Source organism: Notechis scutatus, chromosome 1 (assembly GCF_049901735.1).
Source record: "Notechis scutatus isolate UNSWTSFEM ecotype Mainland chromosome 1, rNotScu1.2, whole genome shotgun sequence".
Taxonomy (NCBI): domain Eukaryota; kingdom Metazoa; phylum Chordata; class Lepidosauria; order Squamata; family Elapidae; genus Notechis; species Notechis scutatus.
This window is the reverse complement of record NC_142009.1, coordinates 17,984,317-18,272,674: the sequence shown is the minus strand read 5'-3', so window position 1 is coordinate 18,272,674 and position 288,358 is coordinate 17,984,317. Positions and strand designations below refer to the sequence as shown.

Genomic DNA, 288,358 nt, shown 5'->3' with positions numbered 1-288,358 from the left:
GGTGGGGTTCCGTCAATCTGTTAGTAGTGTAACTTCTACCTTCTCTTTCAACTGGTTTTAAGAAAATGTTGAAAAAGAAATCATGTACGCAAAGATGCTGACATAGTTCTGCAATGTTCAAATTTTTGTCTATGTGTGTGATCTCTCCCTCTTTCTCTCTCTAATCTATCTATCTATCTATCTATCTATCTATCTATCTATCTATCTATCTATCTATTCATCATCTGCCATCCGTTGTCTGTCTGTCTCTATCATCTATTTCTCTCTCCTCTCTCTCTCTTCTAGCTGTCTATTTACCTATTCATCATTTATCATCTATGTCTGTTGTCTGTATCTATCTATCTATCTATCTATCTATCTATCTATCTATCTATCTATCTATCTATCTATCATCTATCTATCATCTATTTATCTCTCTCTCTTCTGACTGTCTGTCTATCTTTCTATCATCTATCTCTATTATCTCCTATTTATCTCTCCTCTTGTCTGTCCGTCCATCCATCCATCCATCCATCCATCCGTCCGTCCGTCCGTCCGTCCGTCTGTCTGTCTGTCTGTCTGTCTGTCATCTATTTATCTCTCTCTTCTGTCTGTCTGTCTGTCTGTCTGTCTTTCTATCATCTATCTCCATTATCTCCTATTTATCTCTCCTCTCTCTTGTCTATCTATCTATCTATCTATCTATCTATCTATCTATCTATCTATCTATCTATCTATCTATTATCTATCCATTCAGACACACACTGTGTGTTTGTATGTTTATATATTTTAGCTATTTAATTATTTGTATAAACTATAAAAACCAAACGATAATTTAGAAGAGGGAAAGGGAAATGAGCCATCTGATGATAATTTATCAGAATTTCAGAATGTGGGGTGGGGGTGGGAAGGAAAAATTAGATATTTTCTTGCCCCTTTTTCTCATATGCCTCTTCCCCGATGGTGGTTCCATCCTCCAGCCAGTTAGTCATAGTATCACGATCACTCTAAAGCAGTGTTTCTCAATCTTGGCAATTTGGTTTGAAGATGTGTGGACTTCAACTCCCAGAAGTTCTCAGCTGGCATAGCTGGCTAAAGAATCCTGGGAATTGAAGTCCACATATCTTCAAACTGCCAAGGTTGAGAAGCACTGCTCTAAAGGCTCCTCAGGATAACGACGTGGCCACGGCAGAAAATTGTGGGCAGGCTTTATCACTATGCATGGCACCTGAAGGTTTTCTTTGAATGATGGACAGAGTGGCGAACTTCTCTGGAGAAGAGGTCAGGGGAACATATGTAAGGTTCATCTCCAGTCTGCCATGCTGTTCAACTGGCCGCGTAAAGCAGTTGCTTCACTGTGTAAGTTTCTTGTGATTATGAACAAAATTAAATGCAATACTGGAAGAAGTGCCTTTATCCTGTACCAATGGGAATAGAAAGATTCCCCTTGTTGCGATGGTGGTGCTGATATGCAAACTATTAAACATATTGTGCAAGATTGCCCAGCCCCGTGCATTCTCTGGTTTCCTAGAAGATTTGCACGTAGCAACACCAAAAGTGTTTCTCTGGATGGTGGAATACGACATGCAGCTATGAAGTGACTGCCAAAGTCCCATGCTAGTTTTGTATAGAATTATGTGGATTGTGTGCACATGTTTACTTCTCTTTGTCATGTTCTCATCATATGCTAAAATAAACGAGTAATGGTTCTTCAGCTGCTTATTATGGTCCTTGTTGACATCACTGTTGCTTCTGTCTCTGTAGGTTACTCCTTTTATGGGAATTACAGGCTTGATTCTCCTGATTATTTTAATCCCTAAACCAACGAACAAGAAACTCAAACCTGGCAAGCCTACCAGATCCTCAACCTGGTTCAAAGACATTTCTTCTCTTTGCAAAAAGTAAAGTATTTCTTTTCCTGTTCTTGCATAACAGCCCTTCAAGTTTCTAGCCATTATGTTATTGTTTGTTGCCTTTGTCGGTACCTGTGGCCCCATTGCTTACAGGTTTGTTTCCTCCTATGTAGCAGAACATGCATGTACGGGAACACATGTAGTATCTGCTTATCACTAAGGCACCCCAAATGTATCTTTTTAACAGTATGGCCAGTTATTATTTGCAGACACTAGAGGGGGATGTTGGCTTGTAGAAATCTTTTTTATTTTCCTTGTTTTATGCTTTATCCTGCAAGAAATTCTTTAGACACCCTTTTCTCAATTGGGGTCTTCTGGATTTGGGGTCTTCTGGATTTGTTAGGACTGCAACTCTCCGGGTTCTGAAAAAATAATGCTCTGGAAAAGGTAAACCTATTGCCATAATTCTGTTATAGTGCTTTAAGTCTACAGTATTTGTTCTGCAGCTTCATAGATATTTGGCTTCTGAAATTCTTATTATCAGAAAGCATCTACTCAAAATGCTCTAAAATCCTTACTGAATCTATCCACTGAATACACTTCAGATGATGACTAATTTAACTAATTTTTCTGACCTTGATTTAATGCAGCAGCTTCATGGACTTCAAAATGCCATATCCATCACGATGTCATTATGCAAAGGCCACAATTTAGTACTCGTGTCACAATGTGTTGCATAAATATGTAAGTCACATCACGGCATTGTGACACATCAGTTCTCCCCTTATGCCTTTCCCAGCCTCCTAATAGGTTAAGTTTGCACAGCACACCTCGCCCTAGAGAAGCCAAGCAAGATCAAATTTAACCAAGCCCAACATGCAGGGTGAATACAGCCCTTGTGCTTTAAGATGCTCGACCGAATGTGTTCTGTAAATGCAGCCATATTCTAGAATGACTATTTACTCTTTTAAAAATGCTATATTATCTGCTTCTCAGCCCCAGTCCCCCCAAATGTGGCCCACAGACACTTTGGGATAAAAATTGCACGTGCTGATTTTTTTTTTTTTTTTTTTTTTTACAAAAAGAGGCATATTTGCAAATGCAGATCCTATATTTAAATAGAGATATATATATTATGGGAAAACTCTAACCAAGTAAAGGGCTTGCCTGTTTTCAAGCTTCTCTTCAGGGGCTCTGATTGTTCTTGATCATTCAGCTAATGTGGTACTGGCCAGCTGTTGAAAAACAAGATATGTTTGCATTTTATTTTATTTTAAATGCCTTTATTTATTGAGTTAAACAAAATTATATTAGTTTCATGGAACTGCACCATCAGGAGATGTCTGGTGTCAAGGTGAACTAAAATAAAACTTTTTTCTATCTGCAATCAATTTGTGTTTCTAGGAGAAAGGTATTTGCAAAGTGGACCTTGGGACAAAAACGCCTAGTTGTTCCTTAAGGAAAGTCCATAGAACCAGGGGTGCCTTAATAGTACTATCAACTACTGTAGCTACATTTATGCGAGAGAAGACTGCAACTGATTTGACAGGCCTTAACATGGTTTAGTTAGCATGATGGGCATTTATTTTTTGCAAACCATTTTTATGGTGTAGTTACTATGCTGTATGGAGCCCCCCCCCAAAAAATTTTTGCAATACATAGCCCCTGGACCCTCAATTTGCAATTCATACAAGATTGCATCAGGAGGACTGATCAACAAATGGCCAGGTTTTGGCAATATGATTTTCATAAAACTTTGCTAAAATAATAAAATTTTACTAATAGTATTAATAGAATATTAAGCCTCTGCAAGGCAAAATATATAATTTCAATTCTGTAATCCATTCTTCCCCAAGCAAAACCAATCCAAAGGGCTGAAAATATTCAGCCTCAAACCCCAGTGATGCCACTACAGCATGTCTTCTTGTGTTTGAAGAATAATTATTCCACTGAGGCCAAGAAAGGGCTCCCTCTTTCTCATTTAAAATTCAGTCCTCGGCCAATTATAGCTTTAAAAAAATAAGTAGAGTAGTAAATGCTGCAATTCATTGTTACAAATGAATATCTCTCAGGAAATCTGTCTCAAGTTCTTGGTGGCCTTCATACCAATAGCTTAAATCTGGATGAGAAGCAAACCGGGTACCTGTGTAGCTATTTTAACAGGTGGCCACTTGAGGGAGCTGTAGAACATCTTTTTGTCTTAATCCTCTTACATCTTGACCACAAGAACTTTCTCCATCACTTCTTCATCCATGCCAACTTTTTCTCTGTCTCCCAGCTGGAGCTTTATAGGATCCTCGCTGGGTGTAACTTGCATGGGTTTCATCACTGGCGCTCTCGGTTTCTGGATTCCCGTGTTCCTTTACAGAGCTGAGGTTGTTTTGGGTATTATACAACCATGCAGCAAACAACCATGTAAAAACCACAACAGGTAAGGCAAACGCTTGTCTTAAATGCTTACTTATTTAATTTTTTTATCCTGCCTTTATTTTTGGCCAACAAGATGGCACACATCATGATGTTACCACTTCTTGTTTCCCCATACCAGCATCTTGTGAGGTAAGTTGGGTTGAGAGAGGAGGAGGAGTCAAAGTCACCCAGATGATTATTATGTCTAAGGGGCGGGGGGCACTAGAATTCACAATCTCCCAGTTTCCAGCCCAGCCTTTAGCTGCCACACTTGAAAAACCTTGAAAAACAAATGGAGATTGTAGGAGTTGCCTGGAAAGACGTGTGGAATTCCTCTAGTTTTGCTGGCTGTTTGAAATGATAGAAAAAGTCCTAAGCATAGCAAGGAAGTCAAAGGAAAGCAGACTTTGTGGCAAAGTCCAAGTGATGAGAATACAAGGCAAGGCAAGAAACAGGACCTTGGATAGCTCCAGATATATTCTGGCAGCTGGGATTTTTCTGTTAAAATTATTGGCTGGGTTTGCTGGGCAAGATTATCCACAAATCTTGATTAGTCAATGCAATATAAATTGAGCCTTTATCCCCATCAATTTCAGTGTTTAAATGAAATTACAACTTTAGCATATTATTCAAATCTGAAAGAGTTACCAGATTAGAGTATCTTAAGCGAGCTATTTAAGTGAGCTGATTTAAGTGAGAACTATTAACCAGTGGCATGGATTGCCTTCAGATGTTGTGTATGCTCCGTCACTGAAGGCTTTTAAGAAGAGACTGGATAGTTTGTCTAGAATGGCATAGGGTTTCCTGCTTGAGCAGGGGGGTTGGACTAGATGATCTCTAAGGTCCCTTCCAATTCTGTTATTCTGCTATATTCTGATAAGTTTATTGTTGATTAGGATAGCAGGCTTCAGATTAACTAATATGCTGCTGCTTCAAGTTCAAATGACACAATGATCCAGAAACCTGCCTAAAGGAAACTTCTGCAGCAAGAGCAAAATGGAACTGGGCACATTTTAGTATCCATATTACAACTGACAAAATATTACCTCTGCAACACTCGTCTAGCATGGGGGCTGGAGGGGGTGCAAAGAAGCCATAGCCTTGAGTGAATCACCACAATTTCTTTCAAAGAAAAGAAAGAAAAAGAAAAAAAGAAAAAAAAGGAATGGCTGCTACAAGGTCCTGAAAAAACGATAAAGTCTTTCTTGTTTTATGGCAGCCTTCCCAAATATGATATGCCTTTATGTAGTTTGGATGCTATTTCCCAACCTCCCTATCTGGCTGGGCTGAATGGAGTTGCACCCTAAAATTTATCTATCATATCTCCCTCTCTCCTTCCCTCCCCCCCCTCTCTCACTTTCCCTCATTTAGTAATTTTTTAGATTTCCATACCAAAATGTCTACACCAATATTTAATGAATGCTGTTCATAAAAATGTTGCATTTTTGCTTGGTCACTAGTGAGATATTTGGAGGGATCACCATAGCAACTGGCATTTTGGGGGTCGTCATTGGAGCAGAAGCTGCCCGAAGATACAAGAAGGTTAACACCAAGGCTGACCCTCTTATCTGTGCAGTAGGCTTGTTCAGTTCATCTCCTTGCATGTATTTGGCTATTATGCTGGCTGAGAAGAGTATTGTAGCTGCATATGTAAGTGACCAAAGAATCCATATATTTAATGGATGACTTTTGTTTTCACGTTAAAGAAGCCCCAGCTGTTATACTGTATTTACCCTCATATTACTCACCAGAAAAGGCTGGAAATTATGGAATCAAGAGTCCCATGCTTCTAGAGTATGTCAGCTAGTTGATAAACTGTTTTAAAGTTCAGTCATTGACCGCAGAGAATCTACTGCTTTGATGGGCACCTTGAAATATTTAGCATTTAATGATTTGAGCCCTCAAGGTTGTGAGGGAAAGGACAGGGAAGATTGCTAAAACAAATGAAATGTCATGATTTCAGCATTCAGTATACATTCAGCTAAAAGTATGGCCAGGGGATATGGCAGCTTGGAATGGATAAATATGGGCATGCCATTGCCCTTCCAATCAACTCATGATGTTCTTTCTCTCTGTCTTCTTTAATATTTCAGATTCTTATTGCCCTTGCGGTATTTTTTTTATCTTTAAACTGGGCCATTGTGGCTGACATCCTCTTGGTGAGTTCAGTTCAACTGTCATTACTGTCATATTGATTTTGCTGATAATCCAATACTTCTATTCTTAGTTCTCCATGCTCTCTGTTTTCACCTCCCGTCAGGCTCTACGTCAGCAAGTACTGGGGGTGGGGGGGGGAGGGGGGAGAGAGGCATGAAGGAGCATGGAATGGCCTAACATGCACTTTGATACATGTTCACTCAAAAGCCAGTCTTGATGTATCTCTCAGGGCAGTCAATCCTAGGGAAGCATAGCCTGATTTCCATCATAAAACTAAGCCATCTGCTGAAATTCTGTTACATATTATTTCCGAAGGAACCGACTGACCTGGTGTGTAGTAGACACACAAAGGCTCTGTGTTTACATAAGCTTAGATATGAATAACCCATTCAATGTCCCTTGATGTTAAACTTAAAACATAGGAGAGCTATAAAACTATATTAATAAATCTGTAGTGGGGTAATATATTATTCATGACTTCGCTGTTCCTGCCATGGTTATCTCTGCTCTACAGTTAACAGAATCAAGATTTGTCAAAGTAGGCCAGATTCCAGTGTTTAAATATTGCCTTGGGCTAGTTACAGGTTGGGTGATTTGTAGTTCACTGTATCGCAGGGACACAATCATAATCTTAGCTTGTTGTGTTTTGCTAAGCTGGCTTTAAGTTCAGGGGTACCCACTGGGGAGCGGGGCAAAAGTCCACAATTGCAGTATAACCACACGATCAGGGTGTACCCCTCAGAAAGTATCACTCTCTTCTCTGAAGCAGAAGAGTTCACAAAATCTGCTGATCTGATGACGTGTACATAAATATAATCTCCTAATCATATAGCTCATTGCATACTAACATTAATACTATTAATACATTAATACTATATAAAGAGTCCAGAGATATTTCACGAGTTCTGCACTCCTCTACTCACAACAGAATACCTTATGCCACAAGACTTGAAATTTTAGGCTTAGACAACCTAGGTGCAACCTAAGCGTAATACATAAAATTATCCATTGCAATGTCCTACCCGTCAATGACTACTTCAGCTTCAACCACAACAATACATGAGCACACAATAGATACAAACTCAAGGTAAACTACACCAAACTCGATTGTGGGAAATACGACTTCAGAGTGGTCAATGCCTGGAATACTCTACCTGACTCTGTGGTTTCTTCCCCAAACCCCAAAAACTTTAACCTTTGACTGCTGACTGTTGATCTCACCCCATTCCTAAGAGGTCTCTAAGGGGCGTCCATAAGCGCACCAATGTGCCTACTGTCCCTGTCCTAACGTTTTCTTTTTATTCGTATCCATTTCATATATTAATATTATTCATGTATCTAATACATCCTTGACAAAATAAATAAATAAATACATACATAAATACATGCATAAATAAATCAAATCAAATCAAATCAAATCATGCCAGTGGTTACAGGTATAATGAAAATAGTCCTTTGCTTTTATGCACATTTTTTTAAAAACTTTGCTATTTACAAACTTTGCCATTTACAAACTTTGCCATTAATGCCTGCAGTGATTCACTTAACCCCTGTAGCAAGAAAGATGGTAAAATGGGCCGAAACTCACTTAACAAACTATCGTGCTTAGCAACAGAGGTTCAATTGTGGTCGTTAAGTTGAGAACCACCTGTAATGCATCTCTGGCAAATGTTTTGACACAATCTCTTTATTTATTTATTTATTTATCTTTCAGTATGTAGTGAAACCCGCCTGTCAGTCAACTGCACTTTCCCTTCAAATTTTTATGAGCCATTTGCTGGGTGATGCTGGCAGCCCCTACCTCATCGGAATTGTAAGTTAGGAGGATTTGTGGCCTAAATGGGGCAGGGCTGGATAGATGGGTGACAAGAAAGCATGTCTTTGGTGGGATGAATTGGAAACAGTGTGACATAAACTAATTCTATTTGGGTTTTAGAGGCTCCTTCCTATTGATGGATGAGTTTTGCAATAAACTACAGTAGAGTTGGGTTTTGCCTTGGAAAAGTAGCAATCCTGACTTCAAGGTTGTAGAGCTCTGAGGGCCATTCATCTCATTGCACCATTGAGCTGTGGTAGTGCAGTGGATAGAATGAGGTATTGCAGGCTACTTCTGCTGACTGCCGGCTACCAACAGTTCTGCAGTTCGAGTCTCACCGGCGCAAGGTTGACTCAGCCTTCCATCCTTCCGAGATGGGTAAAATGAGGACTCAGATGGTTGTGGGCAGTCTGCCACACCCAGTTGGCCACCCCTGTTTTAATGGCTATATATGACTGAAGCAAACTCTGTCCACAGCCTGGAGTTCAATCCTGACAGGGCTCCAGGTTGACTCAGCCTTCCATCCTCCCAATGTCATTAAAATGAGGACCCAGATTTGTTGGGAGCAATATGCTGACTCTGTAAACTGCTTAGAGAGGGCTGTAAAGCACTGTGAAGTGGTATATAAGTCTAAGTGCTATTGCTATTCCACAGCCATCATTACTACTGTGGAGGATAGGATCTGATTGTAAAATTGAGACTTCACTCTTTGCCATGCAATTTGATATTCAAAAAGGAATGGCAACTTTGCAGCCAGGACGTTTAAATTCATAACCAGCATTCAGGTGTTTCTTTAGTTTTGTGAACAAATAACAAATAACATGTTGAAAACAGAGCTGGGGAAATGTCAAACAATTTATATAATTTGATTTTCGCTGAAAGGGACAATGTGTACCTTAGGGGATTCTCAGCATTTCATGGTTAATAGAAATCAGGAATATATACCGTTTCCTATAGTTCTATATATTTCAAAACGCAAAAAATTGGAGAGTGTAAATAGAGGCATATAATTGAAAAAAATCCTCTCTAACCCCAGGACTATTCCTACCCCCAATTCTGCTTCTGTCTATTTTCATAACCCAACTCAGCATTATCCTCTGTTGGATATAGTCCTTATTTTCCAAAATATCGTCAGTGTGACTCCTGGCATGGATGGTTTGCCTGTGTTAGATATTCCAGAGATCCGACTTGGAATGAGACTACTTGCAGCTTGTATCTGATGGTGACGTAAATCCTTTCAACCTATAGATTGCAAATACAATCAAGGTGTACCAAAGAGATAATTCCACTCTCTGGGATTTCCAGAGTCTGAAGTACAGTTTTGTGGTTTGCATTTTTGTTGGTGTCCTCGGAGGAGGCTGTTTCCTCATGACGGCTGTTCATATTGAAGAAGATTCAAAGAAAGCGGCAGCACCAGCCACACCACTACCAGCGACACCAAGGCAAGGTCAGTCTTTTTCTTTTCATTCCTGGAACGAGAATATGATACATTGAATGTGACTCTAGTGTTGCCTTAATTTACCTAATGGGGCTCCCCAGGAATACCATGAAAACATAACTTAAACACTACTTTGCACCAAGACTGATTATCTATCTATCATCTATCTACCATTCACCTATCATCTATCTGTCTGTTTATTATCTATCTATCTGCCTATCCCCTGTCTGTCTGTCTGTCATCTATCATCTATCTGTTTGTCTATTATCTATCTGCCTGCCTATCATCTATCTGTTTCTCTGTCATCTATCTATTTGTCTATATCTATCTGTCAGTCTGTCTGTATCATCTATCTGTCTGTATGTCTATCATCTGTATATCTATTTATATCTATCTATCTATCTATCTATCTATCTATCTATCTATCTATCTATCTATCATCCATCCAATTTATAAGGCCTCCCATCTACTGTATCCAAGAAACTCTGGGCCCAGAGAACACACCAAGCTCTGCATAACCCCACATAGCAGAAGTGTAGAGCTGGACCTTCTCTCCCCACCTTTCTCCCCACCCCTCACTGAACACCAACTGGAATGTAGGGAAGAGGAGTGTCTCCCACTCCCAACCTTCTCAACTGGTCCAGAAAGATACTATAATCGTTCCTATCAAAAGCCATTAATAGATCAGGCTGGGCCAAAATGGATGCACCACTCTCATCCTGAGTCTACCATAAATCCTGTCAAAGATACAGATTAACAGAGTTGGAAGGGACCTTGTAGGTCACTTAAACCAAACCCCCTGCCCAAGCAGGAGACCTTACACCACTGCTGACAAATGGCAGTCCAGTCTCTTCTTGAATGCTTCCAGTGATGAAGTTCCCACAACCTCCAGAGGCAAGCTGTTCCATTTGTTGATTGTTCTCACTGAAAAATTTCTCCTTATTTCCCAGGTTGAATTTCTCCTTGTTCAGTTTCCAACCATTATTCATTGTCTGGTCTTTAGGTGCCTTGGAAAATAGCTTGACCCCTTCCTCTCTGTGGCAGCCCCTCAAATATTAGAACCCTGCTATCATGTCTCCCCTGGTCCTTCTCTTCACTAGAGTAGCCATCAGGGGTGGGATTCTACCAGTTCGCACCTATTCACTAGAACCGGTTGTTAACATTCTAAGCAGTTCAGAGAATTGGTTGTTAGAAGAAATTACTGGCCTAATCCTGTAAGAAAGGCAGGAAGGAAACATTCTGGTGTTGCTTACAGAAACTGCCTCTCTGTTAACCCTTATTACATTCCTGGCAGGACTAGATTTCCTGTCTCAGGAACGTCTCTGGAGTTTTTTTCCCTTCCTTTGCTGGTACAATGCTTGTGTGGAGTGACCATTCAAAGTTACAATGGCACTGAAAAAAGTGACTTATGACCATTTTTCACACTTACGACTGTTGCAGTATCCCCACAGTCATGAGAGGCCTGGCGAGGAGATGCGTACCTCGATGTGAGTGATGTTGAGTTGGCCACGCCCAGCCAGTCACATGATCACCAAGCCACACCCACCAACTAAGCCACACTCACAGAACTGGTTGTTAAAAAATTTGAATCCCACCCCCGGTAGCCATGCCCAGTTCCTGCAACCGTTCATTGCCATTTCAGTGGTATATCCTAGCCTGAACCTTGAGTGATACAGGTCTAGATCATCTGCTTCCTCCAGAAATTTTGGAGCTGTCAGCCTGCCACCTTCTCAACAATAGTCCCTTAACTGGATAAGATAGAAACTGGACTACACAATCCAGCAAAAAACCTTTTGAGATGGTTTTGCTGCTTTGCACTTTTCAGGAGTAAAGTCAGGGAAGTTAAAACAACATATAAATCCACTTGCAAAAGACTTTGATGCTTTCTCTTACTAGGCATAGTCTTAGACATTCAGAAGGAGAGGCAGCATCAGAACTTCCACTTATTGGGTTGTTTTCACCAACAATTAATCAAGATAGATACAGACATAACATTTTTACAATACGCATTTAATATTGGGCTGGGGTGGGAGCTTAGTGCGCTGTGCAAACTGCTATTATGGTCGAGTTATTGCTTAATGTATTGTGGGAGTCCAGAAAACAGGTCAGCTCAATAACCTGATTCTGTCTTTTCTGAACAGAGTTATTTTTTTTTCCCCCTGGAGGGCTGACTGCATTCAGCTGCTGCAGTGAATGCAATAAAGTATCTTGTGGCATTTAAAATGTTGTCGATGTGGTGGATTGGAGCCCGTTGGGTTCATGACATTATCTGCAGGGCTTTTCAGAGAAAGGCTCCAATCAGAATCTCTTGTACTTCAAAGACTTTTATCCCACATCCCAAGACTTCTTTCCTTAAATCTGGGCTGAAAAAGATCATAGTGTAGCTCAGTTGCACCAAAGGTTGATTAAAATTCACTTCTCGGCATCTCTGGATAAAACTGAGAAAGATGGAGAGACGACCATTCTGATTTCAGTTGAGAAATCTGCATGTAGGTAAATTAAGGGAGGCTTCTGTTTTTCTTTCAACTTTCCACATAAAAAAGGAGGGTTGCTTATTTTTTATTTTGTGGAGCAGGGAAACACTGCCTGGTAATTGTTTTGGAAGCAGATATTAGACATCTTATCAATCCGAGAACCAGTTCTCATAAAACATTAAATGACAACTATAAGATACTATAAGCCTTAGATTCTGTAAGAAAGACAAAAGCGTTGGGAATCACAGACATAACATTTTACTATCCCATGGATTTTATCTTAGCTGTGATCTTGATACTTCCAGATGATGTTGGAACTATTAAAGGCTCTGGGAAACCAAAATCTAACTTGTTTGGGGGGCAATTGAAGATAATTTAGAAGATAATAATTTTGCTTTGAGGATGAATAGATTTGCATATGTCATGTTCCTTAGAAGTCTTCCATTTCAAGCATTTTAGAATAGAATAGAATAACAGAATTGGAAGGGACCTTGGAGGTCTTCTAATCTAACCCCCTGCCTAGGCAGAAAACCCTACATCACTTCAGACAAATGGTTATCCAACATCTTTTTAAAAACTTCCAGTGTTGGAGCATTTGCAACTTCTGGAAGCTAGTTGTTCCACTGATTAATTGTTCTAGCTGTCAGGAAATTTCTCCTTAGTTCTTTAGGTTGCTTCTCTCCTTGATTAGTTTCCACCCATTGCTTCTTGTTCTGCCTTCAGATGCTTTGGAGAATAGCTTGACTCCCTCTTCTTTGTGGCAGCCCCTGAGATATTGGAACACTGCTATCATGAATGATTGTTGTAGTCCTCAACATGCATTCAGACTCCCAGTCCATTTGTCAAAAGAGTCTGAAGCTCCCAGAACATGGCTAGAGGCAAGTCCTGAGACTAAAACTGCCGTCTTCATGGCACAGTACAGTAGGCGAACGAGGGGTAGAAAAACAAGGTACAGATAGTCCTTATGACCACAATTGAGACCAGAAACTATTCTTAAGCAAGGAAGTTGTTAAGTGAGACACACCTGATTTATGACCTATTTTGCTATGGCTGTTAAGTAAATCATTTGCAATTGTTAATATCATAACTGTGAAACGAATCTGGTTTCCGCCACTGTCTTTCCTTGTCAGAAGCCAGCTGGGAAAGTCGCAAATGACGATCATGACAACTGCAGGACAACTGCAACAACCAGAACAACTGCAACTGTCATAAATGCCTGCCAAGAATTTTGATCATGTGACTTTGGTGATGTTGCAATGGTTGTTAGTGCTGGTACTGGTTGTAAGTCACTTTTTCCAGTACAGCTGTAACTTTGAACAGTCACTAAATGAATGATTGCAAGTTGAGGATTACCTGCAAGGAAAGGAAATTTACACAGCAAAGTCAAATGTTTAATTGGGCGCAGATAATTGGATCTGTCTTTTGTTTAGCATATCGTACAAGCCATCCACTATGTTTCTGTCTTAAGAGGCCTCAGTTTAGGCAACAAAGCATATTTGTATCTGAATATTCATTTATTTACTCATATAAACATATTAGGTAGCATCATCACACAATGCAGTATACCATAATTTGATGAAATATATCACAATGGGGTGGATTCACAGATCATAATAAGGCAAAACTACACAAATCTCATAATCCAGTAAATTGCATGATCAGGCCACAGAGATACAGATACACCTCAGCTTACAATTACAATTAAGTCCAAAATTTCCATTATTAAATAAGGCAGTTGTTATTGTGCTCCTCTTTATGAACTTTTTAAAATGACAGTTATTAAGTGAATCATTGCAATTGTTAAATGAATCATGCAATCATTAAACGTGTGGGTTGGGTGGCCGTATAAATTTTTATAATGAATAAATAATAAAAGAGAGCCAATTTGGTCTCGTGGTCAAGGCACCAGGCTAGAAAGTAGGAGCCTGTGAATTCAAGTTCCACCTTAGCCATGAAAGCTGGCTGGGTGTCTTTGGGCCAGTTGCTCTCTCTCAGCCCAACCCACCTCACAGGGTTGTTGTGGAGAAAATAGGAGGCAGAAAGTGTGTTGGATATTTTTGCCTTCTTGAGTCATCCGTAAAAATAATAAAGGTGGAGAAAATATAACAATATTCAATAATATTCTATAATATTCTATAATATAATATTCTATAACATAAGAATATAATATAATATAACATAATATAGCAAATCAGGTTGAACTTCCCTCCACAAAATCTTTAGAAGTTAAATCCGAACCCTTCTTTCTCTGTAGAGAAGAACACAGATGTACACAGCCAGGCCTCTCTGGCTTAGGGAATCCCTTCTGTTTGCAATCTATTGTAGAAAACTCTTTTGTTTGTCTGGAATGGTCTTTCGCCCAAGCAATAAACAGCATTGTGTCTTTTGATAAAAGAGACGCCTATTTTTCCAGTACACATTTTTCTGTGGAAGCAAATGTACCGGAGACTGTGGATGGAGACTATTTTCTTGGAGCTCCTTTTATTTTTATGAAATAGGCAAGGAGTTTTAAGCCTTCCTTCTTCATGCGACATTCTGCAGGTTTCCCAGACAACGAGACCCCTGAGTCTAAGGCTGTATAGTTTCCCACGGGCCTTGTCACTCAGGAAACAGGGCAGAAGGACCTGCCAAGGGCCATAATTGTTGGTATTTCCAGTAGGAAAGAAGTATTTTAGGCATTGCGTTCATTTCAAAATCTTTGCTTGCCTTGTTTGAAAAAGAAGGAAGTCAAGCTGCCCTCCAAAACCACTTCAGAGAAATTAGCTGCAAAAAAAAACCCCTCCCCATATTGAGGGAGTACAAATCTTTTATTAAATGGAGAATGTTAGTTTAGCACGATGTTAAAACCAGAAACAATTTAAAAATAAATAACCACTGGGATCCCTAATGTGGCCCCCACGAGGCACCCATGTGCTCACACATGTCTATATTGGTACATATTAGCCCCCTGCCTGTCTCTTTCTATTTTGCTTTTTTTTTTTTTTTTCAAATTAAAGCTTATTTTAACTTTAAACCAAATTACACAGCAAGCAGCAGATCACCAGCTTCCAAAAACCATCTTCATTCTCAGAATGGCCTTGGATTTCACATAACTGCCATAAGTATTGTTAGAAAATAAATATGGTGAGTGGATGCTGTCCAGTTTTTTTGTAAATATGCGTACTTGCCTTAAGGAAAAGACTAAAGTATATCAAAGTGCAGAGTTCCAGAAACAAATTATTACTAAAATTTGATAAAAGCAATTTAAAATGGAATTGGAATAAAATATAATTTAAAATGAAATTGGAATAAAATACAGTCTAAAATGAAATTGGAACAAAATTCAATAATTTAAGATATAGATAAAATATGATAAAATTATATTCCGATGTCACCCTTACAATCTACCCCAATCAGTCCCACATATGCAGATCTCAACTGAACCATTTTGCTTGAGTACTGTGCTGTGTTAAATGTTACTTTCAGGTTCTGGCCACACATAAGGTAAGTTGTTTTGATATGGGGATTCCAAAGGGTCATTTGTTTGGCATACAGACCAAGGTGAGTGGATGCTGTCCAGGTTTTTATAAATGTGCATACTTGCCTTAAGGAAAAGACTAAAGTAAACTTAAAGGTATGATGACATCACCCAGAAAATATAACCCATATCTTTTGTGAGATATAATCAAATGTGTGAGGTCATTTGCCATCTTTCCTCAAAGATACACAACGAAAGTAAGCTGTGGGCTATTTATTTATTTATATTTTTCAAATAACTCAAGGTGCAAACATATCCCACACACCTTCCTTCCTCCTTATTTTCCCAACAACAACAACACTGTGAGGTGAGTTGGGTTGAGAGAGAGTGACCGGCCCTAAGTCACGCAACTGGCTTTCATGGCTAAGGTGAGACTTGAACTCACGATCGCCTGCTTTCTAGCCTGGTGCCTTAACCACTAGACCAAACTGGCTTTCAAGCAGCAATAATAAACACTTTTCCTCATTTGTTCTTCGGTATGTTGGTTTCTGTAACCAGCCTCTTCTACCGTGGCAACCATTTTGTAAACTGGGCATGCTCCAATGGCAGCCCTTTTCTATACTGTGTTTATAATGAGGTTTTGGGCCCCATGAAGTTTGGGCTACTTTTGAGGCAATCAGACATGTAAAGAAATAGCAGTTTGGGTCTTTTCTTTGTTTTTCACTTATTTTTGACTCTTCTTGGAACCTCTTGTTTCAGGCATTGAGAACAAAAGCTACGACTTTCAGGGAGATGGCAACCCTGACATTTCTACCTCTATTCCGATTTCCATTTTTGCAAAGAAGGAAAAAGCCTGAAATTGACACATCCTCCATGTTAAGTGGATGGTGCTTCTGTGATTGAACGTCTTAGCTTGGCATTGAAAATGTGCTCCAATTTCCTCATGTCAAAATCACCATAAGAGCCTGCCAAGGAATCTAGCAGGAGCAGAAGGCAGATCTGTCAAGCAAAGGTTCTTTCTGCATATGCAACATAATCATTGTGAACCAGTTGAAGCAATGGGATGTGGTTTGTCCTCTGTTTAAATTTGGAATACAGTAAAAATGGCTGCTCCTTCTGCTGGGAATCTAGCTATGTGGAGAACATATTTGTGTATTTTGTGATGGATCCTTTGGGTCTCAGGAATCTCCCCAATCTTTGCACACAAAATGTTTCCTCCTTATTACTTGTCAAAAAAGGAAAGAAATGTAATACACTCAGGTAGTCCTTGATTTATGACCTTGACCACAATTGGGACCAAAATTTCCATTGCTAAGTAAGGATTTTTTTAAATTAAGTCATGCTCAATTTCAAATCCTTTTTTTTTTTTTGCAATGGCTGTTAAGTGAATCATGTGGTCATTAAGCAAATCCAGCTTCCCCAGGGACTTGCCTGTTGGAAGCCAGCTGGGAAGGTCACAAATGGTGATCACATGACCCTGGGATGCTGCAATTGTCATTAATACATGCTGGTTGTCAAGTGCCCACATTTTGCCCACATGAAGCTGCAACAGCCATAAGTGTGACGAACAGTCATGTCACTTTTGTCAGTGCCATTGTGACTTTGAACAGTTGCTAAACAAATGGCTGTAAGTCAAGGACTACCTGTAGACTTTCGTCATTGTTATTACAGGCAGAGCTAGAATTATTTTACCATCTTAACCTCACATCATTATCTAATGTTTCTCCAGGCATTTTAGGTCAGTAGAAGCAAGTTGGCTAATGTTCGTTACCCTGAATGACAATATTTTAATGTCTGACGTCTTATCCTTTTAATTAGACTGTATTCAGTTTCTAAATTTATTTCTGAACAGCACTTTTGCATCTTGGAAACTGGGAACAAGGCTGGTGCACAGAAATATTTATATCATCCAGGCTTACAGTAGAAGAATGGCAGGATAAAAATATTTCTGATAAATAAATCAATGGACAAATGGTGCACTAGAAATCTTGCCGTAGAACAGACTACAGTTTTATCTTTCCAGCGTTTGCAGACCGATGACTCACAAGCAAGGTTTTATGTTCAGACTTAGGGCTCCATAAATCTGTTTTATATCTTGTGGTCCATAAGGCAATACTGAAAAACAACAGCCATCCAGATGCATTATTGTTGCACTCCATGAAGATGGATAGAAGATGCTTTTGACATGAAATGGTGAAGGGCATTGGTCTTCTTGTGGGGATTCTCACTACTTCCAGTATTTGTCCCCAATATACAGTATATATATATATTTGATTTAGTGCTAAGCTATCTTGTCATCTTTCTGAAACCTCTTAACGCTGCAGAGCCATGAAATAATCTCCTACTGAAAAGTTCATATAAAAATTTGGACAGTGTCTATTTTCTGTGGTGATTCCAGGCCCAGAGTCAGATTGATTGGCAATGACACTAGCTAGATCCAGAGTTGCTGTGACATGGACTGAGAAGCAGAAGGGTCAGCATAGGCCTACAGTCCGAATAAAATGTCTTGGCTGTAAGGGAGTTTTGGGATTTGGTGTATCTTGAGAGTTAGCTGACAGCGTTCAAGTGGGAAGATCACCTAGCTTGTTTTACCTTAAGATACAGTCCAGGTGTACATGTTTCCAAGCAGCTGAGACAAGACTCTGTCAGCATCTCTTGGTCAACCCAGTTATCATCGGCATGCTGAGTTCTCTTGCTTTGCAACTGAAGTAGTGTTTTCCCTTCTCTGTTGGCATAAATGGTCTCCTGCTTGGGCAGAGGGTTGGACTAGATGACCTACAAGGTCCCTTCCAACTTTGTTATAGCAATAACAATATCACTTAGACTTATATACCGCTTTACAGTGCTTTACAGCCCACTCTAAGTAGTTTACAGAGTCAGCATATTGCCCCCCCAACAATCTGGGTCCCCATTTTACCAACCCTGGAAGGATGGAAGGCTGAGTCAACCTTGAACTTGGTGAGATTTGAACTGCCAATTTCAGGCAGCTGGCAGTCAGCAGAAGTAGCCTGCAGTACTGCATTCTAACCACTGCTCACCATGGTTATTCTGTTATAAGCGGGGGGATATGCTTCATTCCATTTTACTCAAATGCTTGTGTTCTGGTGGGCATGCCTCTAATGCAGATGTGGTATTCAGCAGGTTCTGACCAGTTCTGGAGAACCGCTAGCGGAAATTTTGAATAGTTCAGAGAACTGGCAAATGCCACCTCTGACTGGCCCCGCCCTCATCTATTCTCTGCCTCCCGAGCCCCAGCTGATTGGCTGGGTCTTCTTTGGTTGCCCTGCACAGGAGAACGGAGCTGGAAAGCAGGTTAGTGGGGGTGGGAGGGAATGGGATTTTGCAATAACCTTCCCCCTGGTGCGGTGGAAGGTTATCCTTCCCCTGCCAAGTCCACCAACCCACACCATGACCACCAAGCCACGCCCACAGAACTGGTATCAAAAAAAATTGAATCCCACCATTGCTCTAATGCTTGACCTCTAATGCTTCACCATATCATTTCATGTGTTATTGGGCCACCTATTGTGAAAAGCTGGACCTTAGTAAATGCTGGCCATTCTTAAAATTTAGTTTCAATTTTTTTTAAACTAAATTGATGAGTTTTTTGTCAAGTTTCCACTTTGAACTTAAGTGACAAGGCCTGTAAAACTCCAACAGAAGTGAGTATCTGTGGCTCAGAGTTGAATTGTGGAACACTCCCTGAGCTTGGTTGTTTGCTTGTAGAATTTGCTTGGAGATGTTTCATTACTCAACAAGGTAACATTATCAATGAAAAAAAATCTGCACTGATTAGGCCGTGGCTCTCTATTTCTCCACCTCAAAAAAGCCAGCCATAGAAAGGAAAACAATTCCTACTTGCTTTCTTGGCATGCAGGGCAGGAGAAAATACAGGTAGTCCTTGACTTACGACCACAATTGAGCAATTGAGCACAATTGTTAGTAAGCAAGACAGTTGTTAAGTGCATTTTGCCCCATTTTATGATCCTCCTTGCCTCAGTTCTTAAGTGAATCACTGCAGTTAAGTTAGTAATATGGTTGTTGAGTTAATCTGGCTTCCCCATTAACTTTGCATATCAAAGGGTTGCAAAAGGTGATCCTGAGAGGTTGCAACTGTCATAAATACAAGCCAGTTGCCAAGCATCTGGATTTTGATGACGTGATCCTGGGGATGCTGTAATGGTTGTAATTGTGAAAAACGGTCATAAGTCATATTTTTCAGTGCCATTGTAACTTTGAATGGGCCCTGAGTTACCTTGAAGATTGAGAACTGTCAGTTATCAGGAGAACCCACCAATTGGCAGCTGCATTAGCTGCAATATAGGCAGAGCATGTTGCCACCACCATGACCAAAACATTGGAAGTGTTAAAATCTGGAAAAACATTTCTTAAGCCAATTTCATTTCTGGTTAATTTAGATAGAGGAGACAATCAGCTAAAGGTTGTGGCGCCTCCATAAGTGTGCATAGCCCTCACAAATTCTGATATCTTTTCCATTCAGCTTTTAATTTCAGAAGCATGGTATTAAATTAACCTTTCTATTACTACCCATGGGTGCATTCAGCGATTTGGATGTGCCAACTCTACTTTGTTGTCGCTAGTTTTAATAACATTCTGATTCATCCAGCTGCCCTTTCCTAGTCAAACTGCTCTGTATTGAAGTTCCCCAGCGCTGTTGTTCTTTTGCAGAACAACACAAAATAGGAAAGGACCACAGCAGCAATAGGGCACAAAGAATCTGGGGGTGGAGGTCTAGTCCAACCTCTTCTCACGAACAAGCCTGGCACTTACTCTCCAAGAACACTCTGCACATCTCTGCCTTATTTTTAAAGACCTAATTAAGAAGTCTTTCAGAAGTCTCCAATGAATTAAATACTGCAGAAGGGTTAATTAAGGGAGCTCCCTGCGGAATTGGTTAATAGTTGTGCCAGAACAGTGAAGATTTCAATTACACAAGTGTTCCTTTCCCCCAAATAACCCAAACAGGTCACTTCAGTGAAATCAAAGAGCCTTTGCTGATTCAAACGGTGGTATGTTTTTTGGTTTTTCTGGAAGAAGAAAAATATATACTGAGAAATGATATGAAAAAGAAAAAATGAAGAAAAATGATGAATTGGATGATATTCGTGCACAGCCCTTAGACCAGAGGTGTCAAACTGTATTTCTTCAAAGGGCTGGACCAACACTGTAGTTCTCCGTGTGCTGGGTCCATGGGATGGGACAGGCGCCTCCTCCAGTACTTTGCGGGCCAAAACAACCCTTTTCGGTTGGCAGAGCGCTGCAAGAGGTCATCCAGGTTGAAAATAGGCCATGGAGGCCCAAATGCCCCCCGTGTCCCATTTTGGGTGCCAGAGGCACCGTGGGCCAGTCCTTTGCTATTTCCTGGCTGGCCCCACAAACCAGATTTAAGCACCTGGCGGACCGGATCCATCCTGCGGCCTTGGGTTTGACGCCCCTGCCTTAGACAACAAGACCTATCCTAAGGAGAACCTATCCTAGGTTCCAATTTTCAGCAGGACCGCAATGGCAGAGTTTACAAGCTGGGTTAAACCATGGCATCTAATAACTACGCTTGTTTTGCAGCTTCTTGTGAATCTAAACCACGATTTGTGATATGTGTAAACTCAACCAATGTGTCTTATTCATCAAACCATAATTTTTTTAAAAAAATATGGCTTAGGCTAATAGGAATCCAGCCTCACACATTCTTATCTGATTTGTTTTGTCAGCTCAGTTATTGCAGTTTGAAATGTCATACTTTTGAACAACATGGATGAACTTAAAGAGTGTCTTTTTCTATATGATTAAACAAGCCATGAGTTAAACAATGGGTAACAGGGCTAATGCGCTGACTCTATCTAAACCAGGGGTGTCAAACTCAAGGCCTGCAGGCTGCATCTGGCCCGTGGGATGCTTAATTCTGGCCTGTGGGGTCGGCCTGGAAATAACAAAGAACTGGCCTACAGTATGGCAGCCAAAATGTGGTCCTCTGGCAGCCAAAATGTGGTCCACCCGCACCCCGTTTTCAGCTTGGACGGCCTCCTGCAGCACTCTGCCAGCCAAAATGGGCTATGGGGTGGTCTCCTTAAAACTAACAAAGTTAAAAAGTCTAGCATTTTGCATGTGAATGCATCCATCAAGTTTAGAACTGATTTTGTTAAGCAACAGAATAACAGAGTTGGAAGGGACCTTGGAGGTCTTCTAGTCCAACCCCCTGCTCAGGCAGAAAACCCTATACCATTTTAGACAAATGGTTGTCCATTCTTTTCTTAAAAACTTCCAGTGTTGGAGCATTCACAACTTCTGTAGGCAAGTCGTTCCACTGATTAATTGTTCTGTCAGAAAGTTTCTCCTTAGTTCTAGGTTGCTTCTCTCCTTGATTAGTGTGTTCTGCAAATATTTTTTTCTATTTACCACCACTTCAGCTTTCTTCTTCCATCTACTGTAGCTCACCATTCCTTCAAAGTTGTCTGATGCAATCCTAAACTTGGACAATTTGACAACAGTGGCTTAGAACTGGTGCTTGAACTTGCAAGCTTGGCAGCATCTCCATGGTCACATGATCAAAATTCTGGAGCTTGGCGACCAACAAGTATTTAGGGTGGTTGCGGTGTCCTAAGATCATGTGATCACCATTTGCAACCTTCCCAGCCAATCTTCCGGCAAGCAAAATCAACGGGGGAAGCCAGATTCACTTAACAAATATAGTGATTCACTTAACAAATATAGTGATTTACGTAACAGCCATGGCAAAACATGCAAAACCAGGCACAACTTATTTGAACACTGTCTTGCTTAGCAATGGAATTTCTGGTCCCAATTGTCATAAATTGAGGACAGTACTATACCCGAAAAGGCAGATCATTTTGTAGGCCAAGTTATAATGAGGGCATGTTGAAGAATTGGTCTCATGGTAACAATTATGAGTCCATTTCCCATTCATCAAAAAGCACATCTTTATTCTCCCATTAAGCAATATATGTGAGCTTGGCAAAATGCATCTATGAAAGAGAACAAGTAAGCCCTCCGATACATATCATTTTGCCCTCTCTTTGTGGAGGCTATCCATAACAATATAGCCCAGTGCCCCTGGCACTTAATTAATTCCTGACTTCCCTCAGGTTTTTGGTTTAAAACTTTCATTATTGTGACCTAGATCTTCTTCTCTCTTTTTCCTCTTTTTATGTTGTATAATCAACAGGACCACTGAATCTACTGTGCAGTATTTTAAACCCATAGATGAAAACAGCCTGGGGACTAATCCACTGGAAAAAACTAATTTAGCCAAGCCCTTGGTAAACCAGGTGATGCTAGAGATAAAGAGAGGGAACAGCAGGTGTTTTTTTTCCCCCAGAAAAGGAAGTTGCGTCTTCTGAATCCCTTCCCCTTCATACATACCTGTAATGGAACACCTGGCTGACCTTGGGGAAAGTGGGGCTGGGGATGAGTTGCTGCCTAGGAAACAATTGTTAAGAGAGACGGGATCCCCCAGTGGCTTAATGGTCAAAGAAACCTAGAAAAGACTCACACTAGTGGACCAAGCAAAGTGGTGCAGAGAGGTTTGCACTTTAAAGACTTCATAATGTTCTGTTAATGTAAAAGTGTTAATCAAATAGATTTAGCCAGTGGTGGGATTAATTTTTTTTTTTACTACCGGCTTGGTGGGTGTGATGTGGCTTGGTGGGCATGGCAGGGGAAGGTTACTGTAAAATCTCCATTCCCACCTCACTCCAGGGGGAAAGTTACTGCAAAATCCCATTCCCTCTCCACCCCACTAACCTGTTTTCCAGCTCCGTTCTCCTGTGCAGGGCAACAAAAGAAGACTCAGCCAATCAGCTGGGACTCGGGAGGCAGAGAATAGATGGGGGCGGGGCCAGCCGGGGGTGGTATTTGCCAGTTCTCCAAACTGTTCAAAATTTCCACTACCGGTTCTCCAGAACTGTTCAGAACTGGCTAGAACTGGCTGAATACCACCTCTGCATTTAGCTCATCTAGATGTGTTTCCTGTCTTGTTTACCTGGAGTGGTTGTCGTGGCAGCTGACAGTTCCTTTTTCAGTGAAATAAAAGCTCTTGAACTCAATGTCTTGAACTGGCTGGTTATCTAACAGGTCTCCATTGAAGCTCTGCAGGCCAGATTAGGTCTATGGACCAGAAGTTGTTGATTTGCAGTAAAGAAATGTGGCACACATTTTGACAGTAAAGAAGCTATTGGGGCTCAAACTATTTTCTTCAAAGTTGCTACACATCATGAGCCAATGAGCCACAAAACTGCAGTTATTCTTACACTGCGGATTCATGCTGTTACTCAGTCTCAGTCTGCACACTGCTGGCTCATATTTAGCTGGTTGTCCAATAAGACTCCAAGATCCCTCTCAGAGTCCTCTCAGTTAAGCCTCATTTTACCCAGTCTTTTATTTAAGTATTAAATGCATGAAATAATAAACAACTTTTTGCTATATATCTTTTTTTAGGTAATTAGGGCAAAGAAGAGACGAGTTGGCCCCACCCAGCCAGCCACATGATCACCCAGCCAGTCATTAGGGCATAGAGGCCCTTGCTAAAAAATTTGAAGCCCACCCCGGTTAGAGATATGTTCCCTCTGCATGGTAATTAGCCCCTAAGTATTGGACTGGTTTCAATACCATCATTCAAGGCTGCCTACCAATTCACCTTAACAGGAAGGGTTATCATGGTTTAAGGTTTCGCTGGGAACTGAGAGATATAGTTCTATTTCAAGTTTATTTTTTGTCCCTAGGAATAAGGGACAATATTATGTTATGTTGTTACGTTACGTTAAGTTACGTTAAGTTACGTTACCTTACCTTACCTTACCTTACCTTACCTTACCTTATCTTATCTTAAGTTATCTGTTGTGTTATCGGAAAACAGGCTGCACAGGGGCCTCACACGACCTTTTTTGGCCAGCAGAGGCACCGCAGGCCTATCCTTTGATATTTTTAGGCCGGGCCCACAGGCCAGATTTAAGCACCCTGCCGGACTGGATCCGGTCCACGGGCCTTGAGTTTGACATTCTTGCTGTAGCCAGTCTCAATAATATATTTCAGTTCTAATCTCCCTGTCAGTTAACACATTAGCAAGGGGTCTATGACAATTCGCCACAGCCAGTTCACTATGGCCAACTTGCCACAGCCAACTTGCCATGGCCAACTTGCCGCAGGACAATTTGCCATGGCCAATTCGCCATGGGACAAGAGTCACACTAATAGCAAAGAAATGGTGGAATAGAATGATTAAAGAAAGGATGCAAAAGGAAGGACAGAGTGGAATGTGAAGGACAAAAATTAAAATATTTTTTTTAATTTATTTTCTATTAAAATAAATTACCAAGAATTTGTCCTCTGGCGAGTTGTCTTGCAGCAAGTTGGCCATAACGAGTTAGCCATGGCAAGTTCAGTTGGTCGCAAGTTGGCTGTGGCAAGTCATCCCATTCCATGAGCAAGAGTGGTCTAAATGGAAGTGGTTAGGATAAATTGGTCATGACTGACTTTAAATCTTTAAACATTTCTACATTATAAGTCTGCATGTCTGCATAATTATATATAATTTAGCGATTTTATCCTAGAGAGTAAACTGAACAATTGAATCCATAAATATTTTTGGCAGTTCTTAATATTTCTCTTTATCTTTTGAAAGCCCCTAATTAGCAATTTAATTAATTGCATCAGACTGCTGATACTTTATTATTCCAAAGTGGATATGTTTTTTCCACTCCTCCTTCTTCCCAAATAAAATAAGCTTTTCTTATCTATTATCTATGTTAACATCTTCATATGCCATGATAGTACTTTATAGCCACTTTTACAAACTGAGAGTCCTCCAGATGTCTAGACTTCAGTTCCCAGAATTCCCCACTCAGCATTGCTGAGAATTCTGGAAGTTGAAGTTTGTAGCATCCACATTGGAGAAGACTGCTTTATAAAGTGACAGAGCACAACTCCAACTTGCTTACAGTTAATAAAACCTGAAATCCAGGAAAGGGATAGAAAACTGTAATATAACTACAATATGACTCTGAATTTAAATAGTTGCCAAATATACTATTCTGGTTTCGTTTTATCACAGATCATGTGCTTGTAATTAAGTATAGCATAATAAGCGTAGGATAAAAATATCGAAGCAGACTGCAATACAATATAAAATATATTGTAAAATATAAAGAAAGAAGAAAGAAATATATTGTAAAATATAAAGAAAGGAGCCTTTAGAGCAATGTTTTCTCAACCTTAGCCATTTAAAAATATATGGACTTCAACTCCCAGAATTCTCCAGCCAGCTCTGCTGGTTGGGGAATTCTGGGAGTTGAAGTCCACGTATTTTAAACTGGCTAAGGTTTTAAAACATTAGAATAAAAGATTTGTAATAATATAACGCAAATATCAACATGTCTTCATTAATAAGTAAAAGAAATACAAATGCCAACACAATACCCAAGTGTGCTATTGTTCCCTCACCTTTTTCCATCTCATTTTTTAGCTTTGCTTTAAAGTTAATTTAAAACACATGAAGCTGCCATGTTTCAAAGCAAATGAACAGCCTGCAGCATCATTTATACTACCAAGAATTTTAAAGATAATATTCAATTGAAATGGAGCTTTTCTCAGGACTAATGGATGGACAATTTTAAAAAGTTATGGAAGATTGTTTTTATGTACGGTATACAATTGCTATAAGATTATTATATACACAAAAATAGAAAGACACTGAAATACCCACAATGGAGGGATGGCTGGTGAAAAGGATAGAATTGGCAGAAATGCCCAAATTGATTTGTTTGATTAGAGAAAGAACAATAATTATATTATTAATGACTGGAATCCACTTATGGGTTTTTTGCTGAAAAACAGAGAAAAAAATGAATGTGGGTTTGGTGATCAGAAACGTAGACTATGGAAAGAAGGAAATTATTTTGTAATCTAAGGATAAAGCTAAGTAAGAATAATAGGAAAAGTCCCATGGAAGAGTGGTTAAAACACATGTAGAAAGTTAGCACTCACCCTTCCACTAGAAGAATGAAATATTTTGAGGAATATTTTAAAAAGGCAGGATAAAATATTTCCCCTAAAAGAGAAATAAAAAATCTTAAGGGAGAGAGAAACTCAGAGCCCCAGTTCCCTGCCCCAAGCAGATACTGAAGCAGATTTGGTCACAAAGGGTTCGTTCAGCAAAATCTGAACAAAGACAGATTAGCCCTCACCTAAGAGCCAAAAGCCACAATCAGAATTATTGCATCACTCTCAGAAACTTCAACCAAACTTAGCTCAGACAAACATCTAGGATTTGTACTTTGCCTATAGAGCCAGCTCTGACCCCTACATAACCCCTACATGGCACCATGGGAGTCAATAGAATACATGTTCTTGCACAGGAACAGGAAACTCAAGTGCAAAGCCCAAGAAAAGGTATAACCCCCCCTCTCAACTCCATGTGGTCAGTTGCCCAGAATCACACGTGCTTGGTAGTTCTGCTTCATCAATAAATGGACTCTTTCCAATCAGCCTCCAGCCTCCATTTTGTTTCCAGTGCTTTTCTTCCGGCTTGGAATTGAACCAGGTGGATCTTTCTTCCAACACACATAATAGTTGTAAAGTTGAGACTCCTCCAGAAGGAACCAGCAGTTTTTAGACCAGAGAGAATTGTTATAGAAATGTACCTCCGCAGCCTCTTGAAGTCATCAAGTATTGGTTAACTGAGGAAAGCAGATGGAAAAAAATCTGAACTCTGGAGCTTTGAAATAAATGTATTAACCTTATGGCTTATGTATACTGCCGTGAGCAGTCAGCTGTTACCTTGAAAACTTCATTCTTGTTTGCAATAAAGATTCTAATCCAGCTGAATTGTGTGTGGGGTTTCTGCCACCCCAGGAGAAGGCCAAGCACTGAATAAAATGCTAAGCACCTGGAAAGCTATGATTTATTGCCTAACTTGGCCGTGAGTAAGTGACATTCTAGCAAATTGGCACTTTGCGAAGAGGTTGTTCCCATAGTAGCAATTTTGTGCGGGAGTTAGGTCATTTTCCAGCAATGCTGGAAGGAGGTCCTTCAAGATGTTCCTCAAGAGCCCTTTTCACATGCAGCAAATGTGCTGATAGGGCACTGCCCACTGGCTTTCCACAGCATTGCTAAGCCAATTACAGTATCATCTAGTGGATTTGTGATTTGTTACTCTGGAGTTCCAAGAGGTTTTGAGGTAGGCTTCAGCCACTCATGCCTCCCATCACTTGCACTCGTAGATCTCTGGTAAATTCCACAAGGAGCTTTATTGGCAAGCACAATATTAATTCAGCTTCCAATTATTTTATTTGTTTATTGTGTTTTTATATAGCTTGCTTCCAGAAAGCCACTTACAGTTTCAGATTCATAATCTCTAATGCATTCCTCAGGCCTTTCTAAGTAGTATAGGCACCAGACTCTTGCCTTGCTCCATTTCTCAGTCTCTGGATTGAACTAATATATTTTGTCTATCTCCACCTTTATTTATTCATTCATTCACTTATTTGTTGTCTATCTCAAACAATTGAGTCTGGATTGCTGAGAACAATTTTTAAAAATCAACATTCTTCTTCTTTTCTTTGAAATGGGGGCTCCAACAAAAGCTGGATTGATAATTTTGGCACCCTCTAAATTGGCTGGTGAAAACTATAATTGATTCATTATAATCTTAATTCATCTTCATGTTTGCAGTAGTGATGAATATCCATAGCTTGGTTGTAGGATGAGGGTAAAGGTTCATTCCCTGAGCTTGTGGGTTGGTTTCCAAACATTTAGTTACTAGGCTAGGTAACATTTTCAGCAGAGTTTAAGGAAGGGGTCTCCAACCTTGGCAACTTTAAGACCTGTGGACTTTAATTCCCAGAATTCCTTAGCCAACAAAGCTGGCTGAGGAATTCTGAGAATTGATGTCCACAGGTCTTAAAGTTGCCAAGGTTGGAGACCCCTGGTTTAAGGGATGTCAAGTGTCTGAGATCTCCTGAACTTCGCTGAAGGTGTTACCTAGTCTGGTAATGAAACATTCAGAAACCAACCCACCAGCTGGGAGAACAGACCTTCACCCTCATCATCTTCATGTTCTATAAGACTGTGAGGAGTTAAAACAACCAGGTAGTCAATTTAGAGGCCCTGGAGTGGGCAGAGAGTGAAAACAGTCCCAAATTGAAGTCCCCAGAAGCTCCCAAAGTTGTAGAACCCAAGTAGACATTGACAAAACTTGGGAAATTGCCAAGTAACTGAGATTATTTAGAGCTACCTCTTTCTGCTCATTTGTTTCATGGCAGAGCTCTTAAGATTTCCATTGACCTAAATCTCCTGATACACACACACACATCCTCCAAAAGTGAATACCTCTCCAAGGCTTTTTGTTTCATTCCCTTAAGTTCCCTTGAGTCCTTTCATTCTAATCCAATGAAGATATGCATTTTGGCAGAATTCACTTTTTCCCAAGCAGCCACATTGCAGAATTTTGTACCTTAGAAAGAGTGGGGGTGGGGGGAAGAAATATTGGACTAAAATCCACACGTAGTTGGAAAAAAATGATAAAACAACATATAGACTTTAAATCAGAGATCTTTTTATTGGGAATTATACTGGAAATATACAACAAAGAGTTGAAATATCTGATTGTAAATGTACTAACAGTGGCTAGGATTGTATTTGCTAAGAATAGGAAAAATGATAAAATACCTATGCAGGAAGAAGTTATTAAGAAAATTATGGACTGTGCTGAAATGAGTAAATTGACATTTGAAATTAGAGAACAAGAAGATAAACAATTTGATATGATATGGGATTTGTTTTATCAATGGTTGGATAAAAAGACATGGTAATGTAATAAAGTAGATGATTTTGTGATAAAAATGTAATAGATTGATATAAGATATAATATAGACATATATAACCATTGGTTGAAAGTATAACATAAATTCTAAGATAAAACTTGGAACATCTCATATAAAATGATGGAATAAATAGTTTAGTCATGGATGATTAATAACTGATAAATAAACAAGCATATGTTAGTTCGACAATGTGAAAATTGATATAAATTGTGAGTAAATGACTACAAAAGAATAGCACAAAAGATTTGTAACCAACTGACACACTGTATGTATATAAAATGGAAGATGGTTTTATGTTTTTATGTTTCGTATGTGTATGTTTGTTTTTAAAAATAAAAGTTCTTTAAAAAAAAGAAAGAAAGGGGCGGGGAATAAGTGGTGAATCCCACTGAAACTGTAGCTAAAATAAGAAAAAAAGGGGAGGACAGAGAAAAATGTGAAGATGAATGTCAAGATCTGCAGACATAATGAATAAATTTTCAAATAAAAATGGCTAGGTTCTTAGTGGGCAAGACAGGAATTACAGCTATTGACTGAGTGCATTAGAAAGCAGGTGTGCTAGCCTCAAACAAATAGAACAGCTTGCCTTCAGAAATCATGGGAGCTCCATCACTGGAAGATTTAAAGAAGAGACTGGGCAGTTACTTGTCTGAAATGGTATAGATTCTCCTGCTTGAGCAGAGGGCTGGACTAGAAGACCTCCAAGGTCCCTTTCAGCTCTATTCTGTCCTGTCCTGTCCTGACCTGATCTGTCCTATCTTATCCTATCTTATCCCATCCCATCCCATAACCTGTTTCAGCTCAGAGGGGAAGTATATCTCTTTGGAGTTGTGCCTACTGGGGTTTCAGGAGCTGTGTCACCTCAGGGAAAGGGAAGAGGGCAGGTTCTCATCCATGCGTCATTATAGGCCCTATAGGTTTCATACATAACCAGATGTAAGGGACTTTGGTTGAGGTTGGACCATAGGAAACAGGTTGTGGTATTCCAGAGGAATTTGAGACATAACCTGATGATCTGATGGGCAGGTTGACTGAGCCCTTGTTTGCTCCCTGGAAGGGTTGAGAGGCTGGGCCTTGGACTATATTACTGCTATGTGACCTCTCTGTGTGCGTTAATTCTAAGTATACCTTATATTACTCAGGGGCTCCAAAAGATGAAGTGCCAAAAGAGACAACTGCAGCATTATTGGAGGAAGACTCTGAATGAATTTTATCAAACACAGCTATAATATAATTGTACTCGGCTTTACAACTGAACTGTGATGACCCAGAGTGTAACACAAACATAACAAAATCCAAAATGTAAATAAATGTCCTTTAATGCCTCCAACTTGGCCCCAGTGTTCAATAATTTTTAGTTGGAGATAAAACGTACTCAAAAATAGTCTTCAAAAGAAAGCAACACAGTCTGAATTTAACGAGCAGATAAAGGTGAAAATAAAAACCAAACAAACTACAATGATGAAATTTCCACAACGGACCAGGAGAAATATTTACCAAATTCAAGGAGAAAACAAGGCACAGTCTGTTGGAAGGACGCCAACCATAATAACCTCAAACCAAAAAAACAAAAAAAACAAACACGCTTTGTCTCCAGCGTTTGCCAGAATGCAGGTTCAAACTCTTATGCAGTCACACTTACAGCCCATGAAGAGGATCAAGGCCCTCTCCTCCCGATTAGACCACATCTCTCCCTTATCCTCTCCTCCCTGCGTGCCCTAGGATGGATAGGAGATGGGCCTGGGTCCTCCTCTGACTGCTCAGCCGGCCTCTGCCCTTCCCCAGCCTCCTCCACAACCTCGGCTGTTCCTCCTCTCCCTCAGTTTCAGTCTCCACCAGGGGCATGACATGAACCCTATCAAACACAGCTGTAATATAGTTGTGTACACTTGTGTCCTACAACTATAGGAAGGTTTTACAAGTTGACAGTATCTTAGCTTAGGGCTAGGAAACTATAGGTGAAACTCAAAAAATTAGAATATCATGCAAAAGTTCATTTATTTCAGTAATGCAACTTAAAAGGTGAACCTAATATATGAGATAGACTCATTACATGCAAAGCAAGATAGTTCAAGCCGTGATGTGTCATAATTGAGATGATTATGGCTTACAGCTCATGAAAACCCCAAATCCACAACCTCAGAAAATTAGAATATTGTGAAAAGGTTCACTATTCTAGGCTCAAAGTGTCCCACACTAATCAGCTAATTAAGCCATAACACCTGCAAAGGGTTCCTGAGCCTTTAAATGGTCTCTCAGTCTGGTTCAGTAGGAATCACAATCATGGGAAAGACCACTGGCCTGACAGTTGTGCAGAAAATCATCATCCATAAGGAGGGAAAGCCTCAAAAGGTAATTGCAAACGAAGTTGGATGTTCCCAAAGTGCTGTATCAAAGCACATTAATAGAAAGTTATGTGGAAGGGAAAAGTGTGGAAGAAAAAGGTGCACAAGCAGCAGGGATGACCGCAGCCTGGAGAGGAAAAGGCCATTCAAAAGTGTTGGGGACTTTCACAAGGAGTGGACTGAGGCTGGAGTCAGTGCATCAAGAGCCACCACACACAGACGGATCCTGGACCTGGGCTTCAAATGTCGTATTCCTCTTGTCAAGCCGCTCTTGAACAACAAACAATGTCAGAAGCGTCTTACCTACCTACCTTACCCAAAGAAGACCAGAACTGGTCTGTTGCTCAGTGGTCCAAAGTCCTCTTTTCTGATGAGAGCAACTTTTGCATCTCATTTGGAAACCAAGGACCCAGAGTCTGGAGGAAGAATGGAGAGGTACACACTGCAAGATGCTTGAAGTCCAGTGTGAAGTTTCTACAGTCTGTGTTGATTTGGGGAGCCATGTCATCTGATGGTGTTGGTCCACTGTGCTTCCTTAAGTCCAGGGTCAACGCAGCCGTCTACCAGGAGATTTTGGAGCACTTCATCTTCCTTCCGCAGATGAGCTGACTTCGCAGGACTTGGCACCTGCCCACACTGCCAAAAGCACCAAAACCTGGTTCAATGACCGTGGGATTACTGTGCTTGATTGGCCAGCAAACTCGCCTGACCTGAACCCCATAGAGAATCTATGGGGCATTGCCAAGAGAAAGATGAGAGACATGAGACTGAACAATGCAGAAGAGCTGAAGGCCGCTATTGAAGCATCCTGGTCTTCCATAACACCTCAGCAGTGCTACAGGCTGATAGCTTCCATGCCACATCGCATTGAGGCAGTAATTGCTGCAAAAGGGGGCCCAAACCAAGTCCTGAGTACATATGCATGCTTATACTTTTCAGAGGTCCGATATTGTTCTATGTACAATCCTTGTTTTATTGATTGCATGTAATATTCTAATTTTCTGAAATTGTGGATTTGGAGTTTTCATGAGCTGTAAGCCATAATCATCACAATTATGACACATCACGGCTTGAACTATCTTGCTTTGCATGTAATGAGTCTATCTCATATATTAGTTTCACCTTTTAAGTTGCATTACTAAAATAAATGAACTTTTGCATGATATTCTAATTTTTTGAGTTTCACCTGTATATTACAGATAATCTCATCAGAATAAGGGCGGCTAAGTTCTTCTTAGTTGTTATTGTGTTATTGTGTCCATCAATAGTCAATCAGTCCTTTTTAAGGTAATGTGGCCCTGCTTCGATCTACTCCAAGTGACAGGCCAAGTCCAGCTAAAATTCCTGGGACTCACCGTTGTGGTGTGATTTAGAATGAGTTTGAGTTGGCGAGATCTAAGGAATACAGAAGATTCTATGCTCTGTGAATTTGACTACACATTTATTGGATCCGGCCCTGGATCTCCCATGGATTGTTAAGATGACCGGGAGGCACCTGTAATTTGTTCAGGCTGTGGTGTAAGCTCTGTTGAGAGACAGCTGGTGCCTTGAACCTTGAAGGAAATGGAAGTGTGCTCCCTCTCATAAGGCCAGCCTTGAACCTAACAGTTGTAACAGTCTAACCTTCCCTTTTAACTTCCAATTCTGGTTGTAATTTCCATTTTCGTTTCCATTTTCATTGTTTTAGAAATAATTATCCTTTATGATTTTTTAAAATACTTTAATGCTGAACTTAATAAATAAAGCACTTTCCACTCATCAGACTGCTACCTAAAAGCAAGCTGCATGGTCAAAAAAGCGTGGTGATTGGTGACATTAATAGAATTTGGTTGTTGTTGCTCTAAACACTGGGAGCATCATAACTGCCCTAGATTGGAAGATGATAGATTTCATTCCTTTGAAAGTTCTTCTGAATCCATTTCCCTTTAGCCAACAAATATTTTATGATCGCTCAAGAAGCCTAAGGCAATAAACTCCATTCACTCTTGCTTTGTTATTATACAATAATGCTGCCAAGTCATTTTGGTTAGGGGAGAGACTCATTTATTTGCTGTTTAGATCTGTATTCTGCCTCCAGGAGCTTAAGATGGCCAAGATTGTCCCATATTCACTCAGAGAGGTTTTTGGGGAGTCAAGTTTCATATGACACTAGTCAATGAATCTGCTGTAGTAAATTTCCCTCAGAAGGTTGGATGGTGATGGACTTTGAATTCCCTTCCAGATATTCCTCTGATCAAGTAAACATTTTCATTTATTTGAAAGCTTTATAGATCACCCAGCAAATGGAATTTCAGGCCTGTATCTAAACATAAATGCACACATATGGCAGAACTAAAACACAAAACATAAATCTTTAAAAATAAATCTAAAGAACAGAAATACATCAGCTAGGTTTATTCCCTACCCAATCAGAAGAAAATTCAATCAGTATTAAAATCTCCAGAAAAATAGGAATGTTCTAAAATAAAATTGGAAAGGACCATTTCATCCAATGCCCTCCTGAGGAATCCATTAGTTAAGGTGAAGATTCAAGATAAAGTCCACCCTCAACCATGGAAGATGACAAATTGTGGAGCAACCTATCACAAAGGTTTGCTCTTGTGGGGAGAAAGTTCATTAAAAAGTCAAAGTATAAATGAAACTAGAACTATTACTTCCTGTATTTTGGAAATGCACTGTAGTTGTGGCCCAAAACTGGTTTATTTGGAGTCATACTGCTGATTCCTTTCGGCTGCCAAACAGCTATTCCCTAATGAAGGAATACGTAACTCCTGAAACACACCATCCAGTTCTTTGTACAGTCCTATTAGCGATTCCATTCAGGATTGGGGGCAACCGTACTCACAATTATTTGTTTTGAAAACCAGGTAATCACAAAATGTAGTCTGCAGGAGGTAAAAAAAGATATCAAGATGGTAGCCATTATGGTATGACTATGCATAAAAAAGAGGGGTACTTCAGTTGCACAATTCTGGCTGCCATCTTGACATTTTTAAAATTATATCTTCTGGATGCCCTTGATGTTTTGTGTGTTATGCAGATAGAATAAAGAATAAAGAGGATAAAGGCTATATTCACACAACATATTTAACTTGTCTGCATTTGGCATAATATCCTAAACTTGGTAAGGGTAACTCTGATTTAGTAGCCAAGTTAAAAATGTTGTGTGAGAACAGCCCAGATTTTGGCTTTTCAGCTGAATGTTGGCCATCATGTTAAGAATTGTCTTCCATGGTTCCTCCTTAAATTAGGGACATAAAAGGACAGTCTTGAATAGTCTTCTGCTTGTTAAATTTGTAGATGTCGAAGAAATTGATGGGATATTTAAAATGGCTGGATGCCCAGCAGTGGTGGTGTTCAAAATTTTTTACTACCAGTTCTGTGGGCGTGGCTTGGTGGGCGTGGTAGGGGAAGGATACTGTAAAATCTCCAGTCAGAGGTGGTATTTGCCTGTTCTCCAAAATACTCAAAGTTTCTGCTACCAGTTCTCCAGGACTGGTCAGAACCTGCTGAATACCACCTCTGATGCCCAGTAAAGCTACATTTTTTGGGTCTTTTAGTGACCCCGTAATCCCTTACATTGGGGTGGAGTCGGGGCAACTGAATGGAGTAGAGTGTTTACTGGCCAGATGCCCTTCCTGTCACCAATGCAGCGTTCACAGCAGATAATTACTCATTGTGCACAGAAAGAGACATATCTGACGCTACTAGGATCGAACTACTAGGAGCCTCCTGATTGTGAGGCGACAGCTCCATCCCTGCACACTCCCCCAGTGTAGGTACATGCTTTTCTTTAAAACCAACTCAAAAAGACAGATTAATTCAGAAAGACAAAATTGCCATGGCTGATTTTAAGTGTAACTTTCTCTTTCTAGTGTTAATCACTGTAAAAAAAATTATGAATGGAAAAGAAAAACCTTTTCTTTAACAATTCAGGAACACTACGTTCAACGATTTAGCACCCTGCTTCTGCATAAGGTTTTCTCTCTCCCTGAATAGATGTAGGTGCTAATTTTAAAGTTAAAGTTGATGTAAAACAGCCATTTAAAAGAACCCCTGAACTTGAATTAGCTCTTTTCAAGCATCTCTTAAGACAGCTGGATATCTGCTTCCATAGCAATGACCTTATCAACAAATTGTGCTAAACCAGGGTTATTTATTAAGTTTTTTTTAAATAACCTGCGATTGGTTGGGGTTCACAAAACAGGCTTAGCTCCAAACTAAACAAATTACATGGTGGTTTAACATAATGGCTGCATTTGCATGTATTTGCATGTTGTACTGAACCTCAAACTGGGTAACTATAATTAGCCTCATGCTTGGTGTGAATATAGGTTCATTTATGGTATAGCATGTTGTGCAAATACAGAAAATTGGATTGATTCATAAACCATGACTGGACCCAGCAAGCACGTTGTTCACTCATAAAGCATTCCTGGCTTGCTCTTGGATTTCTTTTGAAACCTGGCTTTAGGCTCATGAATTAATTAGGGCATCCGTCGGAACCCTCACACATGTTGTATAACCCAGCCCATATTAGGACTTATATTAAAAAAAGATTTTAACGTGTCTGTGGCTCACTGTGTTGTAGGAATACAATATGTATGTGTGTTAGTGTATTCTGTGAACTAGACTTTTGATTTAAATCAGAACAGGTTTTATTTGCTTTGTCATTTCAACAAGCATTTTGCAAGAACTGATGTCCCTCCAGCAGATTGGCTGAATTAAAAAATAAGTTATATGGTGAGATAAGCATTAAAAATGATGCTGAATTTAATTATTGCATTGACATCCCATCTGATTTTCCACCTCTCACATCAACCATCTGTACATCCTGTTATCTTTCCAGGTTGTCTACATTTGTGGGGAAAGTTGTCCTTGTTGGTAATAATGCCTGATTTTCAAAATTAACGTAAGTTCAAATCATGATTTGTTGAGAAAAACTGCAATATCTTGGCTAATAATATATTTTTCCCGCTCAGTCATGTCACTCCCCTGCAATTTTTGGGGCAAGGTTTTTCAGAAGAGGTTTGCTATTGCCTCCTTCCTAAGGCTGAGAGAATGTAACTGGCCCAAGATTATCCAAGTTGGCTTTGTGTCTAAGGCGGGACTAGAACTCACAGTCTCCTGGTTTCTAATCTGATGCCTTAACCACTGTAGTACACCAAACTGTCTCTTTTTAATACTCCTACTAAGCCATAAATCACAGGGACACAATTTGTGGTCCTGGAATCATAGGCAGATTTCCAAAGCTTGGGATGCATGTGTTAGATCTTTTCCAAAAGTCGACACAGAATTTTTCACCTTTCATTTGACCAAAGTAGAAAATGGTTAAATGTATCATTAATACTGACTATACACATTATACTTCCTACTTGTAAATTATATGTTAGTTGAATGAATTTGTCCTGATCTGCACACTTTTTAGAGAGTCTTCGTGGTAGCATAGTATACTCTGCTCCCCAAAAATTGGTTTCCCAGCTATAACCCATCATTTTCCAGCTGCAGTGACTGAGTTCAGACATCATACTTAACCAATTTATGGATTAATGCAATATGCAGACACAGTCATCTGTAGACAGTCATTTGAATGGATTAAGATGCAGTTTCAAAAGGTATCATTTTCATTTAAAAGATCTTGGCAAACAACTCTATATAACAAGGGAACAAAACATGGTGGATCACAATACCCATCATCCCCAGTCATGCTCACTGGGATTGATGGCAGATAGCGCTTCAAAATCTATCTCTATATCAACAGGTTGTTTTCACTTCACCTAGTAAGTGAATTAACCCATTTTCTGGTTAATGATTACAATAGATCTCACTATAAATTAATAAAATAGTTTGGTTGAGCTACGTAACTACAGGTAGTCTTTGACTTACAATAGTTCATTTAGGGACCATTCAAAGTTATAATGGAACTGAAAAAAATTACTTATGACCATTTTTCACACTTATGACCGTTGCAACATCCCTGTGGTCATGTGATCAAAATTTGGATGCTTGGCAACTGACTCATTTATGATGGTTGCAGTGTTTGGAGTTGTGTGATAATCTTTTGTGACCTTCTGACAAGCAAAGACAGTGGGAAGCCAGATTCACTTAACAACCATATTACTAACTTATCAATTGCAATGATTCACTTAACAACAGTGGCAAGAAGGGTCATAAAATGAGGCAAAACTCACTTAACAAATGTCTAATTAAGCAATAGCACTTAGACTTATATACCTACTGCTTTACAGTGCTTTACAGCCCTTGCTAAGCAATTTACAGAGTCAGCATATTGTCCCCAACAATTTGGGTCCTCATTTTACCAACCTCAGAAGCATGGAAGGCTGAGTCAACCTTGAGCCTGGTGAGATTCGAACTGCCAAATTGCAGGTAGACGGCAGTCAACAGACGTAGCCTGCAAGACTGCATTCTAACCACTGCGCCACTGCAGCTCTACATAAATTTTGGGATTAATTGTGGTCGTAAGATGAAGACTACCTGTATTAAAAGCAATACTGAAATTAACAGAACTTTGCATTGAATCTCATTAAGTTTTTAACAGATAATCAGAGTTGGAAGGGACCTTGTAGGTCATCTAGTCCAACCCCCCGCCCAAGCAGGAGACCCTACACCATTTCTGACAAATGGCAGTCCAATCTCTTCTTGAAAGTCTCAAGTGATGGCGCTCCCACAATTTCCAAGGACAAGCTGTTCCATGGGTTGATTGTTCTCACTGTCAGAAAGTTTCTCCTTATTTCCAGATTAAATCTCTCCTTGTTCAGTTTCCATCCATTATTCCTTGTCTGGCCTTTGAGTGCTTTGGAAAATAGCTTGATCCCTTCTTCTCTGTGGCAGCCCCTCAAATATTGGAAGACTGCTATCCTGTCTCCCCTGGTCCTTCTCTTCACTAGACTAGCCATGCCCAGTTCCTGTAACCGTTCTTCATATGTTTTAGTCTCCAGTCTCCTAATCATCCTGGTTGCTCTTCTCTGCACTTTTTCTAGAGCCCAACATCTTTTTTATAATGTGGTGACCAAAACTGGATGCAGTACTCTAGGTGTGGTCTTACTAAAGCTTTATAGAGTGGTATTACTACCTCATAGGTTCCATGGGCAGAGGTAGTAGATTCTTCTTATTTGGGGGAAAACAGCAACATTAGGAAAATTTGTCTGTGGTTAAATAGCTATGGAGATTCTCAATCATCCAGGCCATGATTGTCCCAAAGGTGTTTTTTTTCCAAAAGGCAACTGGACTTTCTTGGGTTTTTTTTTCTTTGAAAACATTTTGCCTCTCATCCAAGATGCTTCTTCCGTTCTAACTGAGTGGAAGGGAACAGAAGGGTTTATATTCTTTGCAGTACTCTGTTGGCACTCTGAGGAGCCATCATTAGCTCTCCTGGTGTCATTGAGGCTGTCTGAGATTCAGGGGACTCTGAGGATACAGATAAACCTCCGTGGCCTCAATGATTCTCAGACTGCTAATGACCAGATGAGTGCAAAGAATATAAATCTTTCTGTTAGATCTGGAGGAGTGGGCGCAATAACGGAGACGAGGCATCAATAGTGACTCAACTCAACTCTTTAATAGTGACTTCAGAACAGAACAACAACCAGGGCAGCAGCAGCTCTTTTATACAGCTGGCTGCTGTCACAACAACCAATAAAGTTGAATTAACCGCTCTAAAAGTGTCCAATCAGAGACGGCCCGCTGTCAGCCAATCAGGTCAGCCCGAGGCGGCCAATCACAATTCGCTTATCCACGGGCCAATCAGAAGTGCAGGGTTACGAGCCTGCTGCTGAAGTAAAGCTAGTATGGTTATTGGTGAATGAGTTTGTTTAGTTCGTAACACCCCTCCCCCCTAGGTTGTGTCTGAGGGGTGGGGTGACGTATTCTCGCAAGTAGGCAGGCCGTTTCATCTGTCTATTCGATTTTCGCTGTTCCACCGGTTTCTGCTCTGGCGCTGGCTCCGGTGGGCTGTTTGTAGAACCGGGTGGCGAAGACGGTTCCACTACTCCGCTCGGGGACTCAGGGCTGTCCTCTCTGCTGTCATCCGGGTTCCCTGGACTTGCTTCTATGGCCGGGCTGCTTTGTGGCGAAGCAATCACCAGGCTCAGTCCTCCTCCGGAAGGTGAGTATCCCATGGTTGGTTGTGCAGACTGCTGGGCTTCAGTTATTGGGTCATCTGCTATTTCTATTTCGGCCCCCTCGATTTCCCCCCCCCCCCCCCCAGTTTGAGATTCAGGGGTTGAGATAGGGTTAGGTGCCAATCGGGAACGAAGTTGGTCTATATAGCGCTTCCATAATTTCCCATCGCTAGTTTGTAGACGGTAAGATCTAGGGCCCGTAAGTTGCGTTATAGTAGCAGGGACCCACAATGGATCACCCGAAAAGTTTTTCGCAAAGACTAAGTCGCCTACCTTGAACGCACGACACTTGCTGCTGGAACCGCAAGGTTTTTCTGGCGTGTAGGTTGGGTGTAGGCGATCGAGGTGTGAGCGAAGTTTCCGGCCCATCAGAAGTTCGGCCGGGGTTCTGTTTGTGATGCTGTGCGGGGTGATGTGTTGGAGGAGAAGCATTCTGGTTACTTTGTCATCAATGTCTCCATGTTCCATCTTGTGCAAGGTCTTTTTTATGAATTGGACCATTCGCTCAGCCCTGCCATTGGCTGCAGGGTGAGCCGGCGAAGTTAAGGCATGGCGGATGCCCCGGTCGGCTAGGTACTGTTCAAATGCTAGGGCAGTGAATTGGGGACCGTTATCCGAGACTAAAACGTCAGGCAATCTGTGCGTAGCGAATAGTCTATTTAATTTTTTAACGACAGCTTCTGTGGTGGTGCTCTTCATTTTGTGGACCTCGAGCCAGTTGGAATAGGCATCCACAGTTATGAGAAAAGTGTGTCCCTTGGTGGGTCCCGCAAAGTCAATGTGGATGCGGGACCAGGGACCACGAGGTGCGTCCCATTCAGTTGGAGGTGCCTTCGGTGGGGCAGCGCGGATTTCCTGGCACTTGTTGCATGTGGCCACCCAGGCTTCTATCTGTTTATCGATACCTGGCCACCACGCGTAACTTCTTGCCAATGCCTTCATTCGCACGATGCCTGGATGACCATCGTGCAACAGTTTTAGAACTGTATGTTGTAATTTTTCTGGGATGACGACTGTCTCCCCACAAGATGCAGCCCTTCTGGGAGAACAGTTCTGTCTGTCGGTGTTTGAAAGCCGCGAAGGTGTCATTGGGTTCGTTGTCAGGCCAACCTCGTTCCACCCAGCTGAGGACTCGAGCGAATACAGGATCCTTTTTTGTTTCCACGGCAATGCCTCGTGCAGTCAGGGGTGGTGCAGGGAGAGTTTCGATTTGGAGTGCAGTTAAAGTTGGAGCTGGATCATCTATGGCTTCCGGTAGCGGAGAACGACTCAAGGCGTCAGCGTGGGGAATGGCTTTCCCCGGGCGGTGTTGCAGTTGATAATCGTATGCGGCTAGAAACTCTGACCAACGGGTCATTCTGGGTGATAAGATGTGGGGAGTTGGTTTGTCTCCCGCTAAAATGCCAAGCAATGGCTTGTGATCGGTTATTATGGTAAACGGTCTGCCATATACATATTCATGGAAATGTTTAATAGCGGATACAATAGCGAGAGCCTCTTTATCAAGTTGGCTATAGTTTCTTTCAGTCTTTGATAAAGTTCGTGAAAAGAAAGCAATAGGTGCCTCATTTCCGTTTGGTAGGACATGGCTTAAGATGGCTCCTACCCCAAACGGTGAAGCGTCGCAGGTAACAGTTAACGGCAAAGTCTCGTTATACTACATTAATACAGCATCTGAGGTTAAGAGATCTTTTACTTGCTGGAATGCTCGTTCTTCCCAATGTCCCCAGACCCAGGAAGCCTTCTTGTTGAGTAGTCTATGTAGGGGCTCAGCTACAGTCGCCTTCTGGGGCAAGAAGATGTTATAAAAGTTAATGAGTCCCAGGAAGGCTTGGAGGTCTGTTTTATTCCTGGGTCTTGGGGTGTTTTTTATTGCAGTTACTTTTTTTTCAGTAGGATGGATTCCCTTTTTGTCAAGAAGGTACCCCAGGAATTCAACCCTCTCAGTACAAAGTTGACACTTGTCTTTTTTTACTTTCAACCCGGCGTCTTTGAATTTCTGGAGAACCGTTCTGAGTCATTTCTCTAATACGTCTCTAGTGGGGGCAGCTATCAATACGTCATCGAAATAAGGCACGACTCCTTGTATGCCTTGTAGCAGTCTCTCCATCAGGCTTTGGAAAATGCCTGGTGCTACACTCACTCCGAACTGGAGTCTATTACATTTAAACGCACCTCTGTGCGTGACTATAGTCTGGGCCTCAGCAGTTTCTGCATCTACGGGTAGTTGCTGGTATGCCTGGGCGAGGTCCAATTTTGCAAATATTTTCCCGCCGCCCAGGGAGTGAAGAAGATGTTGGACCACAGGTACTGGGTAAGCGCTCTGCTGAAGCACGTGATTTAGGGTGGCCCGGTAATCCCCACAAATTCTTATCGACCCATCAGGCTTTATGGGTGTTACAATCGGGGTTTCCCAACGGGCGTGATCGATCGGTTCCAACACCCCCTGAGCTATTAATTTGTCCAATTGTTCATCAATCTTTGGCTTGAGTGCGAAAGGCACTCGACGAGGCTTAAGGCGGATGGGCGCAACATCGGGGCTGAGGCTAAACGATATGGGGGATCCCTTGTACTTGCCTAGCTTCTCGGTGAACACGTCCTGGAACTCCTGGACGAGGGCCGCTTCCCAGTCGCTGTTTCCGGTCTGGTGAATGCCAGCTAGTTCAATTCCCAGTGGAGCGAACCACTGTAACCCCAACAAGCTGGGTCGGTCTCGATCGACGATGGTAATCGGCAGAGTTGCGGTGTGGTCCTTGAAGGACACCTGGACGTGGCGGGAACCGGCAACGGGAATCCTGTTTCCCTGGTAGTCCTTTAATATGATTTTTTGGGTGCTGAGGTCCTGGCGATGGATGTCAGGGATCAGCTGTTTGAAGGTTTTCCATGAGACCATTGATAGGGACGATCCCGAGTCTACTTCCATTACGCATGGACGATTCTCAATGGCGACCTTCACTCGGATCTTTCTTGCATCCAAGGATGATGCGTGACCAATGGTAATGGTTTGATGCGCCTCTTCCCGCCTAGTTGATGCAGCAGGCGCTCGATTTCTGTAGTGATAGTGGTTCCATTGGTGATTCAGATGGTCCCGATTTACAGGTGGGCTGCCCGTTGTTCTTTGGATTGGACTTGACTCTTGCTTGCTTCTGCAGACCTTTGCGATGTGGCCCCTCTCTCCACAGGAACGGCAGAGTGCGTCGAGGAATTTGCAGTCAGATCGCGGGTGATTGGCCCCACAACTGGCGCACTGATGCACAGGTTTCTGGCTCTTCTGGTCTCGCTGGTCGCGCTCTGACCTGAGTCGGTTGACCTCCTCTTCCTCACTATCAGACGAGGATTCGAGGTCTTCATGGTGAGCCGTTGTTGAGTGCCTCTCAGAAAAAGGCGTAGTGTCACTGGCGAGTTGGCGGAGTGGTGCGTTGGTGCGGCGCATTCGAGCGGCCGACTTCCTGGTTGCTTCTGCTGCAGTAGCGTCAGCGATGACATCTCTGCGAGGTCGATGTCCCCTTTAGCCATGATCTTGCTCTGCGCCGCGTGGTCATCTAATCCCAGAACTATTCGGTCTCTCATGGCTTCCTCGAGGTTTGCAAAACCACAGAGGCCTCCCAGGTTCCGGAGGTCCGCGATGAAGTCTCCAACGCTCTCGTTTTTTCGTTGGTCCCTCTGGTAAAATTTGTGTCTTCGGATAAGTGTTGGCACCGCAGGTGCATAATGGGCCCGGAGGATCGGTGCGAGGGTATCCCAATCCATTGATTTAACTTCCGCTGGTTTAGCAAGTGCCTTAGCCATTTTAAAAACGGCAGGCCCGCAATGGGTCAGGAAGATCGCTCGTTTCTTGCCAGGTGCAGCGTCCTTCAGATTGTTGGTCTCCAGGAACATCTGGAACCTGTCTATATACGAGTCCCAGTCTTCGTTAGCCGGGTCAAATGGAGCGGGTGGTATGGCGCCGCTGGTCATCTTGCCGTTGTTGGCGCGCTCTTAGCCACGTGCTCTGTTCGGCACTCAGCGAGTGCTCAGTCAGCTCTATCGTCTCCGCATCCCATCCTCGTCGCCAGTGTTAGATCTGGAGGAGTGGGCGCAATAACGGAGACGAGGCATCAATAGTGACTCAACTCAACTCTTTAATAGTGACTTCAGAACAGAACAACAACCAGGGCAGCAGCAGCTCTTTTATAGAGCTGGCTGCTGTCACAACAACCAATGAAGTTGAATTAACTCCTCTAAAAGCGTCCAATCAGAGACGGCCCGCTGTCAGCCAATCAGGTCAGCCCGAGGCGGCCAATCACGATTCGCTTATCCGCGGGCCAATCAGAAGTGCAGGGTTACGAGCCTGCTGCTGAAGTAAAGCTAGTATGGTTATTGGTGAATGAGTTTGTTTAGTTCGTAACACTTTCCATTCCCCTCCAGTCAGATAGAACTGAAGTAGCTTCTTGGATGAGAAGCAAAAGATTTTCAAAGAAAAAACCTCGAAGAAAATCTAGTTGCCTTTTGGGAAAAAAAGCACCTTTACATCTGTCATTCTTTCCCTCCCAGCCATTTTAATTATGATCAGGATAATAACACCTTTAAACTGTGTGCACTCTCTTGCCAATGGATGCTGAGTCTAAAGTGGTTCTGCTGAAATAGGGCTGCTTCGGTCATCTAATTTCTGTGGTTCCCCCCTTTTTTATGTACCCCTCTTTGGGCTGCTGGCTATGTTTTGAGGAGGAAAATATATTCTCTGAGATAGATTATCTCTATTAAATCTACAGATCTGGTCACTGATCTTTATTTATTTATTTATTTGATTTGCCAATTGTTTACAAGATAATAAGTATAAGTGTATACATAGTTGTGAATACATGAAATGGGTACATATAAGAAAAATAAAAGAAGAATAAGAGAAACAATAGGACAGGGACGGTAGGCACGTTGGTGCGCTTATGCACGCCCCCTACAGACCTCTTAGGAAAGGGGTGAGGTCAATAGTAGACAGTCTAAGGTTAAAGTTTTTGGGGTTTGGGAAGAAACTACAGAGTCGGGTAGAGTATTCCAGACATTGACCACTCTATTGCTGAAGTCGTATTTCCTGCAATCAAGTTTGGTGCGGTTAACTTTGAGTTTGTATCTATTGTGTGCTCTTGTGTTGTTATGGTTGAAGCTGAAGTATTCATTGACAGGTAGGACATTGCAATGTATGATTTTATATACCATGCTTAAATCAGACCGAAGACGGCGTAATTCAAGGTTTTCTAGTTCTAGAATTTCAAGTCTGGTGGCATAAGGTATTCTACAACGAGTAGAGGAGTGGAGAACTCTTCTTGTGAAATATTTCTGGACTTTCTCAATTGTGCTAATATCAGATACGTAATGTGGGTTCCAGACTGATGAACTGTATTCGAGTATTGGTCTAGCAAATGTTTTGTATGCTCTGGTTAGTAGTGTGATATTACCAGAGAAAAAGCTACGTAGGATTAGGTTAACAACTCTTAATGCCTTTTTGGCTATGTAGTTGCAGTGGGCTCTAGCACTTAGATCATTAGAGGTGAGTATTCCAAGGTCTTTTACAGAGCTTGGGTCATCAACAAGATCTTGACTATTCAGCTTGTATTTTATTTTCTGATTTTTTTTGCCAATATGTAAGACAGAGCATTTATTTGTTGAGATTTGAAGTTGCCATTTGTTTGACCATTCTGATACATAGTCAAGATCTTTTTGTAGGGTAGCAGTATTGAACAGCTTTACATCATCAGCGAAAAGAATGCAATTGCTCTTAATATGATCACAGAGGTCATTTATGTAGAGTATGAAGAGAGTTGGTCCTAGAACACTGCCTTGGGGGACACCACTATTGACAGGTACAGAATTTGATAGGACGCTCCCAATTTTGACCATTTGTTGTCTGTTTGCCAGGAATGCTTCTATCCAGTTATTCAGTTGTCCAGAGATACCATAGGATTTTATTTTTAGGAGTAGTTTGTCGTGTACCACTGAATCAAAGGCTTTACAGAAGTCTATGTAGATTGCGTCTATTGCTTTGCCCTGGTTGAGTTGTGTCGTCCATATGTTTTTTGCAGTGTAAGAGTTGCAGATTACAGGATAGTTTTTTTCTGAAACCAAATTGTTTATTGGAGAGTAGGTTGTTTGTCTCTAAGTGGAGGATGATGGATTGGTTAATAATTGATTCCATGACTTTACAGGTGACGCAGCATAAGGAGATTGGTCTGTAATTTTCAACTAGGCTTGGGTCTCCCTTTTTGAAGATGGGGATGTCTGTGGCTTGTGACCATAGGTTAGGCAAGGAGCTGGTCCTGAAAGATTTTTCAAAGATTATGCTTAGAGGTTTGGCTATGGCAGTGGATAGCTTTTTAAAGAAGTAGGCACATATTCCATCCGGTCCAATAGATAGAGATGGTTTTAGATTGCGTAGTGCTTTTTCAACATTGTCTTCTGTAAAATCGATATGTTGATATGTTTCTGTAAAATCGATCATTGTTGTTATCTGTGGTACGGCTAGGAAATACTGGGCATGATCCATTGCTGTTTACAAATACTGAGCTGAAGAATGTGTTAAAGATGTTGGCTTTAGTGGTGTCGTCGTTGCAGTCTTTACCATCAGGTCCTATCAAGGGTGGGATAGACCTTGAGTCTTTTAGTTTGTTGTTTACAAAATTGTAAAAAGCACGGGTGGAATTGGTGCTTAGAAGGTTTTCCTCTTGTTTAATGTGATAATTGATGCATTCGGTCTTTATCTGGTGGCATAAATTTTTGTATCGGCTTTTGAAATTGGCAACGTGACCATATTTGTTTTTCCGCCAGAGTGATCTCTTTTTGGATTGAAGTTTCCTTATTGTTATGGGTAATCTGCTTTTTGTTTTGTTTTGGGAGTTGTTGTTGGTACATATAGTTTGATGACTCTTTTGACTTCAAGTAAAAATATGTTGTAATGGTCTTCAACAGTATTGCATCCAGTGAATAGAGATTGCCAATCAAGGGATGAGAGATCGTTGTCTATAAGATCATAGTTGCCTTTTTGAAGTTACAATTGGAGATTACATCATTGTGGTGATTTTTGTGTGGGCGTATGTTGAGACAAAAGTCAATCATATTGTGGTCACTGCTGGAAAAGGGTTTTATAGTTTGTATTCCGTAAATTAAATTCAAACTATTGCAGAAGATGAGATCGAGGCAGTTGTTTAGTCTAGTGTTGTTGGTTACTAGTTGTTCCAGTCCCAGATTTGTAATAGCATTGTAGAAGGTTGTGTGTATGATTTCAGTTGTACATTCATTTAGGGTCCAGTCAATATGAGGTAGATTGAAATCACCAAGAAAGATAAAAAGGGTATGGGCAGGATGCAGCCCATGTTAGTAATGTATTTAGCTTGTTTACATGTTCGATGTCATAATCAGGTGCTCTGTAACATAGTAAGAATCGAATTGTGATATTTAAGGATAGTTCACAGATGATGGTCTCAGGAAGAGCAAGCTCCTGGGTAACTTGGATATTTTTTAGATGTAAGGACTTTTTATAGAAGATAGCAACACCACCTCCTCTACGATTTTCACGATCTGATCGGTAAACATGATAGTCCCTTACTGTGGTAATGGAGTCAGGGAGAGATGCATTGAGCCATGTTTCACAGACAAATATAATGTCGAATTTAGCCATATTTAGTAGGAGGAAAAATTCAGGTATTTTATTCATGAGGCTTCTTGCATTGAGTAGTTTGCATTTAAGGCCAGTAGTAGTTGGAATTGAGGTAGTTAGGGGCGTGCATGCCTAGTCTTGGGTGATGGTGGATCGGTTGAGGTAGGGTTGTGGTTGAGGGTTAAAGCTGAGTTGCGGGTTGTGTGGCTTACTTTTGATACAGTCAGCATGGTAGTCAATGTACAGGTCCTTCTCTCCATTGTCTAGATGTTTTTTGAGTTCAGTGCGGAGTACACGGAGCGGGCACGTTGCTGTATGGTTAGGTCAGGGCCGACAACGGAGGTTCTTATGGTTGGCGTTGGTTTGGCGAGTGAATTTATAGTGTAAATGAATTTACGTTTGCTTGATTCATTTTTGCAAATGACCCTGCACAAGCGCCATACAGAGCCGTCTCTGTTTTTGAGCTCGGCCAATGCGGAAATGTCAAGTATTTCATCAGGGGAGATGGTTGATGCTTGATAATCACTGATGATGTTTCTCGACAGTTGTAATGTCATCAATGTCATTGATGTCCTCTAGACCAAATAAGATGGCGTTTGGACGTTTCCGTCACGCTCAACGGCTTCTCTGATGAGGATTGGGATATCAATATTTGTCTGGGTTGTGTTTATTTGTGGATTGGGTTTTGGATTGGGTTGTGGTTGTTGGGTAGAGATGTGGTTTGTAGCTATTGGATGTTCAGGTTTTTGCGTTGTGTCTTTTTTTCAAGGTTGGATATTCTTTCTTTTACGGCGTCCAGGGATGCTACTATGGTGTTAAGGGATGTTTCAATGGTTTCAATGGTATCAACTCTTTAGACAGATCCAGTTTGGGTCTGCATGATTTGCAGAGATATGGAAACTCATTGATGATTCTAGGTATTGAATCATTTGCTCAGGTAATCCCAAGCAGTCATGATGAGCGTATTTTTTACACAGAGAACATTTGATGGAGTTTTCATTATCCTTTAGATTTTTGTAGCATTTAAGGCATGTGCAGGAGTCTTGTGGTTCATTGGTGGGGATTATCTTCTCTTTAGGTTGTGGTTTGGCATTGGATTTTCTTTTGGCATGGTAGGTTTGTTAAGATAGTACGTTGATTGAATTAATTAAAGGAACAATTTTGGGTAATCTATATAGCCAATATCACATCAAACAATCAATTGCAGTAATCTCTCTAGTCAGATAATATTCTGAGCAACAATCAGCCTAATCAATTAATTACTCTAATCACTAATCAATTAATTACACTAATCATTAATCACACTGTTCATTTAAATTCACTAAATCATTGATTTTACTATTCAATTAAATTACATGAATCTTGATCTTTTAAACTAGTCAGTTATCACACTATTTGCACTAAACACTCTAATCACACTAATCAATTAAAACAATAAATCAATTAAACCATTAATAAAATATTTTATAGAAATTGATTATCTAATCGTTGATATAGGTGATGAGGTAGAAAAGTTGTAAGTTTTGAGGTAATGAATTAATCAGTGTTTGATTAAAGTAATGAGGTAGTATTAAGAGTCTGCAAGGAAAGGGTTAATTGTTTTACTAGCAGCTGTAGTTGACTGAATGAGAGGAATTTATTGCTCTTTGTAATAGCAGATTGCTATTACTCTGTAAACAAAAGGTTGTAACACGATGTTCAAAGGGTTTTTATCCGAGTGAAGGAAAGGGCTTCACTTCTAAGAACAGAGGAAACCAACTATTCTTCTCTCCTTTTTGCAAGCAGACTTTGATTCAGCAGAGACAAACTGAACAATTCACAGGAGACAACAGGAAACTTTTTTGTTTTTGTTTTCCTTGATGAATGAGATTTCTGGGCCCCTCCTAGTTAACTAAATACACTTTCAAAGTTTGTTGCTTTTAAGAGAAAGAGGCACGTCTTGCACTGGCAATTCGAACAGTTTATATTTTTACTGTGTAGACTCAGATTTGTATTGAGCATTCACTCCTGGCTTCAATATACTTCTGCTTCTATCACTCCTGGCTTCAATATACTTCTGCTTCTATCACAGGAAATAAAATTGCTTCCAATCTTCACAGGAGTTCAGTTATAACAATACTTCCCTACTTATTGGGAGTCCAAAGTTACTGTCCTTTTAAAAGATGGAGTCCGGATTAGCAATTTGGTGAAGAGAGAAGAGGGAAGAGGGAAGTGGGGCGGCAGGGGGAAGCAGTCTGCTTCACACCCTGGCTGCAAACTTCTGAAGACAGACTCACAGCTCCCAGTGCTCACCGCCCTGCAAGGATGGGATGAATCTCACCGTCTCACCGTCTCACCGCCCTGCAAGGATGGGATGAATCTCACCGTCTCACCGCACTGCAAGGATGATCATAGAGCCTCCGGTACTGGCGATCCCCACCGCCTTACCTTCTAGTAAGATGGGTCGAATCGCAGATCGTTGAGCGCTTTTGAATTTAGCGCTTCCGAGGAATGAGCTCTTTTCTGGCATGCTAGTCAAGAATGGGAGGAATCGGAAATCGCAGTACTTTTGAATTGAGCGTTTACTGAGGAATGGCGCTCTTTTCTGGTTTGCTGGCAAGTCTCGGGCATTAGGCTTTCCACCTCACCGGCTGGACCCGCAGGGATTAGAGGGCTTGTCGCCTGGCACTGCCCGTGCCCGCCAGAGCTCCTCACGCTGCTGCTACCGCCGCCGCCGCCAAGCCCCTTCTTCTCCTTTGTCTTATGTGATGGCCAGGAGGCAGCCTTCATTAGATGAGAGAGATAGAGAAGAAAGCGAAACCCAACAGAACAAAATGGCTGAATTTTGACAACATCAACCATATTATGGGTTAACCTGGTTAACTCTGGGTGGCTTGGTTCACGCAACATTTTAAGACTGCAGCTAGTATTCTGCAATGCACAAACCACACATGAGATGCTTTAGGCTCTAATCTAGACTATTGTGTAAAAACAAGTTGTGATGTGTCCAGGACTTTCTTTTTAAACTGGAAATTGTATGTGCGCCGGACAGAAAGTTCTTCCATGTTGTTTTTTCACTCCGGAATGACAGCTGCTTTTCAAACTAGGAAACCCCCTCACAAAACTTGTATTTAATTTTGTCGCCTTGGAAAGAGGCTTTTGCTCAGTTAAATGGTCCAGCAGTGACAACTGTTCCATCGGTTATTAAAAGTCACTTTGTCAATACATGCAGCTGAGAGGTTTTCAAAGCCTGTGTATTAAATACAGATAATCTTCTTATACAGACAGTGATAGTTGCTCACCCCCATAGCAGGAAAACGAATTGAATTGCTCCCTGTTGGAGGCCTTTCTACTAGCCTCCATTTCCACTCATCCACCCACCCAACCCCTTTTCAAATTTCAAAATGCAACCCACCCAGTGATTTGCTTTGAACAACTTGGAACTTTGAACAAATGGAAGGGAACACTTCGCTAAAGAAAATTACATGGTTTCCCCTCCTTCAGTACTTCAAGGATTGCTCAGAAATGTGCTCATTCTGTGTTCTGGAGTATTTTTTTTTTTTTTTTGCAGGAGGCATCACAACTGCTTTTTAAATTGGCTGTAACATTTTAGCAGAGTAATCAGTCAGGAAGGACAAAGAAACGATGCTGGAGTGGGGGGCAGCCAACTATTAGAAAACACCAGGAGGTTGCAGTAGAGAACAGCGAGTAGCTTGCTTTTTATTAAACTTGCAAGTCTTGGAAAAACAATAAACCTGTGAGGGTTGCTGCAATAAATTTAGGGAACTGCTGGAGCCCTGATCAAAGAATGGCCCAGCTGCACATCATGTAATAATATTTTTTACAACTTTTAAGAAAAGGAAAAGGAAGTAAAGGGAAGAAAATGCATCCAGGTGGCAAGTGGATGAGCTAAAAGTTGCCAGCCAAATTCAAGAACAGAAATACCTGCAACAGATAATGAGATAGGCAACTTGTGGCACATCTGATGTTACTGAACTACAACTCCCAGCAATCTTCATCATTGGCCATATTGGGAATGCTACGTGCACACCCTAGATTGTTGCTTATCCCTGCTGTGAACTTCCATAAAGGGGAGCTGCAATAAAAGATGGCTGGGTTGAAAGCTGCCATTCAGAATTTGAGCCAAGATACCTCATTCTATCTCCTGTCTTGATTTTTTTCCCTTTTCTCCTCACCCATTCAACAATCAATCTTTCCTTCTATGTGGCATTTCTGGCTCTCATGGAGGTGACATGGCTTAACTCTTATGCAGAGATATCCCTTCACAGGATTTCCTCTTGAGTTACAGGTTTAATTCCAGAAAGGATGAACTGAAAAGGGATTGATGATCGCAGATTACATGATAGTTTTTTCCTGAAACCAAATTGTTTATTAGAGAGTAGGTTGTTTGTTTCTAAGTGGAGGATGAGGGATTGGTTAATATTTGATTCCATGACTTTACAGGTGATGCAGCATAAAGAGATTGGTCTGTAATTTTCAACTAGGCTGGGGTCTCCCTTTTTGAAGATGGGGATGACCGTGGCTTGTGACCATAGTTTTGGCAAGGAGTTGGTCCTGAAAGATTTTTCAAAGATTATGCTTAGGGGTTCAGCTATGGCAGTGGATAGCTTTTTAAAGAAGTAGGCACATATTCCGTCCGGTCCAATAGATAGAGATGGTTTTAGATTGCGTAGTGCTTTTTCAACCTTGTCTTCTGTAAAATCGATATGCATTAGATCATTGTAGTTTTCTGTGGTTTGACTAGGAAATACTGGGCATGATCCATTGCTGTTTACAAATACTGAGCCAAAGAATGTGTTAAAGAGGTTGCCTTTAATAATGTCGTCATTGCAGTCTTTACCATTAGCTCCTTTCAGGGGTGGGATGGACCTTGAGTCTTTTAGTTTGTTGTTTACAAAATTGTAGGAAGAGCGGGTGGAATTGGTGCGTAGAAGGATTTCTTCTTGTTTAATGTGATAATTGGTGCATTCAGTTTTTATCTGGTGGCATAAATTTTTTTATCGGCTTCCCCACTGAGTTCTGGGACACGATTAGTAAGCATTAGAAAGAAAGATGATGTGACTGTGGCTAGTCATAGCAGTGCGGCAGTGTGGTATAGCAGTGCTGAAGAAGTCACAATTTTTTCTAAATTTGAGTCCCACAGGAATAATGGGTCCCAGACTTTGACCGCATTCTGCAAGTTAGCTCAATTGAAGTATCTTAGTTCAAAAATGTTTGCTCTATGATGCACTATTGTGGCTAATTGAAGGTTACAAACAGACATGAGAGTTTTAGTGGTACATAGATATTTATCAATATTTACCATATTAATTAAAATTAAAACTGGTGCTACAACTTCTCACAATTGTTTGGTGGGATTTTAATATTGTATTATTTTTCAGCATTGGTTGGCAAATATTTTTGCTTTTGCAATCACCTGAGAGGGTCTTGGGTAGACCCCAGGAATTCTTAGTACCATACTTTAAGAAACATTACTCTATGACAGGGGGTAGCTTTTTATTTTGAAGCTAAGATCCTACGGGCATCCACAGGGAGTTTTAAAGTCCAGATATCACATGACTGAAGCCCTATCCTTTTCTGTTCACTTTCATCTTCACATTATATCAATTCTAGAGACTCTCTTGTTTTTAGAGAAGACCCTCTGTTGACATGCCCTACCAGGAAGCAAAGCCAGGTTTAACTACCAATAAATCTGATTCCATTCTAATTCTATTCCTGTTCCTTAAACATCCTTTATCCTTCACAGAGCCTGTATTTTTAATAATGGTTAATTCTGCCCTGTTAACGCTTTCAATTCTGCAGCAATTTCAGGAAGCTGCTCTATAGAATACCCTATATCACCAGGCTTGAAATGTTGGGCTTAGACAACCTTGAACTACACCACCTACGGTTGGACTTAAGCATAGCACACAAAATTATCTACTACAATGTCCTTCCAGTCAATGACTACTTCAGCTTCAACCACAACAATACAAGAGCACACGACAGATAACAATTCAATGTAAACCGCTCCAAACTTAATTGCAGAAAGTACGACTTCAGCAACAGAGTGGTCAATGGCTGGAATGCACTACCTGATTCTGTTGTCTAACCTCCACTCCTTTAACCTCAAACTATTGACCTCACCCTATTCCTAAGGGGTCTGTAAGGGGCGTGCATTGTGCCTACCGCCCCTATCTTATTGTTCCCATTTATTCGTACCTATTTCCTGTATTCTTACTCATGTTTATACTTATACCTATTATCTTGTAAGCAATTGGGAAATCAAATAAATATATAAATAAAAATATTTTGTATGCCCCTATTATAAGGAGGCAGTAATTTATTTGGCAGAGAAGTGACCAATTTATGTTATTGAAATAAAGGCAATTAGAGCACCTGATTTTGCAGGCCCCTTTGATTAGGGAGCTTTATTTGATGGGGCCTAGGCCACAGGCCTTTTCTGCTGTGGCCCCCACTGTATGGAACTGCAAGGCCAGCCTCATCCCTTTTAATTTTTCAGAGGTCCCTCAAGTTGTGGTTGTGTCAGAGGGCTCTTGCAGCCCTCTGCCAGTGAAAACAGAACTCGGGAGGGCCCCTTGCGGTCCTCACAAACTCCATTTTCAGCTGGGATGGCCTTCTGCGATCCTCTGCCAGCAAAAACATGGCCCTCCTAAGCTGTTTTCAGTGGCAGAGGCACCGCGGGCTGGTCCTTCGCTGTTTCCAGGGTGGCCCCGCGGGCCAGATCTAAGCACCCCATGGGCTGGATTCTGTCTGCGGGCCTTGAGTTTGACACCCCAGGCCTAATCCCTTTTTTTTTGCTCGAGTTGTATTTTGTTATAACTTTAAAATTGTCAATAACAATAATATTAATATGTATAGGTACAGTATATGCAGGTAAATCCTCAATCTAGGTAGAGGCTACTATTTGGAATAGACTCTCCTGCTCAAGCAGGGAATTGGACTAGATGACCTCCAAGTTCCCTTCCAACTCTGTTATTCTATGATAGGATAATTTGTGACAGCAACTGAGACCAGAATTTCAACGGCTAAGCATGGTAGTTGTTGAGGGAAGTAAATGATTCTGACAGCTGAATTACCTAAATATTTGCCTCTCTTGGAAGAAGACAGAAAGGAGCCATTTGTGCTGACAAATCGCAAAATGGCACGTTGTTATCCTTCGGCATGTGGCTGCTTCTCTTTCTCCCCAGAGGACATGAAAATAAGGGAAAGGACCTTGTGTCTTCCCACACGCCCAGAATGAAAGCTGACAGTAGAGATGTACACAAAACTGATTGTTTTTGTTCCACTCATCTATTATTTAGGCTGCATATAAATATTTTAGCATAACTTGACTTAGCTCTTGTCAAATGTGTTGCTTTGGTTTATTGCATTTGCTGTCCTACTCAGAAGGAAGTCTTGTTATCTCAGTGGGGCATAATGCAAATGCAGCAGGCCTAAGGCTGTTTGCCTTAAGCTCATTCCAGTTGCTTTCCTCTGAGATATATACGCTAGGCCAGTAGTTCTCAATCTTGGTGGCTTTAAGACGTGTGGACTTCAATTCCCAGAATTCTCCAACCAACATTGTCAGCATAGGGTTAAGTATCATCAATATGTTGATGCCACTCAGTTGGGCACAGGGGTGGGATTCTACCAGTTTGGAATGGTTCGGAAGAACCGGATGTTAAGTTTTCATCTGGTTCACCGTACCGGTATTTCAACTGACTGGCTGGCCCCACCTACCACACCGCTCCCCTCCCAGGAGTCTCCACACAACCCATTTTGATGCAGGTAAGTGCAGAGTCCACGCGGAGGCTCTGGGAGGGGGGAAAAAACGGGCCTTCTGGAAGTCCGGAAATGGACCTGTTTCCAGCTTCCGGAGGGCCTCCAGAGCCTGGGGGAGGCCTCCAGACTCTTGGGAAGGCAAAAAACAGCCCTCCCGGAAGTACCGAAAGTCTGGAAACGGGCCTGTTTCTGGCTTCCGGTGGGCCTCCAGAGCCCGGGCAAGGCCGTTTTTGCCCTCTCAGAGGCCCAGGGGAAGCCTCCGGACCCTTGGGAAGGTGAAAAATGGCCGTCCCAGAAGTTCCAATAGGCCACGCCCACCATGGCCACAGCCAGACAGTGAACCAGTTGCTGGGATTTTTGAATCCCACCCCTGGTTGGGCATCTTAGCCCTGCTCTACAAGGTACTTTTCCAGTGCCTGGAGCAGTGTTTCTCAATTGTGGCAACTTTAAGATATGTGGACATCAACTCCCAGAATTCTCCAACCAGAGTGTTGGCTAGGAAATTCTGGGAAGTGAAATCCACCCCCAAAGTCGAGAAATATTGGCCTAGAACTAGAGTCTTAAGTGAAGCCCCAAGGTTTGGTGCCAGACTAAGGAATACACCACAGCTGAATCCAATGAGCGGTACAATAGTTTGAAGAACCGGATATATGTAGCCCAGTGTTTTTCAGATCTGGCTTCAATTCCCAGAATATGCTGGTGAGGGAATTTTGGGGTTTGAAATCCACAAATCATAAAGCCTTCAAGGATGAGAAACACTACTCTAGTAAATCTGGAATAGGGTAAAGTCCATAAGATTGTTTAAAACATCAATAGTGCTTAACTTGCTTCTAACAATTGCATTATACCATGCTCTTAGCTCAGATCTCTCTCTCTGTTTCTTAGCCTGGATATATGTATCATATCTAGTATCTTATTTAACAAACTACTAATTTTAGATGGTTCAAATCAGCCAAGAAAACCCGTGATCCTCCACCTATTGCTTTTCTAAATGGGTGACTGAGTCATCTATTCTTGGCTTTTAGTATCAGTACTAAGGGGTGAGTTTGATTAAGAATCATTTGGAGTTCTCTTGAAAAGCCTCAAATTTTACTCAAATCTTTTTGGAGCAGCTGTCCAACAGACAAAGATACAGGATGGAGCAGTGCTGTGAAAGCAACCAGGGAGCTGTCCACTACAGAAGGATAAGCTACCCAGAAATAGATGTTACACCAATATCACCCTGATCATTAGTATGAACTTTCACAGCTGTGTCTTCTCTTCCCGGAAGCATCAATGGGGACCTGATTCAGCATATATTTAGGCTTTCAATTCCATTGACTGTAGGAAGCTTTCCACCTCAGTGCTTCAAGAGTTGTGTCATAATTCTATCTACTGTTCTATAAATGGAAATTTTCACAACATTTGAGTGAGATGCAATCAGGCACAGCTAGCAGTAAGCAACATGTTGCAAAATCCATAGTTTGGTAATGATTGATGATGATGTGCCATTAAGTCATTTTTGACTCCAAGCAACCACACAGATGGATGTTCTCCTTGACATTCTGTCCCTGACCTGTTCTTTTCAGATCTCCCAACACTCATCACTCCTGTGGCTGAGTCCATCCACTTTGCTGATGGTTGTTTTCTTCTCCCTCCTTCCACTTTCCCAGCATTAGAGCCTATTACAAAAAGCAAGATCTTCCCATAATGTGTCTGAAGTAGGATGATTTGAAGATAGTCATTTGTGCCTTGAATGAGAACACTGAGCTGGTTTGTTCGATGATCTACTGGGTTGGTTTCTTTTTGCTGCAGCTGCCCACCCATCCAAAAAAAGGTTAATGCAATCCTAGGATGCATCAACAGAGGGATAGTTTCAAGATCACATGAAGTCACAGCACTGCTTTATACTACACTGGTTAAGCACACTTGGAATACTGCATCCAATTCTGTTCACCATGATACAAAAAAGATGTTGAGACCCTAGAAAGAGTGCAGAGAAGAGCAACAAAGATGATAAGGGCTTTGGAGGCTAAACCATATGATGAATGACTGAGGGTATTAGGTATGTCTATTGTCATGCCCCTGTTAGAATCTGACTCTGAGGGAGAGGAGGAACAACTGGTAGGGAGTGGGAGTGTGGCTCCAGAGGTTTTGGAGGAAACTGGGGAAGGGCACAGGCCAACTGGGCATTCAGAGGAAGACCCAGGCCCATCCCCTCTTCTTCCTAGGGCACGCAGGGAGGAGTGGATAAGGGAGAAATGTGAATGGCGTGGTCTACGGGGGAGGAAAGGGCCTTGATCCCCTTGATGGGCTGCAGCTGTGAGGACTGTTTAAAAGGACAAACTGCACATGGGCCAGTGCTGGAAGCAAAGCGTGAAAAAATTTCTAGTTTGTCAATTCTTATCTTATCTGAGTTCTGGCATCCTTCCCAGTGTGTGTATTTCGATATCTGTGGACATCTTTAAGCCCTTATCCTGCCTGGTTTCATTAATTGCTTCAGTGTGGTTTGTATTGGTTTTTTTCTATTTATAATTTATATGTATTTTGAGTTTGAACAGAAGTTTTTCCTTTTCACAACTGTTTGTGGGGGAGTTTTTCTCTCCAGTCAATGATAATTGGACCTTTGAAGCCAAGTTAAAGGAATTAAAGGGACTTCACCTGTTTCTGTGACTTTGTTGCTTTTGTATCCCACCCTGGGTCATCACATTTAGTCCCATGAAGAGAAGGACTAGGGGTGATATGATAGGAGTCTTCCAGTAGTTGAGGGGCTGTCATAGAGAAGAGGAATCCATTGATTCTCCAAAGTACCTGTCATGGTCTGGTTTAGAGGAATTGGAACCAAGACCATCCAAGAGGGATGGCAAGTCTCCCTTGGCATGTTTGGGGAGGCCAGGGGCTGAGGAAGATGCTGTCCCAGGCCCGTCAGGCATTGAAGGAGATGGTCAAACCAGACAGAGATTTGCCTGCCTTCACAGTCACAGGGGAGGGTCGGCTCCTGACAGGCAATGGTGCTGATAGGCAGCAGATCCCCTTCTGATGAAGAACAGCTGCCTCCCCCACTCGATCGAAGGGCTACAGAGAGTGGAGTGTAGGCAAGCTCAGAGAAGGGCTGCAAGGCTACTCAGGAGGAGGTTGCCCTACCTCTCATCACAAAGAACACCTGGAGGGGAGTGACTTAAGGAGAGGCAGTGGGGAGATAATGTTTGCCAGGAACAATGGTTTGTTTTGGCTTACACTCCATGGTCTTTGACTCTTGCCTTTTGCCTTGCCTTGCCTTAAAGAGTGCTTGCCTTGCCTTGAGGACTGCCTTGCCTTGCCTTGAGGACTGCCTTGCCTTGCCTTGAGGACTGCCTTGCCTTGCCTTGCCTTGCCTTGCCTTGCCTTGCCTTGCCTTGCCTTGCCTTGCCTTGCCTTGCCTTGCCTTGCCTTGCCTTCTGCTCTTTGCCTTTTGCTTTGCCTAGCTATGTTCTCCTATGTGTTTTCTTCTTTTTTTCCAAGCTTCTGCCTTGGACCTTGCCTCATGGACTGATGTTTGCCCTTTGCTTTGCTTTGCCTGTAGAACTGCCTTTCGCTTTGTGCTTTGTCGTTGCCCTGAGGAGCGACATTTGTCTTGTGCCTGAACTGGACCTTGTGGACTACAGTTTGCCTTGTGGATTCGCTTAGTTGGGTGGACTGGACTTGGAACCCCGGACCGTGTCCTGTGAGGGGTGCTCCTACTCTGTGGACTTGCTTTGTTACAGGCTGTTGTTTGGGGGGACTGAGGGTGGCTGCCTTCAGGGTAGCATGGGGTGGAGCCTTGCCAGTCATTGGAGAGCCTTTGGTTGGGACATTTATTGAGAGCAATAAAGGACTCTCTCCCACGGGCCAAATGTGTCGCATGCTGGCCACATCCAGTTTAGCAAAGGGGGGAAAGTCCCAATAGTCATGTGACACTGCCATGACGACACGAGTTTGACATCCCTGCCTTATCTTTACCACCCAAGTGGCCTGCCTTACTTTGACCACCTGGGTCATAACAGTACCTGAGGACAGGACAAGAATTAACAGGTAAAAGATTAGTAAAGAGAAAAGCAACCTAGAACTAAGGAGAAATTTCTTGACAATGAGATCAATTAATCAGTGGAATGGCTTGCCACCAGCAGTTATGAGTGTTCCATTACTGGAAGTTTTTTTTTAAAAAATTATACAAATAAGTTTTGTTAAGTAAATTATTAAAAACATTGGACGTGATGTAATCGTCCTGACAAATTACTGGAAGTTCTCAAGAAGAGACTGGACGGCCATTTGTCTGGAAAGGTATAGGATCTCCCGCCATGGGCAGGGGGCTGGACTAGAAGACCTCCAAGGTTCCTTCCAACCCTAAGTCCATGTTCTATGGTTTGTTTTCTTCTTTTCATGTAACCGATTTTGAGCACTTGGCAATTGGTCCATATTGACAGCCATTTGCAGCATTCCATAGTCACATCATCGTGATTTGCAATATTTTAACCAGAAGAACAATAGCGTTTAAACTTATATACTGTGTCCTGCCCTTGGTAGAGTTGGACTCTGAGGGAGAGGAGGAACAGCTGACAGGGAATGGAGGTGTGGCTCCGGAGGTTGTGAAGAAGGCTGAGGAAGGGCAGAGGCCGGCTAGGCAGTCAGAGGAAGAACCAGGCCCATCCCCTCTACATCCTAGGACACGTAGGGAAGAACAGAGAAGGAAACAACTTGGCTTATGAGAGAGGAAGCAGCCATGATCCCCCTCATTAGTTGCAGCTGGGGAGAATAGTATATAAGAGAGACGATTACAACACAGCATTGCCAGAAGCAAAGCATGTTTTATTTTGGGCTGAAGTTATCTTGGTTAGTGTCCTTAAAACAGACTGTGCCTTGTTATCTCCTTGAATCTGGTAATTACTTATCCTGGTCCGTTGTGGAAATTTCTTTATTGTAGTTTGTTTGGTTTTTTTATTTCACCTCTATCTGCTCATTAAGTTCGGACTGTATTGCTTTCTTTTGAAGACTATTTTTGAGTAAGTTTTATCTCCAACTGAGAATTATTGAACAGTGGGGCCAAGTTGGAGGCATTAAAGGACATTTATTTTTGTTTTGGATTTTGTTAGATTTGTGTTACACTCTGGGTCATCACATACTGCTTCATGATACTTCACAATCCTCTCTAAGCAGTTTACAGAGTCAGCCTCTTGTCCCCAACAATCTGGGTCCTCATTTTACCCACCTTGGAAAGATGGAAGGCTGAGTCAACCTTGAGCCTGTCAGGATCAAACTGCTGGCAGTCAGCAGAATTAGGCTGCAATACTGCATTCTAACCACAGAGTTACTGGTTTCAAGAAAAAAAAGTGCCTATAGTGAACCATGGATTCGTTTAACGACGTGACATTCATTTACTGATTGCTGCATTTGCTTACCAACTGCTGCTGAAAAGGTCATAAAATCGAGTGCAGTCATGTGATGACCCCCTTAACTGTTATCATTATTAAAACAGAGATATTTGGGGCTAAATTATAGTCGTAAGTTGAGGAATGCCTATGTTGAACATTGTGTGGCAGGTTGTTCTTGCTTCACAGATGGTCCCATTGTTTCCTTCACACCGCGAAAGGGGAAGGGGCTATTCCGTTTTTAATGCTGGAGAAGGTATATTTCCTTTATGGAGGAAAATGCGCATGATGAATAATGACCATTCCTCTACATTGTCATTTTACAGCTTCCCATTTTTGTTATTTATGCATGCCTTTTCCCCCCTTTTAATCAAGTAGACATTTTCCAATGTGCATCCATTAGCTTAATTAATTTAGTTGCTAAAAGCTCATTGGCAGAAGTGTAAATTGCTTCTCTCTCAGGGAATTTAGCCAGGCCTGTTATTGCAATATAGATGTTTCCCACCAGGAAATGACACTGAGTAATTGGGATAAATAATCTTTTTTTTTAAAAAAAAAAAATCCTGCCACTTGGATGTCAAACCTGAAAGTCCAAGTAAGAGCTGTATAGTCAAAATGTACTGTATTATGCAGAGTTTCTGCTACTATCCAACTTCAGTGATCAAAAGATCCCTTTGGAAGAGCAAGTGTAGCCTTGGATCTAAGGTTGCTCATATTTAAAAATTTCCTACATATACAAAAGGATACTCCTTTATTTTTATTTATTTGTCTATTTATTCATGTTTATTTGTACCCCACATTTATTATTTTTACAAGTAACTCAAGGCAATGAACATATCCAACGCACCTTCCTCCTCCTATTCTCCCCACAACAACAACCCTGTGAGGTAGGTTGGGCTAAGAGAGAGTCATTAGGCAAAGTCACCCAGCTGGCTTTCATGCCTAAGGAAGAACTTGAACTCATAGCTCCTGCTTTCTATCCTAGTGCCTAAACCACTGGACCAAACTGGCTCTCGTACTACTCAACTAGATCAGGGGTCGCCAACCTTTTGGACCTCAGGGACCACCAAACTCACCATTTTAAATCCCGTGGACCACTAATATGAATCCAGCATGCTACTCGCTGAAGTGCTTGGACTCCCACTGATGGGATGGGGTCCTTCAGGCCTTAGCTTGGCTGCCTGTTTCTGCAACCTTAAATACTCAGAGTCATTTGGACTAGTTTCCCACAGAAAAAAAAACACTGGGATTTCTCATCTCTCTCTCTTTCTCTCTCTCTCTCTCTCTCTCATCTCTCTCTTTCTTCCCCTCCCCCTCTCTTTCTCCGTTTCTCCCTCTTTCTCTTTCTCCCTCTCTCTTTCCCTCCCCCCCACTCTTTCTCTATTTCTCCCTCTCTCTCTCTTTCTCCCTCTCTCTCTCTTTCTTCCTTTCTCTCTTTCTCTCTCTCTCTTTCCCTCCCCCCTCTCTCCTCCCTCCCTCTTTCTCTTTCTTTCTCTCTCTCTCTCTCCCTTCCTCCCTCTTTCTCTCTCTTCTCTCTCTCTCTCTCCCACTGGTTGGCGACCACTGAACTAAATAACATCATCACCTCCAATTAAAATAAAATGTGATCCTCCTTTCCACAAAGGTCAGAAACCGATTTTTAAAAAGGAAAAAAAAGGGGGCAGAAATATTTTCTTTCTCTGTTTAGAGTCAGAGATGGGGATAACCTTGTCATCATTGGGGTCACATTTAATTCATTTTGGTAGGAAAAAATGGATATAATGGATGGAATAAAATTGCAGAACAGGTGCGGCTGAATCACAAGCATCAGTAAAGCTGAAATTTTCCATTTCTTTCCCCAGTTTAGGAGGCTGGGAGGTTTTGTTTTGTATTATTTTTATTCATGTGCTTCTACCCCAAAGTTTGTTTTTAGCTATCACATCCTGGCAACCCATGTTAATCTCTCTCTCTCTCTCTCTCTCTCTCTCTCTGTGTGTGTGTGTGTGTGTATTTACACAGCCTTCAAAAGAGGCATTTTGCAACCAATTGTACCGATCACCTCTTTCCAAATCATTAAAGCAGCCACGTCTTTCCCCCCAGCCTATGGTGGCTACACCAGAAGCTGCTCCTTCCTGTCCCAAATGCAGGGGACAGCTTTTGCAAATGATCTGGAAGCTGTTATTCCCAGAGGCAATGAGAGCTTTAATTGGGAATAAATGGTTTGAGTTCTATTACACCATTCCTTTTCTAGGTTAGCACTCCCAATTAATTTCTGAGCTATGTTCAGATTTGGGGGGTGTTGTTCACTAATAGAACGGCTCTTTTCATAGGCTTTATACTATGAGTGGGCAATTAGCATGTCTGTGGAGACTTCTATTGTTGCCTGGAAGGATCTCTGCCCAACTGCTTTTTAAAAAAAAAAAAAAATCTCAAATTATAATGAAAATTAAACAATGAGTTGGCATGAAGAGCAAAACCATTCCAGCTTTGAGCATAAGTCTTTCCAAAAGTATCATTGGGCTTAGAATAATCCCCTTAACCAATCCTAAACCTCAATAGAACCAAAGTCCTTCCTAAAGTGTCCAATTCCATATTTCTGGAATGCAGTTTAGCATCATATTTACATCTCCAGAAGAACCAGAAGAAAACAGTAACAGAAGAGAACCAAATCCTATGAGTTAGACAGACCTTCCATTTCTTTCAGAGCCAGACAAGAAGATTGACTCTTCTCCCTCTGTCATAAAAGTAGTCCTATGACCACTCAATTAGTGATGGTTCAAAGTTACAACCTACCATGGACAAATGATTGCATTTTGGATGCTTGGCAACAAGGCCACATTTACAGCTGTTTGCAGCATCCTGCAGTCAGATAACAGATAACAGATCAGAGTTGGAAGGGACCTTGTAGGTCATCTAGTCCACCCCCCTGCCCAAGCAGGAGACCCTACACCATTTCTGACAAATCTCTTCTTGAAAGTCTCAACTGATGGCGCTCTCACAACTTCCGAGGGCAAGCTGTTCCATGGGTTGATTTTTCTCACTGTCAGAAAGTTTCTCCTTATTTCCAGGTTAAATCTCTCCTTGTTCAGTTTCCATCCATTATTCCTTGTCTGGCCTTCATGTGCTTTGGAAAATAGCTTGACCCCTTCCTTTCTGTGGCAGCCCCTAAAAAATTGGAATACTGCTATCATGACTCCCCTGGTCCTTCTCTTCACTAGACCAGCCATGCCCAGTTCCTGTAACCGTTCTTCATATGTTTTAGTCTCCAGTCCCCTAATCATCCTGGTTGCTCTTCTCTGTACTATTTCTAGAGTCTCAACATCTTTTTTATAATGTGGTGACCAAAACTGGATGCAGTATTCTAGGTGTGGTCTTACTAAAGCTTTATAGAGTAGTATTAGTACCTCACTTGATCGTGATTGTATCCCTCTGTTAATGCAATTTAGGATTAAATTGATTTTTCAGCTACTGCTTCACACTGCTGGCTCATATTTAGCTGGTTGTCCACTAAGACTCCAAGATCCCTCTCACAGTTACTGCTATTGAGCCTGGTTTTATCCAGTCTATTTGTGTACTTTTGGTTTTTCTTGCCTAAGTGTAGGACTTTACTTTTCTCTACATTGAATTTCATTTTGTTAGGTACGACCAGAGGTGGGATTCTACCAGTTCGGACAGGTTGTATTAGAACTGGTTGTTATGATTCTGTGCAGTTTGGAGAACTGGCAAATCGTGCCCCTGGCTGGCCCCACCCCTCTCCACCCACCCCTCCCCTCCCCGCCCAGTCAGTCCTTATCATGCATACGCGACATCACTGACTCCATTTTGTATTTTTTCCCCTCCCGACGATCAGCTGTTCTGATGATCAGCTGCGCTGGGATCCCCCTTGCTGTCTTACTGCTTTGCCCCTTTGTGCTTCCTGGGCCTCAGGAAAGCCTCCTGGGGAGGCGTTTTCGCTCCCAGGAAGCTTCCCTGAGGCCCAGGAGGCAAAAAGGGGTGCGGGTGTGGGTGTGCCCCCCTCCTGCGGTGCTCTGTTTTTTTGCTTTCCTGCAAAAACGCCCCCCAGGAGGCTTCCCTGAGACCCAGGAGGCAAAATAAAAACAACCTGGGGAGGGTGTTGCAAAAAAAGAAGAATCCACGCCCACCCAGTCACATGGCTATGCCCACCTAGCCACGCCCAGAGAAGCGGTTGTTAAAAAATTTGAATCTCACCCCTAGATACGGCCCAGTGTACTAGTCTGTCAAGATCCATTTGGATCTTGACTCTTGAGCCTATCTTCTTGGGTGTTAGCTTAGTAACATCTGCAAATTTGGTAAGTTCCCCTTCTATTCCATCATCTATGTTGTTAACTATGTCAGTCACACCACCATGTGCAAAATATCTTCAAAGAAAAACCAGAAAGTCCAGTTGCCTCTTGAAAAAAGCACCTTTGGGACAACCATGACCTGGATGACTGAAAATCTCCATAGACATAGAGGTATTCTTGCTTCAAATTCACCTCTTTCTCTCAGAATTCCTCAGCCTGATGTCTTCCAGGTGTGTAGGACTATGTTTTATAGCAGGGGTGTCAAACTTGCGGTGTCACGGAGTCATCATGTGAGGTATCGTGACTTTTTCCTCCTTTGCTAAACCGGGTGTGGCTGTCACCAGCGCATGACGCATCCAGCCCATGAGCCGTGAGTTTGACACCCTTGTTTCATAGTAATCATAAGAGAACGGGAGACTAGATTGAGGAAATCTCTATTAATTGTTTCTTCGACATTTGTTTTGATGAGAAGGTGGTGTCAATATTTATTAGATTGGTAAATGATGGAAATAGCTAATATCACTAGAAGGCAGAAATAAAATGTAAGGGTATCTCAGTGAGTTAGAGAAATGGATTGAGAACAGGAAAATTCAATATAACACAAACATATACAGAATTTTATGGCCTTTTTTGCTTTTCCATTAAGCGAATCACTGTGGTTGTTAATGGAATTAAATGGTCATTAAGCAAATCTGGCTTCCCATTGACTTCTCTTGTTGGAAGCCAGCTGGGAAGATCACAACTGGCAATTTTAGAATAGAATAGAATACAGTAGAATAGAATGGTATGAAATGGAATGGAATGGAAGAGTTGGAAGGGACCTTGGAGGTCTTCTAGTCCAACCCTCTGCTTAGGCAAGAAATCCTATAGCATTTCAGACAAATGGTTATCCAGTCTCTTCTTAAAAACTTCCAGTGTTGGAGCAATTGCGCGAGCCTAGATCACTCACACCGTTGTAAATATACTCCCATTTCCAAGTGCCCAAATTCTGATCATGTGACCACACAGACACTGCAATGATTGTAAGTGCGAGAGCGGTCATAAGTCACTTTTCCCATCACCGTTGTAACTTCAGAAGTTCATTAAACGAATGCTCATAAGTCAAGGACTACCTGTTTAGCATGGTAGATTCCTGTCTTGACAATTATTTTTCCAAAGGAAAGAAAAACACAGTTTCAATGCTAGAAAGGGTGCCACAAAAGAAAAGATTCGGTCTGCTTTTTATTGTTCCTGAGTGCAGAGTGTTGAATAATGATTTGAATTAGAAAAATAAAGATTTTGATTGTATGTTAGAAAAAATAAATTCTAAGAGCTGGTTGACAATGGGACCAATTATGCAGGGGTGAAAGAGGCTGAGGGCGGAGTGGACTCTCTTTCATGTGAAGTGGAGGTGTTTTAATGAATTCCTGCACTGAACAAAAAATGGGAATGTATTGTCAAGAAAGCTCTTTCTATATCTACAATTCCATTATTACCCAAATTCCATTTACTTTCTTTTATTGAATGGAGTGACAATTCTGTCAGGTTTTTATTGATAACTGTAACAATATGTTCCTTGGCTACCTTGCTGATCTCTCTGCTTTCATCCCCTGACTTAAACCATGATCCTTTGTACTTTATTCTTCCAATACAATGGTTTGGTTGGATGATTGGTCTCATTTCCCCCCACCTCTCTTTTGACTTGCTTAAGATACTATGCAATATTTTTTTTTTTACTAAAGAAAAGAAATCGCTTTTAAAGAAAGAAAAATGCACTGTGCCAACATTTTCTTATGCTTCTTTTTTTTAACTTTTAAAAATGTCTTCTAATTTTTTTGCAACTAAAACACACACATACACACATCCTTGGATTCTGCTTGTTTCATAAAATTCACTTCATTATAGGCTTTTTAAAAATTAACCATTAAAAAAATCTTTAAAAGTATCACAGAATGTGACTATCCTGAAACATGTGGACTGGACAAAAGGTAAAAACTTGTCTCTTCTGAACCCAGAGCAGTAACCCTATTGAATGCTACTGTATAGTGCAATATTAATGCAATATCAGGGAGTTTCAATTCAATGTATAGAATGTGAAGAATGTGTATTTATGTTTATTTTCATAGTCATAATGTACACTGAAGATGGTATTTAATTTCGATGTACGAGGTGCAATGGCAATAAAGTAAACTGAACTAAACAATAGTCTCTGTGATGACCCAGGGTGGGATACAAAACAAATACAGTCACAGAAAACAGGTGAAGCCCCTTTTATTTCTTCACTTTGCTTCCAAGCTCTGAATATTCTTGACGGAAGACAAAAAAATCCCACACAAACAGTTACAAGAAGAAGGAAAAAAATCAACACAAACCAGGCAAGATAAGGGCTGGAGGACATCCACAGATAACAGAACACACACTGGGAATGACGTCAAACTCAGAGAGGAACCATAAACTAGAGATATTTCCATGCTTTGTTTCCAGTGTTCACCCATACGCATGTCCGACCTCTTGTTGTCACAGCTGCAGCCCATGAAGAGGATCAAGGCCCTCTCCTCCCAAGTAGACCACGTCTCTCCCTTATCCTCTCCTCCCTGCATGCCCTAGGATGGAGAGGGGATGGGCCTGGGTCCTCCTCTGACTGCTCAGCTGGCCTCTGGCCTTCCCCAGCCACAACCTCCAGAGCCACACTTCCACTCCCTGTCTGCTGTTCCTCCTCTCCCTCAGAGTCAGTCTCCACCAGGGGCATGACAGTCTCAGTGGAAAGGCTCCATGTATTTATTTTAATATATAAAAAGACTGCAAGCACAGTGACTGTTAAGTTCGAAGAATAAGGAGACCAGACATCTGACCAGTGACTTCAACTCTTTAATAATAACAGGAATAGGAATAGAACAGAGCAACTCTATGGGCAGCAGTAACCCTTTTATAGGGTTGGCTGCTACCCTATTAACCAATAACCTTTGTGATAAGTTCAAATAATAACCAATAAGGAGTGGCCTCATCCTGACCAATCCCTGTTCGTTGTTTGAGGACCAATCAGGTGTGTAGGCCTTCAAACCCTACTTTGCATTTTATGCTAGTTACTTTTATTGATTCATAACACCCCTCCCCCTTGGGTTCCGTTTGAGGGGAGCTGTAACAAAATCCTCAAGGTAGACAGGCCGCTTGGTCTGTCTAGATGATTTCCGTGGCTCCACCGGTTTTGCCCAAAGTCCGGTTCCGTGGAGCGCTTGGATAGTCTCTATTTTGTTCCGTTTTGCTGCACGGTGCTTCCGTGCTGCTTTCGTTGAGGTTGTTTCTACTAACTAATGGTTCTTCGGGGTTTTGCAGTTCGGATTCCCCCAAGTTCAAGTCCCCTGGAGAAATCAACTCCCTCCCCGTTTCATTTGCCGGTCCTTCCCTGGGCCGAAAGGTATCCGTTGGTCTGCAATCCGTCATATCGAAGTCAATTTCCTTGATATTTCCTCCCCCCTCAGTTTGGGAACCCGGGGATCCATGGCCGCTGGGTGGCAATCTCGAACGGAGCTGGTCTATGTGGCGTTTCCACACCCTCCCATCTTCTGTTAGTAGTTGGTAAGATCTGGGCCCTGTGAGGTGGGTGACGGTTGCGGGTATCCACAAAGGGTCGCCGGAAAAGTTTTTTGCAAAGGTTAAATCGCCTACCTTAAATTCCCGGCATTTGCTGCTGGAGCCGAAAGGCTTTTCGGGTGCGTATGCGGGGTGGAGCCGGTCAAGGTGCGATCGTAGTTTCCGCCCCATGAGAAGTTCGGCGGGCGTTTTGTTGGTGACGCTGTGGGGCGTAATATGCTGCAACAATAAAATTCGATTGATTTTTTCATCGATGTCGCCGAATTCCATTTTGTGGAGGGTCTTTTTCACAAACTGTACCATGCGTTCTGCATGTCCGTTTGCCGCAGGGTGCGCAGGCGAGGTCAGCGCATGGCGGATGCCCCGATCAGCAAGATACTGTTCAAAGTGTAATGCAGTGAACTGTGGGCCGTTGTCCGAGACCAAAACGTCCGGGAACCCATGTGTGGCAAATAGTCTATTTAATCTGCTGATAACTGAGTCCGTTGTAGTTGTATTCATCCGATGGATCTCGAGCCAATTCGAGTAGGCGTCGACTGTAATAAGGAAGGTGTGTCCCCTTGTAGGCCCCGCAAAGTCAATGTGAATACGGGACCACGGTCCCCTTGGGGTTTCCCATTCGGTTGGGCTTGCTTTAGGTGGGGCATTACTGACGCCTTGGCAACGTTGACAAGTAGCGACCCAGGCCTCGATGTTCTTGTCGATTCCCGCCACCAGGCATAGCTTCGTGCGAGTGCTTTCATCCGCACTATGCCCGGATGTCCGTCGTGTAATACCGCTAACACAGTTCGTTGCAGTTTGTTCGGAATTATAACTCTATCTCCCCACAAGATGCAGCCCTTTTGGGAAAATAGTTCAGTTTGGCGGGCTTTAAAGGGCACCCATTCTGGTGATAATTGTTCTGTTGGCCACCCACGCTCAACCCAGCATAGGATGTGTTGCAAAACCGGATCTCATTTTGTTTCGAGGGCAATGTCCCTCGCAGTCAATGGCGGCGTGCAGGGCCTCAATTTGTAGCGTTGTAATGGTCGGTGCTGGATCTTCAACCGATTCTGGGAGTGGTGCTCTGCTTAATGCATCAGCGTGGAGAATTGCTTTTCCTGGGCGGTGTTGCAAGGTGTAGTTGTACGCCGCCAAGAATTCAGACCAACGAGTCATTCTGGGGGACAATATATACGGGGTTGGTTTATTTCCCGCAATAATCCCCAATAGTGGTTTATGATCAGTAATTATTGTAAATGCACGCCCATACACATATTCATGGAATCTTTTAACTGCAGCCACAATAGCTAAAGCTTCTTTATCCAGCTGACTATAATTCCTTTCAGCTTTAGCTAGAGTTCGTGAGAAAAATGCGACGGGAGCTTCTGCTCCGTTTGGCAATACGTGGGCCAGGATTGCTCCAACGCCAAACGGCGAGGCGTCGCAAGTAATAGTCAATGGCAGAGTTTCGTTGTACTGCATAAGTACAGAATCAGAAGTTAGCAGTTTTTTAACTTGCTGGAAGGCGTTTTGTTCCCGTTGCCCCCAAACCCACGTTGCTTTTTTGTCTAAAAGTCTATGCAGTGGTTCAGCTACCGTTGCTTTATTTGGTAGAAATACGTTATAGAAATTGATAAGTCCAAGGAACGCCTGAAGATCTGCCTTGTTCCTGGGAGTGGGGGCCCTCTTAATTGCCTTCAATTTGTCCTCAGTGGGATGGATCCCTTGGCTGTCCAGGAGATATCCCAGAAACTCTACCCTTTCTGTGCATAAGTGGCATTTATTTCTTTTGACCTTGAGGCCGGCGTCTTGGAACCTTTGTAAGACCATTTGGAGTCGTTTTTCTAGAATGTCTCTGTTAGGGGCGGCGATGAGTACATCGTCAAAATACGGCACGACCCCTCTTATTCCTTGCAACAGTCTCTCCATTAAGCTTTGAAAGATCCCGGGAGCGACACTCACCCCGAACTGGAGTCGGTTGCATTTAAACGCACCCCTATGGGTGACGATAGTTTGCGCTTCGGCGGTGGCAGGGTCTACAGGCAATTGCTGATATGCCTGCGCTAGATCTAATTTAGCGAAAATTCTTCCGCCCCCCAAGGAATGGAGCAAGTGCTGCACTACTGGCACTGGATATGCACTTTGCTGAAGTGCGTGGTTAAGGGTGGCCCGATAGTCTCCGCAAATTCTCAGTGACCCATCAGGCTTGATAGGCGTAACTATTGGAGTTTCCCACCGGGCATGGTCGGTGGGTTCCAGCACGCCCTGTGCTATTAGTTTATCGAGTTGTTCGTCGATTTTAGGTTTCAGGGCGAACGGAACCCGACGCGGCTTAAGGCGGATGGGTGCTACCTCAGGATTCAAATTAAATGATATCGGGGTCCCCTTGTACTTGCCTAGTCCGCCGCGAAGACGCCTCGAATTCTTGCACGAGGGCCTCCTCCCAATCGTTGCTCTCGCCCGGTGAACTCCGGCTACGGTGATCCCGAGCGGCTCGAACCATTGTAGGCCTAAAAGGCTAGGCCGGTCACGGTCAACAACAGTCAGTGGCAGTGCAACGGTGCGGTCCTTGAAAGAGACCTGGAATTGGCGGGACCCAACGACAGGAATTTGATTACCCTGGTAATCTTTGAGTATAACCCTTTGAGGGTTGAGGTCTTGGCGGCGAATTGTTGGAATAAGCTGCTGGAGCGTCTTCCAAGATACCATCGAGAGGGATGATCCTGAGTCTACCTCCATCACACAAGGTTTGTTTTCAATCGCGACCTTCACCCGGATTTTTCCGGCGTCTAAGGATGTAGCGTGGCCTATGGTGATTGTTTGGTGGGTTTCTTCCCGTCTGGTTTCTTTGCGCCTGGGGTTAGTGGTGGACAGGTTGTTTCTGTAGGAGTGGTTTCCCCATTGGTGGTTCAGTTTGTCTCGGTGTGTACCGAGGAATCCTAAAGATTGGCATTCGGCCTGTCGGGGTTTGGAGTTGGAGGCTTGTTTACTTCTGCAAACCTTTGCGATGTGACCTCTTTTTCCGCAGACGTGGCAGAGTGCATCAAGGAATTTGCAGCTGGATCGTGGGTGACTCGCTCCACATCCTGCGCAGGGTCGATTTGAGCGTTGTGTGAACTGGTCTCGTTCAGTTCGGAGTCGGTTGACCTCTTCCTCGTCACTTTCTGATGGGGATTCTAGGTCTTCGTGGTGAGTCGATACCGGGTGTCTCTCAGGGCGAGGCGAGGTATCATCGGCGAGTTGGCGTAGCGGTGCGCTGGTACGGCGCATTCGTGCTGCCGACTTCTTAGTTGCTTCCGCTGCCGAGGCTTCTTTAAGGGCATCGGTAAGGCTGATGTCCCCCTTAGCCATGATTTTGCTCTGGATTGTGCAATCCTCTAAACCCAGAACTAGGTGGTCCCGGAGGGCTTCTTCTAAGTTGGAGAACTCGCAGAGGCCTCCAAGGTTTCGGAGGTCTGCGACGTAGTTGGCAAGGCTTTCGCCCTTCCGCTGGCCTCTCTGGTAAAATTCGTGCCTTCTGACTAATGTTGGCACGGTGGGCGCGTAGTGGGCCCGTAGCAAAGGCTCGAGGACATCCCAGTCCATTGCTTTTACTTTGGCTGGCTTGGCAAGTGACTTCGCCATTTTAAACACAGTAGGCCCACAGTGGGTTAGAAAAACAGCTCTTTTTTTGCTGGCCGTTGCATCTTTCAAGTTGTTGGTCTCCAAAAACATCTGGAACCTATCAATGTATGACTCCCAGTCTTCGGTTTCTGGGTTGAATGGAGCGGGTGGTATGGCACCGCTGGCCATGATTGCCGTTGATAGTGCGTGTTCGACCACGTGGTCTGTTGGTTGCTCTGTAGATCAGTCAGCTCTTCGGTCTCCGCATCCCATCCTCGTCGCCAGTGTTAAGTTCGAAGAATAAGGAGACCAGACATCTGATCAGTGACTTCAACTCTTTAATAATAACAGGAATAGGAATAGAACAGAGCAACTCTATGGGCAGCAGTAACCCTTTTATAGGGTTGGCTGCTACCCTATTAACCAATAATCTTTGTGATAAGTTCAAATAATAACCAATAAGGAGTGGCCTCATCCTGACCAATCCCTGTTCATTGTTTGAGGACCAATCAGGTGTGTAGGCCTTCAAACCCTACTTTGCATTTTATGCTAGTTACTTTTATTGGTTCATAACAGTGACTGTATACCTTATATAATTAAGGGTCATAAATGGAGCTCGGCTTGATAATGAAATTTGTCTGAAGTGGTGTAGGGTTTCCTGCCTCCAAGGTTCCTTCCAACTCTGTTATTCTATTCTATGACAAAGGCTCATGTAATCCAATTGTTATGATCAATCAGAGCCATTCAGGAAGCCCAGAAGCAATGAAGGTGACAGTCCCCGTGCACGATACCCCTCAATTGCTGGTATTTAAAATACATAGCCTATGATTCAGGAGGTAATAAACAGCCACCGAAACTAGTAACTGTTGAACCACCAATTCTTTTAGAAACTATATTGCCTTGTAAAACCAAGAGAAAATTGTACTGTCCCTTTATGATTTATTGCTAACCTAATCCTTATCATCCATCTAAGCTAACAAAGCCCATAGGGAGATACCCTTTTCTGCACATTTCCTAATTTTCCCATTTAAAAAGGTGATTTAACAGCGACACAACACATGCAAATATAGATCCCATGTCCTTTTGAACTGCATTAGCTCTTACAGTGAGTGAGTAACTGGATCTCACCTGTAGCACATCAGAGTGTAAATCTGAATACTGAGGTGCAATTCCATCCAAAGCATCCCACTATTTCACACATAGGACAACCACTGGTAGGTCTCAACCTGTGACCAGGGGTGGGCTTCAAAAATTTTAGCAAAGGGTTCTCTGCCCAGTTGGTGGGTGGGTGTGGCCATGGTGGGTGTGGCCTAGTCGGCCTCCTGCACCATGGCAGGGGGGGGTATTTTTCCCTCCCCGGGCTCCGGAGGCTTTTCTCGAGCTTTCAGGAGGTCGAAAACAGCCTCCCCAGGCTCTGGAGGCTCTCTGGAAGATGGAAATGGGCCCATTTATGGCCTTCCTGAACTTCCGGGAGGCCCATTTTTCACCCTCCCCAAGCCTCCATGTGTGCCCTGCACTTACCTGCATCCAAAATGGGCCATGTGGATACTCCTGGGAGGGGAGAGGCAGGTGGGCGGGCCAGCCAGGAGTGGGATTTGGGGATTCTCCAAACTGCACAGAATCTTAGCTAGGGCTCTCCTGAACCTCTGCAAACCCCCAGCAGCACACCCCTGCCTACAACCACAATTGTAGTTAAGTGAGACATTTGTTAATTGAATTTTGCCCCATTTTATGACCTTTCATGCCACAGTTGTTAAATGAAACATTGCAGTTGATAAGATAGTAGCCTGGTTGTTAAGTGAATTTGGCTTCTCCGTTGACTTTACTTGTTAGAAGGCCACGACCCTGGGACACAGTGACAGTCATAAACATGATGTCAACCCTGAAGCTGACCTGACTGAAGCCATCTTGACTGCTTCAGTGTTGCCACACTGGAGCTGAGGGATAGGGAGAGGAGATTTTAGATAGATCAACATAACACAAACACAAACAACAGAACATAATGACACCAGAGTCTTGAATTTTAAAAGAGCTGATTTCAATAAACTCAGAGACAACTTGGGAAAGATTCCATGGGTGAAAATCCTAAAGGGGAAAACAACTCAAGAATCTTGGGAAACTTTAAAAGGTATGATCATAGAAGCCCAGACCAGAACAATACCACTGAGAAAGAAAAACAAGAAATCCAAGATGAAACCAGCATGGCTGCACAAATATCTCTCTGGCAAATTGAAAGAAAAAAAGGACGAGTACAAAAAATGGAAAGAAGGACATACAACTAAAGCAGAATATGAGCAGATAGCCAGAATCTGCAAAGACAAAGTCAGGATAGCAAAGGCTCAGAACGAACAAAGACTTGCAACAAAAGTCAAAGATAATAAAAAAAAGTTTCTTCCAACATATAAATAACAAGAAAAAAATCAAGGAAACAGTCGGTCCAATAAAGAGAGAAGATGGCAAGGAAGTAACAGGCAACAGAGAGAAAGCAGAACTGCTTAACTCATTCTTTGCATCCGTCTTCACGCAAAAGGAAACTATAGCTCAACCCACCAAAAACTTAACTGTAAAAGACAGACCAGAAATAAAAGTTAAAATAAGCAAAACAATAATAATAGTAAGAGAACACCTGTCTGATCTTGATGAAAACAAATCACTGGGGCCTGATGGATTACATCCCAGAGTTTTAAAGGAGCTGGCAGAGGTCATCTCAGAACCACTGCACCATATCTTTCAAAAATCCTGTAGCACCGGGGAATTACCAGAGTACTGGAAAAGAGCTGATGTGGTTCCCATGTTCAAAAAAGGGGGGGAAAAACAGACCCAGGAAACTATAGATCAATCAGCCTAACATCAATACCCGGGAAAATACTGGAAAAGATAATAAAAAAAACAGATCTGCCAACATCTAGAAACAAGTAAACTAATAACTAGAAGTCAGCATGGGTTTGTTAAAAACAGATCATGCCAAACCAATCTTATTTCATTCTTCAACAAAGTGACTAAATTAGTAGACCAGCAAAATACTGTGGACATAATATATTTAGATTTCAGCAAGGCATTCGACAAAGTAGACCACAACCTACTTCTTAGGAAGCTAGATAAAAGTGGAATAGACAGCACCACCACTAGATGGACTCGCAACTGGCTGGCAAACTGTACTCAATGAGTAGTCCTTAATGGGTCTAAGTCTACATGGTGGGAAGTAAGCAGTGGGGTGCCACAAGGTTCCGTCTTAGGCCCAGTACTCTTCAATATCTTCATTAATGACTTAGATGAGGGAATAGAAGGGGAACTTACCAAATTTGCAGATGATTCTAAGCTGGCAGGAATAGCTAACGCCCAAGAAGATGGATCTTGACAGACTAGAACACTGGGTCATATCTAACAAAATGAAATTCAATGTAGAGAAAAGTAAAGTCCTACACTTAGGCAAGAAAAACCAAAAGTACACGTATAGACTGGGTGAAACCAGGCTCAATAGCAGTAACTGTGAGAGGGATCTTGGAGTCTTAGTGGACAACCAGCTAAATATGAGCAAGCAGTGCGCAGCAGCAACCAAAAAAGCTAACGCAATCCTAAATTGTATTAACAGAGGGATACAATCAAGATCAAGGGAAGTACTAATACCACTCTATAAAGCCTTAGTAAGACCACACCTAGAGTACTGCATCCAGTTTTGGTCACATTATAAAAAAGATGTTGAGACTCTAGAAAAAGTACAGAGAAGAGCAACCAGGATGATTAGGGAACTGGAGGCTAAAACATACAACAAACGGTTGCAGGAACTGGGCTTGGCTAGTCTAGTAAAGAGAAGGACCAGGGGAGACATGATAGCAGTCTTCCAATATTTGAGGGGCTGCCACAGAGAGGAAGGGGTCAAGCTATTTTCCAAAGCACCTGAAGGCCAGACAAGGAATAATGGATGGAAACTGAACAAGGAGAGATTTAACCTGGAAATAAGGAGAAACTTTCTGACAGTGAGAACAATCAACCCATGGAACAGCTTGCCCTTGGAAGTTGTGGGAGCACCATCACTTGAGACTTTCAAGAAGAGATTGGACTGCCATTTGTCAGAAATGGTGTAGTGTCTCCCGCTTGGGTGGGGGGTTGGACTAAATGACCTACAAGGTCCCTTCCAACTCTGATTATCTGTTAAATCTGTTAAAGCTGAGATCTTGTAGCCAAAACAAAATACTTTCTCTTGGGAACTAAGGACATTCACACACCTGGTCAGAGGAAGGCAGAGTAATGTTATCCGGCAACCAGAGAGCACCATGATTGGACATGTGACTGATTGTTTTGAAAAAGTGACAAACTTTTATTTTTAATTAGGTGAAAACCACAGAAATCTTCATGTCAAGATTCGGCCAGTTACTCCAATTAAATCATGAGCCTCGAGTCACACTCCCAAAACTTCAAAGGATTTATTAGAAGTTAATATGCCGGCATTAGCCTAGGCGTAGCTGACTCTGAGATACATAATTCACTGTCACCCTTGATCCTGCTTTTCCCCCCACCCCTCTAGGGGGAAAAACGAAAAACATCCATAGCCAAGAGTCATCAATCATGCTCTCCAATTAGATTTTTGCACGGCAGAAGCTTCAGTCATCTAATCAGTCTCTGAAGAAAATATGAATGGAATGTACTTTCGATTCCACACTGCTGCCTGCTCTTTGAAACTCCACCCCCCTTCTTTCTGTTGACAACTATAAAACGTGTATACAAAATGTTTTATGAGTTGACACTTCAGAATCGGTTTTCACCAAGTCTGTGCCAATATGATATATCCAATAAAGCTATTATTTGAGGACTCTGCCTCAAATCTTGGAGTTTTGCTTGATATGGATCTATTACTTGGAACCCTGACACATGAACCAGTTGTCAAGCATCTGAATTTTGATCACATGATCATGGGGATGCTGCAAAGGTCATAACTTGGAAAAAAACGGTCATAAGTCACATTTTTAGTGGGTTGTAACTTTGAACGGTCACTAAACGAACTGTTGTAGAGTTGGGGACTACCTGTATAGCAGCTGGTAATCCAGTTATTGCTGCCTATTATATTCTTGGCTATAACCACAATACAGGTGGTCCTCGATTTACAACCATTGGTTTAGTGATCATTTTTCACACTTACGACCATTGCAAGATCCCCACAGTCATGGGATCAAAATTCAGACGCTTGGCAACTGGCTCATACTTATGACAGTTGCAGTGTCCCGGGGTCATGTGATCCCCTTTTGCGACTTTCTGACCAGCAGAGTCAACAGGCAAGCCAGATTCATTTTACAGCCATGTTATTAACTTAACAACTGCAGCGGTAGGTTCGCTTAACATGGCACGAAAGGTCATATAATGGGGCAGAACTCATTTCACCACTGTCTTGCTTAGCAACAGAAATGTTGGGCTCAATTGGGGTCGTAAGTCAAGGACTAGCTGTTGGGCTGTTGAATCAATGAAAGCAGCAAATTATCTTCTGCGAGAGAAGGTGACCGTGGCTTGTGAGTTTGCATCTGTAGAATTCTTATCGGGTTCTCACTTTGCTATGACATTCAGCGTGCACATGTGAAGGCATCACACATTCAGGTGGCATAGAAACAGGGGGACTCCTCTAACAAATAACACCATTCAGGAACTCTGAGAATTCGTCTAGTGTGACACAATGCTTTTCACTGAGACCTGGTGCAAAAAATGACTTGGGAAGCATGACGTTCTTCACAACTTTCACGACATTCACAAGTCATGATCTCTGAGAAAATTCTCTCTTTTTTTGGGTGTGTGTGTGTGTGGCTTTTAGATCCCCCATCTAGTACAGCAACATTTTCCAGCCCGGTCCCTTCCAGATATAGATTACAATTGCTTGGTTCCCTAATCACCACAACTGTGATAATCAATTCACAGTGGTGGTATTCAAATTATTTTACTACAGCTTGGTGGGTGTGGTGTGGCTTGGTGGCCGTGGCAGGGGAAGGATACTGCAAAATCCCCATTTCCATCCCACTCCAGGGGGAAAGTTACTGCAAAATCCCCATTCCCTCCCCCACCCCACTAACCTGCTTTCCAGCTCCGTTCTCCTGTGCAGGGCAACAAAAGAAGACCCAGCCGATCAGCTGGGACTCGGGAGGCAGAGAATACATGGGGACAAGGCCAGTCAGAGGTGGTATTTGCCGGTTCTCCGAACTATTCAAAATTTCCGCTACCGGTTCTCTAGAACTGGTCAGAACCTGCTGAAGACCACCTCTGGACCTTTCCCCCAGTTGGCACTCATACTATGTACAGTGATGCCTTGTACTCAGCTGCTTTGAAACTCCTTGGATTTGGTACTCAATACATTTTGATATGAAAATTTTGTCTTGGTACACATCATTTGTTTGATGCTCAATGCATAAGCTAGAACGTGTTGGTGACGGCTGTCTTGTGATTCATTACATCATTCCTTATAAGAAAAATTTGTCTGGTATTCATCATTTTGGGTACATATTGCGCTTCCCGGAACAAATTAACTATGAGTACCAACTTAACACATTCTGACTGGGACTATGCCTACATTAGGCAACGGTGCTAGACTTGTTTGCTGCTGCCCCATTAACTACTACTGCTGAATGGATCTTAGTGTTGCTCTGCCAAAGAGCTTTCCCAGTGTCTGGAGCCATTTATCCCAACCTTGGCAACTTTTAAGGTGTGTAGACTTCAACTCCCAGAATTCTGCAGCTAGAAATCCACATATTTTTAAGCTGTCAAATTGAGAAATGCTGGTCTCTAGGATAAAATGACAAAATCTGCCAAAGGTTTCCTAGCAAGTTAAGAACACAGACAAGAGGCCCTTCACCACTCTATGAATACTTTTGTATCCACTGGTACAGGTCACTGAGAATTTTGTTAACCATTTTGTTGAATTTTGTTTGCATTGTGAAAAACTTACCAAAATCCAGCCGTATTGTCATTAATTGAAGGCAAAGAAGTAGAGATTGCCAAAGTTTGCCAAATACAGCAAAAAAATAAAGCTGAACATAAAAGTGTGAAAAGCGGTGCTCAGACATGTAGGTTTATCGGCTTCTATGAGAGTTGGAACTCTGCCTTTAGAAATCAAACAGAGATGCCAACTATAAAGATACCAGTCTGGGATTCAGCTGTCATGATGGCTTTCTTTAAAATTGTTTTCATCAACCTTTCATCATGAGTGGCACACAATTCTGTCTCTCCCTTCCATCAATTTCAAGATGAGCTGCTGACATTCAGGGGAGGCAGCCAGGGCTGAGCAAATGTTGGACTATGACACTCCAAATTTTCCAGGAATGTCTTCAGAATCGAGAATCAAAGCCAATATATGGCATTGTCTAACACTGCAATCCTTGTCACTGTATAGATTGCAATTTGCTACAAAACTCTCTAGGAAATACACTCCTAAGAATGCCATCTTCCATTGCACATGTATGTCCTCAATCCATGGTCCTTATAGAGTCCCTGGTTCTAATAGCCGCCAAGTGTTTGGATACCTTGCCTTGAAAATCAATTGTAGCAGTTGGATTATAGCAGTCTGAGTAACTTTGGAGGAACACAAGGCCTCTGGCTTCAAGGCAATTTTATGCTGTTGGGCAGAACTGGGTCATAATACCACCCCATTGCTCATCCTATACTAAGACTGATTTTGTACAACCTAGCTAAGTCTGGGAAACTATTTTGACCAGACGTAGTTTAGAATTTTGAGAGCATGTGATCTACATTCCTAAAATGGAGGCATACTCACTATGATGGGCAGGTACACCAAACAGTAATTTATCAGGAAGACAACTCTTCCTTTAGGGTGCTCTGTATCATCTCAACAAGTTCCAATTTTGGATATTAATAGCAATAGCATTTAGGTTTATATACCACCCCACAGTCCTTACAGCACTGCCTAGGTGGTTTACAATGTAAGCATTATTTGTATATTGCCCCAACCACCCTTATTTTCAAGGTCCTCATTTTACCGATCTCAGAAGGGATGGAAGGCTGAGTCAACCCTAAGCTGGTCAGGATCGAACTCCAGGCTGTAGGCAAAGTTTGCCTGCAATACTGCATTCTAACTGCACATCAGGGCTCATAAATAAATAAATAAAATTAAAAGAATTGTTTAAAAGCCAGGTGTGAACAGGAGCATCTCTAAGGATGGAGTGAAAAAAGTCAATATGGCAGCTAAAAAAATACACTTGTTGAAGCCTCACTCCTTTTTTTTTTTTTACCTGTATGCACCATGCACATTCAAACACGCCATGGAGCTGAATGATTGGAAGGGCAGTTTACCTGTCCCGTCAGGTCTAGCAGGAAGGGCATGTTGCAGGTCCTGCATTTTCTACTGCAGGACCCAACCGTTGGAACATCACTTACTTTGGCCATGTCGTGTGGGAGAAGTCACTGGAGAAAGCAATTACGTTTGGAAGAGTTAGCAGTGAAAGGAATCCAAAGAACATGGTGGCTGGACACCATGAAAGCTGACGCCTGCCAGAGATAGAACTCAAAAAAGTAATGCAAGATTGGAAGATGCCAAGAGTCCTGGCCCTAGCTCATAGAATCGCCAAGAGTTGGACATAACTGAATGAATAACATCATCATCATCATCATCATCTAGATTGACCTTGATGGCCTTCAAGTAGAGTTTGAAGACCTGGCTTTGCCATCTGCCCTGAGGATCTGGTAATATGGTAGTGTGGTCTCCCACAATTGATGCTTTTTTTAAAAATGTGTTTTTAATTGCTTTTTTAATGTTTTGAATACTTTTGGTTGTGATGTTTTTGGTTATTTTGTTGTGCAGGTAGTCCTTGCTTAGTGACTGGCACATTTAGTAACCATTGGTAGTTACAACAGTAATGGAAAAGTAACTTATGACCTTCATGTGCCTGTAAACCAAAGGAAAGATGAAAGGAAAACCATAAGCACAGTTGCTGTTTCATTTAGCAACCATTTCACTTAATGACCAAGTTGCTGGTCCCAATTGTTATTGCTAAACGAGGACTACCTGTATTGTCTTTTGTTTAATTTTGTGCAGATTTCAGAGCCACATATATGAAATGGGCAGCTATATGAATTTACCAAATAATTAAAGGAGAGTGTGGGGGACTTTTTTCTCCATGCCTTCTGTGGACTCTCCTGCTGCTTACCAAGAGTGGTGTTGAGGATGGGTTCAAATCCGAGTCTCAACAGGCATTAGACTGCCCACCTCGTGCTGGGTTAACATTTGTTAGGCAGTTTAGACGCTTAGTCTTACGCAACCACATAACCATGTTCCAAGTAATAAATCAATAGCAAGCAAGACTCCAAGGCAGCTAGATTCCTCAAAGAATACTTTTATTGGAATTATCATATTGGTACATACAGGGGTGGGTTTCTACCAGTTCTGCCCACCTCTGTAGAACTGGTAGCTCTGAAGAGCAGCAGACATAGAACCGGTTCTATATCTGCTGATGTTTTTACCCACCCACCCACCTGGGCTCTTACCTGTCCTTTATTTCCTGATTTTTTCAACTTCAGCTGCCATGCGAGGCACAGCTGCAGTTAAAAAGCAGGAAAAAGGGGCTTTTTGAAAGGCTGCTTCTCTGCACGCAGCATGCTGATGACGATTTACAGGCGCCCACTGGTAGCATGCAGGGAAGCACATCGTAAATCACTGAACCTCATAAATGACCAAACTGGTAGTTAACCCTGTCGGATCCCACCCCTAGGTACATATCTGGTGAAAACTGACTCTGAAGTTTCCCACGGTTTTCACCTAATTAAAAATAAAAGAATCAGAATTGGAAAAGAAAAAAGAGAGGGAAGTAGAGGGAAAGGTGATTGAGAAAATATTAGAATGTGCAGAGATGAATAGATTAACACTGGCAATTAAGAAAAAGATGAAACTGAATACTATATGGTATGGGATTTATTTTATCAATGGTTGGATAATAAGTTAAAATTGAGAAGATGAATATATAGAGAAATAAGTTAAGGTTGTTATAAAGATAAGAGATATAAGAGATAATGGCATATTTAAAAATGTGATTATTGTTATAACTGGTAAGAAAAGTATTAACTATACTTGTTAGGACAAGATATATGTACCCAGTCGACAGACTGTTTAAATGAAAGATGAGTTTTATTGTAAATATAAAATAAAAATATATATATTAAAAAAATAAAATTCTACTTTCTCAAAACAGTCAGTCACATGGTCCAATCACGGTGCTGACTGGCAACCAAGTGGCATCACTCCACTTTCCTTCAATCAGGTGTGAGAAAATCCTTGGTTTCCAAAAGAAAATGTGTTGTTTTGACTACAGATTCCCTTGTATCTCAATTCCCCCCTCCCTATCCCTCAGCTCCAGTGTGGCAACATTGAAGCTGTCAAAATGGCTTCAGTCAGGTCAGCTTCAGGGTTGACACATGGGATGCTGCAAACTGCCATAAATCTGTGTGTTGCCAAGCACCCAAAGTGCACTCATATAACTGCAGAGGAGGGGACGACTTTCAGCACTCCAGATCGGGGTCACAAGTCCCCCTTTTCAGGACAGGTTGTAACTTCAAACAGTTGCTAAGCAACTAGTCATAGGTTGAAGAACTACATAGAATTCTTTATTGGCCAAGTGTGATTGGACACACAAGGAATTTGTCTTGGTGCAAATGCTCTCAGTGTACATAAAAGAAAAGATACATTCGTCAAGAGTCAAGAATCATAAGGTACAACAATGATAGTCATAGGGTTCAATAAGCAATCAATTCATACTAGGAAACAGTCAATATAAATTGTAAGGATACAAGCGACAAAGTTACAGTCATAAAGTCATAAGTGGGAGGGGATGGGTGATAAGGAGTGATGACAAGTGATGACAAGATTAACAGTAATAGTAGTGCAGATTTTGTAATAGTTGAACAGTGTTGAGGGAATTATTTGTTTAGCACAGTGATGACTTTCGGGAAAAAACTGTCCTTGTGTCTAGTTGTTCTGGTGTGCAATGCTCTATAGCGTCGTTTTGAGGGAAGGAGTTTAAACAGTTTATGTCCGGGATGTGAGGGGTCTGTAAATATTTTCACAGCCCTCTTTTTGACTCGTGCAGTATACAGGTCTTCAGTGGAAGGCAGGTTGGTAGTAATTGTTTTTTCTGCAGTCCTAATTATCCTCTGAAGTCTGTGTCTGTCCTGTTGGGTTGCAGAACCAGACAGTTATAGAGGTGCAGATGATAGACTCAGTCATTCCTCTGTATCAGCAGCTCCTTGGGCAGTTTGAGCTTTCTGAGTTGGCACAGAAAGAACATTCTTTGTTGTGCTTTTTTGATGATGTGTTTGATGTCAGGTGTCCATTTTAAGTCATGCGATATAGTAGAATCTAGAAATTTGAAGGTCACCACTGTTGATACTGTGGTGTCTAGTATTGTAAGAGGTGGTAGTATGGGAGGGTTTCTTCTAAAGTCTACCACCCAGAGGTGGTATTCAGCAGGTTCTGACCAGTTCTGGAGAACCGGTAGCAGAAATTTTTAGTAGTTCAGAGAACCGACAAATACCACCTCTGACCAAGATTTTACAGTATCCTTCTTCTGCCATGCGCACCAAGCCACGCCCACAGAACCAGTAGTAAAAAAATTTGAATCCCAGCACTGCTACCACCATTTCTACAGTTTTGAGTGTGTTCAGTTCCAGATTGTTCTGGTTACACCACGAGGCAAGTTGTATAACCTCCTGTCTGTATGTCATGTGATCCCCTTTTTCAAGTTTCTGACAAGCCATGTCGATGGGGAAGCCAGACTCACTTAACAACCGTGTTGCTAACTTAACAGCTGCAGGGATTCACTTAATAGTTGTTGCAAAATGGGGCGACACTCACTTAACAACTGTCCTGGAAATTCTGGGCTCATCTGTGGTCGTTAGTCGAGGACTACTTGTATATGCGATCCTAGGCAATCCCCTTGACTGATCATTGTAAGTATTTATTTATTTATTTATTTGATTTGATTTGTCAATCGCTTACAAGATAATAGGTAAACATGAGTAGTAAGAATACAGGAAATAGGTACGAATAAATGGGGACAATAGGACAGGGACGGGAGGCACGATAGTGCACTTATGCACTTAACTAACCGGGTTTCACTTCTTGTCCAAATTAAAGCTTAAAGTCAGCCTTCGCCTAGGTGGTAGTAACTTACCTCAGAGAGGGAAAAATGAAGGGCAGACCAAGAACATTATCAAGAGAGGATCCCTCAGCAACAGAAGCAGGATTGGAAGAGCTCCAAATGACGTTATGTGTTAATGAGAAAAAATAGCTCACACGGTAGAATTCGCAGTAGCATTCTGCTGCCTAATGCCTCAGCTCTGACAAGGTTTTTTTTTTCTTCACCCTTTTCCTGGATGTGATTTACACTTTCCCCCCTCCTTCCCCCTGTACCTTAAGTATAATATGTATTAAAAAAAATAATGCCTAGTAAATTTAATCAATGTTTGCAGTTGGAAAGGAAAACAACTGTTGAAGCAATTCATGTTTTCCTTGCCATTCATAAGCTTCATGGCTTCATGTCACACACACCATACAGCATCATGCATTCCTCCCTGGGAATCCTGTATATAACAATGCCAGGAAGTGAAAATTGTTTCCCTTTTACAACTAGATGAGATGGAGCTGGGAGGATCTTTTGGTGACTGAGGGCTACTCTTTGTATTTTGGGAGGCATGGGGGAGGGGGCCAAGACAGTGAGGTAGAGGGACCACCCTACATATGTAGACAAGGCTTGGTTGGGGTCACTCCTTTGCTTTTTAAAATTGAGATACAGTTTTAAGCCTATTTTATTGGAAGGATTCTGAGGAGCCTGGAAAAAGAATGAAGCAGAACACTGACATGAAGCAATCAAGAGACAGAAAATGAAAAACTGTTGGCAGGGTATTTCATGAATCACAATTCAGCCTAAGTGGCCAGAAATCAGAAAAGAAGCATTTCCAAATATCCCAGGAGACCCTGCAGTGATTAACTCTTGGAAATTCCTCTTAGTTTCCAAGATTCTAATTGAAATCTGGGTAGCTCTTACCCACCCCTGAGGTTTCCTTCAGTTAATTAACTCTTTTCTTAGCAGATGATCCTGTATCAATAGTTCAAGCTTGGAGGAAGTTCAACTATATCCAGATGTAACAATGCTTTCTATGTTCTTTCTTTTAAAATAAATAAGTAAATCTCTATTGCAGTGTCTGTCCTATGGACCCATGATCCTCATGGAATTGTGTTGCTTGTTGTTATCTATTTGTGTCATTAAAGTTTTAAATCGCTGTTAAGCACCCAGGGTCATGGAATGAGATGGGCAATTATATCAACTTTGAGGGAGAGGGAGGGAGGGAGGAAGGAAGGAAGGAAAGGGAGGGAGGGAGGAAGGAAGGAAGGAAGGAAGGAAGGACAGACACAGGTCTCTCTCCTGATAACTTTAAATATAAAATTAAACACAAAAGAGTGGGAAATCTTTTTTTCATGTAGGATATAACCAGTTTGTGGAACATATGCCACAAGATTGGTTGTTGGCTGTTAATATGGATGGACTCAAAAGGGGACTAGACAAATTCACAAAGTACAGATCTATCTGTGGTCATTAACTTTGACGTCTAGGAGCTGCCTCCTGACACAAAATCCATTCACCTCTATATAACTGGGTGGACAGGAACCACAGTGGGAGAGTAGGGTTGCCTTGGTCTCCTATTTGGGGGCTTCCTAGATGCACTTGGCAACTTTAAGATTTGTGGACTTCAACTCCCAGAATTCTCCAGCCAACTATCCAAGTTTGGAGACCTCTATGGTAGATCCTCATGTAGCAGGTATTGTCTGAGCAGAATGGTGGTTTATATACTTTTCACATGAGGAGGAAGGCTAGCCCATTCCTCAAATGGTATCCTAAGGGTAATGACTGATGAAGTTCAATAAATATTAACAGAGATGAAGGGTGTGTGTGTGTGTGTGTGTGTGTGTGAGTGAGTGAGTGTTTTCCTGTGTAAGGAATATAGATCTTAGAAACAGCGAAGGGATGAGTAAGCCATTAAGAGGGAACTTTGACCAAATATTATGCCATCCTGAGAAAAAGGAAAGTGTGAAAAAGAAATGCCACCTTGATTTGGTTTAGTACAAGATGGAGAAGAAAGAAACTTGGACAGGATTTCAAGATTTTAGTATTGTATCCTCTGCAAGAAAGAGCATTCTTGAATTTCCCATCATATCTGGGCCCAGCCTACCTTAAAGAGAAGATAGGATTTGCAAGTTACTTTGCCTGGAAAATTTTCTTACATCTGCCATTGAGTAAGCACGCTGGTGCATGGACCCACTACAAGAAACTTTGCTGGAGGGAGCAGTACTGAAGATCAGAGCCAAACTTGAAGCATAAAATTGACGCCAAATGAAGTAAGGAGGAAATAACACCTTTTGGTTCTCAATCTTCCCCATTCTGGACACTTCCAAATATTGTGAAATGATCAATCCCAGAACTGCCAAACAATTTGCCCAATGGCTTGGCTGGTGGAGGTTTAAGACATCAGGTTTGCAAAAGGTACTATTGCAAATATACGAAAAAGATGCTGAGACTCTGGAAAGTTGCAGAGAAGAGCAACAAAGACGATAAGGGTCCTGTGGCTAAAGTTTATGATAGACAGTTGAGGAGAACTAGGTATGTTTAACCTATCAAAATGAAGGATTGGGGGGGGAGGGACATGTAACTGTCCTCCAATGCTTGAGAAGCTGTCACAGAGAAGAGGGGATTGATTTATTCTCCAAAGCACCAGAGGGCATGACAAGAAGTAACAGATGGAATAGAAAGAGAGATAAGGAGCAATTTTCTGACAGTGAGAACAATTAATCAGTGGAGTAGTTTGCCTCCCGGAGTTGTGGGCGCTAAAGGTTTTCAAGAAAAGACTGGACAATCATTTGACCAAGATGATATAAGGAGCAGAGGGTTGAACTAGAAGGCCTGTGAGGTCCTTTCCAGCCTTATAATTTTATGTTCTATATATTTAGGTTGATAGCATCAATGCAATGCATATTTAATCATGGGTATATTTTATCGTGGATTTATCCCTACTGAATTCCATAGTACTTCCTTTGCATTTAAGTTAAATGGCTCTGAGACTGAAGCTGAATTGTGTGAAATGATTTGCATTAAGAGGTTCTGCAAAATTTCTGTAGCTAAAAGCTAAATCAGAAAAGTAGGATTGAAGAATAGATTTTCTGGGCATTCTACTATTTACCACTTTTAAGCATTCATGCTTAAGTATATATCTTTCCTCTTTCCTTCTTTCTGTTTCTTTCAAAACCAAGCTGGGATATCCTAATCTTATAGGCTGAAATGTATCTTTGCTTTTTCTATCAGGCCTTTCTACACAATTAAAAAAAGAAACATAACTAATCTGGCCTTGGCTCCTTTGTGAAGTCAAGGTCATATTTCCCATAGCAAAGGAAGGTCTTCATAGGATGCCTTTCTAAAAACCTCAGTCCTCCCCCCCCCTCCCCGCCAAAAAAAAATGACTAAGCAAAGCCAAGCAGCTAAGCCATAATTTGACAAAATTAAAACAACCTCAAAACGCCAACCCGCAGGACTCTTAGTTCAACAGAGTAGCCCATCCTGGAAACCACAGAGAAATCAAGAGCTCTTTTCCCCTTCTTCTCTGACCACTGAATGTATTATTAACGTTCAGGGTTGGTTGCTTCTACTTCACCTTCCCCCACCAGCTAGTTGGCTCATGTAGCTCTCCGGGAAATGGATGATTCCCAGCAGTTTTCCAAAATTTCCTTTCATCCACTGATCTTCCCCACATTTGCTTTTTTGGAAATCAAGAGGACCAAAGGAAACTGGCGCAAAATAAGTTTCCTCTCAAGTTTTGATGGGGAACTTTTACTTTATACTCTTGTTATAGTTGAGGGATATTATATATCCCTCAAATGCAGCTTAGCCTGAAAGACAAAACATAGGGCAGGGCATTAAGCTTAGCTTTCTTTAACCACAGTTTACTGCACCAGTCATAATGGGCAGGGTTTGAGCAATGTGCTTAGACATAAACCATGATTTTATTTTATTTTTTATTTATTTGTCAATTGCTTACAACATAATAGGTATAAGTAAAAACATAGTTATGAATACATGGATATATATAAGAAAAATAAAAATATATAAAAGAAACAATAAGACAGGGACGGTAGGCAGGTTGGTGCGCTTATGCATGCCCCCTACAGGCCTCTTAGGAAAGGGGTGGGGTCAATAGTAGACAGTCTAAGGTTAAAGTTGTTGGGGTTTGGGGAAAAAACCACAGAGTCAGGTAGAGTATTCCAGACATTGGAATACTCCACATTTACAAATCATGTGGCTGGATTTGTGCAACCATCGTAAAGTCTCCTCGTTCAGGACTTTGGATGGTCCCTGAACAAGTAGTTATTAATGGAGGTCTACCTGTAATGCTATTTGGGCTCTATTACCAAAGCACATGAAGCTGAAATATTTTGGCCACCCAATGAGAAAGGTGAGAGGGATCTTGGAGTCCTAATGAACACTTAAACATGAGCCAACAGTGTGGTGCAGCTGCCAAAAAAGCCAACACAGTTCTAGGCTGCATAAACAGGGGGATAGAATCAAGATCCCGTGAAGTGTTAATACTACTTTACATGCCTCGGTAAGGCCACACTTGGAATACTGCATCCATTTTGGTCTCCACGGTATAAAAAAGATATTGAGAATCTAGAACAGGGGTGTCCAATTTGATTTCATTGGGGGACCCCATCAGGGTTGTGTTTGACCTCAGGGGAGCTCAACCTCACTCATGACCTCAGGGGAGCTGGGGGGAGCTCAGGGGAGCTCAACTTCACTCATGTCAGGGACATCTATAGTGGCCTGAGCACTCTGCCAGCGAAAACAGGCTCCCAAACTCCGTTTTCGACTGTGATGGCCTCCTGCAACCCTCTGCCAGCTAAAATGGAACTCTGTTTTCATTGTCAGAGGCACTGCGGGCTGGTCCTTTGCTGTCTCCAGCACGGCCCCTTGGACCAGATCTAAGCACCCATAAAGGCCTTGAATTTGACACCCCTGATCTATAAAGAGTGCAGAGAAGAGCAACAAAGATGATTAGGGGACTGGAAGTTAAAACATATAAAGAATGGTTGCTGGAACTGAGTATGTCTAGTCTGATGAAAAGAAAAACTAGGGGTGACATGATAGCAGTTTTCCAATATCTCAGGGGTTGCCATAAAGAAGAGGGAGCCAAGCTATTCTCCAAAGCACCTGAGGGCAGGACAAGAAGCAATGGGTGGAAACTAATCAAGGAGAGAAGCAACCTAGAACTAAGGAGAAATTCACTGACAGTTAGAACAATTAATCAGTGGAACAACTTGCCTCCAGAAGTTGTAAATGCTCCAGCACTGGAAGTTTTTAAGAAGAGATTGGATAACCATTTGTCTGAAGTGGGTATATGGTTTCCTGCCTAAGCAGGGGGTTTGACTAGAAGACCTCCAAGGTGCCTTCCAACTCTGTTATTCTATTCTAAGAGAGGACTCACTGAAAAAGACCCTGATGTTAGGAAAGATTGAAAGTAAAAGGAGAAGGGAATGGCAGAGGATGAGATGGTTAGATAGTCTCATCAACACAATGAGGATGAATTCGGGCAAACTCTGGGAGACAGTGGAGGACCAGGGTGTGTGTGACGTGCTGTGGTCCATGGGGTCACAAAGAGTCTGACACAACTTTGCAATTGAACAACAACAACAACAACAACAACAACAACAACAACAAAAGTAAAGCACGGCTTTGAAAATAGGGAGCAGAAGAAATTATTCTCTGACCTAGCAAAATTAATCTTCAAATGCTTTTGTACACTATGGTTCAATGTTTGCTAAACTTTTATTTCTCTCAGGACCGCTTCCCACTTTTAAAATTTAATAGGGAACCCCAAAGGAGCTTTTGTTTCTATGGATTATATTTATCAATATTTACTATATTAAAAATTAAAATTGATGCATTTGCTGCTGCTTTTCATGATTGTTTAATGGGATTTTAATGCTGTATTATTTTTTAACATAAGCTGGCAAATCATTTTCATTTCTTGGATCCCTGAGAGGAATCTTGGAAGACTCCTGATGGCCTTAGGATTCTACTTTAAGAAACACTGCTATAGGCAATCAAATGCTGAAGAATCAAATGCTGAAGAATCAAATGCTGTATTTTTTGTAGTCCAATTCATTTCATTCCTGAGGATATTGAGAATATCTGGAGATACTATAGACTGAATGATTTTTTTTAGGTTACTAGGTAGCATAATTTTTGTTAGACTTTTCTAATAAGAAAATGTGGATCAACATCCCCCGATATTTTCACAGTGTCTTTCCTCACAACAACAACAACCCTATGAGGTGGGTCTGAAGTGATGTAGCGTTTCCTGCCTAGGCAGGGGGTTAGACTAGAAGACCTCCAAGGTCCCTTCCAAGTTCCAACTCTATTCTATTCTCTTCTATTTTCTATTCTCTTCTATTTTCTATTCTCTTCTCTTCTCTTGTATTTGCACATAAAAGTTAACACGCTCTTGGCAACAATATGAAAGTGGCCTGCAATCCCTTCTTTTGGGTTGTTTGGGCCACTGGTTCTATTTTCTTGTCTAGACTGGAGCTGTGGGATGACTTAGTAATCTCCCACCCAAACAATAACTCGGTCCAACCCTGTTTACCTTTATGGGATCTAAGATTCACTATGTTGTATAATATTCTGGTCAGCTCCTTCCAGCCGCCTTCACTCTATCCCGAATAAGCACTACGGGGTTTTCATGCTGTATATTTTGATATGTATTCAGGCTTAAAAATAAATATAGCAGCTTTTTTATGTGAAGCGTAAGTAATCAATCTTTTTCAGATTTGCGGTGGCTTTGCATGATCTCACACAATGGCTTGGCACTTTACAATTGCCTTGAATCTCAAAAATATATTAATTTTCTGAGATGTAGTTCATACCTTGATATTTCATGAAGTAGTAGGCAAACATCTGAAATATCACGAGACCTTATGAAATGTTATGGCAATTTCATGTGGGATTACCAAAATCTATGAAATGTTGGAGACCTTGGAAGATTTGGGGCTTGATTTATTATTATTTAGTAGTATTTACTTTCAAATACAATTTTGGAACTCCCTGGCATTGGGTGGGAGGGTGTAGGAAGAGAAGCTAGAATTTTCATAGAATAATAAAGTTGGAAGGGACCTGGGAGGTCATCTAGTCCAACCCCCAGCTCGAGCAGGAGAGTCTATTCCAAATATTAGCCTCTACCTAAGATCGAACTCACAGCCTCCTGATTGTGAGGCGGGAACTTCACCTCTATCGTGTTTCTATGATAGAACCACATTGCCAAACCTTGGCAGAGATTGTAAACTATTACACGTCAACCAAAGTGTCCTATTCTTAAGTCCACAGTTGCTAAAATTCTTTATGTCAAGGATGCAACTGGAAGATCAGGAGAGAGGATGAGAAAGGAACCGCTGCTTATGGAATGTGTAGTAGTCCCTGATTTAACAGTCAGACTGCAGTCTGAGTTTGGAGGCAGCAGTGGAGTTCAAGAAGTCAGCCCAAGGCTGTTGCTACATAGTTTGGGATGGAGGCTGGGTGCTCTGCAATCAGAGATGCTTGTGTTGATACAGTATTTTGCTGTTGGATTAGATCAGAGGTCTCCAAACTTGGCAAATTTAAGACTTGTGGACTTCAATTCCAGTGGTGGGATTCAAATTTTTGTACTACCGGTTCTGTGGGCGTGCTTGGTGGGTGTGGCTTGGCTTGGTGGGCGTGGCAGGGGAAGGATACTGCAAAATCTCCATTCCCTCCCCAACCCCACTAACCTGCTTTCCAGCTCTGTTCTCCTGTGCAGGGCAGCAAAAGAAGACCCAGCCAATCAGCAGAAGGCAGAGAATAGATGGGGGCGGGGCCAGTCAGAGGCGGTATTTGCTGGTTCTCTGAACTACTCAAAATTTCCACTACCGGTTCTCCAGAACTGGTCAGAACCTGCTGAATACCATCTTCAACTCCCAGAATTTCCCAGTCAGAATTCCCCAGTGAGAGGGAGTCAAGCTATTCTCCAAAACCACTGAGGGCAGGACAAGAAGCAATGGATAGAAACTAACAAAGCAGAAAAGCAACCTAGAACCAAGAAGAAATTTCCTGACAGTTAGAACAATTAATCAGTGGAACAACTTGCCTCCAGAAATTGTGAATGCTGCAATGTGGAAATTTTTAAGAAGAGACTGGATAACCATTTATCTGAAGTGGTGTAGGACAGGGCTGTCGAACTCCCGGCCCCTATGGGCCGGATGCATCACGCGCTGGCCATGCCCATGCCCCATTTAGTGGAGAGGGGGGGAATGTCAGGACATCATGTGATGCCGCCATGACGATGTGAGTTTGACACTCCTGGTATAGTGTTTCCTGCCTGAGAAGTGGGTTGGACTAGAAGATCTCCAAGGTCCCTTGCAACTCTGTTATTCTATTCTGTTCTGTTCCATTCCATTTCGTTCCATTACACTCCACTCTTTTTTCAAGTTGCCATGACTGAGAAACACTGGATTATAAGATTTGAAAGGTTTTTACCCACCTTTTTGATATACAAGACACCTTATGAAGGCTCATCATCTCAGGTAAATTGAAGAGAGTCAGCAAACAGAATTAATTTTCTACCAAGAGGATCTCCCTCAAGAGGCAAAGCTTAAGAAGGGTTGCAATGCATTGGATTCAGGGCCCTGAGGGTGTGAATATAACACTTGACCGTAGCTCCTTGCCTTTTCTTGCACGAAGGTGTCAATAAGAAGCACACTCTGCTCTGTTTAATTATTCTGCTGGATCACTACTATTCCTAGCATTCTTCACTACAGTACAGGCATCCATTTAGCTTACAGCTTCAGTTGCCTCTCACACCTGGAACAACCAAAAGAGGTATCCATTCTAAGTACTCAACACAGGGGTCTCCAACCTTGGTAACTTTAAGACTTATGGACTTCAACTTCAGCTGAGGAATTCTGGGAATTGAAGTCCACAAGTCTTAAAGTTTCCAAGGTTGGAGACCTTCCTAGATCTGATATTGCTCTAGAATCAGAGGTGTCTCCAAAATAGGGTCCATGAACAGGAAAATTGTCTCAAGGGTGTGTTCAAAACTCTGCCTGTTTTTTTATATATCGGATGTGCACTGCAATGCACACAACAAACAGGCACAACCTCAATCACACTGTTGCGGACAACATCTTGACTTTTTGTGACACCCACTGGCCTAGAGCACAGATCTGTTTCCCTCTGGACTGAGCCCGTATTTGTCCTTGGAGAGGTGAGAGCTACATGTTGCATTCCCCAAACTAGTGAGAGATCCAGACCAAACACTAAACTTATATTTAAACTCACTTAAAATAAAGCCTAGTTAATAAGTTACTCTCCAGCAAGGTATTGAAGAATGTTCCTCGTGTTACTTTAAAATATTAATATTTGGTAACAATTTTGGGAGGTCTTGGACAGAGTGCTCAGATAGTGCATTTCTGATCCAGAGAAGAAATGGAGTAACTACGCAGGCTATAATGTAATTTAAAAGGCAAGGCTTCATGTTACCTAATGATAGGGCTGGTCCTCTACAAATCCTGATTATTATATATTCTCTGTGAATGTTTACTGCATATGTGTTCCTTTTTTCCAAGCAGGAATGGCTTACCATGTCTAAAACTGGGAGTGTATTTATGCCATGCAGAATCTTTGGCATCAGATTCCTAAACAGACCTCCTTGGAAATGAAATAATTTTGGTTGGAGCTCAATATACGCATGGCCAGTTTGGGAAATTTTAAACTGTCAGCAATCTGAAGCTAGCTATATTTTTTTTAAAATAAAAAATAAAAAATGTTCCAAATACAGCCAGGGAAGATGTGTTGTTTGTGTGTCAAAGACATGGCTCAGAGGAAATTGCAAAACTCAACACAGACTAAAATGAGCCTGATAAAACAATTCTGCTTGGAACCCTTTTCCCCCCCCCTTGCTGGGGACCCTAGGTGGAAAAAAAAGTGAAATAAAATAAAATTTATTTCTGAACATAGCTTGCAGGAGTGACTGTTTTATTCCTGAAATGAAAATAACTAGAATGAGGTTGCTATTTTCAAATGAGAATTTAGACAGTGTCTAAGCATTAATTCTGAAAACTATGACAATTCAGCCTCAACTCTTTGATCTATGAAATGGGCATAAAAATGAGAAAGCTATATTAATTTATTTTCTCACTTTAAGAGCAGAGAACATTTTGGGACTTTTTAAAAAAACGGTAGGATGCTTTCTGTCATATTGTTTCTATGGTGCAATGCTTTTCCATTATCCAGATGCAACATTGTAGGAAATATGTCACAATTTATATGCCTTTAACAGAAAATTTGACATATTTCTGGAGGACAATTCCATTAATCATTAATATAGTCTTCTATTCAGATAGCCAGAGATACACTGACATGATTCATATCTTGTGTACTGAACCACACAGTGCTAAACCATGATTTTGAAGCTACTGTGGTTGGGTTCACTCATCATCTAAACAAAAACATAAACCACATGAGGACTTGAATGATGGATAAATGTACCCATTATGATGTTTTAAACCAGATGTAATAAAGTATGAAGGCAGCTAATTTATCTTTTAGCTAGTAAGTTGTGGTTTGTTGTTTAACCATAACTTAAGGTGATATGTGATTATCACCTCTGGTTAGTATTTAAGATTTTCCAGATAAACTGGTACATTCCTCCCATAAATAGCCCAATTAGTCTACAACAACTTTAAGATGCGAGGACTTCAACTCCCAGAATTCCCCAGTAAGCATGTCGACTAGGAAAATCTGGGAGTTGAAGTCCACACCTATTTTTGTTGCCAAATTTGGAAAAACAAACAAACAAACATTGGTCTACTCTACAAGAAGGCAAAAAAAACTACACCAGTGTTTCTCAAACTTGGCAACTTTAAGACAGGTGACTTCAACTCCCAGAATTTCCCAATCAGCGTGCTGACTCTGGAATTCTGGGAATTGAAGTCCATATGTTGTAAAGATGCCAAGTTTGAGAAATATGGTACAATACCCAAGTCATGCTTGACTCCTGTTGATTTATATGAACTCATTCTTGCCATTTTCTTGACATAATATGGAAGTGTATTGCATTTGGGGACATATTTTTTTTGCCAACTACCCAGGCTTAGATTCACACCAGATATTAAAAATGATAGCAGCCCAAGAGGAAAGAAGATTCAATATCTCCAAGAGAAGATGTTTCAACTGCTACACACTACAGGTTTCTGGAAATATTTGTCTCCCAATCCTTTGTGGTCTCTCTAGTGGTTGCTTTATAATCGTTTGATCTGGATCTGTAGCCCACTAACCCCAGGGATGCTAGTCATATCACAGCTATGACTGGAGACTTTTAATTTGTGTCTGCTCAGCCTGGGAATGTCTGAACCACCTAGAGCTTATCTTCTGCATTGCTTGACCTTTTGACCTCTTTCTGATTAAAAGATCTACTCGTCCATTTGTTTATTCTAAGTAGGGGGACCTGTAATTTATTCCATTTATTTATAAAACAAATTGGATATAGCTGTCCATCTCCTAAAAGTAATGTGTTGCCCTGTAATGTGCATCCATCCTATGTTGTCAGCATCCTGTGTCCTCTTCTTCTGGTGTATTCCACTCCACTTTTTCTTGGTTCCCTTCGCTACAACAGACAACCAGCATTTTGTAGCTGGCAAACATAATTACACAACATAGTTTGCTGTGATGTGGTTTGTTTGTTTTTTTGGTTTAGTGTGTATGCAGCTGTTGTGGCTTATAAATCCCAATTTATAGCAGGTGCTATGTTGTGTCTATCATTTATTCAATAAACAGTGGTTAAACAGACAATGGTTGCAATTGTTGTTGCACTGGGCTGTTTATTACTTTCTATTTTCAGACTTTTAAGGTTTGTTTTTTTAAATGTATACATGCATGTGCATAAAATGAATCTCAAGTCTGATCATTTGCATCTTCAAATGGGTTGGATGACAGCAGATATTCCACATATTCTACAAATCCTGGTTTGTTTAATAATGGTTGTTGAATAAATGATTCTTCACCAAGTTCTCACAATATATGCTACTCACAAAGAATGTAAAAAGTGCAGCCAACAGCATCTTAAGATGGAAACCCTCTTTACATTTTGGTAGTTTGGTTGAAACTGCCAGACTTGGAATCATAAACAGATGGCCACAGGATGGCAGCAAAGAGCTTGCTTGAGTTTTCTGTATCTTGTTTCTGCCATCTACTGGTCATCTGACTTTTTACGCACTCACATCTGTGATGTAATGGGCTGTAAGCGTAACCTTGAGGCACAGGAAGCAGAACTGAGACAGAGGCAACAGTCAAAGAAATCAGAGTCCAGGGCCAAAATGTAATTTGAGAAAGCATATATATGCTTTCATATATGATCCTGCCCTAGTTCTCTCGAAGACAAATGGAAGGAGAAAGGAGGCAGATACCAGACTGGCAAGATTCTGTTACTGTAACTTTATAATCAAAGTAGTATTAGCATTCATAACTTTAGTCTGGTTTACTTCAAAGGGCTGAAAGTTAGGCAGTCCTTGATTTATGACTACAATTGAGGCCAACATTTCTGTTGCTAAGTGAGACATGAGTTTTGCTCCATTTCACAACCTTTCTTGCCACAGTTATTAAGTGAATCACTGCAGTTGTTAAGTGGGTAGCACACTTGTTAAGTGAATCTGGCTTCCCCATTGACTTTGCTGGTTAGAAGGCTGCAAAAGGTAATCACATGACCCTGGGACACAGCAAGTGTCATAAATATGAGTCAATTGCCAAGCGGCTTAATTTCGATCATGTGACCAGGGGATGCTGCAAGGGTTATGTGTGTGAAAAACAGTCATGTCACTTTTTTCAGTGCCATTGCAACTTCAAACAGTCAGTAAATGAACTGTTGTAAAACAAGGACTATAAGAGCCGAGGTGGCGCATTGGTTAGAGTGCACTACTGCAGGCAACTTCCGCTGACTGCTGGCTGCCTGCAATTTGCAGTTCGAAACGCATTAGGCTCAAAGTTGACTCAGCCTTCCATCCTTCCAAGGTCGATAAAATGAGGACCCACTTTGTTGGGAACAATAGGCTGATTCTGCAAACCGCTTAGAGAGGGCTGTAACAGCACTGTGAAGTGGTATATCAGTCTTAAGTGCTATTGCTGTTATAGTTCTAAATTTGGGTGAATCTGAAGGGGCAAACCAGCAGCTTCAACCCTGCAGACCTTAGGGTACCACTCAGAAGTGGTATTCAGCAGGTTCTGACCAGTTCCGAAGAACCGGTAGCGGAAATTTTGAGTAGTTCGGAGAACCGGCAAATACCCCCTCTGACTGGAGATTTTACAGTATCCTTCCCCTGCCACGCCCACCAAGCCACGCCCACAGAACCGGTAGTAAAAAAAATAATAATCCCACCACTGTACCACTTCATCATTTACAACTCCTTAACACCTCTCTTCTCCTCCCCTTTTTTGGAGTACAGCCCTCAATGTGTTAAACAAACTCTTCTCTCCCTTCAGCTGATGAAAATTGTGCAACTGTGCTAAAGCATAAACCATAAACCATGATTTATAAGACACAGGGATTCAGTTTGTGTAATATCCCAAGTCAAAACCAAACCAACTACCCTGTCATTGTGTTTCCTGGACACAATATGCCTCTATACTAGATAATGCATGAAAGCCTTAATTTCAAATTATAGTTCCTGCAAACTTGTAATGGAGTCTATTCAAGAGAAATCTATAAGTAATCTCAGTTAAAATTTAAAACTTGGATAAAGGACCATTTATGAAGAAGGCAACAAGTTGATGGAGGGCAGCCTGGCTTTGTTGACATGCTACAGAAGCTTAATAATGTCTTGCCAATGCAACCTATGATTTATTGTAACATGTGAATGCCCTTCCATGTAGCTAGAAAACCAATATCCAACTACCTTGCAAACACCAAGACATACCATAATTTGTTGTTGTCTTATTAGCATACTAGCAGGGTACCCGTGCTTCGCTACGAAACTATGTGATTGGGCAAGTTTTTGGGGAGGGAAATAAAGGGGAAAAAAATCATGCCTCTACATACCAGCATCCATCGGTATTCATCGATCTAGTGTCCTGTCAGTGTGTGAGAGTTGAGGGCTGTTTGGAAACTGAAACAGTATTTGCTATGTGAGCATGGAGACAGCAAGGAGCTTGGGCGTGGCTTAGCTCAACTGTTCTGTACTAAAGCTTGGTGCTATGAAACTGAAACTCCTCTCCCCTGCTTGTGTTTTGCATTTGGAACAGATTTCTTTTCAGGTGGGGAGGGGGAGTAGAACTCCTTAGCATCAGAGAGTGCTAATAATAATATACGAAATACTAATGCTCTGATGGTCATTTCAAAAAATCCTTTCTTAGTGAGCACCTAGAAGTCAAGATGAATATACGTGCCAAATTTCAAGTTTGTAGGCTTTACGGTTCTGGAGGTTTTGTGATGATGCGTGAGAGGTGTTTCGCTTTTATATATATAAGAAGGTTATTTGAATGTAGCCATTGGCGTGTGTGAATTAGTTTATAGCTTTGCATGTTGTCCAATCCCAGACAACTCTTGTTCCTTTATTAAGTGTTGATTAAAGAGGATTTAATCCTTAGAGGATTGCAATGTATAATCAAAAATCAAATCTGTATCGAAGGTATCACCGAAAGCATAATGAGTATACTGCAGGATAAAATAGCTTCCGATTCTCCACACAGAACTTGATTCTGAACTCTGTCCCACGCACAGATGCCAAAGCACTTGGCTTCTGCACATGGAGGGCTGGAGAAATGCTGGAGCCTCTGTAGATGCCAAAATCGCATTCCCTCACATGGTCACAAATATGTTTCTCTTATGGAAATCCCACCCAATCCCACTGAAATCAATCTGTCATTTCTGTTACAATGAAGTTATAATGGGATGTGGTTCTAGCTTGCTGAAAACTTTTTGGAAACACAAAGGAAGCCCAGCTTTCCTTTAAGAACACTTAAGATGCCTGTTGCAATTAAGCTGTTACCTTCATATGTTTTGTTTTTTCATAGATGATTACCTAAGGTAGATTGGCCAATGCGGGGGTGACCTATTTATTAGAGGTACTGCTTCAGTGTAGCAGATTAATACTCATAGCAATATCAGCAGCATCAACAACTGACAATATAAGAAATACTAAAAAGATACTTATAACTAAACACCAGACGGTAATTGGAAACAAACCACGTTTTTTTCTGAAGAAGCTCAAGTTCCCTAAGCTTTGGATGTGTAGACGTTTCAATGGTTAGGGTGGCCGTGGCTAGCGCCTCGTGTGAACCCAGCTTGGGTAGGAGATCCCTCCGGATTTCAAAAGCGGGAGTATTGCCAACTAAAACTCCCTCCCTGATTATTCCCTTTATTGTCAGAGTACAACATGTGTACAATGAGATTGGCTGAGCCTCCCTTCGTGCACACAACGCCAAACACAACTCACAGTGAGGACAGAAGTCCCTAACCCAGTCCCAATCTTATTGCACTATGCTACTACTCCCCCGCGTATTTACTCAAATAATTCGGATTTTTTTTTTATTTTTAAATGGTGGTGATGACTTTTTCCAGGCAACTCAACGGAAGGCGGATCAAACCTACCAACCAATCAACCCAACTGGAAGGGACCCTCCGAGCAAGCCTCCAAGGCGACCCTTTCGTCGCCGTCCCCACCCGGGCCCGGGGCTCCATCTGGCGCAAGGGGGGCGCCCGCCCGTCCCTTCCAGGCGGCGCGTCCGGAGCCCGGCCCGAAGGCGGCGCGCCACCGCCGGGCTCTCTCCGCGGGCCGCCTTGGGAGCGCGAGGGGCGGGGCGGGCGCCGCAGCCAACCAGGCGGCGCGCGGGGCGGGCGAGTCGGGCGGCCGAGGCAGCCAAGATGCGGCGCTGATCGGCCGGCCGGGCAGCAGGTGCTTCTCCTTCAGCGCCGCCGCGGCTCATGATGTGCCTGGAGAGCGACGGCTCGTCGGGCAGCGGGCCCCCGGCTGCGGCGGACGGCTTCGGGTCTCGGCGGCGGCGTTGGCCGGCGACGACGAGGAGGAGGAAGACGACGGCGGAGGCGGCGGAGATGGGGGTTGTTGCGGACGGGGCGGCGAGGTGCAGACCCTCTCCGGCGCTCTCCCCCCCGCGGCCGGCGGAGGCAAGGTCGCCGCCAACGCCGAACGAGGCTGCCAGGCGGCGCCCGCCGCGGCTCCCAGCCTCGGCAGAGCCCGCGTGGCCGCCGCCGCCATCCTCAGCGTGGGCAACGTGCTCAATTACCTGGACAGGTACACCGTGGCAGGTGAGACCCCCGTCTGCCCGCGTCCGGCGGCTCGGGAGGAGGCAGAGCCGGGGCTCCCGGTGGGCGCCTCCGTCCCTCGCTCTTTCTCTCCCTCGCCCGGGCGCTCTTTGCCGGCCGCTTCTCCCCGGGTCCAGCTGCCCTCGTCTCCCGAGCCTCGGCTTCCCTCTCTCCCCTGCCCCTGCCGGGCTGCTGAAACCGCGCGTCTCCTCCGCATCCCGGCTCGTCCTCCTTCCTCCCCGCTCCTCTCCTTTCTCCCCTTTCCCCACCGCTTCCTTCCCCGGGTCCGCCTTGCAAATGCCCTGTCGGCGAGCGGCTCTTTTCATCGATCGCCGCTTTTTCCTTCCTCAGTTCGAGCGTTTCCTCTTCCTTTCCTCCCCTCCGTCCTTCCCCCGCCTCGCTTCCCGCTGCCGACCCCGGCTCGGTTTTTCCTCTTCCGTTTTTTCCCCCTCCTTTTCTTTCCTTTTCCCTTCTCCCTTTCCCTCTACCCTGACTCGTCTTCTCTCTCTCGTCCCTCTTTTTCTCGGCCGTTTGTCTTTTCCGCCCTCCTCGCTCCCTTTCCTCCATCTCCCGAGCGAGCCCTTTGCCCGGCTTCCATCTGCGCGCTCGCTCATCTGACTGCCGCAGGGAAGTTCAGCCCCTGCTGTTGTGGCGAAGGGGCAACTCTTGCCTTGCGCCGGGATACAAAGGGAGATCCTGCCCGGCACTTAGGCGCGGAGGGGAGGGGAGCCAGAGTACAAACGATCGGGGTGGGTGTGGGGGTTTTCCTTGGGCAGAAGGTGACGGGGATTGGTACCACTGGTCCCGCTTCTCTTAAAACTGGAGAAATAAAAGAACTGGTTCCAGGGCGATCTGGGTAGGAGCTTTCAGGGTTTCGCTGGCAAATGTTTCCTTTTTGCGGTGCCACAAAGAGGAAATGAATGAATGAGTGTGTGTGTGTGCGCGCGCGCGCGTAGATATATTTGTATGGAGAAAGTGTTCTCTTAAAAGGGATGTTTTTTTTTAGATCTGAAAGATGCCCATTCTAGATAGCCTTGCTCTGTTTCTTTGGTGATTTACCATGGATGAATTGCATTGCTTGGGCAAAGAGCGCCTTGCTGCCCCCCCCCTCCTCCTCAGCCTGCAAAAGGAGATTTGCACCATTGTTTTCCACGTTGTCATTAAATTGTCCCGCCCCTTCAATTTTCCAATAATTGGGATTTGTCTCCTACCGCTATGATTTGTATCATACACCCAGCGGAGTGATTCTCTACTGTTGGATGTACTTCTCTGTGTTTGTCCCTTGAAGTGTGTGTGTGTGTGTGTGTGTGTGTGTGTGTGCACAGGCACATGGGTCTGCGGTTGTTGTATTGACAGAGGGAATCTAAAGGACTTATCTGAACGCTCCAAGGGTGAGAAGTAAAAGCTGTTGCGAGGGAGATAAGGGCGACTTTGAAAATGGAGGGGTAGGAATTCCTGTGTATTGGCAATACTGCTGGGCGCAACCGAGGTAAACAGAACTTATATGTTCTCCGCTTCCCATGGAGTGGATTTATTCAAAGAAGAAAAAGCATCTGCTTTAAAGCAGCCTCTTCTTAGCTGCATTTGCTGGAATAGTCAACCTATGGAGGTTGGGGTTCTTTACCCCCAAAGGTGTTTAAAAAGAAAGGAGGGCACAATTGCCTTGCTTTTCCTTTCTGCACATTGCAGAGGGTTGGGCTAGAATAGATGGTCTTTGAAACCCCTTTCCGACTTCTCTATGCAATGGGACATGAAAGCATTCCCTTTGAAAGTGAGAAAATAGGGGAGGTTTTTGCTTTTGGGGTGTTGCCTCAGGGGAGGAAAAAAAAAACATATTAAAGAAATTACAGGGGTAGACCTGAGTTTTGGTGGCAAAGAATTGGGAGTCTGCTAGGAAATTTGCTAGGAAAGGGGTTACCACAGCGGCAGCCCCCTCTGATATATTGAAGAAGAAGAACTGTGTGCATCTGTGTATGAATGAATTTTCCTTTGATAGCTTGAACACCTTGGAAAATGTGTTCTGTCAAAGGACACAGAGCTTGATATATCAATTTTAATGCAGTCGATAGACTAAATCTATTCCTGAGCGAAGTGTAGGCCCTTTTTCTTTGTTCTAGTGATGGGGGGGGGGAATCTTATTTTCCTGCCTCACAGAAATGTGGCAAGGCGGAGTTAGGAAGAAAAGGCTAGGTTCTGTGCATTTGCCTCCGAATTTGGATGCCTCTAAATTCCAAGGTTTTCACCGAGCCCTTTGAAAAGGACTCTTTATTAATTAAAACAAGATAGTCTAGATTTAGGTGTGACTGTTTCCCAAAGGCCATTCAGTAGCCATTCATTGTTATAAAGAGATGGGAATCTGGGCTTCCCAGGTCTGTTGTCAGGCTGGTTGAAGATAATAAGGTTTGCAGTCTGACGTATTTGGAAGATTATAGGTTGAGAAAAGTTGCATTGAAGTACAGATGGTCTCTGACTTACGATTATTCGTTTAGTGACCATTCAAAGTTAAAAACAGGACTGAAAAAGGTGGCTTAAGTTACAACCGTCATAACATCCCCATGGTCACATAATCAAAATTTGGGTGCTTGGCAACCAGTGTGTATATATGATGTTGGAGTGTCTGGAATGATCATCATTTACCACCATCCTAGGAATCCAATGAAGGAAAACTGGGTTTGCTTAATGACTGTGTGTTTCACTTAACAGCTGCAGTAATTCACTTAATTGTGGCAAAAAGGTCATACAATTGGGTGTGACTCACTTGCAAACAGCTTTGTAACAACCAAAATTCTAGTCCCAATTGTAGTTGCAATTGAGAATTACCTGCATATTGTCTCTACTAAGGTTGATAAAGCACTTATCTAAAGCTAAAATCTTTTTTTTTTCATGCCTTGCACTAAGTCACAGTACTGTAATTGTACTCACGCTTTATCTTACACTGACGTAACCATTATTCCAAATCACAATAGCTGGTTTCATACACACTATTCCAACTCCAGATAAAATACACCAGTAGTTAGCCCCAATACTAATTCTAAACACTGAACATCTGGAATTTGGAGCAGGTAGGCAATTCCTAGAGCAGCGACCATCACCTGGTACCAAAGAATGGGGACTACAATTCCCAGAATCCCTAGTCAAAGTCCCAATAGGTTTAGAAAGTGGTAGGATAGAGAAGGATGCTATGTACTGAGAGCCAACGGATTTGTCATCATCTTGCAAGATGCAGTGCGAGGCATGCTATCTCACTCAAAGGGGCATAGATAGACACAGTATCATTTTTTTTTACTACTGGTTCTGTGGGTGTGGCTTGGTGGGCGTGGCAGGGGAAGGATACTGTAAAATCTCCAGTCAGAGGTGGTATTTGCCGGTTCTCCAAACTACTCAAAAATTTCCGCTACCGGTTCTCCAGAACTGGTCAGAACCTGCTGAATACCACCTCTGCAGTAGTGGCTTGCTGTGACATTGGAAAGATCTTCCAGCTTTGAAAGTTTGGTGTGTCAGTTGTTGCCTTACTTGGAACAGGTTGGTCTGAGAATGGTTACTCATCCCTAAGCATCCCTTGTATGGATTAGTGTCATTTATTGTCATTTCATGCCGTTCAAAATCACCTGAAGCTTCAACTGAGACAAATAGAGAGAGGGCTGGGTGCTTATCAGGAGTGGGATTCAAAATTTTTAACAACTGGTTCTGTGAACATGGCTTAGTTGGTGGGCGTGGCTTGGTGGTCATGTTATTGGCTGGGCGTGGCCAACTCAATATCACTCACATCGAGGCATGCATCTCCTCGCCTGGCCTCTCAGGACTGTGGGGATGCTGCAACAGTCGTAAGTGTGAAAAACGGTCATAAGTCACTTTTTTCAGTGCCATTGTAACTTTGAATGGTCACTCCACACAAGCAAAGTACCAGCAAAGGAGGGGGAAAAAACTCCAGAGACATTCCTGAGACAGGAAGTCTAGTCCTGCCAAGAATGTAATAAGGAGAGGCAGTTTCTGTAAGCAACACCAGAATGTTTCCTTCCTGCCTTCCTTACAGGATTAGGCCAGTAATTTCTTCTAACAACCGGTTCTCTGAACTGCTTAGAATGTTAACAACCAGTTCTAGTGAATAGGTGCGAACTGTTAGAATCCCACCCCTGGTGCTTATTGGTCAATCCCATGACTGCTATGTTATACCACCACTGCTGAAGCTGCACGGTTATGGCCCTATAAAACCCTGTGTAACTCTTGATCTTGGTATCTAAGAATCTTTCCTAAGTAGAATCTTTCTACCCACCTGGGTGACCAGAGAAGACCTGCTGAAAGTCTCTCCTATTGTGAGGTGTAGTGGGAGGGAGATAAGTGGAAACCATTCTTTGTGGGGGCTCTTCTCCTCTAAGTATCTGGCCCCTCCTTCTGCAGTGTTGGTGGCCCCCACCTTTACGGCATTTCTGAAAAGACTTTTGAGTCTGATTTCTAGAATAATCAGCACCAGTGTGCTTTTATTATTGCTTGCTGCATTGTTGTTACAGTCTTATTATTAATTATTATTGCCCTGCATTGCTGTTCTGCTGCAGCACACCTGTACACAGTATTCAACCCACCTAGATCTGGATTTCTCAACCTTGGCCATTTTAGGATGTGTGGACTTCAACTCCCAGAATTCCCTAGCCAGCTGGCTAAGGAATTCTGGGAGTTGAAGTCCACACATCCTAAAATGGCCAAGGTTGAGAAACTCTGATCTAGATTAAGGTGATCGGTAACGCCTATGAAGATCAAACCTTCATCTAGATTAAAGTGATTGATAACTCCTATGAATAAATAGGAAATGTCTGGTTCCTTTTTGACCTGGCTGTAGATTTTTCAGGTTGCAGAAAGCCAAGTGTTGGAATAAGGATTTGTGTTTATCTGGAAGGTTATCAGGATAACAAAATCCCTTGTGCTAATTCAACAGCATACATATCCAACAAAGCTTCTTCCTATTGTTGTGTGTGTGTGCTGAAGAGAAATAAAAGTTTTTAAATGCCTCACATTGGAATGAAAGGAGGACAATGGGGTTTTATTTTTAATTTTTATTCTTATCTTTGGGAGAAATCTGCTTAGAAAAAAAAAAAACCCTCGTTCTTGAGAAAAGGGGAGCCAGGAGCTGGTTAAGATGTCAATTGTGGGGAAAAGATGGTGACCAGGAAACACCTGTGTAAACAGATTTTGGCCAATATCGGGCAGTTTCTTGGCAAGTGACCTCTCTTTAATTGTAATATGTTCTAAACATTTCCCTCTTTAACTCAGCTTTTGCTTTTTCAGAAGAAAAGATACTCTGCTGAGGTTACTGACTTCATACACCAGACTAAGGCATGTTGTGTTTGTTTGGTTTGGGCTTTCTACGATTTGTGAACAAGCCAAGTGAGGCTTATTCAGGAAATCACGGTTAAGCAGCCCGCCTTTACCAAAACTTGGGAGCTTAAGCAGTAAAATTAGTAGCTGCGCTCACACAACAGATTTCACTCGGTAAAGTTCTACATGAACTTGGTAGGACCAGGCATAGGTGTGAAATCGATCTCAGCTGCCTGTAGCCTCCTGCTAGGTATTTTCACCGTCTACCAGGAGTGTTGACATTGCAAGGGGTGGTGGTGGTTGGTGTATCTCTTGTGGTCCAACAGGCTGTGAAAGGTGTGTGATTGGCATAGGAATATGGGCTCTGCTCAGGGTAAGCCTAGAATTAGGATGAATCAAGCTAAGGCGTGCGTCCTCAGCCCTCTTGAGTGTGTTACAAGGAGCTTTGATAAAGTAAAAACCCGACAGGGATATGTGGTGCTTGTTTTTGGTGACGTGGAAGGTTGTGTCAACCCAGCCTAGTTTTCAGCTCAGTGTACAATGCAAAGGGCTAAATCCAGTCACCTGCTTAAGTGTGCTGTGCGAATGCAACTACAAGTAGTCCTCAACTTATAACCATTCGTTTAGTGGTCGTTCGAACGTGCAACGGTACTGAAAAAAGTGAGTTACGGCTATTTTTCACATTTACGACTACTCAACATACCCATGGGCCACATGATCAAACTTCAGGCGCTTAGCAACTGGTTCATATTTATGATGGTTGCGGAGTCCCGGGATGACGTGATCCCCTTTTGCGACCTTCTCGCAAGCAAAGTCAGTGGGGAAGCCAGATTCACTTAAGGACCGTGTTAATAGCAACTGCAGTGATTCATTTAACAACTGTGGCAAAAAAATAGAACAAAACTCACTTAACAACTTGTCTCACTTAGCAATGGAAATTTTGGGCTTAATCTGAGGACTACAGCAAGTTTGTTATTAAATTCCTCACAAATAGTCCTTGACTTACCACGGTTCGTTTAGCGACAGTTCAAAGTTACAATGGCACCGAATAAAGTGACTTACGACCGTTTTTCACATTTATGACCATTGCACCGGGGGTCGTGTGATCAAAATGGAAACTGGCTCACATTTATGACGGTTGCAGTGCCCCGGGGTCATGTGATTCCCCTTTTGCGACCTTCTGGCAGGCAAAGTCGACGAGGATGCCTGATTCACTTAACGACGATGGTACTAGCTTAATAACCGCTGAACAATTGGGCCAAGAAAAGTTGCAAAATGGGACAAATTTCACTTAACAAATGTCCCACTTAGCAACAGAAACGTTGGTCTCCGTTGTGGTCGTCAGTCGAGGATGACCTGCATTTAATTCAGAATCTACAACAGAGAAAAGAGCTTTAGCAGCTTTCCCAGTTGACGCTTCCACCCCTGCCTGAATTCTGCATTGAAGGAGGACTCATCCCTTTCAAAGGGGATTTGTTCTTCTGTTGAATAGCTCCTTTGCATTGCAAGATGTCTCCTAATATTTATCTCTAAATGGTTTCTCTGCGGTTTCCACCTGCTGATTTTAGTTTTGCCATCTGCTTCAGATGTGTGTGTGTGTGTGTGTTTGCTTGCAATGGTCCTTTGTTCATTCTCTGCTCAATTTCTTCATCAGGCAACTTTAAGATGTATGCACTTCACCTGCCAGAATTCCCCAGCCAGCATGGCTGACAAGGGAGCTCTGGAAATCCCACACGTCTTAAAAGTTGCCAAGTGTGAGAAACCCTAGGCTAAACGCATCCAATTCTTTCAGCTCACGGGATCTACTGTAGCCGTGTGGTGCGGTTCCCTAGTTCGGCACTCAGACCTTGGGGCTTCACTTAATCCCAGCGATGGCGGGGTGTGTGTGTGTGTGTGTGTGAGTGTGTGCGTGAAACCAAAAAAAACAGAGGGCTAGAATCTTAAAAAGTTAATGTGGCGTGTGATGGAGTCACCAAGGTAATTGAAGTATAATGGGTGCGCGTATCCTGTGTGCTCACGTTGCAAATGGAAATGCAGCAGCCCAAGGTAATGAAAAAAAAATTAGCCCGGTTTAATTGCTGAGGCTGTACCAATGGGGGCCCCCACCCCAACCCACATCCCGGCTCCCTCTAATTTGGAATCAGTGATTCAGTCGTCGGGTGAAGCAACTGGCAGCTCCAGACGAGTGTCAATAGTGTGTGTGTGTGTGTGTGTATATATATATATATATATATACACACACGTGTGTGCGCGCGCACGCCTCTGTTTGCCTGAGTGAGTGCAGATGAATCAGGTCACCAGGTGAAAAATCCGGTTTGTAACTCAGGACAGGTGGCAATTAGCACACGCGGCTCCCGGCTCTCCGAAAGCTTTCAAAGCATCTTTTGCTCATGAATAATGCAAGTGCTGGGGAAAGTAGGCAGAGGCTCCTTCTGCGGAGGAGGAAAAAGGAGCCAGAGGTTGGTACATCTGCAAGGCCACTAATCCACCGTGTGTCAGAGCTGAGGTGTGGCTTCTGCCTTGGTCCCCGGCTCTCTCTCTCTCTTGGCCTAAGAATAAGTCACCGACTGAACTGGCTCGGTGAGAGATGACCTGGTATCTGTGAACTCATTTCCTGATACCTGGGAGTAAATATTTTGAACTTTGGGTTCCTGTGGGAACTTTTAAAACTGCCCCTGAGTTTGTTCTACCAATGTAGTAGAAAGTTTGGAGGGGGTTTCATTCCCCCTCTTTTTTTAACATAACAAAAGAAAGAAAGCCTAAGGGATATTTATTTTTAGTCCCCTTCTGGCAAGGTAGACAGCAAATAAATTATATACAAATACACATGTATACCGATAGATAGATAGATAGATAGATAGATAGATAGATAGATAGATAGATAGATAGATGTGTGTGTGTGTATGTGTGTATACATGTATGTATATATATGTGTGTGTATGTATATGTATACCCGAATAAATGTATACCGAACAAAGCTGAATACCATACATACATAGATATATATATACACACACACACACAAATATATATATACACACATATATATATGTGTATATATAATATATACACACACACACACACACACGTGTGTGTGTGTGTGTGTGTGTGTCTGTCTGTCTGTCTGTCTATCTCAGAGAGACAGACCCCAGGTAGTTGCTACGTATTTTTATTTTTCTTAAAAAATATAATATAAATGTACTTTTTGTTTTTACTTGTTTTGTTGTAAACCTGGAGTCACCTAAAAGTGAGGTGATACTTGACTGTATAAATAAATACATTCTGGGAATTGAAATCTTAAAGTTGCCAAGTTTGAGAAACACTGGGCTGAACGCAGCCAATTCTTTCAGCTACCGCAGAACTCATTGGCGTATTCCCTAGTTTGGCATTCAAACCTAGGAACTTCACTTAACCCCAGCGATGGCATAGTGTGTAACCAAAACAATGAGGGCTAGAACCTTAACGTGGCATGTTACCGAGTCACCAAGGTAATTGAAGTGTTCAGTAATGGATATACATATCCTGTGTGGGTCACGTTGCAAAGGGAAATGCAGCTGCCCAAGCTAATGAAAAAAATAATCATGTGTGTGTGTGTGTGTGTGTACATGCATATACACATACAAACATACATATATGCACATAAACATGCACACGAGATACATCTTTACTTTTTACCTGAATTTCAACAAGCCTTGACTAAACCAAAATACAATAATCTGTATTATATGTATGTGTATCTGTATTCACCTGGATGTGTAGCCTGCATCCATTTCTGGAATGAAATTAACCATATAGGCAGAGCTGCAGCGATGGGAACTTGGGTCACATGATAAAAAATTGCTCGGCAACACCTGACTTATCTGTCTTCACCTCTAAGGAAGGGAAGCACAGAGGATATGAGCCCAGGCCTTGTCATCCTGACGAGGAAAGGACTCTGGTGACAGAATAGCCAAGACATTTGCCAAGCCACATTCCACAGGTAGCTGCTGGCAGTGTGTACTTCCCTCCTTGCAAATAATACTTCCGGGGAGAAGACACATTACCCTTTGGCACCTCCGGAATGCTGTTTGGCGAGGCATCAGTGCTTCTGACTCATTCTTTGCACCTCTTTTGCAAATCTGTATCTTCTTCTGGCTTCCAGTTTCCCATTTGTACCTTATGATTCTTGACTCTTGACAAATGTATCGTTTCTTTTATGTACACTGAGAGTATTTGCACCAAGACAAATTCCTTGTGTGTCCAATCTCACTTGGCCAATAAAGAATTATATCTATTCTATCTATCTATTTCCAAAATTCTGGGTTTACAATCCTTTCTTTATGTTCCTGTTCCTGTGGAGAAGTCATTCGAAACACACCCATTTTCATCAGTGGTGGGATTCAAATTTTTTTACTACCGGTTCTGTGGGCATGGCTTGGTGGGCATGACATGGCTTGGTGGACATGGCTTGGAGGGTGTGGCAGGGGAAGGATACTGTAGAATCCTCATTCCTTCCCCACCCCACTAACCTGCTTTCCAGCTCCATTCTCCTGTGCAGGGCAACAAAAGAAGACCCAGCCTCCCAGCTGGGACTCGGGAGGCAGAGAATAGATGGGGGTGGGGCCAGTCAGAGGTGGTATTTGCCAGTTCTCCGAACTACTCAAAATGTCCACTACTGGTTCTCCAGAACTGTTCAGAACCTGCTAAATACCACCTCTGATTCTCGTGTACAACTTGGGAACCTGGGCAACCCTCTCAGAGGGTTTGTTGGCTTGGTGGTTTGCTCCAGTCTATGTGAGGTCCTGATCCATTGCTCAGTCTACCTCCTTTGCAAATGCCGAAAGTGTTTTCATTCTTGTGAAGCCAAAAAAACCCTCTCGTGTTTGAAACACAGCTGAGCTGCAGAGCACCTTGAAAAAAAAAAAAACTTCCTCTGATTTTGGAGCCAGGAAATGGAGTGACTGATTTTTATTTTATCCAGCAGTAGCAAGAATTTCCTGGAGGAATTTGTTTTTAGTTGTAAACCCCCCTGAGTCATTTGGGAGGCAGCCTATGAATAAATTAGATTAAATTAATAAATTTCTAGAGGGTAGGAATCTTCCATGATGGGAAAAACAAGGGCAGGATTGGAAGGGCACTCTTGGAAGTGAATGGAAGCTTGGGAATAAAATATAGAACATTCACATTCTGCCCTTGGCTATCTGATAATTAAATAAGTCCACATTCCCCCAAATTCTCTTATCCTCCAAAACAATTTGTAAAAGCAAATTCTCTTTAATTAAACTGAAGGAGAATGCTAGGAAAAACTGCCGGATTGATGCTACCTGCAAGTGTGTTGGCACAAGTTGCCAAGTGTTGATTTTTGAGATCTAACTGCAAAGCTGGGTTTCACACAACATATTTAACTAGGTGACGATGGGGCTGAGTCAGTTGAGTTTATTGTATTGTGGGAATGAATCCAGCTCTTGGTATGTTTAATCAGCAAGGTTTTTATACTGAACCACAGTGTGGTTTGTGTTATGCAATCTCAGCAACTGTATTCTTATTAAAGCTGAATTTCGGGATGAATCTGTGGTGTGAAGGCTTTCCTAGAAACTCTGAAGGGAGCCAATTAAGAGTTGTCTGAACCAGCAACAAGACTGTATTTCAACAAGGCATTTTGAAAAGAAATATGAGTGATAAAATAAGAGCAGACACCAGAAGATGAAACCATCTCTACCAAATAAGGATCATTGGGCACACATCCTAAAATGAGTGGTTGGGTCCCTCATCATTGTTTATAATTAAATAAACCACCATTGCCTGGCTTTGTATAACACACAAAACCATGATCCATGGTTTACAAAGCACAGTGGGCGGTTAGGTATAAACCATGGCTTGGTGTTATACATCAATCTCAGCAATACATTCAGGTAGTTAATTATTCTCAACAACACATTCAGATCAGAGGTAGATTCTACCGGTTTGGACCGGTTCAGGTGAACTGGATGTTAAATTTACATCTGGTTCGATGAACCAGTAATTGAACCAACCGGCTGGCCCTACCTGCCCTCCCCCTCCTCTCCCAGAAGTCTCCATGCGGCCCATTTTGGATGCAGGTAAGTTCAGGGTCTGCACAGAGGCTCTGGGAGGGCAAAAAATGAGCCGAACTGGAAGTCCACAAACAGGCCTGATTCTGGCTTCCGGAGGCCCTCCAGAGGCTGGGGGAGGCCATTTTTGCCCTCCCAGAGGCCCAAGGGAAGCCTCCAGACTCTGGGGAAGGGGGAAAATGGCCGAACCAGAAGTTCCTGTAGGCCGCACCCACCCAGCAACCGGGCAGCGAACCGGTTGCTGGGATTTTTGAAACCCACCCCCGATTCAGATAGCTAACTTATATGAGCTGTGTTGAATCCAACTGAATTTCCTAAATATTTAACTAGCTTGTTCTTTTTACACGTTTCAGAGGCCTCAAAGTGAAATTGTACTTTTCCTCAATGTTAGCAAATCCAGGTACTCCTCAACTTATAATCGTTCATTTAGTGACCGTTCAAAGTTACAATGGCACTGAAAAAAGTGACCATTTCTCACACTTAAGACCGTGGCAGCATCCCCATGGTCATGTGATCAAAATTCAGATGTTTCACGACTGATCCATATTTATGACGGTGGCATTGTTATGGGATCGTGTGATCCCCTTTTGCGACCTACCGATGAGCAAAGTCAATGGGGAAGCCAAATTCACTTAACAACCAGGTCCCTAACTTAATGACTGCAGTGATTCACTTAACAACTGTGACAAGAAAGGGCATAAAATGGGGCAAAACTCACTTAACCAATTTCTCAGTTAGCAATAGAAATGTTGAGCTCCATTGTGGTCATAAGTCAAGGACTACTTGTACTACAGCCAGAATGGGGGCATTGTGAAACCAGAGGGGAGAAATCCCAAATTTAGCAGAAATAGAACAATTGTTTAAGATAGTCATCCAGGCATCTGATCATTTTGGAGGGGCAAATTAAAAAAAATAAGGACGTAGCAGGTAAGGGAAAAGAATGGGGTATCCCTGAAAAGAGAGCCAGAAGGTTTTGTCTAAGCATGGTTGGGTTTATGTCATAGATTTTATATTACCTTATTTAGGTGGATTCCGAACTTCAGCAGAAAACAGGCTCTTGAGATTTTTTTTCCTGAGCTAATGGAAAAATTGCCAATTTTACTATTTCTTCAAGACCGAGAATGCTCTTTCTCCATTTGGAAATCTGGCATATCCCTGTATTTTGCTTCTCCACCCTGATTCTAAATATTTGGGCTTTTAAAAAGCCTTTGTTTTTAAAGGTTATTAAGGAGAAAAAAAGACTATAACTGTAATTAAGGCAAAATCTGTGTTGCTAAATGTGAGCAGATTCTGCGGATGGATTCCTGTATTTGCTGTAAATTCATGCAGGGAGTTTTGCTAAATCAGCCTATTGGGGCAATACTGTTTCTCAGGCTGAGATTTCCTCTTTGATTGAGGCAAGCCTTGTAGCAAATAACTGAGCAAAGCTGTATTCCCTCAACCCTATAATAATTCTTGATTTATTTATCTGGTACCAAAATGCAGCAGTGTGAGGCCTTAACATTTTTTTTGTATTGCTTTTAATGTTTTTGACCGGTTAAACGTAATGGAGAACTGAAAATGATAACTGTTATTCTTGTTTTCTTGCTGGTTCTTCAGATTTGTCTTAAAAATGAGCTTCTTTTCAGGGTGGGAAAATATTTGGTTGATCTGCATAAGCAGTAACTGCTCGTGTTTTGGGACTCAGCGTAACAGATCTTTTCAACATCTCTCTTATTTGTGAACATTTGTTGTTTTCACTTGAATACAGCTATAAAACTGCAGTCCAGATTTGACCCAATTGGTTGGCAGGGAAAAGGAAGGGCTTAACATTTCCCCAGTGATTTATATTCTTGATCAAAGCGCAAGGTTTTCATCTACAGGCAATATGACAACAAATGTATTGGGTGGATTACTAATATTAGCTGCCTTTTTTCTGGAGTTAGATGTGGCATATCTGGTTCCCACACCCCACTCTTGTTCTATTCTTGCAGTGGGCTTGAAAGATAGGTTATACTGAGAAATAGAGATTTTATGAGACTCAGAGTTTCCTTCCTTCCTTCCTTCCTTCCTTCCTTCCTTCCTTCCTTCCTTCCTTCCTTCCTTCCTTCCTTCCTCCCTCCCTCCCTCCCTCCCTCCCTCCCTTTCCCTCCCTTTCTTCCTTCTTTTTCAAAAGACACAAGTAACCCATTTTTTTCTGGCAAATAAATAGGATGCTGGTGGGATTCAAATTTTTTTACTACCGGTTCTCTGGGCGTGATGTGGCAGGCATGGCTTGGTAAGCATGGCAGGAGAAGGATACTGCAAAATCCCATTCCCTCCCCACCCCACTAACCCGCTTTCCAGCTCCGTTCTCCTGTGCAGGGCAACAAAAGGAGACCCAGCCAATCAGCTGGGACTCAGGAGGCAAATAATAGATGGGGGCAGGGGCAGTTAGAGGTGGTATTTGCTGATTCTCCGAACTACTCAAAATTTCTGCTACCGGTTCTCCAGAACTGATCAGAACCTGCTGAATACCACCTCTGATGCTGGAGGCAAAATGTGTTTTTATTTAAAAGAATCCACTGGGGAAAAAAGTGGACTTGTTCTGATCACTACATCACACTGTATTTGCTGAAGAAAATAAATAAGTGGACACGACCACATTCATATATACCCATAGCAGTGTGGCTAAGAAATAGCCATTGTTGGCTTATTGTAAAAAAAAAAACCAGCATGTAGTGAAAAGATTAAATGAAGCATCTGTAATTGGATGCCTTCCAGAAGCCTAGGACCATAACTCCCATCATCCTCCAGTAGAATATTCAGTGATGGGAATTGAAGTTAATTATATCTGGAACACGTTAGTAACACTGAAGTTCTCAATAACCTGACAAGGAAATGGACCAAGGTTTGTTACAGTTCCATTTTTATAACTAACTATAGGCCAACATGTCAATTTTGTGTAGCATGCCAGTATGCTTTTCAGGTTTTTTAGTGATGGATTGCCAGGAATTTTCCAACAAACAAAATGTTAGGTAATAACTCTGAGAGATCATTTAATCTTCTCTGATGGAGTGCTTAGCATGCATAACTTCTGCAGTATGAATAAAATGTGCCTTTGCACCTATTTATCTTCCGAGTTATCTGATCCTGCCTCCTTTGCATCACCTGTAAAAAGCACTTGGTACAAATAAATTTGGATCTTTCTCTCGTAAGCTGTAGAGCACACACCCTTGACTTTCTCTAGACAGTGGGAGTACATGTGAACATCCTGCCTGCTGAGACTTCCCTGTCATTCTTCTAAAACTCTTGGAGTTATTTCCTGGTTTCATTAGATGATTCCCAGGATCTGGCATATGAGGCTGTCAGGGAATGGGTGGGTGGGTGGGAATGCCTTTAAATCCCTTTAAATGGCAATAGCACTTAGACATATATACCGTTTCACAATGTTTTACAGCCCTCTCTAAGCAGTTTACAGAGTCAGCCTATTGCCCCCAACAATTTGGGTCCTCAGTTTACCCACCTCGGAAGGATGGAAGGCTGAGTCAACCTTGAGCCTGGTGGGATTCGATCTGCCAAATTGCAGTCGGAGTAGCTTGCAGTACTGCACTCTAACCACTGCACCACCGAGGCTCCTAAATGGGATGCAGAGGCCTGAACTCTCAGAAACAGTAGGTGGAGCCAGGTAGATCTAATTTTAAATGGAGCTCATTTACACCCTAATTAAAATGAAATCTAAAGAATGCAATTAGACTCTAGTCATATATTTAATTATTCTGTCACGTTAAAAAGCTAATTAGTAATGAGTCTTGGAGACCCTGGTGGACACATCCTGACTTTTGCATATCTTTTGGGGAAGTCACAACCCGAGGACCCCAGAATCTAATTCTTAAGATAGAAAGGCAGAGCACCATGCATCTCTATCCTACAAAAACTCTTGTCATAACTTTTAACTGAATAAAAGGGTGCATCATAGGGCAACATTTTTTTTGAATCAAAGTACCTTAAATGGGTCAATTTAATTTACATCCAAAGTCTGGGACCCATGGCTGCTGAGTGAATAAAATTTGGAGAAGTTGTGGATGCTTCAGTGTTACAGGTTGCTGCTACAGTCACATGATCTTCCTTTTCAATATTCTGTGACAGTTTCCCAGCCAGTCTTGCAATCCCTTATTCCCTCCTTTACCCAGCAACAGCAACTTACCTACCTGCTGGAAAAGGGAAGGAGAAGGGAGGAAGATTTCTGATGCTCCCTGCCTTATTCCCACAAATGGGGAAGGCAGGGGGAGTTGGAAATCATTCCTGCTTCCACTTTTTTGTTTTGTTTTACCATGGTCATTCTGTTTCTCTGTTTAGGTAAGGAAATATCTCTGAAACAATGTCCCAACAGGGCACGAGTTGTCTAATAATTTTAGAACAGAAGAGAACAGAATTCTTTATTGGCCAAATGTGATTGGACGCACAAGGAATTTGTCTCCGGTGAGTAAGCTTTCAGTGTACATACAAACAACAAAGCAATAGGTCATAAGTCATAGTTACAATCATTAATCATAAGGTACAACAAGTGATACATCATAGATACTAATAGGAGAAGGTATTAGGAAAGATGAGAAGATTAGAAGGATAATATCAGTACATCTTATTACATGGGTAAATATCTATATTCCAAAGACAGTGCTGTGGGAATTAGGTGTTCAGCAGAGTATGGCACAGGGAACAAAAACTATCTTTGTGTCTAATTGTTTTGGCATACAATGCCCTATTAACTTGATTCATTTTCTCCTCTGCTCTTCTCTTCCTGCCACCTTCTTTTGAAACCACTCATCTTTTCTCCCAAAAATAAAAACTCCAGCCCAGCAACAGTTCTAGATTTCTAGTCTTAAAACTTCAGGGGGAAAAAAAGGAAGAAATGAAAAGCTGTCACAATGGCATGAATTTTAAAGGTTGCCCCAGGTCTTAAGGTTGTTCTTCTCAGCTGCCGAAACTGCTGATGATCTTTTTTCAGTGATCTCTCTCATAAACATCTGCTGGTGTTGACATCTTGAAGATGTAATATTGACTTCATCATTATGATGGTTTTATTATGTGACTAAAGAAGCAGATTTGCTGGCAAAGCTGTAGTTTTGTAAATGCTTTTTTATTTCCTCTAGATTTAAAAAAAAGAAAAGAAAAACAAAGTCTCCTTAATCTTAGGTCAAACTCAGTGCTGCATTCTTAAAATTTTTTAATATCTGGTTTACCTACAAAGCAGTGCAGTTTTACAATCACAGATAAAGCCTGAAAGAAAAGGATTTGTACATAATGCAAAACTGTGGTTGATTACATAAACCACTGCTGGCTGGGTTCACCCAATGTGCTAAGTCATAAAGCTTGATTTAAGAATCCCCAAGTCTTGGGTTCATATGATCTGTTAAGGCAGAATGAAACAGTCAGATGACAACCCTCAGATGCTGCCTTGTCTGTCTAACATATTCTTTCCAGATCTGATTAATCAAAATCTTTTTAAATAAAATGAAATTAATAGAAAATTGGTAAATTGGGAGTGGGGTCCTAGCCTAATCTATAGCATTATTTTTCAATCTTGGTGAAACTTTTAAGATTTGTGGACTTCAACTGCCAAAATTCTCCAGCCAACAGTGCTGGCTGGGAAATTCTGGGAGTTGAAGTCCACACATCTTAAAGTTGCCAAGGTTAAAAAACACTGCTCTGTAACATTATGTTTTTTGCAGAAATGTCTTTGGGCTCCACAAAGTCCTCATGGCATAGTGTGTATGTATGTGTGTGTGTGGGGGGGAGAGGAAATGTGTGCATGCTAATTCACCTTCTTACGGCTTGCTGTGCCTTCCTCACAGCCATTTTGTAAGCATACTGATCACATGCTCTCAATATTCCAGATGTAACCCTACCTTTAAAAGTTTGCCTCCTTTTGGTTTGACATCGTGTGCGCATTTAGGAAAAAGTAGGCAGAAGGGAGGAAACCATTAAGAGTGAATGAGAATGCATAGTAGGGTTGTGTGGGCTCTGACCACATCCAATTTAACTTCTGACTCTGCTAGAGCAGGTAGGTGGCCTCCAACTGTTTCCTCAAAAGAGGAACAGTACATTCTAGCTATGTTATTTTCCTAGCTTATATGAAGTTTCCTCTATCCAGCACTTGGGTGGGCCACGTATGAGGGCAGAATAAATAATTTCGTTATTGTTTGGTTTTTAAGTTGTGCTCAAGTCTTCGGTACCCCATGGACCACAGCACACCAAGCCCCCTTTGTCTTATATTGTCTCGTGTTTGCTCAAATTCATGTTCATTGCATCAGTGACACTATCTAACCATCTTATCCTCTATCAATCTCCTCCTTCTTTTGCCTTCAATCTTTTCCAACATCAAAGTCTTTTCCAATGAGTCCTCTCTTCTCATTTGGTAGCCAAAGTATTTGAGCTTCAGCTTCAGCATCTGTCTTTCCAAAGAACAGCCTCCTTTTAGGACTGACTGATTTGATCCCCTTGCAGTCCAAGGGAGTCTCAACAGTCTTCTCCAACACCATAATTCAAAAGCATCAATTATTCACTGTTCAGCCTTCCTTATGGTCCAACTCTCACAGACATACAAATAAAATAAATGTGTGGAGCCACTCTAATATGATATTTTCCTAGTGTTCCTTTTGTAGCGTGGAGTAAGCAGAGCAATGCAGAATGACCTGGTGTACCAATAAAGCTTCTTTTGAACTTATCTGAAGGGCTAGAAAAAGCGGCAATAGGATTGATTTGCCTTGCACTTCTTTCCCTCCTGCAAGATGCGTCTATTTTTGAAAAGGGGGAAGGAGGCAGGCGGATGCAAAAGGAGCTGTGGTAGTAAAAGCGTATTATAATTACTGGCATTCTCTCTGATGGCATCCAAAGTGTATTAACCTATGTAATTTAGAAGGCAGAACATTAGATTCAACTGCAGCGTTGTGAGGTTTAACGGAGCCAAAGGGAGAGGTGTATGCTGTGATTAGCTATGGTATTATTTGTTGATGGGGTGGGGGAGGCTCGCTCCAGGCTTTTGAGGGGCCCTTGACTGAAATTTGAAGAGACAGGAGATACATGCTGGAAGTCATCTTCAAATGATATTCTGCATAGTTTGGATATGATGGATATTCTGACAATTGAAACGGCCAACTGTATCTGTTTCTGGAGTTAGTCCCTGAAGTCCCCAATCAGGTTGAAGCATAACTTTTCATTTGGGACATCCTTGACTCAAAAAAGTGAAGATAATGTCTGTGACTACGATATCCAATCTCTGCTCCTATATGTGTGATACGACATGCATAAAAACAGGTTAGGGCTTTGAACTTGACCAAGGGTCTCCAAACATGGCAACTTTAAGACTTGTGGACTTCAAATCCCACCATTCCACAGCATGGCTGGCTAGGGAATTCTGGGAGTTGAAGTTCACAAGTCTTAAAGTTGCCACGTTTGGAGATCCCTAATCTAGATCTCTTTTTTTACCAATTCCCATGAATGCCCTGGTCCTGGGAATTTCTTTAAAGAGTGGTGGAGATGAATGTCCAATAAAAATGCTAATTTTTCTTCTTAAACCAGCTCAAAGTTCCCATTGAGAAGCAAAGGTAAGGGCAAAACAGATGCCTCTTCAAAGACCTTTTTAAAAATTAAAAAGGGCCTAAACCAAGTATAAACCTCTGTGCCATCTTCTCCAGATTTTTTTAATGAACTTTCCCCCCAGTCTCCCCAAATATGCCCATTACTATGCAAATGTATTGGTTCCCCTCTTTGGTGAGATCATTTTCTCTAATTCATTGCTTCCCTGTGACTTAAATCCGTTGTTTCGTGTCTTGAAGAACAGGACTTTTTCCTGTATGACATTCCTTCTGATAACTGGAGAATACCATCCTGTCTTCCCTTAATCGCCTCTTCTCAAAATTAATTATTCCCAATTCCTTCAGTCAATTCTTCACTTCAAAGATTACCTTTCTCTCAGTGGTGGGATTCAAAAATGTTTACTACTGGTCCTGTGGGCGTGGCTTGGTGGGCGTGGCAGGGGAAGGTTACTACAAAATCCCATTCCCTCCCCACCCCATTAACCTGCTTTTCAGCTCTGTTCTCCTGTGCAGGGCAACCAAAGAAGATCCAGCCTCCCATCTGGGACTCGGGAGGCAGAGAATAGATGGGGGTGGGGCCAGTCAGAGGTGGTATTTGCCAGTTCTCCAAACTACTCAAAATGTCTACTACCGGTTCTCTAGAACTGGTCAGAACCTGCGGAATACCACCTCTGCTTTCTTTGAACCATTTTGACTGAAGTTTGACCTTCAAGAAGCCCAGAGTTGATATGTTTCTCAAGACTGGATCTGATTTACATGAAATAAAATGGAAATCTAATAGACTTCTCACTTCCATTAATTTAGAAACAGTTGTTCCATTGATGCAGCTTGCAATTTCATTGGCTTTTTTTTTTTTTTTTTTTTGTGCAACATGTTGTGTTGTTGATTCTTATCCAGTTTGTAAACAGCTACTATTCCAATCTCTTTTGCACATATACTATTACCAGGCCAAGAATACTCCATCTGGCCTTGGACTTCTCTTCCGTAAGAGGTAAACTTCGCATTTTTCTCCATTAAATTTAAGCGTTATTTTATCCCATTTATCTAACCTTTCAAGGTCATTTGGAATCTTCTTTCTATTTGGTAAGCATTAGCTATCCTGTTCAGATTTTGTTAGCTACAGCATTTCCTCTATCTCTTTTGTTTCAGTAATTAATAAAAATAATACAGAAAATGGAGGCTAAAGGCTGAGCCTTTTTGTATCCACTTAAGACGCAAGTGCTCAACTTTGAATGCCATTTTAGCTAGCTATGCCTGAATTTAATTGGTATGTTATTCAGCCCGTATTTAAGGCTGATAGACAGAATGCCATAGAGCAGGGATCCCCAACCTTTTCGACGCCGCGGCCCGGTTCCGGCGTCAGCTGGCGCCGCGCCCGGTTCCAGCGTCAGCTGGCGCCGCCATCTTTTTGACGAAAATCACTTCCGGTGGCGTCACGGAGTGATTTTTCGTCAAAAATGGCGGCGCTAGCGCTCGGTGAGCTTTTCGGTAGAAATGGCTTTCTACCCGGAAAAGCTCACCGAGCTGGCGCCGCCATCTTTTTGACGAAAAATTGCTTTTTTACCAAAAAGATGGCGGCGCCAGCAACCAGCGGCCCGGTAAGGCTTGTTCCGCTGGCCCGGTACCGGTCCGCGGACCGGCGGTTGGGGACCCCTGCCATAGAGGACCTTTCAAAATGCTTTTCTGGAGTTAAGGTATTTTATATATTCAGCTTTCACACAATCTGCTAAAGAAGGATTGTAGTGGAGGCAAGGGATGTAGACCAAATCACTTTTGTCTTCTTATCCCTGCAGGTTTTTTTGGGGGGGGTCAGGATTTCGGAAGTTGTTTGCCCTTGCCTTCTTCTTCCTAGGGTTGAGAGAGAATGCCTGGTCCAGGTTCAACCAGCTGGCATCATGTCAGAAACAGAAGGGGAATTCAGGGTCTCCCAATGGCATCCTTAAGCTCAACCTAAAACTGGGTCTTGCTAAAGAGCAGAGATCTCCAAACATGCTGTAAGCTTTGCTGGCTGAGGAATTCTGGGAGTTGAAGTCCACAAGTCTTAAAGTTGCCAAGTTTGAGGACTCCTGTTAAAGAGATTACCCGACTGAAAAATGGAATAAAGTTAGTTCTGGCTAGCCTTGTTCTTGATCAATCCCTGTTAATTCATTTAATATTTAGATAATGAGAGCTGGTTTGCTCTAGTTAGTAGTTAATGTACCAGTCTAGAAACCAGGAGACTGTGAGTTCTAGTCCCATCCTTGGCATGAAAGCTGACTGGGTGACTGTGGGACAGTCGCTCTCTCCCAGCCAAGCCCACCTCACAGGATTGTTGCTGTGAGGAAAATAGGAGAAGGAAGGAATAATAAGAAGAGGCAGGGGTGGATTCAAATTTTTTAACAACCTGTTCTGTGGGCGTGGCTAAGTTGGTGGGTGTGGCTTGGTGGTCATGTTATTGGCTGGCCATGGCCAACTCAATATCACTCACATCAAGGCACGCTTCTCCTTGCCTGGCCTCTCATGACTGTGGGGATGCTGCAACAGTCGTAAGTGTGAAAAATGGTCATAAGTCACTTTTTTCAGTGCCATTGTAACTTTGAATGGTCACTTCACACAAGCAAAGTACCAGCAAAGGAGGAAAAAAAAACTCCAGAGAAGTTCCTGAGACAGGAAGTCTAGTCCTGCCAAGAATGTAATAAGGGTTAACGGAGAGGCAGTTTCTGTAAGCAACACCAGAATGTTTCCTTCCTGCCTTCCTTACAAGATTAGGCCAGTAATTTCTTCTAACAATCGGTTCTCCGAACTTCTTAGAATGTTAACAACTGGTTCTAGCAAATAGGTGCGACCTATTAGAATCCCACCCCGAGTACAGATAATCCTTGACTTATAACCACAATTGAGCACAAATTTACTGTTGCTAAGTGAGACAGTTGTTAAGTGAGTTTTGCCCCATTTTATGACCTTTCTTGCCACAGTTGGTAAGTGAATCATTGCAGTTACTAAGGTAGTAACAGGGTTATTAAGCGAATCTGGCTTCCCCATTGACTTTGCTTCTCAGAAGGTCACAAAAGGGGATCACATGACCCTGGGACATGCAACCATCACAAATATGAGCCAGTTGCCATGCATTGAATTTTGACCATATGACCATGGAGATAGTGCAATGGTTGTAAGTGTGAAAAACAGTCATAAGTCAACTTCTTTCAGTGTCGTCGTAACTTTGAATGGTTGTTTAACAGATTGTTGTAAGTCAAGGACTAACTGTATGTTTGCTGCCTTGAGTTATTTTTAATAATGACAAGATAAAAATATATAAATAAATAAAATTCAATTACAGCACCGTTTTCATGGTGATTACAGATCAATACTGTTATGATTGGTATCTTCCTGCAGAACTTTGTGGGAATGGCTTGTCTGGATTTACCGTCCTTTCTGAAGACAGAGACAAAAAAAATCAGTCAACTAGCACCTTTCCCAACTAACAAATTATATTAAACATAAGCTTTCTATGAGTTGCATCTCAGTTCATCAACTGATCAAGCAAGTTGCAGGCAGGAACAAAATCTGGCCTTTTATTTATCTGGCACTGCACCATTTCCCAGAGTTTCTCAAATATATTCTCTCTGCATTTTCTCTATCCATGGAGTGTGACTCTGTTTTTGTATTGCAAATTACCAATTCTAACTACCTGGTGCAGCGTTTGAGCCCCTATAATTTAGCTGTGGCCTGTTGCTTGAGATTTTGGTCTGTTGACAATTAAACGTATGAGTTTGCCACAAAATTATTGCTTGGGCTGATAGTTCCCTAGCTGTGTAGTTTTGTAAGACAGTAGCTACCAAATCATTCATACTTAAAATAGCCTTTAGGCCCCAGTAGGAGAAAAAAAGATCTCTGTTGCATAAATTCACTTCCCTTTTAGGAAACTCTGCTTCAGAATCCTGAAATAAGTAGGAGGAATAGTAAATAGTTTTGCTTGCAGCGTGCTTGCAACTCAGTTCTGCTTGCAACTCAGGAAAATTCTACATTTTGTTTAATCTCCCCTAGTCAGGGCTGTGCGTATCACACACTTCTCCATATGCAGCATAAAAAGAATGGTTGGCGGACAATCTGTTTTGCATGTTTTGTGGGAAAGTAGAAAAAGCAAGTTTCTAGACCTCAAGGCTAGACGGTCAGCCTGATGAGAACTCAGAATCCTGTGGCACAAAAATAAACAAATATACTGCATCTGAATCAGCAGCTGAGATGACAAAGTTGCTCCTTTCATTTTCATTCCTTCTAAGAGCTGATTGCCTCACTGATACCAAAAATAAAATTGACCACTTGATTAAGAGTTCTGCACATGCCTATTTCAAATTAAATTTTCTAGATTTTGCAGGACTCTTTGTTAACAGGGATCCTGTTAACAGTATGGAGTCTGCTGTGAAAAGGGAATGTGTGTGTATGTGTGTGTGTGTGAAAAATGTTCCAAAATCTTTTATGTTTTCTGCCTCTGCTCCAATGTTTATCAGTCTCAGCCACTTGAAGAGATGGGGACTTCAATTCCCAGAATTCTGGGAGTTGAAGTCCACACTTCAAGCGACTAAAACACTGCTCTACACTTTGCATGTGGGGCTAATTTTGTGCTGTTTGAGAAGCAAAAACTAATTATGGGGAACACTAGTTTCTACCCGCCCAATTTCATGGAAATTTGAACATCTCGTTAACAAACAAAATTCTCTCTCTGCTACATTGCCACTCTGCTTAAGCAGAGGCCTGTCTCATTTCCCCTCCTGTCTGTATTTCTTTTTTTCACAGTGTGGTCTTAATTTGTTTTCTCCCTGGTAGTTTGAATTCTTTGCAGATTACAGGTTTGTCGGTGGAACGGCAGTTCCCACAATGCTGTAATTTGGCTGTCCTTCCAACTGGCTGTCTTTGCTCCAGAGCTGGCGCCTCGCTTCCTTCCAACAACTCTGGTTGGTGTCGTTGATAAATTCCCAAACTGAGGATCAGACGGGAGGTGTGTTGGGGGCTGGATGTGCAAAATTGATGTTTTGCGACAGCCTTGCCTTCCTTCCTCACTGGTTATGTTTTCACCATCGTTTCCTCTGTCTGCTTTCTACTTTTCCCTCAGCCTTTCTCATAACAAATTGTGAGTTCTTCGAGGCCCTCTCATTTTTGAGTGTTGTGAAGCATTTGGCACAATGAGGTGTGTGTGTTGATCGTGGATTGCATCTTTTCTTTTAACTGTCCATTCAAGCAGAGCCACTGAAGACTTTGAGGGTTGGTCTCCAGCTTAGGTGGAATCCTGAGGTTTGCAGAATAGGCCTAGAATATTTCTCCTCCCCATCTTAAACCAATGAACCCGGACTAGGGTTCATGGTGGGGTGGGTAGGTGGGTGAGATTTGTCCCTTTTACTTGTTATGATATGCTGTCGTGTTCAGGAGTTGGGGAGTTTATCAACTGGAAAATAAGAAGGGAGGGTTTCCCAAATTTAATCCTCTATACGAAGTGTTGCATTCATCTTCTAATTCACATGCACTACATATGTGAATAACTCATTTCGAAGACTCTGAAATTAAATAAAACATTAAATAAAAATATAATAGCTAGATAGCAACCATGTTTCTCCAACAATAAGGCCTCCACCAATAGGAAGGCCCAGCATGTTTTATCGGCATAAAATCAAATTAAGCCCCTCCCCCCAAATTAAGGTCTATATTAAATATGCGAAATGGGGGGGAATGGCAGGGGGGCTTGCCGTTAGGAAGTAGTTTTGTTGCATACCCGGATATGGTGCTGCCTGCATTAACTTTGGCGTTGGTGGGGCACTTCGTATCAGGAGACCTTCCTCCACCGTTGCTTGCCCTTTTCCCTTGCTGCCACGGCGTTTAGAGCAACGCCGCAGCATTTGGCGCAGCCACGCGCAGCCAGCCAGGGCTCCTCCCTGCAACCGGAGCGCAGTGGAGACACTTGGCTTCAGGCGCTCCTGTCGCCGTCTTCCCTTCGCCTTCAAAGGCAAAGCCAATTCTTTTAAAAATGACATCCTACTACTGGTACGAGAAAGCCTCCCCTGCCCGAGAGGGCAGCCCAACCCCAGGTGGGGAGGTGAATCTCCCGGGGTCGCAGTGCAGAATCAGCCCACCCTGGGAGAAGCACCCAGCCGCCATCCCTGCCTGGTGCCGGGCAGAGCATTGGGGCGCCCAGCGCAGCTGACAGGCAGGCCCTCCTGCCCGGCGGCGGAGCTCTCACCAAGGCAGCGAGCACCTCCCCGCTGGACCCTCCGCTCATCCCGCCAGGGCCGCACCAGAGCCGTGCGGGCTGGGCAGAGCCGGGAAAGCAAGCCGTGGGTGCGCGCCTGCCTGCCAAGCAAAAGAGCCGGGCTGACCTGAGCTTGGCTTCCTTCCCAAGTCCCTCCAGCGCGAACCCGAAGGGGCCACTGGGAGAGGCTGCCCGAGGCAGTGATAGCGCCCACCCATCCATGGACAGGGAGGCAAGGCGACGGCCTGCGCCGCGTCCTCCTCCGAGCTGAGCCCTGCCGAGTCAGCGCCTCTGCCTGATGCCCGTTCCGCTGCAGCGTTTGGAGCTGCCGGCGCATTTGGAGATGCACGGGGACAGGCTAGGTAAGGGGTGAAAAGGACGGGCAGCTTCGGGCTCTCTCCACTGTCCAGGGAAGCAGTGCTGCCATCACCTCGCCTCCCTGTCCTTGAACAGGTGGGTGCTATCACTGCCTCGGGGAGCCTCTCCCGGTGGCCCCTTCGGGTTCGCGCTGGAGGGACTTGGGAAGGAAGCCAAGCTCAGGTTGGCCCGGCTCTTTTGCTTGGCAGGCAGGCGGGCGTGCACCCGTAGCTCGCTTTCCTGGCTCTGCCCAGCCCGTACGGCTCTGGCGCGGCCCTGGCGGGATGAGCAGAGGGTCCGGCGGGGAGGTGCTCGTTGCCTTGGTGAAAGCTCTGCTGCCGGGAAGGAGGGCGCGCCTGTCAGCTGCGCTGGGCGCCCCAGGCTTCTTCGCGCTCTGCCCGGTGCCAGGCAGGGATGGCGGCTGGGCACTTCTCCCGAGGTGGGCCGATCCTGCGCTGCAGCCCCAGGAGATTCGCCTCCCCACGTGGGGTTGGGCTGCCCTCTCCGGCAGGGGAGGCTTTGTTGTAGTAGGGCGTCATTTTTAAAATAATTGGCTTTACCTTCGAAGGCAAAGGGAAGGCGGCGACAGGAGCGCCTGAAGCCGAGTGTCTCTGCCGGGCTCCGCTTGCAGGGAGGAGCCCTGGCTGGCTGCACATGGCTGTACCAAATGCCACGGCGTTGCTCTAAACGCTGCGGCAGCAAGGGAGAAGGGAACGCAACGGTGGCGGAAGGTCTCCCGATATGAAGTGCCCCACCAACGCCGAGGTCAACATCCAAGCTGTCGCTGCCCACCCACCCGAGGTTGCAAGGGGGGGGGAATTAAGTCACCCCCGAATAGACGGCCTAGCCGTTTTTTGGGGGGTCAAAAAAAAATAAGGCCCGGCCTTATTTTGTGAGAAACACGGTAGATGATACATAGGAGATAGGTAGATAGATAGATAGATAGATAGATAGATAGATAGATAGATAGATAGATAGATAGATAGATAGATAGATAGATAGATGATAGATGTAAAATGTTCCATTATTATAGGGAAGAAAAGAGAAATAGCTGATACGTTACAAGGTTACCAAATCTCAGAGGACTGTGGTAGTCTTCCCTGAATTCCTAATAATTTGTAGGTGAAAATCTAAAAAGTACTTTGGATGGGAATAATCAAAGCCCGCCCTCCTTGGATGATTTTGTAGATTTCAGATTTATTTATTTGTTAGGATTTATACAGCTGCCCAATTGAACAAGGCCTCTTCGTGCCATACAATTAAAAACCCATACAATATTTTCAAAAACAAACATAATAAACATAAAAATATTGCTAAACAGAAGCAGGGGAATAACCTACTACAACCAAGATAGATGCTACATGGCAAATAGGCAATCTGCTACTTGGGGAAAAAATCTTTTAAAGTACAATACATTTTTATGTTGGTGCCTATAATATCAAACAATATTGAATGGGTGCACAGGGCTTGGCAATTAAGGAACCAATAAATAAAACTGTGATCTTATTTAAAAGGAAGCCCAGTGGTATCCTTCTTCATTTAATGGGATTCTTCTTTCAAATGTCAGTTGAGTATGGCTGTTCCAAATTGCAGTATCAAGGTCCTTGATTTTAGAATGCTTGAGTCATAGAACATAGAATAATAGAGTTGGAAGGGACCTTGGATGACTTCTAGTCTAACATGCTCAAACAGAAAACCCTATACCATTTCAGACAAATGGTTGTCCTGTCTTTTGTTTTAAAACCTCTAATGATGGAGCACCCACAACCAGTGGTGGGATTCCAAAATTTTTACTACCGGTTCTGTGGGCATGGCTTGGTGGGCGTGGCAGGGGAAGGATACTGTAAAATCTCCATTCCCACCCCACTCCAGGGGAAGGAGGCAGAGAATAGATGGGGTGGGGCCAGTCAGACGTGGTATTCTAAACTACTCAAAATTTCCGCTACCGGTTCTCCGAACAATTCAAAATTTCTGCTACTGTTCTCCATAACTGGTAAGAACCTGCTGAATACCACCTCTGATCTAGAATCATTAGATGGAGACCACAGAGGTGGCTCTCCTGCCCAAGCCTGTTGAGAGAGAACTGGGCAAAGAATGTTGAAATCCCAGGCTCTAACCTAATGATGTCCTCCATAAGCGTGTTTTTGAGAAGCTCCTACGGTTGAATAACAGCACTTTCTTTATAGAAGTCCCTGGGTCAGTTCTGTCGAACACCCTCTTGGATGCCTGTCCAAACTTGATGACTAAAGTCAGTACCTGCAGCAGCTACTTTACCAAAGCACACAATACAGTTTTTAAGTGATGTTAGTTGATTGATTGAACAGTGCCATCTTGCTCAATAGCCTGAAGTTACTTGTCCAGCTCTTATTGGATGTCCAAAGTATTTCAGTTAAACCACAAGCCCAGAAAACTGAGGATACATGCCTTGAAGTTTTGATTGGTTGAAAATAATATTTCATTTAGCCAATGGAAAAGTGTTTGCAACTGTGTCACTCAATGGTCTTCTTTCTGGCAACCCCTGAGATATTGGAAGACTGCTATCATGTCACCCCTAATCCTTTTCATCAAACTAGACATACCCAATTCCAGCAAGCGGTCTCTATATATTTTAGCCTCCAGTCTCATAATCATCTTTGTGGCTCTTCTCTGCACTCTTTCTAAAGTCTCAACATCATTTTTTACATCATGGCAACCAAAACTGAATGCAGTATTCCAAGTGTGGCTTTACCAAAGCATTATAAAGTGGCATTAACACTTCACGTGATCTTGATTAGCTTTCAAAGAGGTTCATGTTTGTTTCCTGAAGAAGAAGAAAAAAAACTGTTCAAATTATGTGCATTTCCCTTAAAAAATGGCCTTCTTCAGCCTGAGGTTCTGGAGATAATGCTAGATGCCATCTCCTGTGACCATATTGGTGGAAAATGATAGGAAGTTGTCTAGATCTGTAAAATACAGTATAAATATCTGGCATGTTAAAAATACAGTATATACTTCTTCCAAAAGTACTTTTTAACAAGAGCTGCAGGGAGAAAATTTAACTAGTGCAGTTGTGATCTCAAGAAAATAATCTCCTTACTCATCGATGTTGACTGCATAAATGTAAAGAGTGCAATGACGAAACTATTAAAGCCAACCTTTTTAACACATTCTTTGGCTCAGTATTTGTAAACAGCAATGGATCATGCCCAGTATTTCCTAGTCGAACCACATACAACTACAATGATCTAATACTTATTGATTTTACAGAAGACAATGTTGAAAAAGCACTATGCAATCTAAAACCATCTCTATCTATTGGACCGGACGGAATATGTGCCTACTTCTTAAAAAAGCTATCCACTGCCATAGTCGAACCTCTAAGCATAATCTTTGAACAATCTTTCAGGACCAGCTCCTTGCCAAAACTATGGTCACAAGCCACGGTCATCCCCATCTTCAAAAAGGGAGAGCCCAGCCTAGTTGAAAATTACAGACCAATCTCCTTATGCTGCGTCACCTGTAAAGTCATGGAATCAATTATTAATCAATCCATCATCCTCCACTTAGAAACAAACAACCTACTCTCTAATAAACAATTTGGTTTTAGGAAAAAACTATCATGTAATCTGCAACTCTTACACTGCAAAAACATATGGACTACACAACTCGATCAGGGCAAAGCAATAGACGCAATCTACATAGACTTCTGTAAAGCCTTTGATTCAGTGGTACACAACAAACTATTCCTAAAACTAAAATCTTATGGTATCTCTGGACAACTGCATAACTGGATAGAAGCATTCCTGTCAAACAGACAACAAATGGTCAAAATTGGGAGTGTCCTATCAAATTCTGTACCTGTCAACAGTGGTGTCCCCCAAGGCAGTGTTCTAGGACCAACTCTCTTCATACTCTACATAAATGACCTCTGTGATCATATCAAGAGCAACTGCGTTCTCTTCGCTGATGATGTAAAGCTATTCAACATCACAGACAATACTGCTACCCTTCAAAAAGACCTTGACTATGTATCAGAATTGTCAAACAAATGGCAACTTCAAATCTCAACAAATAAATGCTCTGTCCTACATATTGGCAAAAAAAATCAGAAAATAAAATACAAGCTGAATAGTCAAGATCTTGTTGATGATCCAAGCTTTGTAAAGGACCTTGGAGTACTCATCTCTAATGATCTAAGTGCTAGAGCCCACTGTAACTACATAGCCAAAAAGGCGTTAAGAGTTGTTAATCTAATCCTACGTAGCTTTTTCTCTGGTAATATTACACTACTAACTAGAGCGTACAAAACATTTGCTAGACCAATACTCGAATACAGCTCATCAGTCTGGAACCCACATTACGTATCTGATATTAGCACAGTTGAGAAAGTCCAGAAATATTTCACAAGAAGAGTTCTCCACTCCTCTACTCGTTGCAGAATACCTTATGCCAGTGATCCCCAACCTTTTTTATGCCGCGGCCCGGTATCCCCAACCTTTTTTATGGCGTGGCCCGGTACCGACATCAGCTGGGCACCGCCATCTTGTTTTGATCAAAACAAGATGGCGGCCCCCAGCAAACCAGCGGCCCGGTAGGACTTGTTCCACGGACCGGTACCGGTCCGCGGACCGGTGGTTGGGGACCCCTGCCTTATGCCACCAGACTTGAAATTCTAGACCTAGAAAACCTAAAACTACATTGCCTTTGGGTCCGATCTAAGTATAGTATATAAAATCATACATTGCAATGTCCTACCTGTCAATGAATACTTCAGCTTCAACCATAACAATACAAGAGCACACAATAGATACAAACTCAAGATTAATTGCACCAAACTTTATTGCAGGAAATACGACTTCAGCAACAGAGTGGTCAATGTCTGGAATACTCTACCTGACTCTGTGTTTTTTTCCCCAAACCCCAAAAACTTTAACCTTAGACTGTCTACTACTGACCTCACCCCTTTCCTAAGAGGTCTGTAGGGGGCGTGCATAAGCGCACCAATGTGCCTACCGTCCCTGTCCTATTGTTTCTTTTATATATATATTTTATTTTTCTTATATGTATCCACATATATAACACATATATAACTATGTTTTTACTTATACCTATTATCTTGTAAGCAATTGACAAATAAAAACAAACAAACAAACAAACAAACAAATAAATAAATATTAAGAATTTTCATTGATGAATGAAAGGTTTTTTTCCCCCCCTGTAGCACTTTTAAAATCCTTACCTATTAGCGTTTATGAAGTGCCTTTTCTGAAGTGCCATTTTTTCTCTGATGAAAATCATTCAAATGCCACACGTTTCTGAGTGTTAGGAGCAGATATCTTGGATATTATGAGGTGATTTAAAAAAATACTTTGTAGCAGGCCTGCAGTTTCTGGCTAAATCTGTAAAACTTCCAGAAAAAGACTTAGCAGGTACACCTATAGTATATAATGTGCCAGCAAGGTTAATACTAACTTTGGTTAGGAATTTGAGGTTTTGTGTGTTTTGTGAACATTGCCCATAGGGTTATTTTAAGCATTCGGGGAATTGCTGAGTTCAGGAACCAAATAAAATGCATGTTTTTAAATTTTTGTCCTCTGGAAATGTATAAACTGAGCTAGTGGACTCTGATGTCTGTTGCTCGGTGTATTAATTCATACACTGCCTTATAAATAAATCAGAAGTTCTTGTTTGGAGTAACTCCTTCTCCATTCCCTCATGACTATAAAGAGTGCAATCCAGCCTCTGGCAGCTGAGCCTGAGGGCTTCTGGTTGTGAGGGACTCCCTTGTTGTTTGTCTATCTCCATCTGGTCTTCTTTCAAGCTGCAAGAACAGCCCCCTTATCTAATCACACCTCCTAATAGCTGATTCAGGTGGTCTGTGGATGGACCGAAATGATGCCAAAACATAGCCCGAAGCATTGAGAAAGGCAGGATGGGGGAAATTAGTGTACTTGGTGGTATTTTGAGATTTGCAGAAGTATGCATTGGAAAAATTACTCACAAAGACACAAACTGTAGTCCTGTATTTGAATCTCTATAATTCAGGAGTAGCATAGATCAACCTCACTGATAGAGATAGATAGATAGATAGATAGATAGATAGATAGATAGATAGATAGATAGATAGATAGATAGATAATAGGAAGATAGATAGATAGATAGATAGATAGATAGATAGATAGATAGATATAGGTAGTCCTATATTTGTGATTTATGATCATAATTGAGCCCAAACTTCCTGTTGCTAAATGAGACATTTATTAAGTGGATTTTGCCCCATTAAATGAACTTTTCTGCCACAATTATTAAGTGAATTACTCAGGGGTAGGATTCAACCGGTGGTACTACCGGTTTGGTAACTACATTTTGCAGAAACAAAGAAACAAGCAAATAAAAAGAAGAACAAAGCAGAAAGCCCAATATCAATGTGATTTCATAAATGTAAACGGTATAGTATGACAGAGTACTATTACCCATCTGTAGCTCTTAAACTAAAGCTAATGTCTGGAATCTAAAATGCATAATATTTAGAATAGAATAGAATAGAATAGAATAGAATAGAATAGAATAGAATAGAATAGAATAGAATAGAATACAGAAAGACAGAGTTGAAAGGGATCTTGGAGGTCTTTTAGTTCAACCCCTGCTGAAGCAGTAAACCATATATACCTCTTTGGACAAATGACTGTCCAATCTATTTATTTACAATTTACTATTAAATAATTAGCTTATTATACACTTTATTGCATAGTAATCCCTACTATGCTGACTTTACAGACTCTACTTTTGTTTGCAGACTTTTTCTTCTGAAAATAAGTGCCTTTTTTCCCTAACAATATATAAACTATTTGTCTTTGCAATAGTGGCGAATATCTGTAGCTCAGGTGTAGGAGGAGGGTGCATTCTTCGAGCTTGTGGGTTGGTTTTCAAACATTTAGTTACGTTACGCCTTTAGAGGTAAGAGTCAAAACAGGCAAGAAGGTGTGGCATCTGCTATCCTGCTTTCTCTGACCCCAACCACCCCGCCAAAGGTGGTATTCAGCAGGTTCTGACCAATTCTGGAGAACCAGTAGTGGAAACTTTGAGTAGTTCGGAGAACCGGCAAATACCACCTCTGACTGGCTCCACCCCCATCTATTCTCTGCCTCCCGAGTCCCAGCTGATCGACTGGGTCTTCTTTGGTTGCCCTGCACAGGAGAACGGAGCTGGAAAGCAGGTTAGTGGGATGGGGAGGGAATGGGGATTTTATACTAACCTTCCCCCAGGAGTAGGGAGGGAAAGGGGATTTTGCAGTATCCTTCCCCTGCTACGCCCACCAAGCCACGCCCACCAAGCCACACCCACAGAACCAGTAGTAAAAAATTTTGAATCCCACCACTACCCCACAACCCATCACTCGGACACTACTGCTTGCACTGTCCCTCTCTCAAAGTAACTCAAGGTGGGACATGGGCCAGCCTATTGATTGAGAGTGCACAGTACATATATTAACAAAATAAACCAAGAGAGTAACCTTGTTTTGTTAGTGACCTCCCCAAGTTAAATTAGGCTGTGGGAAGCAGATTGGTCCAATATTATCCTAGGAGCTGAGTGACTTGCTTCCAACACCACACAATTCCTCTGATCCAGGTGTGCAGTTGGCTTAACTGGCTAAAATAGCGAGCTATAAAAAAAAAATGAATTAGAACTCCAAGCAAGGGTAAGCATACCCTTCATACTCTCCCATCCTGTAGAGACAAAAAATTCAGCAGTAATTTTATGAATTGTATTTTTATAGCTAAGTGCAGCACAAATACATCAAACAAGAGATACAATGTGAACTAGTATCTGCAATAAAACAAATTAATAATGCACAATCTAATATGATATAGTCAAGCCTTAAGTGTCTCTTTTGCAGTGGGTATAAGGAAAACCATGCAATCAAAAGTTTCGGTCAATGGTTTGTCAGTTTTGGAATATCCTTTTTTGTTTTCTAGAAAAATACGCCAGATTATAGGATTACAGATAGAACCCAATTTACAAGCAACCATTTAGCAACCTGTCAAAGTTCCAACAGGAATTGAAAATATATATCTCATATTTCAGGTTGTAACTGGATCCAATGCTGAAAAATAGTTTAAAGTCATGTGTGAAAGGTCATTAACATTGCTTAAGTGCAGGGTTGCTAACTGCTGGCCTTTAGGAAATTAAATAAGAGTTGCTGCAAGCAGCCACTTTCCCCTTTAATTTGCGAGGAAGCAGAGAAAGGGGAGGGGGAGAAGAACTTTTAAGTCTTGTGAGATGCTCTCCTCGTACCTCTGTGTAACCTGTAAAGTTCCTTGCTCTTTGCTCAACTCTCTTTCTTCCCAGGGAACATTCGGATGAGAACAGAGCTGCACTCTGGATGTGTCTGTTTTAATGAGCAAGATGAAAGGCTTGATTAAAGTACAGCTTTGCTCCTAGAAGGCTGTACAAATCAGGCTGGCATTCCTTAGACGCCTGGCTGAGGCACAGCCAGCCTTTGAAATCACCACACACATTTCCCACCTCCAAAGGCATCATTCTTAAGGTCTGATGTAAAAGCAAATTGTGCACGGAGTCTAGGTGGCCAGTTTCGGTTTGCAGTGGAATTTGGTTCCACCACTTTGCCCTGTTTCTCAGCATTGAACTGGGGGTGGGAACAAACAGAGTCGAAAGGCTGAGCTGGGCTGTAGTTCAGTCGTATAAGCATGCAATTTGCAACTTGCAAGAACTCTGAATTCAGTCTTTTGAAATGTTCAGATACGCAGGTAGTCCTCGACTTACGATGAGCCCAAAATTTCTGTTGCTAAGCAAGTTCAGTGAGTTTTGTCCCGTTTTGTGACCTTTCTTGTCACAGTAGTTAAGTGAATCACTGCAGTTGTTGAGTTAGTAACATGGTTGTTAAGTAAATCTGTCTTCCCCACTGACTTTGCTTGTCAGAAGGTCACAAATGGGATCGCATGGGACCTTGGACACTGCAATGGTCATAAGTATGAACCAGTTGCCAAGCATCCGAATTTTGATCATGTGTCCATGGGTGATGCTGCAACAGGCGTTAATTGTGGGAAGGTGGTCATAAATCACTTTTTTTGGTGCTGCTGTAACTTCAAACGATTGCTAAATGAATGGTTGTAAGTCAAGGACTAAATTGGGGGTTTTGGAAAGTCATCTTCTAGAGGCGTTGGATTGCAGCTCCCAACATCCCCTGCCAGAATGGCACATGGTGGGGGGAAAAAATCTAGAAATACAAAATGTAGCATCCACTTTCCAGCAAAGCACAGTGTGTGGCATCCATAAGCTTAAGTCTGCCTCCAGGTAACTTTCTCAAAGCCCACCAGGTCCTCTGTCACATTCAATTTGCTGGCATCCTCTTAACTCAAATCTCCTTGTCTTTTGGGGAACACATCCACACAGTACATAAACAGCACAAGTTGATTGTGTCAAAAAGGCTCTTGGGGATGGGGTGGCCTGCGATGCAGAACAATTGTGCTGGCTTCTCTTGGTTAGTTTTTTTTAAAAACACATCTCAGCTCATCTATTCCACAGCAAGAGTCACTGTTTCTAAGGCTGTTCTCTCTCTCTCTGTGGTTTCCTGAGTTAATTGCATTTCATCTTTCCCTTCTAAACTTTATAATTATTTCTTGCATGAGCTGGAGCCGAGCCAGAACCCTTTGGGGGAAAGATGGAATAGCTCAGATCTTCTTCCCACAGGAATGATAACACAAGAGGGAGAACCTGATTGGGCAAAAGGAATGGCTTTGCGGAGGGCCGGGCAATGTGCCGCTTAGTGAAACTCTTGCTCTCTTACTGAGAGTGGGACCATTTCCAAAGACCAAGTGATTATAGCTCTAGGAAAGTCTTCCAGGGTGTCATAAGCAGCTTGGGTGCATAGCAACTGCTGCTAAATTGCTTCACATTGTGAGTAACTTTGCGGGAAGCTCAAATTCCCCATCATCCTTGGAATTCATGGCCACTTTGGGCAGATGCATGCAATAAGTTCTTATTGGTGACCAAAGTCACCCAAAGTCACCTAACCAATTTCCTGAGTTCACACAATACATTTGAATCTGAAACTAATCAAATGGATAAAGTTTGTGCAAGACTACATTGGTGTGTAAACACACAAATACATGGTTTTTTAAAATAGCTGCATCTGTTTATCTGGAGTTCTTACAGGAATAAACAAAAGATATAGTCAGAAAATAACAGGCTTTATGAAGATCCTAATTCTCTCTCCCTTGTTTTAGAACCACCCAAGATTATATATGGCAGGTAGGTAGGTAGGTAGGTAGGTAGGTAGGTAGGTAGGTTGGTAGGTAGGTAGGTAGATAGATAGATAGATAGATAGATAGATAGATAGATAGATAAGGGTAGGTAGGTAGGTAGGTTGGTAGGTAGGTAGATAGATAGATAGATAGATATAGATAGATAGATAGATAGATAGATAGATAGATAGATAAGGGTAGGTAGGTAGGTAGGTAGAACGGAAAGACAGACAGACAGATACTAGTAGGTAGGTTAGGAAAGTAGATAGATAGATATGAAACATATATGGGTAATGCACTGCAAACCTGTGACAATTTGGTTAACACCCCAGCGTTCACCAACAACTGGCAACAGCTGTTCTCAAAAGCATGCCTCATTTTCACCTGATTTTCGGAGGCTGCACGAGAATGGGATATGCTCTTCTGCAGCCTCCAGAGCCTCCAGAAATTGCATGACAACTGGGCATTCTTTCACATGGTTTTGGGGAATTGCAGCGGTATTGGAAGAGCGTTCTCCAAAGCCACTTCAGGAACTAAGGTCTCGTGCCACTCAAAGCAGCCTACTTGGCCACAGGGCCTGCCATGTACCACTTAGCTGAAAGCAAGTGGTATACAGCAGATCCTAGGGAGTGCTAAGCCATGGGGCAATTGTGCTGTTCCCCAAAGTTTGTGTGGCTTGAGATTGGTTAAAAGTAGCCTGTTTGTTTGTTTGTTTGTTTATAAATATGGTTTTACATTGTGTAAGCCACCTGGAGTCACCATGGGCAAATAGGCGGCAATATAAATTAAATAAATAAATAAACAAACATGAACAAAGGAAGTAAATACAAATAAATGGGGACAGAAAAACAGGGACGGTAGGCACAGTGGTGCACTTATGCATGCCCCCTTTAAGGACCTCTTAAGAATGGGTGAGGTCCACGGTAGACAGCTTGAGGTTGAAACTGTGAGGGGTTAAGACTGTAACAACAGAGTCAGGTAAGGTGTTCCAGGCGTTGACCAGTCTGTTGCTGAAGTCATATTTTCTGCAACCGAGTTTGGAGCGGTTTACCTTGAGTTCGTATCGGTAGTTTGCCCGTGTATGATTGTGATTGAAGCTGAAGAAGTCGTTGACAGGCAAGATGTTATAGCAGACAATTTTGTGAACTAAGCTTAGATTGGACCACAGGCGGCGCAGTTCCAGATTATCCAAGCCCAAAATTTCAAAAAAAATTGAGTGTCAGTGGTGACCCTAGGGCTGAAGTCAAGGCCCAGGCCTCGACTTCAGGCCCAGCCTTGGCCCTGCTGCCAAGTGCCGCTATTCAGGGATGGCTGGGAGTTTGGGGGTAGAGAATTGTTTCTCTTTTGTTCTGGGTGGGGTGGGAATTAACACAACAGCGGAGTCAAGCATTTTCCAAATTTTTGACACGCCAAGCCCAAAAGTTTCGCCATCATTGCCCTATGGTCATTGCAGATTTATTAGCGTATTTAGAAAATGCTTGACATTAATGAAGAGATCGACCAGATGCTAGCTTAAGTAGTTCTGGAAATGTTCCTTCTTTCCTAATGTGGGATCTATTGTACTCGGTTTGCCTTTCCTTGGAAAATTGAAGTGGGGGTTGGGCAGTGTATTCAACAAAATGAACACTGAAACATGGGTTTGTTTACCACAGAGGTTACTGGCAGGAGCTGGTGCTGAATTCAGTTTTGCTTGCCAGACCTGTTGTTTTTTGTACATGAAATACTAAAGTTAAGGAGAGCACAGAAGCTTAATCTATATTCAGAGAACATCTTAGGCTTGCCTGATTGTGTGTATTTCTGATCTATGGGAATTTTATTTGCATTTATTGTTCTGTCCTCTATTCTCTACCAGAGAAAATATCATTGCGGTATTTTTGTCGCTAAATGTTGCTGATAATGATAACAGATAATTAAGCTCTCATTTAAATATATTTTAAAGGAACAGTGAAGGCCATTTCTTATAAACATTTAATTCCATTCAGTTCCTTATGAATAGCTATTTCCCTGTATTTAAAAAAAACACCTATGTTTTCATGACAGGTCTACTCCTCATGGTTTATTTACCCACTTACTGAATAACCCAGTTGCTGGATTTATCTTGACACTGAATCATAGACTCAGCTGGCTGGTTTTTCATAGCGTACTGAGCCAACTACATTTAATTCAGGATACTGTGAGAACCCAGTCTATAAGTATTTGTCTAAGTATAAAGTTAGATTTCTTACTTTCAAGTCTTCTACAAGTGAGGATTGCATGTTTCAATCATACGTTGATAAATCTGGTGCAGCAAAAACACATATAGCTAGTCCTTGACTTACAACAGTTTGTTTAGGAACCGTCCAACTGCATTGAAAAAAGTGACTCATGACCCTTTTTCACACTTACGATTGCTGCAGCATCTCCATGGTTATATGATCATAATACAGACACTTGGCTACTGATTCATATTTATGACGGTTGCAGTGTCCCGGGGTCATGTGATCACCTTTTGTGACCTTCTGACAAGCAAAGTCAATGGGGAAGCCAGATTCACTTAACAACCGTGTTACTAACTTAACAACTGAAGTGGTTCACTTAATAATGGTGACAAGAATGGTTGTGAAATAGGCCAAAACTCTCTTAACAACTGTCTCACTTAGCAACAGAAATTTTGGGCTCAATTATAGTCGTAAGTCAAGAACTACTTGTATTTCTATTTGGATGAATGCTTTTCCTGATGCACTGATCAAAAATCTACTGAATTCTCAGCAGTATGTGCAAAAGTTCTGTTGCTTGAAAACTGGGATGCATGCCCACTGAATAGCCAGATCTGAGAAGCTATTATTCCTGAAACAAGATTATCTTAATTTATGGATTTTCTCTATCATGTTTGTGTGTCTCTTGAATGGCATGGTGGCCTAGTGGTGAAGATGCTCGCCTTCCACTTGGAAGGTTGAGAGTTCAATCCTAGATAGAGGAAAATGTTTCTCTCCTAGGGTGGGATTCTCCCAGTTCAGACCGGTTTGGGCTCTGAAGATCAGCTGGCAGTGAACCGATTCGCTCCTCGGGCCCGCTTGCCCTCCCATTTCTGCGCTGTACTTATATTATCTCAGCTAATTTGCGCGGCAGAGCGGATTGCCGCTCCTCCGCTGTGTTACTCCCCCAGTAGTAACATAGCAGGTAAGTTTTTTCAGAACACTGTTCACACACGCGCAGCAAATTGCATGATCACCAAGCTGGGTTGTTACACCGGCAGCATCCCACCACTGCCTAGGGCGCAAAGAAGAAATATCTGCTGTGAACTCCACATGGTGTCAGGAAGAGCATATGACCAACTCTATCCTGAATTAAGGGATTATAGGGTCGTAAAAAAGGGGGGAGTTTTTGTGAGAAACACAAACTCCCCCCCTTTTTTATGACCATTGCTGCATGTTTCATACAGCAGCTTTCTTTTATTCTCTATTTGGTTTGGCATTTGTTCTTATTACCACTGCTTGATTAGTCAGTTAGGTTCATGGCCCAAACTCATCATTTCCCTATGGATCCTCAGCAAACTCAGTTATGTATAATAGTCTCATAAATATATGTATGAGGATGGCAATTAATCGGTTTATGCATGTTTTAAGTAATCTGTACAGCGGTTGCCAAAGACGAATGCACCATTTCTCATGGAAGGGTGTTTCCTGGTTGCTGTCATTCTCCTGGGACATGTTGATGAATGTTCTGATCAGCAAAAACTTCTGTCTGCCACCAGCAACTCTTTTGCGTATCTTCAGTTGCATAAGGTGCTTTTTGCTCCAGTGAATGTGCCCTTTGAATTGCTAAAATGCTTTCTTTTTTTTCTTTTTTTTGTGTGTGCAACTGCTGTGTCAAGCCTATATCTAGGGAGAGATCAGTCTTCCTTTTGGCTGTGTGAGTTTCTCATGCGCTCTTCCTTAAATCCCTTCAGTTTCTGTATCTATAATTTAAGAAGAAGGAATATTTGCATTGCTTTGAACCACCTAACCTCAACATATACTTGATCTAATGGTATGGAGCTATGTTTGTGTGCCTTCAAGTCAGTTTTAACTCCTGGCAACAGCCCAGACAAGTCCTTGTGGTTTGTTTTACAAGATTTTCAAAAATTGTTTGCCCTTGCCTTCTTGTAAGAGTTGAGAGAGAGGGACTGGCCCAAGGTTATCCAGCTGACTTTGTACCTAAGATGGTACTAGAACTCACATTCTCCCACGTGATGCCTTACTGGCTCCAAGGGTATGAAATGCCATTCTTTTAATTTTAAAGTTAGCTTGATCAAAATGCTTTCCTGATAAATTGGATTCCTCTAATGAGCAGCTTGGACTCAGTAAACTAAACATCTCCTTTCAACTGTACAGCAGTGGCATTAAAGCAAGTTAGCAGAACGCGGTTGCTGTGGCCTGTGTCCCAAGACAATGTATTCCAATGACTCCCAGTAGTTTATGGCAATAAAAACATCTATAAATAACAGTGAGGGGGTCCTTGGTGCTCTCCGAGCTTGGTTGTTTTCTTCCAGATATTTCATTATCCAAACACTGATGATGTGAACTATCCTTAAATATCACATTTCGATTCTTACTATGTTACAGAGCACCTGATTATGACATCGAACATGTAAACAAGCTAAATACACTACTAACATGGGCAGCATCCTGCCCACACGCTTTTATCTTTCTTGGTGACTTCAATCTACCTCATATTGACTGGACCCTAAATGAATGTACAATTAAACCCATACACGCAACCTTCTACAATGCTGTTACAAATCTGGGACTGGCACAACTAGTAACCAACAACACTAGACTAAACAACTGTCTCGATCTCATCTTCTGCAATAGTTTGAATTTAATTTACGGAATACAAAATAAAGAACCCTTTTCCAGCAGTGACCACAATATGATTGACTTTTGTCTCAACATACGCCCACACAAAAATCATCACAATGACGTAATCCCCAATTATAACTTCAAAAAAGGCAAATATGATCTTATAGACAACGATCTCTCATCCCTTGATTGGCAATCTCTATTCACTGGATGCAATACTGTTGAAGACCATTACAACATATTGTTACTTGAAGTCAAAAGAGTCATCAAACTATATGTACCAACAACTCCCAAAACAAAAAAAACAGATTACCTATAACAATAAGGAAACTTCAATCCAAAAAGAGATCACTCTGGCAGAAAAACAAATCTGGTAACGTTGCCAATTTCAAAAGCCGATACAAAAATTTATGCCACCAGATAAAGACTGAATGCACCAATTATCACATTAAACAAGAGGAAAACCTTCTGTGCACCAATTCCACCCGCACTTTTTACAATTTTGTAAACAACAAACTAAAAGACTCAAGGTCCATCCCACCCCTGATAGGACCTAATGGTAAAGACTGCAACGACGACACCATTAAAGCCAACATCTTTAACACATTCTTCGGCTCAGTATTTGTAAATAGCAATGGATCATGCCCAGTATTTCCTAGTCGAACCACAGACAACTACAATGATCTAATACATATCAATTTTACAGAAGACAATGTTGAAAAAGCACTACGCAATCTAAAACCATCTCTATCTATTGGACTGGATGGAACATGTGCCTACTTCTTAAAAAAACTATCCACTGCCATAGCCGAACCTCTAAGCATAATCTTTGAAAAATCTTTCAGGACCAGCTCCTTGCCTAACCTATGGTCACAAGCCACGGTTATCCCCATCTTCAAAAAGGGAGACCCCAGCCTAGTTGAAAATTACAGACCAATCTCCTTATGCTGCGTCACCTGTAAAGTCATGGAATCAATTATTAACCAATCCATTATCCTCCACTTAGAGACAAACAACCTACTCTCCAATAGACAATTTGGTTTCAGGAAAAAACTATCCTGTAATCTGCAACTCTTACACTGCAAAAACATATAGACTACACAACTCGATCAGGGCAAAGCAATAGACGCAATCTACATAGACTTCTGTAAAGCCTTTGATTCAGTGGTACACGACAAACTATTCCTAAAACTAAAATCTTATGGTATCTCTGGACAACTGCATAACTGGATAGAAGCATTCCTGTCAAACAGACAACAAATGGTCAAAATTGGGAGTGTCCTATCAAATTCTGTACTGTCAATAGTGGTGTCCCCCAAGGCAGTGTTCTAGGACCAACTCTCTTCATACTCTACATAAATGACCTCTGTCATCATATTAAGAGCAACTGCATTCTTTTCACTGATGATGTAAAGCTGTTCAATACCACAGACAATTCTGCTACCCTTCAAAAAGATCTTGACTATGTATCAGAATGGTCAAACAAATGGCAACTTCAAATCTCAACAAATAAATGCTCTGTCTTACATATTGGCAAAAAAAAATCAGAAAATAAAATACAAGCTGAATAGTCAAGATCTTGTTGATGATCCAAGCTCTGTAAAGGACCTTGGAATACTCATCTCTAATGATCTAAGTGCTAGAGCCCACTGTAACTACATAGCCAAAAAGGCATTAAGAGTTGTTAACCTAATCCTACGTAGCTTTTTCTCTGGTAATATTACACTACTAACTAGATCATACAAAACATTTGCTAGACCAATATTCGAATACAGCTCATCAGTCTGGAACCCACATTACGTATCTGATATTAGCACAGTTGAGAAAGCCCAGAAATATTTCACAAGAAGAGTTCTCCACTCTACTCATTGCAGAATACCTTATGCCACTAGAATTGAAATTCTAGACCTAGAAAACCTTGAATTACGCCGTCTTCGGTCTGATCTAAGTATGATTTTATATACATTACAACATCCTACCTGTCAATGAATACTTCAGCTTCAACCATAACAACACAAGAGCACATAATAGATACAAACTCAAGGTTAACCGTACCAAACTTGATTGCAGGAAATACGACTTCAGCAACAGAGTGGTCAATGTCTGGAATACTCTACCTGACTCTGTAGTTTCTTCCCCAAACCCCAAAAACTTTAACCTTAGACTGTCTACTATTGACCTGTGTGCATAAGCGCACCAACGTGCCTCCCGTCCCTGTCCTATTGTTTCTTTTATTTTTCTTATATGTACCCATTTCATGTATTCATAACTATGTATATACTTATACCTATTATCTTGTAAGCGATTGACAAATCAAAATAAATAAATAAAAAATAAATAAATGTTACCTAGTTTAGGTCTTGACACATCTGCAACAGAACAACCAAGCTCAAGAGAACACAAAGAACCCCACATTTCGATTCTGAGCTACAAATATCCTCCTTTATAAATAACAGTATTAATAATAACTATAGTAGTACTACAATAGTATTCCACATCAACTATGCCAGTTGTCTCAACATAAAGAACAGTAGCATTATTTCACCTCTGTTCCATTAAACAGCAGTATTCTTCTTAGAAAGTCCTACAAGAGTTCAGTTTTAATGGTTCATTCAGAATGGCTGGCTTCCCACACCCGTACTGAGTCATGTGGAAGTGTTACACATTGAGCAGACCAGTGGTGGGATTCAAATTATTTTTTACCACCGGTTCGATGGGTGTGCTTTGGTGTGCTCACACGCCAAACACACACTTTGCACACATGCAGAGGGGTTCCTACTGACCTTCTCCTGCAATCCTGCACTCCCCCTGTGTGTACAATGAGATTGGCAATCCGCTGTGCTGCGCGAAGCAGCTGGGCTTCAAAACCAGGAAATAAAGGTCAGAATAGCAACAGGGCAGGAGGGCGGGCCTAGCAGTGGATTGTTGGAGTGAACCGGTTCACTCACAGATCCTCGGAGTTACCGGTTCTGCTGAACCAGTCTGAACCGGTGGAATACCACCCCTGGGGCAGACAGGAGACCAGACTCAGATGACCCAGTCACTTAAATTTAAGGGAGTTAATCTGAAAGACTGAATGGGATAGTTCCTTGCCCTTTTCCTCATCTTCTGCCAAATTTCACAGCACAGCTGTGAACTCCCTTCTCCAAAAGCTTACTTTGAAGCTTCAAAGACTAGTTAACATGACTAGTTAAGTAGGTTTGATTGTGGACATGAAAGAACAATATACATACAATATATCTGCTACTATCAAGCCGACAAATCATCCTAAATATGCCTGAAATAGACTGAGAATTTCATGCTAAGCCCTTTGTTTACTACTTTTACAAATGAATGGATTTGCTGTCATCATGACTTAAGGCAAGGCTGGCAGGCCTATTTAACATTTCGACAGCATGGTATGGACATTCTTGGAAAATGGCAGGACTAATTGCAGTGCCTTTACCCAAAGGAGTACATTGAAGTTATTTTGTTTATTTCCTTGTTTTAAGTCTTATATGGACTGGTGGAACAGTGGTTAGAATGCAGGATTGGAGGCTGACTCTCTAGTTCGGAGAACTGGCAAATATCACCTCTGACTGGCCCTGCACCCATTTATTCTCTACCTCCTGAGTCCCAGCTGATCGGCTGGGTCTTCTTTTGTTGTCCTGCACAGGAGAACAGAGCTGGAAAGCAGGTTAGTGGGGTGGGGAGGGAATGGAGATTTTGCAGTATCCTTCCCTTGGAGTGGAGTGAGAATGGAGATTTTTCAGTATCCTTCCCCTGCCTCGCCCACCAAACCATGCCCACCAAGCCACCCCCACAGAACCGGTAGTAAAATTTTTTTTTGAATCCCACCAGTGATAAGGGCTCCTTGAATCTTAGGTGAGACACAGTTCCAAAGGGCTAGTTGTAGAGAAGGCATGTCTCTGAGACCTCCATCAGATGACAGCATTTAAGGAAGGAGACACATCTATCATTGACCAAATGATATTGGCAGATATGCTCAGGGAAAAGCTGTCCCAAAGATAACTTGGCTCTGTGTTATGGAAGGTTTTAAAGGTGATAACCAGCTTGCTATTCTTCTCAGATGTTCTTGAGCCTTCTTGTTTATATTTGTCTCTTGTGGTGGGTGGGCTAAACTTTTCATTCTTTTTAAACATTAAAAAATATTTTTTTTAAAAAAATTAACATGGGATAGAAAGCTGAACAAGTGAGAAGCAAAGGGTTGTTTGGGGATCTCAGGGTCATATGGGAACCCAGATAATGGTTGACCAAAGAACCCTTTGATCTCTGTCTTGTGTATCCTTAAAGCAGTATATGCATGCACATACACACACTGGGGAATTTGTGGTTTTGCATGTGCAGCGAGGAGAAGAAATTAGGAAATGTAATTGAGGAAAGGAAGTAAAAACAGTAACTCCCCGGAGGAGGCTTTAAGGGCAAAAAGTCACACGTGCAATAGCGTTGCTTCTCTTTGAGTGCTCTTGCGTCATCACCGCAGTTTCCAATTTAATTCTTCTGAAATGATAGAAAAACAGATGCAGGGCCCAGAGGAGGTCCAAACAGGCACGAGGGTGAAATAGGAAATTGGCTCGCTCCAATTAGTAAAGCAGATTTCCCCAGACTCTTTCCTCCCAAGCTTGTTCACACTGAAATGGAGGGCCCCTGTTTTCGTTCTGTCAACTGTAGTGAAGTGTCGAACTAGGCCTGGGGATTTAGGAAACCATCTGATTGCCGTATGCTACCAGGCTTGAAATTTTGGACCTGGACAATCTAGAACTATGCCACCTATGGTCCGACCTAAGTGTAGTACACAAAATTGTCTGCTACAACATCCTACCCGTCAACGACTACTTCAGCTTCAACCGCAATAACAATAGATACAAACTCAGTGTAAACCGCTCCAAATTCGATTGCAGAAAGTACGACTTCAGCAACAGAGTGGTCAATGCCTGGAACTCACTACCTGACTCTGTTGTTACATCCTCAAACCGCCAAAACTTTTAACCTTAAACTGTCTAGCATGGACCTCACTCCATTCCTAAGAGGTCTGTAAGGGGGCGTGCATCAGCGCACCAGTGTGCCTACCATCCCTGTCCTACTGTTCCCCATTTATTTCTGACAATTGGAGCTGAATGCCAAGTTTTGGGTTGCCAAAATGACACGGTGGGACTCGAGAATTACAGGTAGTCCTCGGTTTACAACAGTTTGTTTTGTGACCGTTCAAAGTTACAATGGCACGCATAGAAAAAAGTGTCTTAGTAGGACCGTTTTTCACAGTAATGACCTTTGTAGTATCCCCATGATCATGTGATCAAAATTCAGGCATTTGGCAACTGGTTCATTTTTATGACCATTGCTGTGTGTCCCAAGATCCTGCGATCCCCCTTTGCAACCTTCTGACAAGCAAAGTCAATGGAGAAGCCAGATTCACTTAACAACCGTGTTACTAACTTATCAACTGCAGTGATTCACTTAACAATGGTGGCAAGAAAGGTCATAAAATGGGGCAAAATTCACTTATCAAATGTTTCATTTAACAATAGAAACTTTGGGCTCAATTGTGGTTGTAAGTTGAGGACTACCTGTACAATGTTTGTGGTGTGTGTGTGGGGGGTGTGGAGATAGATACAAGCCACAATAGAAGAACCCCCCCCCAACTTTTCCCTGTTCAGCCATATGAGGACTTGGGATGATATTCGTTGAATGTTGGGCAAATAGGAGGAAGGAAATGAAAAATGGGCCTCTTTATTCTTCTTCCTGCTTCTATGACCCATTTGTGAATTTCCCTATTTCTTTTATCTCTTTCCGCTTTTGTTCCTACATCGGAAGTTAACAATTCCTACAGCTGTATTCTTAGGAATATTGTATGTCTATTTTGCTCTTCATAAAAATGTAGAAGTGTATCTGTGTTGGATCTGTTTAAAAGTTTAGGTCACTCCTCGATGTACAACAGTTTGTTTGGTGACCGTTCGTACTTACAATGGCACTGAAAAAAGTGACTTACAGCTGTTTTTCACGCTTGCAACCGTTGCAGCATCCCTGTGGTCACATGATCAAAATTTGGATGTTTGACATGTATGCATGATGGGGTAAATGATCCTCTTTTGGGACCTTCTGACAAGCAAAGTCAATGGGGAAGCCAGATTCTGACTGTAAACCTCTTAGAGGGGGCTGTAAAGCAGTATATAAGTAAGTGCTATTACTGTTGCTATTGACTTAACAGCTGTGTTACTAATTTAACAACTGCAGCAATTCACTTAACAATTGTGGCAAGAAAAGTAGTAAAATGGGGCAAAATTCACTCAACAACTGTCTCACTCAGCAACATACATTTTGGGCTCAATTGTGGTCGTATGTCAAGGACTACCTGCACATTTGGATCAGGGTGTGTCATGTTGACTCTCACAAAATAGCTCCCAAGTCCATCCTAAACCACAAGATACCACAGTGGCTCACAACTCTCTAAGAGTCCAGTTCAGGTGGAATATAAAAGTCATAATCAGTAATAAAAAATTAGAATTCCAAATCTTCAAAAAGTTGATTTATTCCTGATATGCCATACTCTCAGTTTTAAAGTGCCCACATTTTTGCAAGAAGGCAAGGGGGATTTTTGCCTAGGGCCTGAAATTTCAACTGAATTAATTCCAGCATAATTAGCGATCCAATCATCCTGATCCAAATCTCTCCATCCTATTGTATTTTTCAAACATTCTTTGAGAAAGCAAAACACAGAATATTTTATTTTTCTTTGAAATGGGTGCCCTGTCAATATGCACATCATTGGTGTGTGTGGGTGTTTCGTTGGATTTGTTGGACCATCTCATGCAATATATCTCTCCTTTGCAACCATCCCCAAATAAACCAATTAAGGGAGGATCTTAATCTTCATGTGGAAGGTGGCATGTTTGTACAGGGAGGTCCTCTAGTGAATGGTCATTTAATTCAAATCTGATTTAAGGATTAAACAACAAAAGGAGTTGCCATTTATAAATCTTGACAGGGATGCCCTTGGGGAGGGCCCAAATAGCCAGCATGGCAGCTGTGATCACACAATCCCTTCCCTTTTCATGCACATCATGCAACACATGTAAAAGGGGGCAGGATTTCAATTGTGTGGTTGCAGCTGCCATATTGATTTTTTTTTTTAATGCTGAGTGTTAGCAATTATTTCCTTCTTTTTTCTCTTCTTTCCTTGATTATCCCCGTTTCTTACTTTTTCCTTTATCTTTTCATATCTTTTTCTTTTTTCTAATTTTTTTAATATGTCCTGTATTAAATTATTTCTCAATAAAAATTATATTTACATGTAATTTCTCTCCCCTATTATTTCTAAATTGGGTGAGGGATCAAGACAGGGATGGTTGGATAGGTTATGGAGATCGACCTTGGATAATGGTGCCTTTTTTGAGGGCACATTGTATTCGCAGAATGGCTGATCTGGTGAACCCATTTACCAGAAGGTAAATGGTAAGATCTGTCTATGGAGATAGATCAATCATCCAGGTCATGGTTGTCTCAAAGATGCTTTTTTCCCCTCAAAAGGCAACTGGACTATGTGGGTTTTTTTCCTTTGTGGAAGAAATGTTTTTCCCTTGAGGAAGAAGACGTTTCACTTCTCATCCAAGAAATTATCAGAATGGATGAAGCTTCTTGGATGAGAAGCAAAGCATTTTCTTCTTCAAGGAAAAAACATTTCTTCCACAAGGGGAAAAAAAACACATAGTTCAGTTGCCTTTTGAGAAAACAAGCACATTTTGGGGAAATTGTAAGATCTATTTTCTCCTACTCCAACTCCAGCTTCTTCACCTCAGCTTATATTTTAGTCTTTTTTTTTATAGCAAAATCTTTGGATTTTTATTTTCTAAAAATGTCTTTGGTGTCTATTAACATTCAGTAATTCATGATAACATGTACAGTGTAAATAACAAGGGTACTAAGAACGTGTGTGTGAATATATGAACTTCCTAAAGGAACTATAGGTAGTCTTCAGCTTACAACTTTATTTAGTGACCATTCAAAGTAACAACGGCACTGAAAAAAGGGACTTGTGACCGTTTTTCACACTTATGACTGTTGCAGCATCCTCGTGGTCACTTGATCAAAATTCAGAGGCTTGGCAATTGGCATGTATTTATGACGATTGCTGTGTCCCGGGATCATGTGATCACCTTTTGCCACCTTCTGACAAGCAAAGTCAATGGAGATGCCTGATTCCCTTAACAACTATGGCAAGGAAGGTCATAAAATAGGCAAAACTTACTTAACAACTGTCTTGCTTAGCAACAGAAATTTGGGGCTCAGTTGTGGTTATAAGTCAAGAACTAGCTGTATTCTTTTTTTTAATGCAGCAAGGGAAGCATCTTTGGTCACCTTTTCCCTCCAAGTGCCTAGTTGCCCACCCTGTTTTAGCATCAGGCTTTGAGCACTTTGAACATTTCAAAAATTTGAACATTTGAACATGGTGGCGCAGTGGTTAGAGTACAGTACTGTAGGCTACTTCTGCTGACTGCCGGCTGTCTGCAATTTGGCAGTTCAAATCTCGCCAGGCTCAAGGTTGACTCAGCCTTCCATCCTTCCGAGGTCGGTAAAATGTGGAGCCAGATTGTTGGGGGCAAGATGCTGACTCTGTAAACTGCTTTGAGAGGACTTGAAAGCACTGTGAAGTGTTATATAAGTCTTAGTGCTATTGCTATTGCTCTTTCAAAAAATGCCACCATTCCCAAATCCAAAATTGCTCCCCACAACCTATTCTCTGATTGAATAAATGTTTGGCATTAACGATTCATCTCACCAGTGTTCTTCTTTCCTCTCCAGGCGTTTTGCTAGATATCCAGCAACATTTTGGGGTTAAGGACAGCGGAGCTGGCTTGCTGCAGACAGGTAAGCACACCTCTTCTAATTTAATTTAATATAATTTAATTTTAATGTGTCAGGCTGCCCAACTCTGGGTAGTGTACAGTACCGAGCATAAAACTAACAGCAATAACAAAGATAGTGAGCCATCTGGAAAAACAACCCGTAGCCTCTCAACATAAAACATTCACATGAGGGACCCACCACCCGAGTAAGAGGGGAATATTCTTTTGGAGGGTAAGCCGTGGTTTTGCACTTGTTTGTATTGTTTTCCTTGTGGTCTTCTCCTGCACTTTGAAACCAAGGTTGTGAAACACTTGTGAACATGTGCCAGGTTTGTTTCAATTTGCAATTAATTGGCAAATGGACCAGTGGTGGGATTCTACCAGTTTCCCTCCCGGCAGGGGTGGGTTTCTACCGGTTCTGTCCACCTCTGTAGAACCAGTTGCTCTGAAGAGCAGCAGACTGTTGTGGCACACCCGCCCGCCTGGGCTCTTACCTGACCTTTATTTCCTGCTTTTTCAACTGCAGCTGCTTTGCGTGACACAGCTGCAGTTGAAAAAGCAGGAAAAAAGGGGCTTTTCCAACCGCTGCACACTTGCACGCAGCGCTGCTCAGCTGTCCGGGCAGCTCAGCAGGTTGTAAATTGCACTCGTGCAACTCGCACGACTTGTGCATGCGCGCGCAACGCTAGTAGACAGAACCAGTACTTATACCAGTCGGATCCCATCCCTGCCTACCAGTTCAGTGATTGTGCGCTTCACATGTGCATGCGCGGCTTTCCAAACACTAGCTAAGGCTGTGCTGTGCCAATCAGCTGAGAGGATAAGGAACAGAAAAGCACAGGGGCAGGTGGGAGGGCTGATCCTGCGTGTTTCTCTTCTTTCTCCTCTCAGCTGATCGTCCGGTAGCCATTTTTGCTACCGATTCAGTTGAACCGGGCTGAACCGGTAGCATTTCACCACTGAAATGGATGTGTATAGGTATTGCGTGTCTCCATTGGTTTGTATGCTGTTTGGGGAGTAAAGTGAGCAGTAACTGGTGAGAATACTTCAAACCTCTGCCATCACTCTCTAATATTCTTTACAAACAATAAATATTTACAAACAATGGCCTCTTCATAGGGAGCCAGTTTGGAGCAGGGGTTAAGACACCAGGCTAGAAACTGGCACACCATGAATTTTAGCTCCACCTTGGGCACCAAGCCAGGTGGGTGACTTGGGCCAGCTACTCTCTCTCAGCCCTAGAAAAGAGGCAATGGCAAACTACTTCTGAAAAACGTTACTAAAAGAGATGGCAGGAACTTGTCCAAGCAGTCTCTGAGAACTGGACATGATTGAATGGAAGAAAAATAAAAGGTTGTAAGACAAATACAGCCAAAATGCGGGAGCCCAGATTTCTCTCTATGATGCAATGTGGGTACTGAGTCAAGAGAATGGAATCATGAAAGGTCAAGATAGCAAATAAATAGTGCAGTAAGACATCTGAATCCTGGCTCTAAGACTGTTGCCAATTAGGGATGTCCAGATCTTTTTGAATTAGGTTGCTGCCAGAGTTACAGGAAATAATTCACTCAGTCTATCAAACTTTCTGTGATTTTTTTTTAAAAGCAAGACCTAGCACCCTTAACACTTATCAGTGCCATCAAGAACATCTTTCCAATCAAAGAGACAGACATACCGAGTGAAGACGAAGTAATAGACAAAATCTTGATATGCGCTGAAATGGACAAGCTAACTTTAGAGATGGAAAATAAAGACGAATCGGCATATTACGCAATTTGGGATAGATTCTATCACTGGTGAGAGCAGAAAGGAAGGTCTTAAGTTGGGAAAGGAGTTGCTGAGAGGGTAAATGAATGTATGAGATGAAAATAGGACCAATGATGTTGGAAAACGTAATATATGCGCGAACAAATGTATCTTGATTGGGTGGGGGCTTGGCTGTGTTCTGATTGGGTGTTGTGTTCTCATTGTAGGGGTTTGGCTGTGTTCTGATTGGTTGGGGGTTCCATGTTCTGATTGGCTGGAGCGCCTGTTCAGGTGGGGCTTGGTTGCTCAGGTTAGTCTTGTTTGGGATTTGAGCTGATGAGCTGTGATCCTGCTGTTTGGCTTGAGTTCGTGGTCGTGCCCACCCACCATGAAGATGCGGCACCACCACGAACTCAAAGCCAAACAGCAGGATCACAGCTCACCAGCTCAAATCCCCAGCAACTAAGACTAACCTGAGCACAACCAAGCCCCCACCTGAACAGAACACGCCCCAGCCAATCAGAACACGGCCAACCCCCAACCAATCAGAACACAGCCAAACCCCTACCAATGAGAACACACCCCACCCAATCAGAACACAGCCAAGCCCCCACCCAATCAAGTCACACCCCACTAGCAGTTAAAAGGAAGAAGCAGCTGCAAGCTCACATCACTCTGAGAAGCACAGAGCCAAGACACAAGCCTGAAGATGATGAATGAGACTTCATCAAAACGCTGCCTAGATACTTCCAATCTTACGCGGGAGAAAACCCGAATAACCAAAGATCCACATACAAATACCCGCGAGAACCTCAGAAAACAAATGTATATATATATATATTTGAATAATTGTATATAGGAAAATATATATCTATATGATACTGACCCAAAAGTTATGTCAAACCAACTTCACTATGTTCAGTGTTTTTAATTGTTTTGTTCAATAAAATATTTTTAAAAAAGAATATCTTTCCAATCCATACAAAAAGCTGAAAGTTCGGGAAAGTCATAATGAACTGGCAGCTGGATCTAGATCCCTGGCCAGGTGATGCTGTTTTGAGAAATTAGGCTACATTTGGAATCTGGATCATGATGAGTGCATGGGAAGTTGTTTCTTGCCATTACATCTGAGGCAGAGTTTCTCAACCTTGAGTCATGTGATCGTCTTTTGTGACCTACTGACAAACAAAGCCAATGGGGAAACCAGATTCATTTAACAACCATTTTACTAATTTAATAACTGTGGCAAGAACGGTCGTAAAATGGGACAAAACTCACTTAACAAATGTCTCTATCAGCAACAGAAATTTTGGGCTTGGTTGGTCATAAGTGGAGGACTACCTGTATCAGCATCGTATGTATATCTTTGTTACTCCCTGTACAGACTAGATTTATTGGCGTGTCCCAGTTAAGTTGGAAAAAGTACTATCTTAGCATCTTTAGTTCAAGCTTTGTTTTAAAGAAGCAGATAGTAAGATAAACCATGGTTTGTGAAAGTTGCTTCTTTTTGTCTATGGAGATTCTCAGTCATCCAAGTCATGGTTGTCCCAAAGGTGCTTTTTCAAGAGGCAATTGGACTTTCTGTTTTTTTTAAAGATTCGCTTCTCATTCAAGAAGCTTCTTCAGCTCTGACTTCCATTCCTAACCATCTTCCATTTCCCACCATCCAGCCAGAGCTGAAGAAGCTTCTTGGATGAGAAGCGAAATGTCTTCAAGGAAAACCAGAAAGTCCAGTTGCCTCTTGAAAAAGCACCTTTGGGACAACCATGACTTCCTCCTTTTCCCCTAAAAATCTCCGGGAAAACCATTTATGCTAAACAGTGGCATCTAAGGGTGTAGCTATGTTCCAAATTAAGATTTGGTTTGCCTTTTTGGCTGTAACATTGAGTCACGATTTGCTGAAAGAGAGGTTTTGCAAAATATCCTCAACATCCTTTAGGCGTAACTGTGTTTGTTTAACCCACTGCAGCAAAACCCACAAAGGATCTTACAACGTTAATTATTTCTTCATCTATGTTTTCAGTTACCTTCTGGGAGGAGGCTTTGTGATATCTGAAGCAGAACAACCAGATTCTGTAATAGCTTTATACCATATACTATCATCAACCTTGTTAATTCTCAAGACCCTTTTTTCCACTACGTATTCAAAATTTACTCTGTGTGTGTGAGAGAGAGAGAGAGGGAGGGAGAGAGAGAGGGGGAGAAGGAGATGTGTGTGTATGTATACATATACACACAACATATGTACATGTGTCTGGATGGATGGGTATCGGTGTGTATGTGTGTTGTGTGTATGTGTGTATTTCTTTGGAGAAGAGGCATCAGAATTTCATTTTAACGTGTGCCAGTGTGTACACAGAAAAAAAGTGACAATAAAGGTTATCTTAACACTATAGAAAATAACATAGCAGTATAATTCAACTACAAGTAGGTCTGAATTAGTGCAGTTAATGAATCCCACAAAGTGGTTGTGTTGTTTAAACTCAAACTATTCAAAGTGATATTTCAGTGAAAATAGGGCAATTGGTTCCAGTTTGCTAGAAATAGGCAATGAAAATGTTTAAACATAAATATTTATGTGCATATTAATAAAATATTGCAGCAAAAGATATAAAGAATGTACTTTTAAATTAAGTATATGGTTAACAGAATCACAGAGCATAAGGAGTCCTTGCCTTTCTACTGTAATTGAGCCCAAAGTTATACTCATGTCATGGGAATCATTAAACAGGTTACCATGGGACTGTGCCTATTTTATGACCTTTTTTTTGCAGCGGTCATTAAGCAAGCACGGAAGATGTTAAGCGAATGCTGTGGATGTTAAATGAGCCCGTTTTCCTCAATGGGTGTTATTGCCAGAAGTAAACACCAGAAACTATCACAAACTGCTGAAAAACATAGCTGTGTGATCTCAGGATGTTGCAAACAGCCGTAAATGCAAGCCGATTGCCAAGCGCCCAAAATATGATCATGTGACTGTATGGGGAGTATAGTTAGTCCTCAATTTATGTCTAGAATTGACCTCCAAATTTTTGTTGTTAAGTGAGAAATTTGAGTTTTGCCCCATTTTATGACTTTTCTTGCCACAGTTGTTAAGTGAATTCCTGCAGTTATTAAATTAGTAACATGGTTGTTAAGTGAATCTGGTTTCCCCATTGGCTTTGCTTGTCAGAAGGTCACAAAAGGGGATCACATGACCCCGGGACTCTGCAACTGTCATAAATGTGAGTCAGTTGTCAAGATCCGAATGTAAATCACGTGACCCTGGGGATGCTACAGGGGTCATAAATTGTGAAAAATCATCATAAGTCACTTTTTTCAGTGCCGTTGTAAGTTTGAACAGTCACTACATGAGCTGGACTACCTGTACAGCCATTCAAACTTAGAAAATAAGTCATAAGTAGCTTGTCCTATTTTAGCATCTCTATGACCACATTCATGTTGTTCCTTTACGTGAAATTGTTGCTCTAATGTGATAACAAGCCTCCTTTAAACTCCTACTGTTTCCCTCTATGGCAGAGGTCTCCAACCTTGGCAACTTTAAGACTTGTGGACTTCAACTCCCAGAATTCCTCAGCCAGCTTGGCTTTGCTGGGTGAGGAATTCTGGGAGTTGAAGTCCACAAGTCTTAAAGTTGCCAAGGTTGGAGACTCCCGCTCTATGGAATCTTCCTTTTCTCTATTTTGCACACATGAAGATGAGCGGTGCCTAAAGTCCCAACCACAACTGCGCATGTGCCAACCTCAACTGCACATGCTCTAACCTCACTCTAACTGACCCTTTGGGGTCTCATTAACAGATAACAGATAATCAGAGTTGGAAGGGACCTTGTGGGTCATCGAGTCCAACCCCCTGCCCAAGCAGGAGACCCTACACCATTTCTGACAGATGGGAGTCCAATCTCTTCTTGAAAGTCTTAAGTGATGGCGCTTCCACAACTTCTGAAGGCAAGATGTTCCATTGGTTGATTGTTTTCACTGTCAGAAAGTTTCATTAAATAAGACCTGTTATCAATTTACAATTCACATTAAATCAAATATTGCATTATTCTGGCTTGCAACACACTGCAATCACAACCTATCTATAAAGGTAGCCCTTGACTTAAGTTACAACAGTTTGTTTAGTACTAATAAAAGTGAATATTTGTAGCTCAGGGTTGAAATGAGGGGTTCTTGGTGCTCTCTAAGCTTGTTTGTTTTCTGGCAGATGTTTCATTACCCTAACTCGGTAACATCATCAGTGTTACGGAAGATGTTACCTAGTTGGGTAATGAGACGTCTGCCAGAAAACAAGCAAGCTCAGAGAGCACCAAGGATCTCTCAGTCCGTTTAGTGACCATTCGAAGTTACAATAGCACTGAAAACAGTGACTTACGATTGTTTTTCACATGTACCAACATTGCAGCATTCCCATTCAACTTCAACTGAGCAGAGAAGGGATTTAATTTGATGGAAGGTTTCTGTGGTCTAATCATTAAGATGTCACATAGTGTAATAAGTATAATACTGTAATAAGTATAATAGTGTAACAAGGTCACATAGTGTAATAAGATTGGGACTGGGTTAGGGACTTCTGTTCTCACTGTGAATTGTGTTGGGGGGGGGTTGCACAAAGGGAGGCTCAGCCAATCTCATTGTACACATGTTGTACTCTTATTACCTTTATTAATAAAGGTAATAATAATAACAATCTTGATTTAGGGCCAAGGAGTCTGAGGTTCATCTCCCTCTGCAGCCATGGAACATCACTAGAGGAAATCCTTGACTTAACGGCCATTTGTTCACCAACCATTTCACGTTAAAACAGCAATGACAAAAAGGGATTGGTACCTCACCCTTGATGACCGTTTCAGCATCCCCGTGTGATCAAAATTTGGATACTTGGCAACAGTATATATTTACAACAGTTGCCAGGGTCATGTGATCAAAATTTGTGACTTTCCCAAGTGGCTTCCCACTAGCACAATCAATTGGGGAAGCCAGGTTTGCTTAATGACCACCTGATTCACTTAACAACTGCAGTGATTTGCTTAATAACCGTGACAAAAAATGTTGTAAAATCATTGCAACTCACTAAACGACTGCCTTGCTTAGCAATGGAAATTCTCATCCCAATTGTGGTCGTAAGTCGAGGACCACCTCTAGATGACTGTGAAATAGTCCCTCTCTCTTGCTCCCACCTACCTCACAGGATTGTTGTTAGGGAAACAGGCAACATTATATCTCCAACTATCTAAACCGGGGGTGTCAAACTCAAGGCCCACAGGCCGGATCTGACCCACATTGTGGTTGGATCTGGCCCGCGGGGCCGTCCTGGTCTACCCAATGCGAAGAGGAAAGATTGGGCCAGCATAGCTTCGGCCCGGTCTACCCAATGTGAAGAGGAAACATGCCTGTAGTTTGGGGTTTGGTATCAAAGTAGCTATGCCCACCCAGTTGGCCACGCCCACCCAGTTGGCCACGCCTCCCCCCCCGCTCCCCTGAGATCAACCACAGCCCTGATGCGGCTCTCAAAGAAATTGAGTTTGACACCCCTGATCTAAACATACTAATGTGATTGCAACGTTGTTTTCCAATTCTGCAGAAATCACTAGAAACTAATCAGCGTCTTTAAAACAGACAAACCAAATATTTTAATAGCATTGGGGGCGGGGGGGCTGGTCCTTTCTAAAACAGGCAACCCCAACACTCCTTGCAACGGAAGTCCTGCTATTGCAAGGCCAGATGGCTTAGAAGACAGGAAAGGGAAGAGAAGCTTTCGGATTGTTACGGGAAAACGAGTGGGAAAAAGGCCTGTTCCAGAAGTCAACTGTACCCTGGGGAGGGAGAGAATATTTGAATTGTTCATTAATGGAAACTCGACAGAATGTGTCCTGTCAGAGTCGGGCCAGTGGAAGTACCCACAATGAGGTTCTCATTCATAAGAAAAAAGAAAAAATTGTCTTGCACATGAAGTTTGGAAGAGACAGCCAGACTACCCTTATTTTGCCATAATATCATATATACACACACAGCTCAAAAAAATAAAGGAAACACAAAAATAAGACATCTTAGATCTGAATGAATGAAATATTATTATTAAATAAGTTGTTCATTACACAGTTGAATGTGCTGACAACAAAATCACACAAAAATTATCAATGGAAATCAAATTTAGCAACCCATGGAGGTCTGGATTTGGAGTTACAATCAAAATTAAAGTGGAAAAAACACTACAGGCTGATCCAACTTTGATGTAATGTCCTTAAAACAAGTCAAAATGAGGCTCAGTAGTGTGTGTGGCTTCCACGTGCCTGTATGACCTCCCTACAATGCCTGGGCATGCTCCTGATGAGGTGGCGGATGGTCTCCTGAGGGATCTCCTCCCACACCTGGACTAAAGCATCCCCCAACTCCTGGACAGTCTGTGGTGCAACATGGAGTTCATGGATGGAGTGAGACATGATGTCCCAGATGTGCTCAATTGGATTCAGGTCTGGGGAATGAGCGGGCCAGTCCATAGCATCAATGCCTTTGTCTTGCAGGAACTGCTGACACACTCCAGCCACATGAGGTCTAGCATTGTCGTGCATTAGGAGGAACCCAGGGCCAACTGCATCAGCATATGGTCTCACAAGGGGTCTGAGGATCTCATCTTGGTACCTAATGGTAGTCAGGCTACCTCTGGCGAGCACATGGAGGGCTGTGTGGCCCCCTAAAGAAATGCCACCCCACACCATTACTGACCCACTGCCAAACCGGTCATGCTGGAGAATGTTGCAGGCAGCAGAATGTTCTCCACGGCGTCTCCAGACCCTGTCACATCTGTCACATGTGCTCAGTGTGAACCTGCTTTCATCTGTGAAGAGCACAGGGCACCAGTAGCAAATTTGCCAATCTTGGTGTTCTCTGGCAAATGCCAAACGTCCTGCACGGTGTTGGGCTGTAAGCACAACCCCCACCTGTCAGGCCCTCATACCACCCTCATGGAGTCTGTTTCTGACCATTTGAGCAGCCACATGCACATTTGTGGCCCGCTGGAGGTCATTTTGCAGGGCTCTGGCAGTGCTCCTCCTGTCCCTCCTTGCACAAAGGTAGTGGTCCTGATGCTGGGTTGTTGCCCTCCTACGGCCTCCTCCACATCTCCTGATGTACTGGCCTGTCTTCTGGTAGCGCCCCCATGCTCTGGACACTATGCTGACAGACACAGCAAACCTTCTTGCCACAGCTCGCATTGATGTGCCATCCTGGATCAGCTGCACTACCTGAGCCACTTGTGTGGGTTGTAGACTCCTTCTCATGCTACCACTAGAGTGAAAGCACTGCCAGCATTCAAAAGTGACCAAACCATCAGCCAGAAAGCATAGGAACTGAGAAGTGGTCTGTGGTCACCACCTGCAGAACCACTCCTTTATTGGGGATGTCTTGCAAACTGCCTATGCTTTCCACCTGTTGTCTATTCCATTTGCATAACAGCATGTGAAATTGATTGTCAATCAGTGTTGCTACCTAAGTGGACAGTTTGACTTCACAGAAGTGTGATTTTACTTGGAGTTACATTGTGTTGTTTAAGTGTTCCCTTTATTTTTTTGAGCAGTGTATGTATATCGTTTGTTTTGTAGTGATCTTTTTTCCATTAGCCTCTCGTGTTTTAACGGCTTGGGTAATGGGTTGTGTGATGGGCTTGTGAGTTCTTTTGTTGTGGTATCCTGGGTCCTGCGTTGTAATCTCCTGGGTCGTTTGTGTTTTGATCTCTTTTCCATTAGCCTCCTGTGTAGTAACGGCTTGGGTAATGGGTTATGCGATGACCTTGTGAGACCTATTGCTGTGGTATCCTTGGTCTTGTGCTCTGATATCCTGGGTCATTTGCTCCATCAACCAATCAAGAGGCAGCAGTGCAGCCAACCAGCCCAGCACACCAGCCCCCACCACCAGTATTTATAGGGAAACGGCAGCTCTGATCACACACTGCTTACACTGGCACGAAGCCGAAAGCACCAGCCTGAGGATGGCAAGTGGAACCTCGCCGAAACGTCGCCAAGATACTCTTAATCTTACACGGGAAAACACCAGAACACACCTAGACCTACATACCTGTACCCGTGGAAATCTACGAAAGTATATGTGTGTATATATATATATATATTTGGAAACCCGCCCTCATGAACAGACGAGTACCTAACATGATGAATGACACCAGACCCACACCCACGAGGGCCACACAAGATGCCACCACCACACTTCCACGTAAAAAGCAGACTCACACCCACACAGAAGATGAGACACGACCACAGACCAGAAGCCGCACTGCAGCTGCATCACTACCCACTTCAACCCCCCTGAGCCATACATGAAGCGAACTGACCCCCACCATGAAGATGCAGCACGACCACGAACTCGAAGCCAAACAGCAAGATCACAGCTCACCAGCTCAAATCCCCAGTAACTAAGACCAACCTGAGCACAACCAAGCCCCCACCTGAACAGAACATGCCTCCAGCCAATCAGAACATGGCCAACCCCCAACCAATCAGAACACAGCCAAACCCCCAACCAATGAGAACACACCCCACCCAATCAGAACACAGCCAAGCCCCCAACCAATCAAGTCACACCCCCACTAGCAGTTAAAAGGAAGAAGCAGCTGCAAGCTCACATCACTCTGAGAAGCACAGAGCCGAAGACAGAAGCCTGAAGATGATGAATGAGACTTCATCAAACGTTGCCTAGATACTTCCAATCTTACGCGGGAGAAACCCGAATAACCAAAGATCCACATACAAATACCCGCAGAACCTCAGAAAATATATATATATATATATATATATATATATATATATATATATATATATATATATATATATATATATATACACACACACACACACACACACACACACACACACACACACACACACACACACCATATATTTTGGTATAATATATATTCGTAAACATTTTGAATACTGTGTATTGTCAGGGCATATCATTTACAGAAAACCAAAGAAAGAAAGAAAAGGAATATTAATATATATAGTAATAACAATAACAACAACAGCAATAATAATAATAGTGTAACAGAATAGTTTTAATTAGATTTCTCTTTAGACTAGCTTATTTGTAATTCTGTTGGTTATATTACCATATTTATAATTATAAACCATCTTTATATTTAATTCATACATAGCAATAATCTTTCTTCATCTAATTTCTACCTCTTATCTCTAACCACTCGTAAAATCTATGCCATGTTAAATAATATTCTGTGTCTTCTTTGTCCTTTATGTTTAATGTCAATCTATCCATCTCAGCACAGTCTAATATTTTGCGAATTACATCCTCATCTCTCTAGATTCCTTGACAAGGCTTTTCAGAAGTGCTTTGCCATTGTGTCAGACTGTGCTCCCTCTAAATCCCAAGAAAAATACTCAGACTCCATGGTGTAGAGCAGAATTATTCTTTTACTGGAAGATGATGTGGTAGCAACAGAATCAATTCCGAAACTAAAAAACTGGCGGGCAAAACACATATACAAAAGGATAGAATTGCTCCCCCCCTCCAAAGATCAAATGATTCTTCCAATTAAAACTTCTGAATAGGATCATGTGGTCATCTCCAGGTGATGATGAGGCTACTGTCAGTGACCTTGACATATTTTGATAAAAGTTCGCAGTACTTTTATCAGAGGCTAGCGAAGAAATGGAAAGTTAAAGAAAAGAATCCCCCCTCCCCTTCTTAACCCAGCAAAGGAATGCAAAACACCTCCTGCCTTCTTCCCTTCCAAGTTTCCCCCCTCCCACTGTTTCATGGCAGCCGAAAGAGAAAATGGCATAACAGCAAATAAAGAATAGATAGCAGCAAATAAAGAATAGAGAGGGCTGAAGATATCTTGAGGCTGACATTCAGACCCCCTAGAAGAAGGACATTAGTCCCTGTAAGAAAAAATAATCATAAATTAACATTGGCATACATTTCTATGGTTTATCAGGATATTTACCATAAAAGTTCTTAATCAGTTCAGGAGCTCTAATGTCTTTCTCATTAACCCACTCAGCATAGGACGGAGGAAAATGTTTCCAAGCTACAAGATATTGGATCCGACCCCTCCATTTCCTAGAGTCTAAAATTTCTTTAATCTCAAAATGTTGTTCCCCTTCAATTAACAGTGGTACGGGGGGATCAGACTGGGCCGGTCTCAAAATACATGTATGTTCGGGTTTCAACAAACTGACGTGGAAAACCGGATGAATACGACGAAGAGTCTTTGGTAAAGTTAGTTGAACAGTCACCGGATTTACAATCCTCTCAATGGGAAAAGGCCCCACATACTTAGGGCCCAACTTCTTCGATTTCTGGGTAGTCTGCAAATATTTGGTCGAGAGAAATACTTTATCACCCACTTTATACACCACCTGGGGGGCTCTCTTTCTGTCAGCAAATTTTTTATGAGACTGATGCGCTTCATCTAAAGCTTTACGTGCAACCGGCCAATTAAGTTGAAGTTGAGATATCCAATCGCTCAACGACTGAACATTGGGATTTTCGCCAGGCAGTTCAGGTATGGGCACAAAATCTTGCCCGGTTGCTATTTTGAAAGGGGTAAATCCCGTACTGCTGTGAACAGAGTTATTGTATGCCACTTCCGCAAAAGGCAGTAATTCCACCCAGTTGTCCTGCTGATAATTTAGGTAACATCGGAGGTATTGCTCTAGCACGCCATTAGTTCTCTCGCAGGCTCCATTAGTTTGAGGGTGGTGGGCGGAGCTTAAGCTCTGGGTGGAGCCTATTAACTTCAAAAATTCCCTCCAAAAGTTCGAGGTAAATTGGACCCCTCGGTCAGAAACTACACGCTCAGGTACACCATGCAACCTGTAAACATGAACAATGAACAGTCTGGCCAATGTCTTTGCCGAAGGAATTTTTGAGCAAGGGATGAAATGGGCTTGTTTGGAGAACAAATCAGTCACTACCCAAATGACGGTGTGCCCACTGCTCTCGGGTAGGTCTACTATAAAGTCCATGGAAATTTCCTTCCAAGGGGCAGTTGGTCGAGCCACATTTTGCAGCAAACCTGGCGGTTTTCCAGGAGGTCTTTTTGCTGAAGCACAAACTGGACAGCTCGCTACATAAGTTTCAATGTCCTTTTTCAACGAAGGCCACCAGAATTGCCGTTTGACCAAATGTAGAGTCTTCACAAACCCAAAGTGACCAGCCACTTTTGAATCATGGGTTTGCTGTAGCACTTGGCTTCTCAAGTTTTGGGGTACATACAATTTCTCACCTATCCAAGCTAGACCATCCCGAACGGTGCAGTTATTCGCATTTGCCAGGAACCAGTCATCCGTTTTCAAACCCTCCTTAAATTTCTCCATCAGGTCAGTGGGAAATTCTCTCTCCTGGTTTCTCTTCTGTGCGCAGGTGACTACGGGGGCAGCCAGCTGTGTAGTGGGCACGATGGGTCTGATCACTTCTTCACGAATGCTGTTGTATTGAGGCATTCTAGACAAAGCATCTGCCATAAAAAATTTTCCCCCTGGGATATATTTCAACGAGAAATTGAATCACTTGAAAAACTGAGCCCACCTAACTTGCTTAGGAGACAGCTTTTGAGGAGTTTTTAAAGCTTCCAGATTTTTATGGTCTGTCCATACTTCAAATGGATGTTTCGCTCCTTCCAAAAAATGTCTCCAGGCTAATAAAGCCCAATGGACTGCAAACGCTTCCTTCTCCCAAACGGCCCATTTCCTCTCAGTGTCAGTCAATTTACGAGATGTATAAGCGCACGGCTGTAGTGCCCCCTTCTCGTTTAACTGAAGTAAGACCGCCCCCACCGCTACATCACTTGCATCAGCTTGAATCACAAATGGGGCGTCCATATCGGGGTGTTTCAGTACGGGTTCTGCAGCAAAAAGTCTTTTAAGCTTTTCAAATGCAGCTTGGCACTCCATGGTCCAGTTCAATGGTTGGCTGGGCTTTGGTTTTAATTCCCCCTTTGTTTTCAGGAGGTTGGTGATGGGCATGGCTACCTTTGCAAAAGACGGGATGAATTGCCGATAGAAGTTGGCGAACCCAAGAAAACTTTGAAGTTGTTTACGGGTTCTCGGTGGGGCCCAATCCAATACAGCTCACACTTTCTCTGGATCCATCTCAATGCCTTCAGGAGAGATACGATATCCCAAGTAGTCGATTTTTTCTTGATGGAACTCACACTTGGACAGTTTGGCATACAGTTTAGCTGCCCTCAATTTGTGCAACACAGAGCGCACCAGTTTCACATGTTCATCTCTATTCTCCGTGTAGATGAGAATATCATCAAGGTAGACCAGAACCCCCTTGTACAGATGTTCGTGAAGCATTTGATTTATCATTTGCATGAAAACAGCGGGCGCCCCCTGTAGGCCGAAAGGAAGAACATTGAATTGGAAACAACCCATCGGGCAGTTGAACGCAGTCTTCCATTCGTCGCCTTCCTTAATTCGGATTCTGTAGTACGCCTCCCTCAAGTCCAGCTTTGTGAAAATCTTCCCCTTTGCCAAGTGGGCTAACACAGTGATCCCCAACCTTTTTTATGCCGCGGCCCGGTACCGGCATCAGCTGGGCGCAGCGGCCCGGTACCGGCATCAACTGGGCGCCGCCATCTTTTTTTGACGAAAAAGTGCTTCCGGTGACCTCACCGGAAGCACTTTTTCATCAAAAAAGATGGTGGCGCCAGCGCTTCCGTGAGCTTTCTACCCGGAAAAGCTCACCAGAAGCACTTTTTATCAAAAGATGGCGGCGCCCAGCAACCAGCGGCCCGGTAAGACTTGTTCTGCGGACCAGTACCGGTCCGCGGACCGGCGGTTGGGGACCCCTGGGCTAACATGTCCTTCATCAGGGGGAGGGGGTACACGTTCTCCACCGACACTGCATTTAAATTTCGATAGTCCACCACCAGACGTTTGGAGCCATCTTTCTTCTCGCGGAACATTACAGGGGCCGCCACTTGAGGTCTGGCAGGTGTGATGAAACCATGTTTCAGGTTCTTATCGATGAACGCTCTCAGTTCTTCCAGCTCCCCCGGTGTCATCGAATACAGCTTCGGTTTCGGGAGCGTTACCCCCGGTAGAAATTCAATGCTGCAATTGGTTGATCGATGGGGAGGGAGCTCGTCGGAGGCCTCTTCACTAAACACCTCTCTTAAGTCCCAGTACTCCTTCGGGATTTTCTCCTCCCCTTCTTAACCCAGCAAAGGAATGCAAAACACCTCCTGCCTTCTTCCTTTCCAAGTTTCCCCCCTCCCACCGTTTCATGGCAGCCAAAAGAGAAAATGGCATAACAGCAAATAAAGAATAGATAGCAGCAAATAAAGAATAGAGAGGGGTGAAGATATCTTGAGGCTGACACATTGCCTCTTTCCAAGGGCTGAGAGAAAGTGACCGGATCAAGGTCAGCCAGTTGGCTTCTTGTCTAAGGCAGAACTAGAACTCCCACTCTCCCAGTTTCTAGCCTGTTGCCTTAACAACTACACCAAACTGGCTCAACCCATATTTAGCAGTCTGAAATAGTCTATTGGGGTTGAAAAAAGGGCTTTTCAGTAGTGGTCCCTTTATTATTATGGAATGCTTTCTTCCAGGTGTTGAAGATTTTATTAGACATCAGTTCCTAATGGCTTTGAAAATATAATTCAGAAAATATTGGATTGTGCAGAGATGGATAAATTGACAACATTGAAAATAAAAGACTAAGGAGATACAGTGTATTATTTAACGTGGAATAGATTTTATCAATGGTTAGAGATAAGTATGCTAATACAATTGATATTATCATAAATAAGATAATGCACTTACAAATATGGTTATAATTATTATGTGCATTACTAATATTACTATCAGTATACTTATTCATTTTCTTTTCTCCTGTAAAATGACAACACACTGTATTCAAAATACAGTACATATAAATAAATAAAAACTTGATTTAGCTTTAGGCTGTAGCCAGCATAGATGATGACAATTAAGAGTTCAACGTCCAAAGATCTGTTGGATTTTGCTCTCTGCTTTGTTCCACTGATCTCTTAGAAGTCATACTTCACATGCTTTCCTTCACTTATTTAACTAAAACTTACTGTTTTAAATTTTATTTGTATTCCATCAGCTGCCCAGAGGAACTGTTGTGATTAGGCAAGTGGTAAATGAATGACCTACATAAAATGTATACAGAGGTTTGAATTTTTTTTCCAGCATTCCCAATGTATAATCCCTTTCCTTACCCTATGTTGTAGGATAAAGTATTAAGGTGGGAGGAAATTTTGTTTGATTTTAATCAATAATAAATATAACAATCCTAGGAAGAAGTATAAAAAGGACAGTTAGAAGCTATATTCTCCCTTCCACAAGAGCAAAGGTTAATTAAACATTTAAACAACTGGGAAATCGGGTTTTTTAAGGAAATGTCTGATTGGATTATTTCATTTGCTTCTAAATGGAATTCATTAAAGAGTTTTAAAGGGTTAGATCAGGGTTTCTCCACCTCGGCAACTTTAAGAAGTGTGAATTTGAACTCCCAGAATTCCCCAGTTAGGGCTGGCTGGGCAATTGAAGGAGTTGGAATCTTAAAGTTTAAGATTGAGAAATACTGGGTTAGTTGACGATCATCATTGGGTGGGTAGATAAAATCCATGCTCTTCCTAATTCTATGAAAATAGAAAATAATTTTAAGATTGATAAGAAAACACAGTTCCAAAAAGTATTTGGTGTTGGAGAAGACTAAGCTAAAGACTTGTCAAAGTCGCTGCATAATTATTGAAATGCAGAAAATAAGAAAGGAATGGAGCAAATTGCATTGGTCTTTGTTTTGCCCTTCATAAGTTAGCATCCTGTCATTTGTCACCCCCATATTTGTCTTCTCTTTGTTTTGATTAAATTGAAAAGATAAGGACAGAACAATTCCAGCATATGAAATTTAATGGTTTTGACAAGAATCTTTATTTGAAATGATGACGATTTGACCTCAAGAGACATCTGTACAGGAACATAGACTGCATTGGCTCTGACTGCCAAATCATATCATGAATTATTCCTTTTCTTTTTTAGGACCACAGGATATGCTAGAAGTTAACTTGCAAAGGTCCCCCCCTTTGTTAGATTGTCAAATGCCACTATGAATAGAATGGTATCTATTTTTGAGAGCCATGGGAAAAGGGACTAAAGGTTTTAATCCAAACCACTTCTGTTGCTAAATTTGTCCACTTTCGGTAGATTTTCTGGAGCGTGGTTAACATGGACCTGTTCAAACACCACAAATGCAAGTCCCCCTCTTTAATTTTAGAGAGGATTCCCTTTTCTGCTTCCAAGTCTCAAGAGCTTATTTTTCTCTCTCTCCTTCTCTCTATAATGGTAGTCAAAAAACTATAGTTACTGTTTTGCTCCCAAGCAATGCTTTGTAAAAGTGAATTTCATATCTCACAAGCAGAGGGGAAAAACTGGGCAGTGCAAAAACCATTGCAGAAAACATGGAATGAGAATCAGATTTCTCATTTTAAAGTCTGATCAATCCTCCATGCTCCAAATTACGATCCAAGATTCTCTGCTTTCAAACCATTAATCTTGTTCCACCAAATTGTAAAAGCATGTTGATCAGTTTAGAAGAGCTGCCTTAAAAATGCAGCATGTTCCCAAAGTAGCATAGAATACATAATGCAGTTATATAAAAATGCACCTAAGAGCAGAGCAGAGCAGAGCCATTAAACAGGAATATGTACATCTCCTTTCAGTGAAAATAATCTTATAAATAAGCCATGTTCACTGCCCATTTAAAAAGCAACAAGAATTGGCATACTGGTAGTCCTCAACTTACAACCATTCATTTAACAACTGTTTGAAGTTACAGTAGCACTGAAAAAAAAGTGACTTGCAACCGGTCCTCGCGTTTATGACGGTTGCAGTATTCCCACGATCACGTGATCAAAAATCGGGCACTTGACAACCTGGATGTATTTCCAATGGTTGCAGCATCCAGGGTCACATGATTACCATTTGCGACCTTTTCAGCTTCCTTCCGACAAGCAAAATCAATGGGGGAAGCTGGATTCACTTAACAGCTGTAGTGGTTTACTTAACAACCATGGCAAAAAAAAAGGTCATAACATTGGGTGCAACTTACTTAACAATCTCTTTGCTTAGCACTGGAAATTCTTGGTCCCAAATGTGGCTTGTAAGTCGAAGACTACCTATAATCATAAATATTGAGGAAGGATATTCCAAAGGTGCTTTTTCAAGAGACAATTGGACTTTCTGGTTTTTCTTTGAAGACATTTCGCTTCCCATCCAAGAAGCTTCTTCAGCTCTGAGCCAAACATCTTCAAAGAAAAACCAAAAAGTCCAGTTGCCTCTTGAAAAAGCACCTTTGGGACAGCCTTGACCTGGATGACTGAGAATCTCCATAGACTGAGGAAGGATGCTTTGTATAAAGAAGCTACAGTCATTCTGCATGAGTGGCTGCTATTCATCCTTCTTGAGAACTTAGTCTGGCATGGTGCAATTGGAGTATGAGCCAGATTTTGCTTCCCAAAACACGTGAGAGCCTTCGACTATATATCATTATGAGACACGTAGACAGCGAGTTCTATATGGCATGGAAGCAATTTGGGAGAAAAAAGACATTTTTTTCAGGAAACAACAAATCAATCAATCATATGTTAGCATTGTGGATAATTCAAGCCTAATGCATATTTTAGTTTACTTGATTTGTAGTGTAATTCCAAAATACTGGGTTAACTGAGTCATGAGTTTCCTTATAGGAAATCCTGCCATTGATTGACCCCTAGCTTTACCTTCTTCGAGTGGTGGCCACCTAGGCAAATACCATTCTGAACTCATAACATCCCAAACAGCTTTGGTTACTAACGATATGAACAACTGGATTTAAGCCTCCCTGAATATGAATGAGTTTCTGATTTGTGGCTGTTTTTGCCAACCACAATCTATTCTCATGTGACTTTTTTAATTTATATTTTATTGCTTTTTAATTAAGAGAGAGAGAGAGAGAGAAAAGGAGCAAAACACAAGGATAATAGTGGTAGAGATATTGTTGTCAAAGCGGGGAAAAAGACATAAAAATAAAATAAAAAAAATAAATATAAGGGGAAAACACAAATGGGAAATACCATCATCATAATACACAGCTACAGCTCTATATATACAGTACTTGTCTAAGTAAATGTTCCCCCTATATCCCTGAATCCAGGACGTTAACTTTCCAGCTGACAAGCTCAGTGTCTTTAATCACTGGGCCATTGTGCCTCCACCATTGACCTCACCCCATTCCTAAGAGGTCTGTAAGGGGGGTGCATAAGTGCACCATCATGCCTACCGACCCTGTCCTAGTGTCCCCATTTATTCGTACCTATTTCCTGTATTCTTACTCATATTTATACTTATACCTATTATCTTGTAAGCGATTGATAGTACAGTATCAGATAGTCTCTCTTGTGCTGTTGTCCTCAGCTTTAGAGAAAGATCCTCATGAATGCCGTTTGGTCAGCGTTGGTATGATATGACTCATTGTACTCAGTTTGTGCATTTGGTTGTGAAGTAGTCCATGCATTTTGTCTAAGCAGTGGCAAAATTGTGCTGTCTCTGCTCCTTATAGGTACTGACTGGAGAAAAAAGTGTCCATGAACATCTGCAGAATGTCTTTTCCTTTCTCCATGATAACTGGGGCTTGGAAAACATTTACAGAGTTTGCATTGCATAAGGAGAATGTGTTATTATTGCTATTACTTATGTATTAAAATTTTAATCATATACTAAAAAATAGGGAAACAATACCAGAGTTGAGTATTTCTCTCTTTCTGTTCTGAACATATGAAAATATGAATGTTTGCAGTATGTATTACTAAGTTTACTTGTTTGGCCAGGTAAAACTGAAAGTGGAAAATATTTGGAGCCCTGTCATAAAAATAAATCTTAACCACTAGCTTTTATCATATTTGTCCTTGATTTCTGGCTTATAATTAATCCAGAAAAACCGCCATCCTAGGAAAAGAGTTGCAGTCTGTTGTCTGAATGTGAATTAAAAGTTATCTGCTGGAGTGACTGAGTGACACTATGCCCATCTCTGTTTCCTTGATGTGAATTTTGACTTTCAATTTTCCAGTTTCCATTCGAGGAAGTTGTTCCTTTTGTAGATGCAAGGGCTGGAGTCTTTTCCTGCAAGGGAAAAAACCCTTCTTGTGTGATTAAAAAAAAAATTACCTTTGCAGAGTTAGGGTTAATTTTGCAGCTGGAATGATTCGCATAGTATCTGCAGCCTCCTGGTACCGCCCTGCTCCTTAAAGGAGTGTATTTCTCTGAACTTGCCTTTGATACAATTATTCATCCTGGCAAAAAAGAGACATAGGATATCCTTATCCAAGATCCCAGGGGTTATTATGGGATCATATATGTTTATCTTGCACTCAGCAGATCTCATGCGCTTTTCAGGCAAAGTGTTTTTACCTAGCCCAGTAACCCCATCTGATTTTCAAAAGAATTGACTTAAAACTTCAAGCTTTTCTGGGCCAAAAATTGGTGCTAGCTTTTGAAAGATAACGGGTATGAACAGGAAGACCTCGGTTTGGGACCAGAAGTCTGTAGAGATTCTCAGTCATCCAGGTCATGATTGTCCCAAAAGTGCCTTTTCAGGAGGCAACTGGACTTCCTTGTTTTTCTTTGAAGATGTTTCGCTTCTCATTCAAGAAGCTTCTTCAGCTCTGAAGAACTGGATTTCCACCATCCTGTCAGGGCTGAAGAAGCTTCTTGGACGAGAAGCGAAACATATTCAAAGAAAAAACCAGAAAGTCCAGTTGCCTCCTGAAAAAGCACCTTTGGGACAACCATGACCTAAATTAATGAGAATCTCTACTGACTTTTAGCTATATAATTTGGCATGAACCCTCTTTGAATGGTGTGGGAGTAGGAATGGATTTTCAGAGGGAAAAAAAATTGCAGACTACAGGAACCAGGGGCACTGCTCAGGTGGCCCTGAGGACACAGATAAAGCTCCAAGTGCTTCAAAGACTCTCTAAAAGAATGCAGATGACCAGCTGTATGCAAGGAATATAAATCCTTCCATTCCCCACTATCCTGTCAGAGCTGGAGAAGCTTCTTGGATGAGAAGCGAAACGTCTTCAAAAAAAAAAAAAACCCAAGAAAGTCCAGTTGCCTCCTGAAAAAGCACCTTTGGGACAATTGGGACCAGACTTTCTGTTGCTAAGCAAGAAGGTTATTAAGTGAGGCACACTTGATTTTAATGACCATTTTGCCACAGCTGTTAATCGAATTATTTGTTAAGAGAATCAAGTGATCATTAAATAGATCCAGCTTCCCTCGTTGACTTGCTGATCAGAAGCCAGTTTGGAAGGTCGCAAATGGTGATCATGTGATCATATGATCCCAGGAACTTGTCAGAAATACATGCCTGAATTCAGTGCCTGAATTTTTATCATTTGACTATGGGTGCTGTCACGGCCATAAGTACGAGGACCGGCCATAAGCTAATTTTTCATTGCTGTTATAACTTTGAACCGACACTAAACAAAAGAATGTAAATTCAGGACCACCTGTAATTTGGTGGAATGCCACATGCTTTCCATGCCAAAAATACCAAATTTAATCCATGGCATTTCCAATCCCAAGTAGTACTGATGTGGAAATGCAATTTTTGTTGTTGTTGCTATAGAGGCTGTTTCTTGTTATCTTATAAACTTCACAATAGCTAGAAAGGAAGGTGTGCACCTTTTCTTAGAAACACTATATTGTTGTGAATTGCCCCTACTGCAATTCTAAATATTTTGGGAAGACTTGATCATGAATGGACAGATAAAACTTTGCGCTTTAAAACTTGCCAAGATACAAACTGCTATTATTGGTGAAGTTGTAACCAGATCTGACCAATTTTCAAATAGTCTTCTATCATAGGAGAGCTGGTAGAGTTTATTAGGTATACCATGTCTGGACTGCAGACATCCAGCCACTAGGTGGGAGCAAATAAGGTATTATATCTCTCTTTGCTGCCATCTAGTGGCAACTTGATTTTGCAGACAAAGTTTATATTAGCTATAACCATATATTGATAAATTGTCTAGGGCTATGTGGATAGCTGCAAAACCTCCCCAAACTCTTATTAAGAGTTGGAAGACATTTAAGGCTGTTGGTACATCACCAATCAAAAGTCTGTCACAGACAACTACCAGCTGCCAGCATAGAAATGCAGAAACATCCATTCTTTGCTGTCATCTTATAGTTGTCTGGTTTTTTGCAACCCCAGATGAGGAAACTCTAAAATAAAAGAAGCCATCAAGTTTTAAATCTGCCTCAGTATTATTGCTATAATATCATTGTAATCTTACAGTTAGGTAGGTAAGTTTGTAGATAGGGTCCTGCTACTGTCATTTTTGAAGTCTCCTAGGAGGACTGTTATAACCAGTGTGTGAACTTCCTGGCATCCTATATCAACGCTGATCAAAAGGTGAGGTGGTAGTAAGTTAGACGAGATATTGGAGAACTTCTGCCAGACCAAGTGGTCAATTCTGGGGGAAGACAGATAAAACAGTGTATCTCAAGAGTCTGCATCTTACTATTGTATGCATTCCTTAGCCGATCTTGATAAACTTAACAGGGTTGCACATAGAGATTTTGAGGAAATAGAGATTACGAGGAAATACCAGAACTGTAAAGCAGATTGAATTGAAAAAAGAAACATCCTGAAGAAGACAATGGCAAGGCAGTCCCATATCATTGCCAAAAAACTTGCATAAATCACTAGGGCTCCGCTGCCCCCTCTGATAAGCCCATTCATTATTCATTCTTTCAGGGACCCTCAACTGTACTGGTAGAGTGGCAGAAGCTCCCTTCTCAATTTTTGATTTAATGTGATTTATTTATTTATTTTTATTTATTTATTTATTTGATTTGCCAATTGTTTACAAGATAATAAGTATAAGTGTATACATAGTTGTGAATACATGAAATGGGTACATATAAGAAAAATAAAAGAAGAATAAGAGAAACAATAGGACAGGGACGGTAGGCACGTTGGTGCGCTTATGCACGCCCCCTACAGACCTCTTAGGAAAGGGGTGAGGTCAATAGTAGACAGTCTAAGGTTAAAGTTTTTGGGGTTTGGGGAAGAAACTACAGAGTCGGGTAGAGTATTCCAGACATTGACCACTCTATTGCTGAAGTCGTATTTCCTGCAATCAAGTTTGGTGCGGTTAACTTTGAGTTTGTATCTATTGTGTGCTCTTGTGTTGTTATGGTTGAAGCTGAAGTATTCATTGACAGGTAGGACATTGCAATGTATGACTTTATATACCATGCTTAAATCAGACCGAAGACGGCATAATTCAAGGTTTTCTAGTTCTAGAATTTCAAGTCTGGTGGCATAAGGTATTCTACAACGAGTAGAGGAGTGGAGAACTCTTCTTGTGAAATATTTCTGGACTTTCTCAATTGTGCTAATATCAGATACGTAATGTGGGTTTAATTTGTTTGTGTTTAATTAATTTTAATTAATTAATTTTAATTAATTAATTAATTTAAAACATTAATTTTAATTAATTAATTTTAATTAATTAATTTGTTTTTGTTTAATTGTTTAATTAATTTGTGTAATCTTTTGGGCAGGCCTTAAATTGTCCAGTACCTGAAAGGAAGAAACTCTGCCTTTACTGAACGTGTTTCATGAAACTGTGTTTTCAGATAAGACTTAAGTTTTGCATTGGATCAGACCCAGCTATTGAGTTGATTCCTCCAGAAGGGGTCAGCTGGTTGGCTGCTGAAAAGTTATAAATAGATCTCTACAGTAATAATAAAAGGTTCAGCTCTGTGTCTTCGGGGCAGAGGGTTGACTATTTCTCTGAGGCTCAACAGAATGTATGATGAGAATGATATTCAAATGGCTGGATATTCAAAAAGTGTTCCAGTATAACAGATAACAGATCATCAGAGTTGGAAGGGACCTTGTAGGTCATCTAGTCCAACCCCCCACGCCCAAGCGGGAGACCCTACACCATTTCTGACAAATGACAGTCCAATCTCTTCTTGAAAGTCTCAAGTGATGGCGCTCCCACAACTTCCGAGGGCAAGCTGTTCCATTGGTTGATTGTTCTCATTGTCAGAAATTTCTCCTTATTTCCAGGTTAAATCTCTCCTTGTTCAGTTTCTATCCAGTATTTCTGGCTATAGTTGATTATTCCATTTTGCATTGCTGTCCTGGTCATCTTCTCATCCAGTCTCCTTTTGCTTGCATGTTTGAGAGTGAATTGGTTCGTCAACACAATTCAATTTAAAAAAATAATAATTCTCAGGTTGCTGCCAGTGTTCAACGCTATACAGGTAGTCCTTGACTTACAACCACAACTGGGAACAGAATATCTGTTGCTAAGCATGATTGTTGTTAAGTGAGTCAGGGCTGATTTCCCAACTTTTATTGCCAGTTAAGCAAATCACTGCAGTTGTTAAGTGAATAATATGCCCATTAAATGAATCTAGCTTCCTCCCATTGACTTTGGTTATTTGAAACCACCTGGGATTGTCGTAAATGGCAATCACATGACCGTGGGCACCACAACTATCTAAATACATGCTGGTTGCCAAGCTCCTGAATTTTGACCACATGACTGTGGGGATGCTGCAATGGTCATATGTGTGAGGATGGATTGTAAGTTAGTTTTTTTTTAATATCATTGTAACTTTGAACAGTCAGTAAATGAATGGTTGTAAGTTGAGGACTACCTGTATTGAACCAAGCTCCACAGCTACATCTCATCCTTAAAAAGACACAAATCTCTCTCTGTGGTTTTGGATCTTTTTCTTGCCTTCAATATCAATTCATAGATTTCACAATATCTTTTCTAGAAGAAGCCTGATAGGGAGAGAGATGTGATTTCAGTGGTTTGAATGCACTATTGCAAGCAAACTCTGCTCACAGCCTGGAGTTCGATCCTGATGGGCTCAATGTTAACTCAGCTTTCCATCCTTCCCAGGTTGCAAAATGAGGGCGCAGATTGTTGGGGGGCAAGAGGCTGACAATTGTAAACCTCCCAGAGACTGCTATAAAGCACTATGGGATAGCATATAAATCAGTGGTGCAGTGATTAGGGTGCAGTACTGCAGGCTACTTCTGCTGACTGCGCACTGACTGCAATTTGGCAGTTCGAATCTCACCAGGCTCAAGGTTGACTCAGCCTTCCATCCTTCCGATGTGGGTAAAATGAGGACCCGGATTGTTGGGGGCAAGATGCTGACTCTGTAAACCACTTAGAGCGGGCTGTGAAGCACTATGAAGAGATATATAAGTGTAAGTGCTATTGCTATTGCAAAGGAATTAACAATTAGAGAGGTTTGGTCTGCCATTGCTGATGATCACATCAAGACTCTCTGATTCCCTTCTGAGAAAGGCAGGTGGGGAGTGATGACTATGCCCAATAATTCTCAATATAATTCCACAAACAAGTAACCGTGAAATAAACTCTTAAAACCCAAACCACATTCAGGAGAACAATTCCAAGTGCAAATTTGAATATCACTCCTTCAAGCCTGAGGCAAATCGTCATCTTAATGACTTGAGAAAACCTTTTACAGATCACCATATCTTTTATGATTAAATGTTTAAACCCCTTCTGATTTCTTTGAGGGGGTGGGGTGGGCAAATATTATATTTTTTCTGTCGAACAAATAAAAGGGCACCTTTAAATATCATGACAAAGAACTAGGTTGCTGGTTGACTGGCATCTCCCAGGGTGGAAAAAAAAACTGAGCTGGCACTCATGGGTAACAACGCGTGAAAGAATTCATGATGCCTGAGAAGATGAACTATTTTTTTATTGTCCCATATAATTAAAAAGAGAGAGCAAGAGAAATACAAAGCACACAGTTGCACATACATGTGGGCATATCCACCCACATCGCACCACAAAAGAACTGGGAGAAATTAAAAAGCATCCCACCTGTATCAGGGTGGGGTTTGACCACTGAAATCAGAAATAGATACAGAGAAATCCATCCTGTCTGGATAATTAAACCTTTCCTGTTCTTTCACCACAATTGCAACGAAACAGATGTGTGTTGCTCATTCTTCATTCCAAACTACGATTCCAAAGCTGTCACTTTCAATTGGAAGGGCGACTGTCATTTTACTTATTTTTATTCACCTGCCCTTTTGTCTGGTATTTTGGGGCCGGCAAGAAGCACGCCCAATTGCGTATAGGAAACAGAGTCTTTGAAAGGTGCCATTTAAAAAAAAAAGTTTCCTAGGTGACCTGTCTCTGAAAGAGATCGTCTTTTGTGAGGCAAGGCTACAAAATGGAATCTGAACCAAAGTTACTTCTGTGTTATTCCCCCGGTTTTATTTTTAAAGACTTCCATTCTGAAAAAGAATATTTAACCTTTTAAAGGTTAAAATCACAGTGACGACAGTAATGAATTTTAAAGGATTCCAGAGAAATGTATCATTCTTTCTGAAAAGTCATCCCCATTCTGATGTGTCTAATCTGATTGTCTAATGTGAAATGTACATTGGGCATCTGGTAACATGGGGCTTTCAATCTGAATCTTATAGTTGGACCTGAGGATGCTGGATCATGTGGAAGGCAAAGAATAATTCGGAATTAAAGTTGATACTTTCTGCATTCAGTCACATAACTGCCTTTTGTTGCTGGCTTGATTTCTATCCTGTCTTTTAGGGTGTACATAGGAGTCATTCCCATTTCTCCTCAAAACAATCCTGTGCAATGGGTTAGACTAAGGGTGTCAAACTTGCATCGTCACAGCAGCGTCACGTGATGGTTTAGGATTTTTTCCCCACTTTGCTAAACCGGGCGTGGCCAGCGCATAACGCATCCGGCCTACAGACCGCGAGTTTGACAACCCTGCATTAGACTAAGAAAAAGGGAATCCATTAGACCAGCCAGGATCATTCCCCGGCAGGGGAATTCTGGGAGTTGAAGTCCACATATCTGCTAAGGATGACAAAGACTGCATTGCGCTAAGAAGGTAATAGATAAAGTAGAGGGATAGGCTGCTTTAACTCATGGGTAGAACTCAGGTTGGGCACGCTGAAGGTCCAGCTTTGGTCACTTATATCTCTGGTGAGAACTAGGCTTAAATGAAAATTTTACTTGTTGATGTAGAGGAGGAATGAATAGTTTGTTGAATTCACAGTGATGAAAAAATAACTTTGCAACCAAACCAGGCATTTACAACCTTTCCAGGTCTGCAAAGCAAAGCAAAGTTGAAGTAAAATCATAACCACGGTGGCTGTTTCACTTAGCAACTACTTCACTTAATGACTGAGTTGCCGTTCCCAATTGTGGTCATTAAATGAGGACTACTTGTCTGGTTGCAGAACTTAATTTCTGTCTCATTCCCTCCTTCATTTTTTTCCTAGTTAGATGATCTAGGTCAGGCTCCTTGGGAAGACTTTTGGGCTAGCTGTGGATGTGACAGTTGGCAGTCAGTCTTTCTGGCAAGCTGACTGTCATTGTCTGAATTTTTTTTTTTTTTTACAACTCAAACTGAATATTCTCATGCTGCCATCTGGGTTCTGCCAGCTTTTTGTTTTGTCATTTTATTCTTTTGTTCTCAGATCTTTTTCCATAATGGTACCGCCTCTGTCTTTAAAACCCCTTTTAAAGAAAAGTTGCCTTTTCTTTTGTTGCACATCAACAAACCATCTAATTAAAAAAGGGACTTCCAGATCTACAAAGAATAGAAAACAGATTTAACGCTGATTGTGTAGAAAAACATAGTATCTTTCTAGCCGACAGCAAGTGTATTGCAAATATTAATTTTCCATATTGTAAAGACCAAAATATTGGTGTAGGGGTAGGGAAACTCGGGTTGAAATTTATCCTCTGCTCACTTTGACACTGTTACTATCTTGAGTGAAGGTAATATGTAAATATATGGGTAGTCCTTGCTTAGTGACTGTTTGAAGTTACAACGGCACTGAAAAAAGTGACTTATGATGATTTTTCACAGTTATGACTATTGCAGCATCCCCTCGGTCACGTGTGATTTACATTCCGATGCTTGACAAGTGATTCACATTTATGACGTTGCAATATCCTGGGATCACCTTTTCTGACCAGCAAAGTCAATGGGGAAACCAGATTCACTTAACAACCATGTTACTAATTTAACAACTGCAGTGATTCACTTAACAAATGTGGCAAGAAAAATTGTAAAATGGGGCAAAACTCACTCAAAAATTTATCACTTAGCAACGTAAATTCCAGGCTCAATTGTAGTCATAAGCTGAGGACTACCTATAATGAATAAATACAACAATAAATAAAATATATAAACACTGTTTAAATCTGAATGTGTATGTGGAAACAATTACTTCCTTTGAGTTTTGAATACAGTAGTCCTCGACTTCAGTCTGTTCACTTAACAAAGGTTTGAACTTATGTCAGCCTTGGAAAAAGTAACTTACAACCAGTCCTTGAAGTTATGACTGTCGCACCATCCCCATGGTCACGTGATCACAATTTGGGCACTTAACAACCAGCTCACCTTTACTATGGTTGCAGTATCTTGTGGTCATGTGATCATGATTTGCACCCTTCCCAGCCAGCTTTCAACAAACAAAGTCAATTCATGACCATATGATTCACTTAACAACTACATGGTGCTGTTAATGACTGTGGAAATTCAATTAATGACCACAGGAGGAAATGGTGGTAAAATCAGGTCTAATCATGTAAAAATTGCATTACTTAGCAGTCAAAATTCTGGTTCCAGTTGAATCGAAATCATATATTGAGGACTACCTGTAGCACATGAAGTATTCACCAATGGTTTGAACGGAAGAGCCGAACCTGCCATGCAGGTTAGGGAAAACTGATGTAGATGATTGATACTTTGTTTTTGACTTTCCCAACCAAATTTCAAATGTTTGGGAATTGCTGACCCAATCCATCTCTTCCTTTCTGTTCTTCTGCAGTTTTCATCTGTAGCTTTATGGTGGCAGCCCCAATATTTGGCTACCTTGGTGACCGTTTCAACAGGAAGATTATTCTTAGCTGTGGGATCTTCTTCTGGTCAGCCATTACCTTCTCCAGCTCCTTCATCACTGAACAGGTAAGAGCTTTGCAGAGGGAATAATATGTGCTCTGCAGCTGGAGAGCTTTTGGAATGAAAAAGAGGATGAGACATTCTGGAGAGGTGTATGGCTCAAGAGGAGGTCATCTGTTCTACCCATATAAAAGTAGCCTGAGCCAACTTTAAGACAAGTTGAAATCCACAAATCTTAAAAGTTTGTCAAGATTGGACACCCCTGATATAAATGGTATTGCAAAGGGGAATGGACAATTAGTTTGCTTTGCACACACAGAACTCAACTTTAGTCACTGGTATCTCCAGCTAAAAAGAACCGTGGTGGCTCAGTGGTTAGAACGCAGTATTGCAGGCAAACTCTGCCGACTGCCAGCAGTTCGATCCTGACCGACTCAAGGTTGACTGAGCCTACCATCCTTACGAGGTCAGTAAAATGAGGGCAGTATGCTGACTCTGTAAACCGCTTAGAGAGGGCTGTAAGTCTCAGTGCTATTGCTATACATCGGAAAAATCCTTGGCTGAAATCCTACTTTTACGAGTCAGTGTAGACAGTAATTGAGCAATGATCTCATTTAGCCTGCTGTCTCTGAGAACAGGTAGTTTTCCTGCATGCTAGGTAAATTTTGTGGGAGAGCATCTATTTTGCATAAAAATGATCCCAGCCCTAATCTTCAGCATCATCAAGCTGGGTTGAGAAAGACAGCCATGTGAAATCTTGCAGAGTTATTACTAGCAATACTGAACTAGATAGATCTGTTGTCTGGTTTGTTGTGATACAGATTCACTGAAGGTCATTGCTTAGCAGTAGAATCCGTGGTTTTCATTCAGAGGTTATGGGTTTTTAGTATCTCAAGATGGAAACATGGACCTTACCCTTGGATTGGCCACCTGGTCAGATCCAAGTCAAATTAGTGTCAGTTATATACCAGCTTTCTGGCTTACAAAGATATATCCAGAGTAATGCATATAGCGTCTTCCAGATGTTTTGTAGAATTCTCATCTGTTTTAAACAAATCCTTGGAACATCAACCAGTTGCCAGATTGTCCATCTTCCCTCTAGTGTCTTTGCACTTTGCCTTTGCAAAGTCCCAAATAAGTTGCTCTTAGATGGAAACTTTTGAAATAAATTAAGCAATCCTTCTTCAACTCCCATCAGGAAATGGCCATTGTTCAGCAAGTTGAGCTATAATTTGTCCACTTTCTTTCAATTATTTTCTAACAGTTGCAACATAATAACAGGCCTCCAAAGAAAGAAGTGGAGCTTTGGATTTTGACTTCTTGGTCTTTGGCCAAATATAACAATTTTTAGCGGTTTTATGGCCATCACAGACTGAACGTTGGCAGCCAGTACGTTGTGACCTTACAATGCAAGGAGTCTAAAGTCCACTGCATTAGTGAAGCTACTTGATGCCAAAGGGAAGGGGGGCTATTCCTAAGGAGATACCTAATTTTTTTTTTTTGTACTAAAAGAAACATTACCCACCATCATCCTCAAATTTGCTGTTTTCAAGAGCTTTAACTCTGTAAATCAGAGTTGGAGTTCAATTCCCAGGGTTTCCCAGCCAGCGTATCTGGCAGGGGTGTTCTGGGAATTGAAGTCCATACATCTTAAAGTTGCTAAGATTAAGAAACATTGGCCTGGGATGAACAAACGAGAATTCCTGCCCAGGAGGCCAGGAGGTTAGACTTTAAAATCTCTATTACACACCTTTGATTCTATGATGACATCAAGATTTAGCCATAATTCTTGACAATATAGCTGGGTGTGATCCCAATTTATTCTTTCACTGAAGGTTTGGATTGAGTGTGAAACCTGTCCCTGGCTATCTAAGGATTCATGCCTATCACTTATCACCACAATCTTGGTTTGTAGAACAAAGTAAAAGCAACAGATTCAGATCATTCAAGTTCATTTTCAATAGTTTCTTGATCTGCAAATATATTAAGTTTGGAAAATCAAACATGATTTTTTTAAAGACCACATTAACATCTGTGTACATTTTAGCAAATGTTTCTTCATTTTACTTGCAAATTTTTCCTAGTGTATACCACTCTTCTGTTCCCAAATAGATCCCATATGGCACATTATTTCATGAATATATGTATTTTTTCTGCAAACGGCTTCTTAATGTACATTTTGAACATTATTCTATTGGTATGAAAATGCAAAATGAAGTAAGGGTACATGCAGATGTCAAATAAATCAATTTCATCTGTCGCCTGCACAGTTGCAGGCAAATGGAGAAAAACACCTTGGTTCTTTTAGTATTCACCTGCTGTCTGTCCCTTAAAGTACTCTTCTATGAGAATGAGATACTGAAACAAATTATACCACCAGGCTATACTTCAAGCAAAAGTGTCATCTTTTGACTGTTGTTTTTTTTTGCATTGAAATATATGCTTTCACAAAAAGCAAGAACAAACTTCTTCATGTATTCTCTTCTTACATGGAATTTCTAGCTCTGTGTTTGACACAAGCTGCCATTTAAAAATGGTGTTGTCTGCTTTGTTCCATACTTTTAAGGTTACGTTACTGAGTCATTCATATCACCAAAACACAGGAAGAACAACCCGGTTGCAGGAATTAGGTATGGCTGGACTAGAGAAAAGAAGGACTAGGTGACACGATAGCAGTATTCCGGTATTTGAGGGGCTGGCTCAGAGGGAGTCAGCTTATTTTCCAAACCACCAGAAGGCAGGAAAGAAACAATGGTTGGAAACTAATCAAGGAGAGAAGCAACCTGGAGTTAAGGAGAAACTTCCTAACAGTGAGAACAATTAACCAGTGGAACATCATGCCTTCAGAAGTTGGGGTGCTTCATCACTGGAGGCTTTTAAGAAGAGACTGGACAGTCACTTGTATGAAATGGTATAGGTTCTCCTGCTCAAGCAGAGGGGTTGGACTAGAAGACCTCCAAAGTCCCTTCCAGTTCTATTCTGATTCTGATTCATTTTGTAGAGACCAAAACTCTACAAAGGAAATTCTATCTATAGTCTCTCCCTGTCACCCGCATGAGAAGGAAGATGAACATTGCAGATTCCACCTTTTTATTCTGTTGTGTCAGGCTATGCCAAGCGTAATATTTGGGAGGCGGGGGGTGGGGGTTAAGTATGGGATCATCCAGCAAACTGTTTTGAATTATGCAGCCTCATTGATTTCAGGGCCACGCATGGAAGAGGTTTCTCGTGTCCACATATCAAGGCTCTTTAGTTGTCACTGCTGTTAGGTCACACACGATTAGCTGCTGGGAAAAAGCTTGCCTGTTTTTAAACTCAGTTGCAGAGGCTAATTAATGCATACCTGGTGAGATGAACCAAAGCTGGCTCAGTCACTCAGTAGAGCGATTTCCCTCCAGTGGAGAGAAGCTGGCTGTACTTCATTCATCCCTGCAGACCAACTGCATTCCAGAGATTGTTCTTTTGCCGTCACACCCAGGTGGGGAATGGGCAGCTACTTAGCCAGCCACCTGATTCCACAGGTGAGCTATTTTTATAAAATTAGGATTGCTGCCTCCTAGGGAGGGGCAGAAGCACATGGCCTGTCATTCCCACGGCCATAATACCCGGCACAAATTATGTATCCCAAAGGAGACCTAGTTCTCAAGCCCTGCCTTTACACTTATTGGGTCATTTGACTTTCATGCCCTGTTCACACCTCCCAGTTTTCCTGCCTGTAAAATGGAAAGGATAGCAGTTTGTTGTTTGCAAGGTTGGCTTGTCAGATTAAAAAAAAAAATTATTAGCCCGCCTTATACGAAGTGGCATGAGAGAAACATTAAAGATGTGCAATATCTGTCAGTTCAGGAAATGAATCTTTCTGGAGAATTCTAGAATGTTCCATTTCCCTGTCCTCCATTTTTGGATCAAACTGCTTCTGCTATGGCAGATTTACTTCTAGAAACTTCTGAGCAGCCCCTTCCCACAAAACGATGTGGATTGGAGGAGTTTTGGCATGGCCAAGAAGGAAATGGAATCTTTTTGGAATTCTCTGGAAAGGTTCATTTCCCGATTGAGAAATTTTGCATATCTCTAGTGAACATTCCTGCAAATAGTGTGCTGATGATGTTGGCTGGAACTGACGCTGTGTCCCTATGTGTCCTTCAGACCAACAATTTTTCCCATGGTGTCAAAGATCGTAAAAGATCATTGTGAAAATGGGTGGAGTTGAGGAACTGTCAGATGAAATGCAGAAAGGATTGCAATTTTTCTTATTTGCTAAGTGAAAAATGTAGTCCATTCTCCACACCCTTTCCTCTGTAACAGCCCTTCAAGAAGGTTGCTGTCTCTTCTTCCCTAGTGTACCATGGGGAGACATCAGTGGTGGGATTCAAAAAATTTTACTACCAGTTCTGTGGGCATGATGTGGCTTGGTGGACATGGCAGGGGAAGGATACTGCAAAATCCCCATTCCTTCCTCACCCCACTAACCTGCTTTCCAGCTCCATTCTCCTGTGCAGGGCAACAAAAGAAGACCCAGCCAATCAGCTGAGACTCAGGAGGCAGAGAATAGATGGGGGCGAGGCCAGTCAGAGGTGGTATTTGCTGGTTCTCCGAACTACTCAAAATGTCTACTACCAGTTCTTCAGAACTGGTCAGAACCTGCTGAATACCACCTGTGGGAGACATGATAGCAGACTCCCAATGCTTGAAGTACAGTCACGGGGGGAAGGGGTGAATATATTTCCCCCCCGTAGCTCGCAAGGGTAGGCAGCAGATCCAAATTTGAAAGAAAGAGGAATTTTCTGAGCATGAGGTACCAAGCACTGAATCAGGCTGCCCTCCATCACTGCAGGTTTCCAACCAAAGTTGAAAGCCACTTGTTTGTGTGTGTGTGTGTGGGGGGGTGCTGTCAAGATTCCTATCTTTGGGTGAGGGCTGTACTTGAAGACCCCCTAAGACCCCGTTCCCCCTAAGATATCATGAAGGAATGCCTCAGGAGGTGGGGTGGGGAAAAGCCTTTTTTAGATTTGGAAGCGAGGACAGTCTGACGGGTTTTAGGGCTGCGGGAGGATACACAACAGACATCAACACTCAGCAGTAGCATCCTGTGCTTTTCCTAACCAAAAAAAATATGTTCAAAACAAATAAATTCTCAGACAACCTGACAAGACAGAGAGAAAACAGGAGGTGGGGAGGGGATCCCTGTTCCTCAGGAGAAAAAGATTTTTAACAAATTTCTGCAGATTTCACCACACCATTAGCTGAAGTATTCAGTGAGCATAATGATCAAAGGTAGCTAGCTGTACAGGTAGTCCTTGGTGAATGACCCCAGTGGTTAATTTCTGTGGTTAAGCAAATCAGTTGTTAAGTGAGTTTTGCTGCATTTTATGACTTTTCTTGCCACCGTTGTTAAGTGAATCACTTCAGTTATTAAGATAGTAACACAGTTGTTAAGTGAATCTGGCTTCTCCATTGACTTTGCTTGTCAGAAGGTCGCAAAATGGGATCACATGACACTGCAACTGTCATAAATACTAGTCAGTTGCCAACTGTCTTAATTTTGATCACGTGGTGAAATAAGTGTGAAAAATGGTTGTAAATCACTTTTTTCAGTGCCGTTGTAACTTTGAACAGTTACTAAAAGAATGGTTCTAAGTTAAGGATTATCTGTAAATGGCCATAAGAGAAATTTCCAAATCCTCTTCAGAGAATGCAAGAAAGAGTGTGACAGCTTTTGAGCTCAAAAAGGGGACAGCTTTGATGGAGCAGTCATAGCTGCCATATTGATTTTAACCCTGTCTCTGAGCAGGGTACAGATAGTCCTCGACTTACAACAGTTCATTTAGTGACCGTTCAAAGTTACAACAGCACTGAAAAAGAGTGAGTTATGACCTTTTTTCACACTAACGACCATTGCAGCATCCCCGTGGTCCCATCAAGTACATTCAGATGCTTGACAACTGATTCATATTTATGACGGTTGCAGTGTCCTGGGGTCACGTGGTCCCCTTTTGCGACCTTCTGACAGACAAAGTCATTGGGGAAGCCAGATTCACTTAACAACCCTGTTACTAATTTAACAACTGCAGGGATTCACTTAACAAATGTGGCAGGGAAGGTTGTAAAATGGGGCAAAACTCACTTGACAGATTTTTCACTTAGCAGCATAAATTCCGGGCTCAATTGTGGTCAATTGAGGACTACCTTTCGCAGGCTAGTAACTACCTGAGGAGGGAGGGATTGAGATCAAATGGACAGTTCTGAGTTTTTCCTTACCTGTGTTGGGCTCCCTCTCGTTTTAACCATGGGCTGCCCCACACTGATAGTTATGACATCCCATCCAACCAAGTGGGAAGTGGGAAGGAAAAAGAGGTAATACACACACACAGGCACAAGCAACCATGAGTGCAGTTCATGGTCCACGTGGCCAGGAAACCAATATTCCCTTTTTCTATTTTACTGTCCACTCGATAATATGGTGTTATGAGGCAACCATTTTTTTTCCAGACCTCAGGATAGGAAATAAAAGTGTATCATGTCTCCAGAGTATTACCACAGCTTACTATCTTGAGGTAAGACTTGTTTGTGCCTGCCTAAACAAAAAAGGTTAAAAAAAAAAACCCTTAATTTTGAGCTGTCTATATCTTTAGGGATAAAAATACATACTTAATTATTTTAATGGCTGTGTGTCACAATTCCTCCACTTCACCAACCAATGGTGTAGCAACAAGTGAGCAATTTAAAACTTTGGCCAGCAATGGTTTGGGTTTTATTCTTGATAGCAAAAATAGGCTATAAACCCTTAGGGTGTGTCAAGACTGCAGAAAGGTCTGGCTAAAAATACGTTGTTGCATAAGGCAAAAGTACAATTTTGCATAAAGAACTCAACTCAGTTGGTAAAACTAGCGAGGAGGCAGTATTTCCAGAGTTTCAATGGGGAGCAAACCTGAGGCCATGTAGCTTCCTCTACTTTGTCTTCTCTCCACTTCCCAAAGATAAGATAAAATCTGACATCTGTATGGAATCTGCAATACTTGAAGGATCCAGTGCTCTCATTCATGGTACAGATAGTCCCTGACTTACAAGAGTTCATTTAGTGACTATTCAAAATTACACAGCACTGAAAAAAATGACTTATGACCATTTTTCACACTTATGACTGCTTTTCACACTTTGACCGGGATCAGAATTCAGACACTTGGTAACTGACTCATATTTATGATAGTGGCACTGTCCTGAGGTCATGTGATTCTCTTTTGTAACCTTCTGACAAGCAAAGTCAATGGAATAATCAGATCCACTTAACAATCATGTTACTAACTGAACAACTACAGCACTTCACTTAACAACTGTAGCAAAAAAAAAAAAGGCTGTAAAAAGGGGCAAAACTCACTTAACAAATGTTTCGCTTAGCAACTTAGAAATTTTGGGCTCAATTGTGGTCAAGCACTACCTGTACTTTATTCCAAATGCTCTCTTGCTAATTAAGAGCTAGCAGCATATGGTGTAGTGGCTAAGATGCTAGCATAGAAGCATGAAGGCCCTTTAGAATTAGTGATCTTGGGCCAGTCTCTCTCTCTCTCTTGCTAGGCCTTATTTTACACTCATTGGAAACTCACTGTGTAAAGACAACCACTGAGTTTGGTCAAGTGTGCAGCAGCAGCCAAAAAGCTAATGCAATCCTAAATTGCATTAACAAGAGGATACAATCTAGATCAAGGGAGGTACTAATACCACTCTATAAAGCCTTAGTATGACCACATCTAGAGTACTGCATCCAGTTTTGGTCACCACACTGTAAAAAATATGTTGAGACTCTAGAATAAGTACAGAGAAGAGCAACCAGGATGATTAGAGGACAGGAGACTAAAACATATGAAGAACGGTTACAGGAACTGGGCATGGCTAGTCTAGTGAAGAGAAGGACCAGGGGAGACATGATAGCAATCTTCCAATATTTGAGGGGCTGCCACAGTTAGGAGGGGGTCAAGCTATTTTCTAAAGAACCTGTAGGCCAGACAAGGAACAATGGATGGAAACTGAACAAGGAGAGATTTAACCTGGAAATAAGGAGAAACTTTCTGACAGAACAATCAACCAATGGAACAGGAGTTGCCCTCGGAAGTTGTGGGAGCGTCATCACTTGAGACTTTCAAGAAGAGATTGGTCAAGCATAATTGAGGTGTCTTGGGTCTCTTGTTTTCTTAAGAACTTTGGACTTCTTGTAAGCTAAGAGATCTTTCCAAAGTTTGTTAGGGCTTTTCTTGAGTTCTCTCTGGTGCTTTTTCTATAAAGTAATGTCAGTCACTTCTGAACCTCAGAAAAAGACGGTGTGATTTTCATTCTCCAAGGAGCAAAGCAGTTGTCCTCAACTCTGGCATTTCTCAAGTCCCAAAATATTAGGGTTTTTTGGGGGGGCGGGGGGGAAGAAGCCATGACTTGTCATTTCTAGAAATTAAATTGGTATGAAACAGATGTAGCTTTGTAGTGCAGATGTAACATTTGGTGGCAAGAGTCTGTCTAATGGCATGCCAGAATTTTGTCTATGGCATAATTAGATGAGTGTTGATAGCTTATTTTCAACATTCTAAAGTGTCTGGCACTTAAGAAATGTAATGAAAATGTAATGAAAAGTATGCATAGTATAGAGGAAATGAACAAAAATGTTTTGACCTCCAATAAAAGTGGAATTTGGGTCACTTATTATTGACTAGTAGATTCAGGGTTGAGAAAGCAGAGAGTTATTTAATATAAAGGCTAATTAATGTACAAAATTCGCAGCAGAGAAGATTATTAGAGTATGAGCAAATTTATGGAAAGAGAGGTGGATTTAGGAAAAGTGCTTAACAGAATAACAGAGTTGGAAAGAACATTGGTGGTCTTCTAGTCCAATCTCCTTCTCAGGCAAGTAACCCTAAACGAAACAAACAAAATATTAAAAAGTTATTTATATAGTTACTTTCCAAGCACCTCTAAATTATATTAAAGTAACCAAAATATTTCTACAACCCCCATGGCATGTCACGACTTTTGAGCACCCCTAAATTGAAAGTTGAAAAATTTGACGCATCCTACAATACCATTTCAGACAAGTGGTTGTCCCATCTCTTCTTAAATTTATTCCATGTACTACTAAGGGATTACTAAAATGAGGATTGTGGGCTTCATTAATGAAATGTGAACTATAGGTAGTTCTCAATTTATGACCATTTGTTTAGCAACTGTTCAAAGTTAAAATGGTGCTGAAAAAAATGACTTACAATCGGTCCTTGCATTTATGACCACCACAGTGTTCCTGCAGTGATGTGATCAAACTTTGGGTGCTAGACAACCAACATGAATTTACGATGGTTTCAGCATCCCAGAGTCACCTGATCCTCATTCTTCCTGGGGGACTTTCAGTTTCATTTAACGATCACCTCAGATAGGTCTTAAAATTAGGCACGATTCATATAACAACCAAATCGCTTAGTGATGGAAGTCCCAGTTGTGAATTGAGGACTACCTGTACATAGTTATCTCAGGATTGGAGTGATAAAACTATAAAACATCATTGGCCTGTTCTAAACTAGGATCTTAATATTTGGGGTAAAGGATGTTTCAGTTTCTCCCAGATCACCACCAACACGCCCTGTTTGCACAAACACAGCTGTAAGTTGCATCAAAGAAAAAGCTTGTATTTATTGTAATAAATAAAGGCTCATGATATACTAATACTGTAGTATATCATGAGCCTTTTTTTCTGGTGTAGATTTCTGCCATGGAGCTTTCGATTTAGAATAGGATCTTCAGCAAAGAGCAAAAATTTTCATACGATGGTTACAATGCAATTTTGGTGTCCTTTGTCTGCAATTTATTTTAAATAAACTAGTTACAATATTAGTAATATAATGGGCTTCTTGCCCAATTCTACCTTTGATATGCAACCAAATGATGGCCAAAATGAACAGCTAAAATATTCCATTGTTTGTTAATTTATAGAAGGACAATAACACCAAGGATAATCCATACATCCCTTTTAAGACTGAAATAGGAGTTGCTTTGTTCTCATTGTTACTCACTCGTTGGTTTGTTTGTTCATTTCTATACCTTGCAGACTCCTATCCTGCAAGACCAACTGTGGTGATTAAAAATAGAATTATTAAATAATAATGAGAATCAGAAAATAGCACAAAATACTATTGAATGTAAAAATTGTGGTGTACCAAAGCAATAAATAATAAATATAAATAAAATAAAATATAAATAAAAAGGCAGTTATAAATATAAAATAAGCTTGCATCAATAATTAAAATCTGACAATAAAATAGGCTACTAGGAAAGAAAAGCTAGAATAAAAAAAATAGGTTTTAAGGCTTTTCTTAAAGCATAAGAAGGAACAGGCTGTTTGGATTGACTGGGGATAGAATTCCAGAGTATAGGAGCTGCATCAATTCATTTTTGTGAATTTATAGGCTATTAAGAATCACAGACGAGAAAAAGGCTGTGAAAAATGCACAATGTGAAAAAGCAAAAAGCAGAGCTTGTCCACATGGAAATGCTAGACAGAAAACTTCCTTCCATACATCAGCAGCTGTTTTGAGAGAAAAAAAGTAAAGCCATTCAGACAAGGAAATGAAACCATTCATGGTAGCCCGTGATGTCCAAAACATAACAAATTGTTTTCCTCTGTCTTTGGGGAAATGTCAGGGCTGATTAAAATGTATAAAGCCACAGGGAGGATTTTTTCGGATGGAAAATTATTTGCTGCTTTCTTTAAATTGTAACATGTCAACCAGTATTTGATCAGACCAGAAGGAAAACTAGAGAATTATATTTTTCAAAAGGAATGAAACAGCACTACAGACCATATTGATTAATGGATCAGTGTTCTGATTCAGTATACACTAGATAAGTGTCTCTATCTCATAGATCAGTGCTTTGCAATCTTGGCAATTTGGGAATTCTGGGAGTTGAAGTCCAGACATCATAAAGTTGTAAATCATAACAGAACTGAGAGGGTTGGGTTTTTTTTTTTTTAAAAAGAGCTTTACAATCCCACATATTTAAAGTGTCTTGATTCTACTAAGTGTGCAGACTGCATGTTCTTAAACGTTTTGTTACAGCCAGAAGGTTGTAGATACTTGCTAAATATGTTTCCATTATGAAATGTTTGTGGATTCTTTTTCAGTTGCAAATGGTTAATGCAAGCCTTTCATGTTCGGAGCTCTTTCCTACACCCTTCTCTTTTCCTAATTTAGCATTTGTTTTTCAATCCACTGATTATGTTCTTTCAGAAGGAAACAAGAAATAGGTATGGGGGCCTCAAAATAGAAATGAAAGATATGAGCTGTAGGATCTGGACTATGCACTTAAACAAAAAAAATATTCTCGTAGTGTTTTCTGCCAGATATTTTCTTTCTGCTTTATGAACTAGAGTTGATCTTATATACATACATAATTATCATTAAATCATAAATGCTCAGTGATCTCAAGTATTGTGATCAAAGATATCAGCTGCTTAAAATGACCAGATCCCAAGTTAGCATAGTCAATGAGCACATCTCTTCCTGTTTTTTTCCATTCTAACCAGTAAAGACCAGAAGACAGCCCCTTCCAGTCTTGCAGTGCTAAAGAATTCATATTCCATCCAGCTTCTTTCATTTGTATAATGCAAATGCTTGACACTAGGAAACACCTCAAGCTGTTAATATGCAAGCAAGTAATGGCAAATTGCCATTGTTTTTTTTGTTTCAGCCCTTCTGTGGAACACAATCTTTATTTCTGGTCTTCTTTCCAGTTTTCTTGGGGGTGGGTGGGAGGAGAGAATTGTTTTGACAAGTAGTAAAGGTTTTTCTATACAGTGCATTGTGAGAACAGGGTTTCTTGGAGTTTTCCAAAATAAGTTTATAGCATTAATGTCCTTGACTTCTTGTAATCTCACGCAGACAGTTGGGAGTAAAAGTGAAAGGGGAAACAAAATGTGGCATGCACTTTCCCAGGATATTTCGTTTTTATTCTTTGCTTTATCTTTCTTCTTCCCACACCACCCAGAATTTATAGCTACTGAAGATGCTCAGTTCACCTTGGGCTAATTGGGACACCTAATATAAAATGTAGAATCCTTGGTGCTCTCTGATCTTGGCTGTTTGCTTGAAGATGTTTCATTACCCTACTAGGTAACATCATCAGGGTGAGGGAGGATGGAGTTTGTGCTGAACTGAAAATCCCACATATTCAATCAAGCTTACTTCTATTAAGTATGCGGAACACCTCAGTATGAAACTGAGAAAGCAAGGGGAATAGAACGGAATATCCTAGGAAAGGCAACAAACCCCACCCTCTCTTGTAAAGATGAGGTTACCTCTAGTTGGGTAATGAAACATCTGCAAGCAAACAAACAACCTCCGAGAGCACCAAGGATTCCACAGTTCAACCCTGAGCTACATAAATTCTTTACTATTGGAACATAATATAGATGTTGCATTTCCTTGTATATGCAGGTTGCTGATCTGGCTACCTAAGAAACTATAATCAGAATGACATCATTTTTAGAATATAACAGTCTTCCGCTATCTGGTGACCCCAGAGGTATCAATCTACAGTTCCCATCATCTCTAACTAACATAGCCTAAACATCTGGACTAATTTTTTTCATGCTTGGTAAATGTTAGATTAGTGCCTAAAGTTTCTTGGCAAGGTTTTTCAGAAATGGTTAGCCATTGCCTCTTTCCTAGGACTGAGAGAGAGGGACTGGCCCAATGTCATCCACCTGGCTTTATACCTAAAGCAGGACTAGAATTCACAGTTCCCCCACTTTCTAACCTGGTGCACTACAACAGACTGACTCCCTCTCTAGAAGAATACAATGTCTGTCTATGTGAATGGGGGGAGGGATCACCTTGCTGTTTAATTTACCTGCCTATTCACCTAATAGCCAGTCAGAAAACCCAAATGCCTGGTATAAAGATAATTGCTTTCTCTCTTTGTGTGCCCCAGGCATGTGGTTGTTAGATGGATATGAACATGGATATGAGCAGCCAAGTTTCTGGTAGATAATTTTAGTTTCTTTTATTGCCAAAAGGGCCAATAAAATGGCATTTCATTGCTCTCATCAGGACATTTATTTCTAGAGGGGGAAATGCATGCAGGAATGGTTTAATTCCAGTTGGTAGGCTAAGTTACTGGAATTAGTGTGGGAGCCAATTCTCATGCTCCAGGTTTTTTTGTTAATGAGAAATGTTTAGGCTCTGTTGTATTATTATCAAAAATGCTAAGGCAGTTTACAATATGATAAGTAACATTATTTATAAATAAAACTAATCTGAAAAATAGTTACTGCATACCAAAGGAGAAGGAACCATATTCCAAGGTACTCATTATCCTTTTATAACTAACCCAGAGACACAAATCAGTACTGATTATGTTCCCAAAGTGAGTGATATGGCCTTACGCTATTTTATATTACTTTATTTTGGATTATTTTGATCTCTCCTTTGCTGTTTTCAAGGTGGCTTGTAAATCAATAGAATAAATAGAGATCCATTTTTTTTTGAAAGGTGAAACAACAGTTTGTTATAACACAGCAAGGGAAAAAAAGCAAAATTCATTATATAGCAGAAATGCACACAACCTCAAAGAGAGAATCAAAATACCTGGCACTGGCTGCCAAAAAGCTAAATATAACTGCCTCCAGTAAGTTTAATTGACACCTGACAGGCAGTTCCAAGCCAATTAATCATAGGATTCTTAATTGATTCTATATCGGAATAAACTTTCTCATAAGCACATTCCTGAATATATGATACCTAAAATTTTCCTAAAGAGATTTTCTTTTCTCTTTCACATGAGAATATCTTCTAAGTAATATCTAATATCTAATATCTTGTCATCTGCAAGTTTGTGTTAAAAACACAAAGTGTGAGATTTAAACATCTTCCATATTTATCTTATGACCTGTATAAAAAAAATCAAGCAGTTACCTATTTATCACATTTATATCCCACTGCAATTGAAAGAATTTTGGTGGCCTCCAAAATATTAAAAACAAATTAAAGCATCCGCAGTATCATTCAACTTAAAAAAAGTTAAATCTGCATCATGAAATCATTACCCAGTAAATCAACTTGCAACCATCACCAAAAAACCCCAATAAACCTCCCTCCCAGAATAAGAGACTAGAAGTAATCATGAATTTAAATGGGACACTTTCCAAAATAACTCAGTTTTTTATTATCTATCTTCAGAGAAGAGCTTAGTTTTTAACATCAGTTCATCATCTGATCTCCCTTAGGAGATCCAAAGTACCAGTATTGCCACTGCAAAACAGCATATTCTACATTTTCTGCCTTTATCTCCTAGAAATGCAGAATTCCACTTTAATTATACATAGACATATTATAAAAATGCTATAGAATTCTGTCACTCAGACAAATCAGCCATCAACAGGCACGTAGAGATAAGCAACATTTACACACCATTGAAAAGAGACAGTCAAAAACCTGCTTTACAAAAAGACCAAAACACCTCCTCACCAGCAATCCAGTCCAGATCAGCAGAGACTAACACCAATATTAATACTAGACCAACAGTCAAGGAAATACCAACTCAAACAAACAAGCTAACAATAAACAGCAGCCTAATCAAATGAATCACCAAGAATTCTCCTACCAATACTGACAGGGCAGGCCACTATAATATAAACAGAGAGCAAACCCCACTCTTTTCTACCACTGAAAATGTTACCTAGTTTGGTAATAAATGTCTGTAATAAAACAGCACTAAGAGCTGGACGAGGGTCATGAGAGACCATCACAAGCTCAGAGGCAACCAAAGGGCTCAGAAACATGTTGTTCTATATTGTTGATTGCATTGGAGAGTTGACCAATTGTGGCTGGCTAAAACCAGATTTTTGTCATTTGGAAGGTTGATAACCACGCATTTTGATATCATGGCCATTTGCAGACAAACAAAAGACTATAATTTTTTCATAGAGCCTGGAACTACTTTAAAATGCCAATGTAGATTTGATGGACTGCCTGATTCCAGAGTCTGTGCTTCTTTCTTTCTTTGAAAATCATTTTGACTGCCCATCATACAGCATCTGCATAGCTGTCGGTGAAAGCAGAGGGCTCTGTCTAAACAGGCAAGTTGTCAAATACTATTCTTCCTTCGCCTGCATATGAGGGGAGGGCACAGATCTGAGATGGGGGAAGAAACAAGCTGAAACTCAGTCAGATATCTTACCAGTTCATTCATTGCTCATGACCCTTGTCCAGCTCTTAGTGCTGGTTTCTGAAATTTCAGTGGAAGGGGTGTAGCTGTAGCAACAGCTGCAGCTGCTATTGTCAACAAAGTTCATTAGCAGTTTCTTTAAAAAACACATCTCGCTTGTGATATATAAGCATTTTGATAACCTTCATTATTTCATTTGTAGAATTTTGAATTCCATTTCATTTTGGTGAATTTGATACCAAACAAAAAAACAAAAAACCCCATGCTATTAAACCTTTTTAATCAAGCTATTCTCCAAAACACCTGAAGGCAGGACAAAAAGCAATGGATGAAAACTAATCAAGGAGAGAAACAACCTAGAACTAAGGGGACATTTCCTAATTGAACAATAAATAAGCGGAATGGCTTGCCTTCAGAAACTGTGGGTGCTTCATCACTGGATGTTTTTAAGAAGAGATTGAACAATCATTTCTTTGAAATGCTATAGGGCCATGATGGCGAACCTATGGCATGGGTGCCACAGGTGGCACGCAGAGCCATTTGTGAGGGCACGTGAGCCCCAGCCAAACCTATCTGCACTGTGCATGCATGCGAATTCCAGCTGATTTTCGGCCCATTTGAGGCCGTTTTTGCTCTCCTGAAGGCTCAAGGGAAGCCTCTGCAGCCTTGGGAGGCTGAAAAACAGGCTTCCCTCGAGCCTTCAGGAGGGCGAAAATGGCTTCAAACGGGCCGAAAATCAGCTGGGAGGCACTTGCATGTGCAGTGCAGGTAAGGGGGCAGGGGTGTTGCATGCGCCTGCATGGGGGGGGCAGGGCACATTGCATTGTGGCACGCGTGCTCTTTCGGCACACCACAATAAAAAGGTTCACCATCACTGGTATAGAGTCTCCTGTTTGAGCAGGATGCTGGACTAGAAGACCTCCAAGGTCCCTTCCAACTCTGTTATTCTATTAAATTGCACCACATGAGTGTCATGGCGAGCATTAAAAATCAAGGGGCAAAATAAAGAGAGTGATAGAACAAAACAGGAGGCAGGATGGAGGGGAAAGTTAAAAGCCAGGGTCCAATATATAAAATGACCCCAGAGCTCAGAAGATCTTGCTGCTGAAGCAAAACTCAGCTTAATTCACTGGGCAGTCCCAGTGGGTGAATCAGTCCAGAGATATTGCTGAGAAGTTGCCATCTACAATTCAAAGTGTGGGACCAAAGGATGAAGATCCAGGAGCTTCTCACTGTGAATCACCCCTTCTGGTTTTGTTTTGATTTGCTCCCATATAAATCTGTTTTGCAAAGTATTATTTATGCTGAAGGAAGTGATGGAAATATGCAGTGGATATATGGAACAATCAGCAACATATTGGTTATGAAATTGTCTCTTATTATTGCTGATACGTGGCTTCTGTTGTCTCAATTGAGGGTTTTCACCAATCCTAGTTGACTAAATCCTTTAATTGGAAATCTCAAGGAATGAAACTGAAGCATTCCTTGGTACTAAATGCAGAGCTCTGCCACTGAGCTAAAGCCTTACATGAGCATTTGGAGCTGAGTCAAACCACTGGATTGTCAATTGCTACAAGTTCTTCTCTAATTTTTTAAAATTATCTGAAGAGGATGCCCTAAACTCCTCCCTTGTTGTAATAAATTGGAGGTATACTTAAAACACATTATATTCCTTTTTCTTTTTTCTTAGATCGATGAGGCTATGGTTTATATCTTAATGTCATTATGATTTGTTCAACAAATGACGGTAAAACAAATAGGTTAGCATGTTTTTTGAATCCTCTATAGAATCATGTTATCCTCTATAGAATCATGTTTTATCTACCTGTCTGCCTATCTACTTACTAACCTACCTACTGCTTGTCTGTCTGTCTATCTCTATTAATCAAAACCCAAAGGAAGCTCTTGGTTAATGAACAAAAATCAGTAAGAACAATAAATTTAAAGAAATGTATAAGATCAAAAGAACTTTATTTGTAAATATCACAAAAGCAAAAATACAAATCATAGCAGAGGAAGGATAAAAATACCCCCCTCAAACCCTGTTAGCATTGGAAATTAAGTACTATTACGTTTTTGAAAAGTGCTATGCATTCTTTACTGTGATTAGAATCTTTTATGTTCTAAGACAATCGTTTCAGTAATGAATAGCATCAATCATCACTAGTCCTTATTTTGCAATTTGAATTTGGGACCTACTTTCTGAAGGAGTAGAGTCCAAATTTGCTTCTTCATTTGTAAGTTCACTCTTCTTGTGCTGTCCAGCCAGTTATAGGTAATGGGAATTGAGATAGTTAGTTAGGAATTGAGAGCTGTCCCCTTATAGAGGACAGGATACTTCTGATGCTTGAGAGTGGCTGTCCTATTTCTTCTTAACTGTCTCATCATCTTCAGGCTACATATTTCTAGATTGTTTCTGTTTTTTCTTCTGGGACATGATATTCAGACTTCTTACCATTTTTATCACTGTGCACTGTGCACATTTGAACTTTGCAGTTATTTTTTAAAATAGTCCACAGCTTTGCAGAAAAAGATTTGACTCAATCATGATGGCATTGTAGTTCTGAATGTATAAATTTAAGATCAAGCAGAGCCATTTGTACAGGTTAGCAATTCTAATGAAAAAGATAATATTTTCCAGTTCTGTTCCTTGTCATCTTCTTAACAAAAGATTCTGGGAATCTGGTTTTCTTCATGCATATACCATATATACTCTGTTCCATTTGTGTTCCTATGGTATCACTCCTTGGAATGCTTTGCTACCAAAGGTGAAAAGCATCAAAAGAAACACTATAGTTATTTTTTTAAAAAAAAAATGTGGGATCAAATGCACAAAATTTTACACACTCACACACATTTTTGAAGCCTCGATCATATCATATGGGTTTTTCTAATGCTTCATGACCCAGGATTTAAGGATCATGTGCCTTTTTTGAGACAATAAGACTATTGCCTTTGGGCTTTAGACATACTTCACCAGATTATCATTTTGTCAGTAGCTGCAAATCTTTTGGGAAATAAGAATGCAATTCTCATCTTGTGAACTACTTGGGGAGCAGAGCGAAAGGAGCAAGACAAGAACTTGTTAAGACATTATTAAAGTATGGATTACTTGCTTGCTTCAATTATATCACACCAGTATACCAACAGTCTTTAGCATAAATCCAATAATGCATATGTATTTAGGTAGTAAAGGATTTAACTGAACAAGATCCATGGCTTTCATTATTCTCAACCACTTTGTTGACTTAGCAGAAGCAGGAGTCATTTTCCTTACAATGATATCTCAGCAATGGGTATTATTGGTTGATTTTTCCTCCCCTCCCCCCAATCTTCTATCCAAGTTAAACAGTTGAATAGCAATATTTAGAAAAAGCTGAATCAATATGCAAGGCTCACTTCTGAAGTTTTTGGAAAGTAGTATATGGTTTCTTGCAGTATCTTGAGACAGACCACCATGATAAATCATTAATCTATTTTGTTATTCTGTTATTATTCTGTCCAAAAATACCTATGGATTGCTTACATAAACCATATGTATATTATGGCACAAATGCTCTAAAAACTAGCTCTGATGTCTCATGGAAGCTTCTGTTTTTAAAAATAGAAAGAAATAACATACTTGTTTAGCTGGTTGAAATATGTTTACCCTGCTAGCCTCCAAAAGACTAACAAACATCATTGAAAATTTAAAGTACAATGAAATTTCAGTTTTATAGCTCTTGATACAATGGACTCTGCATGCAATACAGAATGGACCAAATTCTATCATGGTTTATGGCATTTACACAGTGATGCAGTTATGTTAATAACATCACCATGCCAATGGTGCAGATGATATAATTTGCAATATTTGTATCACAGCAATGTCATATTCTTCCATTTGCTGGACTTTAGAGAATATCACGTCCCCACCCACCTGATTGGTTTGTTAAAATAAAGGTTCGCTGTCATTAATAGCCAGTATATTTTTTCTTGGAATTAAAAAACGGTTACCTCATTTCATCTTAGTGCCATCTTAGGTCTCCATGGTTAACACTTAGGAGATGGAATTCTGAGCTATATTATCATTAATCTTGGATAAGTTAATGTAATAATATATTAGATATATTAACCCTACTATAAGGAAGACCTTTCTGATGGTGAATCTTTACAACAATGGAATATACTTATTAAAGTTAAGGTTCTCTTATCATGGATAGTTTAATATGTTTTCCTGCACAATAGAGTGAGGTGAATCAGATGATCCTTGGAGTCACTTCCAAGTCTATATTTCTATTTTACATACTATCCTTTATGCATTTGCTGTGTATGTATGTGTGTTTGTGTGTCTTCCATCAGCTTTGAAACTGCCTAAATTGCTGTTGCTTCATCTTGTAGATTAAATTAATTGTACATCATTCTGAATCTCCTGCCATTCAGCTTCAATGGGGGATTCTGAATTATACTATTTAATGGGAAGGAAAAAATCCTTTCATTGATTGTCCTTCCCATTTTAATTTTGCTAACATATCTCTCTTCTGAACAAAGTATCTTTAGGTGTATATATATCTCTATGCACATACTCAAACTTCTTCATTTGTGGAGACACGATGTACAAAATTAAAAATTCATCATCCTCTTTATTCTTGTTGTCTGATTAACTCACATTCCACATTTTTTCTTGAACATCACCATTTATTTTAAAATGAGTCTTGGCTTCCCTAGGCATCAGCAAATCTGCTTGATATTCTAGAGTGGTTTAGCGTTGGGTAATGAACAGTCATTAAATAGCCCTGAGTCACAAGTTTGCTTTCTGCTTTTAGGGTTCAGCCTACGCACATCTGCCTACTGTATGACAAGGACAGCTGGAGACATTTAATTAGACCTATAATTATAGGGCATGTGGTAACATTGCTGCTCTCAAAAGGGGGTATCAAGGTGGGGCTACTGACTGTTGAGAAAGAAAAGGTGAAGACTTATTTGTCCATGGTGCTTAACCAAGATGCTGGACAGACAATGTTACCTGCTTTGAGACAAGTGGTAGAATCTTATTGGTTTTTAAGGTGGAAAAAAATAAGCAATCTTGACTTGGAATAGTCAAAAAGCAGAAAATAGGATCTCTGAGTGACTATGTAACTGGGCTCACTCATTATGTTACCTCCAGTTTTCTTTTAATTGTGGTTTCTTGGACAAGCCATAGTAGACAAGTTCACACAAAAGCTAAGCCACATAAAACAGGATTTTGCAAGCCATGTAAGTTTGGTTCACACATCATATCAAATTGAAACCAGACAGGACATATTGTGTTTTGGGCATCGCTTGTTTAATGTGTACATACTTTCTTCTTCCATCTCCTTTTGAATCTTCACTTGTAATCCCAGTTTTTCAATACTGCTGAGAAAGCTTATGTTCTTTATAATATTCTATATCAGTGTTTCTCAACCTTGGCTGCTTGAAGATGTGTGTGTGGACTTCAACTCCCAGAATTCCCCAGCCAGCACTTGCATTTTCTGGCTGGGGAATTGTGGGAGTTGAAGTCCACACATCTTCAAGCAGCCAAGGTTGAGAAACAATGATGGTCCCAAACTTCATATGATCTCTCAACCAACCTGTCATCTTGTAAAGTCCCTCCTCCTTGCTTGAAATTATAGAGATAAGCCAGGGATTTGGTGGGTGCTATTAAAGGCCTCTAAGCATAATGACGCATGAAACCACTGCACTGAGAATGCTAGTCCCTAGAGATGCATCATAGTTTCCATGCTAATCAATTCCTACATTGAACTTCCTGGATCATTAGTGTGTGTGTGTGTGTGTGTCTGTGTCTGTCTGTGTGTGTGTGTGTGTGTGTGAAACCAAGGCACAAAGTTTGCATAGTTTTTGATAGCTGTGGAAATTGTATTAAAAATGAAAATAACTGATTCATTTTTTTCCTGACTTTTCCCTGCAGTACTTTTGGCTGTTTGTCCTCTCCCGAGGTTTGGTTGGCATTGGCGAAGCTAGTTATTCTACCATCGCTCCAACTATTATCGGAGATCTCTTCACCAAAAACACTCGGACACTTATGCTGTCGGTCTTTTATTTTGCAATCCCTCTCGGCAGGTATTTGCTTGTTTAATACATGTCTTTGCTAGATTTCATTTCTTGTATGAGCTAATTCATTTCTTTTTCAAGATGTAAACCTTTCAGCTTCAACTCACAGTCTCCAGGTTTTCTAGATTCCTTTAGATTAGCCCTGTTAGTCTGCAGCAGGAAAATTGAGGCACGTTCCTGGCATTGCTTTGAGATTCAGAAAATTCAGTTAATCAGAAGCAGGGAATGTTACATCTTTGAAAAGGATATTAATGGCCAGCTGGCTGGCTGAAAATATTAAATCATAGAATGATTTTGCTTATAGATGTTTGTGATGTTAGTCATCCTTGAAAATTTTGTATCTGGAGCCATTTTATGGAGCAATGAAGCCCTAAATTAATATGTTAATATCAAAATAATTTGATGTAATAAAACAGCAGGTAGTTTGAACCACAATTGCAAAAGGCATATAACCCAAAATACATAATATTTCTGTAAATTTCCATAGGAAATTCTTCTTTCTTGCAATCTTATTTATTTTTTAAAAAACTATCTGAGTGTTTTTAACTTGGGAGTTTTTGTTATGTTTTTCTATTCCAATTTCTTATTATATTGATGCATAAAGTTTATTTATTAGTTTGCTATTGGTCAACTTGAGCCTCTGGAATGAGAGGATGGATACACATTTTATATATGTAGGTAGAACATTAATGATCTTATAATCTTATAATCTACTTTTTACCAGATTTTATACCTGTTGTTCTATGCGTAATGGAATTGTGTCACTGAGTTACTTGATAATCTTTGTTAACCTCAGTTCAATAAATAAGGATCTGAGATGGTTCAATAAATAAACTAGCTGAGACATTCCAAGAAAAACTATCTGAGAGAGTTCAATAAATAAAAAACTTTATGCTTTGGCTAAAAACAATATTTGGGTTCCTATTCTAAGTGAGGGGGCTCTTCATCATTAATCCTATAGCTACCTCTGATTTGCTTGGTGTTTTCTGAAAGGATCAAAGGGAAATAAAAGAGGATGGGTATCAATAAAAGACTTAATTGATATCGAATTCAGTTTTCTGAAGCAGGCTTGTATAGTGGCTCAAGAAAACCATTGAGTTCTCAGCCTTGAATGTGAAGCATCTGGCATGTCTGATAGTATCTCATCCACTCCCTCAATAAAAGATATTGAATAAATAAATACAAAAAAAGAGGATGGATATGAAATGTAGTGGTTACCTAAATTTTCTTTGGTCATCTTAAATTTTACTTATTTGGAGGATGCAGATGAGTTATAATCACAAGACACAGGATGAGCCAGATGATTTGTGTTAATAATAAAAATTGTATTTTATTCTGCTTTTCCTCTAGCAATGCCAGGCAGCATTTATTGGGGGTTCTTTCTTTCCTTTTCATCCCTGTAAGTCAGGGCTGTCAAACTCACGTTGTCATGGCAGTGTCATGCAATGTATCAGGACTTTTCCCCCCTTCACTAAACTGGATGCGGGCATGGCCAGCGCATGACGCATCCGGCCCATTGGCCGGGAGTTTGACAACCGTGCTGTACATAAATGTGGCTGAGAAAAAGGGAAGAAAAAGGGAAGATCCAGTGACTTCATCTGGGTCTCCCTAGCCTCAGTTCAAAAACCACTAGGAAAGATCCTGGGATCATCAGCCCACTGCTCCATTTTCTATGTATACCTGAGAGCAGTGAACTTCTGAATAAATTTGCTGAAATGGCAGTCTGAATGAATGACCAAGAGGGGTCTTCGGTGACTACATTTGTACATATTTTGCTTGGTTTCTGAGGTAATCTGTTTTTTGGAAGTTGAACAATAAAAGAGACCAATCAATTTGACTGGATTTCCACAACGTATTAAAGCACAGAAACATCTTCTTGGGGTCAAAGCTCATTACATTTTGTCTCTTGTGAAAATGCAGCGGCTATGGCTTTTCTAATCTGGTTAAATAAATCCTGGTGATGTAGCCAGATACACCATTGTACCGCTTGCATTAGAAGTACACCATGATTAAGTGGATTATGTGAAAGGGTCAGTAGACATACAAGTACTCTGAATTTAAGTGGGGGATGAACACCATTTACTCAAAATTGCCATGTATATGAGTTAAAATGTACTGAATCAGGGGTATCATGCAAACACCTGGTTTTTATCCAGTGAGCTATTTTTCCAGTCCTCAAAAGAGATTGATTGATTGATTTGACTTATATATATCTGCCCATCTTATGTACCATAACACTGGATGGCTCTCAGGGGGAAAAAAATGAAAACATAAAAACTATAACAAAAATGCCCAGCACTTACACATTCTAACCTATCCACATTCGAGTGTACGGGGGGGCTTCTAATGTGCTCTATTCCAACTCTCAAATACTTCCTGGAGAAAGTGGAAAGAAAGTTTGCTCTCCCCAAAAGGGAACTTCTGATGCAATCGTATATTTCTAGATCCCCAGGTACATACTGTATTTGATCCGGTTAACGGCTGATCAGGTTAAACATGTTGCATATGTAGGACCGGTAAGTCATTGGTATCCTGTGTTGGAACTTCACATATTTATTTTGAGCTTAACTACAAACAGTGGAGTTCTTGATGCTCTCTGAACCTGCTTGTTTGCTTGCAGATGTTTCATTACCCAGCTAGATAAAATCATCTGTATGAGAGACTAGGATATTTTCTCCCATCTTATATGGAGGAGCTTGCTCTGCCAGTGTTGTTGAGGGTGTGGTTTTCTTCTTGGTAGTTCCTTAATTAGGGTATTGTTTTATGTTTGTTTGTTGATTTGATTGATTATCTGATGAATTATAAATGCCAAATCACAGCCTTTTCTGCCTTTCTCTACCCAGATGGGTACGCACATGGCGTAAACAGTAGGATAGTACTTCATGTTCAGCACTGATGTTATAGTCCTTGGTTGAGCCCAGATGTTCCCTTGGCGTTTACTGCCTCAAGGGTGAATTTGTCATATTTAATACTGCATCAGATGATTCAATGTGCAGATAGGCGGCTGCTGATCGTCAGATGCTGGGGATTTTTTAATTATGTGCCATCGAGTTAGGAGCAACTCTTAGAGTCCACATACTGTAGATAAATCTTCTGCAACTCTGCAATTTCCAACAATGCAATTTGTGTCCAGAATGTGATCATGTCTGATAGCAATTTAGAAAGCTATAGTTCAAATACCTGGAGAGAAAAATATTGTTTTGGTAACTCAACCATTCATGCTACTGGATTGGGACATAGGAAATTTCTTTTCCTCCAAATATGTTAGTTTGCACAACAAAAATTCTAGGCTAAACAGGATTGGTTGCTTGAAGGCTGTCTGAATAGAGGGCTGTTTTGTTTTGTTAACCCAGATATAGCGATTAAGCAATGCTGTGTTAACTCAGCCCTAGTATTGTATGGTATTACCTCCTGTGATTTATTTTGTTTTCTAGATGTAGTTTACAATTCGTACCGTGTTAAATTGGAAGTCTGCCTATACGGTAATTGTAGCTCTCTTATAATCCATTTTTATGCTGTTTTGGATATATACTCATTGCAGTAAGTGACAGAGGCTTGAATAATACCCACAGGATCACTCACTGAGAAGCAGGTGTTGTGAGTTTGGTAAAAAAAAAAAAATATGCCACTCCACAACTTCTCAAATCTACCTGAAAAGGAAGATTTTATGCTGCCCTACGTATAACTATCCCTTGCAATGTTCCCATTTGACAGAAAGAGAAAACGAAGGGCGGAGTATGACATGATAGCAGTCTTCCATTATTTGAGGGGCTGACACAGAAAAGAGGGGGTCGACTTTTACTCAAAGTACCTGAGGGCAGGATAAGAAATAACAAGTGGAAGATCATTAAAGAGAGACCCCACCTAGAACTGAGAATTTCCTGACAGTGGGAGCAGTTAATCAGTGGAACGAATTGCCTCTAGAAATTGCGGGTACTCCATCACTGGAGGTTTTTAACAAGACACCAGACAGCCATTTATCCATAATGGTGTAAGGTCGTGATGGTGAACCTATGGTGTGCGTACCACAGGTGGCACACAGCGCCCTCTCTGTGGGCATGTGAGCCGTTGCCTCAGCTCAGCTCCACCGCACATGCGCGCATGCACTTCCCACCAGCCAATGGTCTTCAGGTCTCTGCCATGCATGCGCGAGGACAGGGTGCCTGCACGGGCAGGGGTGGGATTCTACCAGTTTGCACCTATTCGCTAGAACCAGTTGTTAACATTCTAAGCAGTTCAGAGAACTGGTTGTTAGAAGAAATTACTGGCCTAATCCTGTAAGGAAGGCAGGAAGGAAACATTCTGGTGTTGCTTACAGAAACAGCCTCTCTCTGTTAACTCTAATTACATTTATTTTTATTTATTTATTTATTTATTTATTTGATTTGATTTGCCAATTGTTTACAAGATAATAAGTATAAGTGTATACATAGTTGTGAATACATAGTTGTGAATACACATTCTTGGCAGGACTAGATTTCCTGCCTCAGGAATGTCTCTGGAGTTTTTTTCCCTCCTTTGCTGGTACTTTGCTTGTGTGGAGTGACCATTCAAAGTTACAATGGCACTGCAAAAATTGACTTATGACCATTTTTCACACTTATGACTGTTGCAGCATCCCCACAGTCATGAGAAGCCAGGCGAGGAGATGTGTGCCTTGATGTGAGTGATGTTGAGTTGGCCACACCCAGCCAATAACATGATCACCAAGCCATGCCCACCACCTAAGCCATGCCCACAGAAATTTTTTTGTTAAAAATTTTGAATCCCACCCCTGTGCACGGGGGACGCATGCGTATTGCATTTTGGAGATGCCTGCACGTGCATGCTTTGGGCACTCTGTGCCGAAAAGGTTAGCCATCACTGTATAAGGCCTCCTAAGCAGAGGATTGGACTAGCCTAGAAGACCTCGGAGTTGCCTTCCAATCCTATGATTTTATGTTTTACATGGGACCAGAGAGAAGGTCTGAGCTCAAATAGAATGGAATGGAATAGAACTGGAAGGGACTTTGGAGGTCTTCTAATCCAGCCCACTGCTGAAGCAGGAGAACCTATACTATTTCAGATATAATATTTCAGTTGTGACCACCCCTTTTTAAAAAAAATAAAAAAATAAGCTGGGCTAATTCTGCTGGCTGACGGCTGCCTTTGGTGCGTGTTTTTTCCATTTAGGCTCTCTTATCAGTCGGGCACATTCTTCTCACTTGTGGACAAGAGGAAGTCTCCATCTTCACAATGCCTGACCCCAAGTTTGGCAAGGTTGGGAGACAGGGTGGGCACGTGAGGCTCGCCACCAAATTCCAAACAGTAAGGCTGTTTCCTGTGGAGAAACTCAGCCCTGTGTGTTTATTTCCATTGGGGAAAACCTTTCCCATAACGAGCCGAGTGACAAAATGTCTACAAGAGGGTGTATTTCTGCTTTTGCATAGCGTACAAATTGGAGACAAAGACATGAAAGCATTCCATTTGCTCTTCAGGAATGAGTATATCTATCTGCCTGTTTATCTCCTCTTGGTAAGGCCAGCTATTTTTCCTGAAGGTTTCAAGGAAGCTTGACTGAGTTCTGGCTATTAGCATTTCTTTCCTGTAGCATTTTTGGAATAGCAGCCATTCCGGTTCCTGCAGCCTTGGTAAAGAAGCCTGCAGATTTAGAAGCCCGAAAAACATATTTTGCTATGATGAGGTGGGCTGGCTGCAGAACCATGGAAAGTTCAGCCCTTTCTCCGGAAGGGGAATACTTGGATTTCCCTAGAAGGGGAATACTTGCCTTCAGAAGTTGTAAATGCTCCAGCACTGGAGTTTTTTAAAGAAGAGATTGGACAACCATTTGTGTGAAATGGTATAGGGTCTCTTGCTTGAGAAGGAGGTTGGACTAGAAGACCTCTAAGGTCCCTTCCAACTCTGTTATTCTATTATGGCTCCTGTACAGGTAGTCCTCGACTTACAGCCATTTTTGGCAGCCATTTCAAGTTACCACAGCACTGAAAAAAGTGACTTTCAACCAGTTCTTACATTTCTGGTTGTCGTAGCATCCCCATAGTCAAAATTCTTGGCAACCAGTATGTATTTACAACAATTGCAGTATCCCAGGGTCATGTGATCACCATTGATGAGCTTCCCAGCCAGCTTCCATCAAGCAAAGTCAGAGATGGGAAGCAGATTTGCTTGATAAATGTGACCCCCCAAAAAAGTTATAAAATTGGGCACGACTTACTTAGCAACTGCAATGGAAATTCTGGTCCCAACTGTGGCCGTAACTCAAGGACTACCTGTATTTCTCAGCCTGAAGTAGATGAAAGGACTTTTGTTTTCCCTTGTCATCCACTCCCTTGCCGAACACAAGACACCTGTCTCCAAGGCATTCCTGTGGGAACCATGCAAGGTTTTAAATATAAGGCAAACCTATAATTAATTAAATGAATTGCATAATTAAATGTAAAATATGCACTGGAAACATGCACAGCAACAAAACATTGGCATATATACTGTAAGAAGGATGTGGAGGAATTAGGAGGGCAGAACTGGAAAGACGGTGAGAGGCTCGGAGGCTAAATTCTGTGAAGGGCGATGAAAAGAACTGAGTATCTCTAACCTAGGGAAGAAAAGGCTGAGGGGATACATGATCACAGTCTGTCAATACTTGAAGGGCTGTCGCAGGGAAAGAGGTGGATTTCTTCTCCACAGTACCTGAGAGTACAGCAAGACAAGTGGAAGCACAGATACAGTATAGGTGGTACCTGGCTCAATAGTAGTAACTGTGAGGGGGGATCTTGGAGTCCTAGTGGACCATCACTTAAATATGAGCCAGCAGGGTGCTGCAGCTGCCAAAAAGGCCAATGCAATCCTAGGCTGCATTAACAGAGGGATAGAATCAAGAGCACATGAAGTGTTAATGCCACTTAATAATGCTTTGGTAAGATCCCACTTGGAATACCGCATCCAGTTTTGACTGCCACAATATAAAAAAAAGATGTTGAGACTCTAGAACTGGGCTGTCAAACTCCCGGCCCACAGGCCAGATACGTCATGTGCTGGCCACACCCACTCCCGGTTTAGCGAAAGGGGAGGGGGGAATCCTGATATGTCATGTGACGCCATCATGACAATGTGAGTCTGACACCCCTGCTCTAAAAAGAGTGCAGAGAAGAGCAACAAAGATAATTAGGGGACTGGAGACTAAAACACATAAAGGATGGCTTCTGGGAGTGGGTTATGTCTAGTCTAGTGAAAAGAAGAACTAGTGGTGACATGATAGTAGCGTTCCTATATCTAAGGGGTTGCCATAAAGAAGAGAGAGTCAACTTATTCTCCAAAACACCAGAAGGCAGAACAAGTAGCAATGGATGGAAATTAATCAAGGAGAGAAGCAACCTAGAACTAAGGAGAAATTCACTGACAGTTAGAACAATTAATCAGTGGAACAGCTTGCCTCCAGAAGTTGTGGATGCTCCAACACTGGAAGTTTTTAAGAAGAGATTGGGCAACCATTTATCTGAAATGGTATAGGGATTCCTGTTTGAGCAGGGGGTTGGACTAGACGACCTCCAAGGTCCTTTTAATTCTGTTATTGAGAGAGATCCAGACTCAAAATAAAAAAGGGGGAGTGGAATAGCCTGTCTCTTGCAGATGTGGGTGTCCTCTCACTGGTTTCAAACAAAGGTGGGATAATCATTGTTATATGATAGCTAGAGGTGTTTGACTAGAAGTTTTCCAAAGTCCTCTCTTTGATTCTAGGGATATAAGAAGAGCTCAGTACAGTAGATTAGACCAAACTCCAAAAGAACAGAAACAGATCAAAGACAGATCAACTGGTTTCTTTTTGGAAATCCAGATGTAAAGCAGTAAGATAATATCAATTCTTTACTACAGAGGTCAGCAACTTTCTCAAGTGTGTACACCACAAATTTTTTGTTTAAAAAAGGCCCAAACCTCAGATTGCTTAGCAGATAGTCTCAAATGAATAACTCCATAAGGAAACCAATATTTCATCGTATGCCAGCTGTTTTTTTTTAATTGTTCAACATTTATTTTAGGGGTTAAATAAATCAGATATGTGTATTGTGAAATTTTTTGCACTTGATAGTCTTCCTTATATTTGTGCAGCAACTAATGCTTGGATATATACTGTATCCTGCCCTAGAACTGGAAGTTGTGACTAAACGTTTTGTTTTGTTTTGTTTTGTTTTGAGGCTATCTTTATATTTTCAACAGTTGTCAACCAAGTTCCCAAGAATTCCACGAAGCAGGCATGAAGTCAATCAAACTGCTAATATTTTTATTTATATGAGAACTTCCTTTAAAATCAGAGTAGTTAACACAATGGCATTTATAAATCCAACCCTTCGTTCTTTATTATGTACAGCAATTCAAATACTGACTATTTGCACTACTTAAATAGCTGCTCCAGGTTTGGAAATTTAGGCTGGTGAAATGTTAACCTTAATCAGCATAAAAACTTAAATAAAATATGTGGTGAGAACACTTATTTAGTGGCAATTTGCATTTTGCAGCATCTTTTGGCATAACAAAACACGTTCAACTGTCATGGGATTTCTCTTTCTTTTGTTTTTTTTCCATAAATATCTTTTTTTGTTTTGTTTTGTTTTGTTTTTCAGATTTCACCTTTTTGTTTGTGCGAAGTGCTATTTTGGGTAGCTAAGCATTGGCACTCCCACTTGAAAATAAAAGAAGAACATATGTAGAAAAATGAAAGATTAAAAGGATAGAAATATTCTTGGACTTCTAGAATGGATGATTCTTTTAAATTCTTTGACGTTGTTTTCATGGACAATTGATTCTGTGGCCAGGTTTATGTATTAATAAGGCAGAAGGGATTATTTTGAATTTAGCATACCATGCTGTCTGAACCCAGCTATTTATAGTACAGGTAGTCCTCAACTTACAATCACAATTGAGCCCAAAATTGATGCTGCTAGGTGAGAAATTTGTTAAGTGAGTTTTGCCCCATTTTACGACTTTTTCTTGCCACATTTGTTAAGTGAATCACTGCAGTTGTTAAATTAGTAACACCATTGTTAAGTGAATCTGGCTTCCCCATTGACTTTGCTTGTCAGAAGGTCACAAATGGTGATCCCGTGACCCCAGGACGCTGCAAACCATCATAAATATGAACCAGTTGTCAAGCATCCAAATGTAAATCATATGACCTTGGGAATGCTGCAATGGTCATAAGTATGAAAAATGGTCATAAGTCACTTTTTCCATTTCCTTCGTAACTTCAAATGGTCACTAAATGAACAGTTGTAAGTTGTGGACTACTTGTATACATAAATAATGTAAGAATTTAAGCTATCTCTCCCCACAACCAAATATTCCCTTTGTGTCCACTATGCTTCTTGTTCTGAACATTCACCGAACATTTGTGAGAGCTAATTTATTTTTTGGCAAATGAGTACCCTGTGGCTGACCATGCCCACTGTGGGAGTGGTTTTGTGATCTGGCACATGTTCCATTTTATGTGAATGCCCACAATGTATTTTTAAAACATTGTATATAAAGAGCCACGGTGGCACAGTGGTTAGAGTGCAGTACTGCAGGCTCCTTTTGATGACAGCCAGCTGCCTGTAAGTTGGCAGGTCGAATCTTAGTAGACTCAAGGTTGACTCAGCCTACCATCCTTCCGAGGTCAGTAAAATGAGGACCCAAATTGTTGAGGGAAGTAGGATGACTCTGTAAACCGCTTGAGAGAGGCTGTAAAGAGCACTATGAAGCAGTATATAAGTCTAGATGCTATTGCTATATGCTCTGCCCAAAAGGATTGTCTTTATCCTGAATTTAGCTTATAGCATGTTATTTTTACAAAGTTAATTGTGGTTCATAATTCAATAAATGGTAGTTAATCAAAGGTTCTTAGAGCCCAAATATCTCAGCCCTATTCTACATGTTCTAAGACGAGATAACTCTGCAAAACAAAATAAATTATGAGTAGTTCTCAATTTACGACTATTGGTTTAACGACTGTTCAAAGTTACAACAATGCTGAAAAAAAAAGGAGTTACAACCAGCTCACACACTTACCACTATCACAGCACCCCTCACCCCATGGTTACATGATCAAAATTTGGGCATTTGGCAATAATAAATCTGTAGGAAGAGTCCACTAAAGTCCTCTTAGTGCAACAATTCACTGGAGTCTGGGTACAAAATACAAAAGTCATTAAAATAGGCCAGGCAATTGAAAAAATGCCTTTGTGAACCAGACATAATTATTTTTAATGAGATCACTAGGACTCTGCCTGTGATGCAATGTGGAGCTTGTGTGGATTTTTGTGTTTGCAAATATATATATAGCTTGCGAGTGTGTAGAACTCTCTTGCATTAGAAATTTAGAGGCTTGTGTAATATTATTACACAACTTATTTTCCAAAGCACCAGAGGGCAGGACAAGAAACAGTGGATGGAAACTAATCAAGGAGAGAAGCAACCTGGAATTAAGGAGAAACTTCCTAAAGTGAGGACAATTAACCAGTGGAACATCATGCCTTCAGAAGTTGTGGGTGCTTCGTCACTGGAGGTTTTTAAGAAGAGACTGCACAGTCACTTGCCTGAAATGTTATAGTATCTCCTGCTTGAGCAGGGGGTTGGACTAGAAGACCTCCAAGGTCCCTTCCAGCTCTATTCTATTCTGATTCTGATATTATTGGGTTGGCTACACTTAAAGCAAGGATCTTCAAATTTGGCAAGTTTAAGACTTGTGGATTACAACTCCCAGAATTCCTGACATGACTGGAAGAGGAATTCTGGGAGTTGAAGTCCACAAGTCTTAAAGATGTCAAGTTTGAAGACCCCTGACTTAAAGTGTTGGATGAGTAATAATAGGAGTATCAAGGAAGCAACAAAATTTAGTGATTTCAGGATCTCTCTACAGCCATTTATTTGTCAACTAAGATCTGGGCAATCCTCACAATACTGTAATGTCTTGAGGGACATGTTTCTTTCTTGATTTGGCAACTATGGTACAATGAATATATCTGGAGCCATTGGGAACTCAGGCTGGCTCAGAACTTGACCTAAAGTCTCTAACTAAAGTCATATTTCATTTTTGTCCTGCATGGTTTTATCTTAATGTTTTTTTATTTCTTTCTGTTTTCTAGTGGCTTAGGTTATATCACGGGATCAAGTGTCAAGCAAGTAGCTGGAGATTGGCACTGGGCCCTGCGGGTGAGTAGTGAGCAGGATCATCATATCTGTTTTGCAAAAATCTAACTCACCACAAGATGGCAGCAAAGAGAGGTAGGACACTCCAACTCTTCGCTGCTATCTAGTGATGGTCCACTTTTTGCAGCCTGTGTATTGTTGCTCTAGTAATAAACTCCTGTTTAGATTTAACACATTTGAATAGAAAAATATGAATAAATATCATGCCACTTTCTCCCTGATTTAAGCAAAATTTATAATTCAGCAGAATTCAGGTTCAACATAATGGCCTGATTTACATTTGATGTGACTGATCTCTGATGTATTAAGCCCTGATGTGTGGTTTGTTTGATTTTAACTTAACATGTTCTGCAAACTTAAAAATTGCAATTTGTAAATCATAGTATTTGGCTTTGTGTGAAGTATGAATACAGTAAGCTGTGGTTTATTTATTCAACCAAAGTTACTCAGCATGGTATGCAGAGTGATGCTTGTGGAGAGACGATTTGATGGAAATGAAGTTTTATCCTCTTTTTTTAATATAAATTTTATTTGGGTTTTCACAAAAAAAATATATACAAATAAAACATCTTTTTTTTTAGAATAGCATGATCACGGGTTATCACTTCTTCATACAGACACAAACTCAATTTCATATTCATCTTTGTGTTCTGTTCCATGTCTTATTACTGTTTAACATTTTCTACCTAGTTTTTCCCCTCCTTTGATTTTCTCAACTTTATTTTTAATTATCTCATATCTCAATTCAAATCATTATATTTGTACTTTCGTCTGTCCTGTTTCAATTTCATATTATCCTTTCTCATTAAACAAATTTTACCCTGTAGTTACTAATTGGAGTATGACACCTTTATATCTTTTAATTTTGTCCATTCAACTCTTATTTAAATTTCAATTTATACTTTTAAGATTATAACAATCAATATAATACATAACTTCCAATCGAATTCTGCTTGGTACGTTCTTAAAATACACACTATTTTCTTAAAAATATATATATATATATATATATATATATATATATAAATAAATAAATAAAACATTCATTCCATTCCAATTCAATTCTATCGTTAATATTCATTAAAATCTTAACATCTTTTTCTTTTCAATTGAATATCATACTTCCTTGTGAACACTTATAAACTTTCCATAATTAATCCTTTTTTCCCCCCATATTTCCCTTCATTGTGGGTGTTGCTTACTGCCTGTTTTTTTCCATGCATATTTATTCCTTCAAAATTCTCAGAAAGTTTGAATGATATGAGTGTAGGATCTGGACAATTTTCCCGTGACCAGAGGTTGCCTTTTAAATTGTTCTACATGGTCAACCAGAGGTGTGGCTTATATTACAATGTCAACGGTGCATCTGAGGCCAACATTTGACTCACCATTTTCCTTTCTGAAGTGTTTGATGGGGTTGAAGTAGATGGGAACTCTGTAGCCCCAAAATGACTCATTTGGGTTCAGTTAATGTGGCTGTGGATTGTCTAATCAGATCCATGAGTGAAGAGATTGGCTTGAGTTGTCAGTGGCTGAATTAATGGGTTGTGCACGCAGGACCACTGTGTTCCTGAGGTAAATTCAGAGGTGTTTGTAGAGGTATATGTGGGAAAATGATGAGAGCCAAAGACCAGATATGGACAATCTACAGTCTTGGCTGGCTTTTTGCATTCTGGTAAGCAGGATGTTCTTCCCAGCAATCCATTCCTGTTCTCCCCCAGTTTTCTTTGAGCTTTTCCCACAGCCCTCTTTGAGTTCTTCAGCGTCATTTCCTTTAGGTTTTTTCCATCCTCCCCACCCCCAATTTTGGCAAATCTCTAAACTTGCCCATCGGAATAATAGAGTTGAAAGGCTCTGGAGGTCTTCCTTTCCAACCTCCTGCTCAAGCAGGAGACCTTATACTATTTCAGACAAATGGTTGTCCAAGATCTTCTTAAAAACCTCCAATGATGGAGCACTCACAACTTCGGAAGGCAAGTTGTTCCACTGGTTGAGTTTTCTACATGTCAGGAAATTCCTCCTTCGTTCTTGGTTGGTTCGCTCTTTGATTAGTTTCCATCAATTGTTTCTTGTTTTTCCTTCAGGTACTTTGGAGATTAGGTTGACCCCCTCTTCTTTGTGGAATATTACTATCATGTCACCCTTAATCCTTTTTTTCATTAAACTGGACATACCGAATTCCCACAACCATTGTTGCTATGTTTTAGCCTCCAGTCCCCTAATCATCTTTGTTGCTTTTCTCTGTACTCTTTCTGGAGTCTCAATGTTGTTTTTATATTGTGGTGATATAAAAAATAAAACATCAACCAAATTATCTCTCTTTTCTCTATCGGTGTTATTCTGAGTGCATAAACTGACCCCCAAAGTAGAAAGAATTACAGTGAAGTGCTAGTACTCCATAATGGCTGTTTTGACTATTACACTGACAATGTTCCTTTTACAAAAATCTGGATTAATTTAAATGCAACCCCTGCCCATTCCCCTCCCCACCTAAAAAAATGTCAGAGAGAAGGACTCTATTTAATCCAGTTATATATAAAACTTGGCCTAAAACTGAAACAGCTAGTTTCATGTCTGGTTTAATTAAAAAAAGGATTAGGGGTGACATGATAGCAGTGTTTCAATATCTAGGGGGCTGCGAGAAAGGAGAGGGAGTCAAGCTATTCTCCAAAGCACCTGAAGGCAGGACAAGAAGCAATGGGTGGAAACTAATCAAGCGGAGAAGCAACCTAGAAATAAGGAGAAATTTCCTGACAGTCAGAATAATTAATCAGTGAAACCACTTGCCTCCAGAAGTTGTGGGCACTCCAAAATCGGAAGTTTTTAAGAAGAGATTGGGCAACCATTTGTCTGAAATGGTATAGGGTTTCCTGCCTGAGCAGGGGGTTGGACTAGAAGACCTCCAAGGTCCCTTCCAACTCTGTTATTCAGCGATATTGAAAACCTGTATGATGTACTTTTTGCCATTTCTCACTGAGATTTCCGCCTCATCTCTCTTCCATAGCTTATCTTTAATTTACTGCCCTTAAGTTTGTTGGAGCACATACAAAGTCCGTTGCACAATTTAGGGCACTTCTGATTTATGCCAGTTTATTGTTGAGCTAGCAAAGGCAAGGTGGCCTCAGTCCACTGTTCTTAATTTCCCTTATTATTAAACATAAAGGATTTTTATTTTTCCGTTCAGGGGTGCATGAGACTTTGACTCACTTCACATTTCTTTTCCTGCACCGAGCTGTTCTTATTTCCTTCTATTTTATCCCCTTGGGGACCTTGATAAATGTGCTAGTGGAGACTAGCACACAATGCACACAGCAGACACACACAAAAATTGGCCTGGATGGAAAAATAGCCAAGAGGAAATAAGACGGCAAAACTGCTTACTGACCTTTGACTTTGCTTGGATTCCATCCATCAGAGAGGTGATCTCTGTTATCTTGTCACTGACCTTCTGCAGAGGTGGAATTTTAGTGATGGTGCCATTTAGAAGTGTTGAATACCATCACATGCCTGGTTTGGAATAAGCATCTCTATGTAGGTTAATTAGCTCTGTTTTGTAGATGAGATAGAATGTGCATGGCATTTTCTAGTGCTGAGAGGACATTGAATACATGATTTATGTGGGTGGTTGTTGTTTTTACACCAACATTATAAATTGTGCCAGCATAATTATCTTTCATATAGTTCATGTTGTAGATTATGGGTAGGAGGGAAGGGGAGGTTCACTTAAGATTGCTTGTGAATTAATGAGAGATGCAATTGACAATAGCTTTGTCTCTTTAGCAAGGAATGGAATGAGATAAGTTGGATGTTTCTTCCAGATATTTTATGCTGTTTATATAAAAACACATACACACACATACATACATACATAAATTTCATAACAAATTGTATAGCATTACAGGTAGTTCTTGCTTAGCAACTGTCTCGTTTAGGGACAATTTTCAGTTGATACAGTGATTTTAAAAAGTAGCTTTACAACCAATCCTCACATTTATGACTTTTGCAGATCTGTAAAGCAAAGGAATACTGAAATAAGATAAGCACAGTCACAATTTCCATTTAGCTAGTGATTTGTTTAATGACTAAGTTGCCAGGCCCAACTGTAGACACTAAACAAGGACTACTACCTGTTTGCGGTTGACTTTGCTGTTGGGGATATACTGAATCAATATAGTTACATAATTTTTGATGGTGAGGTAGAACTTCCTTGGCAACTTGGTTATGCTATATGGAGTGTCTTATGAGTTTGGAAGAAAGTAAGGGAGGGTATGATAAAGTTGTATGATAATATATATATGACATGGAGAAAGTAGATAGTGAGATTTTCTGCTGGACAACCAAACTGATGCTGATTAACCTGGAATCAAAACTTTACCTCTCTAAATTCACTTGTAAGAGAAGAAGTTCTAAAAATGGCTGGTTTTAAAATGATTGCCTATGTAACCCCACTCTTTTCAAATGCTATAAATAAGTTGTCATGCATAAAGATTTTAGATCCAGACTTTTCAGACCTCAGTTCTGAAGATTCAGCCCCATCATTCCAATCTTTTCTTTGCAATTCCCAAGGCAGGAATTTCTTAATTTTAATAAGAAAAACTAGAGGTGAATCAGAGAGATGAATTTCTGCTCTGATCTAGGAATCCTGTTCTTCGTCTTGAGCTTTGATGTCAGGTCATTTGTTTTGAGCTATTTACTTAGTTGTTTCCCACCCCACCCCTCTTTTCTTCCAGGTTTCTCCACTTTTAGGTATGATCACAGGGACACTTATCTTAATATTTGTACCAGCTGCTAAAAGAGGCAATGCTGAACAACTGGGGGCACAGCTGAAGGCCCGGACCTCCTGGCTGAGGGACATGAAGGCCTTGATAAGAAAGTAAGGCAACCCTTCTTAGGGCTGATTTTTAATTTTTCTGTGTTTTAGAAACCAACTTGAGATACTTTATTGGGTTCATGAAAAAGAAGCTGTAGAAGTGGAATATTGAGGCAATTTTCAGAAATGTTACTCTCAGTTGTCTGTAAAGCCAGACAACTGAGAGTAACATTTCTGAAAATTGCCTCAATATTCCACTTCTACAGCTTCTTTTTCATGAAGCTACTGATGACAGCAACTGCTTAGTGTAATGTCAACACCATTGATGTGCTAAGTGCCTTGTATATTACAGAAATGATAACAGTCTTTCCCTAGAGGACTTTTAATTCCTTTGTATAGTCATATTAAGCTGATGTGGGGTTTTTTGCCCTCATTTGTCATGGAGCTGTTTGGTAGAAATTAAGAATAACAGAATAACAGTTGGAAGGGACCTTGGAGGTCTTCTAGTCCAACCCCCTGCTCAAGCAGGAAACCCCATACCATTCCAGACAAATGGTTGTCCAATCTCTACTTTAAAACCTCCAGTGTTGGAGCAGCTACAACTTCTGGAGGTAAATCAGTCCACTGATTAATTGTTCTGTCAGGGAATTTCTCCTTAGTTCCAGGTTGGTTCTCTGCTTTGATTAGTTTCCATGCATTGCTTCTTGTCCTGCCTTCAAGTGTTTTGGAAGCTAGGTTGACTCCCTCTTCTTTGTGGTAGCCACTTAATTATAGCTGCTTAATTATAAATTATAGATATCAAACTCTGGAAAGAGTTTTTGACATTATTTCTGGGCTACTGTATATGAGTAAGAGGGATCAGATGTTTTCTGGGGCAGATGTGTTTTTCTTCTACTCTGTTCAGAAGATTCATTTACTGACTTACAACCTCCCTTGTCTTCAGTCGCAGCTATGTGTTTTCATCCCTGGCTACCTCTGCCGTTTCTTTTGCCACGGGAGCTTTGGGGATGTGGTTCCCTGTTTACCTGCATCGGGCCCAAGTTGTTCAGAAAACAGCAGAGATTTGCACTTCACAGCCCTGTGGGACTAAAGACAGGTGAGGTTCCTATTCCCCTATAAGCTATAAAAGATTCCCTCAGAATATGTCCCCATAGTATTGGCTATATTTGCGTTATGGTATAGCAGATGCTGCTCTAAACCTCCAGAGGAAGAGTGGGCAGTACAACATTTTAAATGAATAAATGGAATTGTTGTGTTTGGAGACAGCAAGCACGAATGCATCAAGAACCAGAAGGAGTGAGACAAGTGAAGGAGAAGGCTGTTACTCACATGCCCCGCTTAAGTGCTTCTTGGCAGACAGGCCTGGTTGGCCACAGGATCAGAGGACCTTCACTGTTTCCTCAGATAGTCAGAAACCGAGCCTTCCTGCTTAGATGTGGTTCATTTTAGTATACCAGGGGTCTGTAACCCTAAACATTCAAAAGAGCCATTTGGACCCGTTTCCCAGAGAAAAGAAAACACTGGGAGCCAATAATTTAACAACCGATGTGACTGGGTGGGCGTGGCCAACTCAGTGTGTCTCTCACTCCCACCCAGTCACCTCCTGCTCTGGAATATCCCCCGCCATCACCCTTACCTTCTCAGGCCAGGTGAGGAGTGAAGGGGAGAGGAGGGGCCAGCCAGTGGTGGGATCAGCTGACAGCCCAACAGAGGGCCGAAAGAGCCGCATGTGGCTCCAGAGCCGCATGTTGCAGACCCCTGGAGTATACCATAGGCTAGGAGTGAAACAAAAGGAGAGTTAGTCCTTCTTTAGTGCCATCATTGGGACTTGGCAATTCAATTGTTAAAGAGACATGGTCACTAAGTGAAACACCATAATGTTATGGTTTTACTTCAGTTTTCCTTTGTTAGACCTACAATAGGTCATGAATCTAAGGACTGGTTGTAAAATTACTTTTTCATGCGAATGGTGGCTAAATAAGTCAGCCACTAAATGAGGACTAACTTTTTCAGTTCAGGCTGTTCTTTTGGTCTTTCTAGAGACATCCAGTCTTAATACTTAATACAACCCACAAAGCTTTTTATAGATTTTTTTTAAAACCGGAATTTATTTATTTTTATTTCTTCCTGTCGCCATGACAGCATTTGATTTCTGAGAGGAAAATAAATGCAGGACATTTCATCTTAAATTCTATCTGATTATATTACCTCAGTTGACGAACAGTGGTTTTATGTACATTTTTAAGTTTTTTCCTCTGTACTTTTGCCTCCTTTGCTATCTTAATTGTCACAACTACCATGAGAGGTAGAGATTTGTATTTAGTTTAATGATAAGAGAAATGAAAGTTGAGTGATTTCAGAACAGTTGAATGTAGGCATGGTGTGGCAAAAAATAGCTTGTCCAGAGATACCGTAAGTTTTAAATAAACATTCTTAATGCAAATATTTTTAATTTTCCATTTATTGTCAAAAAACTCAGATCTGAGTTATGAAAGAACCTAGAATTCCTATGAAACATGAAGCTCTCCAAACCTTACATTTTTTTGTTTTCTGAATTCTTTTTCAGGGGTTTAGTTCATCAATTTGTCTTACTGTCTTACTGTCCCCATTTATCTGTATTTACTTCCTTTGTTCATGTTTATATTCATACCTATACTTGTTATCTTGTACATGTTTGACAAACAAATAAAATAAAAATAAAATAAATTTCCATGTAGCACCTCTTATTCATAGCCTTGCCTTGCTAATTCCACCCTCCCCGCTGCCTCTCACCTATTGCCTTGTGTATAAAAATAAGTGCACCTAAATGAGAAAAGGTTTTTATTTCTGGAACCATTCTGTGTCCTTAGCTTGATCTTTGGAGCCATCACCTGCTTCACGGGATTTCTGGGCGTGATCACTGGGGCTGGAGCTACCAAGTGGTGCCGCGTGAAAACACAAAGAGCAGATCCCCTGGTTTGCGCTGTCGGGATGCTGGGATCAGCCATCTTTACCTGCTTGATTTTTGTGGCAGCCAAGAACAGCATTATAGGAGCCTATGTAAGTGGTCAGTCTGGAAAAGGGGAGGCCAGAGTTGGATATCTCTTCCTTTATTTATCTATTTACAGATAATCCTCGAGTTATAGCTGTGATGGAGCCTATCCATTATGGTTGTAAGTCCTAGTGGTCGGGAAATGGATCCGTCATGTGACTGACCCATTTATACAATGTTGTTTGTGGTGGCCATTAAGTGAACACAGCAATTGTAAAACGCAATTGTTAAGCAAAGGCCATGGTCACACCCATAATTCACTAGGGCACAGTTTTGCCAAAACTGGAAGTAAAAGCCAGTTTTTGGCAAAACCGTCGTGAAATGCAGTCACATGACTGCAAGATGCTGCAAACGCTTTTACCAAGTAATTGATTTGGGGAAGATTAGGAAAGAATGGGGAAGAAATAAATATATATTTTTCCAGGCCTTAACCACTTTTGTTTTTTTGCATTGCAACTTCTTATTCATACATTTCTTCTGACTACAACCTGGAACAGGAGTGTAAAACTCAAGGCCCGCGGGCTGGATCCAGCCTGTGAGGTGCTTAGATTTGGCCCACGAGGTGCCCTGGAAACAACCACGGACTGGCCTGCGGTGCCTCTGCTAATGAAAATGGACTCAAGAGGGCTGTGTATTTGTTTTCGCTGCCTGAGGGTCTTCCAGCTGAAAACGGAGCTCAGGAACCTGTTTTCGCTGGCAGAGCGCTTGGGCCACCACAGGCACCCCTGACATGAGTGATGTCAAGCTGGGCACACCCAACCTGGCCACGCCCTGGCCTCCCCTGAGGTCAAACACAACCCTGATGCGGCCGTCAATGAAATCGAGTTTGACACCCCTGACCTAGAAGAAGAAAGAGTAGAGGATGATGCTTCCTGGTTTTCAGGAGCAGTCAATCTATTGCCTTCTCGGCATTTTAAATCTCAGGAAGTATGAATTCAGAATTCCTATAGAACACTCAGTTTCATCTCCTCTGCTTTTAAATCTCAAAGAGAGTTAAAGCAAAGGGGAGAATAAAGGACAGTGCCAAATACAGCGGTACCTTGGTACTTATTGTTAATTGGTTAAGGGAGGCATGATGAGTACCAAAAATAATAAATACCAAACAATTTTTTACCATAAGGAATAATGTAGTATGTCACAAGGCACCCAACACTGATAAGTTTTAGCTTGTGTGTTGAGCACCAAACAAATGATGAGTACCGGGACAAAATTTTCACATCAAAATATGTTAAGTACCAGATTCAATTAATTTCAGAGCAGTTGAGTACCAAGGATATGGAACGTTTGCCTGGAGTCTCCCTACTTGAAAATGGACCTTAGCCAGTGCTTTAATATACTAACTGCTGAGCTTGATTCTATTCCAATGTATTAAGTTCCCTTTATACGTTATGAATGCAGTTCTTTGAACGCTGATCTTTTTGTAGTCAAAATGGCCCTGCTGGTAACAAAATTAACACCTCCGAATAGTTTTTGGAAGCATGCATAAACACAAAAACTATTAGAAATGACGTAAAACAAAGCTATTTCAAGGGCTCCAAGTGCTTCTAGGGCATTCAAAATCACCACTTTGCATTTCTGGACAATTTAAGACAATTTAAAATTGAAATGTTTGGCATACCTTTAGCTGCAACCAGAGTCCCCCTTTTATGTAATCACCCTATATGTTTAACTTCCTCTCCATCAAGGCAGATTCCCTTTCAGTACTTGATGGAGTTCTTTTTTTACAAATCCCATTTTTACAGCATGCTCTGCAGCTTATGTTTGTATTTATGTCCATGTTTATACTAGTAGAATTATTGTTAGCTACATTGAGAATTTAAGGAAGTATATAAATACTACAAATCAGGCAGAACATATGGTGTTGCAAATGATGTTGGATTCTAGCTCCCTTTATCCCAGCCATAAGCCATGTTCAGTGACATCTGGAAGTTCCCTGCTCCTGCTATAAATACACTTCTCACCATGGTTGACCTCTATCTTTTTTGAAATATACAGAATTTTTACCAGTTTCCAAACTTCCTCCTTATAAACAAATAAAAATATAAGCTCACAAACCTTATAAAACTGCAAACATTTTATAAGTATTTCTTTTATAATTTTTTCCTGGTGATAAATAAATAAATAAATAAAACTCTTTTCTTCTTGTCTCCTCCTGATAAGGTTCAGTGAATGTTAACAGTAAATTGCCATGCATTCAGTTACATTGGGATACTGTCTTTAAAACAGAACCACCAAATTGTGGGATATTTCTCAAACTTGCATGAGTAAATTGTATATGTCTAATATTTCAACCACAGGTCTGCATTTTTATTGGAGAGACACTTTTGTTTTCAAACTGGGCCATCACAGCTGACATACTTATGGTAAGTTGATACGGATGTGTAGCTTGCATTTTATTTATTGGTATAGGGCTATGTGCAATCAGGCAACTGTTCTTGGACTCAAACACTAAGCTTGGACTACTGGTATGTGCCTAACTTATTATACAGTATTAATGCATTTCCTTCAGATTTAACAGATAATCAGAGTTGGAAGGGACCTTGTAGGTCATCTAGTCCAACCCTCCCGCCCAAGCGGGAGACTCTACACCATTTCTGACAAGTGGCAGTCCAATCTCTTCTTGAAAGTCTCAAGTGATGGCGCTCCCACAACTTCCGAGGGCAAGCTGTTCCGTTTGTTGATTGTTCTCACTGTCAGAAAATTTCTCCTTATTTCCAGGTTAAATCTCTCCTTGTTCAGTTTCCATCCATTATTTCTTGTCTGGCCTACAGGCGCTTTAGAAAATAGCTTGACCCCTTCCTCTCTGTGGCAGCCCCTCAAATATTGGAAGATTGCTATCATGTCTCCTCTGGTCCTTCTCTTTACTAGACTAGCCAAGCCCAGTTCCTGCAACCGTTCGTTGTATGCTTTAGCCTTCAGTCCCCTAATCATCCTGGTTGCTCTTCTCTGTACTTTTTCTAGAGTCTCAACATCTTTTTTATAATGTGGTGACCAAAACTGGATGCAGTACTCTAGGTGTGGTCTTACTAAGGCTTTATAGAGTGGTATTAGTACTTCCCTTGATCTTGACTGTATCCCTCTGTTAATACAATTTAGGATTGCGTTAGCTTTTTTGGCTGCTGCTGCACACTGCTGGCTCATATTTAGCTGGTTGTCCACTAAGACTCCAAGATCCCTCTCACAGTTACTGCTATTGAGCCTGGTTTCACCCAGGCTATACGTGTACTTTTGGTTTTTCTTGCCTAAGTGTAGGACTTTACTTTTCTCTACATTGAATTTCATTTTGTTAGATATGACCCAGTGTTCTAGTCTGTCAAGATCCATCTTCTTGGGTGTTAGCTATTCCTGCCAGCTTAGTATCATTTGCAAATTTGGTAAGTTCCCCTTCTATTCCCTCATCTAAGTCGTTAATGAAGATATTGAAAAGTACTGGGCCTAAGACAGAACCTTGTAGCACCCCACTGCTTACTTCCCTCCATGTAGACTTAGACCCATTAAGGACTACTCATTGAGTACAGTTTGCCAGCCAGTTGCGAGTCCATCTAGTGGTGGTGCTGTCTATTCCACTTTTTTCTAGCTTCCTAAGAAGTAGGTTGTGGTCTACTTTGTCAAATGCCTTGCTGAAATCTAAATATATTATGTCCACAGTATATTGCTGGTCTACTAATTTAGTAATTCATTTACAAACTAGATTGAAGACTAATCTAAATAAAAGTAATCAAATTTAGTTGCTAGGCAAATGCAGCTGCTAGGACTTTAACTGGCCTGGTTAAATGCAACCTCTGTCTCATCCACCTTAGCTAGTATGGCTAATTTTCTCCTGCAGGCTGACAATCGCAGTGTTTCTCATCAAAGGAAGAAACTTGCGTTTTAAATAACTTCCATTTTGGTCTTATTGTTTTGTCACTCTTCACCCTCACTTCCTCAAGTTCTTGCTCTTTCTCCACATGATACACACACAACACATTATGTTTCTTCATTTGGAGAGCCGTCTCCTTCTTTAAACCTTGATAGAGATTCCATTTTCCAGCTTTCTAGAGACCATCTCTCATCTCTCACGTCTAATTATAGATTTTCCCAATAAAGGCATAGTTTTACCCACCATTAAAACAGGAGATCCAGCTTATATATTTCATATTGTGTAGATGTAACAGGGAGACATCACAGCAAGTGGTAGCATGTAGCCAATCTTGACTGTTCTAAAAAAAAAAAAGCTAAGCAGAGTCAGACCTGGTTAGTATCTGGAATTGAAGACTACCATAAAATCCCAAGGCTGTAGAAGTTGAATTTCATCCATGGGACATTAGCAGAAAGAAGCAGGTCACCATACTACTGCTGGGGACCTCTTGGCTGCCTTCCCTTCTGATTCCTCTGGATTTTGATTTTGGTCCTAAAATTTATGGGTATTCTTCTTAAATGGCCTTTGCCGCTGGCCGTTTCCATAGGATGTGGGCATTAAAACAACAATGGTTTAGAGATGCCTTCTGCAGGGCTATGAATAGTCTTGCTTGTTCTTTGTGGTGGGAAGAGGACATCACCGGGAAACCAGAGCTTTCTGCAGGCCTCTACTTAGGGATGTATGTTTGGCCAAACAACCGTATCTGTCCTTTGGGCAGCAAAATCTGGACAACTCCCATAGTAAAAAATTGGTTTCAGCTTTATTTTATTATTCAAAATGCCAGTCTACTTTTGTAACTGACTACATCTGCAAACATGGGGAGGAACTATTTTTTTCACTAAATGTTTCTTCAACCCTACGATCAGCTACTCTCAGTTGAATAAAACAACCAATGTGGCTTATGTATCTCCTGATTTGCACCTAATTCATGCAGTTCAGGAGCCCTGAATCGGGCTGCAGCTTAGTTCCAGATTAAAAAGGATCTAACTGAGCCTTCTTCTGATCAGTTGCTCTCCAGTTACGTTGGAGTACTATATCCGCCCTCTGCAGACAGAACATCCAATAGCATAGCTCATATGTGTGTGTGTATTCATTCAAGTCACTGTCACTTCTAATGATTCCCTGGACAAGTCCCTCCAGAGTTCTTAGCTGCCTTTTCAGGTGGATGGTTGCCATTGCCTTCTTCCCATGGCTGAGAAAGAGCGATTGACCAAAAATCACCCAGCTGGCTTCAGTCCCTAAGTCAGGACTAGAACTCCTGGTCTCTCCTTTTCTAGCCTACTGCCTTAACCACTGCACCAAAGTGGCTGATGTTCATGGTATGATAGTTCCTACCTGGATACGGTTGGGTGGGAGAAGGAGCCCTGGTGGTGCAGTGGTTAACTGCAGTATTGTAGGCAAACTCTGCCCACAGTCAGGACTTCGATCCTGACGGGGCTCAGGGTTGATTCAGCCTTCTATCCTTCCGAGTTTGGTAAAATGAGGACCCAGATTGCTGGGGGGGCAATATGCAAATAATGCTGAAATTGTAAACTGTCCAGAAAGTGCTGTCAAGAACTATAGGAAGGTATATAAATCAAAATACTTTTGCTATTGCCATTGCTAAAAGAAAAATTGTTCAAAATGAGAAATGCTATGATGTCTTAATCTTTTTATCTCTCTCCCTGCCTTCTCCCATCCCATTTCAGTATGTGGTTATTCCTACACGCCGTGCAACAGCTGTAGCTTTGCAGAGCTTCACCTCGCATCTTTTGGGAGATGCTGGAAGTCCCTACCTGGTTGGATTTGTAAGTATAGTCTTGGCACACCTGAGGAATAGCTGGGTTCTTGTTCTGAGGATGGCAATTCTCCCTAGCTTTGTGATTGCATTTAATGCTCTTAATCTGGCCAATTCAACAAATCCATGTTCTGGATTCATACAAAACATTCGGGATATAATCTAAGCCAATAGTCAGGTTTTACATAACCCCACCCCCCACCCCCCAAAAAAAATCTTTAGCCAAGTAACTCTAACCTAGCATAGCGTGTGGTGTGAATAAATCTTCTAGGCCTTTATTATCATAGAATTGTTTGCCACCACTCTTACTTCAAGGTTACTTTTTATCTGAAGTTGTGTTCAATGAACCTAACCACACATCTACAAAAGAAGAAAATAAAGTACAATTAATGAAACCAGAAGGAGGCAAAGGAACGAAGTGTTTTTGGTGCAACACAATTTTCTGCTTCTTCAGATCCACAGTTTAAGATACCTTTCTGATTTCTATGGTGATTTTGAATTTAAAATAATTTATTTTGCAGTTTCCTACATACTCGTTTCTTCTCCTATTGTCCTCACAATTCTTGATGTTACAGACATATTTTGGCGTGTTCCAAATCATGGTGCTAACCCAGACAAAATTTTCAGGTAATTAGAAAACCTCCCCAAAGTGATAAGGGATGGATAGGGTATTTTTTAACATAATCTTTCTAACACAGATAAGGTTTTGTCTTCTGCATTAGGGAAATGAGGTAGAAGAGTTTTGAAGTGGTAGAACTGAGGTCCCTACTTTGCACTTCAAGAGGAAGCTATTTACTTATAAGGCTCCTCTATGTTAAGCACCCTAGTTTTGGTTCACTCTATTGCTCAGGGTAGTTCTAAAACACAAACACATGCATACGCCCACATGCCAAATGTGGTGCTAACTTGGGGCCACAGAGCATATTGTTTCCCTTGGTTCCTCCAATCATTAAGATAAATATATGCTTGTTGCCTGACAGTATTTAGCCATCTAGCCCAGATTGTCTTTTATGATCTGGGATTTTCCCAACTCTATCTGGAGTTTGCCTAGTTAGAATCTGAAGCAAAATGGGTGCTCCCCCATGACTTCACCCCAGTTCTAAATGAAGGCTTGGTGAACAAAGGGATTGCCCAGTAAATGAATTTGAGTTGGGCCTTAGATGGGTATGTTGACCCTAGGAAAGTGCCTGATACAGGTAATAGATTCCTTTAACACTGTAAATGTCAGCTCTACCAAGTTTCTAGTGGAGAAGTCTCCCTTGGTTGATAGAGCCTTTAATAAAGTAAAAGGTAAAGCTTTCCCTGTCCAGTCATGTCCGACTCTAGGGCTCAGTGATCATTTCCGTTTATTGGCCGAGGCAACCAGCATTGTCCAAATATATTTTCCATGATCATGTGGCCAGCATGGCAATATGCCAAAAACACATGGAAAGCTGTTAACTTCCCACCAAAGTGGTATCTATTAATCTACTCGCACTTGCATGCTTTCGATCTGCCAGGTGGGCAGGAGCTGAGGCAAAGAACGGGAGCTCACCCCATCAGATCTGGAACTTGGGTTTTCTGCTTTCCAGATGACAAGCTCAATGCCTTTAACCATTGAACCATTACACTCTCTTCAGATTTTTTTAACAGAAGGTGGCAAAGTGGGCAACTGGAATTTTTGCACCTGGGAAAAATGGGTGGTTTGTCTCTGAACAAACGTTCCCACCATCCTCTTATCCCTGGAGGATCTAGTATGGGGGTTACAGCCACTTCTGGAGAGACATGTCAACAAGAAGAGAAAAAACATAACAATGGGAAATTAATAGATTGCCTAACGGTCATGGGAGGAGCCATCCAGTTTACTGTAAGAATGTCAGGATTTGTTTTTCTGTGCAAAATTGAGCAAATCTTGCAAATCTTGGCAAGGAAGCAGTTGGTTTCCCCCATCCCGTTTCAAATAAACTATGTTGGTGACAAAGAAAAAGTCCATAAATAGGCTTATCTCTGTCTGTTCCTTCTCTTTCCACCCCTCCACCCCCTACTTTTCCCTTCTAGATCTCCGATGTGATACGGCAGAGCACAAAGGAATCTCCACTCTGGGAATTCCTCAGTTTAGGCTATGCGCTGATGCTGTGCCCTTTTGTTGTGGTCCTTGGGGGGATGTTTTTCCTGGCCACGGCCCTCTTCTTCCTAAGCGACAGAGCCAAAGCCGAGCAACAGTGAGTACCTCTCAAGTGGTGTGGGAAAAGGAAAACGGCATGTGTTATATTTTTAAAGAGGGCATTGTCTTTTGCCATCTTGGTACTGGCATCCAATTTAACCAACGAGAAGAAGCATACGTGCACTTCCAATATGAACAGCTTCAACCTCAGTTTGAAGCTCCGATTCAAGAAGTTGAGTGTGTGAGATTGTGTGCTTGGAGACTCTGGGGATCTCTAATAATGAAAGAGTGGTCATTTCCAGATTTTCTAGTAGATCTGTCTACTGAATACTACTGTGTGGGCCTTTCCACCATTCAGTTGCTTTCTCTCCTTATTAGTCCACATGAACTAGAAGAAGAGAGACTATAACTCTTCCTTTCTCCTTACTCTTGTTGCTGCTTGGTTGCTCCTGATAGCCCATATGGATTTTTTGGGGAAGCATTACTACAGTGCTTTATTGAAAGTAAAAAAGGGGACAGCAGAGGATGAGATGGTTAGATAGCATCATCGACGCAATGAACGTGAATTTGGGCAAACTCTGGGAGGCAGTGGAGGATAGGCATGCCGTGGTCCATGGGATCGCAAAGAAAGGACTTAGTGACTGAATAACAAGTATAGTGCTTTTCTGTTGTCCTCTTCCCACTCGTATAGTGGTTTATAAATGATAACCAGAAACTCGAGTTGCCTTTGAAATCCTATTAGGAGCCAGTGCAGTTCAGAGAGTAGTGTTGTTACCTAGCTGTACCAAAGTGTACTATTTCTACACATATTGTTATATATTCTGGATCAGTTGCAGCTTCTGGATGGTCTTCAAGAACAATGCCATGCAACACACATTTCAGAAATCCAGTCAGGAAGCATAAGTGACTGTGAGGAGGACTTCCAAACCCATAAATAAGGACAACTGATGCTTCCTCTTATATAGCGTATTTGCTGTTATAGTTCCCTTGTCAGGCAGTTGAGACTAATGGACAATTGCTAAAGTCCACCTAGCTTCATGAGGTCCATTCTCAGCTCTCAGCTCCTACAGATTGTGCTTTACTTGCTGCCAAGGGCTATTTACCCATTTTCTTGAACTCTGAAACAAGAAATAAAATGGAGCGGCATTCTCTAGAGGTCGAACCCATGGAAATAGGAAATGCCATCAGTGAGAACAATGAGAACAAAAAGAGAACACTATTGAGAGGAAAGACACTGAAGATACATTCTCCAGGCTGACTTGCCATCTCATGCTACTTGAAGACTAGAGACAATTTATCTCTATGAGAGGACTAATATTCATTTGGCAAAGTTATCCGAGAATATCTAGATGCTGGCATCGTTACTCTTCAGCATTAACTTTCTAATGCATCCTGATATAAAGAAGACTTGTCCTGTTTCTTCTCCAAGAGGGACCTATTCCTCTTTCCCCATCACTTTCTCTATTATGGTTGTCTTCTGCAGATGCCCAGAGTTCCACCTGCTTTCTTAAAAATAATAATTATAGTACTGTACCACAAATTCTGCCCTCTTTGGACATGCATGCAATGCCACAATGCAGAGGGTATGGTTTGAGTTGCAACAAGAGCCTTGATGCTACTTTCAATGCAGTTTCAAGATTGTTGGGTGATTTGAGGCCAGTCAGTTGTGGTGATACGTTGAGTGCTACCAATACATTTCTCTGCTTGAATATATATATCAAATTTTTGGGTATAGAGGATATTGCCTTTAAGGGCTATTCTTCCTGAGGCTTTCCTATAGCTGGTTAAAAAGAGAGACAAATATGGGCTCATGTTTTTCAGCACGGATTTGGATCATCTCACCACTGGCAACTCCAGTAACTCAGAAGATGCTACCACATAATAAGCACAAGAGATTTTTGGGGTTAGTTCATGTGTGTATGTGTTTTGTTGTCTTTTGGAAAATTTCTTTACATACTTATCAGGACAAATAGGGGCAACCCAGGGGTGGGATTCTACCAGTTCGCACCTATTCGCTAGAACTGGTTGTTAACATTCTAAGCAGTTCGGAGAACCGGTTGTTAGAAGAAATTACTGGCCTAATCCTGTAAGGAAGGCAGGAAGGAAACGTTGCTTACAGAAACTGCCTCTCCGTTAACCCTTATTACATTCTTGGCAGGACTAGACTTCCTGTCTCAGGAACGTCTCTGGAGTTTTTTTCCCCTCCTTTGCTGGTACTTTGCTTGTGTGAAGTGACCATTTAAAGTTACAATGGCACTGAAAAAAGTGACTTATGACCATTTTTCACACTTACGACTGTTGCAGCATCCCCACAGTCTTGAGAGGCCAGGTGAGGAGATGCGTGCCTCGATGTGAGTGATATTGAGTTGGCCATGCCCAGCCAATAACATGACCACTAAGCCACGTCCACCCAGTCACATGACCACCAAACCACTCCCACCAACTAAGCCATGCCTACAGAACTGGTTGTTAAAAAGTTTGAATCCCACCCCTGGGGCAACTTGCTATCTATTTGGAGTATGTGTGTTTATGGTGTGTGTTTGTGTGTGTTTATCTGATTCCAAAAGAAAACTCAGAAATGTGACGCTGAATTGGCTTCATCAGGGAGAAAATAATTCTGGATTAAACTACTTTGTTTTGACTTGTTTTGGTTTTGTGGGCAGATGTTTCAAATATATGTGGCTCTGTCAGCATGTTTGTGGGGCAGCTCTTATGTTATGTAAAACGTTTGGGGGCAAATTTTGATTCCTACATTTTTTAAAGCCTATTATGAATTTAGAAGTATAATTCATCCCAGTTCCTTTGCGGCTTAGCCTAGCTGATGATCAAACTTCCTCGCATTATAATGTCATCCAAGCCCTGTACATGAAAGATAATAGAATTCTGCAGAAAGGAAAACTAGATTCTGGGTTTAAATGACAAAAAAACTGTCTGCAGCTCAACAGTTTTGCATATTCAAGCAAGAAGTGGTGCATTATGGTAAATCCTCACCCTACCCACAACCTCTGAAATTCTAATTCGTTAACTCTTCTGGTTTCTAACAATCTTTGTAGGATGCATGACACAACAAGGACTAGCAACCTTGTTGGTTGTGAGGTAGACTTCCATGAATTTAAATTGTGGATACCGTACTTAATTTATGTTGTCTATCCATTTCATATCCTAACTAGTCCCTAATCCTAGATTTGGAAAAAACCTTGGAGATTATTTAGTTCAATTCCTTGTTCAACGTAATGCAGTGTTTTTCAAATTTGGCAACTTTAACAGGTGTTGACTTTAAGTCCCACAATTCCTCAGCCAGCATGCTGAGCAAGGAATTGTGGGAGTTAAAGTCCGTACATGTTAAAATTGCCAAGTTTGAAAAACATTGATGTAGTCTAGAGTATATAAAACGGTTTCCCCTGTCCAGCGGTGTCTAACTCTAGGGGCCAGTGCTCCTTTTCATTTCCTAGCAGAGGGAGCTAGCATTGTCCAAAGATGCTTCCATGGTCATGTGGCCAGCATGACTATAAGATAAGGTGCATGGAACATTGATAACTTCAAACCGAAGTGGTATCTATTTATTTACTTGCATTTGCATGCTTTCAAATTCTAGGTGGGCAGGAGCTGGAGCAAGTACAGGAGCTCAACCCATCACATGATGCTTGGGTCTTGAACTCTCAACCTTTGGGTTGACAAGCCCAGCATCTTAACCACTAGGCCACCATGCCCCTTTCCTAGAGTATATAGCCAGCTGCAATTTCAGTATCTTTAAAAAAATTGGCCTCCAACCTCTCTTAGATAGCTGGTGTCATATAGTGGTTGAAATGGTGAACTGAAAACACTCAGACTCAAGTTCCCCACTGACTACAAAATGTATAGTGTGGTTTTACACCACCCCTTTTGTCCCAGCCCAACCTCCCTAACAGGGTAGATTGTATGGTAGAATTTGGAGAGTCCGCCACCTCCCCAATTACCATGCAAGCATCCTTAAGCTGTCAATACAAGGAGAATATATAAATGCAACTCGATGCAATGCTGTTATTATGGTTAGTTGCACAGTCAGCTAGATATTTGGGCTGATTTATTCACCTATCGAAAGGTCTGGGATAGGGTAGATGTTGATCCTTGATGGTGGTATTTTCATCATTATTATCTGCAAGGCATGAAACCCCTCGTCCCAGTCGCTGAGACGCTCTGTCCCACCACTTTCTGTGTCTTTAGAACTGTTTTTAAATATCTGTTTATCTGCATGGATGCAAGTTTGACTTAATCTCTGTCTGAAAAAGTATTGCAAATTCTGTGGCTTCTGCCTGCATGGAAGGAATGCAGTGTTACCAGCCTTCAAGGATTTAAAAATAAACAAAAGAGGATTTTTCTTTTCTTTTCTTTTCTTTTTTTTTAAAAAGCGGCACATTTGGCTGCAAGACCTGAAATTAAGGAAATTATTAGGCACAGGAAGAATTGGCAAACCTGCTAAGCTACAGAGGAAGGAAGAGGGATGAGAAAAGAATCTCTGTGAGCAAGTACTGTTTCCTCTCTTGTTTATCAGAGGCAACTTTGAAACAAATGATTTGTAAGGCATGAATTCTTTAACCCTATTGAGGAAGTGATACAACTGCAGCCCCACGTTTGTGGTGGCTGTTAATTCATTTGTAACAACATAAGGACGTAAACAGCACCAGGTTGGATCAGACCCCTGGCCCTTCTAACCTAACAATCTGTTCTCATAGTGACCAACCAACTTCACAAGCTCACTATAAACCAGGGGTGTCAAACTCAATTTCATTGAGGGCCGCATCAGGGCTGTGGTTGTCCTTGGGGGGGGGCAGGTAGGTGTGGCCAATTGGGTGGGTGTGGTCAACTGGGTGGGCATGGCCAGCTTGACACCACTCCCTAAACTGCTGGCATGTTTCCTTTTTGCATTGGGTAGACCGGGCCAAAGCCACATTGGGTAGACCAGGCTGAAGTAATGTGGGCTAGCCTCTTACATTTTCCAGGGGCCACATCCTACTACATTCCGGGCTGTATCCGGCCCGTGGGCCTTGAGTTTGACATCCCTGCTATAAACAATTTTCAACTTATGATCACAATTGGAGCCAGGATTTCCATTGTTAAGCAAGATAGCGGTTAAGTGAGTCACACCTGATTTTAGAATATTTTGCCATGATAAGCGAATCGCTTCAATTGTTAAGGGAATCACAGGGTTCTTAACACAATACAGCTTCCCTCATTGATTGTTGGAAGCCAGCGTGGAAGGTCGCAAATGACGATCATGCGATTCTAGGATGTTGCAACCATCGTTAAAAAAAAAAAAATGCTGGTTCCCAAGCACTCCAATTTTGATCATGTGACCATGGGGATACTCTGACAGTCATAAATGCGAGGACTGGTCGTAAGTCACTTTTTTCAGTGTCATGGTAACCACATCATTGCTTCAATGAATGGTTGTGAGTTGTAGACCAGAGGTGTCAAATTTGCGGCCCACGGGCCGGATGCATCCCACTCTGGCCACGCCCACACCTGGTTTAGCGAAGAGGGGAAAAGTCACGTGATGACACTGTAAGGATGTGACTTTGACACCCCTGTTGTAGACTTTTTATAGTCTCCCAGCAGATGGCCTTCAGGAACAATCCCACTTTCCTCAAGAATAAGAGCTATTGTTCCTTCCATGAATTGATCCAACCCGCTTTTGAAGCCCACCCACTGGTAGCCATCACCACAGCTCATGGTAGTGAACTCCAAAATTTAGTCATGTTTGTTGTTGTGTTGTTGTTGTCCAGTCAATAAGTCGTATCCAATTCTTCTCAACCCCATGGACCACAGCACGCCAGCGCCCCCCCCCCCGTCCTTCATCTCCCGGAGTTTGCCTAAATTCATCCTCATTGTGTCGATGATACACTATCTAACCATCTCATCCTCTGCCCTTCCCTTCTCCTTTTGCCTTCAATCTTTCCCAACATTGAGGTGCATTGTATGCAAAAATAATCTTTTTGTCTTGTTTTGTTTGGTCCTTGCTTTGTATGTTTATTTCCCTCTTCTTTAGGCAAGTGATTTTTTTTTAAAAAAAAGAGAGAGAAAGGAGCTGTGCATTTTTCTCAGTCTATTATATGTATCTGTGCAACGGTAAAGTTGAAAAATGTGTAAAGGAGCACTCTAACCTGACCCCTCTGCAGTAGAAAATAAGGAGCAAGTGGCACCTTATAAATAGGAAAGAGAAGAGGTTGGTCTTCTTGCATTAAGAAGTTAGAAGCATCAGAGCAGTTAGTAACTTGGACAAGGCAGAGTGAAAAAAATGTTATTGGTGGCTTTTTAGGTTTTTCTAAAGGGTCGCTTGATAATGGCTTGAATTTGGGAATCCAGCCCAGTGGTGTAATTCAGACGGTTGGCAGTTGTCTTGTGGGATGCTTCTACCCTCAAAGATTGGCCTGCATAGAGGGTTTCTGAGCATTATTCCTGGCAGCATTGGTTACGGGAAGCAAAAGTGACGCACGGATACCCCTCTGTCCCAAAGAACCTCAAATATCAGACTAAATTATACAGCTAAATAACATTGCTAGCCAAACTCTCCGGTTTGTTTTGTGTGACCCATCTACATTTGATTCCAGACTCAGGAGGTTGTTGTTTTTACACACACTAAGCTGCCTTCAGAACTTAAGAAGTTCTTCACACCAGATCAGACTATTTAAGGACTAGCAAACGTTCTTCAAGATTTCTGGCAGAGAAAGATCTTTCCTATTTTATGCAATTTAATCTTTGAACACCAAATAGCTGGGACCGAATGAAGATTATCTATATGTAAATTGCATTCATATATGTATGCAAGCATGTATTTATCCTATTTATATGCCACCCATCTCAAAGAGAAACGTGACTCTGGGCGGTTTTGCTACTAATGTTTAGATCTACAGTAGTACAGGATTTGGGGCAGAGACTATGGAAATATTTATCAGCAAACCAGCTTGTTGAGAGATCTTTCAACTTTTTCTAGGTGGAGAGAGAGAGACATAGGAACAGAGGAAATTGCTTAATATTGAATTAAATCTAGTTCAATATTGCCACTAGAAGCTTGCACAACATCCTCAATTTAGAGTGAGCCAGCCTAACGCTTTAAACCATAATCTCACGTATGGGCAAATAGCACAGCAGTGGACTTATATACTGCCCCATACTGTTATATAGCACACTCTGGGTGGTTTACAATGTCACCATATTGCCCCCAACAATTTGGGTTCTGATCTTACCGACTTCAGAAGGATGGAAGGCTGAGTCAATCTTAACTCCAATTGGGATCAATCTCCAGGCTGTGGGAAGAGTTTGCCTGCAATACTGCATTCTAATCACTGCACCACCTGGACAAAGCATGTTATGTTAACACAACAATTGCATTTTGTTAACCTGCAGTTTTTTCATAGCTTAGTATGTTGTGTGGAACTTAATCATTAGCTGGTCCCAAGTTTTACGTGATAGTCTTTCTCATATCTTCAAGGAGAAGACAAGATTTAATCTGGGGCCTTTGGCGTGATAACCAGGCACTTCTGTAGCTGATGCTGTGGTCTTTGGACTGATGTTCCATGGCTAATGTCTTCTGATGTAACGATTTGCAGACGGCAGTGGTCCCTGGGGGATCATTCCAAGAATGCCTATAAATTGGAAGTGAAATGCTGCCTCCTTTCCAGGCACAAAAAGACTGTTTGGGAATGTGCATTTTCCATTAATTAAGATCTTTCTTGGCTGAAGTTTCTCGTGGTTCTACAGCAGTAGATGTGTTACTTCTTTAACTGCTTCGCTTCTCTCATGGTCTCTCCATAAATCTGATCTATTTTCTAGTTCTGGATTAGACAATCTGTAAGGGATATTGGATTACAACTGAACTTTGTGACCCTTTGAAGGGTTACAGGAAGCCATCCAGATATGCAGTGTCACTGAAGGAGACACGGTGAAGTCACAGGATTTGCTAAGAAATAAATCTGGGCATAGATTTTTTTTATATACACTGACCTGAACCAGCAGGGAATGAGAAGACTTATTATTTATAAATCTGGGATTGCTGAGATTAAATAATACCTATTAATAGCTCTTTGCTACCCTATAATCATATTTAAAATCAGCTGTTGATAAATGCTAAAATGCCTGGGTGTTCTTCCAGACATACTTTTAGCTAGATTATGCAGAGCTCATATATTTAGCCCTGGATGACACCAAGACAAATCTTTTATTTTATTGGTTTGGTCATAAAACATCTCTTTTTAAAGAAGATTGATATATTTGCCCACAAAACAAAACAGGACGTTTCCCAGTAGCTGCCTGCAGACCGAATGCACTGATGATGTTATTTAGTTTGAGTAATGAAATGTCTGCAAGAAAACAACCAAGCTCAGAGAGCACCAAGGACCCTTGAATATGATATTGCAGGATGGGTTGTCTTCTAGGTACAGAACCTCCTGAATCAGTTGCCAAGACTATTTAAAGACAGCAACTAGGTTTTTCGCTTGATCCATATTAGGATGAGTGACCTAGGATGAGGAGTACTGAAAGAATCACTAGAGTCTTCTGTGCCTTCAGGAAGATGAAGCAGTTGGGAATGCAGATAGTTTTCCACATGAAGGTCATGGCACGAGAAGAGAAAACAGGTTCCTGCAAGTCAACAACAGGCCATGCAACAGGAAGGGCTTATGCCACTATAACAGTGGCATATCTTCACTAAAGGTTCCTGAAAATAACAGATTAACAAAGTTGGAAGGAATCTTGGAGGTCTTCTAGTCCAACTCCCTGCCCAACAGGAGATCCTATATCATTTTAGACAAAAGGCTGTCAAATCTTTTCTTAAAAGCCTCCAGTGGAGCATCCACAACTTCTGAAGGCAAGCTGTTCCACTGATTAATTGTTCTTTGTCAGGAAATTTCTCTTTATTTCTTGGTTTCAAGCACCTCACCAGGCCCAACAGGAGGTCTTTTAACTATGTCAAAAATTGGAGGGTGGTGAAACCAGAGCCAAATACTATCCGCAATGCAGAGTAAACAATTTAAACACATTCCGGGTCTCCAGAACCAAGCACTTTACATACCAGTGCACTAAACGAACTAGCCAGAGTGATCACAGACCGACTTGATAGGTTTGAGAACTTTGCTAAATGATTGGTAAGCAAATATTATTCCTCCTTCAAAAAGAAGGAGGATTCAGGAAACTATAGGAGTGTTGGTCTCTAAATAGATGTCCAAACAGCATGTATGCAAACTGAACGGGGATGCTACAGATCGGTACAGGTAATCCTCAACCTACAACCATTCATTTAGTCACCATTTGAACTGGAAAAAAGGGACATGGCCATTTTTCACACTTACAATCATTGCAGCATCCCCATGGTGATCAAACATCAGGCATTTGGCAACTGGGATGTGTTTATGACAATCACACTGTCCCAGAGTCATGTAACCTTCACGGCCAGCTTCCACCAAGCAAAGTCAATGGGGAAGCAGATTCCCTTAACAACTGCATGATTTGCTTGACAATTGGGAGTGATTCGCTTAACAACTGTGGTAAAAAGGTATAGAATGGGACAAAATTCAATTAACAACTGCCTTGCTTAGCAATGGAAATTTTAAACTCGGTTCTGGTTGTAAGTCAAGGACTACCTGTTCAATTTACAGAAGCCAGAATGCTGGAGACAATAAAATGACAAACTAAATTTATCTATGTCTTTGATAGAGGTTGTAACTTAGTAGATCAGGAGAATGCCATAGCCCAAATGCAAAGCTTTCTGTGGAGTTCCTCATGATATTCTTCATAGAATAGTAACCTATGGGCTTGATGCGACTATGGATAGATGAACTCTTGACCATTAGCCAGAGAAATAGTACTGTAGAAGTCCTGTCCTCAGACATGGAGGCCATAAAGGTTTGAATGGGAGGAACAGGTTTAGGACTCAACCAAAGTCTTACATTTGAAGTACCTACTGGTCACAGTCACTGGAGAAAGCAATTATGTTTGGAAGAGGTAGTGGTATAAGGCTGTCAAAGAACATGGCGGCTAGACACCATCAAAGCTGATACCAGCCAGAGCATAGAAAAACTCAAAGAAGTAGTGCAAGATTGGAAGATGTGGAGAGACCAGGCCCATAGAATCAGCAAGAATCAGACACAACTGAATGGATAACATAATCATTGTCATAACAAAGTACTGTCTTTAGTCCCTGACAGAATGGAACTAACCTCAATTGAAATGGGTACAAAATTTGGGGGCCCTCCTGGTTATCTATGGGGACATCTTTTGTATGTTGTTTCCATCCATCAGTAACATCTGGGCATGTTGATATGCTTCAGGTCCCACCTGTCAATGCTATTTTAGTTACTGTACAGAATCCTGCTCAAAAAGCATACCAGATATTGTATGCTTGCTATATCTGTCTGTCTGTCTGTCTGTCTGTCTGTCTGTCTGTCTGTCTATCTATCTATCTATCTATCTATCTATCTATCTATCTATCTATCTATCTATCTATCTATCTATCTCTATCTATCTCTATCTCTATCTCTATCTCTATCTCTATCTCTATCTCTATCTCTATCTATCTATCTATCTATCTATCTATCTATCTATCTATCTATCTATCTATCTATCTATCTATCTATCTATATCTTCAGCCCCCTGCTGTCAGTTTCCAATTGGAACTTTAGGAAAGTTTGATCTTTTGCTTCCAGCACCCAGATGTTTAATGATGGGCTGTTTAACTATCCTTTAAACTCCATTGCCTGAGGAGAACAGAACAGAATGTTGATTTTCCTTCTCTTTTTAGTACGGTTTTTAGTCCTCTTGTGATTCTCTGGCAGGAAAAAACAGAGCACAACTCAACTGCAGTCCTGAATTACTCCCTCTTAAAATTGTCAAAGCAAAACAGATTCAGCCTCAAAATTGAACATTAGGGAAATAAGTAAAATTATAACAGAAGTTTGGTGACAGTAGTGGGACAAAGAGCCAAGACAAGAAGAAGTAAACAAATTTGGGCGAGTAGGGAAAGAAGATGAGGCTCTCAGGAAAATGATGGAGAAGGTTGGGAAAAATCAACAGCAAAGAACCGAATAAGACAAGGAACAAACTATAAGGACTAGCAATAAATTGCATACAGATTACGGATGTAATGGTCTAATTTGGTTCATGTCTCTTATTTAAATGTTGACTGGTAAATTTGTTCTACCTGACTTTTGATCACACGAAATCTATTTAAATGTAATCATTTTTAACATGTAAATGTTAATACAGGTAGTTCTTGACTTACGACCATAATCGGGAACAGAATTTCCATTGCTTAAGCAAGGCAGTTTTTACATGAACCACATCCAATTTTTTTGCTGAGATTGTTAAGTGAATCACTGCAGTTGTTAAATGAATCATGTGGTCATTAAGCAAATCTGGCTTCCCCCATTGACTTTGCTTGTCAGAAGCTGGCTGTAGAGGTGGCAAATGAGGCTTACATGACCCCAGGATGCTGTGACCATTGTAAATACAGGCCAGTTCCCAAGGGCTGAATTGGGAAGACCCTAGGGATGTGGCGATGGCCGTAAGTCTTAGGACTCGTCACAAATCATGTTTTTTTTTCATGCCATTGTAACTTTGAATGGTTGCTAAATGAACAGTTGTAAGTCGAAGACGACCTCCTTATTTACAAGGTAGTCCAAGGGCTACTATTTTTCCCCCAGAAACTGCATTGAAATGTGATTATAATTCTTGAGAGTTGGAAGTAGTGATGAGCGATGAGATGAGTCCATAGAAAGAGCTATGCCTTTCCCCCCAAAAAAACATTCATATACCGTGTTTAATTAGATTATTTCCACAGCGTGACTAATCTTAATTTTGGCTAGGTCTTTTTTTTTTTAATAAGTGAGCATGGCTTAGGCAAAAACCCAATCACCAGGTTAAGCATGTAGGGTGAAAGCAGCCATATTGTACTCTGGCAGACCTCTGGCAGGAACGATTTCTGCTGCATTTCAGGAATTAAAAAAAACACAGTTAATGAAAGTAGCAACTACCGTTTGGAAGTGGAAAGAAAGACAGTTGCAAAGCAAAGCCTTGAGGGTGGTGGGGATTTTCCCCATCACTCCATTGTAGACAGGGATATCCACTTTGGATTTACTTCTTGATTGTTGGTTTGAGGTTAATCTTGGAGGTATCAAACTTGCTTCATCACAGCGTCGTCACATGACGTATTGGGACTTTTTTTCCCTTTGCTAAACCAGGCAGAGGCGGAGCCAGCACGTGATGCATCTGACCCGCGGGTCGCAAGTTTGATACCTCTGCTCTATGATCATCTAAGCATACCCCAATAAGGAACTGCCAAACAAGCTAACAGTAAACATCTGAAGTACTTCCAAGACCATTCCCACCAACATTGACAGGGCAAGCCTCTAGTATATAAAATAAGAGCAAACCACACACTTTACTAGCACTGATGATATTACCTAGTTTGGTAATGAAATGTCTGCAAGAAAACAACCAAGCTCAGAGAGCACCAAGAGCCCCTAATAAGAAACTTTCTACACCCTGTGTAGCCTTCTAAAACTGAAGTTCTGTTTCCAAGGCTGGACTTTTATCTCTACTCTTAGAGAAGCAAAACTTGGTTTTTGTAAAGGCCAGTCTTCCCTTGGGGATGGTATCTTAAATTTAAGGAAATTCCAGTTCTCAAATTATTTCAGTTGTTCACATTCTCTTTCCTTTTTGTGTGTGTTTATTTTAATTTTCCATTTGTTTGCTTGCTTGTAAAAATAGACCTAAATAGAAAAACTTTGGGCCAATTTTTTTTTTTAAGTGTGCAGGATTCTTTTGGCAATTTTATTATACTGTAGCATTTAAGAAATTAAGACACATGGGACAGGGGGGCAAAAAAAAACAACAGGATAATGGGACCATGGCATTATTAAAATAGATTATAATGTTCAGATAAAACCAGCACTTTACCGGTGGAAGAGGTGTGTGTAAATGCGAACACACAGCCTCCAGGTCCTTCAGTGAACCTTGCATGGTGTTGAATTAGATCCTTTTCTGCATTCCATTAAATAATACTTAATGACTCATTTTGGAGCGTTAGGCTAGGTTAAAAGAACAGCTGTGATAAATCCTTAATTATAAAAGCCCACAATAATTGTGGAATAAGATTTAGTCATTTGCGGTGGGGAAAAATTCTGAGAATTTCTGCAGGTAGCTACAGTATGCAGTGAGAATGCAGAGAGGCTTTAAAAATGTGAATAGGCATTAATAAAAAAAAAGAAAGGGAGCCGTTCCTGATTTCAAGGGTTTATTTTAACTCCTGCTGCTTAAGTACAAGAGATTTGGAGCTAGTTCCTTGTTAAGGAGGAAGCAGCAAAAAGCCTAACGGTTTTTCTGCCTTGAGAAGAACAAAACATTTGCAAATCTCCCAGAACAAGTTTGGGAGATCTGTGATTCCAGGCTACATACCAGCCCTCAAACCCATTCTTGTAGGCACTCTGCAGTACTTCTCCTGTCCCTAATTGCCAAATTAACCAATCAGGGTTTCCCACTATTTTGAAGAAGAAAGCAAATAGTAATTGACTTGTAAATCCCAAAAATGGCTTAAAGCTTTAAAAAATGAAGAACATCTTTCCATCAAAAGATCTTAGCAAAATCACAGGAAGTCCCATTCGGTCATATTGTATATCAGACACATCCACTAGAAATCATTTCTTCTCAGTGCTGACTTCCTTCTCCAAAATTGTTCAGTTCAATCTCTGGCTAACAAAACCCTTGGGCCATGGCCGAAGGGTTGGGGACTCTTGTATTACAGGACAATTCCCATCATCCCCAGCAAGCATATTTATTGGTCATAGTGGTAGTTGCCATTCAACACATCTGGAGAATTCCAGTACAGAAAATAAAAGAATATGTGGCTTTTATAGGACTCACTTTCTTCAGGTTAATCCTAAAGGTGTGTATCTACGCTTGTGGTCTTTCAACAGCCTAGAACCAATCTTCCTGTATGACTTAAAGAAAAATAATACTAAGTATTTGTGTAATCCAGATGGGTTATTCTCCTCCACTTTTTTGGCTTTTGACTTTCAACCATTTGTTTGAAACGCTTTCTCTTTCTGTCACTGAGTCAGACTTATAGCTTGGCCTTTTCTTTTGTTTTCTTTTTTGCGATGGTTTTTGTTGTCTGTTTTTACTGCATCTGCTTTAAATATCTCCTTTGTTGTGTTGCTGTTTTTAATCTTACCCGTCACGCTGTGTTGCTTTTTGTTTCATCCTTATTGTGGATGTATTTAGAAAGTGGCATGCTATTTTGGAGAAGAAAGAAAGCAAAATGACAAGCTATTGTCCTATGTCCTGTGTTCTGTGTTCTAAGATCAGATACTAGGAATTGAAGGCTTTTAGTTTGTTGGGGGAGGGGGGTGTTAAAAAATTAAAATTGAGACTTGGTAAGATAGTGTGTAGAAAGATGCTTTTGTCAGCAGCGCGTCTTGATATGTAAATTATGGTAGTCATCCAAGCAGCAGCTATCGGTGTGCATTACACCATTACACCAAACAAAAATCTATTCCTGACAAAAGAAAAATACTTTGTGGAAATCGTGTAAAACTTTTAAGAGCTTTGCTAATTGCCTGATGCTATTTTTTTTTTAAATATGTAGTACCTGATCTCCAATGAGATTGATGGAGGGGGAATGCAGAGCAATTTGTAAATCAGAGCTTATCATTCACGTGTTCACTTTTTACTTTGCCATATTTTTTTTTGAAAAAAGATATTAGGGGAAAATCTGTAGAAAAATGCACACAGTCATGAAAAGTGTATTGTACAGGAGGAGAAAATATTTGAAATACTGTGCATGAACAAAAGTGCAAATAAATTTGTATGGGCATGGAAAAATGTGTAGCCAAATACTTACAAACTTTGGTGGGCACTTAAAATCCCTAAATTTAACGAACTGAGTCTGAGAAATTTACAAAGAAACAAGAAAATGAAATTGACAGATTCTTTATTTATTTATTTTACTACCCATGATAAAACAGCTCTGGAAAGCTTACAACCAAAATGTAGTTTTGGACTATAATATAATGCTGCCCAATATGGCCAGAGCAATGGGCATTACAGATAGTCCTCAATTTACGGCCATTCATCAGCAACCATTCAAAGTTATGGCGGCATTGAAAAATGTGGTTTACAACCAGTCCTAGCACTTACAACCATCTCCCCATCCCTACAATCCCATGATCAAAATTAGGACAATCTATATTTACAACAGTTGTAGTGTCCTGAGGCCATGTGGTCGCCATTTGCAACCATCCCAGCTGACTTCCAACAAATAAGGGACAAAGGGGGAAGCCAAGTTTGCTGAATAACCACAGTGTTTTGATTAATGACCTCAGCAAAAATGGTTATAAATTGAGCATGACACATTTAATAATCTCATTTAGCAATGGATGTTCCAGTCCCAATTGCCAGTTTGGCAATTCCAAGACCCAGTTTTGCCTAGTTGTTAAGGCTAAAAAGTGGACGATCATGAGTTCAAGTCTCATCTGGCTCTATGAATGCCAGTTGGGTGACTTTGAGACAGTCACTCGTTCTCAGCCCAGCTCACCTCACAGGCAGTGGTGGGATTCAGCCAGTTCACACCACTTTGGGAGAACCGGTTGTTAACTTTCTGAGCAGTTTGGTGAACTGGTTGTTGGAAGAAATCATTAGGGCACAGAACCGGTTGTTAAATTATTTGAATCCCACCACCACTCACAGGGTTCTTGTAAAGAAAATAGGAAGGTGTATTAGATACGTTCGCCACCTTGAGTTGTTTGTAAAAGTAATAAAAGCAGGATACAAATAAATAAATAAAATAAAATAAAATAAAATTGTGGTCATAAGTCAAGGATTACCTGTATAATTAACAACCAGAAGACTGACATCTAAATACTGCGGAATACCTAGGGCAGGGTTTCTCAACCTGAAAAACTTCCAGATGCTGGGAATTCTGGGACCCAAAAGTTCATACCTGGATGCTTCCCTGGGAGCCTCTTTTGCATATGTGTTTTTTTCCGCCTCTCTAAACTGCTTACCTATGCAGCAAGAACAGATGGGCCATGGTATAGGTCTTGGCAATAACATGTGGATGTAAAAAAAAAATCTTCTCCTATATGATTGTATGCTTGTGTATGCATGTTGTGAGAAAAAGCTTGAAACCTGACAATTCCATTTCTTTTTCCCAGGGTAAATCAACTTATGATGCCTCCAACCTCAGTGAAAGTTTAAGATGGCGGTAAGTAACAAAGGCAATGAGTATAAAAGCATCTAAGAATTCTTGGAATTTCCAGGGCCTGCTTGGAATTCTAGTAGATGCTGTTTTGGTTCCCCCCACTTCTCAAAAAGGCAATTTTATGATGACAGGTTACTTGCAATAAAATAGCTGCATTCAGGTGAACATTTAATAAGCCTGTTGAAATGAAATGACAATTTTGACTGCAGATGAAGTCTCTTCACTTGACCAGCTAAATAACATCAGGAAGACTTCTTGTCTTCTTGTACAATATAGCTTTCTAGTTCATCCAGACTGGTTAGCCAAGATTTGGATATGAAGTCAATTTTAAACCATGAGTTGATGCCCTGGTTAGTGTCCATTTTCACCGCCAAACTTGACCTGAATAAACATATTGTGTGAACAGTCACAGCGTTAATGTATAACAAAGCTAGATTAAATTTGGCTATGAATTAAAAGGAATACATAGTTCTCTTTAAAATACAAGCAGTGCTTGTTTAGTGACTATATTTTTTAGAGACTGTTCTCAATTCCAATGGCTATGAAAAAGTAATTTTGCTTCTGGTCCTCATATTTATGAGCTTTGAGGTCTGTACAGCAAAGGAAATCCTAAGTAAGATCATAAAATTTTAGTGTTTCACTTAGTAACCACTTTGCTTAATGACCAAGTTGCTGGGGACTATTTGTAGTTTAACTTCTAGCGTGTGAGTTACATTTGTATACCCCACTAAACTCTTCAATATGGCCTTTCTTTCTTGTTAGCCTTTGTGAATTAAACTTTAAGATAACAATTTTCTCCAATATCTCAAAAAGATATCTGTATAGCCCACTGCACATTTATCTAAATGCAATTGGAATTAAGTAAAGGAAGTATTAGGAAAAATTGAAGCCACTTAGTAAAGTACCTTGCTTCCCAAACACAGTAGTTGGAGCTGTAGGAACTCAGAATACAATACTACATTAGCCCTGCCCTTCAGCTTAGTCCACTTTTCTTTAGTAAGTGGGGTCTAGATATCCACTCACTCTGATTCTGGCAATTCTTTGGAATTACTGAGGCTTGGAACCATTGCTTCTCTGTGATAGCATCAGACCTTTGAAATGTCCTTCTAGTGGGCACCTGGTTGGCTTTCTCTTTGATTATGTTCCAGAAGCAGCTCAGATCAGAACTCTTCAAAGGGCATCTGGGTGGATGAGATCATTTTGGTCAGACTTATCAGTTGGTTTTTGTCAGGATGGATGGATGATGATAGGTAGGTAGGTAGGTGGGTGGGTAGGTAGGTAGGAAGGTAGAAAGATAGATAGAATAGATGGATGGATAATATAGATAGCTAGATAGATGATAGATGATAGATAGATAGATAGATAGATAGATAGATAGATAGATAGATAGATAGATAGATAGATATACAGATAGATAGATAGATAGATAGATAGATAGATAGATAGATAGATAGATAGATGATAGACAGACGAGAGAGAGGAGAGATAAATAGATGATAGAGAAAGGTAGAGAGAGAGGAGAGATAAATAGAAGATAATAGAGATAGATGATAGATAGATAGATAGATAGATGATAGATAGATAGATAGATAGATAGATAGATAGATAGATAGATAGATAGATAGATAGATAGATAGATAGATAGATAGATAGATAGATAGATAGATGAGAGAGAAGAGAGATAAATAGATTAGAAGTGAGAGAGAGATATGGTAGGTAGGTAGACAGGTGAGAGAGATATGATAGATAGATAGATAGATAGATAGATAGATAGATAGATAGATAGATAGATCCAGTAGATCGATAGATGAGAGAGATACAGTAGATAGATAGATAGATAGATAGATAGATAGATAGATAGATAGATAGATGATAGATAGACGAGAGAGAGGAGAGATAAATAGATGATAGAGAAAGGTAGAAGAGAGAGAGGAGAGATAAATAGAAGATAATAGAGATAGATGATAGATAGATAGATGATAGATAGATAGATAGATAGATAGATAGATAGATAGATGAGAGAGAAGAGAGATAAATAGATTAGAAGTGAGAGAGAGATATGGTAGGTAGGTAGACAGGTGAGAGAGATATGATAGATAGATAGATAGATAGATAGATAGATAGATAGATAGATAGATAGATAGATAGATAGATAGATATAGATGATAGATAGATAGATAGATAGATAGATAGATAGATAGATAGATAGATAGATAGATAGATCCAGTAGATCGATAGATGAGAGAGAGATACAGTAGATAGATAGATAGATGATAGATAGATAGATAGATAGATAGATAGATAGATAGATAGATATAGATGATAGATGATAGATGATAGATAGATAGATAGATAGATAGATAGATAGATAGATAGATAGATAGATAGATAGATAGATAGATGATAGATAGATAGATCCGGTAGATCGATAGATGAGAGAGATACAGTAGATAGATAGATAGATGATAGATAGATAGATTGCCCTCGGAAGTTGTGGGAGCACCATCACTTGAGACCTTCAAGAAGAGATTGGACTGCCATTTGTCAGAAATGGTGTAGGGTCTCCCACGGGTGGGGGGTTGGACTAGATGACCTGTAAGATCCCTTCCAACTCTGATTATCTGTTAGATAGATAGATAGATAGATAGATAGATAGATAGATAGATAGATAGATAGATAGATAGATAGATAGATAGATAGATAGAAGGTAGATATGGTCAGTAGGGAGAGAGATTGATGATGGATCGAGAGAGATGAGAGATGATAGAGATATACATGAGAGATAGATGGGAGGAAGAGACAATCTCTGAGATATATACATAGATATAGAGATAGATAGATGACAGACAGAGAGAGAGATCTGGGATAGATATAGAGAGAATACAGTAGTCAACATCTTCCCTCTGTAATAGCCACATTGTACTCTTTTAATAAGAAGCACCCAAGATGTAGCATTGAGTTTGTGCTTTAAATGATCAGTTATTCACAAAGTCTGAGGGGAACACTTTCAGCAGAAACCTAAATATATTTTTCCAGCCAGTCCAGCAATTTGCAGCCTGTTGGATTCTGGCCACGGCCACTTTAATGGTCCAAGCCAGTGCAAAAGAATGGGCTATAGATTTGACTCTCTCTCTCTCTCTCTGTGAAAGCATCTGTATCCTTCTCCCCACATTAACAGTTCTTCTTTGTTTCCTTCCTCGCAGCTGACATCTCGGGCAATGAAGGCGATCTTTCGTGGCTGCCACTAAACCCCAAAATGAGCACCTGTGGAAGATACCCCCCTTTATCCCCCCACTCCCCATGCTTGGAGCCAGTGGAATCGGTTGGTCATGTTTCAGCAGAATGGAGGTGTCCTCTGAGCACACAAGGAGCCTTGTAGTCTACAGAGGCATGGATGACAACTTGCTCCCAGTCTGGATGGATGCTGATTCTTTCATCCTCCCATCTCCGAAAAGAGACATATGGAGAACTGAATCTACTCTACTTTCAGCCAAGGAAGACCCACTTCTGCTAATGGAGCAAGAGTCTTACACTATTCAAAACACCCTTGCTTTGGTCAGTAATACTGTCTTCAGGTAGAGACATTATACCAGCCTCCCAAAAGCAGCGCTTTTGCCTTCTGATTAGAGCTCCCCAGATATGTTTTCTGCTCTTTCATAAAGTAGTAGGATACTATTTTTTTTTTCTGCAAGACACCAAAAAGATTGGATTAGCTGGATAGTTGATTTATTTTTCCTTTTGCTTTACCTAAGAGTGTCATTTGCACTAGCAGTTTACTGCTGGAGCTACCTCAAACCTATCAATTGTTTTTTTTTTTTTTTTGGGGGGGTTGGTCCAGCATGACTGGAGATTTATAATTTTCCAAGGGGAATGTCAGGTTTTTTTCCCCCAAGTCACTTGAGAAATGGGGAGATATGGCAGGAAGAGTTTACTGTCAATAGTTCCTACCAATGATTCTCCAGGCTAAAAAGAAAAAGAAAATGACTCGACTAACCATTTCCACTGGCAATATCGTCCTCACTCTCTCTCTCTTTTTTTTTAAAGAGAGAGCGGTTGTTTTTCTGTTTACAAGCTATAGCGGAGAACGGCCTTAAAATTCCATCCTGAATTTTGCATAGACGTTGAAGTTCTTTGCTCCTGATCCTGAGGGAGGTGACTTCTGTTTCTGGGAAGATGGTAGGCAGTTCATCACCCTCTTGGCTTTGAGAAAGGACACGTGGCTGCAAAGCCCTGTTAATCCCAACCAGTCCTCTGTTTATCTCTTTTCCATGAGATCTCCAGGAAACTGACAGCCTTCCAGATGTCAAAAGAAGAGACAGAGCAGAAATTAGTTCCATCTGAAATGGATCTGGGCTGCAGTTAGTTTCAGACAGCAGATTTTAATAGACTTTCCTTGCATACACGTGCCATGCACACATACAGTTTTCATTAACTCATCTTCAGCATGGATAGTTGCTCCACACTGCAGGACTGTTTCCTTTCCTGCCCCTGTAGAGTTATCCAGATTTGCATGGCAGCATCATTCAATCCAGTTGCTGTCATTCTGAAGCTGAAACATTGCAGGATCAGTGTTTGAATTCCTCCAGCTGCTTCTAAACTTCACCGGCCTTGATGTGATCTTCAAAGATTGTTCCCTGTTCTCTTTTTAGGATCCAATTTAGCATGTAGCTTTGTTCCAAATCATTGTAGTAGGGAATCTAAATGGCGCTAAAGCAAGCAGACTAACCCAGCGCTGGATCCAATGATGCCAGCAAGAGACCTCCCAGCCAAGGAAGAGAGTCAACTCCAACAGATATGGCCAGTCCTTCTGAACCTCAAGATTGCTCGCTTGAATCCCATTTAGCAGAAAAGAACATTTTGTTTTGGTCCTCTTCTGACCCAGTGGCAGGGGCCATCTCCAAGGAACCCCAAAATTATGAAACTAGGGCAAAAGGTTTGACTGGGGATGCTAAACCAGGCTTTCAGAGAATGAGAACCAGTGACTGGACTTGGAGGTTATACCAAAGTGGAAGAAAAAGATCTTTTTTGAGCAGACATCAATATTGAAAAGGGCCTCAATTTTCTATTGTCTATGAATCTCGGTCATGAAGGGAAGCCAATCAAGTGCTCGGCCCAGCTCTCCTCCTAAATGAGACTAATTAAATTTTCAAAGATCCCAGCAAGATGGGAAGTGACTCGACTTCCAACTCCCCATTCCATCTTCCAGCCAGGCCTGATTTGGAGGAATTGGCATTTTTAGTTCTCAGACTTTTCACGAAAAGATACATTTAATGATCACTTTGACAAGTGGAAAGCACGGAAGCGTGATACTAATGTTTTTCTTGTTATACAAGGCAGGACTCAAATTGTTTTTTCTGATTTTCTTTCAGAAGCAAAATCGAACAAATGGCTATTTTATTTTTTAAAGGACAGTGAAATTGATTATGGATCTCAGAGTATAAAAACAGTCAAATATATATATAAATGAATATATAGATATATATATATATATGTATACACATACATAATGTAAATTAAGAAATAAAACATATTTAAACAATGGATGCTGGCTTTCATTTTTCCTGTAATTGCTGCTGTTCTTCCTTCTGCACTGTGTGAATTTACACTATGAGGATGAGCACAATAGTTGATGTTTGCTTTGAAATACAACTACTGAAGCCCACGGGAGCTTCTGCCAAGGTAAGAGCAGAGGAGGGTTGCCAAATTGTGTGTGTGTGTGTTTAAGAAGGATTTTTCTTATATTGATTTTCCACAACCCGAGATGTTGGCCAGCAGTTTCTACAGAATATGGAAATGAATGGCAATTGGGGAACTATAATCCACATCAAAGACTTGCCAATTTTGAGGAAACCTATTACTGTATACTAATCGTTAATTCAACCCAATGCAGGTTTGAAATCAAGAGTATTTTCTGCTTCTGTTCTTTATATGCAGACACAGAAGAAGGTAGCTTCAACTGTTGACCTGCCAAAAACATAGGAAGTTAGTTTGGAAGATACTGGGTTATTGTTTTAAAAGCATCCTAATTCTTCTCTCGTTTCACTCCTGCTTCTATACGGGGTCCTTGGTGCTCTCTGAGCTTTGTTGTTTTCCTGCAGATGTTTCATTACCCAACAACAAGGATCTCCCAATTCAACCCTGAACTTAAACATATTCTCCTCTTATGTCCTTATGAAGCATTATAAACAATCGTGCTGCAGAATATACATTTCTTGCAGTGTTGGCAAGAGAGCGCATTATTCAGAGCAGTGTTTCTGAAGCTCAACCACTTTTAACTTTTGTGGACATCAGCCCCCAGAATTCCCTAACTAGTGTGCTGGTTTGGGAATTCTGGGAGTTGAAGTCTACACAGCTTAAAGTGGCTGAGGTTGAAAAGCACTTGATTTAGAGCAGGCTTGTCCAGCCCGCGGCCCGCATGCGGGCCAGGTCGCCTCGTAATGCGGCCCAACGCCCACCCCAACCTTCGTGAAAGATCCAGCAAGGAGGAGGAGAGGCAGGCGCGAGGCGGGGCGAGGCGAGCAACAGAACCCAAAAGTCCCGCCCCGCCACCTCCTGCTGTTGCCGCCGCCGCCACCGCTGCTGCTTCTGCTGCTGCCGCCGCTGCATTTGCAGGAGGAGAGGTAGGCGCGAGGCGGGCGAGCTTCCCCCCCCCGCAAAATTTGGCCGGAAAATTATAAAATAAAAAATAAATAATTTTTAATAAATAATTAATAATAAATAATAAAAATAATTTTATTTTATTTTATTTTATTTTATGTGCGGCCCAAACCAAATTTTCATCTTCTAATGTGGCCCAGGGAAGGTGAAAGGTTGGACACCCCTGATTTAGAGTATGTTTCTTTGGAGAGAAACTTACTGGTGTCTTGCACCCTTTAAGTAGTATGAGTTGCAGGGCTTTGTAGCTGCTGGGAAAAACCAACCCAAGCATCATCTTAATGTTTTCCATTTCCATGTTAGCCTGAGGTATCGCATATTACACCTATTCAAACTTAAATTGTTTGCAAGCAGAAGCGCAGATCGAGTGAAGGTTCCAGAGGTCCAACATCCTGTGGAGGAAACTGATGGGTGTTTCGATGAGAAAATAGAAGGTTAAGAAGAGAGAACAATCTCCAGGTATAGAAAAGGTTTCCTTTATTGCTGAGCTGAACCTTCCACATTCAGTGAAAATGATAGAAAAGCAGGTTTTTACTCATTTTTAACTCCTCTTCAAGAATAGGATAAGATAGGATAGGATGAATAGAATAGAATAGAATCAGAAAATGTTATGGATTGAGATGTTTCAAACAAAAGTAGGCAATGTTCTTACATTACAAATTTCCCTTGAACGGAGGGAACTTCAATAGACTTAAATTAAATCTATACCTTCCACTATTAACATTCTGTGCAAACAGTTAAAAACAGCACCTTCTGCATGGAAAATTTCTTTGCTTGCTCAGAAAAAGGGGGAACATCCAATTAGTCATACTCAAGACTTCCTTACTTTCAAAACAGCTGTATAAGGAGGCCAAGATTGAGGTTTTTAAGAAAGTTGTAGCAAGGAATTAGACCAATTCTTGGAAGGTAAATCTTTCAGAGCCATAGAATGCTTCTCATTAGATTTCCCTTCATACTTTTTTGTCTTATTTCCCTGAGCCCCTGTACAAGTGTACAAATCTAAAATGGAAAAAGCCATTCTGGCCCTGATAACTACAAATCATCCATTTCCAAAGGCCTCCCAAAACCAATTTAAGTTTTTATCATCTTTTGTCACCCTCACCTTGTGGGGCTGACTGTTTCCCTACAATAGAAGTGTTCCAATTGCTAGTCTGTCTCTCGAGAAATCAGTTCCTATTTATAGGAACAGGATTTGAAGTAGATGGATCTTGGGTCTTCTTCAGAAAGATTCCCCTTGTATTCAAAATTTAATATTCCATAAGTGGCACCATGAAAAATAAGTGCAATTCACTGTCACAAACAGCTAACAGTCATTGTACACTGCTCAAAAAAATAAAGGGAACACAAAAATAAGACATCCTAGATCTGAATGAATGAAATACTCTTATTAAATACTTTGTTCATTACATAGTTGAATGTGCTGATAACAAAATCACACAAAAATTATCAATGGAAATCAAATTTAGCAACCCGTGGAGGTCTGGATTTGGAGTTACATTCAAAATTAAAGTGGAAAAAAACACTACAGGCTGATCCAACTTTGATGTAATGTCCTTAAAACAAGTCAAAATGAGGCTCAGTAGTGTGTGTGGCCTCCACGTGCCTGTATGACCTCCCTACAACGCCTGGGCATGCTCCTGATGAGATGGCGGATGGTCTGCTGAGGGAGCTCCTTCCACACCCGGACTAAAGCATCCCCCAACTCCTGGACAGTCTGTGGTGCAACGTGGCGTTGGTGGATGGAGCGAGACATGATGTCCCAGATGTGCTCAATTGGATTCAGGTCTGGGGAACGGGCGGGCCAGTCCATAGCATCAATGCCTTTGTCTTGCAGGAACTGCTGACACACTCCAGCCACATGAGGTCTAGCATTGTCTTGCATTAGGAGGAAGCCAGGGCCAACCGCACCAGCATATGGTCTCACAAGGGGTCTGAGGATCTCATCTTGGCACCTAATGGCAGTCAGGTTACCTCTGGCGAGCACCTCTGGAGGGCTGTGCAGCCCCCTAAAAAAATGCCACCCCACACCATTACTGACCCACTGCTAAACCAGTCACGCTGGAGGATGTTGCAGGCAGCAGAACGTTTTCCATGGCATCTCCAGACCCTGTCACGTCTGTCACACGTGCTCAGTGTGAACCTGCTTTCATCTGTGAAGAGCACAGGGCGCCAGTGGCAAATTTGCCAATCTTGGTGTTCTCTGGCAAATGTCAAACGTCCTGCAGTGTTGGGCTGTAAGCACAACCCCCACCTGTGGACGTCAGGTCCTCATACCACCCTCATAGTCTGTTTCTGACCGTTTAAGCAGCCACATGCACATTTGTGGCCTGCTGGAGGTCATTTTGCAGGGCTCTGGCAGTGCTCCTCCTGTCCCTCCTTGCTCCTCTCTCCTAGCGGTCCTGATGCTGGGTTGTTGCCCTCCTACGGCCTCCTCCACGTCTCCTGATGTACTGGCCTGTCTCCTGGTAGCGCCTCCATGCTCTGGACACAACGCTGACAGACAAAGCAAACCTTCTTTCCACCTGTTGTCTATTCCATTTGCACAACAGCACGTGAAATTGATTGTCTATCAGTGTTGCTACCTAAGTGGACAGTTTGATTTCACAGAAGTGTGATTGACTTGGAGTTACATTGTGTTGTTTAAGTGTTCCCTTTATTTTTTTGAGCAGTGTATATGTATATGAGAATAAGAGCTGAGGCCTGGAGCACTACAGATAGTCCTCAACTTACAGCAGTTCGTTTAGTGATTGTTCAGTTACAATGGCACTGAAAAAAGCAATTTATGGCTATTTTTACACAACTGTTGCAGGATCCCCATAATCACATGATTAAAATTCAGACGCTTGGCAACTGACTCATATTTATGACGGTTGCAATGTCCTGGGGTTTTGTGATCTCCTTTTGTGACCTTCTACCAAGCCAGATTCATTTAACTGTGTTATTAACTTAAACTGCAGTGATCCACAATACCTGTAGCAGGAAAGATCGTAAAAAGGGGCAAAACTCCCTTAACCGTCTCACTTAGCAAGATAAATGTTGGGCTCAATTTTTGTCATAAGTCAAGGACTACCTGTACTGCTTTGGTCTAATGTCTCTCCAGCTGGTTTGGGAAGCACAGGTTATATTTTGAGGGAAAGTTGTAGGCACGCATATGTTTTCTACACCAGTTGATACCCATAAGACACAATGGGACATCTCTCAGATTCTCTGCAATCCTAGACTTCTCACCCCTGGCATATTTGGAGAACATCAGGCTGGAAAACTCTGTTTTAGGTAATGCAAGCAGGCATTGAGTCTTCTCAGAAGCAGAGAACACATTTCCAACCTCTAGTCTGCCTTCTCTGACTAGCTCAGGGATTGGTAAACTTAAACACTCAAAGAGCCACAAAGGTCCTAACCGGAAGCCCCCCATTCAAATCTGGAGCCGACCAGAAGTCCGATTCCCCTACCACATAGTCTCCTCCTAGCGCGGCATCCTTTTTCCTCTACCTGTCCTAACCAAAAGCCCTATCGATTGTGGAGCCCACCAGAAAACCTGCCCCTTGCAATAGAGTCTCCTCCTGATGCGCCATACTTCTCCCCCACCCCAAACTGGAAGCTCCTCTCAGAATTGTGGTGCTGACCGGCAACAGAGCCACAGCAGAGGGATGAAAGAGCCACATATGGCTCCAGAGCCATGGGTTGCTGACCCCTGGACTAGATCGATCTGCTAGCTATTTGCAATGAGTTGTTTCCTTTAAGGTAGAAATCAGAATACCCTTGTTCACACTATTCATCAGAAAAAAAATTGGAAGTTGGGGGGGGGGTATGTAATGGCCATAGTTCTCCTAGGACTCCCCTCACCTTAGCATCCCACCTGAATCCCAAAACGGAGAAACATGATGCAAAAGACCTTTAGAAGGAAGGTGACATGTGATAACTGCTCTAGGTCACTACAAGCATTGGGGAAGGGATAAGAAGTTATAAACTGTTGCAAAATAAATACCTTTCTGAAGTATACTGCCCCAGATAAGCATACTCTGAAATGCTACCAAACAGCTCAGAGTCATTTGGAGCCATGTGGCATAAACCTTCAATGCTCTTTCTGAATTTACACACTGTCTGTTTATTGTAAGAAGTTTCACCCATTCTAAGACAGACGTGCAAAAAGTACAAATTTTTCAAACACATCTGAGCCAAGGCATGTCATTTCAGTCTTAATTTTATAAAGATTTTTAAAAAATATTTTTATTTTTTTATTCAGAAATATAACTTCTGTCATTTAACTCCAAATAACCCAAGCAACATATATTCAACATCATAGTTCGATGCCTTCTATTATTAAAACCAAGGAGATGGAACTGATCCAGACGTTACAAGTTTGCTCCAAACTTGTTTTCCAGGAGCAACTTATAAATTATACTGCTGGGATCATCAAATTAAAACTCATTCACACATATCATTTCCTTATACATCCAGAATGTGTTATGCTGTTTGTAGCTTGGGAAGCTATGCCAGATGACATGAATTAGGAGAGGGGAAATTGTTCCTGGCATAAACAGGTAGGAAATCCCAAGACTGTTCATAGCAATTGAGTCCATTATCAAAATACTACGGCAGACCAGTTTCAATTCCGCCAGCTGGAATCCAGAAGCAGTTTCCCCCTGCGATTTTCAAAACACGTTTTCCAGAAGTTGATAAAAACAGTCCCACCTGTCTCAAAAATTCAGTCAGTCCCTTTTTTCTTTCCCTTGCGTTGCTGCTTTTTCTTCTTCACGTAGCCATGTGGCCCAGCAGCTCCTTTCGTGGTCCCCGGGGACTGAACCTTCTTCTTCGCTGGAGGACCCTGTTCAAACGTTTCCCTCTCACCCTCTTCCGCCCCTGCTCTCTTCTTCTTCCTCTTCTTCCTTTTTTTCTTCTTTCCTTCTGAGGGACCCTCGGCCTCGCCAACAGCAGAGATTCTGCTGCTGCTCTCAGGAGCGTCCTCCTTGGACTGACCGGGCTGGGCCTTCTTGCGGTTCTGACGTTTTTTGGTGGCTGGCAGGAAGCCCTTCTTCTTCCGCTTTAGGGACTCAACCACAGTTCCATTCGCAGGCTGAACAGAGACTTTCACCTTTGCAGGCCGCCTGCAAATCAAAAAATAGGAAAGGACCTGTGACATCCACCACTTCTTCTTTATACAGTGTTTCTCAGTCTCGGCCACTTTTAAGATATGTGGACTTCAACTCCCAGAATTCCCCTACATTAGGGGTGTGAAACTGGTGGCCTGTGGACTGGATGCGTCATGCGCAGGCCATGCCCACCCACTCCACAAAGGAGGAAAACATCGGAAAAACATCATGTGACGGCAACGTGGCGAGTTTGACACTTGTGCCCTACATGGATGGCCAGGGAATTCTGGGAGTTAGTCCACACAATTTAAAATTGCCAAGGTAGAGAAACACTGCCCTAATCTAACGCCTCCCCATATGTTAAACTACAACTCCCATCAACCACACCAACAGGGCCTTCCATCATCAACTAGCCTTTTCTTTTTGAAGATCGCCCATGAAGTTTTTTAGAAACAGAAGTTACAAACTGAGCCTTCAGAATTTATTCTGATAAAAAGGGGCCAAAGCATTATGTTAGGGGAATTGGAGAGGGGGGATAAATGTGAAGGGCCACCATCAGCAGGACTACAAGGCATGGGGGTTGTGATTCCAGCTTTTCTTCAGAGGGTCAAGCTTTTGTGAAGATGTTAATTCCCAAGTTTACTTTCCCAAATTAAGCCTGATCAGGAGGGTCAAGTGGTTGCATGGAGCATGCAGTTTCCCCGTCTATGTGTGTGTATGTGCCTTCATGTTTGTGTTGACTCCTGGCAACTGCTCTAATTCCTGAAGTTTTCTTGGCAAAATTTCAGAAATTGTCCACATGTCTTCTTCCCAGGGCTTAGAGAAAGTAACAGGTCCACATTCACCCAGCTGACTTTGTGCTGAAGGTGGAACTAGAACTGACAGTCCCCTGGCTTTTCTAGCCGGGTACTTTTAACCATGACACCAAACTGGCTCTATAACTTACTTAAATCCCAGGAGTTTCATAACATTCCAGTACATGTTGTCAAGTTGTATAGACTTCTCAAAATGTTCTTGCTGACCCAGAGTCTGGAGCACGACACGAAGCTCAGTCAGATCTATGCTGAATGCCTGAAAAGTAAATAAAAGAATATACTAGAATTGCATTCAATAAAGAAGTCCCTTAAAGTGGTAGATACGGAAAGCAGAATTGCTCTCTTTTCCCAGAAAATTCATTGAGAAAAGGATATAAATGAATGGTTCACAGTTTTATTTCATTTAGTCACCCATTCAATCAATGAATGGCTCATTGTTATGTGTGGTCCCAGTAGGGATGAGCCAGTCAACCAGTCTGATCCCTGGATTCACAATGCAATACTTGCCATCAAAACACACAAGTTCATAGTATAGGGTTTTATTGGAATTAGTGGATTTGGATTAGTTCTTGGGGATCAGCTGACTGAGTGCTCAACCAGGTGACAAGGTGGCATTCTTCTAGGGCCTTCTAGTCAGGTTTCCTTCTAGGCCAACACCCCAAAAATCTGGTGCCAGGCTGTTAATGTAACCATAAATGCATCTCTCGGTGCCTGTTGGCTCTTTCTTTACTGGACATCAGCCGCTAGCATTTTTCACTTCCAAGAATGCCTCTGGGCAGTTTTAAGCTTCTTAGAAAATAAACATAGTGGGAAATTGCAGCCCAGTGCTTCATTTAGAAATGGGCATACCTCCTCTGAAAAAGAAATACAAAATCAGGGATGAGAGAGAGCATCCTGCAGAAAGGTGCAAGGCTAGAAGGGGTTAGCAGGTGACATTTGTGTAAATGAATGCCTTGATACATTCCCCACAGAAGCCATATGTTGTCACCTTACTCAGTACAGATTCTCAAATTCCAAATGTCACACACACACACACACACACACACACACACACACGGAGGATACCTGAATTTGATGCTTAGATGTACCAACTGTGTCACTTGTATTTACATACTCACAAACAACTACTAAGAGCTGCGGTGGCACAGTGGTTCGAGTGCAGTTCTGCATCTGTTGCTACTGACTGCCGGCTACCTGCAATTTGGCAGTTCAAATCTCACCAGGCTGAAGGTTGACTCAGCCTTCCCTCCTTCCGAGGTGGGTAAAATGAGGACCCAGATTGTTGGGGGCAACAAGCTGACTCTGTAAACCGCTTAGAGAGGGCTGTAAAGCACTGTAAAGCGGTATATAAGTCTAAGTGCTATTGCTACTGCATGAATATTGATCCAGAGTTAATTTAGTGCAGGTATGCTAACTTTAGAGTTTTTGCTTGGTTGTTTAATTGCAGATGTTTCATTATCCAACTAGGTAACATCATCAGTACTAGAGTCTATAGGTTAATGAAATACCTGCCAATAAACCAAGCTCAGAGAGCACCCCCAAAAAATCTTTAGCTCAACCTTGAGCTATTTCTCTTCTCTTTTATTGGATTCTTACTTTAGTCCAAAGAATTCCTAAAGAAACAAAAACTAGAACAATGACTTTTAAGTCCAAGGAAAGCTTTGTGGGCAGTGAATGTAAACAAGAAATGTTGGCATTTCAAAGAAAAATCAGATAGTACAAGTGACACACATACCTGCTGAGTCACTATTTTGATGAGGCAGCTCAACAGCTCCAGACATTTGATGACTTTCTCTCGGTCCACCTTAACTTTGAACTCACCCACTTTCTTCAAGGTCTATTTGAAAAAAAAAAGGGGGAGAAGTTATAACCCCCCCAAAATCACGAGAATGCCTCCTTCCTCCTACAGACCCTTGTAACTTTGCATCATTCCTGTAAAATAAAATAAGGCTCCAACAATTATGAAAATATGGAAGTTTTTCGTGCCAGATTAGTTTGCTGGCCTAATATGAGAAATATTGGCACAGGCATGAGGAACTAAATTGAGCCTAGAGTTGGATTCCACTTTCCCACACTTGCACTTTGTGGCAGGTTGGCTAATGAATGATTTGGATTTTTAAAAGGCAAGATCTTCCCCTCTCTGAAAGTCCACCCCTTATGGTTACAGGAACTGGGCTTGGCTAGTCTAGTGAAGAGAAGGACCAGGGGAGGCATGATAGCAGTCTTCCAATATTTGAGGGGCTGCCACAGAGAGGAAGGGGTCAAGCTATTTTCCAAGGCACCTGAAGGCCAGACAAGGAACAATGGATGGAAACTGATCAAGGAGAGATTCAACCTGGAAATAAGGAGAAACTTTCTGACAGTGAGAACAATCAACCCATGGAACAGCTTGGCCTCGGAAGTTGTGGGAGCGCCATCACTTGAGACTTTCAAGAAGAGATTGGACTCCCACCTGTCAGAAGTGGTGTAGGACCATGATGGTGAACCAGAGGTAGCACGCAGAGCCCTCTCTGTGGGCATGCGAGCTGTTGCCCCAGCTCAGCTCTGCTGGGCATGCACACGCACACCTCCCGCCAGCCAGTTCGTCTTCAGATCTCTGGTGCACATGTGGGGGGGGATGCATGCGGGGGGGGGCATGCGCATGTACCGGGGTGGGGCACATGCACGGGAGGTGCATGGGTGTTGCATTTGGGGGATGCATGTGCGCGCTTTGGGCACTTAGTGCCAAAAAAGTTAGCCATCATTGGTGTAGGGTCTCCTGCTTGGGGGGGGCGAGGGGTTGGATTAGATGACCTACAAGGTCCTTTTCAACTATTCTATTCTTATTCCTATTCCATTCCATTCTATTCTATTCTGAATTTTAATTTACATACCAGCAGCAACAGAGGGAATAATTTACATGTTACAAGTAGTCCTCGACTTACGACCACAACTGAACCCCAAAATTCCATTGCTAAGCAAGACAGTTGTTAAGTGAGTTTTTTCCCCCTTTTACAGCCTTTCTTCCTATAGTGACTCACTGCAATTGTTACATTGGCAGCACGTCCGTAAAGTGAATCTGGCTTCCCCACTGATTTTGCTTGTCAGAAGAAGATCACAAATGTGATCACATGACCTGGGGATACTGCAACCTTTGTAGGTATTACTCGGTGGCCAAGCATTCGAATTTTGATCATGTTGACCATGGAGATGCTGCAACGGTCATTAAGTATGAAAAAGGGTCCTAGGTCACTTTTTTCAGTGCCGTTGTTATCATTGAACGGTCCCTAAACGAATGGTTTGTAAGTTGAGGAACACTTCTGTATGAGGAGGGTCATTTTCCTGAGACTCTTAGAAGCCAAAATTCAATGCAGGGAGTCACAGGAAGGAGAGGTGTGTTCAGATAATTAATAATAATAATAATAATAATAATAATAATAATAATAATAATAATAATAATAATAATAATAATAATAATACACTGAGGAAAGAAACTGAAGGCCTGATTCTTGCAGCCCAAGAACAAGCCATCAGAACAAATACTGTATAATCAAAGCCAGAATAGAAAAATCTGCTGATGACCCCAAATGCAGACTCTGCCAAGAAGCGGACGAAACCATTGATCACATACTGAGCTGTTGCAAGACAATCGTTCAGACTGACTACAAACAATGTCACAACACAGTCGCTCAGATGGTCCACTGGAATTTGTGTCACAACTACCATCTGCCTGTAGCAAAGAAGTGGTGGGATCATAAGCCTGAAAAAGTGGTCGAAAATGAGCATGCAAAACTACTGTCTGACTGACAAAGTTTTGGAACACAATACCCCAGATATCAATTGGAGAAGAAAAAAGTGTGGATCATCGACATTGCCATACCTGGTGACAGCAGAATCGATGAGAAACAACTTGAAAAAGTCACCAGATACTTGAGAATCGAACTGCAGAGACTCTGGCATAAACTAGTGCAGGTGGTTCCAGTGGCACTCGGCACACTGGGTGCTGTGCCTAAAGACCTAGGCAAGCACTTAAAAACAATTGGCGCTGACAAGATCACCATTGGTCAGCTGCAGAAGGCCACCTTACTGGGATCTGCTCGCATAATCCGTCGATACATCACGCAGTCCTAAACACTGGGGAAGTGTTCGACTAGTGATCTGTGATACGAAACCCAGCATGGTTATCTCGTCTGCTGTGTATACTGTCATTTTTGTGTACAACAACAATAATAATATGCATTAAAGTAGGAAAAAATGTGCATAACACACTGAAAGCTTGTCAAAAACCAAACTCCCATCAGAAATAGTCAGGCTGGCTAATAAACCAGGAGGAAGAAAATTACAATGCAACACAGCTGAAGGACCGGGGGAAAGCTGATTTTACTGCTCTTTTAATATAATGAACAAGCTCTTCGCTCCAATTTCTCCCTCGCGTAGGACAGCCTTTCCTTCCACGAGACCTAATTTCACGTGTTACTGAACTTTGAATGGCAGTTTGGGAAGGGATTCACAAGCGAGAAGGAACTCTGGCCAAGTCATGTATCTTTTAGAGGCCCCATTCCGGAATCCTTAAGAGAACAACCGTGCAGATTCATAACGAAGACGCCTCAGTGAGGCTAACATCTGGCTGCCCTGTGCTGCCTTGTGCCTCCTGGTACGCCCCCGTGATGCTGTGGAAATGCCTTCCCCGAAGCAAAGGAGGGTGCCTGGTACCATCTGTGGGCCAATCGCTTTTGGGGGCCTGTCAGTTTTGCTGGAATGCAGCCTTAAGTCTTCAAGCAGGTTATTCCTGGGCCGAGGCCTACAGGTACCGTAGTCCAAATGTATCTTTTCTTTTATGTACACTGAGAGCATTTGCACCAAGACAAATTCCTTGTGTGTCCAATAAAGAATTCCATTCCATTCCATTCTATTCTCCACTGACGGCCACAGTGGAGCCCAGAATTTTTGTTGCTAGGTGAGAAATTTCTCAAAGGAGCTTTGCCCCATTTTAGGACACTCTTCTTGAAGTGAATCCCTGCCGTCGTTACAATTAGTAACCCTGTTGTTAAGTGAATCTGGTTTTCCCATTGACTTTGCGTGTCAGATGGTTGCAAAAGGTGGATCACATGACCTCAGGACACTGCAGCCATCTTAAATGTGAGTTGGTCATCAAGCAACCAAAATGTAAATCACATGACCATGGGGATGCCGCAACGTTCGTAAGTGTGAAAAATGGCCATAAGTCACTTTTTTCAGGGCCGTGGTAACTTTGGAACGGTCACTAAGTGGATTGTTTGTAAGTCTAGAACTACCTGAAAAGGCAAGTCTTCCCGTTTGGACCAAGAGATTCTGACAGGAAAAATCAACACTACATTTGGCAACAGTCACACCTGCCTCCTCCACTGGGGTGAGATAGTAAGAGATGTCAAGCCCAAAATTGACATATGTGTAGCCATTTTAGTTAAGCTTAGTATGTATTCTTTTTCTTACTTTCTCTGTGGCAGTCATGGGGGGAAGGGTTTCGGGCTTGCCACATTCCTCAGGGGGGAGGACTGCAGATAGAGTCATTTAGGCTAGGTGACTCTTCTTCCCGTGGGAAAATGAGCTGACCATGCATAGGCCCCTTGAGGTGCAGATTTATGACATCAAGCAACGTTGATTTACTTCTATTGGAGAATGTGACTTTGGGGGGTTGTTTCTAACTTCTAATATTGTGAGGTAATTCCGGGTTGTGTCAGATCCTGAATTACCATGGACTTTGCAAAATTTTATGCTTTCCTCAATAAAAGAAATTGTCTTGGAAGATGGACTTTGTTCTTTTCTTTTTAAATGGATTTCATCACTTGGAAACCTGACAGTTCGTTTAGTGACCGTTTGAAATTACAACGGCACTGAAAAAAGTGACTTATAACCATTTTTCTCACTTATGACAATAGCAGCATCCCCACAGTCACATGATTTACATTCGGATGCTTGACGACTGGTTCATCTTTATGACGGTTTGCAATGTCCTGGGGGTCATGTGATCAGTTTTTGTGGCCTTCTGATAAGCAGAGACAAGGGGGAAGCCAGATTCACTTAACAACCAGATTACTAATTTAACAATGGCAGTGACTCACTTAACAAATGTGACAAGAAAAGTCGTAAAAAGGGACAAAAGTCACTGAACAAATTTCTCACTTAGCAACATAAATTCTGGGCTCGGTTGTGGTTGTAAGTCGAGGACTACCTGTAAAGGCTCAGTTGGGTGTAGATCAGGGATCCCCAACCCCCTGGTCCATGGACTGGCACCTGCACTGGTGGGATTCAAAAAAAATTTACCACCAGTTCTATGGACGTGGCTTGGTGGGCGTGGCGTGGCTTGGTGGGCGTGGTGTGGCTTGGTGGGCGTGGCTTGGTGGGCATGACATGGGAAGGATACTGTAGAATCCCCATTCCCTCCCCACCACACTAACCTGCTTTCCAGCTCCGTTCTCCTGTGCAGGGTAACAAAAGAAGATCCAGCCAATCAGCTGGGACTCAGGAGGCAGAGAATAGATGGGGGCGGGGCCAGTCAGAGGTGGTATTTGCCAGTTTCCAGAACTACTCAAAATTTCCGCTACTGGTTCTCCAGACTGGTCAGAACCTGCTGGATACCACCTCTGGTACCTGTCCACGGCATGCCAGAAACCAGGCTGTGCAAACAAGCAAAGCCCCATCCGTAAGATGCAGGCAGCACGCAAAACCACTCCCGCTTCTGGTCTGCGGAAAAACCTCTCTCCACGGAACTGGTCCCTGGTACCCAAAAGATTGGGGGGGAAGCTCTGCTGCAGATCACTATTTTCCCCACCCTCCAATACTGTAGGTTTGGACTACAACTTCAGGAATTCCCAGCCAATCTGGTCTCAATATTTGTAGGGGCACCAGGTTGAAAAAGGCTGATTACACATTTCTGGATGTACATTTTTTACACTGTAATCCTGCTCCTGCTTCCTCCATCACCTGAGGATAACTCTGGTTCCATCCTCACCTCCTTCCCTCTTCCCACTGGATAGGGATATAGGCAGCAGGCGCACCAACACATCCACTATCTGCTTTATTTCTGGTTCTCACAAGAGCGACTGCTTTAAAAATAGGGCACACCCTGCAGCATTTTCCTAAGGCTTTTTAAAATTCAATACATGCAGCGTAACGCCAAGTCTTCAGGGTTTTAAATAATCAGTCACAGAAATCTGAAGTTAATTTCCTTCAGGCATATTTTCCAAATGGTTATTGTTTGTTTATGATCCAAGACCAATTATAAAATACATATCAAATACTATATATTTTATATATAATCTCTACAAATCATATTTATATATTTATACACACACACACAGTATAACATAACAGTATACACAGACACATGAGGGGGTAGTCCTTGACTTATAACTATGTGTTCAGCAGCAGTCCAAAGTTATGGCAGACTTGCACCAAGACTGTGATAACTTCGTACTGTTGTCGAGCACATGGTTGTAACTCAAGGACTACCTCCGTGTGTGTGTGTGTGTGTGTTGGTGTGTGTGTGTGTGTGTGTGGCCACATCATGTTGCCATCATGTGATGTTTCCCAACGTTTTTCCCCTTGGCGGAGCTGGGGTGGGCGTGGCCTGCCTGTGACGCATCCAGCCCACGGGCTGCCAATTTGACACCCCTGTCCTAAGGATTTATAATTTCAAAATCAAATTCAGCTGAAGACACATAAGTATCATTCGTTTAGTCCAGGGGTCTTCAAACTTGACAGCTTTAAGGCTTGTGGACTTCAACTCCCAGAATTCCTCCTCCGGTCATGTTAGATCAGGAATTCTGGGAGTTGAAGTCCACAAGTCTTAAACTTGCCAAGTTTGATTTAGTCTAAGATAGTACTTCAACATACTGGCTGGAGAATTCTGGGAGATGATGTCCATATGTCTTAAAGTTGCAAAGGATGAAAAACATGGGTCTAAGCAAATGCTTGCAATACTGTTTACCTTGTAGTGGATTCAAATTCAGCATAAGTAACTCTGATGTAACTGTACGGAGATACTGAACTGTTTTAGAATACTGTTTTAGACAAGCATTACACCTCTCTCATTACTTGGGGGGGGGGGGGGGGGGGGGGGGGGGGGGTGGGGGATTTTTTTTTTTTTAAAAATATTTTTTTTTTTTTTTTGTTTTTTTGTTTTTTTTTTTTTTTTTTTTTTGTGTTTTTTTTTTTTTGGGTTTTTTTTTGTTGGTCGCTTTTTTTTTTTTGTTTTTTTTTTTTTTGGTTTTTTTTTTGTTTTGTTTTGGTGGTGGTGGGGTGTTTGTGTTTTTCTTTTGTTTTTTGGTTTTCCCTTTTCCTGGTTGCGGCTGGGGGTTTTGTTTGTTTTTGGGGGGGGGGGGGGGGGGGGTTTTTTTCTGGGGGTTTTTTTTTTCCCTTTCCTTGGACTAGCTTCTTCTGTTTGCCTCTTTGCTATGTAATGGCTATACACTTACAACTGACTGTTTAGTGACCAAAGTTACAATGGACTTCCACTAGATGGTTCCTTGGAACCTTCCCTGTCAGCCCTTTTATGTAGGCCAGGGATCTCCAAACTTGACAACTTTAAGACTTGTGAACTTCAACTCCCAGAATTCTCCAGCCAGTTAAGTTTGGGGACCCCGATGTAGTCAGGAAATAAGATACCACTAAAATTCTACTTTATTAATACAAGTTATAATACTAGATTGACAATGTTTCTCGTATCTCTCCCTTCCTTTTATACCAAGGGGTATCAAGGTGGGACAATCTTGAGCATCTACAGACCTCTCGCACCCCTGGACATAAACTGTTTCAACTTCTACCCTTGAAACAATGCTACAGGGCAGGAGTGCCAAACTCAAGGCCCACAGGCCGAATCCGGCCCACGAGGTGCTTAGAACTGGCCCATGGGAGCGCCCTGGATACAGCGAAGGACAGCCCATGGTGCCTCTGCCAGCAAAAATGGAGCTCAGGAGGGCGTTTTCAACATGGCTGAAAACAGAGCCCAGGAGCCCGTTTTCACTGGCAGGATGCTCGAGCTGCCACAGGCACCCCTGACAGGAGTGATGTCATGCTGGTCATCACTCTGCTAAACAACTAATTCCCAAACACTGTCAAACTATCTAGTAAGGTTGTATTGCTATTATTCTTCTCATCTTTCCTATTATATACTTCTTTATCTTCTTTAATGACTATGACTTTGTTGCTTGTACATTACGATTTATATTGTTTTATTTTTAATATCCTAGTATGATTTATGTTGATTTCTTATTTAGTATCCTATGACTATCACTAAGTGTTGTATCTTATGATTTATGATGAATGTATTTTTTACAATGACTATGATAATGCTCTGTCACTTATTGCTTTTATGTACACTGAGAGCTTATGTGCTGTAAACAAATTCCCTGTGTGTCCAATCCCACTTAATCAATAAAGAATTCTAAATGTTTATCTAAATGTTTCCCTGTTTTCCCAGGCTAGTCTCATACTTTATTAACAGACACCGCATACCCTCTTCCAAACTCATCTCTGTTGCTCTAAAACAGCCCATTTTCAGTTTCAGCCCTCACTTTTTTTTTTCACAACACAAATAGAGGTTAAAAAAGAAAGAGGAATATGAAGCATATCAGGAAATGTAAAGTCAGATTGACTTGTCCTACCTCAGTAATTTGATGGGTGCTTTCCCTGATCAAATCTTCCCACTCTTTTCCAGACAATGAAAGCTTAAAACACTTGTTCTGCAGGGCTTTCTGAAGAAGCAGACATGCCTGGGTCTGAAACAGAAATTTGGGGGTGGATGGGAGAAAGGGGAAGAAAAGGAGAGAGAGAGACGGTGAAATATAATACTTTTTTTTCTCAAATAACAAGCAGAGAATTCACAGGGTAGCAGTTAAAAGGTTCTTCAGAGATTGTAGGAATGCTCCCGTAACTTTTATCTGAAATACCTTAAAACAAAACAGCAGATAGATTGTCCCAACCACACAATCCAGGGAAAGGTGCAGTTTTGAAGAATTGCAGACAAAAAGCCACAATTGTACTCCCTTGTTCTCCAAAACACCTTTGTCCCTTTGAATCTGATGCAGTTCTAGAAACAGGCCAAGTTTCTCAAAATTCCAAGAGACACAGTTTAAATTTAAACCCCTCTGCAACTAGGTTTTCATACTAAAGTGAAACTTAAATATCTTTGCCATTATTTCTGATAGTTATCAAAAATGCTTAAAGAGGCAGCCTAATTGGACAAAGGACTGCCGTGGGACGCCAATTGCAATATTGCTTTGCTCTGCATTTTTAAGCAAAACTGCCTCATTTATGCTAACAGTATTCAGATCAAAGCTTGGTAATATTTTGCACTGCATATTTCTGCAAATTTGAGCTCTCTCTCTCTCAGCCCAACCCATCTCATAGGGTTGCTGTTGTGGGATAAATAGGAGGAAGGTGTGTTAGATATGTTTGCCATCTTGAGTTATTTGTAAAAATAATAAAGGTGGCATGCAAATGAAACAAAAATAAACAAATTCAATTTTGTGAGATAATTATTGACCCCAACATTTGCAAAGATCAATAGCAATGGAGGAAAAATATAGCTAAAGTCAATATGGCTGCATGTGGAAATGGAAAGGAAGTATGAACAAACAAAGGAAAACCAATCTATCTAACATCTATTAACATGCCATTTACTTAAAGAAACATTAACAGAAGTAAAGCAAACATTAACAGAAATAAAGCATGAATGAGAATAAATACCACGCTTAACGAACGGTTCAACACCCAATAATGAACAAGACAAGGATATGAACTATCCCCTTGGCTTTTTAATATATTTATGGATAAATGAGGTAAGGAACTGTGGAATTCTTGAAGGTCTCTGAGTTTGGTTATTTTCAACTTCAATGCTGAACTAAAGAAAGTCTCTTGTGTTTTATTTTGTAAGTAATGCTAAGCAGTGACGGTAGAAATATGAACTGACATGTATTTTTGTATGCAGACGATAACGAGCTGCTGGTGGGAAACCCAAATAATTTGCTTTAAATTAAAGTTAGATAAGCTGTAGAATGGAATGAGACTTCCTGTTATGAAAGCTAATGCATCAAAGACCAAAATCACTGCATTTGACAAGACCAATGGGACGAACAATTGCAAATTATGTATCAATGGTAGAAAGAAAAAGGAGGTTCGATAGAAAAAAGTGTGTACATTGGCATAACAGCAAAACCAGTACAATTAGGAGGAGAAATTTTAAAACATGCCAGTGTGGGTAAGAAAAGCAATAAATGGTATGATCGGAAGTATAAACGCTGTGTAGAAAAGCATATCGCTGCTCACTTTGTTCTACATTGGGTGTAGACTGTTAAGAGCGAGGTAATCTGCAGCAGTTTGGTCATATAGACCAGGGCTGTCAAACCCGCGGCCCACGGGCCAGATATGTCATGCGCTGGCCATGTCCACACCCAGTTTAGTGAAGGGGGGAAAGTTGTGATACGTCATGTGACGATGCTGTGAAGATGCAAGTTTGGCAGCCCTGATATAGACCGAGAGAATGTGGACCGAGAATCGTAAGAGAAGAATGACTGGATTGGGAGGAAGGGAAAGACTGAGAAAATGTGGCTGGATGAAGTTGAGATCCTTTTAAAAAGCCAAGCATTTTGAAGAACAAAAAGTAATTTAGGAATGAATGGATATGTTCAGGGGTGGGATTCTACCAGTTCGCACCTATTCGCTAGAACCAGTTGTTAACATTCTAAGCAGTTCAGAGAACCGGTTGTTAGAAGAAATTACTGGACTAATCCTGTAAAGAAGGCAGGAAGGAAACGTTCTGATGTTGCTTACAGAAACTGCCTCTCCATTAACCCTTATTACATTCTTGGCAGGACTAGAGTTCCTGTCTCTGGAACGTCTCTGAAGTTGTTTTCCCCTCCTTTGCTGGTACTTTGCTTGTGTGGAGTGACCATTCAAAGTTGCAATGGCACTGAAAAAAGTGACTTATGACCATTTTTCACACTTACGACTGTTGCAGCATCCCCACAGTCATGAGAAGCCAGGCGAGGAGATGCGTGCTTCGATGTGAGTGATATTGAGTTGGCCATGCCCAGCCTATAACATGACCACCAAGCCATGTCCACCCAGTCACATGACCACCAAGCCACACCCACCAACTAAGCCACACCCACAGAACCGGTTGTTAAAAATTTGAATCCCACTCCTGGATATGTTAGAAGCAAAGTTGGTTTTTTGGAAGAACTAAACAACATGGAAAGGTATTAGGAATGAATGGGGTTGGTATAAAGCAGATTTAGATGTTTCCTTTTCTTTTTCTTGTCTCAAGCCTTAATTCCTTAGCCTTACTATTTCCGGCTCTTTTCAGCACTCCGCATAAGGCTGCTTACTCCAAGAATCCCTATGGGCATGAATGTGAGTAATTTGATTTAGCACAGCTTTCAGCAAATGGCCAGGCTGATTAACTTGTATTTATCAACATTCCTGACTGGCACTGACATATCCACCCGAAGCAGAAGCATACATACAGTACACCAATGCAGAAGTCTATGCTGTTCTCTGGAAATATTTCGAAAGCAAAATCTAAGACTTTGTACAGGTATAGTCCTTGGTTTACAACAGTGCATCGAGTGATCGTTCAAAAGTTACAACGGCACTGAAAAAAAGTGACTAATAAGCGTTTTCACACTTATGATCAGAATAACAGAAGGGGAAGGGACCTTGGAGGTCTTCTACTCCAACTGCCTGCTCAGGCAGGAAACCCTATGCCATTTCATGCAAAGGGTTGTCCAATCTCTTCTTAAAAACTTCCAGTGTTGGAGCATTCACAACTTCTAGAGGCAAGTCGTTCTACTGGTTAATTGTTCTCATTGTCAGGAAATTCCTTGTCAGTTCTAGATTGGTTCTTTCTTTTATTAGATTCCATCCTTCACTTCTTGTCTTGCTTTCTGGTGCTTTGGAGAACCCCTTTGTGTTGTGACCTAGGTTTCCCCAATAGCACGAAGCCGACTCCTCGTCCCAATAAACCCCTTTTTATTGAGTTTACAGTGAATTCCTTTCCAGCAAAATCTCGGCCAACAGTTTTTCAAGATACCTCCCAATTACTGACCCTTATCAGGCCTGGGGAGCTGCCAGACCGATCTCCTTCAGACGCCACACTGTAGCAAACAACACTTGGCAAGAATGCAGGAACACATCTTCACCCAAATTGTTTCCTGCAAAAACCCACTCCCCCTTTGCTCCTCTTTTATTCCCTATGGGAGTAACCCAACCCATTCACCATCCATCTGCGGCTTTACTCCCAAGCCAACCCTTGTTCCTTAGCTGTTCCCTTCTGGCAACTCTGTGCATGCGCACACTGGGAACAGGCTCCAGCTGTTCTTCTGCCTCACTGATGTCCGACTCCGAAGGCAGCCGGTAACTGTCAGAAGGCCCTGATCCCATCTCTGCCTCTGATGCAGAGCACTCGTCCAAGCCTTCCCCAGACTCCAAGACTGGCCCATGTTCCTCCCCAACCTTCTCACTATCCAAATCTGCTGGCAGCTCCACTGGCCACTGGCGGGCCACAACACTTTGTGGTAATCCTTTGGATGTTGGAAGACTGCTATCATGTCACCCCCAAGTCCTTTGATCATTGCATCATCCCTGTGGTCACGTGATCAAAACCCAGATGCTTAACAACTGACTCCTATTTATGACTGTTGCAGGGTCCCCGGGATCACGGGATCCCCTTTTGTGATCTTCTGACAAGCAAAGTCAATCCAGATTCACTTTCAACCCTGTTACTAACTTAACAACTGCAGTGATTCGTGCAGTGGCAAGAAAGGTCATAAGATGAGGCAAAACTCACTTAACTATCTCACTTAGCAACAGATTTTGGGCACAGTTGCAGTTGTAACTTGAGGACTACCTGTAATGGCCCTTCATTTTCATGATGTACTAAGTCAGTCATGGGTGGGCAATTTGAGGGGGGAGATCTGGAGACGTTTAATATTCTGAAGAGGCTTGAGGGCTCAATGTTCAAAGTGGTGATGGAATAGCTTTGACATTTTTCTTCATTCTCTCATTCAGCTACACTAAAGGCTTACATAACATTTGTCATGCATTTTCTGTTTCGACGTGGCAGAGAGTCTCAAGCATATTTAAAAGAGGATCTCTGGCAGCTGAAGAAAAGTAGCTTGGGGGCCAAACACCCATCCAAAAGGAATCCAAGCTTGCATTAAGTTTACATGGTTCCAATATTTCCTCTTCCACATTTGGAAGGGTTAGCATTAGAAGGAGAGAGTTAGCATGCTTGGACTCGTTCCACCTCCCATCAATCCCACTAAAACAAGCTTTGTCAACTCTCCAGATCAATGTTTCTCAATCTTGGCAACTTGGAAGATATGTGGACTTTGACTCCCAGAATTCCCCAGCCAGCATGGGAATTCTGGGAATTGAAGTAACAAGGGAATTGAAGTTGCCAAGGTTGAGAATCTCTGTTCCAGATATTTTGCACCACACTTTCCATGACCTCCAGCCACTGGTCAAGCTCTCTGAAGCCAATGAGAGAGGAGAGTCCAAAATAACGTGAGTGATACAAAGGACTTAACTGTGGCTTATGGTCATGTGCGAATCTGCCTTTCTGGATGTTCATGCTGGAATTTCCATAAAACCAGCAGCATCAAGCAAATAGGAATCTCTATGTAAACATCCAACGTTGCATCATACTTAGCAAGTAGGTTCAACCCAATTTCTCAGTTTTACTTAATTATCTAACCTAGCACTGTCTTTTAGAACAGGGGTCCCCAACCACCGGTCCACGGACCGGTCCCGGTCCGCGGAACAACTCCTACCGGGCCGCGGCTTGCTGGGTGCCACCATCTTTTTTTCATGAAAAAGTGCTTCCAGTGAGCTTTTCCGGTAGAAAGCTCACCGGGCACGCCATCAAAAAGATGGCGGCGCAACGCTCGTGAGCTTTTCCGGGTGAAAGCCATTTCTACCCGGAAAAGCTCACCGAGCGCTATGCGCGCCATCTTTTGATGAAAACGTGCTTCCGGTGAGGTCACCGGAAGCACTTTTTCATCAAAAAAAGATGGCGGCGCCCAGCTGATGCCGGTACCGGGCCGCGGCGTCAAAAAGGTTGGGGATCACTGTTTTAGAAGATTCTTTTTAAAAATGTATTGGCAAATCAGGTTGGAGTACTTCACCACTGGTTTGTTTCCAGCTATGAGCAAAAATACCCTGCTAATGAACCTGGTGGCTGTTATTATACATAGATTCCAATGATCGATTTGTCATCTATGAATATATCTAAACGATAATTTTTTTGGAACCAGAAGTAATAAGACTGTTACTATCGATCTTCCTGATCTGACATGTTTATAGGAGTGTTCAATTCTCAAAACCACCCAGCTAGCTTGGCATCAGAATATATCAGGGTGGGAAAGGCTGTTCCCTATAACGCATTTGCCAAAAGAAAGAGGTTCACCCCCCAAAAAACAAATGTAATTAATGAGGACAGAAATATGCAAAAGAAGAGAGAGAAACCCCAGCCATTGCTTGGCAACAACTGTGGAATCAACATCTTAAGCAGAAACAACAAAAAAGCTAGTTTTTGCTGATTATTTATGGTCTTTCTGCTTACCCTCACTGGTTTCATACTGTCCGTAACAATCATGAGAAAAACCCTGGACTCATCCCATTTTATCAAAAGATTTGTAGCATTACAAAAACAGCTCCAATTACTTACTTAACATGGAATAGATTTTACAAGTGGTTAGAGAGAAGAGGTAGAAATTAGAGGAAGAAAGGTTATTGCTAGGTATGAATTAAATATAAAGATGGTTTATAATTGTAAATATGCCAATATAATGAACAGAATTAACAATCAGCTAATATATAAAGAGAAAGCTAGTTAAAACTATTCCATTACGCTATTATTATTATTAGTATATATGTTAATATTCCTTTTTGTTCTTTCTTTGCCTTTCTATAAATGATATGCCCTGACAACATTGTATTCAAAATGTTTACAAATAAAAAGAAACCCTAAAAACCCCATCTCCATCTCCATCTCCATCTTGGAGGAGGGGGTTGTGGGGGGAGATTTTGGAAATCAGAGAGTCGGTGACTTGCATAAGACTGAGCTTCATGTAGCCACAAGGTTTCACTTCAGCTTCCCAACTCACAGCTCAACGGTAGCCATTAAGACAAGGATGGTCGAGCAAGAGGACTTGAAGGATCTGTCACCTGAAGGCCGGACAAGAAGTACAGTTGTTAAGTGAGTTTTGCCGCATTTTACAATCTTCCTTGCCACAGTTGTTAAGTGAATCCATGCAGCTGTTATGTTAGTAACAGGTGTCAACTCATAAACTATTTCTATGGTCATTTTAGAGTTGCAAAATAGAAAGGGAGGGGGGAAGTGAACAAGGAGAGATTCAACCTGGAATAAGGAGAAACTTTCTGTCAGCAAGAACAATCAACCAATGGAACAGAAGTTTCCATTGGAAGTTGTGGGAGCACCATCACTTGAGACTTTCAACAAGAGATTGGACTGCCATTTGTCAGAAATGGTGTAGGATCTCCTGCTTGGGCAGGGGGGTTGGACTAGATGACCTACAAGGTCCCTTCCAACTCTGATTATCTGTTATCTGTTAAAAGGGTTTGAAAGAACAGTGCAGCAGCTTGGAAATCAAAAGTGCTGTCAGCTTTGGAAACCTTATTCAACACTGCCATGTAGCTTGAGAAAGTGGGAGAGGGGTTGATTTCAACTGAGTAGCTCTAAGTAGACAAAATAGAATTCTTTTGTTAGTTCAAGGTCATGAAGTGTGGCGCAGGAACAAAAAGGATCTTACTTTGGGATTGGGGGATGGGTTGTAGGTTGGGACATTGTGGGAAGTTCTGGGGAATTTAGTTCCGAGATTCCACATATGTGTCAGGTGCTATTCTAATAAAGGTACTTTTGAGATAACGCTTGTCTTGGAATTACTGATTGGAATGGAGGTTTGCTGGAACGCTGACAAGTGCATTCCTTACATAGTTTTTCAGAGATGGTAACTAAGTGACTGAAGTTTCTGCCGTGCAAAAATCTAACTGGAGAACAGGATTGATGATTCTTAGCTATGGATGTGTCCCACTGGAGAACATGAATTACGACACACCTAGGGGGTGGGGGAAACCAGGGTCAAGGGTGACAATGAATGATGTGCCTCAGAGTTGGCTAACCCAGGCAGTGCCGGACATGTTAACATGTTAACTCCCAATAAATCCTTTTGAAGTTTTGGAAATTTGGCTCGAGGCTCATGATTTAATTGGGGTAACCTGCCAGAATCCTGACAGCAGGGTTGTTAAGTGAATTTGGCTTCCCCATTGCCTTTGCTTGTCAGAAGGTCGCAAAAGGGGATCACATGACCTCAAGACACTGCAACCGTCATAAATATGAGTCAGTGGCCAAGCATTTGAATTTTGACCACATGACCATGGGGATGGCTGCAATGGTCGTAAGTGTGAAAAGGGGGTCATAAGTCACTTTTTTTCACTGCCACTGTAATTCTGAATGGTCATTAAGCAAACTGTTGTACGTAGAGGACTACCTGTAATGAGTGGAAGTTTGTTAAGGAGAGATCCAATCTTGAATGTCTATGGAGATTCTCAGTCATCCTGGTCATGGTTGTCCCAAAGGTGTTTTTTCAAGAGGCAATGGGACTTTCTGAAGAGCTGAAGAAGCTTCTTGGATGAGAAGAGAAACATCTTTAAAGAAAAACCAGAAAGTCCAGCTGCCTATTGAAAAAAGCACCCTTGGGACATCCAACCTTGAAGAAAGAAGAAATTTTCTGATAGTCAGAACAAATAATCAATGGAATACTTGCCTTCAAAAATTGTGACTACTCCATCACTGGAGGTATTGAAAAATAGACTGCACGACCATTTGACCAGGATGGTATAAGTTCTCCTATCTTGAGCAGGGGCTTGGACCAGAAAATCTCCAAGGTCCCTCCCAGCCCTAAGTGTTCTGACCGAGGCTTCCAAGACCGTAATTATGTACACGCTTATTTTAAAAACAAGTCTTGCTTTATTGCAACGCTGGGAATTATCTTCATTCCCAGCCGGTAATGAATCTCAAACAGTCCCTCGAGATAAGCACCCACCTTTCTTTCCTGTGAAGTGCTGCCAATAACAGAAGTGACAAATGAACTAGGAAAAAAAAAAAAACCAACCGAAGTACAAAGAGCTTCAAGAATGAATCTGAACTGAACAAACGACTTTGCTTCCTGCAAAGGTTTCATCATTTTTGCCTGTCCTTTATACCTCATGGGAGGGGCAATCACCTCCCAGTCTTACTCCCAAGTCGCCCCTTTTGTTTCAGCTGCTCTCGCCTTCTAGCAGCTCTGCGCACACGCGCACTGGGAACAGGCTCCTCCCCTGGGTTCTCTGCCTTGCTTCTGCCAGATTCTGAAGGCTCCGGAGGCACCACCCCACTCCCAGACAGTCCATGTCCCATCTCTGCATCGGATGCAGGACCCTTGTTCGAGTCCTTTCCAGACTCCCGGACTGATCCCCTTTCTTCCCCACTGTCCAATTCCGCTGCCGTCTGTACCGGCTGCCAGCAAACCACAACACTAAGGTTCTATGGTCTATATTTTAACTTTCCGGACCTTTGAAATTTTCAAAACCTTGAGTCATATGCGTCCTGCACAATGAATACCATGTTCCATGCCATTTCTTCTTTCCCTTGCAGATGCCTTTGACAACATTCACCTTACGTTTCCCTTTTTCTGGACATCTGGGGACATTCCCAAACAAAGCCCTTGGGCTGCTGTCACCTAGCATTTTAATATTCTAAGAATGTCTGTGAGGCCCTGGGAAATTTTGTAAATATAGATGTTGCTAAAGGCTGATGTTCTGCATTGCAGCAAACTAGCTCCCCACACATTCATCTATTTTACCTGAAAGAATCTTTTAGAAAAAGGTGGGACAGAAACTTGGTGGGCATAAAAGGAATGTCTATAAATGGCATGCAGGTAATCCTCGATTTCCAACCACAATTGTGCCCAACATTTCTGTTGCCGAAAGACATTTGTTAAGGGAGTTTTGCCCCATTTTACAACCTTTCTTGCCACAGTCGTTAAGTGAATCACTGCAGCTGTTAAGTTAGTAACACGGTCGTTAAATGAATCTGCCTTCCCCATACACTTTGCTGGTTAGAAGATTGCAAAAGGTAATCAGGTGACCCTGGGATACTGCAACTGTCATAAATACGAGTCAATGGCCAAGCGGCTTAATTTTGATCACATGACCATGGTGGCTGCGGCAACGGTCATAAGTCCCTTTTATCAGTGCCATTGTAACTTTGGTCATTAAACGAATGGTTTCAAGTTAAGGAGACTACTTGTATATGAGTGTAATCCTTATATTAGGACAGGCTTTCCCAGCTTTGGGTCCACTGGATGTGGTGGACTCCCAACTCAACAGAATTCAGAGCAAATATCCATGTTGGCTCAACTTCTAGGACTGTGATGGTGAACCTATGGCATGCGTGCTATAGGTAGCACGCAGAGCCATTTGTGCCAGCACACGAGTCGCAGGCAAACTTACCTCACTACGCATGCGCACGTCTCACAGTTGATTTTTGCCTGGTTTGAGGCCTTTGCAGGATGAATAATAGGCCCATTTTGTCACTTCAGGAAGTGACATCACTTCAGGAAGTGACATCACTTCAGGAAGTGATGAAACAGGCCCATTATTCGTCCTACAAAGCCTGCAGAGGCTTTTTTCAAGCCTCTGGGAGGCCGAAAAAGGCCTCAAACCAGCCCAAAATCAGATGTGAGGTGCAGTGCAGGTAAGGGGGCGGCGGCAGGGGAGGGATTGCGCGTGCATGTGCAGGGGGCAGGGGAGGTGCACGCATTGCCTTCTGGGTGCTGGCACGCAAGCACTCGCGCACAAGCGCACACACAATTTTTGGCACAGTAGCCCAAAAAGGTTAGCTACCACTGTTCTAGGAGCTGCAGTACCAGATTCATGGGTGGGCTGCTGGGGATTCTCAAGGGTTCGGTAGAGCCCCTAACTAAGATTCTGTGCAGTCCGGAGAACTCCCAAATCCCACTCCTGGCTGGCCCCGCCCACCCCATCCCTCCCAGGAGTCCCCACGCAGCCCGTTTTTGGTGTAGGTAAGTGCAGGGTGCATGCGGAGGCTTGGGGAAGGCAAAAAACGGGTCTCCGGAAGTTAGGGAAGGCCGGAAATAGGCCCGTTTCTGGCTTCCAGAGAGCCTCCGGAGCCCCGGGAAGCCATTTTCACCCTCCTGGAGGCTCAAGGAAAGCTTCCAGAGCCCAGGAATGGCAATCCCCACCCCCCACCCTGTGGTGCAGGAGGCCGACTAGGCCACACCCACCATGGCCACGCCCATCTAGAAACTGGGCCTAGAACCCTTTGCTAAAATTTTTGAAGCCCACCCTAACCAGATTGTGATATACCAGGGATTAAAACTTTCCACTCCTGGATCAATCTGGTTTGCACACTTTTCAAACATTTGTTTGAAAAGACCTCCTCACGGACGTTTCAAAGACCTGCACTAGATCCACTAATGAGAAGAGAGGACTCACTGAAAAAGATCCTGATGTTGGGAAAGATTGAAAGCAAAAGGAGAAAAAGATGGCAAAGGATGAGATGATTAGAGAGTGTCATCAACACAAGGAACATGAATTCGAGCAAACTCCAGGGGACAGTAGAGCGGCCCCCCCCACCGGCCAGCTGCCCGCTCGCTGGGCGCGCGGCTCGCTGGCGCCGCCTCTTTTGATGAGCGTGCCCACCGGCCCAAAGGAGCGGTTCACCCGGAAGCCACGGCGCTTTTGGAGGCCGTCTCCCAAAGCCACCGGAAGCCTCAAAAGGGGCGCCCGGGCTGTCGACCGGTCCCGGGTTGGGGCCCGGAGGACAGGGGAGCCTGGGGTGCTAGGGCCCATGGGGTTGCAAAGAGTTGGACCCAACTTAGTGACTGAACAATGAACAACAGACCCACGCCTGAAATCACAAAGTGTTTAAAGTGTTTAGCAAGTTTGAGCTTTAATACAAACAGGAGCCCTCTTATGCATTCCCAATATATCTATATATACTGTCTGCCACTGTGGGTTCCCATGGAGACAACCTTGGTGTCTTGGTTGGAATGTGTCTTGTTTTGACTGAGATAGCAGCTCCTTGATGCAGCTGCGAAGTCCACTCTCCCATCCTGCCTGCTCATGGCAACTCGAGAGCAGTTCAGGGGATGCTTTGCAAGTTGACATATACTATATATCCTGTTTCTCTGCGATGGACTCAACATTGTTTCTGAGTTCCAGCAATGGAGAATATCTGATGTGGTCCTTTATCTCTGGTTGTCCCTTTGCTTGATTCTGTCTGCTCTGGTTGTTGTCTTTGTTGTAAGGTTGCCCAAGTGTTGCTTGAACATTCCATTTGTGGCAAACCCATGCCAAGTTGTTTTTCGGGCGGGAATGGAACACAACATTCCACAACCATTACAGTTCATGGCTGTAGAACCATGTTCATCTCGTTGTCTTTAATGCACCATTATTTCTCCTAATACCCTTCTCAGATTAGCCAAGAACATACTGTCCTTTTAAAGGGAAAAATCTGTTACAAGCCTCTTTCCCTTGCTCTCTGCCAAATTCTATTGCCAAACTCATGTTAGCTCTCCCTACTTATTTCCTCAATTCGCTCATTCCCAGATAATTGGCTGTCTTCATCTTACAGTTTCTGCATCCTACGGTTTCTTGTGATTGAAATAGGGCTGGAAGGGACCTTGGAGGTCCTCCAGTCCACCCCCCTGCTCAAGCACGAGATCCTATACCATTTCAGATAGGTAGCTGTCTAGCCTTTTCTTAAAAACCCCTAGTGATGAAGCTCCCACAACTTCTGAAGGAAAGCTGTTCCATTGGTTGATTGCTTTCATCGTCAGAAAATTTCTCCTTATTTCCAGGTTGAACCTCTCCTTGTTCAGCTTCCATCCATTATTCCTTGTCTGGCCTTCAGGTGCTTCAGAAAATAGCTTGACCCCCTCCTCTCTGTGGCAGTCCCTCAAATACTGGAATAGTGCTATCATGTGCCCACTAGTCCTTCTTTTCTCTAGACCTGTTGTTAGTTGCGAAATCGTGTCCAACCCATCGCGACCCCATGGACAACGTTCCTCCAGGACTTCCTGTTCTCTACCATCTTCTAGAGTCCATTTAAGCTCACACCTACTGCTTCAATGACTCCATCCAGCCACCTCATTCTCTGTCGTCCCCGCCCTTCTGTTGCATTGATCTTTCTATTGATCTTTCCCAGCATTAGGCTCTTCTCCAGTGAGTCTCTAGACTAGCCAAACACAAATCCTGCAACCGTTCTTCATATGTTTTAGTCTCCAGGCCTTTAATCAACTTAGTTGCTCTTCTCTGCATTTTTTCCAAAGTCTCAACATCTTTTTTGTAATGTGGTGACCAAAACTAGATGCAGTAATCCACCTATTCAGCAGGGACTATTCACTCAGCTGCTCACAATGAGCAAACCTACGCTCAACTTGCTAATGGCATCTATTGATGAGAGAAGCTCTTCACCCCTCACAGCTGAGCATGCTGTCCCTCTAAAACACACGGCCTTCCTTGTCGTTCTCTTCTGTTTCTCTTCTATCAAATCTCCCTTGCAAACTTTATTTTTTATTTATTTGGTTTGTCAATTGCTTACAAGCTAATAGGTATAAGTAAAAACATAGTTATGAATACATAGATACATATCAGAAAAATAAAAAAAAATAAAAGAAACAATAGGACAGGGACGGTAGGCACGATTGGTGCGTTTGTGCACGCCCCCTACAGACCTCTTAGAAAAGGGGTGAGGTCAATAGTAGACAGTCTAAGGTTAAAGTTCTTGGGGTTTGGGGAAAAAAACCACAGAGTCAGGTAGAGTATTCCAGACATTGACCACTCCTGCAATCAAGTTTGGTGCGATTAACCTTGAGTTTGTATCTATTGTTTGCTCTTGTATTGTTATGGTTGAAACTGGAAGTATTCATTGACAGGTAGGACATTGCAATGTATGATTTTATATACTATACTTAGATCGGACCGAAGGCGGCGTAGTTCTAGGTTTTCTAGGTCTAGAATTTCAAGTCTGGTGGCATAAGGTATTCTGCAATGAGTAGAGGAGTAGAGAACTCTTCTTGTGAAATATTTCTGGACTTTCTCAACTGTGTTAATATCAGATACATAATGTGGGTTCCAGACTGATGAGCTGTATTCGAGTATTGGTCTAGCAAATGTTTTGTACGCTCTAGTTAGTAGTGTAATATTACCAGAGAAAAAGCTATGTAAGATTAGGTTAACAACTCTTAACACCTTTTTGGCTATGTAATTACAGTGGGCTCTAGCACTTAGATCATTAGAGATGAGTACTCCAAGGTCCTTGACAGAATTTGGATCATCAACAAGGTCTTGACTATTCAGCCTGTATTTTATTTTCTGATTTTTTTTTTGCCAATATGTAAGACAGAGCATTTATTTGTTGAGATTTGAAGTTGCCATTTGTTTGACTGTTCTGATACATAGTCAAGGTCTTTTTGAAGGGTAGCAGTATTGTCTGTGGTGTTGAATAGAGAACGCAGTTGCTCTTGATATGATCACAGAGGTCATTTATGTAGAGTATGAAAAGAGTTGGTCCTAGAACACTGCCTTGGGGGACACCACTGTTGACAGGTACAGAATTTGATAGAGCGCTCCCAATTTTGACCATTTGTTGTCTGTTTGACAGGAATGTTTCTATCCAGATATGCAGGTGTCCAGAGATACCCTAAGATTTTAGTTTTAGGAGTAGTTTGTCGTGCACCACTGAATCAAAGGCTTTACAGAAGTCTATGTAGATTGCGTCTATTGCTTTGCCCTGATCGAGTTGTGTAGTCTATATGTTTTTGCAGTGTAAGAGTTGCAGATTACATGATAGTTTTTTTCTGAAACCAAATTGTTTATTAGAGAGTAGGTTGCTTGTTTCTAAGTGGAGGATGATGGATTGGTTCATAATTGATTCCATGACTTTACAGGTGACGCAGCATAAGGAGATTGGTCTGTAATTTTCAACTAGGCTGGGGTCTCCCTTTTTGAAGATGGGGATGACTGTGGCTTGTGACCATAGTTTTGGCAAGGAGTTGGTCCTGAAAGATTTTTCAAAGATTATGCTTAGAGGTTTGGCTATGGCAGTGGATAGTTTTTTGAAGAAGTAGGCACATATTCCATCCGGTCCAATAGATAGAGATGGTTTTAGATTGCGTAGTGTTTTTCAACATTGCCTTCTGTAAAATCGATAAGTATTAGATCATTGTAGTTGTCTGTGATTCAACTAGGAAATACTGGGCATGATCCATTGCTGTTTACAAATACTGAGCCAAAGAATGTGTTAAAGAGGTTGGCTTTAATAGTGTCGTCGTTGCAGTCTTTACCATTAGGTCCTTTCAGGGGTGGGATGGACCTTGAGTCTTTTAATTTGTTGTTTACAAAATTGTAGAAAGCACGGGTGGAATTGGTGCGTAGAAGGTTTTCCTCTTGTTTAATGTGCTAATTAGTGCATTCAGTTTTTATCTGGTGGCATAAATTTTTGTATCAGCTTTTGAAGTTGGCAACGTGATCAGATTTGTTTTTCCGCCAAAGTGATTTCTTTTTGGATTGAAGCTTCCTTATTGTTTTGGGTAATTTGTTTTTTCTGGTTTTGGGAGTTGTTGTTGGTACATATAGTTTGATGACTCTTTTGACTTCAAGTAAAAATATCTTCAACAGTATTGCATCCAGTGAATAGAAATTGCCAATCAAGGGATGAGAGATCGTTTTTTATAAGATCATAGTTGCCTTTTTTGAAGTTATAATTGGGGATTCCGTCGTTGTGATGATTTTTGTGTGGGCGTAGGTTGAGACAAAAGTCAATCATGTTGTGGTCACTGTTGGAAAAGGGTTCTTTAATTTGTATTCTGTAAATTGAATTCAAACTATTGCAGAAGATGAGATCGAGGCAGTTGTTAAGTCTAGTGTTGTTGGTTACTAGTTGTTCAAGTCCCAGATTTGCAACTGCATTGTAGAAGGTTGCATGTGTGGGTTCAGTTGTACATATGGGTTCAGTTGTAACTCTCATTGGTTGTCCTTATTCACGGACAGGCAGTCCTCGACTTACAACAGTTCATTTTGCGACCATTCAAGGCTACAACAGCAGTGAAAAAGTGACTTGTGACCATTTTTCACACAATCATTGCAGCATCTGTGAGGTTATGTGATTAAAAAATTCAGACATTTGGTAGCTGACTTATATTTATAATGGTTGTCGCTTGATCTACCTTAAATGTCAGCATTCCAGCAACCCTCCATTCCAATCAGTTACTCTGAGAAAAACATATCTCAAAAGTACCCTTATTAGGATAGTAACTGGCACATCTGTGGAATTCCAAATCTGAAAGTTTCCAGGGTTCCTACAATTTCCCAAACTACAAATCCATCCTCCCTTGGCTGTCATCACATGGCCCAATCACGATCCTTCCAAAAGTAAGATCCTCATTTCATCCTGCGCCATACTCAATGACCTTGAACTAACAAAATAATTTTGTCTACTTAGGTTGCAGCATCCTGGATTATGCCATCCATCTTGTAAACTTGCAGGATTCTTTTCCCCCCGCCATGTATGTAGTATGTATACATTAGAATTAGACTGTGATGTTTCTTTGTGTCATAGCCTCGGTGGCGCAGTGGTTAGAGTGCAGTACTGCAAGCTACTTTTGCAGCCAGCTGCTTACAATTTGGCAGATAAAATCCCACCAGGCTCAAGGTTGACTCAGCTTTCCTTCCGAGGTGGGTAAAATGAGGACCCAGATTGTTGGGGAAAATAGGCTGACTCTGTAAACTGCTTAGAGAGGGCTGTAAAGCACTGTAAAGTGATATATATGTCTAAGTGCTATTGTTATTAAGCAAACCAATGGGTTGCCATGGGTGTGGTTTTGCCAAAAATTGGAAGTAAGTGCCATTTTCAACAAAGCCATCATAAAACGTGGTCACATGACCACAGAACACTGCAAATGGCCATAAATTTGGCTGTGCTGCCAAATGCACAAAGTTCGGTCACATGACCTGGTTGGGGCAACCATTGGAACTTCACATGTAGAATGTAAATAGCCCCAAGGTAAGTCTGTCATAACTTCAAGCAGTCAGTCAGTGGCAGGTCATAAGTCAAGGACTAACTGTAAAGCTAGTAACTGTAAAATGACGTTTGTCTTGCTAAAGAGCAGATAAACTAATGTGACACAAACATAATAACCTGCCAGCTATGCTTTTGCATACTGTTCAGGATGGAGAGAGAAATCTTTATGTTGAAGAACAGACGTAAATTGCAAATTACATTGGAAGAATGAAAAACCTTGTAGAAACATACATATGAAAAGAATGAAGGGTAATTTGATTATCCATTTTAATGGGAACTCAGCTGTCCTTCATCCAACATCAGATTAGTAACAACAAATGAGAATCGTATTGAGCCTAAAAATTAACACTTTTATTATATCATATAGTATCTTGGATTACAGTCCAGCTGCTAATAATCAATGTCAGTTTTAAGAAGCCAAAAGCTTCTTTCTCATCCCTAACAACATTTTTATGCTTGTATTTCATCTTAAAATGCAAAGACATGTGTACAATTTTTAAATTGCAAAACACTGAAATATATGAAGCGTACATATTAAACCAAATTGAACGTTGCAGTTCAATTTGCACTGATACTTAGGTAGGGTTGATTAAGATTACAGTAGAACATGCCTGGAACAAATTTCTCCCCAATTCTTACTTTTTGTCAACTTAAACTGATTTTCTCAAACAAAAGAACTTCCTTTAAGAAAGAGATTCAAGCACAATCAACTTAATTACAGTTTATCAAGAAGGCTAGATCAATCTTCTATCCCTAAATGAAATTAAAATATTTTCTGTTCTAATAAAATGAATATGATAATGACAGAATTTGTAACACTTTCTTGTGAATGAATCTTATTTTTATTGTGCACACACAAACTCGCACACACATCTCATTCATGTATGGTTTGTTCCGGTAGCCCACTTAATCATCAGATTTTCCTGGTTACCCAACATGTGATGCAAACCTTGTTAATCCAGGGAATGTTGGAGCTGGCTTGATTCTCCTAGTTTGCATCACTCTCATATTTTGAGGTAGGCAGGTGAAGCATTAAGGGCTCTTTGCTTGTGGGCCTTTACTGGTAAGGTAGGTGCCAGCCAGGATTTGAACTTCAGTGCCCCACATCAAATACAGAGCTCTAACCTCTATGCTATCCAGCCAGTATAACAATAGACTAGTAGTATAGTAGACAAGTGGGATGCGGTGGCTCAGTGGCTAAGACGCTGAGCTTGTCAATTAGAAAGGTCAGCAGTTTGGTGGTTCGAATCCCTAGTGCAATGTAACGGAGTGAGCTCCCGTTACTTGTCCCAGCTTCTGCCAACCTAGCAGTTTGAAAGCATGTAAAAATGCAAGTAGAAAAATAGGGACCACTTTGATGGGAAGGGAACAGCGTTCCATGTGCCTTTGGCGTTTAGTCATGCCGGCCACATGACCACGGAGACATCTTCGGACAGCGCTGGCTCTTTGGCTTAGTAGTGGAGATGAGCACCGCCCCCTAGAGCCAGAAATGACTAGCACGTATGTGCGAGGGGAACCTTTACCTTTATAATAGACAAGCACCAGAAGACAGTGGTGGTGATAGATGTAGTGGTGCCAAGTGACAGCAACATTGGGAAAAAGGAATATAAATAGCTGGAGAAATGCCAGGACCTGAAGGAGGAACTCAAGAGGATGGATCTTGACAGACTTTTGAACACTGGGCCCTATCTAACAAAATGAAATTCAACATAGCGAAAAGTCAAGACTTACACTTAGGCAAGAAAAACCAAAAGTACACCCAAATTGGGTGAAACCAGGCTTAATAGCAGCAACTGTGAGAGGGATTTTGGAGCTTTAATGGGCAACCAGCTAAATATGAGCCAGCAGTGTGCAGCAGCAGCCAAAAAAGCTAATGCAATCCTAAGTTGCATAAATAGAGGGATACAATCAAGATCAAGTGAGGTACTAATACCACTTCTAGTAGGCCTTAGTAAGACCACACCTAGAGTACTGCATCCAGTTTTGGTCACCACACTATAAAAAAGATGTCTTACTTCACAACTGAAATTTTGGTCTCAATTATGGTTGCAAATTGAGGACTACCTATATACAAATGGTCGTAAGCAGAGGAGTATCTGAACTGTGCAGAACCCTCAAATTCTCAGGCCTCTGGTAGAGGCCTTGAGATCGAAGATCATACAAGACCACCCATAAGGGTGAAAAGGGATTTGTGTCTAAAAAATTAAATAACAATTGGCAGGCTTCAGGTGTACCATATGACTTTTTTGCATAAATTCTATGTATAACAAACGCTGACATTCTAAGACTGGAACAGGTTAACTGAATCAAAAATGCGACTAAATGAGACAGCACTGTTTCTCCTGAATTTTAAGAAGAGAGAGAAAACGATCAATTGGCTCGCTCGAAATTAAAATTGCTTAAGAAGCGCTCGCCTGGCCTGAAGCCAGAGCCTTTTCCATTTAGCAGGACTTAACTCTTTTCCATTTTGTCTAACGTAGGCGGCTTCCTTAAAAATAGGAAGAGAGAGCTAATTAAATATGGAAAACAGGAAACTAGAGCTAAGCGCTCTTTCACTTTTTAAAGACTAGATATTGTTGCTCTTTAGGATTTCAGCCAAATGCACTCACTGAGAATTGAAAAAAAGCATAAAATGCACATACTTTGGAACCTGAATTTTTATGCAAGTAATTTAATATTTTTAAAGCATGCACTGAACCTTTTAATCTCAATGAATCAGGATTTCTCTGGCTATAGCAGAGAGTATGAAGTCATCTCCTAATCAGTTATTGATCCGTTTTCTATTTCAAGACATTCTCTGATTGCCCCATCACTCTTTCTGCCAGTTCCCTTGGTCAACTGAACCCTCTATAATCACTAAAGGCTTGCTACGAGAATACATTGCTATTGGTACCTTATAGGTCAGTGGCCCCCAACCTTTTTTGAACCAGGGACCGGTTTCACGATTATTTATTCTTCCACGGACCGGTACCTGAGTAACGCGAGACTCCACCACCATCGGGACGGCTCTTCGTTCGAAGCCGCGCCCCCCTCTTCGACGAAACTAAGGCGCGAGCACCCAAACGCCGCCTTCCAACTAAAAACCCGGAAGCACTTTCCAACCAAAAACCCGGAAGCAACCGAAAACCCGGAAGCGCCATCGAAACAAGATGGTGGTGCCCAAGCTTTGCGGCCCGGTAAAAAATGATCCACGGACCGGTACCGGTCCGGGAACCGGTGGTTGGGGACCCCTGTTATAGGTAACACATGAGTTGTTTGTTTGGTTTGAGCTTCCATGCTGTGTAAACCCAGTCACTGTGGTTTAAAAAAGACTAGCTCGATACCTGTGCTTCACTATGAAACTGTGTGGTTGCATTTAGTTTTTGGGAAGGAAAATAAAGGGAAAAAATTCTGCCTCTGCCTACCAGCATCCATCGGTATTCATCTGGCTAGCGTCCTATCAGTGTGTGAGAGAGATGAGGGCTGTTTGAAAACTGAAACAGTATTTGCTGTGTGAGCAAGGAGACAGCAAGGAGCCTGGGCATGGCTTAGCTCAACTGTTCTGTACTAAAGCTAATTGGGTGCTGTGAAACTAAAACTGAAACTGCTTGCGTTTTGCATTTGGAACAGATTTCTTTTCAGATGGGGAGGGAGAGTAGAACTCCTTAGCATCAGAGCATGTTAATAATAATATAGGAAATACTAATGCTCTGGTGGTCATTTCTTAGTGAGCATCTAGAAGCCAAGAGGAACATACGTGCCAAATTTCAAGTTTGTAGGCTTTACAGTTCTGGAGAATTTGTGATGATGCATGAGTGGTATTTTGCTTATATATGTATAGATAAGAGAATAAGGAGCTAGAAGGGAACTTAGAGGTCCAACTCCCAGCTCAGGCAGGAAAGGCAGTACCATTTCAATCCTTCTGTGTATTAGTAAAGTTAATCAATACTGGATCATTCAATAAACCGTGTTTAGATAAACCAGTTTAGCTCAGTTCTGTAGACCAGGGGTCTCCAACCTTGGCAACTTTAAGACTTGTGGACTTCAACAAGCTGGCTGAGGAATTCTGGGAGTTGAAGTCCACAAGTCTTAAAGTTGCCAAGGTTGCAGACCCCTGCTGTAGACCACTTGTACTGCAGGCCTCCCATACTCAATGCCATACCCCCTCAGTGCCTTTCCAGAATCTGCCATCAAGTTTTAACTTTGAAGGCGACTAAAGAGAAGCTGATTGAATCTACTGTATTTGGGCTGAATTATCATACTTCCTTTAACATAATTTTAATTGCATTTCAATTAAATTAAAATTAGCTTTTGTCCTGGCCACGCCCCTTTTTTGAGTATGCATGATCCCTGAAGAATAAGCGTGGCCCTCCAAATGACGTATCTATAGCTTAGCTTGATGTATAACAAGCTAGAGAGAAACACTTTATTCGTAGGTCATTACAGGTAGTCCTCAACTTAAGACCACAATTGAGCCCAAAATTTATGCTGTTAACTGAGAAATTTGTTAAGTGAGTTTTGCCCCATTTTACAATGGTTTTTTTGCCAGATTTGTCACCCTGGCCAGCCCACAGAGGAGAACTACAATGCTGATCAACCCTTGAAGAAATCCCCTTTGATGCCCCTGTCTTACAGAAACCAAGGCGTCTTTTGAAATGTGCACTTTCTTAAATAAATTCACTTGGAAGTGATGCTAAAGGGACCATCTGGATCAGACGTACCCTCCAGCCACTAGCAAAAGATCATGTGTTCGGGAGTACATTGTTGGGGGTCACATATCAACTCCCCTTTGCAGAGCCCACAACAATCTTTCCCCCATCTCTTTATGTATCCAGAACTCCTGTATATAGGGATGATGGGGGATACAGGCTTCCAATCAATCATACGCAGCAGCAGCAGCAAATACTTAGAACCCACTTCACACACTATTTCAGTGTGAACCTCTATATTGGCTGTATGCACACAATACACCAGATGACAAGCTAACTAATCACATGTTAGCCTAGCATGCTGTGGTTAACTTATAATTCAAATTGGGTTGAGCAACCCAATGGCTCCTGTTATCCTTGAGCAAGTATATCATTCTCATGAATACAATTTATATGAGAATTGAAAGAGGGAAGGAAGACCTAGGTTCAAAACCAATGCTACACCTATTAATTGATTGGTTGGTTGGTTGATTGATTGATTATATCTAGTCTTTCCTTGTCATCTATCAGCCCTTTGTGCCCTCTGTTAGCTTAGTCTACCTTTTAGGATTGGTGAGAGGCGAAGACAATTATAGTACTCTTACTTTTTTTTTTGGAAGAATGGTAGAATTTTTTTAAAAATGTAATAAATAGAAACATTTTACCTGCTATTAAATGCGCTAGTTGCATTTTGTTAGAGCGACAAGAAAGAAAAACAGAAAGTTATGCCTGGCAGCAGGCACAGCAAATTTAAAAGTTGAGAGTGAAAATTACTCTATTACAGGCCATACTGTATGCAAAATGTTTTTACCAACTGGTGGAAACATCTATGCCAAAAGCTTTCAAAACCATACAAGAATTAGTTTTACAACTACTATAAGCAGAACACAGCTATTCATCATGGAGGCACCCTTTATTTAAACAAAATAGTTGTATATTTTTAAATATTTGGATTAACTTTTAGCTACATTATCCCAGCAAACCATGACATTTAAAAATTGCTACTGCTGATCTAATTATTTATTATATTTATTAGCTGCCTCAATCAAGCTGATTTCAGTGTTTCAAGCATTGTTGTGATTAAAAAGACAACGTATGTATTTAATGGAAAGCTATTCTGATCTTAATCACAGGAATGATTCAGCAGTAAACACCTTCTAAAACTCTGGAAGAGTGACAGCTCCATTCCTGTTGTGTTCACTCATCTGGGAGGAAACACCAGGTAATTAACGGTACTTTTGAGCATGAATATGTAAATTGCTCATAACGCAGGGATAAATTAATACTGGAATCAGGGAAACAAGAAAGAATCAAAAACCAAGAGAATTCCCCCTACACGACACGCATACACATGCATTCACACAGGGAGAATGATTTGAAGAAATCATTTTGACTTGAGTGATTAGAAGAAACAGCCAAAGAAATCAAATCAAATTATATTAGTGGGAAGTGGGGTGTAGGGCTGAAAATCCCAGCCATTTTTGTTTGGTGTGGAATTTGGAAAGCAGACCATCAGCAATTATGAACAGTATCAGAGAAACAATTATATGAAGCACAGAGACTACCAGGAAAACAATCTACTTACATCATTCCACATTCTAGGCACGTCCTGAGATTATAACTGCTGCAATTGCCAACAGCGCACTACGAGCTAGACATTCAAGGCAACCTTTAGCAGCTCTACCAGCTTGTCCTGTTCCATCTAATATTTATTTGAAGTTATTACAATTGGCAAACAGGGTGGGGGAAAGAGAAAAGGGGAAGAGCCTGTTCAAAGATGTGGCAACATCATCACATGGAAGGGCACAATGGTTAGAATGCAGCACTGCAGGCTGACTCTGCCAACTGACAGCAGTTCGATCCTGACTGGCTCATCCTTCCATCCTTCCAAGGTCGGTAAAACGAGGACCCAGATTGCTGGAAGCAATATGCTGAACCTGTAAACTGCTTAGAGAAGGCTGTAAAGCACTATGAAGCAGAATATAAGCCTAAGTGCTATTGCTACTGCTAAGGGAGGCAGACTGCAGAAAGGGTCAG

At 41.5% G+C, this 288,358-nt stretch overlaps 3 protein-coding genes across 4 annotated transcripts in view; 2 read left to right on the top strand and 1 right to left on the bottom strand.

Annotated features, from left to right (window-relative positions):
* The window catches only part of LOC113415104 (protein spinster homolog 3-like), a 32,552-nt gene extending 15,967 nt beyond the window's left edge, over positions 1-16,585 (top strand). The window contains exons 6-12 of the mRNA XM_087957582.1: positions 1,744-1,880; positions 4,111-4,263; positions 5,702-5,891; positions 6,335-6,400; positions 8,113-8,211; positions 9,463-9,661; positions 16,343-16,585. Of these exons, the coding sequence (XP_087813708.1) occupies positions 1,744-1,880; positions 4,111-4,263; positions 5,702-5,891; positions 6,335-6,400; positions 8,113-8,211; positions 9,463-9,661; positions 16,343-16,440 (942 nt within the window). The 3' untranslated portion in view covers positions 16,441-16,585. The remainder of the gene's footprint in view (positions 1-1,743; positions 1,881-4,110; positions 4,264-5,701; positions 5,892-6,334; positions 6,401-8,112; positions 8,212-9,462; positions 9,662-16,342) is intronic.
* Positions 16,586-100,060: 83,475 nt separating this feature from the next.
* Positions 100,061-228,629, top strand: SPNS2 (SPNS lysolipid transporter 2, sphingosine-1-phosphate). Its single transcript, XM_087945101.1, is given in 13 exon segments — positions 100,061-100,162; positions 100,165-100,461; positions 149,830-149,895; positions 178,565-178,701; positions 199,760-199,911; positions 211,017-211,083; positions 215,811-215,953; positions 216,834-216,986; positions 218,740-218,929; positions 221,219-221,284; positions 224,508-224,606; positions 226,634-226,797; positions 228,561-228,629. Coding segments are annotated over 13 exon segments (1,638 nt in total). The 5' UTR covers positions 100,061-100,119; the 3' UTR covers positions 228,622-228,629.
* A 25,073-nt stretch (positions 228,630-253,702) lies between these two features.
* Positions 253,703-288,358, bottom strand: part of MYBBP1A (MYB binding protein 1a) — an 89,882-nt gene continuing 55,226 nt past the window's right edge. For both annotated transcript variants that reach the window (XM_026672390.2, XM_087943836.1), the window contains exons 24-27: positions 265,150-265,263; positions 257,262-257,363; positions 255,658-255,782; positions 253,703-254,726 (exon numbers count right to left, since the gene is read on the bottom strand). In XM_026672390.2, the coding sequence (XP_026528175.2) occupies positions 254,327-254,726; positions 255,658-255,782; positions 257,262-257,363; positions 265,150-265,263 (741 nt within the window). In that variant the 3' untranslated portion in view covers positions 253,703-254,326. The remainder of the gene's footprint in view (positions 254,727-255,657; positions 255,783-257,261; positions 257,364-265,149; positions 265,264-288,358) is intronic.